The sequence below is a fragment of the Phasianus colchicus genome, chromosome 1 (genome assembly GCF_987193195.1).
Source record: "Phasianus colchicus chromosome 1, bPhaCol1.hap1.1, whole genome shotgun sequence".
NCBI classification, from domain to species: domain Eukaryota; kingdom Metazoa; phylum Chordata; class Aves; order Galliformes; family Phasianidae; genus Phasianus; species Phasianus colchicus.
In genome coordinates, this window is record NC_143436.1 from 169,379,193 (window position 1) to 169,667,550 (window position 288,358).

Here is a 288,358-nt window from a genome sequence, read left to right on the forward strand (position 1 = left end):
CAGTCAGTAGGTGAACTGCATGATATTTTCTCCCAAGAGGAACCTAATATTTCCATTGTGCTCCTTGGTATTATGCCTCTTCCCTGTATGCACTCAGATACCAAACATGTAAGCCGGTGTGGATTAAAAATGATTCAATACTTACAATTCGAGATATTCTGGCCAGTAGCTGCCTTTTAGCACTGTGTAGTGCAATGAAGTTTTCGTTTAATGAGGTCTCACCTCATCTTCTCAGACACCCTCAGGTTATCCTCTGCACTCCAGCCCGAGTAGGCAGTCTTCAGAGCTCCAGTGCACAAGCTGGGACAGGGGCTGTGGGAAACACATTGCTGAGCAGCTGCTGGGGATTTCATGGGGGCAGCACCAAGGGGTGAGGTGGTGGGATGTGCAACGCCATCATGAGGAGAAGCTGTGCTGGTGGGACAGCATGAACAGCAGGCACAGAGAAACTCAATAATTGGACAACATCCTTTCTATAGTTGGAAGTCTACTGAGATCCTGTCCTGTTCAGCAGACAGGCACCATGTTGAGGTGTTTAAGTGTTTAGATGTTGTATTAAGGAACATGGTTTAGTGGGAAAATGTTGGTGTTAGGTGAATGGATGAACTGGATGATTTTTGAGGTCTTTTCCAATCTTGATGATTCTGTGATTCTGTGTCAGCACAGGGTATATTTGGGTTTCTGGTCTCACTTTCACTGATAATGTCCAAAGCTAAGTGACTGTTGTCAGGATGGACGGTTTTTCATGTGCTTGAAGAAGAGATTTCTCTAAATAATGTGTTGTATTCTCTAGCTAAATGGGATTAAATGCCTTTAAAGGTTGCCTATATGCTTAGTAGGTATAGGGTTATTATAGTTTAGATGTGTTAGTGGTTTTCACCGAAACAAGCTGAGTCTTTGTTTTTCTCTCAGACAAGTAGGTGTGCCTTAGTTTCAGCTGGGATGCAATTTTTCTTCTGTGTCTTGTATGATGTTTTTGGTTCTAGGAGAAAAACAAGTGATAACACATGGGTGTTTATAGTTGCTGCTAAGAAGTGTCGTACAGAGCCAGGGCCGTTCTCAGCGAAGGGAGACGGGAAGGAACAGAATTAGGACATCTGACTTAAAGGGATATTCCATACCATATGACATCAAGCAGAAGGAGTCTTGAAGGGGATAGGAGTTCATCTCTCTCTCTTCCACTGCTTGGGGGAGAGCTAGGCATTAGTCAGGAGGTGGTGAGCTTGTGAATCACTTCTTATATACATTCATATATATATATATGGTCATAACTGTTATCCTTTTCCTTTTCTCTATCTTAGTGAATAGTTGCATCTCAGCCCACAAATTCTACTTTTTTTTTCCCCAGTTCTCTTCCCCATTCTCCTGGGACATGGGGAGTGAGTGAACGACTGGTGCTCAGACACCTGCCAGGATAAACTACAAAAACATGTTATGTTTCTTTGTAGTTATGTCAAATTATTGCCATTGGGATGTTCAGCATGAATTGTTTGATGTCTTGATTTTTATAGAAGGGCTGAGGACATAAATTGCAGTTAAAATTGGAAAATTTTATCTTGTTTCCTTGCTGCTGTTTTCCAAAAGCTATCCCAAAACACCTACAGGAGAGCAGACATAGGGCAAATATGGATTGAAGTTACTTTTGAGTACTCCAGGATCTGCAAGACTACTTTAGCATCACATGTGAATTAGGGAATATTTTGAGGCTATTCTCAGACGTGCATGTTCTCCAAGTTTCATGCACGTATAGTTCTTGAAATAGAGTATACTGGGTATCCTCTCCCTCACCCAGCACCTTCCTTGACTGAACAAAAGCAGCATTTCCCCATGGGCTAAAATCTGCTTCTCTATAACACCATACAGCTTGACTATATATATATATAGTCATATATATATATAAGTGAATGAATATAACAGGTGATGCACAAGCATGAAAAGTGATTTAAAAATTGAGTGATTAAAACAGAGAACCCAGTTTCTTATTCAGGGAATGGGAAATTTCCCATTTAGGACTTGCATGTGTGCTTGCTTTTCCCCTCCATGGCAGATATTTGAACACCCTTTTTGCAAATTTACCTTACTGTGGCCAGTTGAGTTGTATCAGCAACATGGTTGGACTGAATGGTAAAAATGCACAAATACAGCATTGATAAAATAAAATTAGTTACCTGACCCAAGTCAGGTGAGTGGTTTGCAACCATTGGGCTGGTACTAGTGCATGGCTCTTACTGAGCTCCCAGGTGTTTGAAAAACTTGTTTATACCAGTGAGGTGGTTTGTGTGGTTTGCAGGGAAAAGACTTTGAGGCTGTGTCCAGGGAATAGCAAGGAAGTTGTAAAGGATCTGAAGCACAAGTCTTATGGGGAGCAGCTGAAGGAACTGGGATTGTTTAGTCTGGAGAAAAGGACATTTGGGGAGACCTCATTGCTGTCTACAACACTCTGAAAGAAGGTTGTGATGAGGTGGGGGTTGGCCTTTTCTCTCAGGTAACAGTGATAGGACAAGAGGGAATGGCCTCAAGATGCAACAGGGGAAGAATTAGAAGTTCCTTCTCAGAAAAAGGGGTGAGGCACTGGAACAGGATGCCCAGGGAATGGTGGAGTCACCGCATCTGGAGGTGTTTAAGGAAAGGGTAGATGTAGTATTTAGGGATGTGGTTTGGTAGGCAGCACTTGTGGTAGGTGGGCGGTTGGACTAGATGCTCTTAGAGATCTTTTCCAAACTTAATGATTATACGATCCCATGATTCTATGACTTGAGCTGATGTTCAAGTAGTCATTTTTTCACTTGTATTGCTGCTTTTGGCTTTTAGGCCTTTGCTTCCCCCATGTATATCATAATTGCCTACCTAGCAATCTTTGATTTCAATGTTTCTGCTCTTAACAGGGTCACAAAGCACTTTACCTTCTGTCTTGCTGACAGCCGTGAACATGGATCTTACAAAATCCCTGCCTTATTGCCCATAACACTTCCTAGATTCTACCTAGAAACTAGAGTTCAGCTGGCACATTCTGTCTCCTTGCATTTTCTAGATTTTGCAAAAGATTGAGGACTGTATTTCTGTTTTAATTCCATCTATCTGTGCTAACAATCTGTTCTGGGTAGGAAATCAGGTTTGCATAGTTTTCTTGCAACAGATATATAAACTGCGTGTTTCAACAGCACACACTGAAGGCATTGTGAAACTGCCAACAGAGCCTTCCTGTGAACGCTGTCTCATTGTCAAGTGACAATAACTAATTATCTCCTCTATTTTTATTAGAAGACAGGTTATTTCTTACTTGGATGGCTTCCACTCCTACCAGATACTGTTTCAAATTTTTTTGTGAAGGCAATCTCCTGCAAGATGTTCCTTTCCCAGCTTAGGTGTGTCTTTCTTCCATTGATTGTGGTGCAACAGTGTGCTGGCTCTTCCTGTTTGGAAGCCTCCCACCCAGGTTACAATCCAGTGCGTTTGTACTGAATCTCTGCTGAAGTTATGTTTCTGCAGTGGATTCAAGGTAACCGTGGACACATTACCTCTCTATCACACTGCATGTTTCAAAGTCATCTGGGAAACTTGGAAGAAACTGTGCTAGTTTACGACAGCTAACAGTCTTTGAACTAAATTAATACTTCAGGTGTGGGCATGTTATTGTGTTGCCTTTAAATGTTTATTCAAATCAGATTTTCAGGGATACTAAGACAGTTTCATCTTGGTTTTATTTTACCCTTAGGTCTGTTTGGATGACCTCATAGCTGAGAGCAGAGCTTTTGGTGATCCTGTGATTTCTCCCACCTTTCTTCCCTGTTGTACCCATATCTGTATAGCAGCAATACCATTGCCTTTATCTCCTGTGCCTGTCAATTCATTGCACACCTTCCTTACCTCTCCCCTTTTTTTACTCTGAATGTTCTGTGAGGCATGTGCTGTAGAGATGGATTTGTCTGAGCTGTTTCCTGGCACAGTTTCCTCGCCCTTCCAACTCTCTTTAGCAGCTTTGTTGCAAGGAAACTGCAATGCACGGTGTGCTCTGGATTTGCTATTCATTTTGCTGGTGTGTCTGCTGTGAAGCAATTGCCTTAGGCATACTGTAAGCAGGATCAGTACTTGTGCTTCAGTTGAAAGGAACATTTTTATCTGTGCCACCTGAAGTGTCAGCCTGCATTCTCTTTCTTTTGAGATTCAAATGATCATTTTCTTAGTCCCAGTGCCATTACAGCTACGCTATCAAGGATGTATAAATGGGGTTTTCTTAGCTATGACTTCTGTGTCTCTCCAAACTGATGTGGCCTCATGTTTTGAGTGATGCCTGTTCTCTCCTTGGCCTCATGTTTGTGTGCTGCTGCTGCCTGTGCACCAGGCAGAATGTCTGCCTGGGATATTCACGTGAAGAAAGCCTTGTAACCTGACTGTGCATGAACTACCCTACGTTAACACCTCTAAATAACATTGACTGTGAGTGGGACATCTGTACGTTGAAGTTATTGAGTTCACACATTACTTTGTGAGACATATCTGATCCTCTTTAGCCACATGAACCTTTGTTTCTTTCTGCCAATTTAGGATTCTAGGCAGAAAAAATTCAAAGGTTCATGGCATATGCCTTCCTCAGCTACAATACTTTCTGCTCATCTCCAATTGGATTTTTCCTATCACAGCCATCATGTGTGACCCAGTTAGAAGAACAGTCACCTCTGAAGTCAGCTTCTTCTGCTACACCCATGTAGTCTTTCCTGCTGTCCTCTACTACATTTGCAGTGTTCATTGAAGAGCACACATTGTTTTCTTCTAGACTGAATTTTTAAGCTGCTCTCAGTCTCCAGGTTGGCTCATTGAAGTGTTAGACAAACACAAATATTGTCATATAGGAAGTGGCAAGACCACACAGCTGGGCATAAGGGATGTAAGGGCTGCCTACAATGGCAGCTTACCACCAGTTCAGCTTTGTTGCTGTGTCAGACTGTGCCAATGTTGCAATCCAACCCAAGGCAATACACAGAGTGTGACCTTGTACATAGACACCTGTATGGGAACAGGAAATTAGTGCTGCTGTGACTGATCTTTTTTCCTATTTCTGACGTTTGAACAGACTGAGATCTGACACAGCACTCAGAAACAGATATAGAAGTTTCAGTTCTATATTATTTTCCTCCATTACATTGATAATTATAGAATCATAGTATGGCTTGGGTGGAAGGGACCTTAAAGACCATCCAGTTCCAACCACTCACTAGACCAGGTTGTCCAGGACCCAATCCAGCCTGGCACTGAACACCTCCAGGAAATGTAGCTGACTGTGTAGCTTCATATTACTAATTTTAAAAGCAAGTTCCATGTGTTGGGGGATTTAATATACAGGAAGGTCATTTGTGTTTAAGAAACATTTAGATGTTGTACTGCAGGATGTGGTTTAGTGGGAAACGTTGGTGATAGGTGGACAGTTGGACTGGATGGTCTTGAAGGTTGTTTCTGACCTTGGTGATTCTATGATTCTATGATCTGCATCTCTAACTGTAAAAGAATACACTACCTAGTTTATTAAATTTAAATTAAAAAATATATATATCCATTATAGAGGAAGTCTGGTAGTTGCTCTTATTCACTGCTTATTCAGCTCAATCTACTGTTCTTCAACACTTTTCTTCAAGCCACTGAGAAAATGTAGCTATTCATGTTTCCTTATTTCTTCCAGTAGCAACGCAAAGCTGGAACAAAGCCAAAATATGCTGTGACTAATGGAAATATGTGGAAAATGTTATCTTAATGAGCCACCACCAAGCTTTGTCAAAAGCGATGTGATATCTGGACACAACTGCAGATGAGGTGACAGTTGTGCTCCCTGGGGAAGATCTCTTCTTCATCTAGAGGCTCTTATAAGTAACAATGTTAAGAATTAATGTTAAGAGGAACGGAAGGCCCTATATGTCGGCCTGACCCTACCCGTAGGGAGGTGTGCTGCCTCCCTGGGGCAAGGGTCAGGGACATTGCTAGGAAACTTCCTGGTCTGATTGGCCCTTCTGATTATTACCCATTATTGATAGTTCAGGCTGGCAGCGATGAAGTCGCTGAGAGAAGCCTGAGGTCTATCAAGGAAGACTTCAGAGGACTGGGGCGGGTAGTTGAAGGAACGGGTGTGCAGGTGGTTTTTTCTTCCCTACCTTCAGTGGCAGGGAAGGATACAGAGAGCATCCAAAAAACCCGCCTCATAAATAAATGGCTAAGAAGTTGGTGCAAGCACAGGAACTTCGGTTTTTTTGACCACGGGGCAATTTACTCTGCGCCTGGCATGATGGCTGCAGATGGAAGTAGCCTGTCTCCAAGGGGTAAGAGGATCCTAGCCCAGGAACTGGCAGGGCTCATTGAAAGGTGTTTAAACTAGGTATGAAGGGGGAAGGGGACAGAATGAGGGCCACTGGGATTGAGCGGGTAGTTCGTGGCTCAAAATGGAGTTCGATGGGTGAAAAGGGTGGAGTTCAAAGGGATGGAGAGAGGCAGGGGGGTGCTGCTTCCCTAAAGTGTCTATACACTAATGCGCGCAGCATGGGAAATAAACAGGAAGAGTTGGAGATCTGTGTGCGGTCGCAAGGCCATGATCTCATTGCGATCACGGAGACGTGGTGGGACAGCTCGCATGACTGGAATGTTGTCATGGAGGGCTATGTGCTTTTTAGGAAAGATCGGCTGGTGAGGCGGGGTGGTGGAGTTGCTCTTTATGTGAGAGAGCAGCTAGAATGTATTGAACTCCACCTGGGGGAGGGTGATGTAGCAGTGGAGAGCTTGTGGGTGAGAATCAAGGGGCAGGCTGGTATGGGTGACACCGTTGTGGGTGTGTACTACAGGCCCCCTGATCAGGAAGAGGAGGTTGACGAGGCCTTCCACAAGCAACTGAAAGTAGCGTCACAATCCCAGGCACTAGTGCTTATGGGGGACTTCAATTATCCAGATATTTGCTGGAAAAGCAACGTGGCCAGGCACGCGCGGTCCAGACGGTTCCTGCAATGTGTCGAAGACAACTTTCTGATGCAGATGGTGGAGGAACCAACGAGGGGAGGGGTGTTACTGGACCTTATTCTCACAAATAAGGACGGGTTTGTTAAGGAAGTAAAAGTTGGGGGTAGCTTGGGTTGTAGTGACCACGAGATGGTGGAGTTCAAGATCTTGAGTGGAAGGTGCAAAGCAAAAAGTAGGATTGCTACCCTGGACTTTAGGAGAGCCAACTTTGATCTCTTCCGGGACCTACTTGGAGCTATCCCGTGGGCTAGGGTGTTAGAAGGTAAGGGGGCCTGTGAGAGCTGGTTGGCATTTAAACAGCTCTTCTTCCAAGCCCAGGATCGGTGCGTCCCTGTGAGCAAGAAATCAGGAAAGGGTGGCAGGAGACCTGTGTGGATGAGCAAGGAGCTCATGCACAAACTCAAAGGGAAAAAGAAGGTCCATGAAATGTGGAAAAAGGGTCTGACCACTCGGGAAGAATATAGAAATGTTGTCAGGGCCTGCAGGGATGCGACGAGGAAGGCTAAAGCCCACCTGGAATTGAATCTAGCAAAGGTGGTAAAGGATAATAAAAAAGGTTTTTTTAAGTATGTTAACAGTAAAAGGAAGACTAGGGAGAATGTAGGTCCCCTACTAAGTGAGGGGGGTGTTCTGGTAACGGGGGATGCTGAGAAGGCGGAGATACTGAACGCCTTCTTTGCTTCTGTCTTCAGTGAAAAAGCTCCCCCTCGGGAATCCCAGGCCCTGGTGGTTAGTGAGAAGGTCTGGGGAATGGAAGACTTCCCTTTAGTCAGGGAAGAGGCGGTCCGAGAGCGCCTAGGCAACACCAATGTTCATAAATCCATGGGACCCGATGGGGTGCATCCACGGGTGCTGAGGGAGCTGGCAGAGGTGATTGCTGAACCGCTCTCTATCATCTTTGAGAGGTCTTGGAGAATGGGGGAGGTGCCTGAAGACTGGAGGATAGCCAATGTCACTCCAGTCTTCAAAAAGGGCAAGAAGGAAGATCCAGGTAATTACAGGCCAGTCAGCCTCACCTCTGTCCCTGGAAAGGTGATGGAACAGATTGTGCTGGATGCCATCTCCAGACAACTGGAAGAAAAGGAGGTTATCAGGAGTAGTCAGCACGGGTTCACCAGGGGGAGGTCGTGCTTGACCAACCTGGTAGCCTTCTATGATGTTGTCACTGGCTGGGTGGATGGGGGGAGAGCAGTGGATGTAGTCTACCTTGATTTCAGCAAGGCATTTGACACTGTCTCCCACGACATCCTTATAACGAAGCTGAGGAAGTGCGGGATAGATGAGTGGACAGTGAGGTGGGTTGAGAACTGGCTGACTGGCAGAGCACAGAGGGTTGTCATTGGCGGTGCAGAGTCTGGTTGGAGACCTGTAACCAGCGGTGTTCCCCAGGGGTCGGTGCTGGGACCGGTCCTGTTCAACATCTTCATCAATGACCTTGATGAGGGGGTAGTGGCCACCCTCAGCAAGTTTGCTGATGATACGAAGTTGGGAGGATTGGCTGACACGCCCGAAGGCTGTGCTGCCATTCAGCGAGACCTGGACAGGCTGGAGAGCTGGGCAGTAAGGAACCAGATGAAGTTTAACAAAAGCAAGTGTAGAGTCTTGCACCTAGGGAGGAATAATTCCATGCACCGGTACAGGTTGGGGGATGACCTGCTGGAGAGGAGCTCTGCAGAGAGGGACCTGGGTGTCCTGGTGGACGACAGGTTGGCCATGAGCCAGCAGTGTGCCCTTGTGGCCAAAAAGGCCAATGGCATTCTGGGGTGCATCAAAAGGAGCGTGGCCAGCAGGTCGAGGGAGGTGATCCTCCCCCTCTACTCTGCCCTGGTAAGGCCTCATCTGGAGTACTGTGTCCAGTTCTGGGCTCCCCAGTACAAAAAAGACAGGGATCTCTTGGAAAGAGTCCAGCGGAGAGCCACAAAGATGGTGAAGGGCCTGGAGCATCTCCCCTATGAGGAAAGGCTAAGTGAGCTGGGTCTGTTTAGCCTTGAGAAGAGAAGACTGAGAGGGGACCTGATCCAGGTCTATAAATATCTAAGGTGTGGGGGGCAAAGTGGCGAGGCCAGACTCTTTTCAGCAGTGTGCAGAGACAGGACAAGGGGAAATGGCCAGAAGCTGGAGCATAGGAAGTTCCGCACCAATGTGCGCAAGAACTTCTTTACGGTGAGGGTGACGGAGCACTGGAACAGGCTGCCCAGGGAGGTTGTGGAGTCTCCTTCTCTGGAGATATTCAAGACCCGCCTGGACGCCTACCTGTGCGACCTGGTGTAGGGATCCTGCTTTGGCAGGGGGGTTGGACTCGATGATCTCTGGAGGTCCCTTCCAACCCCTACGATTCTGTGATTCTGTGATTCTGTAATTGCTCTCTGGTGCACCCAGAATTTTCTTGAACTGGTAGGAGACTGCATTTGTTATGCTGGAGCCCAAAATCACAGAATCACAGAATGGCCAGGGTTGGAAGGGACCTCAAGGATCATGAATCTCCAACCCCCCCCACCACAGACAGGGCCACCAACCTCCACATTTAATGCTAGAGCAGGCTGCCCAGGGCCCCATCCAATCTAGCCCTGAACACCTCCAGGGACGGGGCATCCATAACCTCTCTGGGCCAGGGCAGCCTGTTCCAGAGCCTCACCACCTCTCTGTAAAGAATTTCCCCCTGACATCCAACCTAAATTTCCTCTTCCTCAACTTAAAACCATTTCCCCTTGTCCTGCAGTTGTCAACCCTTTCAAAGAGTTGATTCCCCTCCTGCTTGTAGGCTCCCTTTAGGTACTGAAAGGCTGCAATGAGGTCACCTCACAGCCTTCTTTCCTCCAGGCTGAACAAGCCCAGCTCCCTCAGCCTGTCTTCATAGGGGAAGTGCTCCAGTCCCCTGATCATCTTCGTGGCCCTGTAAAATCTCTGTATCACACCCAAAGAATTGCAGTGAGGGCACTTTGGACTTGAATTTAGTGAGGGGCAGCTACTATTCACGCAGTGTAAACGTATTTACAGCAAAATAATCCTACCTATCTAACCTTACAACTCTTTCCTTACTGTCAGACTACCCTATTTAAAAAAGCCTGAAACACTTCTGTAACGTATACCCAATATAAAAGAAAGACGCTGACGCTCAGAGCTAAGTGGTTGTAAGGCACAATTTTTGATGGGTATTTTAATGCTGCTATTTGAACATGCCCACCCCCAGCACCTTCTGTCCCTCATTTAAACAGGGCTGTTTCAAGCTTGTCAAGCTTGTGGTGATCTCTGTTTTCCAAAGGAGTTTTCTTGTGGCAGTTCTGCCTCCTTTTGCCCCGTAGCTCTTGCTGTTGAACTTCGTGGAGCCAGGAGGCTTTGGTTTAACATCAATCCTTCATCACAGTGCAGGGGAACTGAGGGAAGCGTGGCGGCTGTAAAGCACAAGTGATGCATGATGGTGTATAGGCTCCCTCTTAGCACTGAGATCTCCAAGCGCTGTGAACAAACAACTCAGAAAAGTCATTCTGCTGAAAGCTAAGCTGAAGGGATCAGCAGGTCTGTCACCCACAGCGGGTCTCTCTGGGGCAGACCAGACCCCAGGGGCCATGCACACGTACAGGGCTGTGCCTGTGGCTGGAGCGAGCCTCAGAAAGTCCTTCTTCAGGGCAGGAGCTCCCCAGGGCCTACCAGCTGCAGCAGCAGGAGCCTCTTACGGCTTTTAATTTTCAAATGAGGCTCCCCGCCTCAGCACGTCAACAGCCGGTCTGCCCCAGCGCTTTCACTACAGACTGCTCCGCGCACCGCCGCCAGGTGGCGCCACAGCGCCCCGCCCTGCGCGTCGCCTTCGGGGAGAGGGAAAGCGGAGGGGGCGAGGCGGAGCATGCGTAGTGCGCGCGCCTCTCCCGCCCCGTTCGCCTCCGCCTTCTGCTCTCGCCGCCGCTCCCTCCCCCCTCCTTCTCCTCACTACCACAGGGAGCGAGCGGGAGGAGGAGGAAACAGGGAGAGAGAGGCAGCTCCGGCGGCCCCTGGCGTTCCCCTCGGCGAGGGGAAAGATGGCGACGCTGGGAAGCGAGCCGCAGCCCTTCCCCGCCGCTGCCCTGGCGGTGGCAGCGGGCGGGGTGGGCGGCGGCGGCTGTGGCGGCGGCGGTGCGTTGGGTCTGCAGCCTCTGAACCGCGGTCTGGAGCGGGCGTTGGAGGAGGCGGCTCACTCCGGGGGGCTCAACCTGAGCGGCAGGAAGCTGAAGGAGTTCCCGCGCAGCGCCTCCGCCCTCACTCACGACCTCTCCGACACGGTGCGGGCAGGTGAGACCCGAAGGGATGGGGCGGCCGGGGTCCCGCCTTCAGGAGGCGAGGAAAGGAGATTTAATGGAGATTTAACGGAGATTCAATCTCCGGGGGATCGCTCTCTCCCCGCCCTCGCCCCCTCGGGCACATTGCTTCCGTTCCCAACTCGACCTCTGGGGCGAGCGGCTCTGCGTGGACCTTATCGCTGTGCGTGGAGCTTATCCCTTATCTTCGCCCCCCGCTCAGCTCGGTGCCTGAGGGAGGTGTTGGCTCCCAGATGGCTGCAGCCACCCCCCCACCTCCCCACACGCACACTCATGTACTTGTAGGCTGCTTTTGCATCGAGCGAGGCAGAGCTGTGAGAATGTGAGAGGGAGGGGAGGGGGTTCAGGCTCACGCCTGGTTTCTGCGCTAACCTTGAGGACTGCAGGTCTCTGTGCCTCCCTGGGGCCCGCCTTTGGATGTGGTTATGTGAACACACGTTTGCTTTGGGTTGGATACTTTCTCACCTGTCGTGGGGGGGCACAGGTCTGTGTGTAACCTTGTGAAGATGCACTCGAATGCTGCTTAATATGTCTCGCTACACGTGGAGGTGGCAATAGGAGCACTTTTGCTCTGCAGGGAGCACGCTGTCTTTCACAAATGGTACTTGTCAGACAGCGGGGTTGATATCCACTCCTGTATGCTTAAAGTCATAGAATGGCTTGGGTTGGAAAAGACCTTAAAGATCATCTAGCTCCAACCCCCTGCTGTGGGCAGGGTTGTCATCCATGAGATCAGGCTGCCCGGAGCCACAGCCAAGCTGGCCCTGAACACCTCCGGGGATGGGACACCCACAGCTTCACCGAGCAACCTGTTCCAGTGTCTCACCACTTTCTGAGTACAGTATTTCCACCTGACATCTAACCTAAATTTTCCCCTCTTCATTTAAAGCTATCCTTCCTTGTCCTATTACTACCTGACTGTGTAAGTAGAATCATACAAAGTCAGGTAACAATATTTCCCCCTCTGTATGTAATGCTGTTTTTCAAGGCAAAAATCATCATCATCATCTTTACATGTACTCATTTTACAGTGGGGGACACCATCATTATATACATTCACAGAAGAGATAGGCCTAACAGCCTTGCAGAAAGGTGTGGAGAGGGGAAGCGTTTGCAGTCTGTGTTCACCTTATCCTTGTACCTCTTCCAATGTGGAAAATGCCCACTTGTTTCACATCTCAAGGAGCAGATCCCAACAGAGGACCATAATCTGGTTTTCTGCCCCTGTTTGTGCAAGGGGCTGGAACCTGATTCGTGCTTTGCATAGTGTCACTTGGTAGAACTGTACAAACCCACACTAGAAGAATGTTGGTATGCTCTGAAGATATTTATTGTACCACCTCCACGTGCCCTTTTGTGTCCCCATTTGCCTGCTGAAGATAATTGTGTTGTAACAGTAAAGGAGCAGGCAAGTAATCACTTGTTCCTGTCCCACAGAACAGCAGGTGCTATACCTGCATGCATGAACCTCAGCTCTCACTCCTGCACATGAGGATATCTGTGTTTCTTTCTGTGGAACCTGCATGCTGGTGTCTATCTCAGCTGTAGGGAGCAGAGTAGTGTCTCCAGTACTTCAAATTTAGTTGTTCTTCAGCTCTGATACTTGTTGCTGAATGGATTTCACAGTTTGTGTGAGCACTCCTATAAATAAAAGAGAAATATGAAGGAAACTCCATTTCATTTATCAATAAAACTTATTAATTGGTAGCATGCTGACAATTAAGTAACTCGATGACAAATACAGTAGTTAAAGCAGTAAGATGCATGGTAATAGAACTGCATGCAGTCAGAAAAAATGAATCAGCTTGTCTCCCAAAGCAAGATGTTTTATCTCTGTTGTTTTTAAAGCTGTGGTCTAGCAAAAGCATGCTGTGATTTAAGATAAGTAGTTTGGAAACTCAGAAAGCTAGGCTTGTTTGGCTTGGGGTAATACTGACCCAAGCTGTTGGTAAAACAAATTACTTACTGAAAAAAGTTATTTGATTGGTAATGAATGCATGTTTGCACAGGTATGTTCTTTACAAGTGTGAGCTGTGTGTTGTATGTGTAGGTAGCACGTGTCTATTACATACTTCTGTATTCTGTTTTCTATTCTGTTGAGAATAGAATTTTATTCTCAGGAAAGAAGTAGTCTTTGCCTTCAAGCACTAACGTGCTTTTATCAGAATTTACACAAACGATACTGAATACATAACTAAATGTAGAATGGGTTTTTCCTTTTCTTTTTGCTTTGTGGAAGTGTGAAGTGGCCCATGGCTCAGTTCTGTAACAGCTGTCCTTTATTCATTGTTCCCATTTAGGAAAACCATGTGCTAATCTATGGTTACTTTATGTTTCTGTTTGCAACAGTATGTTGTAACTGATTAGTGAGAATTGTTTGCCTTGTCAGTTCAATCCTGTGTTGATATGCTTCTGAAAAAATCTGTGTTCCTTTTCATTTGTTACATTACATAAGTAGAATATATAAACAGAAGAGACGCTTGGCTTAAATCCAGCTTTCTGTAACTCTAAGGACAAACTCTTGATGGGAATTTTCTCTCTCACTTCCTCTCCATAAATGTGCATGATACAAAAACAGTCCTTTCTTGTACTACTTGCGATATGTCCTTCCAGTGAGTGACTTTTACTTTTGGATTTGATGTACTGATATGTCTCTAAAGTCATGTTTGGGGTGGGAGTAGTCATTCTGATTGCTAAAGAGGGCTAATCTCAGAAAAATGAAGCCAATCCAAGATTGAGAGAAGACAAACATAGAGGATTGAGTTCTCTGAGGAGAAGGGGATTTTCAAAAGAACGAAACCCTGTCTGCATCCTGACAGAGTCTTAGCCTTAGGTACTCAGAGAGTTCATGGTTTGAGAAAATGATGGTCTCCAGGCTTTAATAAAATGTTATCAAGCTTGTCTTCTGCAAATGTTTTTAGTGCTTTAAATGAGTCTGAGGAAGATTGAAGTCTTAAACTTGAAATTCTCTGTTAATGTTGTTTTTGTTTTCTTGAGGTTAGGAGTCAGCCTTTATGTAGCAACTGATAAATTTGCAAAAGGAATGTATGCTGCTTGCCTTAATAGCTGGGAGTGAATCACTTGACTTTTCTAGTTCTTACTGTAGTTACATTCTGCAGCAACTGCAGAGGCTTGTCACTTGTCAGTTTCTGTTAATGCAGTTTTTTGGAATGTTTTTTTTCTTCTGTAACTTCCCTCTGCATTGAATACATCTTGCTGTGCGTGTGCATATGGCTTTCTAATCATGGAATAGCCAGTGTTAAAAAGGACCACAATGATCATGTAATTTCAACCCCCCTGCTATGTGCAGGGCTGCCAACCACCAGACCAGGCTGCCCAGAGCCACATCCAGCCTGGCCTTGAATGCCTCCAGGGATGGGGCATCCACAACCTCCTTGGGGAACCTGTTCCAGTGTGTCACCACCCTCTGGGTGAAGAACTTCCTCCTAATATCTAACCTAAACCTCCCCTGTCTCATTTTAAGACCATTTCCCCTTGTCCTATCTCTATCCATTCTTGAAAACAGCCGTTCCACCCCCTGTTTACATGCTCCTTTCAAGTACTGGAAGGCCACAGTGAGGTTTCCCTGGAGCCTTCTCAATGCTTCAAATTTTCTTCCTTCTTGTTTCTGAAAGTTTTTCTCAACAGCTGAGCATGACCCACTCTGCTGAACCATCTGGCAAGTATCGTGAATACAGGAGAGAGTTTGCGTGGTGTGCAGTATGGTTAGAAGAAAGTACATCCTCTCCATAGAGGATCTTGAGTTTAGTCAGATGTTTTAAACCACATCAGTGTGGATGCATTGCAAAAAACATTTCAATAACAATAAATGCTATTCTTATCACTTTTATTACAGGGTGGCTTATGCAGAAGACCGCGGCTCAATAATCACATAGTTCTTAAGTAATAGTATGCAATTATATTCCCCAGAACCACTGGGAATGCTATAGGCATGTTAGTTTATAAAAGAGGAAGAAAAAGCCTCAAAGTTGATATTTAAATGTGTATCTAGGGCCGCCTGTATCACTCCAACATCTGTCTGTAGGCTTTGGCTGCTTGTTTGAAGATAGATCCCCTGAACTTTTTCTCCCGTGTCCCTGTTTCATCTTTTTCAGGGTTAGGCACATAAGGGAGACAAGCTTGCGACTCCCATAAATGTTCTTTGGCTTCTTTACTCTGGGAAGGATGTCACCAATACAGACCTGTTCATTTGTGCTACTGGGCACTTTCATGAGTCTATAGTAGCTATCAAATGGACTCTACTATTTGGTTATTATTTGGACATGAGGTTCGATGTGTCGCTTTCCTTTTAAGAATTCTCTTGGATAGCTACTGCTCTTGATCTGGATTTTATATTTTGATTATCTTATCTAAAATTCCTGTTAATAAAACAACACCATAAAACTAATGAGGCAGCTGGAAATAAGAAATAACTGGGGGCTTTTTTCTTATATTCAACAGCCGGTCCCTTTCTACAACCTTCCTGTGTTTATTTGAAGATTTCGAATCTTACTTATTCCCTTACACATAAGATGTTGTTTGTGTATTAAGTGAAGAGGAGGCAGTGTGCTGCTTTATTCTCACAAGTGAATTGAATGTTATTCTGCAGCCAAAACTTATGGGATGCAATTCTCTTTTGAGATAATTGTGTCTATATCAAGGCTAAAAACTGGACATAATTTTGATATTATTTATCCAGCAGCATAAATGCAGTTTTCAGACTTTACCTTCATAACATGGTCTGTCTGGACATCTGTTTTAACCAACTTTTTTTTTTCTTTCAAGCAGTGCTTCATAGATATTTCATAGGGTTAATGTGAGATATTTCATGGAATGGCCTGGGTTGAAAAGGGCCACAATGATCATGTAGTTTCAACCCCCTGTTATGTGCAGGGTCGCCAACCAGCAGACCAGGCTGCCCAGAGCCACATCCAGCCTGGCCTTGAATGCCTCCAGGGATGGGGCATCCACAACCTCCTTGGGCAACCTGTTCTAGAGGAAGTGAAGAACTTCCTCCTAATATCTAACCTAAACCTCCCCTGTCTCATTTTAAAACCATTCCCCCTTGTCCTATCACTATTCACCCTCATAAACAGCTGTTCCCTCTCCTGTTTATATGCTCCCTTCATGAAGAAGCTTTATCAAATTAAATGGCTTTTAAGGACCATAAACATAGGCACTTAGAGCTGCTGTGTGCCACTCTGAAACCATTTGGTTATGTTTTTACTTCCCCGAGGCAGTGTGTGTCTGCTTGGTTTGTGGATCATGTAAACATTAAGACTATTGACTCCTGTTGAAAAGAGTCTGTTAGCTCTTTTGCTGTGTAGAGTGTAGAGAGTTGTGCTTCTGGAAGTTACCTCCTTTGTCAGGAGATTTATACTCTCATAGCTGAACTGCGGTCAGTGACTTTGCAGGTGCCGGTAGGCATTTCTCAGCTCTAAATAAAGTGAACTAGCTCGGGGTGGCTTTTGTTACTTGAAAGCAAATTAGAAGTACTCAATTGCCTGGTTACCCTTTCAGAATGCGGCTTGGGCAGATTAATGGCTTTCTACCGTTGACTCTGCAGGGGCTGTGTATGTGTATTCATCTCCCTCCCCAGTGTGGTGGTGTTTTTTGTTTTTTTTTTTTTAATTATTATTATTTTTTTAAATTTTTGGCTGACTTCCTTTGTCATCAGGGAAGCTCCAAAAGTACAACAGCTGAGAGTAGAAGAGATTGACGGCGTAGAAATCACAGCGGGAAGGAGAGTGGAACATCTGAATTCCAGCTGCAGCAAGCTCAGCTAGCTGTCCATCGAACCCTTACCCTTCATGTTAACTTTCAATTTAGGGTGGCTGTTTTTTAAACAGCTCTACCTAGAACTGCCAAAGCGTGTGTGACCACACTCTGCATGCTCATGGATGAAAATTGATTGCTCTTGTGGAGATGTCACTGTGTGTCCTTGGCCCATTTGCCTTGAAGATGACTGACTTGGAGCTCCAAAAGTGCTGTTGTGGTGGTAGAAGTGCTACACGTGCCTTCTCGTGTGCTTTTAGTGGAACTGCTGTGTTTTTGATGACAGAAGTTCGTGTAGTCACAAGCCTTGTTGGGAGGTAGAGACAGAGTGGCCCTGTATGGTTTGTGTGTCTCCTCTTCCTCCTTCCTCTGGTCTGTTTCTTTTGTGTCTTTCATGCAAAAGATGTTTTGGTTTAGACATCTGTACAGCAGGAAAGGCAGTGTGAATCTGGCTACAGTTACTATGTAACAGTTTTGAAGATATGAAGTACTTGAGTCAGAGGAGGAGACCAGGGCAGAATCAACTGTGCCAAAGTAGAATGAATATCAGAAAATACTAGGAAAAAAGGGTGTAAAGAGGATATTATTCAGAGGCAGAAAGTAAGAAATGAGGGGGAAAAAAATGTGTGAAATACTGAGTGGAATTGTATGAAGTGGTGGAAGTGAAAGAATCATAAAGTGGTTTGGGTTGGAAGGGACCTTTAATATCATGCAGTTCCAACCCCTTGCTATAGGCAGGAGCACCTTCCTATAAAACAGATTATTCAAGGCCCCATCCTGGCCTTGAATCTCAACCTTACCGCCCTCACAATAAAGAATTTCTTCCTAGTATTTAGTTTAAATCTACCCTCTTAATTACAGTTTAAAACCATTTTCCCTCATCCTGTCGCTACATTTACTTATAAAAAGTCCATCCTCAACTTCCTGTGAGCCCACTTCAGGTACTGGAAAGTCACTATAAGGTTCTCCTGGAGTCTTCTCTTCTCTAGGCTGAGGATCCCCAGCTCTCTCAGCCTGTCCTCATAGTAGAGGTGCTCCAGTCCTCTGATCATCTTTGTGGCCCTCCTCTGCACCTGCTCCAACAGTTCCATGTCCTTCTTGTGTTGGGGGCTCCAGAACTGGATGCAGTACTCTAGTTGAGGTCTCAAGAGAGCAGAGCAGAGGGGCAGAAATCACCTCCCTCGACCTGCTGGTCACACTTCTTTTGTTGCCACCCAGGATACGGTTGGCCTTCTGGGCTGCAAATGGAAAGGGACTGCAAGCAAGCAGGTGAGCTGTACATTCTTGACTGAATGAAATGGCTTTGAATACTTTGTGTTTGCAAAATTGAGGAAAAACAGATTTTCTGAGCAGTTAAGTTAGCAATCAGAATTTTGTGAACGGAGATTAGAAAAACGTGGAGGAAATGATTTTGACTAATAGATGACATTTACAGATCTTGTGTTGCAAATAATAGTTTAAAATTCATACTTTAAAAGGTTAACTGTTGAATTTAAATTTAGAAAGCTTAGCATTCATTTGCCTGCGGGAGAGAAGGCCAGCGGCTTTCAGCAGTGGCGCTGCCTACAATGTTGCAAGAGCAGCCAAGCCTTTGGTACTCGTGTTTTGCATATCAGAATGGCCATTCTGGGAAGGATGGGATGAGCAGCTTCCTCTGGCAGTGGGCTGTGCTGGCTCTGCTTGTGAGGCATCTGCCAGATTGGAGAAAATTCCCAGACTGGTTAGATACCAAAATCACAGCTAATATCAATATGTCTTAATAATTTAAATGGCACTTCTGAAACAGGAGAGAGAAGTATCGTTATCATTTTCTTGTGGGACCAGAATTATGAAAACAACATACCCATGTATTTCTTATTGAACAATATGCAAAATTGAAAGAGCCAGAAGTGCCTTCACTGTATTCAGAGTGCAGATCAGTGACGAAGTGGAGATAGGCGTTCTGTCTCCTGATTTCTCATGGCACTTTACTGACTGTATTTCGTTAGGCAGAAAACCCACGCAACAGAGTAGTTGAAGTCCTTGTAAAGTGATCTTCGCAAAGGTACTGGAGAGTTAAGCTTCTGAAGGAATAATTGCTTTCTGCTAAATTTGTGGGGAGATGCATCGCTGTGGGAACAGTTCTAAAATGCCAATGCTTCTCCCCGCCCTTTTTCCCCAAGGGCATCTTGCCGGCCAGCTTGCTGTTTTATCCCTTTTTTTCCTTGTATGGTACAGAGCACCATAATATCTGTAAACCTCCTAACTATTTAAAAATAGAAATAACAATAACAGTCTCTCTTCCTTCTGTCCTGCTCTGTGTGAGAAATAGTTTTTAAAGAAGAAGAAAGAAGTCAAAACTTAGGAGTGAGAAGATGATCTTGGCAGAGCCAAGTGAGGGTTAGTTCTGCATTTAATTTGAAGCTTGAGGTTTGCACTCACTTCTGAAGAAGCACGAAATGTTTCATGTTCAGTTGAACTTGTGGGAATTCTAACCCTCTTAGTTAGAAGCTTGCTGAGAATTTTATGGTGCTGCTGCAAGGTAGCTTTTCTGAATATGGTTAGAGAGATCACTAGAAGTAGCTGGAGGTTTTGAATATGAAAGTAGAACACTCTTAAATGACTTGTGCTGCTGAATGGATAAGGTGTTTTTGTTGGCTTTCTGTAGATGGGTGATTTTATTCCTTAGTGCATGTTGTAGTTGTTATGTGTTGAAGCTGGAGCCTGAAAACTTGTATTCTTTGTTGAAAGGAGGGAATTATTTGTACTGAATAAACAGGGAAGTATGTCAGAAGGTGCTTGTTATCTTTTACCTTACTTACCTTTCTTGATAACCCTTCCTTTCTAAAATCATTTTCAGACCATAGAACTATAGAATTGTTCAGGTTGGAAAAGACCTTAAAGATCATCAAGTCCAACCACAACCTGACCATACTATCCTAACTCTAACAACCCTCTGCTAAATCATGTCTCTGAGCAACACATCCAAACAGCAAGGTAGACTTGAGACTCCTGCTTTAGGGAAGAAATCAAACTTCTGTTTTTAAATTGCAGTGCTGTGAAACGCAAGACATTCAACATGAAAAGTACAAGTGCCAAGTTGAATCTGTTGTTGATGATGAGGAACAGGTTCATAAAACGGGTACACAGAAATACACTGGTAATCACTGTAACTGGTGGAGGGGTTGTGTGGAAAACTGGCAAGAAATATGATAGAAAAATAAAATTGAATTGGAGTCGAATCTTGTAAGGAAAGAAGTGGAGCAGAACATGCACTCAGATGAGGTTTACTGGATGTGAGGCAAGATACCAAAAATATAAACGTGGCAGTTAATTTGTAGCCTTGTCTGAAGATTTAAAGATAGTGAAATTGTTGCAATGACAAGCAGAATTATTATTAAAATGACTTTTTTTTACTTTTGAACTTTAGCTGTTTATAAATGTCATGACAGGAGAAATGGTAGATAAAACAGTTCACACTTGATGTGTAGTGCCCTTGCTGTAACCCTTTCTTCTGGATTACTGTGTCCAGGTCTGGAGTCCCCAGTACAAAAAAGACAGGGAGCTGTTGGAGAGAGTCCAGAGGAGGGCCACAAAGATGATCAGGGGACTGGAGCACCTCCCCTATGAAGACAGGCTGAGGGAGCTGGGCTTGTTCAGCCTGGAGAGAAGAAGGCTGTGGGGTGACCTCATTGCAGTCTTTCAGTACCTAAAGGGAGACTACAGGCAGGAGGGGAATCAACTCTTTGAAAGAATAGATAACTGCAGGATGAGGGGAAATGGTTTTAAGTTGAGGGAGGGAAGATTTAGGTTGGATATCAGGGGGAAATTCTTTACAGAGAGAGTGGTGAGGTGCTGGAACAGGTTGCCCAGAGAGGTGGTGGATGCCCCAACCCTGGAGGTGTTCAAGGCCAGACTGGATGGGGCCCTGGGCAGCCTGCTCTAGTGTTAAATGGGGAGGTTGGTGGCCCTGTCTGTGGTGGGGGGGGTTGGAGATTGATGGTCCCTTCCAACCCTGGCCGTTCTGTGATTCTTTGAACAGCAAAGCCTCGCTGAGTTTATTCAATTCAACCACTTTAAGATGCAGCAAAAGTAGTAACAACAGTGCTGTCTACTTATTCAGTGGGAGAAGAGGAGCATCATGTCATTCACATGTTGTATAACTACAGAATACTGGCTGGGATGAAGACTTCTGGGATGGGATTTCTGATCAAAGATGAAAGAAGCCTTCTCAGCAGCTGGGGTTGAAGGCTGCCCTGGTTGTTAAGCAGCTGCTGTGATAGCTTAGGGGAAGAAACTGATAGTCATGTTTCCCATGTTCACTGGATGTTGTGATTCTGAGGCTTATTTATTTATTTATTGAGTTCATCCAAGTTCAAGAAAACTGTCTTACTGCCTCCCACTATGTATGGTGTTGTTCTACTTGGTGAATATCGCCTGCCATCCCTGTTCCAAGATTTAAATTTTGGTCTGGCTGAATGCCTGCTCTTTGCCTGTGTTCCATTTACCAGGCAGTTCGGATCACTCTATCCTAATATCTTCATTTCTTGCTCATGCTCTTTGTGTCATTCAGTCATTATACCCACAGAGGTGCTATTTTCCTCTCCTTAGTGTTTTTGCAGAAAGGTGTATGTACAAGAATTTGTTTGTGAAATCCATATAAAATATTGTGTTGCCTCTCTGCAACTTACTTTAAGACCTATGGGTGCCAGTAGCTAATTTCTGTGCAACTTCAACATAGTTCGTTATTGAATATGCCATAGAATATGGCCTATGAGGAGAGACTGAAGGAACTGGGGCTGTTCAGTCTGGGGAAAAGGAGGCTGAGAGGAGACATTATTGCTCTCTTCCAATACCTGAAAGGTGCTTACAGCAAGAGTGGGGTTGGTCTCTTACTGGTGACAGGTGACAAGACAAGGAGAAATGGCCTCAAGTTGAACCACGGTAAGTTTAGGTTGGATATCAGGAAAAACTTCTTTACAGAAAGGATTGTTAAGCACTGGAATAGGCTTCCCAGGGAGGTGGTTGAATCACCATCCCTGGATGTGTTTAAAAACGTTTTGGATGTGGAGCTCAGGGACATGATTTAGTGGTGGGTTGTTAGAGTTAGGGTAGTATGGTCAGGTTGTGGTTGGACTTGATGATCTTTCAGGTCTTTTCCAACTTGAGCGATTCTGTGATTCTGTGACTGCTTGTAGTTCTTGATTTCTTTTTTAAATGTTTTCTGAGCAGGTGATACGTTTTTCTTAGTCAAAATATGCAGAAGCTAATGGAGCTGCTGAATTGTGGCTGTACTATAATGTGTCTTTCTACTCAGCTGAACTTTAAAGTTTAGTGGGAAGCTATCATGGTAAAGGCTTGATTTCCTTTAGCCCTGTTCTTTTTTTTTTTTTTTAAAGAAAAATGGCATATTTCTTCCACATCTTTTTCTTCTCCATATATTTATTCAAGTTCAACATGAAAACTAGAGATCTTTTACTAGCTCTTCAAAGAAAAAAATTTATACAAGTGGTATAGGACAACATATCCAAAATGAACTTCAGTTTGTTAAAATTGTAATAAGGGATTTTAGAGACAAGACATCTACTCTGTTTGTATATTTCTTCTTACTGTATATCAACTAGTACTGGCATGTTAAAGTGTGCTGAATTAAATTTCTAACCAATCAGGACGTTCTTAAGGGTGGACAAAGTATTTTGTGTACTGGTACGTTTTAAAAGCCTTTTATGTAATTATATTAAGTGCTAATTTAATGATCTTTTAAGAGATGATTTTAGTTGGTTTCAGTTGTTCCTAGCATAGACCTTCTGCTGTGTTTCTGTTTAAAAATTACCTTGCAAACTTTGCTCTTACATTCTGTAAAGATGCAGGTTATCCATGATTGCACTGATAGGGAGAATGCGGAGCAGAAACAAACAAACTCTAAAAAGAAACCAGTTTTGGTATCCTGGCTTCTGTTTTTACAGCTCAGTGAACACAATATAAGACGTCCATAAGAATGGGTGTTGAGTCATTTTACTTGAGATCTTCTGGAAGATGTTGTAGTAAAGATTGAAACTTTAAAGCTTTCATTATGATCCTAAGTCCTGGGAGTGACTTTAAATACAACATAAGAATGGAGAGGTTGTTCTATAGTAGCGTTTCTTACAGAAAGATGGTAGTGTGGTTCAGAGCTATTTAGTCTCTAAAAGGATGTCATTGTAGATTTGCTGTAGGCTAAGAATCAGGTGATATGGAAGAGTATGATCTTTAAAAACATATTTTACAATAACAACTGTTTTGGCAAAAAGTGCTGTATTCCCTCTGTTGGTTTTTGTGTCTTTGTGTGTTTGGCTTCCTAGAGAACTGAAAAGGTTATTCTTGGCCTAGAGCCCTAGGCTAAAAATGGATTCTGGAATCTTATAGCTCAGTTTGGTGTTGAACAGTTTTGTGCAGTAGTAAAAGAACTGCAGTAATTGGTAGTCCCACAGAAGCATTTCAGTTATGCACTTAAATGTTAAGCTGTGGGAGAGGTGGCCACGTGATGCATCCAGCATCAAGTTTATCACAAAAATGTAAGTCGTGTTTGTCTGGGGAGCAATGGTAGCCTGAAAAAAAGAGAGACTTTTCTACAAGTACACTTTAAAAGAGAGTAGGAATGAATGTATGGTTTAGCTCCTACGGGGAAAGGCTCTAAAATAAAGGATTAAAATGCTGTTGCTATGGGAATGGTGAAACACAAGCATTGCATTTCAGACTCTGTGTGTGGGGAATTGGATTAATCTTTGAAGTTTCCTTGTGCTTCTATCCAGTATAATAGGATTTAACTAGAAAATCAAAACAAGCCCAAATCCAACCAATTACAGTACACGTATATGTGCATATATTACATGCAGTGTTCTGAATGTTTGCTGCAGACTTTGGGTGATTGCATCGCTAGGAATTTGGAATAGTCAGGGGAATGATGAGAGGCCAGCTATTTAAATCTGAGAAATCTGACATCAGTAAAAGGCTTGAAAAAGGCTCTGGTTTGAGCCTGTAGAGATAGCCTGATCTAGTATTAAATACAGAGGTTGGCAGCCCTGCCTGTGGCAGGGATGTTGGAGCTGGGTGATCCTGGAGGTCCCTTCTAACCCAAGCCATTCTATGATTCTGTGATAGCTCACAAGCTTAGTCCGTTTACTGTGTCTGTATTAAATGCATTATATTAAAACTGTAAGTTTTTGTCTGCTCTACTTTAGGCATGATACAGTTTTATTTCATCATGTCTAAATACATCATTGATTGATTAAATAGGTACAGTTTGAAGATAAGATGATGAATGTATTTTTCCTTACGTCTCAAGTTCTTTCATGCTTCCTATTTGGTAGTTATTTAGAGAAGGATATGCAAGCATGAGCGCTCTCTTTACCATAAAACAGTGTAATTAATTCCACAGGAAGCACTTTTTTGTAGAAGAAAACAGCAAGGAACAATAAACTGGTGAAGTTTTTTTTGCCTTCTTCTTTAAAAAAAAAAAAAAAATATATATATATATATATATAAAACTGCATTTATATTTCATCATTTGTCATTCTTTGCCTTATTTCACCTGCTGCTGTTTTCATTCTGGGGTCAGTGGGGTCGTATTTGTTGAAGAATGGAATAACTGATGTGTCTTAATACTAAAAGAGACATTTATGTTGATACAGTTTGACCCTCTGCCTAATACTGGCCATAAATTACCATGATTGAATCTTTGTTTCTAGACCAAAAATGTATGGCTTCTGTATACTGTGTTGATCCTAAAGTATGCTAGTGGTAATAGTATATGATTAATAGTTTATTTGGAAGTAAATAAGAGAAATAAGACAATTTTTTTATTTTAGCTTCAACTTACAATCATTTGTTCTTTATTTTCTTGTACTTCTAGACAGGTACATGCACTAATTTAAAGTAAGGATGTAAAACTATTGTGTGGAAAAAAAAATATACTTGGATAAATATAAAAAAACATTACTAATCTTATCTGAGCATACTGTCTACTAGCAGAGCCTTTCTGATTTGTTCCTACTAGAAAACCAGTTGTATAGGTTTGGTTGCAGTGTCCATCTGCTACCAGTCAGAAGAACTGAACAATTTCATCAAGAAAGCAGTTTAGCTTATAATAACAAATTTTTAGATGTATTTCTTCTCAATCTAGAAAACCTTGAATGATGTTGGACTTTTTCCCCTGGAATTCAAAATTATTGTTGATAAAATCTGCAGTGACGGATGTTAATGGTACAATAAGTAATTCTAGGGCCAAGTTCTAGATATCTGAGGACCGGGTAGGAGGTTAGACACAAACTCAAATGTAACCCTCTCAAAAGAAAACTGAAAAATACAACATGAAGCATGAAATCATAGGCTTGAAAAATGGCAGTGCAAGCTTGGAGTGATGATGGTCACAAGCTCCCACTGACTCTAAGGCGCAAAGGACTTCCAGGATGGATATCTGATATAGTGCATGAACTCGTTTAGTAATCACAGTGTAATTTGATTTGCTGAGCTCCGTATGATCCATTATTTCAAAATCATCTGTTATGATAAATGAGACCATGGTTGGTGTCAAGACCTTAAATCCCTTCGTTTCTTGGTTAAAATTTGATGGACCAGCTGACTCAAACATTTGTGTTAGAACAAATGTTTCTTCTGGTTTCTTTGAGTACTGTGATTTGAGGTGTTCTCCTTGCTTCAGCAAACATTTGTATGTCCTTTTGGTGTTATATCAATTATTTTCAGTCTGGAGGAGGCTCAGGGGAGACCTTATTGCTCTCTATAACTGCCTGAAGGGAGGTTGTAGTGAGCTGGGGGTCGGCCTCTTCTCTCATGTAACTGGTGATAGGACTAGAGGGAATGGCTTCAAGCTGCGGGGGGGGATTTAGGCTGCACATTAGGAAATACTACTTTTCTGAAAGAGTGGTCAGGCACTGGAATGGGCTGCCCAGGGAGGTGGTGGAGTCAACAACCCTGGAGGTGTTCAAGGAACGTTTGGCTTTTGTACTGAGGGACATGGTTTAGTGAGAACTATCGGTGGTGATAGGTGGATGTTTGGACTGGGTGATCCTGTGGGTCTTTTCCAACCTTGGTGATTCTATGATTCTGTTAGTAGGGACATAAAACTGAAGGAATTTTTCTGCTGCTAAAAGCACCTTAAATACAGTAGAACTTATTTAATTAAATTAAAATTTCCTTTTTGAGCATCTCTTCTAAAATGTTATTGCTTGACAGTTCTGTTTATAGAAACAGGATGTTTTGGTTTTATGAAATGTGGATTTCTTGGGAACTCGATTTAAGAGTTTGTTTACCTCCACCCTTGGTGGAATGCAGATGACATCAGTTTTTCTTATGTGCTGGTGCTCCAGCCTGTACATAAAGACAGGTTTAGAAATGTTAGAGACATAAAAGGAATAGAATGCTAAGCAGTCTTGCTTTTTAAGGTGAATTGGATGTCCAGGTGGTCTTACCTATGTCAATAAAAATAGGGGTGGATGATTAGTTTAGGAAGGATTGAGTGCAAAAGGAAAAGGGTCCAAACTTCTTTGTCAGAAAAGGCATATAGGTGATGAAAGGTGCCTTGTTATTGCGTTGTTGCTTTAGTTTCACTATAGATCACTCTGTGATCTTCTTAAAAACATACCTCTCCTATTGCCTTTCTTGGGTGGCAGAGCTGTGCTCCCTTCTTTTCATCTGCATCTCTTATCTTTAGTGTTCTCCCACTTGTGATAATTTTGGTTCAGCTGGCATTTGATGTTAGTTGTAACTTTTCTCTATGGAAACTTTTGATTAAAATCTAGTTCCATCTTCACAAAATCAGCTCCTTTAAAAATAAGTTTTGTAAATCCAAAGGCAAGTATCAGATTAAAAAAAAAAAAAAAAACATTAGTAAAGTGTATTATAGGCTTATTCTGACTTGGTCTAGCTTTCATGGGATCATAGGATAACTTGGATTAAGAAGGATTCCCAGGGTCATCTGCTCCAGCCACCTGTGCAAAGGATGTTCAAATGTGAGCCTGTTTAATTTAGTTTTGCTAGCTGAAGCACATTTAATTCACCTCAGGCCCTCTTACGTATCATGAACTCCTGCAAATGATGGGTGGTGGGCCATTTAGAATCATAGAATCATCATAGAATCATAGAATGGCCTGGGTTGAAAAGGACCACAATGATCATCTCATTTCAACCCCCCTGCTATGTGCAGGGTCGCCAACCATCAGACCAGGCTGCCCAGAGCCACATCCAGCCTGGCCTTGAATGCCTCCAGGGATGGGGCATCCACAACCTCCTTGGGCAACCTGTTCCAGTGCATCACCACCCTTTGTGAAAAACTTCCTCCTAATATCTAACCTAAACCTCCCCTGTCTCAGTTTAAAAACCGTTCCCCCTTGACCTGAGGGTACTGGTGGATGGGAGGCTGACATGAACCAGCAGTGTGCTCTGGCAGCCCAGAAAGCCAACTGTATCCTGGGCTGTATCAAAAGCAGTGTGGCCAGCAGGGCAAGGGAGATGATCCTCTGCTCTGTGCTGTGAGACCTCACCTGGAGTACTGCATCTAGATGTGGAACCCTCAGTACAGGAGAGACATGGACCTGTTGGAGTGTGTCCAGAGGAGGCCCACAAAAATGATCCACAGAATGGATCCTCTCCTAAAAGGACAGGCTGAGAGAGCTGGGGCTGTTCAGCCTGGAGAAGAAAAGGCTCCAGGGAGACCTGAGAGCAGCCTTTCAGTGTGTGAAGGGAAGCTACAGGAAAGAAGGGGACAGAGTCTTTAGCAGGATGTGTGGTGATAGAACAAGGGGAAACAGCTTCAGACTCAAAGAGGATGGACTTAGGCTGGCTGTAAGGAAAAAATCTTTTACAATGAGAGTGGTGAGGCACTGAAACAGGTTGTCTAGAGATGTGGTGGATGCCCCATCCATGGAGACTTTCAAGGTGAGTGGGGATCAGGCCCTGGGCAAGCTGATGTAGCTATGCTGTCCCTGTTCATTGCAGGGGAGTTGGACTAGATGGTCTTCAGGTGTCCCTTCCAAATCTAAGGGTTCTGTGACTCTGATTACTCTGTGTTCCTTAATTTTCATTTAAACTATTTGTCAGTCCATGTAGCTGGCGGTGAATTAACTGGAGGAAGTCAGTACTTAAATAACAGCCTTTCACTGCATTATCTGAAATGTTTTTAGGGACTTTCCACTGGATTTCCACTGTGGTAAAAGTTACGTTTTTTATTAAAGAAGCTTTGTCGTCTTGGGCTTTCAGAACACTGCAATGTAAACATTGAATTACAGGTGCACTCCTATCTGTTTATACTGCAGTTTACTAACCTGCAGCACATTTTGTAATTTACATAGCAGGAATCTGCTTTGCACAGTGTTTTAGCAGTTAACTTGGGACAGCTTAATGAGTGTATCTGTAGTGTAAGTGAATCAGGAGTCAGATGCCAAGGCTAAATCTTAGGGTACCTGTTGGAAATATGTTCCTCTTCTCTTTTGCTTTAACCTTCATTTCACAGCAAGGAAACCAATTAATTAACAGAAGTGTTGAGTTCTGCTGTGAATACCTGATAGCCTTCCTCTGACATTAAGGAGAAATGAAGAGAAATTGAGTATTATGAACTCATGTTATCTATTTGGAGAAAAAGAAGTTCTGAGGCATAGTCCTTTGAAAAGGGAACTGTTTCAAAGGAGACTAGCTTCTCTAGATATTCTGCTTTCTTTTCTAGCTGTGTGGGAAAATGGTTCTGTAATTTAGAATGTTCTGTTTAATGAGAGAAAGGTTATGAAAATGAATGCATGATTAAGTTTTTTGCCACTTTCTTTTTAAGCAATTAGACATTTAACTTGGGGAAAAAAAGAGATTTTTCTAATAGCAAACAGTAGCTTTCAGCTTCTAATAGATAGAAGGACATTGCACTGCACTTGGAAGTACCTTCTTGTTTGTACTGAGTTTAGTAATTTATGGCTGTGCGGAAAAAGCCTTTTGCTGCTTTTATGTGCCTTATTTATATTAAGGGAGCCAAACAATGTCTAATTGCCTCACTGGTACGGTTCAAGTGAATGAGATGAATTAGTTCATCTTTGATTTTTGTATTTGAGTTAACAAACTAAATACAAGTAGAGATATAGCTGGTCATATGGGTTTGAAATTTGGATTTTCTTGTTGCTGGAAGGAAAAAAAGAAAAAGAGTTGTTACATCAGTAATCTAAACTGGAGGTCTTCCTAGTGCAGTCATGGGAGGTTTTCAAAATCAATTTGAAGAGCAAAGATTTGTGATTTATGCGCAGTTTATTCAAAGCAGTTGTGCAGATTTCATTTTGAGCTTGGTTGCTACTTGGAGTGCACACTTAAGGAAATGTGTTATTTTTGCAGTAACTTCTATGTGGTAATTTCATGTAGTTATGTAATGGTGTAGTATATTTTGTTACATAGCAATCTTATTTGAAGTAGGCCATTGGCAACTGGATTAAAATCCCTATTATTTCTTTTCACAGAAAAAGTAAAAACTGGCGGAATTTGTGTCTCAAAATCCTAACCTAATCTTTTAGATTTTGTATGCAGTTGGTTTTCTAAGTATTCTAGCTAAAGTATAGCAAAAAATACTGATTTTTTTTTTTCCCTCCACTTACAATTTTATGAAATCTATCAGTATTTCCATGTATGCTTTAATGTTAGGTAGAGACGTTTCCAAGACAGCTTAGGATCTGAGAAAGTGTGCCAAGGTATTTATGACCATCCTGTTAGATAGTTGCTGATTCCTTTTTAATGGTCGTCATAATGTTTTCCCTTTCTTAAACAAAGGAAGTGTCTTTGTATTTTGGATATTTGATTATATCCTATGGCTGTATGTGATGGGGGATTCTAAGTCCCTAAGTGTTGCCTGTGTAGAAATCAAATGTTTTGCTCTTGAATTCCAATGGATTAGTATCACTTCATTTTTTTTAACTTGCTACCTATTCATTTTGAAGTTATTCAATTTATTAACAAAAATAAGGCATTGAGTCTGCAGTTACGCGGTGCTGTTTTCCGTTCAGTGAGCAGGGAGCATCAGCATGAATTCACTGCTGTCTTGTGAAGCTGAGGAAAAAATAGTGCTACTCGAACATGACATCCTTTCCATCAGCACCATGATGCTTTAAAACTAGATTGTTTGTTTGCAAAACAGTATACCTGAGGAAAAGTTCTGCCATTCCAGGACTGTCCCTTAGTTATATAACTTCCAGGTTTTTCTTAAACATCATTTCACAGAGTATAATATTGGGTACTTGTAGAATCACAGAATGGCTGGGGTTGGAAGGGACCTCAAGGATCATGAATCTCCAACCCCCCTGCCACAGGTAGGGCCATCAACCTCCACATTTAATACTAGACCGGGCTGCCCAGGGCCCCATCTAACCTGGCCTTGATCACTTCCAGGGTTGGGGCATCCACAACCTCTCTGGGCAGCCTGTTCCAGCACCTCACCACTCTCGTAATAAAGAATTTCCCCCTGACATCCAACCTAAATCTTCCCTCCCTCAAAAACCATTTCTCCTTGTCCTGCCAAATCACTTATTTACTTAAAATCAGAGTAATGTAATGCTCACACAACTGTGTGTCTGGCTATGCTGGATATATGTGCTTGAAAGTCTCCTTAGATTAAAGGAGCTGTAGGAATGAGGACCACTGCAGTAGCCAGTAGTGGCTTTATATAGTCAAAATATGTGTACACAATAGATCTTGAAAGAAAAACTTTGTATTTTAGTGTTAGGCAAAATATTTTAACATGTATTAATATAATTTATATGCAACTCTGCTTAAAATTTTGCTCAAGTATTCTTTATAAGCTTGTATTAAAACAAAGGTGTAGGAAACCTTTCTCCTTGAATTTGTGTTGCTTGGCCTTCTGTATCGGAGGGACTTGCCGTGTTTTGGATCCATTGCAATTGAAGGTGCAAGAAATGTTGTGTTGATTTTTCCCTTGAGAGAGTTTCTCTAGAACAACAACTTCGAAACTGAAAAATACTAATTACATAAAAGCTTGAGAGTGCTATTCCAATCAAACTGTTTACGAAACTGTGGCATGAAACTGAGGATTTCCTGGAAGAACATCCTCTTTCCTTTATAACTACTAAAAATACAAGCAATTGCCAGAAACAAAACCAAACTGAATGTTAAGCAGCTCTTAAAAGGAGGGCCGGACTGACTGATACAGGCATTCGAAGATGAAAACTGGTTAAGAGCAAAACTTTTCCTGTTTTTGGTCTTCACAGATGAATGTAAACCCTGAGCAGAGAAGGGTTAAGTTTATCCAGGTAGAATTGAAAAGGTGTAGAAGAACAATGCTGTTGTGAAAGTTACACAGGCAAACAGTAAGGATGTCAACTTTGCTGTTTTTCAAGAAAAGGTTTGATAAGAACTCTGCAGACTACTGCCTCAATACAAATACTATGTTCAGGAAACTTGTGCTTGTTTTAGAATGGCTGAAAAACATCGCTCCTTGCCTCTCCACCAAGCAACAAAGATGTATCACTTCTGGCTTAACCAGCTGAGCAGGAACATTCCTATGTACGTTTCTAGAATCGCACTTTTCCTTCTAACTGTTTATTGTTGTGGGGCTCTGCAAGACTTGCTTCTCTCAGAATTGCAACAGAATGTCCAACACAGTAAGCCTGTGGAAGGCATGGACATGGGAAAGGTAATAAGCAAATAATTGTTGTAGGAAGTGAGGCAGCTGTGAGTTTAAAGGTGCGAGGTAGTACTGTGGGCCCACTGTGTTCCACAGATGAGGAATGTGACATGAGACTGTGTGTTGTGTTGCTCACAAAAAGAAAAGTTCTGTGAAGATTTGGTTTTGAAACTTTCTCCAAATGGCGATGGTGGTTGAACCTTCCTGAAAATGCTTCCAGACTCTGGTGGTGGCAACTTCAGAAAATCTGGAGCTTGTTTTGCTGCGGTGGCTTTGTGGTCTGTTACCACACCAATAACTGATGTACTTTGTGCATAGTGGGAAATGATAAATGTTGGGTGGATTTTGTCTGGGATGCTACACAATGTTTTACCAATGTTAGAATGTTGTTGCTTCCTTACTGTTCCTAATAAATGGCTAAAAATCAGCCGAGTCAGAGAATTGCAGAACAGCCAGGGTTGCAAGGGACCCCAAGGATCATGGATCTCCAACCCCCCTGCCACAAGCAGGGCTGCCAACCTCCCCATTTAATACTAGACCAGGCTGCCCAGGGCCCCATCCAATCTGGCCTTGATCACCTCCAGGGTTGGGGCATCCACAACCTCTCTGGGCAGCCTGTTCCAGCACCTCACCACTCTCTCTGTAAAGAACTTCCCCCTGACATCCAACCTAAGTCATTCCTCCCTCAACTTAAAACCATTTCCCCTTGTTCTGCCATTATCTGCACTTCTGTGTATGTTGAGAGTTTGGAAATGACGGTTGGGTCTTAGCTGGACCTGAGAGTTGAGAGAACTTTCCATTAATCTCAGGATTCACATGTAGCTTGTTTATAATTATTCCCAGTAACAAAAGTGGATAACTCTAACAGTCACTTTCTCAGAATTGTTTACATAGCAGCAGGCAAGCTTGAGGGATCAAAGAAGAATGAGGAAGGCGTATGGCTCTTCTGAGAGACCCGAAAGGAATTGGAGGCTGAACATAACCAGAGTGGTTTAGGCAGGGATGTCTGTTCAGCAGAGGAACACGCATAATCTTTTGGAGGGGAGATAAGCAAATGGAACAGGCTAGCCAGGATTGTGAGATGCAGTTACGATTCGTTTCTGAAATACGTAAGTGATCTTCCATCTTATTGTCACCAGAGAGTTTTTTTAGTAATGCTCTGTAAGTTGAGCAGTAAACTGTTTTTGTATTTTTTATTTATATTTTTAAAAAGATAAAGCTAGATAATTATGCTTAATTCAAAACCTAAATAAGGTGTTGGATTTATGGCTGGTGATATTAATAAAGCGCATTAATCTGAGTAGAATATTCACCTAAAAGGCTTTATTTGTATTACTAGAAGTCTTTGCATCTAGAGTGACAGTGTATGAAGAGAGGAGTGTCTTGGTGGTAGTGATAGCTTTTATCCATGTGGGTAATTCTTTTACTCATTGTATGAGTATTTTAGTCTCCCCCAAGAGGTACTTGATTTACATATCTGGCTTACAGTCAAGTTCCAAACTAACTCTTAACTTAGAAGGAGAGTGTATTTATAAATACATTTGGGAATATTCTTGATGGACTTTTAATTTGGGAATTGGAAATGAGTCCGTGCCTTGATAGTTGAGATGCTTAGTTTCCAAAGTTTGTGAGGTAGAAAAGGCAGGTTCATAGGGGTTATGCTGAGGCTATGGCTGCAGCAGTGCTTGTGGTTTCCTTGTAGAACTGTTTGTGAAATGAATGAGAATGATGATGGGACGCTGGGGAGAGAGGAGAAAGCAAATAGAGGTCTACATTAAAAAAGGCAACAAAACGTTCAAACAACGTAGCAAATTGGTATCCTGTGGCTGGCCATAATGAATAGACTAACCACAGTATAGAAACAATTTCTGGATGATGTTGATTGCCAAGGGTAAAGTAAACCCGTTTTTTGGACACATGATTATTTTGTGTGATGTCTAAATTCTCAGCAGACCTGAGCCTTTTTCCATACTGGATATGGATCCTGTTTGTAAGTACATCAGGAGTGCAGGGAATAAATGCTTTGACTAATGAAATGAAATCCCAGCCTTTACTTGTAAACAAAGCAATCACTTTTGAATTGTGAAAGATGTTTTAAGTAAAAGATAGTTGCCTTAAGACATTTTGGGCTGAGGTAAGAATTGTCTGTTTGGACTAATAGTGGAAGCTAAGTAAACTTTGTTGTGATCAGATATAGCAAAAGTATGCTGGTACCAGCCTGTGGTCCACACTGTCACTTACAGAGGACCTCCACCAGTGAAGAGTGTGTGTCTGAGCTTTGCCAGTGTAGGCATGTTTTCTGAATTTTAGCTTTTGCTTTTAGGCTTTGTAAGTGTTGGGCAATATTATTTTTTCAGACTGCAGCAAAACCAAAAATAAACAGAGTGTGTTGGATTCCTCACACAGAAGTTGGCTTCCTGTCCTGGTTTTTGGAATAGTGCGTGTCTACGATAAAGAAGGGAGTGATTCTGTCTCTTTTTTCTTTATCCTTTCCCTGCCACTTTCAGTAGTATTGCCATGTACTTTTTTCCTTTTCTGATTCCTTTTCTAGTCTCTTTACCTAATAATCCTCCCTTAAGAAAATAATGTCATCTGAGAGCAGACATCTGGGGTGAGACAGACGAATCAGTCTTTCCTCTATAAATCTAGCCTTGTTGGCTTGCATTATGAATTGAATATGGGTAACAGAACGTTTTCTGCACTTGAAGCAAATAATCAAATGTGTGGTGTCTTTGAAAAACTAATCCCAAGTACTTCTGGCTGAACAAACCCATAAAATTCCACCTCAGCGTCGGACTCCAGTGTGCTGCGGGATGCCAAGTATCTATCTTAAAGTCCAAAAATACTGAAGAATTTTAGGAGAGGTAAATAATACTGATTGAACAGAAAACTGTTATTTTCTTCACAGAGCAGCCTTTTGTTAATTGTACTAGAGAACTGTAACACCTGCCACAAGTTGTGTAGAAATACCATAGAAATCAGCACAGACAAAAACTCCAGAGAACTTAATTTTGTTTTAGACGATGTAATTGATGAGTACATGTAACTTGAGACTTTATCTTTATTTTCTTTAAAACAAAGTAGTGGCAGCAGTAGTGGTTTTAAAAATACCGTATAAAGTATTTAAGATACTTTTCTACTGTTTTAAATGAGCTGATACTGCTTATAAACTCAATTGCTTGATAATTAGGGGCATTCCATAGGATGCTGAACCATTGATTTCATTACTTGAAATTAAAAAGAAATACCCATTTCAGGTAAAATACTTCTTTTGGGAAAAGCTTTCTAATTACAGAATTGGAAACAGAAAGCCAGCTGTTTCTTTTTTCAACTGCATCTTACTTGAGGCCTTTTCATTGTAACGTTGTGATGTAGTGATGCATGTAGGAGAAGGAAGCTTGAGTGCTGTTTACTAGCTCTGTATTTCTGTGGGGTTAAAAGGAATAGTCTTGCAATTGTGACATTAGCCTGAGTTACTGAAGAGACCATCTTAGTTCCTCTTCCTGTCACAGGTATCCTGTGTGGGCTTGGCTCAGTCCTTACTGCTGTGCATTCAGTCCCTGTCTGTGGAATACACAGAGCAGACACTCATTGCTAGAAGTATGGTGAGATCAAGATTCAGGAGCATACGCTGACATCTCAAGATCCATGAAAATGTCAGCACAATACATGAACAAGTGTATAGAAAAAAATTGAGAAAAGGATGGGAGTGGAGAAAAAAGAGTTGTGCTGCAGTAGGAGAGTAGCATTGCTCTCAGCACACAGTTGTCTTAAGAGTTCAGTATAATTTGCAGCTGCATTCATCTGTCATAAAATTATTCTTAGCTCTTTAATGACAATAATATATTGAAATTTTATTTAATCATCCTTAAATGTTTTTTTTTTTTTTTTTACTAAGTTAAACTTTTAAATAGCATAATAGAAATCCGAGTGGGTTGGGGAGGAATGAGAAAAAGGATGAAAGGAATGTCATGAAAGGGGCTGGTTGTGCCCTGTACCTCATCAGCAAGGCTTAGCCTATCCTACTGAACTCTTCTACTTTTTTCCTTTCTGAGTGTTGCTCTTTGGAAACAGGGCTGTCTGTGCTGCTGTGGGTGTTCATAGCAGGACAGTTCCCCCTGTGCATTTACCTGCGGGGAGCAGTATTTCCTACAGTGGAAATACCTTCAGAAATACCGCTCTGCTGTGCGACTGATGTGACTTGGAAAGTTGCTAGGGAGCAGCAGCTCCTGCTGCCAGTACCAGGCTAGGAGAGAATCCCTGAGTCCCTTGGTGCATCATTTTTGGCTCTCCATTGGAAATAAACTGTTTGCTTCCTCCATTGTTGATTATCGGTGACCAGTTTACTTCTCTTGCTTGGTGCTAGATGCTGCCTGCGAGCTTTTCTGTATCGAGATTGAACAGAACAAAATTTGCTCTTCAAAAGGCCTGATATTCAAAAAATGGTTGACACCCTTAGCTCTGTTGGAAGCTGATACGTGCTTCTGGTGATCATCACCTCTGCAAGTTAAACTGCTTTCACTTTTGGATTTTAATGCTTTCGGAGTCCTAACAACTTTCTCTCTGTAACAGACAACAAACAGTGTTACTGATTTAAGTGTACACTTACTGTAGCACAAAGCCTAATTATTAATTTTTTAGGGTTTTTTTTTTGCCTTAAAATTGCTTAATAAACTGAAAAAGGAAAGGGAGAGAGGTCAAGTGCTTTCTAGGTGGAAGCATGAGAAACTTTTGCAAAAGTGATTTAGAACAAACCATGGTAAATGCATAAACGTGTCTAGGTAAGAAGTGTGCCTTAAGGTTTCTCCTTTCCCTAGGTCTTACTGCCACACTGCTTCCACAAGTGCTGTTAATATGAAATTTTATTTGAAACATGTAGGTGAGTCAAGGTATGCTTGTCTTTATCATCCCTCTTCTCACTGTAAAGAGGCCAGCTTGTGAACTCAGCTATCCAAAGGGACCAAGCTATTGTACAACTGAATTATGAAGCACTGTGTATGTGAGGAGAAAGAAAAATCTGCAACATGTAATTGGATATGAGTTTTTTTAATGGTTCTGTAATTAATTGGTTTTCAGCGTTGCTCCTGAAGAATCCAGTTTCCTCTGAGGACGAAATAGCAGCGATTGTTTCATTCTTAAATTTATGTCATTGTAAGCATTGAAAACATGAGAAATTCTTTGTGTGAGAGAAGCTGCCTCCAGAATAGAAGTTGTAATTATATGAGATATGAATTTCAGAAGGCATTGATGCTTATTATTTTCTGATTTTATTTTAATAAAGCTTATGTGGTTGATGAAGATTGTAATTAGTTTTGCTAGTAAAGACAGCAACTGAAGTAGAGAGCTCTGTAACATGATTTCTATCTCAGAAGCACAGATGGTTTGTTTTATTCTTTATGTAAATCAGTATTCTTAGAAGGCTGATTCTCAATTCCTAGATGACATATTTTATAGTCATCTGCTCCTTCTCTGACTTAAAATGTAATGCTCTCCTGCTTTGTTTTTCTGTTTACTTTGTTTGTTGACTGAGTGTTGGGTTATCATGCTTCGATGAAGGGAGATTAGCTTGTATTTGTCACCAGCTTTGTTAAGTAATGGTTTTTTTTTTTTGTATTGTGTAATTGGATAATATGGACAGTATCAGATTGCTTCCACTAGTTTAGGGACTCCATAATAAACAGTGTGATGGAACGTTGCCAAGTAATATTGCAGTTACGTGAGTTTTACCAGCTCTAGTTAAGACATAAAGCATGGTTTGTTATGGTTTTGACACAGGCCATAAAAATGACTATAAACATTACAGAAGTATCTCACTGCCAAAATACTTAATCTCGTCCTTGTACCTTACTGATTTAAGTCTACTCCTTGTAACAGGGATGGCATGTTTTACAGCAAAGCTAAAGCTTTCCAAAACCTTTTTGGAGCCACTCATGATTGACTTTTGTGCTCTGCTTTGTATCCCTGGGAGTATCCTGTAGTCTTGAAGCAGTAGTAAGTTTTTGTTATGTTTTTTTTTTTCTATAAACGATAAATTCTTGCTGTTAGTATCAAGGGAGTTGAACTTACCTGTGTTGCTACAGTTGTGAGATGTAGCTTCACTGCTTGGGTACTTTGTACTAGCAGTAAGCATTTACATATCTTCTGTGCTTCCTTGGTTCTTATGTGAAATTAAGGATATGTTATCATAGAATCATAGAATGGTTTGGGTTGGAAAGGACCTTTAAGATCATGTAGTTCCAACTGTCTACTATAGGCAGGGACACCTCCCTCTAGACCAGGTTGCTCAAAGCCCCATCCAGCCTGGCTTTGAATGCTTCTAGGCTGGGGAAGACATCCACAACCTCACTGGACAACCTGTTCCAGTGTCTCACCACCCTCACAGTAAATTTCTTCCTAACATCTAGTCTAAAACTACCCTCTTCCTGTTTAAATCCATTTCCCCTCATTCTCTTGCTCCATGCCCTTAAAAAAAAAAAAAAAGGATCCCTCCCCAGCTTTTCTGTGGGCCCCCTTCAGGTACTGGAAGGCTGCTATAAGGTCCCCCCCTCCCCCCCCCGGAGCCTTCTCTTCACCAGGCTGAACAGCCCCAGCTCTCTCAGCCTGTCCTCATAGTGGAGGTGCTCCAACCCTCTGATCATCTTTGTGGTCTTCCTCTGGACCTGCTCCAGTAACTCCATGCCCTTCTTGTCTTGGGGGCTCCAGAACTGGATGCAGTACTCCAGGTGGGGTCTCATGAGAGCAGAATAGAGGGGCAGAATCACCTCCCTTGACCTGCTGGTCACACTTCTCTTGTTGCAATCCAGGATACGGTCAGCTTTTGGGGCTGCAAGTGCACATTGCCAGCTCACGTGGAGTGTTTCATTCACTGACACCCCAAAATCCTTCTCCCTAGGGCTGCTCTCAAGCCGTTCTCCACCCAACCTGTATCTGTGTTTGGGATTGCCCAAATCCAGGTGCAGGACCCTGTAGAAATTCATGAGGTCGGCACTGGCTCACCTTCCAAACCTGTCCAGGTCCCTCTGGACAGCATCCCTTCCCTCTAGCAAAAAATAAGTTTCCGTTGTCCTAATTTTAACGATCTACACAGTTGACTAACACCATAATAAAGCTCAGTGAACTGGAAGTGCATTAAAATGTCCGTCAAATCACCATCTAAGCAGCTTGATGCAACCCAAGATATGGTTGGCCTTTTAGGCTGCAAGTGCACATTGCCAGCTCATGTTGAGTGTTTCATCCAGTGACATCCCTAAATCCTTTTCCCTAGGGCTGCTTTCATGCCATTCTCTTTCCAGCCTGTGCTTGGGATATCCAGTGCCAGGAAAGAGTTTGACAGACTCCTTATGAGACTGCAGGTGTTTTATATATATATATATGTGTGTGTGTTATTATGTAATATCACTGTTACAGTTTTAATATTTCATTATTGTGACAACTAGACTATTGGAAGCTGTCGATATTTCTATTACTTTAGTCACCTTCTTGTAACTTGCATTATTAAGAGTGGAAATGTATTAGTAGTGCAAGTTCTTATGTCATAAAAAGACCAAACAGATTTGGTATGGGGTCAGTTAAAAAAAAAAAAAAAAAAAAAGAAAAAAAACCTATTTTATTGATAAGCAAACTCTTTCTTAACAGTGCCAGTGAGAATTATTAACAATCAGCATGGAAAGGTTTCACCTTATTAAGGGCACTATGCAAGCCTTTTACCTGATGGTTTGCTTTGAACCATTGCATGCTGTAGAGCTGTTACATGGCTAATCATATTTTTTGCCTATGAAACTTAAATAGCTTCTATATGGAAGCCTTGAATTAGAAAGTTCTGTAAGATGAAAACAGCCTGGTTATTACTAAATCTGCAATCTATGAGGAAATCCGGGAAATGGCCATTTTTATTGTTTGTTTGGTTTTGATCCTGTGATTTTTAGAAGTCAAGGTTTTACTTTCCAGGCTGATCCACAAATTCTCTCTTAATATCACACTCTCTTGCAAGAGCTCTGGAAGGATCTTTTTTGGCTCCAGGACAGTCATTATCTCCATCTCCATTTAAAACTAGCGGTCTTTTTCTCCTCACCTCCCCTTTCTCTTAGCTTTTGGTTGAGTTGAGAATGCAAGTTAATAAATTTACCTTAAGGAAAATAATTACAGTAGTTCATAATGGGATGAGCTTTTCATAATGCTTCTGCATTTAACTGCATGATCTCTGGTGGTTGATGTATAAGACTGAGGTGTGAGATTTAGCCATCCAGACACAAGGTAATTCTGTTTGGTGGTTTGTTGGAATCACAGCCAACAAACAAAATAATTTTGGCATATCAGAAGCACTGTGTGTGCTGTTACTTCAAAGGAAGGTGGTGTTTGTTTTTATTCATTATGTTGTTGTGCCACTGAGTTGAAGGCTGGACATTTTTCAGAATGTTTTCTCCCATTAATGCCTCATTTTGAGATGGCGAAAGGAATTAGGTGTTCATACAACACTACAGATAAATGGAGAGACAAATGATGTTTGTGTGTTCATGAGCAAACAAGTTCAAAAATAATTGGTTACTTTTTAATGCGTTCCTGTTTTTTATTTGGGTTTTTTTTTGAAGTCCAATGCTGAATATCAACATTGCTTTAAGGTCCTGTGTCAGATCTTCCAAAGTTTTTAACAATTGTAAAAAAGAAAAAAAAAAAAAAAGCTTATTTCTAGAATGTAAATGAGTGTTTTATCAGATGAAAGACAACTTAAGAGTCCATAGCAAATGAACACGGAATGTAAAAATCTGGGTATCCTTAGTTAAGTATGCTGCTTCTATCATAAGATTACCAAATACAGTACAGCTAAATTATGGGTGCAGTGATTACGAGCTATTACAAAGAAGTGAAATGCAAGTCTGTTAAGGTAACTAAGATTTTATTGATATTTCTGTACGTTTGTCTCTGACCTTGTATTTGCAAAATACAAAAGGCAGTTAGTTTTGCTTGGGTATTCTGTGGGGTACGAATGCTGGGGTTTTATTATCTGCTATATAAAATTAATAGCTTCTCTGTGTTTTCTTTATTGACTACTTAGCAAAGACAATCAGTAATAGAAGGAATAGCCCCGTGGACCTCTGAAATAAATGTTGTGGTTTTAGTGTTAGCTTGTTTAGTTGTCCTCTGAAACCACATAAACTTTTGATGAATGAGTAGCTCTGCCTTTGAGCCATTGCTCTTCTTGTGTGATATTCCCCATAGTTTTGGAATAGTGATGTTGTTAGCATGTTATGTCTTTTTTACCTTGCAAAACAGAAGTCTGTTGGAAATTTAGTCAGAATTTAGTGGCAAGAAAATATAGATTTCATTTAGCTAGAATATAACTTTTGCATGCCCCATAACTTGAAATTTTTGTTTTAATTTGAACAAAAGACTTTTTTATTAGAAGAAAAGGTCACAGTCCATAGGGCATTCTGGAAAGAACAGGCTTGTCTTTTTTATGCTATGTAAATAGTACATTTCTGTAGCATACCACAGATTCTTTGTGACTTTTCTCTCTGAAAATCATTTCAGATCTTACGAAATTTGTTTTAAAGAAGTTTATTCATACCAGTACACAAAGTCTCAGCCTTCAGGACTGCTTTGTAATGTATAGTGACTGTTAAAAGCCCCTCGGATAGTAAATCGTCTGGGTTTTGTTTCTGCTTTTTAGTGTTTATTTTTTCCCTATGGAAACTCCAGGATACTGTATCTTCTGCAACTGGCAAATGCAGTTTGTCATTGGCTTCAGAGCCTCAAATGGAAACCACTACTGAATATGACACCCATTTTGTATTTGCCACAGATGTTTTTAACCTATTTGAAGACATATCTGTGAATATTTGAAGTACTACACACACACACACACACACACGTATGAGTGTGCGTGTATATATATATATATATATATATATATACATACATATATACATACATATATATATATATATATATATACACACACATATATGTATAAAATCATTTATTCCATTTTGTTTATAGTTCTCTTAACTAAAGTTCTTCTGCTATGGTAAAGAATTCCACAACTTAATTGCATTCCTCGGGAAATGAGATCTGGTTCTTTCGTATCTGACTTCGTTGTAAGTATAAGATCTTGACATTCATCAATTTCTTCTTTTTTCTTACACAAATCCTAGAATTCCACTGCTTTAAATATGTTTGCTGTACTACTTGAACACAAAGGTATGTTTTTTCAATTTTTGTTTAGTGTGGGTGTTTGGATGTTTTTTTTATTTGTTTTGAAGTAGCACTGAGGTTGGTTTATGATCTGACCGAGTTTGCAGGGAGCCAGTTGTACCAGTTGGAGGACAAAGACAAGATTTTCAAGTGTTCAAGTTGTACTCCAAAGAGAGCGTATAAACAGGAAGGGGAACAGCTGTTTACAAGTGTGCATAGTGATAGGACAAGGGGGAATGGTTTTAAACTGAGGCAGGGGAGGTTTAGGTTAGATATTAGGAGGAAGTTCTTCACTTCCTCTAGAACAGGTTGCCCAAGGAGGTTGTGGATGCCCCATCCCTGGAGGCATTCAAGGCCAGGCTGGATGTGGCTCTGGGCAGCCTGGTCTGGTGGTTGGCAACCCTGCACATAGCAGGGGGGTTGAAACTAGATGATCATTGTGGTCCTTTTCAACCCAGGCCATTCTATGATTCTATGATGTGTGTTTTAATGGATTATGTGCCTAGTTTTGATGTCTTTCTTTCAGATTTGCAGTGTGGTAGTATGTTGCCAAATCAAATACTGTACTTTTTGTGTAATTTGTATGAGTTCATGTTTTCTCTCAATTCTTATTCCAGGAATTGCTCCACAATCTAAATCTGTAATCTGTTAATATTTTAATGGCTGCTTGCTTTCTCTTGTCTCTTTAGTTTAACCAGTCTAAGATAGAGCTTGCAAGTACATTCTTCTGCCTTGAATGATTTCATTCCATCTCTCCCTCCAGTCTTCACATGCTAGAAATTAAAGTATTGCCTTTTCCTCTTCTGAAAGTTTGTAGGGTTGTAGTGTTAGAAGTACCAAGGGGGAACCCTGAGGGGGATTCAGAAGGAAGTTGGGTCTATTACTTGAGTTTCATGCACTTAGTTTTTCTATCAGAGAAATAGAGAGCTTCTTGTTAACAGTGTATGGCTTTTGAATCCGATTTTTACTATTAAGATGGATTGCATAGTGGAAATTACAGAAAATATTGATCAGTGCTTCAGTAACACTAGTGTAACCCGCTATTTTTTTTTTCTTCAAGTGAGGTTTTTTTTTTTTTTCCTCCTGTAATTTTGGTGCAACTCAGAACTCTGGCTGTTCCTGCCCGGCACTTCTGAGAGAGGCAGCAGACAGAGGTCTTGGGGGATGTGCAGTGTGCAAGGTCTGCCTTGCTCACCCAGCCAGGTTTCCGTTTTTGAAGGCACTCATTGGGTAAAGATAACGTTAGGGATCGTGTAACATTTTTCAATGTAATTAAACATTTTTCATGCTTGGTTTTCTTCTGCCATTATGTCTGTAGAGAAGCTCTTTGAGCAAGAGAAATGTTGATTCAGAAGACCTGAAGTCATCTGGCCAGGCTGAGGCATTTTCACAATTAAGGAAGAAAATAGTAGCAGGAGTTGCATGCGTTTGGATTTCTTTAACCATGGTAACTGCGTGGGCAGTGCTGGCAAAACACAGCATAGATGAGGTATTTTGGTTTTGCTGAAGTAAACTTGCTCAGGCAAGACCTGTATGTCTGTCTGCCTGGAACTAACTTTAGGTTTGGTTTCCCTAGAGGTAAAAATTCTTATGCCTTACTCATTAGTGCACAACAAACCTGAACATTTGCAGCTGTAAAAGGAGATTGGAACTCACTTGTTCGTATGCAAGAGTTTTAACCGTGCCTCTTTCTTCATTAGTATCTATGAACTGTTGTGTTAAGCAAAGCTATACAGCTATTGTCTAGTTAATGTCAATGTTAAAAGCAGATCTAAAAAGAAAGAATTAATTAAAATGCATGTGCGTGGGATTTGTGATTATGCTGGATATAATGGCAGATCCTATGAAAGCAGGCTAGTGTAAGATTTTTAAGACAGAGGGTAGAGAGGTTTGCTTTGAGTGTTACTAGCAATGAAGGCACTTGGATTTTGTGAAGGTACAAAGTACCTCTTTAGGTGAATATTCCTCAGTCTAAGTCTTGTTGGAAGGTGTATGTTTTTGAGTTAACTGGATGCAACTGAATGGTGAATCTTCTCCAAGAAAATGTTCCATTTATGTTTTTTTTAAAGGAACAACAACAAAAAGCTGTTTTGTATTATCTGTACAAATCTGTTAAGGATTGTTAGAATTGAATGTGAAGACTGATATATTCAAAGGCTCATATTGTTGTCTGTTGCATGGAAAGCAGTTCATTTCATGCAACTTTTGCAAAAAAAAAAAAAAAAAAAAGAAAAAAAAGAAAAACCACCCAAGATTATTGATTTATTAATGTGATGTAATGAAGTGGAATTAGGGAACTGCATGCTCAGGAGCGATAGTGGCCATGTTACAGGTAAGCCAGAGTCCTGGATAATAATAATAATAATAAAAAAGTTAAATATGTACAGATATCTAAATGTTCTTCATAACTAATCTAGAAAGTTCCCTCCCCTTTCCACCTGCATGGAACTACAGGCAGGATGGGCTCTGAGTAATGGGAGTGAGTTTCCTAATTTATGGCACCCATCTACTGGAGATGTGGATGCTTCAGCTTCGTACCAAGGCCATTCTCTGCAGTCTGCTAATCCCTGATGAAGGCCAGTGATGAGGCTCCTTGCCCCCAAGACCCAGACAGACCTTGGGAAGTGTTTGGCACATAGGAGGCTGCTTCTTGACTTGTTCAATTTGGGTGAATATAAAGAGTTTTGAGGGCTACCAGAATGGTTGAGGGGCTTGAGTCCATGATGGATGTACTGGAAGAACAGGCAGCAGACAAGAGAAGGTTGGTGTGGGGAAGTCTTACTGCTGTCTTTAGCTACGTAATGGCCACAAAGAATCATAGAATCACCAAGGTTGGAAAAGATCTGCAGGATCACCCAGTCCAACCATCCACCTATCATCACCGATAGTTCTCACTAAACCATGTCCCTCAACACAAAATCCAAAAGTTCCTTGAACACCTCCAGGGTTGGTGATTCCACCACCTCCCTGGGCAGCCCATTCCAGTGCCTGACCACTCTTTCAGAGAAGTAGTATTTCCTAACATCCAGCCTAAATCTCCCCTGGTGCAGCTTGAAGCCATTCCCTCTAGTTCTGTCTCCAGTTACATGAGAGAAGAAGATGGAGCCACACTCTTTTCAGAAGTGTATAGCGGGGGATAGAGAAAAGAGCAGCTATGAGGACAGTCAGTTGTTGTAGCAGGCAGCCCAGTGGTACTGCACATCTGCATCTTTGAAGATGCAAGACTGGTTCAGGGCCCTGTGCAGTGTGGAACAGCTCGCTTTGCTTTAAGCTGGAGCTTGAAGTAGGTGACTCTAGAGATCCTTTCCAATGGCAATTAGTCCATGATTTCATGCAACACATGGATGTGACAGACACAAAGTCTGTATAAAATAGGCCACATTTAAGTGAGTTTGAAAAGGTGTTTCATCTAAGCCCCTAATTTACTTATTGTTATTAAAAAAATATATATTTTTACTGCCTTCATTTGTGATATGTTGTCTTCTGACATGGTAATGAGCACCATGTGTTTTGTGAGTAAAAGGCAATTGGCATCTGGCTTATAGTGACTTTCTTTTGCAGGTTGATCAAGTTGCATGCCAGGTAGCCTAAGTTTTACTCTATTAATTAATGTCTTCTGTCAATCTGTAATGAAGTCATTATGTTTTAAAAATATAGTATCTATATTTATACAGTAAGCACCATTTCACCTGAAAATGGATTTCAGAACAACGGAACGTATTTCAGCCCTTGTCAGTAGGTGATGTTGCTGAAAACTGTTTCTGGTTTTAATGTTTTAAAGTTTTACCTACACTTTACCTTTAATGTTCTTTTCCTCTAGAATTCATCAGCCCTCATAGGGCTATTGTAAGATTTGGTTTTGTCTCTTGTTGTAGAAAAAGTTGCTGCAGGGGATTGATTGACTGTGCCGAAATTTGCCAAGGGAATACTTCTCTGTCAAGCCAATTTCTTCTCCCTAGGTCATGATTCCCTCTGACAGCAAAGCACTGTGTGACTAAATTACCATAACATTAGATCCAAAGGAGGAAGCAAGTGTCAGTGGTTATTGTCGAGCTCTTGTCATTTTTGCAGAATGGTGAATGTAACTAGTCAAGTGGTCCCAGTGAAATGTAGTCATTGAGTGTCAAATCCCAGATGTAATGGAATCAGTGCACTTTTCTGTCTTTGTAGAAATTCAGATCTTCTGTTTTATTTTTTTTGTCAGCAATTTGCTTGAAATCCTGTGTTCCCTAAATTAGGAGATGCAGGTTCCTCATCTTCATAGCTACAGCTGCTGGTTTAATTGAATAAAACGTGTTCACTTCTGCACAGAAAATAAAAGAAGACCTTCAGAGAGGGCACCTCAACCCTTGTCCATATGTTCAGGCTAGAGAATGATGCCTGCAAAGTTCTGCACATTACACATCTGCATTGCTCACCTCTAAATTTAAAGGATTTTTTTGAGAAGAGACAGTTTTTTTGCTTTGCAAAGCACAGACGTGTTGGCTTTTCATAAAAAGCTATCAGTTCGTATATATGTGGGTCAAGCCTTTTTATGCTGTTGTGCTTCAAAACAATACTCTTTGTTAACTAATTAAATGAGCATATTGATGGTGATAAAAAAAAAAAGCTCTTTCTGATCTCTTCTTAGGAGACTGCAGATATATTCAATTCTGTATTCAGTCCAAACCCAAAGTTATCATCACACTGACAGAGTGACTGCAACCATTTTCTGTGATTAGTTCTGTTTCTTTTAATTTATCCATCATCTTAAAATAACAGGCTGTCATGCACACTAAAGTTACTTTGTTAAGTCTTAAAGAACTGTTTTGTGGTATATTAAATATCTACTTTAGCCTCAAAAATCATTCTGACTTTGAATTAAATGCTGTATTCCAGTTTTGATGTGAAAGTGCATGGAGAAGTGGCAAAAAATGATCTGTATAATGAAATGGCAAGTTGTTGTTTTGCTTTCTATTGGTGTGTGGCTAAAGGACTATGGTAACTGAATGAACTTTCACAGAATCACAGAATGGCCAGGGTTGGAAGGGACCTCAAGGATCATGAATCTCCAACCCGCCTGCCACAGGCAGGGCCACCAGCCTCCCCATTTAATACTAGATCAGGCTGCCCAGGGCCCCATCCAGTCTGGCCTTGAACACCTCCAGGGTTGGGGCATCCACAACCTCTCTGGGCAGCCTGTTCCAGCACCTCACCATTCTCTCTGTAAAGAACTTCCCCCTGACATCCAACCTAAATATTCCCTCCCTCAACTTAAAACCATTTCCCCTTGTCCTGCAGTTGTCAACCCTTTCAAAGAGTTGATTCCCCTCCTGCTTGTAGTCTCCCTTTAGGAACTGAAAGGCTGCAATGAGGTCACCCCGCAGCCTTCTTTCCTCCAGGCTGAACAAGCCCAGCTCCCTCAGCCTGTCTTCATAGGGGAGGTGCTCCAGTCCCCTGATCGTCTTTGTGGCCCTCCTCTGGACTCTCTCCAACAGTTCCCTGTCTTTCTTGTGCTGGGGTCTCCAGACCTGGCCACAGTACTCCAGATGGGGCCTCACAAGTTCAGTAGTTGTAATGTACTGCTATGTGTTGGCAGTTTTAATGGAGCCAGTGCTCTGAATTTATTGTAGGCTTTATCTCAGAGTCCTTGTGTGAGTTTTTTTATACCTTGATGAAAGAGAAGATTATAATGGTAACTACTGCATAGTCCAGCAGCCTGGCTTAGTGTTCCTTTCATGAAATTTGTTCAACTTCTCTTGAATCCCTGTACATTCTTTTAAGGAGTTCCATGTGTTCTTTTTTTTTTTTTTTTTTTTCCCTTGTATTGGAAAAGACAGTTAAGTTACCATTCCCTGCTGGCTGTATCACATTCAGGTTTTGGATGCCCCATCCCTGGAGGCATTCAAGGCCAGGCTGGATGTGGCTCTGGGCAGCCTGGTCTGGTGGTTGGCGACCCTGCACATAGCAGGGGGGTTGAAACTGGATGATCATTGTGGTCCTTTTCAGCCCAGGCCATTCTATGATTCACTCTTGACTTTTATTCTCATATCCCTTCCACCAGGTTATCTAAAGCCTGAAGAAGATCTATTTGAGCTTGCTTTGTACAGAAATTGTTGCAAAGCTTTTATTAGTTTTACTCTTAGTTCATCTTTTTAGTTTTGACCATCCTTTTTGTAACAGAACTGCTATCAGTGCATGCAGTCTTCAAAATGGGATGCTGTAGGGACTTACATGATGCTATAATTGTTTCTGTTTTGGTCTGTTAATGCTCCGTTCCTTGTTGTATGTTCTAAATCTTTTTTACTCTTATGGTTGACCTTGAGCACTGTGGTGTCTTTTTCATAAACCTGTCTAGTATAACCTAAAAATCCTTATCTTCTGAAGTAGTTGGGAGTTCAGAAGGGCTGTGCATCTTCTAATTTGGTTTACCAAACGCCTCTTTTTAGGTTACAGTATAAAGCACTAGGCATATTGCAAACTGTGCAAATACTTTTTATTTCTCTGGGAACTTCATATTCCACTCTTGTCTCCTGCTTTGTTAGATGAAGACTTTAATGTCACTGTTTTAGAACCCATTATTTGATATGTTGATTATATTCTCATCCACCTTATGCGTTATTTTAATACTTCATTCATCTTCCATGTAGCAGTAGCTGCTCAGTGTCACAGGGTCAGTTGACAACAGTTACACTGGCCTTTGTTTCTACAGCCATGAGAAGTGTAGTATTATCAACTGTAGGGTTGTAATGCTTTATTGGGTCCTGATCTAGCAGGCCACTGTTTGACTTGAAGAATGCAGACAGCATTATTGACTTACCAAGGCTGTATATATAGGTACAGTTGAACAGCTGCTTTTAAGTTCTCCCTTTGATGAGGATAGAATTACTTAATAGCTTACAAAATAAACATTAAAGCAGAGCTCATTTTGAAAGATGAAGTTTTCTAAAGGCTTTTCAATCATACAGTGATAACTTTATCATACTTTCTCATTCATCTGATACCTGTTATGAATCTTTTTTATTTCCAGAGCAGTAAAGCAGACAGCCTTATAACCTGCTCTCCTGCTGACTCATGTTCGTGCACACATGTGCACACACAATCCTTGCACCATGTTGAACAGTTTCAAGTAAGTGGAGTGTTGAGATAGCCCTAACCTTTCACTTTTATGGATCTAAATTCAAGGTGGATAAACACAGTCTTTCTCATCTAGTGATTAAAAAAAAAAACGTGGCTGTAAATGATGGAGTTGGGAACTTTTCCATTATGAGATTACAGTGAGTTGGATTGATATGACAAAGCAATTCTATATGCAGTTTCTTCTTGTGTTTTGTTAAATTTTAAAATATCTACAGAGTAGTTTGTATTAGATCTGTAATATTTTTATTTCTAGCACTGTATAACTAGTTTCAGTTTTACACACAGTAATGCAAATATTAATTTTGGAACTCTCAATTAAAACAATTTTTTAGATGTTGTACACATTCGATGCCAATAGTTTGGATTCATAGTACTAGGATCACTGGTAATGTGTACTATGGCTAAATAATTTCATACCTCTTGCCACTAAGCACAGAGACACTGAAGTTTGTTCTCTGTAGGAAATACGTAGTGGTTAACAGGTTTTATTTAGAAAGTTATTTATTTAGTGTGTTCAGTGTGGAAAAGCAGTACATTGTGCATCTACACAATACACTTCACTCAGTGAACTTGTGCTGTGAAAACAGTGGGATAAAAGTGAATTTAAACCTCTGTTGCATCTGGTATGTTCCTGAGCTCCAGACATCCTTTTTGTTTATATTTGGAGCAACAAACTGAATTGTAGTGGCAGGACCTTCTGTCTTCTTGAGTATTTGATTTTCCATGTTTCCTATGGGTTACATGTTTGAACATTTGAAACAACAGCTGAGATAATTCTGTTGTCTGTAAATACCTTTATTCATAATATTACTAATAACAATGTTAATTTTTTTTTTCTCACAAACTCACTGCTTTGAATGGATTGCACAGGAAGTTTAGGAATTTCCTAGTTGACAACTATATATGAAAACAGTCTTATTTTCCTTCTTGTACATCAGAGCTTCTAATTCTGATCTACAGTGAAGAAGGCTTGGATTTTAGGCAACTTCCACAGTCTTCAGGCTTAGAGTAGTTCAGGCTTAGAGTAGTTTACAGTGTTTTAAGAATGTGTTAATGGACTCTTTTACTCTATTGAAAATACTTGAGTGATTGCTGGTGAATTAAAAATCCATCCTGTAAATGAATCAGTCGTAGTGCTGGATGTATTTGAGTTTTGGGATGAAATGGAAAACAGTGCTGTAGTTTGCAGTCATGTATATATCTAAATGAAGGTCTTGCTTAGGCTCAGAGTGGAACTAAAATCCCTTAACCTATTGCCCTGGCCTTTGTACCTCTGCATTATTGGGATACTGGGGTTGCCAACCAAATAACAAAGCAAATATGAGAAGTAAACCTTGAAAGCCTTGTATATTGGGCTCGATGTTACATTCATCTTTATAATCACTTTATAATAGAGGTCTCTGTGAGTGACTCTGGTTGTATTGCTGTTGATTTTTAAGTTAACATGCATGCTTAAAACTTCCTTTAAGAATTTTTTAAAAAATAATCCTTCAATCTCTTGTCCATTAAAGCAACGTTTAATATCTATCGTATCAGTAATAAAAATATTAATTCTCAGTAGAAAAGAGGGCAAACTGAATTTGATCTGAATTCATTCATAGTATTAATAACAGGGTGGTAACTTGTTGAAAAATCTAGGGAATTAGGAGTCTCTGGCTTAGCATATTTGGGAAGTTGCTATGGCAGGGGGTCACACAACCTCAGTCAAGAGGGTGCAGCCAAGAAACCTAGCCAAAGCAAACTGGAGAGAATTTGTGCTGGAAATGTGTATGAGTGGATGTCTGGACAGTGCAACTGAATTTGGGACGAAGCCTTTTTTTTAATTCTGAAAGTGCAGAGTCACAGCAGTTTCTCCAACTTTTGAAACTCTTCTGGATTCTTAATTTGAATTTCTAACTTCATCTGTGTCTTGTAAAAAGGATAACAATTTAGAGTCCAGCCTACAAGTTCTTTACTGTGAGAGTGGTGAGGTGCTGGAACAGGCTGCCCAGAGAGGTTGTGGATGCCCCGTCCCTGGAGGTGTTCAAGGCCAGGTTGGATGGGGCCCTGGGCAGCCTGGCCTAGGATTAAATGTGGAGGTTGGTGGCCCTACTTGTGGCAGGGGGGTTGGAGATTCATGATCCTTGAGGTCCCTTCCAACCCAGGCCATTCTGTAATTCTACAAAGTTAACTAGGAGAGTATTTTTTCCTCATGCTTCATGGGCTTTTGATTTGAACTATCAGTCCAAGTATTATGTGGGTTACTGCTTAACCTGTGAGATCCTTTCCAGATTCAAGCTGCTTAGATGGTGATTTGACAGACATTTTAATGCACTTCCAGTTCACTGAGCTTTATTATGGTGTTAGTCAACTGTGTAGATCGTTAAAATTAGGACAACGGAAACTTATTTTTTGCTAGAGGGAAGGGATGCTGTCCAGAGGGACCTGGACAGGTTTGGAAGGTGAGCCAGTGCCAACCTCATGAATTTCTACAGGGTCCTGCACCTGGATTTGGGCAATCCCAAACACAGATACAGGTTGGGTGGAGAATGGCTTGAGAGCAGCCCTAGGGAGAAGGATTTTGGGGGTGTCAGTGAACGAAACACTCCACGTGAGCTGGCAATGTGCACTTGCAGCCCCAAAAGCTGACCGTATCCTGGGTTGCAACAAGAGAAGTGTGACCAGCAGGTCAAGGGAGGTGATTCTGCCCCTGTATTCTGCTCTCGTGAGATCCCATCTGGAGTACTGCATCCAGTTCTGGAGCCCCCAACACAAGAAGGGCATGGAGTTACTGGAGCAGGTGCAGAGGAGGGCCACAAAGATGATTAGAGGGTTGGAGCACCTCCACTATGAGGACAGGCTGAGAGAGCTGGGGCTGTTCAGCCTGGTGAAGAGAAGGCTCTGGGGGACCTTATAGTAGCCTTCCAGTACCTACAGGGGGCCCACAGGAAAGCTGGGGAGGGACTTTTTATAAGGGAATGCATCGACAGGAAGAGGGTAGATTTAGACTAGATGTTAGGAAGAAATTCTTTATTGTGAGGGTGGTGATACACTGGAAGAGGTTGCCCAGAGATGTTGTGGATGCCCCTTACCTGGAATCATTCAAGGCCGGAGAGGTGTTCCTGTCTATAGCAGGGGGTTGGAACTTAAAAGTCCCTTCCAACCCAAACCATTCTGTGATTTCTAGGCTATATGCGAGTGACTCAAACGTTATTTTCATAGTTCAGAGCAAGAGTTCTTGTTGAAAAGTGAATATTGGAAACCCATGTGAAAGCAAAGGTTATAAGTAGGTTGTTCTTCAGCTGAATTTTCATGGAAGCACTTAACACTCAAAAGCTTCTAGAAAACCTAAAAGTTTATATAAAACATGGAGACAAATATTGAAGGGGTCTGCAGCACTTTCACCATCTGCCTTTACAGCAAGCACTAGATTTTGTCTTATCAGTTATAATTTTTTGCTTCTGAGTTTTTAAAATCTGTATATGATTTGATTAAAATATATGAAGAATTCATAAGAGTTATTTTAAAGCCACATTATGATACTGCTTAATTAGCTAAATTACACTTAAAGGTTTAAAATGGACTTTGCTGCTGAGGAATGAATGAAGGCTAAGGAGTTGTTTGCTTTTTTGGCTGCCAAGGAAAAGCTGTGCTTATTTCTTACACCTTTTAATGGCAGGGAGGTTGCATTTTTGTATACAGTTGTGGTTTTGGAAGGTACTGCTCAGTGACCAAGTATCAGGCTGCACTGAAAGCTGTTGTGAATTGGTGCAAAACAGTAAGGCCCAAAGAACAGCTGGAAATGCCATGAGTAAACCACGTGCAAATAATATGACCGTCTGTATACAGAGAATGCAGAAACAATTTTGAAAATGTAGACTGTTCCTGCTGGCAATAAATTCTCTCGTCTCCAACTAAAAGCTGCGTGAGGCAGCTCAGTGATAAGCATTTTATCAGTTGATTTATGTTCCTGTGCCAGAAGAAAATAAATGAAATCAATATCAATATAGATATCAAGGAATTATTTCTGTTTAAATAATGTCTTCATGCAACCATTTCAATGCATTTAATATTCCATGTGTAATGAGGTTCTTTAGTGTGTTTAAAATAATAGTATGTTAGCAGGAGTGGTGATTTTCAGGGTTTTTTTTTTTTTTGCCTCTGTGCATATATGCTGTGCTTATAAGCAAGGCTTGGGAATTTGTTCCCATCTATTTTTTGCTCTCTTTAGTGAAGAACTGTTGTAACAGTCACACGACTGCATACACACGTATTTGAATTGAAATTAATTTTCTTTTAAGGAAAACCAAAGAGTTTTGGATGGATGTAAACTGAGAGAAATGGGAAAGTATAATAATGTGACTTTAAAAAGATCAACTTAGAATAACTGATATTAATACATCGTCAATTCTCTATCGCATTGCATGCATAACTTCTTAAACATTAATGTGTTTGGTGATTTCTTCTTTTATTGCTATTTAAAGATAATATTTCCTTATTTGTAGGAGTTCTGTTTTTTCTAAAACATATCTGTATATTGTAAACTTTATTTGATCAGGTTTACCTTGAAACAACCATGGGTGTGTTCCTAAGCAACCATATTAATAATCCATAAGAAGAAAATACTACTTTCAGTTTTGAGACTCTATCAGCATTCAGAATATGGATAAACAGGGTGGTTCTCAGTTGTTTTCCCTTCAATATCTGTAGGGTCGGAAGTGTTTTGTCACATATCCTGCTGGAGGTCATTACTGAAGTTAGACACCAGACAGGTTTTCCAGCACTCAGTAAGAGGTGTTATTCCCTTTTCTCACTTTTGTCTTTGACACAGTTAAGTGTGAATTGCAGGAGGACTTCACTGTATTTTTTTTTTTTCTATTATGTGCTGTGTTGTGCAACAAGCTGTGCAATTGCGTGGCAAAGGGAATCATAGAATGGCCTGGGTTGAAAAGGACCACAATGATCATCTAGTTTCAACCCCCCTGCTATGTGCAGGGTCGCCAACCACCAGACCAGGCTGCCCAGAGCCACATCCAGCCTGACCTTGAATGCCTCCAGGGATGGGGCATCCACAACCTCCTTGGGCAACCTGATCCAGTGCCTCACCACCCTCTGTGTGAAAAACTTCCTCCTGATATCTAACCTAAACCTCCCCTGTCTCAGTTTAAAACCATTCCCCCTTGTCCTATCACTATCCACCCTCATAAACAGCCGCTCCAGGCCTCTTATCAGCCTTTTCTGCTCCTTCAGTTGTCCTCCTCATTTTTTATTTTTATTTTTTTAGTCTATGTACTGTTGTTAATTGTTGCAGAAAAATAGTGTGATTTAATATTCCCTTTGAAAAATGCCAGGCATTCTGTAAAAATGCTTGTTAACTTGGGAACATTTGCAAGATGTGGTTAGTTGGCATGGTGGGGCAGAGCTGGCAGTTGGATGAGATGACCTTAGTGGTCTTCTCCAACCTTAATTCCATGATCAGGTAATGTGTATTCACTTGATTTATCTTCTAAGGGAGTCCCATGGTATGCCCTTGATCTTGCTTATTCCCAAGACAGTTATACCGAAAATGCCTCCTGCATGTAAGACACTGGAGAGAGCTGTAGAAGGATTTGGTATCTTCAGATGATTCTGGCAGAAGATTTCAGGTGCAATGTATAGCAGGCTTTGGTAGTTTCTTTAGTTTCTTAAATATATTTAATTCTGGCATTTTTGAATATTGAGATGCTTGTCTCACAAGCCTGAACTAACCTTGTAACAAAGTTTTACCAACCTTTTAACATTCTCCATTAGTTAAAAAGCGTAACATATAATAGGATTTTCTGTATTCAGTCAATAGCTATAATTAGCTTTCTGTGAAATCAAACACTGTTGTATGCAGGAAACAGATCAACTGCAGATAATTTATAGCACAGCAGTTGTGTAGGATCTTAGGTTGCCCATATACCTTGTGATCATGTAGCCTTTTGAGTAAGGCCCTCAGTGTATCTGCAGGTGATGCTAGCAGAGGGCTCAACAAAAGGCGCATTAGGAGCTGTTTGTGTTCCAGTTCATTTTCTACTATCTGTATCAGCCTTGAATAAAACCATTTCAGAGATGAGACTTCTTAATAAAGCATAGGGAACACATAGAGGTATAGGAATGCCATCTCTTCAGGAAAGAATTACAAGTTGAATGTTCTACTCTATCATTTTGTGCTCCCCCCCGTCCCCCTTTTTTTTTTAAGCAGAAAAATGCATTTAAAGTAGTATATCTGCTAACGTATCTCTTTAAATTTATTCCCAAAGGAATGAAATTCCTATCCAAATTATTGAGAAGGGAGGAAAAAACAGAGTGGCCCCAGCAGGGACAGGGAGGTGATTATTTCTCTCTACTCTGCTCTTGTACTCCAGATGGGGACTCACTGTGGCCAGGTCTGGAGCCCTCAGTACAAGGAAGACAGAGCTGTTGGAGAGGGACCAGAGGAGAGCCACAAAGATGATCAGGGGACTGGAGCACCTCTCCTACAAAGACAGGCTAAGGGAGCTGGGCTTGTTCAGCCTGGAGAAAAGAAGGCTGCAGGGTGACCTCATTGCAGCCTTTCAGTACCTAAAGGGAGACTACTACTAGCAGGAGGGGAATCAACTCTTTGAAAGGGTTGACAACTGCAGGACAAGGGGAAATGGTTTTAAGTTGAGGGAGGGAAGATTTAGTTTGGATGTCAGGGGAAAGCATTAAATGGGGAGGTTGGTGGCCCTGCCTGTGGCAAGGGGGTTGGAGATTCATGATCTTTGAGGTCCCTTCCAATCTGAGCCATTCTGTGATTCTGTGAATGTGTACACTGTTCAGTCCAACAGAGCTACGTACTCAAGTTGAGAAGTGCCCTGTTTTGGAGTTAATGCTGATTAAAATTTGAGAGAGTCCTTGTAAACTTTTATGCATTTATTTTTTTAGAGTAAAAAACACTGGCAACTTGGGAGTGAGCTATATGGGAGTGCTTTCGTTATTTAGAAAATTGTAATCTGGACATAGTGCCTTGAATAGCTTTTAAATAAAAGAGTTGTTCTCTCATTTGTTACATCCTATTCTTAGGGGGCATGACTAAATGGTTTGACACTTAAATACTGACTCCAGAGAATGCATATAACAGTGAGCTTGTAGGAGTAATTATGCTGTCTAGAAGGTGACAAAATAACTAAATCACCAGTAGATCATTCTTTTCTGCCTTTATATTAATCAGCTTGCTGATTTAGGGGGTCAACAATACTACTTGCTGAGACAGTCTGTTGTGAGGTTATGGTGGAAAGTATCAGTTATTCAATGTTGGAGTGCATTAGTGACTCCAAAATTGAATCAACTCATAACTGTGGACTTAAAGATCTGAATGGGAATATAGGCACCAGCTAGTGGCAGTGATAATATAACTACTGTTTGCTTCCTCACTGATGGAAGAACTGCTGAAAATGGACAGTTCCTCTCACAGTTCAGCCTGGTTTAGTGTTTGCTAACCCTGCACATAGGAGGGAGGTTGAAACTAGATGATCATTGTGGTCCTTTTCAACCCTGGCCGTTCTATGATAGTAATGATTTTAAAATGTATATGCTGGATAAAGAAACCAACAAGTTCTGTCTTAAAATCTTTTCACTTTCTGCTGCCGCAGTTGTAAATGAGGTCCCCAGATGTCCAAGTTGCAGTCATGAAGTTTTTAGTCCATTTCCTCCTCGCACAGAACCTGACTGACATGGAGACTTGACCAGGTTCACAGTTTATGCAGCAAAGGCTTTTGTTTTCTCAAGGTAATTTAACCCCAGCTATTTCATGGCACGTTATCAAATTATCAAATCAGCAGGAAGAAAGCAGAAAGAATAATAAGATTTCTTATTTTATGTAACAACAGTGTACATGCAGTTACTGGACTTCTGAAAGCTAGAGTAGGCAGATCTTAGCTTATGCTGTTCTCCTCCCTACTGGGTTATGGTAACTGTAGGGAAATAACGCTGTCCATCTGCATTTCTTAGGACACGTTTTTATCCCCCTGTGTTGTGAGTTAACCCAGGGGCAGCTCAGTACCTCAGAGTCACTTGCTTACACTCCCCAGGTGGGATGGTGGACAGAATCAGGAAGGTAGAAGTGTGAGAACTCAAGAAGACAGGTTACTGAACAAAGCAAGCAAAGCAGAACAGTGAGTTAATTCACTGCTTGCCATCAGCAGGCAGGTGTTCAGCCACGTCCAGGCAAGCAAGGTTCATCATGTGTTTATTGGGAAGATAAATGCCATCACTCCTCCTTCTTTACCCCAGCTGTAATTGGTGAACCTGATGCAAGATGGTATGGGATATACATTGCCATGCAGTTGTTATGTGCCAAGAGCGCTGATACTTACCTGTGGTTGGAAACAGGCCTACAGTTGCTACTAATTTTTGCTGGCTTATTTCCACCTAGGTACCCAAGTAAATACACTGGCAAGCATAATGTGATTTTTGCCTACCCTCTTACAGGCATCAAATTGTTTATAACTAGAAAGAGAATGTGTTTGTGTTTTTTCTTCCTTTACAGTCTTTTTGCATCTATGTGTCTGATGATGGATTAGAGATTCAGTTACATTTCTGGTGTAAACTGTGACTTGTTAAAATGGTTAAAAAAAAATAATGTTATCCATAGTCCCAACCCATCTTCTTACTGACAAACATTACAACTACGTGACTGAAGGAACTGGGTTTGTTTTGTTTTGTTTAGTCTGGGGAAAAGGAGGCAGAGGGGGGGACCTTATTGCTCTCTTCCAATACCTGAAAGGTGCTTACAGCGAGAGCGGGGCTGCTCACTGGTGACAGGTGACAGGATAGGGAGAAATGGCCTTAAGTTGAACCAGGAGAGGTTTAGGTTGGATATCAGGTAAAACTTCTTTACTGAAAGGGCTGTTAAGCACTGGAATAGGCTCCCCAGGGAGGTGGTTGAGTCCCCGAATGTGTTTGGATGTGGTGCTCACGGACATGATTTAGCAGAGGGTTGTTAGAATTAGGGTAGTATGGTCAGGTTGTGGTTGGACTTGATCTTGAAGGTCTTTACCCACCTTAGTGATTTTCTGGTTTTCTTTTCCCTTAAGAAAACAAAGTTGTTTTTTTTTTTTTTTTTTTTAAAGCAGAAGAATTAGAAGGTTGACAGAGGTTGTAATAAATGTGAAAAGAACCATGGAAGCAGTTAAATGGAATGGGGCTCTTGTTACAAAATTGACAGGTTTAGTGATTCCAGATTAATAGTTTGCTTGTGTTTTAAGGATAGAGACAGTATGGACTGTACTTACTAGTTTTCCTTTTTTTTTTCTTTTTTTTCTTTTTTTTCTTTTTTTTATTTAAGAGCAATCACCTGATTAGTTATTATAGTTGAATTCTTTGTTTATTTCAGGATTTTCTTTTTTGGAACTTCAGTCTCAGGTAATGTTGCTGTCACGATTCCTGCTTGAATTTAGATAGCTGAAGTATTTCTCAGCCTTATCTTTCAGATTTTTCAAATATACCTCCTTTCTAATAGTCACATAATTAGCTCATTGTTTAAGGGTGTGCAAAATGGAGTAAGTAAACTTTCATAGTACAGAGCAGCTTTGTGTTGGTAAAATGTCACTGTTAAGTTTTGTGAAGTTTCAAGAATGGCTGTGGGGGGAGTATGTGAATAATGAAAGTAAGGCTGATTAACCCCAGCATCTGTGTGAGATGTATGGGCAGAAAAGGAAGTAATTAAATGAGAAATCTCTACTTCCCCTGTTGCTGTAAATTGGCATCAGATCGCTCGACCGTATATTTGTCTACACACCTTTGATGCGCTCAAAGATCAAATAACTTCCATTAATTTCCTTGTTTGAAGGAAAATCTGTTACAGAATGTGGCACAGTTCAAGTGTAAAAATGAATTAAAAATGAACATATCTGTATTTTAGTCTGTCAGATATGAAAAATAACCATCTTTGTAGTGTGGGCAGCTGAGTTTCTTTTCAGCAGTCAGTGATGTTCTAGCTTCTACATAGTGGGAAATATGAGGTAACCCTTCTTTGAATAGTCACCAAGGCAGATAATGCAGAGCATAAATGGTATCCTTTCTTTACAGCTTGAGGAAAAATAGTAATAGGCTTTACAACTGAGAATGAAGTGAAAATCTGTGGCATTGTGTTCAGCTTATTCTTTCTGGTAGCATTCTGTCTGTGGGCTGGAAAGCTTCTAGACCACTAGATCGGATCTTTGCTGTGTATGAGTGCATCATAGGGAATTCCCCAGTGGAAAGTGTTAGTTTCCAAAGGAAACAACCTGAAGAAAGGAGATCTTTAGGGCTGAGACAAGAGATGTATAACAGAAGGCAACAGAGTATATCCTTGCAGGGATCTACTACCATCTTTAGGATAGAATGTAATGCGTGTTTTTACTTGATCTTTCCCTCTTCCCTGCAATAAGTGGCTTGTCTGAAATGGGTTGTGTTTGCATACAGTTTACAGCTTTTGAAGTTTTCTTTTGAACTTAGTGAAAGCTGTGGTCGTTGTTCTTTTAGGGAAGAGCCTCATAATTCATGTGAGTGTTATTCATGTGAAAAGACTGTAAGATATCTGAAAGTCCCTGCAGGTAAACTGTGTGGGCAAACTATGATTTCAGTGTTCTGTGCTAATAATTAAAGTGCACCCTTGATGGCTGAAGCAAATCTGGAGGACTTTTCAGCATTGAGGTATCCTTTTTGTTTCTGTAGAGGAATCAGGGAAGATCCAGCTTCCATAGGAGTTGTCTGTTCACTATTAAATTTTCTTATACATGCCATTGCTAACAGATTAGGCAGATAACTAAGATGATCAGCTGGCCAGTGTGTAGTTTGAACACTTACTCAAGTATTCTCCATGAACCAACCTACTTTGAAGGCTGAAAACAACAAAGAGTGAGTTTCTAGTTTATGAACTGAGATCCCAGATCTCTTAACACCTCCATAGTGTTCTGCAGGAAGAATTGCAGTGGTTTTCAGTGTGTTTTTAGGGAGCTCCACAAACTTCCACACTAGGCTGATCTTTTTTTTTTATGGCAACAAAGGTGTCTCAAGAACCTTATTTTCTGCTAGCCTTAACCCCAAACTGCTGATGTCCTAAAGAGGAAGAGATGGCGGGTAAAGGAGAAAATGTGAATGTTTTATGTTACCACCTAAAGCTAGGCAGTAGGACAGAGCAATAGAAGCAGACTGCTGCATTAGCATCCCCTTTCTTTGTCCAGGCTTGTGATGTTCTGTTGAGTATGTTACTTGCAGAGACGTTTCCTTTGTCTCTGAGGAACTGGAGTGTGCTTGAGTTAACCATGAGAATGCGTTTCCATGTAACCATTACTGAGTTAGCACTTCCCTTGTTCTCTCTCCTTCTTTTGCTCACCCTTGAAGTTTGCTCAGTTTTAGCTTCAGGAAGAGATGGCTGATGACTTTGGGTTGCTTCAGGATAGTTAGAGCTCTACTTGAGAATAAATGTGGATAGCACATTGTTTACACCAGCAATGAATACACTTTATTGGGAGGTTACACTGCATTGTGGAAAAGTAACCCACATATTCTCTAATGGAGTGGCAAATGAAATACAGCAGCAGAACAAGTGATGTCTCTGGGGAGAAGCAAGGCTGTATGCAAGGTCTTTAAGTGCATCATCCAGTTTCTCATGCTATTCCTGGCTTACCTAGGCTTAGTACTGCTTTGGCTGTAACTGCAGACAGATGAGAGAGGTTTTTATGTTACACCTGAAGGAAGGCTGGAGGAAGGTGTTTTTTTTTTTTTTTTTGAGTTTTTGTGTAGGTGTGCCTTGCTATTTCTGTGCTTTCCATTCCTTACAGATGGTCTGGGCAGCGCTGCTGCAGGGTTGGCCGGGTCTGTGAGGGCGGGACTCCCTCTTGTGGTAACATCTCCACCAGGCTTTGCACTGTGCTTCTCTCGGTGTTGCTTTCCTTCAGCCTCCTGTCATTTCTCCCTCCGAAATCCTGAATTTAGACCCTGATAACTGCGGTCAGTGAATGATTGCTATGGCAATTGTGGCAATTGACAGTAATACATAGAGTTCATAGAGCTGCACAAAGTAATGCTTAGGTTTTATGTGTGAAACAGCAGTGTCACTTCATAATCTGGTCAGAGTATTTTTCCACCAGAATGCATTGGACACAAGATTTGGTGGAGGTCTGTGCAACTCACTTTGTTGTGTGTATAGCATCTCTGGCAGTAGAAGTGGCTGGTGACAGTAGGAGCATCTCCAGGGCATTACTCAGTGACACTGCCAGCTAGGGATGGGAAGCAGTGGGGGTAAGATGTGCTGCTCTGCTCAATAACACCAAGTTTTAGAGTGTATCTCAGAAGCCTGCAACATATTAAAGTCGTGCTGCAGTGTTTTCACAATTAACATATGGCATTTGTCTACAGGATAATGCATTCTCCTGCCACCTAGATGGAAAATAGGCACAGTTTTTCTAATAATAGACCATTTGCCTTTGCCACAGCAAGTATGGGTGGGATGCAGAGTTGCTGAAGGCCTAAAGTGCATTTAACTACTGATTTCAGTTGTCTGAGATACAGTACCATCAGTTCGTGACTTTAATTATCAGTTAAGGTACAATTGGCTCATATGGAAATGCAGGCCTCCTAAAAGACAGCTGAAAACAAGGGAATGGTAAAAATGGTAAAGCTCCATATGGTTGTATTGTGTGTTACATATGCTTTTTTAAAATGCATTTCCCAGTGTTTTTTTATGCATAACTTTCCTCTGAAGTTGGAGTTGAATTTACTGTGTTGTTTTTTTTTTTAAGCTCATGCAGTGTATTGCTTGAATTTTTTGTCAATCCTTTTTTTTTCTTTGTCAATCCAATTCAGACATCTCATTTGAATACCTTGAATGGCATCTCAGTACAAATGCAAATACCTTCTTCAAAATAATTCCTGTCTTTTGCTTGGTAAGAACTGAAGACTACAAAAATAGGAACTTGATGGGCCATAGTAAAGGTTGTTTGGGTGATTTATTTTTTTTTTTTACCATTCAATTTCTCAATTTTGAAACTCCATATCTAAGAGATTTCTTCTATTTCGATTATATGTTTATTATTCTTTTCCTGCTCACTTGTGGGCAGATTCTCAATTCTAACTTGGGCCTTTTGAAGGTTTTTTTTTTTAAATAAATACAAGTTTATAATGTATTTTTCTATAATCTGAACATTTTAAATCACTGCTTTTCAAGAAACTACATTCCTTAAAAATCTTGGCAAAGATTTGTGACGTAGAAATGCACGGGCATATTTATCTAATGGATGACTGGCCTTAAAGCTCTGTATGGTCAACAAATCAGTTGCAAAGGTTGTGGTCAGCAGTGGGATTTCACTGGGGCTCCAAGAACTGCAAGGTTATGTCCCGAGGGTGGGCTCAGCAATCTCTGCTCTGCTGACAGCCTGGAGCCCTGTGCCCGTTCCCCAAACATGGCTTGGAGCCAGCTGTGAGTTGCTCCTTGCTGGCCCCAAATTTTGCTTTTCATTGTTCACTCCCAGCTGAGGAAGTGCTCGTTTTGTGTAGTTCCTGTCCAGCTTCCAACATAGTAACATTTCTTTGTACAAAAGCAGTGTCGTTGCTCCAAAATCGGAGTGATTTTTTTTTTTTAAAGATCACGAATCCATTTGATATTTTTCTTAGCTGACTTGCTTATTTTTTTGTGTTCCATTCCTTTATTTTGGAGTTTTAACAAACTTGTTTTTGGCAGGAAGAGATGAAATAAAGCCAAATGGTGTTTGAAATAAAATACTGAATGAACAGTGTATTCCATGTAAAACATACAAAGCTTGCTCTGGTGCCCTCCCCACTGCTGGGCTATTTGTCTTTGTGTTGCCCGTTCCATAATGGAATAACAGGAAGTAGTCACCTCAAGTTAAACCCATGTATAGTTTTAGTGACCATTAATGTACCACAATGGATTCATTACTTTGTGGATTAGAAACTGGAATCAGCTTAGTCAAAACTTCTTTAAAGTCTACCAAATCCTATCTGTCTATCTGTTCCTTTCTATTTCTGTAGCAAAAGCAAGTCTCTACAATAATGGCATTATTTTTAGTTGCCCTGAGGTGTTTTATATATATATATATATATATATATATTAATTAATGAAGCAAGGGTGTTGTGCAGCTTTGTGATTTGGGAAATATGGAGTTGAAAAAAAAAAATACAGTAAAAAAAAAAAAAAGATTTGCCAACTACTTCTATATTTTAAAAATGTTTTCAAAAGCTGTTGTATAATAGTTTCTTTATTCTTCTCTTTCCTGGAGTAATGAACCCAATGAAATGAAACATTTTCAAAAACTTTCTGAAAATGTTTTGAATTGTGACAGAAACAAAATGCAAACACTGGTTTTTCTCATACGGTTCCAAGGACTGTGCGGTTTTGTTCAGGCTTAGTAATGACGAATCCTTTGTATAATAATTTAAATCTTAAATATCAGAATATACCTGAAATACGTTAGAGCTAACTGTCAGGTGCAATACTTACAGAATCATAGAATCATAGAATGGCCTGGGTTGAAAAGGACCACAATGATCATCTAGTTTCAACCCCCTGCTATGTGCAGGGTCACCAACCACCAGACCAGGCTGCCCAGAGCCACATCCAGCCTGGCCTTGAATGCCTGCAGGGATGGGGCATCCACAACCTCCTTGGGCAACCTGTTCCAGTGTGTCACCACCCTCTGTGTGAAAAACTTCCTCCTAATATCTAACCTAAATCTCCCCTGTCTTAGTTTAAAACCATTCTTAGACATTCTTAGACATAAGGAAGAACTTTTTCTCTCAGAGAGTGGTCAGGCACTGGAATGGCTGCCCAGGGAGGTGGTGGAGTCGCCGTCCCTCACAGTGTTTAAGAAGCCTCTGGATGAGGGGCTGTGAGATTTGGTTTAGTGCTTGTGGTAGCAGTGGTGATGGGAGGACGGTTGGACTAGATGATCTTGTAGGTCCTTTCAAACCTTGTGATTTCCCCCTTGTCCTATTACTTTCCAAAAGAGACAAAAGTACTTTGGTGTAAGTAACATCAAACTAATTATGTAACTTTCAGAAGTTTGTGTAAATGTTTACATAAACATATGGGATACATTATCAAGTTCATTTGCAGAATGTTTCCCTTTTCAGCATTGAAAGATGTACTTTCCTTCCTGGAATTTTCAAAGGCACCTAGAAGCTCCCAGGCTTCCTTCTCACCTGCATCATGTACAGATGCTCCTTTTTTGATTGAATAAAGCTGAGTATTAAATAAGAGTATTAAATAAAACATACAGCTTTTCACAGAGTCAGAGTCATAGGGATTGGAAAGGACCTCTGGAAATCAGAGAATCCAGCCCCACATTTCCTACAGTATGTTCCACAGGAAATCATGCAGGCAGGTTTTGCGTATCTCCAGAGGAGACTCCACAACCTCTCCGCCTTGCTCAGCAGATATAATTCTGTTCTTATTGTTATTTAGGAAGCAACAAGAGATATAATACTGTTGAAATGAACTAAAACCTATGATAACTTGACAATAATAAATAATTGACTTCCTTTGTTGTAAGTTAATTGAATTTCTTTGTTGTATACACATTGTGTCTAACACCCCAGTGTCCTAAGTGATAACAGGGAGGATTTTATCTGCTATCAGCTGTGGGTATTTTGTTTTGTCTGTCTTCACATTAACAGTCTTGAAGCCCTTGAGAACAAAGGATAGCAATAAGAACAATTTTTAAAATGTAAAAATTGTAATAAAAATAATAATAAATAATTTTACTGTGTTCTTTAATGTCTGTCAGAGGAACGGGATCAATCTAGATGCTCTTCCATTTCTTGGAAGTCCAAGACTTTTTCTGGGATAAGGAAAGAGTAGTGTCAACAGATCATTTAATTTGATGTGAAAGGAAATAAGAACAGAATTGGAGCTGGGGCCTGGGTGGTAGGCAGCAGTGTTAGTAGCATAGAGAGAAGTAACACTGTTGTGTTCCCAGTCTTAGCTGTGTGTATCACTTTCAGAGAATCAGAGCAAGAGTAAGGCCATTCCTCATATACCACCCAGGTCCCTGGAGGTACTCGTCAGCCTAGGGCTGAGTTCCAGTTTACTCTTCAGAACCACCCTGCTCCATCCCTGCTATGGGATGAAATGATAGCAATGGTGTGGGGATGTCACTACAGAAAGTGTGGCTTAAAAAAGGGGAAGCTTTTCTTTGAGACCAGATTGTAAAGTAGGAAGATCTGGTGTACAATTCTTAGTCATAACATGTTGGTCTTCTGTTGCTAGCTATATTTATTATCAGATATTATGGCAGCAAGGTAGGGAACCTGTGTTAAGTTTTTTTCAGAATGCCACACATGGGAAACAGAAAACAGGAGAGGATTAAGCACTGAAACAAAGGATCATTGAAGAGCTTTCTTCCACTTTAAAGAAAGGGTGGCATTCACAGATTTCCTATCTCTTGGTTTGATTGCAGAAGTGAAGGAAAGTAGAAATAGAGATAATGCTGCATCTAGCCACCATCAAAGTCTCCTAAGACAAAGAAGAACATTTCAAGCATTGCTGTATTATAGTAACTTACAGGTGAATAATTTTGACAGAGGTGCTCAATTCAACCACGTTACCATTTGAGTTAGCAGGACTGCTCTCCCTTTATGCACTTGTGGGCTATTGCTGTTGTCTTGGTCAAGTTTGGAGTAGTGAGACTGGTTATTGTTGGAAGTGAAGCAAAGTGGAGGCTGACAAGGGGAATGGAGAGCGATGAATTGCAGTTTGTGTTGCAGGAAACAGGAAAAACACTAAAAGTGATAAAACTTTCCTAGTGGCAATAGTTTTGAGCTGAAACTGCACCTGTGTACAGCAAACTGAGCCTGACGTGGCAAAATTAAGATTTTCAAGCTTCTGCCAGCTTGTTCACAAAAGCAAAATTATTTTTATGAGCCTGAAAAGATGAGATGCTCTAGAAGTGTGTTTGCTAAACTTTGGATCCTTTACCTTCTTGCACTTAAAGTAAGCTTCAAAAGAAGCACTGAAGGAGCAGGGAAGGAAGCTTGAGCTAGTGGCAACAAAGATACAAGGGGATCAACAAGATCGATTTTTCTTGTATCCTTTCTATCAGACATCTTTTGTTGTTTTTGTTTGTTTGCTTTGCTTAGGCATATTCCTGTTCCTTCCACTTAAGAGATGATCATTCTCCAGATCACATTATCAGTCTGATTGTATGAATGACTTTTGTGTTGTTTCTGATGATAGAACACAGTTGTTCTTGCGTATGTCTGTTTTTGTATCGGTCTTGAGACGCAGTATTTGAGCTTTGGAGTCTTTACTGGGTTGTGGTTTCAAGTATTTTCTCAGCATATCGAATCCTGCAAATAATTACTTTTTATTAGATCAAATAAATTTTAATTGAATGTTTGCTCTTTTGCATACAGTCTGTTCCATTTCAAAGTTCTAAAGGCTAGGGCTAGTTTTATTTTGTTTAATAAAACATTGGCTTTATTTGTTGTCTGGCTTTAGGATTGTATTTATTTCCTTTTATTAATAAATAAGCATAATTTTTCAATATGTGTATTTCTGATGGTTAAAAAAATGTGTTTTCTCTCTTTCTCTTTTCAGATCTATCAAAGAACAGATTAACTGAGATTCCTACGGAATTGTGCCATTTTGTGTCACTGGAAACACTAAATCTATACCACAACTGTATTAAAATTATACCAGATGCCATAGTGAACTTACGAATGCTAACTTACTTAAATTTGAGGTAAGTTTGTTTACCACATTTTCTGTTTAATTGCGAATGTGTCAGGAGTTTTTGTCTGCACTTTATGTTCTTGGAACAGTTGACTACATTTTTCTTTTTATTGCAAACCATAATCCAAAAAAATCATTGCTTGTAGATGTAGCTCTCTATATGAAGATGCTGTAAAGGCTAAAATGGAAAACTTAGTTATGTAAGGATGGACTAAGTAACATGCATCCTCTTCTTCCCTTTATTCTTTGAACAAATTGAGAATGCTAATTAAAACAGCATGGTTGGATTCTTTTCATTCTGACTTGATAATAAATAATGCGAAGTTAGGTGTGCTTATTGCAGGGACAGAGGATCAGTGCTTTTCTCAAGGGAGATGGACAGGAAAAGTGATTTTTATCACTAACATCCTCCTCTTATGACAGATTTATAATTGCTACCTTTTTTAGGAAGAAGTGACAGAGAGTTAGACATCTCTGTCTCTCTTCCCAGAAAACTGTTCATGAATACTAATCAATATTGAGAATGTCTATTGGTTAAAGTGCAACTGAAGGTGTTTTTGCGTTCGAGAGAGGATATATGTCAGCACTTTTTCATGTGGGACAAGGCACGGAGGTTTATTTGCAGTTGAGTATATGTAGAAACTGTAATAATAGATATAATAATATGGGATTTAAGAATGAGGTTCATGTGCCATGGAATTCTAATTTTGGTTTTAAAACTGAAACAGAATAATGTGTCCTGAGTACATAGAAACACAGAATCACTCGGGTTGGAAAAGACCTTAAAGATCATTGAGTCCAACCACAACCTAACCATGCTACCCTATGCATACTACCCTACTACATGCACGCATGTGAAGAGTAGGACTTATAAATTGGAAGTAGTGTTACAGTTATGCATAAAGAAATTAAGATTGGATGAAATCAAATTTGCATAAACATCTCCATAAATTTATGAGTTAGAATTAATTGTCTCAGTGTAGTGATGGAATGTGAATCATCGCAAACTCATAATACTCAAAAGTTGCTATCAGATATCACATTAAAGTTGGACATTCTAAACAAATGGAAAATTTACAAGTTTCACTAATTAAAGATGCTTCCCTCAACTTAAAATCTCCTGAAATAATTTTCTCTTCACTTGGACATGACCTCCCCCAACACAAGTTGAACACAGTAAGCAATCTGTCGAAGAGAGTTTGATTTTGTAGCTATGTTACTTCCTGGCAAGAAAAAGACAGCCAATCTAAAATGAATATTTCTGTGTCTCATATCAGGAAAGCCCAGATATTAAACCGAGCTAGAAAGTAATGCCAAGAGATGAGTGGTATCCACAAAAGCACCGAAACTATATATGAGTTTTATTTAAGGAAATTGTTTTTAAGCAGTGTGCTTGGCAGAGGTGTCTCACTTGGCAGAGGTGTTCAGGGAAGCCTGTGAGTGTTTTGGAGCTGATCTTGTTTTGTTAGGCTCTAATTTGAATAAAGAAATATATGGCATGATAAGTAATACCTTCTCTTAAAGATTAGGTCCTATATTCTGCTTGTTGGAGAATGCTGTTCTTCTCTCCTATGTGTCCCAAAGCACTGCTAATGAAAAATGCAATGGAAAGCACCCTATAAAATCTTATTTTTGTTGTATGACTTAGTCAACTTCTGGGTGTAATCATCTGAAACATTTTCCCATGAAGTTAAAATAAATCATTTTTAGTATCACGGAATCATAGAAATGCAGGGGTTGGAAGGACCTCAAGAAATCATAGTTTGACCCTCCTGCTAAAGCAGGTATCCTACAATAGGTCACACAGGTAGGCATCCATATAGATCTTGAATGTCTCCATAGAAGGAGGCTTTACAATCTCTCTGGGCAACACAGTTCCAGTGTTCTGTCACCTTTACCATGAAGTAAAGGGTACTACATAGTACAGAACAGTCTTGTAGTGTAAGGTTGTTGCAGTCTACCCTTTTTTTTGTTTGTTTTTTCAAATGATGAAGGAAAATATTTTGAAGTATGTGGTCTATAGGTTACAGGACAGGGAAATAAGTTTTTACTTGCTCTTTTAACACTTAAATGAACTTTGTGAGATATTAAAGATGTACATTTTTTCTTGTTCTTTGGTTTTCACATTACCAAAATGAAAAAGAAAGTTGTTCCCAATAGAGCGAAATGTTTGTTAGGTAGTCAGAATACAATGATAAGTAATAGCAGTTTTTATGAATTGATGCTAAATTGAATTGTTGCCTGGCTACCTTCTATCAAATTAGGAAAGGGATAATGTTATGGCTTATATTCATTTATCAGTGAACAGGAAGCAGATCAGGAGCAAAAAGGATGCATTTAAAAAGAGTATATTTTTTTTCTTGTGGACTTTGACTCCTTACAAAAATGTTCACCACTAAGTTTGGGATGTGTGTGAGGTTGGAGGAATAACAAGTACAAAGTGATCTTCAACTATAAATGTACTATAAAAGAAATAGAGAAAATAACCAGTTAATCTGGAATTCTGTTTTGTTCATTTTCAGGTTAACTAAAAGCCATATAGAGTAGACTGTAGTGAAAATATAGGAATATTGAAATACCTGCTAAGTACTGCCTCAACTGAGCTTTTGGTGTTCATTAGGAGGGGAAACAGATGAAAATCACTGTTAAATTGTTGTTAAAGTGATATAATACTTTTTTATTTTTTTCCCCCCAGAGTGGTAGTTCTCCACAGTACTGTTTAGTCAGTAATGCAGGTATTTTTGATCTACAAATGTTTTCCTAAAGATTGCAATTCCAAAGCTTGTGTGTGTTATCTGCAGGAAATCTGACTCATCAGAATGAAGGGGTTATACAACTAAAACTTCATGCAAGTATGCAGTAGAATGTCATTGGTGTTCTTAATGGTTGTTTTCTTTCTTTGTTTTGTTGCAGTCGAAATCAACTTTCTTCTTTGCCAGCTTGCCTGTGTGGTCTTCCTCTAAAAGTCTTAATTGCAAGTAACAATAAGCTAGGTTCCCTTCCAGAAGAGATAGGTCAGCTAAAGCAGTTAATGGAACTGGTATGTTACTGATTTTGCTATTTTGTTTTTATTTGTATTTAGGTAGAATCATTAAAATAATATTTGCAAAGATGTTGGAACAAATGCCTCATACTATAATGCAAGTTTTTAACTTCTGAAGTGTATTGAGTAGTAACAGTAATTCTCTTTTTTCTTTGCTCTTCAAGACCATTCTAAGCAACGTTTCTGCCTTTGTTCATTCAAAACTCATCTTCTATGTTTAATTTCTTCACCTGTTGTACTGAGTACATGCTCTGGTACCTCATTTTGCTGTATTTCAGGTTCTGGCATCAGGTTCTGCAAAGCTGTACTGTCATCCAACACCACCTCTCTTCTTCCCTTCTCCCAGTGCTGTCTGCTTACCACGTTGCATTCTGCTAATGAAGCTGATCTTAGCAGTCTGTCTGCATTTTGTTTCACTATTTTTGTCATGCAACTTTGCTCAAACATCTGTCTAAACAGATTTACAGACAATATTCCTCTTGGTTTTTCAAAGTTGACTGGATGACTACTATTTCTGCATTGCATCTGTAATACACTGTCTAACAAATGAGAATCAGTGCAGAAATTATTTGATACTTAACTTAAAATTTATTTAGTTATACATAATTTTAGAAACAATATATATGAAATTATGTATATAAGTGCTTCCCTTTTCTCCCCCTTTATCTACATCTTTTTATGTTGTGTGCTTCCTGAGCTGTCTCTGGCACGTGAGTAATGCCTTGTGATTGTTTCTGTTCACCTTGACCTTTCAGTTGGCAAAGTTTTCTGAAACTGCTAGTTTATACAGAGCAAAACAATGAATGTGAACTTTCTCCCAGCTGCTGGCATCACCATTGGCTGCATTTATCATGTGCCTCTTGTTGCTATCAGAAAGTACCATATTGACATTTTTATAATAATAATTTCTCCACTGAATTCTGTTGAACTAACCTTGCTTCAGGAGCCAGTGCTGCTACTGAGTCCTCATATATGAAGCAACAACTATGGGGCTTTCTCCTTTCTTCACTTTTTCTTGTATAACACTTTATGGTGTCAGACATACTATTTATTGTAATCACAGAATCACAGAATTGCTAAGGTGGGTAAAGACCTTCAAGATTATCAAGTCCAACCACAATCTGACCATACTACCCTAATTCTAACAACCCTCTGCTAAATCATGTCCCTGAGCACCACATTCAAATGGTTTTTAAACACATCCAGGACTGGTGATTCAACCACCTCCCTGGGGAGCCTATTCCAGTGCTTAACAACCCTTTCTGTAAAGAATTCTTTCCTGATATCCAACCTAAACTTACTCTGGTGCAACTTGAGACCATTTCCCCTCATCCTGTCACCAGTGAGAAGAGACCAACCCTGCTCTCGCTGTAAGCACCTTTCAGATATTGGAAGAGAGCAATAAGGTCTCCCCTCAGCCTCCTTTTCCCCAGGCTAAACAGCCCCAGTTTCTGCAGTGTCTCTCATAGGTCATGTTCTCTGAGCCCTTCACAAGCCTTGTTGTCCTTCTTTGGACTTTCTCCAACACCTCAGTGTAATGAATCTGGTTTGGGAAGGGAAGTAGTTATCCTCTATATCAGTTTTGTTCTATTTTACTGATTTTTAGTAAGTAGTAATAGTTTATCTAGCAGTATTTTTCTTAAGGGATTTAATCAGGTTACTGAAATTGTTTTGATTGAATTACCTTCAAAAACGTGTCAGATTGTAGCACTGTTTCTATTGTGCTTAAAATAGGTTCAGTAAGAGATTATAGGTTCAGTCTTATTTACGGCTGAGCAGTACTAAACACATCCTAACTTAGGGGATGGAATGACTGGACAGAACTGTTAAACTGAAGGAGTGAGTAACAATTCTTGTTAGATTACGCATATTTCTGTTCAGATGCCCTCATTACTTAGGTTGGTTCTACCACGAGTACTTTGAACATTTCCAATGAAATAGGTTGCATTATTATGACTGAACTGTGATGAAGCACTGAATTGAGAGCTGTATCTGTATTGTTATATTTACCATCATGCAGCTTAGATAATAAGGTGGTTGTTATTCTAGAACTAATAGAGGGGAAAAAAAAGATTAGATCATGCTGCAGTTGTTGCATGAAATGTTCAGCTGTGTGAGAGGATTGCCAGCCTGAATAGCATGCAGGTGACACTACCAAACAGCTCTTTGGCAGGGTATGTTCTTGTTTTGGGACACACACAATACTGATGGTGATCTGGCCCAAGAGATCAGTCCTGAGAGGTGGCAGACACCAAATGCCTGCATTCAGTTCTTGGTTTACCAGCACTTTGGCAAGCATCAGATTTTCAGTGTTTTACAGCTTTTTTTAGGCTGCTTGCAGTAAAATCTGAATGTACATGGCAAATGGATTTTCTTTTTTAATCTAACTTTTGAAACAGGTTTTACTTCTGTGGTCACTCTAGAAAGGTAACAGCAGTTATGCTGCAGGTTAGGTCAGGTCTTCCCAAATAATAGTTTTCTTCCTTCTCTTCTTTTTTTATTGTATTTTTATATTTAGAAACGTTTTGTAGCTGTGACATTGAATGACTGGTACATTAATTAATGTTAATTTTTACATTTTCTTTTAAATTGTAGGGTAGGGTTCTTCTGTGTAGTTCAATAGCTGTCTTAAAGGCATTGAGCTACATGCCACAGAAGTTGCTGTTAAACTTCAGGGAGCCTTACTTTTCTCTAATTGTGAGAAATTATCCATGTTGTCATGCCAGGAAGTAACCAATGAGGACATAATGATGTTAATGCAAGAAGCCTGACCTTCAGCAAAAACTAGCCCTGTAACCTGAGTAGTAGTTTGGACTTGATTTCAACTGTCTGTGGATGCCCATCAAGTGAAGTTCCAAACTGCTAATTGCCACATTTCTCCAAAAATATAATTGGCTTGAAAAACACAGGCATTTGACTTTGGCAATAATGAAAGCAATACTATCAAAGTAATAGGGAAGTTTAAGGTAAACACTGTCACATATATACACATGAAGTATAGTAAGTATAACTGGAATAGCCTTCTCTATGCATAGTAGTAAAAAAAAAAAAAAAAAAAAAAAAAATCTGAAGTTGGATTAGTAGGATACAACCATCTTTAGAGCTCTGGTGAATACTGACATGCTGTCATAAGAGATTAGTCTTTTTGTGAATGTTTTGAGGCTGTGCACTGTCAGACATTCCTTTTGCACTTCCTTTAAAACTCTTTTCCTGACTTGTTCTGATGTGCACATAAGTGTACTTGATCTAGAGTTTCTCTACCACAAGGTGACTTTCAATTTCAATTTTTTGCTCTAAAGATGAGTATCTAATTATAAACTCATTTAAAGTTTGTAAATTGAAAATAGGACAGTAAAACTTTAAAAATAAATGATCTGGGAACATTGCAATTAACAGCATTGTAGTTTGGGTAAAAAAAGCACTTGTTAACTGGTGTTTTTAATTTCCTTGTCTTAAAGCTAAAATTCCCTGACTCTGTTTTGACAAGGGAAGGAAATTTTGGCAACAGTGAGATGATGAGAAGAAACATGTCTGATAAAAAGAATGTCTGACTGACTGACTTTTAGGAATTCTGTAGTTGAAGAGCTCCCATGTGCTGTACAAATCCATCATCTGAAACAATCAAGAATGGGCAAGAATCCTCTGAAAGGGGTACAGAAGGATTTTACCCTTAATCTGTTGGGGAAAATTTGGCATTACCCCACTTGGCTCTCATATGATAGAGGGCTTTTTCTATTTTCTATTCAGAAAGTAACGTGACTGAAGCTGACAGATTACCTGGCATTTGGCCACAGGTTTCAATGCACTTCTGATTTCATGCTGAGTTTAGACAGTTTGGCAGTTAAAGTGATAGCTAATATGTGATAACTATCTTGTTTTAGACTGACTTAATCCAATAAATTGATTTTTATTTTTTTAGAATGAATTCATGGCAGTTTTTTGTGATAACTCAATAGCGATAATATCATAAAAATATCATACTTCACAGTAATGCTGGTGTGTAGGGAATGTTTCCTTAAAATAATACTCACTTGTTTAGCAACATTCAACACTTTAAGCTAAACTCAACTTTACAGCAGTTATTCCTTTGGAAATGCTAAAATGACCGTAGGTTCCAAGACTCTAAAACCAGCTGAATTCAGCCCTCAAAATCAGACCTGCTTAGAACCTGTCTAGGCTTGTAAGAATGAGCTGTTACAGTAATATGTTAAATACCTTGTAATTACTAGCAAAGCGTACCCTATTTTAGTATGGCCTGCTATTTGATTGAATACATGCCTTTCATGCCTTTTCTGAGCATTATTATAGAAGAATGTTACTGTTTTCTATTTATTCTAATCTTTGCTTTGGTATTTTCTCTATAAGAATCTTTTTAAAACTCAAATTCACACAGTAAAAGTTTTATATATAATCCAAACACGTTTTAGTTTATATAATCATGTTGCTGAAATACTTAGGTGAGCAAAAAGGTAGAACATGTTAAACAAATTATTCTGAATGTTTGTACAGAATTAACTTTCAAAATTAACTTCTAAATAAATATTTGCTCTGGGTTGTGAATAATGTGTCAATGTTTTCTCACGTCTCGTTTTGCCCACTGAAGGCAGGCTGCTGATAGTTGTGTGTTTTCAGTTTAATGAAGTGTTACACTGATAATAACATATTAGCTGCAATTTCTCACTTTGGAGACAAAAGTTCATTATTTCTGTTTCTTTTGCTGTAGGATGTCAGCTGCAATGAAATCACAACTTTGCCACAACAGATAGGCCTGCTGAAATCTTTAAAAGAACTGAATGTCAGAAGAAATTACCTCGAAGTTTTACCCCAAGGTATGAGTTATGAAAAGATCTATCATAAAGGCATTAGGATTTTTGGTATTTTGAAAGTCTTTAATCATGTGAGTAAGTAATAACAGAAAATAACTACTTTGCGTTGGATTGTTTTCTATTTGAGTTCACTGTGTGTCTGGAGACAATAGCATTAAAGACTTTAATTATCTTTATGATTCTAGGTATCTTAAGCTGCAAAGATGCTTACCTGTGAATGCAGATAACTGTCAGCTGCCTCAAAGTGTTTTAAAATCTGTTGTCACTTGTGTATCATTAACATTCTTTTCCTCCATTCTATACAGGAAAGCAAAAAATTCCTGTCAGAATTTGTATTTTTTAAAAGGTGGGGGGTTGAGAAAAGAGAATATTATATCCTGTATTTTATTCTATGACGAATAATAGTTCTTCTTGTTTTTATCTGATGATACAAAGAAAAAAGTTTATTTAGAAATATTATTTTTTACAAAAAATCAGTACCTTTTGTTTTTTTCTGTTGCTTTTAGAACTAGTACAGCTTCCCTTGGTGAAGTTCGACTTTTCCTGCAATAAGGTGCTTGTGATTCCCATTTGTTTTAGAAAGATGGCACAGTTGCAAGTACTACTGCTTGAGAACAATCCTTTGCAATCTCCACCAGCACAAGTAAGTAACATCTGTCATTTAAATTGTGCTTTAATATTGGGTGGATGATAACTTAGTCCATAAAATGTCATCTTCTGCAATTGCAGGTGTCTGAACACGAGTGATGACAGACATTAGTTGTGGATATATAAACAATTGCAGGTGTCTGAACATGAGTGATGACAGACATTAGTTGTGGATATATAAACAATAAGACAGTGTCCTATATTCTGTGTGTCTGTACACTATTTGAACCAATGCTATTTTAGAAGATTTCCACTGCTAGCTACCTGTTCATTTTGTTGCTCCTATCTCCATCTGAAACTTAATGTGTACATAATTTTGAAAAAGAAGGTTGTTGGGAAACTTCCTTGATAAATCATGGAATCATAGAGTATCACAGGTTGGAAGGGACCCACAAGGTCTAACTACTGTCTCCACGCAGGAGCACCTAAAATTCAAACCTGATGTCTGAGAGCATTGACAGTCAGCACTTAAACTTTGGCAGATTGGGATTGTGCCCTCTGTCCTGGGAAGCCTGTTCCACTGGCCATCCCACCCTCTGGTGAAGAACCTTTTCCTGATATCCAGCATGAGCATCTTCTAATGCAGCTCTGTGCCTTTTCCGTGGGTCCTGTCACTGTCACCAGAGAGAAGAGATCAGCTCCTGCCCTTCCCTTTCCCTCGTGAGGAAGCTTCCATGAGGCCTCTCTTCGGTCCCTCTTCTCTAAGCTGAACAAACCATATGACTTCAGCAGCTTCTTATAGGTCGTCTTCCCTTCTAAACCCTTCACCATCTTCATAGCCCTCCTTTGGGCACTTTCTAATAGTTTTATGTTCTTCTTTTGTTGTGCCCTAAATTGTACACGGGATTTGAGGTGAAGCTGCACGAACAGAGAGCAGAGTGGTATGGTCCCTTCCATCACCTGCCTAGCAGTCCATGACATGGTTGGCTCTTTTGGTTGCCAGTGCACACTGCTGACTCTGGTTTCCAACAGCCAGAACCTCAAGATCCCTTTCTGTGGGACTGCTCTTCAACCTCTTGTTGCCTGCTCTATATACATATCCAGGACTGCCCTGTCCCAGATACAGAATTTCTCTTGTTAAATTTCATGTGGTTGGTGATTGCCCAGCAAGTATATCAAGATCTCTCAGGGAGGCCTCTCTGTCCTTGAAGGAGAACAAATTTCATTGGGCCCTGAAGACCAGCTGGAGCAGCAAATCCTGCACATGTTCAGAGCTGCCTGGGATTTTGTTTCCCTGGTCATGGTTTTCCAATTCAGGGTTCTAATAAAAGCCCATTTCTAGAAAGTTTTTTGCTCTTATTTACTACATATAATGCATACATATTCTGGCAGCCTAGAACATAATCTACATGACTAATTTTTTTTACTCTATGTATGACAATAAATTTACAGTAGAAGGAAATTAAGATCATGTTATGAACGTAGACCAAGCTGAGAAATGATCATAAATCATAAACTTCTGTTTGCTGCTTAAGGACAACTTTGTTGACTTACTGGACCCTAGATTCAAAGTTTATCTAGTATGCTTGTTTTAGATCAGCAGCTGTTGAAGTATTTGAGAGTTTTTATTACATTAGAGAAGCTCCTTTCTTTAACTAACCATGGTGATGCAATTTCTAAGCTGAAAACATAGAATCATAGAATTTCTCAGGTTGGCAAAGACTTTAAGGATCATCAAGTCCAACCACAACCTAACCATACTACCCTGACTCAAACAACCCTCTGCTAAATCATGTCCCTGAGCAACACATCCAAATGGTTTTTAAACACATCCAGGGATGGTGACTCAACCACCTCCCTGGGAAGCCTATTCCAGTGCTTAACAACCCTTTCTGTAAAGAATTGTTTCTTGATATCCAATCTAAACTTTCCCTTGTGCAATTTGAGACCGTTTCCCCTCATCCTGTCACCCAACAAGCATGTGAGTTAAAGAGTGCAGTCAAAGAAAAGAATGTAGAGGCAAGTGAAAAACATCATAAAGATGCTTGAACACCATAAAACCAGTATGACAATATGTAAAGGACATGTTGGTTAATTAAATGTTACTATTGACTAATTTTGTAGAATAATGACTTAGTTTACAGTTGGTAATAGGCCTAAATATGTTTTATTAATCATAATCCTTTATGAGAGTATTTGGATTTTGTAAAATATAATACATTCTTTTTCAGTATCCATACTGGTGCACTCAATTGATTCACTTATTGAAGTTGTTCTTAATCACTTATTTAAAAATAAAATGTTTTTCTTTACATTATTTCTATTGTGACCTTACGAGTTGGTTTTCAGGTAGTTTTACACTAAGCGAAATTTGGAATACATTTCCCTTTTTCTACATATAAACCCATCTTTTTTTCCTAACAGATTTGTACAAAGGGGAAGGTGCATATATTCAAATATCTGACAGTACAGGCCTGTCAGATTAAAACAGCAGACTCACTGTATCTTAATGCCATAGAACAGCCACATTTGCCACAACCTGTGGAAGAAAGGTACGAAAAAAGATCAAACTTATTTTTCGCATGTAATATTTATTATCTTGGAACAAAGTGAAAAATGGTTTTATCCTTAGCTTCTACAGTTTTTGTTGTTTAGATTCCATTTAGACAGCTCTTTTCCAAGCAGAACTTTCTTTTGCTTTATTTTATTCTTATGAAATCCTTAAAAGGATTTAGATAAAGTATTTTTAACAACTGATTCTGGTTAAAGTCAGCAGCACGTTAGGAAAGAGCTTGGAAGTAAGCCTTTGCTTAAATTTAACTTTCTACTAGTATACTACTGGAATATATTGAAAGTAATTAAGAGGGTAGTATAACCTGGTGTTGGAACTTCATTGTAAATCTATTAACATCCTAAAAAGAAATTCACTTCTTGCTTCATTTTGTGATTTATGTGTTATTAGAGTTGCGTAATTCTGTTAAGCTTTTTTTCTTCATAGAATCACAGAATGTCTTGAGTTAGAAGGGATCTTAAGAACCATCCAATTCCATCCCCCCCACAGTGGATATGGTTACCACCCACTAAATGGGACTGCCCAAAGCTCCATCCAGCGTGGCCTTGAATGCCTCCAGGGATGGGGCACCCACCGCTTCTCTGGGCAGCTGTGCCAGTACCTCACTCACCTCTGGGTAAATAAATTCCTCCTAACATCTAATTTAATTCATCCAGCAAAGAGAATTGAGTGGGTGTTGATATTCTTTTGAAGTGAAATTAAATTTTATTATTAATTTATTTGGCAAAATGAAAGACAATGTCTTCAATTTCTTAGATCAACAGAGGGAGATCCTTTTTACGGGAATCTTCGTAGCTAATTGGAAACCAGTTCGTAGCCAGCTCTTTCTTTGCCAGTGTGAGAAGTTTATATTAAACAATCATGGAAAAATTATGGGGATGCCCAGTAAAAACAAAATGTTGATGAAAATACAGAGATGTTGCTGCTAACACTCTGAGGGGAAAAAAAAAACACAACTGTTTTAGAGTCTCCCTGTCAATTATCTGGTAAAGGGCTAGTACAGAAAGGATACCAGCTGATAACTAGCAGACCAGTGTTCTATCACAAAGTACTAAAGCTAAAATAGATGCTTGAGGATGTATTCTTACTGTTTAACCTTTATCTTTCTTATGATATATTCAGTTAATTATTTGAACGTCTGTATGTTTTGTTTAGTTGGAAAATATGATGCTTTGCTTTAGAGAATTATTTCACACTTCAAAAGAAAAACACAACCTGGTTAAGATTTCCACAGTACTGACAAAAAACACAGAATGCCTTAGATTCAAATAGTCGAACACCTCACCCTTTCCCCCTTATATCTACCCACCCACCCTGCCCCAAGAAAGAACATCTGAAGGCTCGCATCCAGATGGCTATTGAATGTCTCCAATCTTTTTGAGTTTACTGATAACAGATAATTGGAGATTAAGCTGAATCAGATACCTTCTTCATGTGAAGATTGTTAAAATACTTTCAAAATCGCTGTGTTAATCTGAATTTAGGTTTACAACATTCAGAATTGCAAATGAGAAGGAAGTAAAGGAAAAAAAATAGTTAACTGAGCGTATTCATATATTGGTGTACTTTAAAATGAGCAGAGGTCATATTAGGCAATAATAAAAATCCTGAAGAGATAGCAGTTGCAATTATTATAATCATTTTCTGAAAATATTAAATTTCAAAATCTATTTTAAAGCCTCAAAAGGAGGTTTCTATGTTAATTACTCCAAACTCCAGGGAGTTAACAGTTCGTTTTTAATGCATCGATGGTTACTTTTAAATTAGTTGACTCCAGTTTGAGTTCAGCTAGTTTAGTTTTCTGTGACATGGCTAAATTACTTCAGTCAGAATCCTGTGCTACTTGGCTAATAGCTAAATATTTTTTTTCCACTGCACAGACAAAAGCAACAACCTTTAGGATGGATTATTCTGTTGTTTTCATTAATCCTTAAGCTAATGAACCATTCCATCATCTTACTTTACTACTAGCAGACTGCAGATGTGTAGTTTGTATCCATACTGAGCTAGTTTGTGGGTCCTGATAAAATGCATTTAGAGTCCTGAGGGAATTAGATGATGTAGTCACTGAGCCATTCTCAATGATATTTGAAAAGTCATGGCAATCAGGTGAACAGCTGAAGTCCCTGGTGGTGACTGGAAGAAAGGCAACACCGCATTCATTTCTAAGAAGGGAAAAAGGATGACCCTGGGAACTACAGACCTGCCAGTCTCACCTCTGCCTGGAAAGATCATGGAGTAGGTCCTCCTGGAAGCTGTACTAAGGCACATGAAAGGCAGGGAGGTGATATGGGAGAACAGTATGGCTTCACCAAGGGTAAATTCTGCTTGATCAACCTAGAGGCTTTTTACAGTGGTGTCACTGCATCAGTGGACAAGGGTGGAGCCATTGATATTATCTATCTCAACTTCAGTTCAGGCCTTTGAAATGGCACCCCACAACATTCAGCTCTCCAAATTGGAAATATGTGGATTTGATGGGTGGACTATTTGATGGACAAAGAACTGGCTGCAGGATCAAGTCCAGAGAGTGGCAGTCAATTGTGAATGTCTGGATGGAGATCAGTGATGAGTAGTGTCCTATAGGAGTCTGTGCTGGGACTAATACTCTTTAATGTCTTCATCAGTGACATTGACAGTGGGGCTGAGTGCACACTCAACAAATTTGATGACACCAAGCTATGTGATGCAGTCAGTGCACCAGAGGGATGAGACATCATCCAGAGGGATCTGGAGAGCCTTGAGCAGTGAGCCCAGGTGAACTTCATGAGGTTCAAGAAAGCCAATTGCAAGATCTTGCACCTGGCTCAAGGCATCCCCTGCTACTAATACAAAACAGGGAAAGAAAGGATTAAGTGCAGCCCTGCCAAAAAAGACCTGGGGGTACTGGTAGATGGTTAGCTGGATGTGAGGCAGTCATATGCTTTCACAGCCCAGAAGGCCAACCGTGTCTTGGACTGCATCCAAAGCAGTGTGGCCAACAGGGTGAGGGAGGTGATCCTGCCCCTCTGCTCTGCACTGTGAGACCTCACCTGGAGTACTGCATCCAAATGTGGAGCCCTCAGCACAGGAGGGACACGGATCTGTTGGAGTGTGTCCAGAGGAGGGCCACAAAAATGATCCAAGGGATGGAACACCTCTTCTTCAAGGACAGGCTGAGAGAGCTGAGGCTGTTCAGCCTGGAGAAGGATCTGAGTTGACCTGAGTGCGGCTTCAGTATCTAAAGGGGAGCTACAGGAAAGAAGGGGACAGACTCTTTAGCAGGATCTGTGATGTTAGAACAAGAGGAAATGGCTTCAAGCTTAAAGAGGGCAGATTTAGGTTGAACGTAAGGAAAAAGTCTTTTAAAGTGAGGGTGGTGAGGCAGCAGAACAGGTTGCCCAGTGATGTGGCTGATACCCCATCCCTGGAGTCTTTCAGGGTGAGGCTGGATCAGGCCCTGGGCAAACTGATGTATTGGTGGTGGTCCCCTGTTCACTGTAGGGGAATTGGACTAGATGTCCTTCAGAGGTCCCTTCCAACTCTAAGGGTTCTATGATTCTATGATTTCTTCACTGACATTGATAGTTGTTACAATTTTTCTCTAAGTGAAAATGGGACAGAATTCTAACTGTACATGCTGTGATAGCTTTCTATTGTTTTCTGTTCAAATCTAGCATTGATGACCTCTACCCAAGTAAAAAGGACTCGGATTCAGGTGTTGGTAGTGACAATGGTGATAAGCGTTTGTCAGCAACAGAGGTAAGTTGCCCCTTTCTCCACACTCTTATTTCTTAATATGTATAGCTACATTTTTAGCTATGAAAACTGCAACCACAACCATGGCATGAATTTCTCACTCATAAAACTTTAAAACAAAGATGAAAGAAGACTGGGATTTTTTTTCCAGTTTTGTATCCACGTTTTTGGGAGATAGCAGTGAGATACTTGATCACAAATTACTAACACCAATAGAGAAAATTCAATACAATTTTCAGCCAGTTTTAAGTGATAATATAGAAAATAGAATCCAAACCAGAAAGCTGTCTACTCTTTCCAACCAAATAAATGTTATACAAATATTATACATCTGTCTCCTTCTTACTAGTTTCCTCTCTGACTTCTGAATTTTTCATGTGGGAGATTAACTCAATTTCGTATGCTCAGTCCTGATATGTTCTGTGGTGTTGTGGTTATGGGAGTTTTCTGGAGAGCAGGAGCTTCATAATCTTTGCACATCTTCATGTGCATCTATGCTGTGTGTTTCCATGCTCTGGCAGTTAGGCAGTGCTAGAAATAAGCCTTCAGAATTTTTCTTGAGCTATTTTGTGTGAGTGGGCAAAGAAAAATGTTGGCTTCCTGAGAGTAGTGTTGTACTGAGTAGTTACAGCTACAGTTACACATTTCCTAGAATTTCTTTCTGAGGCTCTACCCAGGAATTAGTGCTCCGTTCAGCTGAGAAGTCTTTTCTTAGGTATTCAAATGAGCAGTTAGTTAGACTTCATAGATAATTATAAATAAATAAGTAACTGGTATTTCAGTAACAATCTTTCTGAAATGTAACTAAAAGAATTTGTGGTCTGACTTAATGGGTATAAAAGAATAGGTTTCTTCCTACTTAAAAAACAAAAAAGGAAGCAATAATTTTCATGTGTTTTTCTCTTCCTTTGAGGAAAAGTCTGTTCTTTTGACACTCGTTTGGAAAGAATCAAGCTTAGATACTGAATTTGCAATTACTGCCAAAGCAAATAGAAAATGAATCCAGTTATACTCTGTTAAATACAGAAACACGTATAAACACAGTGGTTGCCAATTATTTGGGCAAGTCTTTACATAACTGTACGAACATGCAGTCCATTCAAAGAGGCTTACAAACTGTTCTGCCGTTATTACAGTTCCTGAAGTTGTTAGCTTTTTAGTGAAAGCATGTATTTTTATCAATCTTGGATTTAATGTGAAACTATTGTTTCTCTGACTTCTTAGCCATCTGATGAAGATACTATCAGCTTTAATGTTCCAATGTCAGACATTGTGGAAGAAGATCAGGTTGTAAAAGAAGATTCAGGTCATCATGCTAACTCAAGAAAAGGTTGGAATGTCAAAACTGTGGAGGTTAAAAACAGGAAATTTCTGTTGATAACTGTATAAGACTGTAAATGGAGTCTGAAAATGTCACAGCACAGCGAGTAATGATTAGTTTTTCAGTCTAAAAACATGAACTTTAACTTAGAACCATCGTGCTTTTCACTGGAATATTCAGTGTTTGATTTTGCTCTGGATAAATAACTTAAGTTGATTTTTCTTGCTGATATTATAATCATTCAGTAAGGATTTTTACCATTAATTTCTTTGTAGTAAATGCCTTCTTATCCAAGAGGCTTTCAGGTATGCCTATGCAGTCATTTAAAACAGAAAAAGGTCTTACAGCAGTTTTAAACTATACTGAATTGAGTATAGTAATTTTCTGTGTTGGTTTCAATGAACTTCTTGCACCTTGTCTCAAGAGTTAATAAATTCTGTTTCTCACTAAGGGGAAAAAAGTGAGAGTCAGTCTGGTCTAGAGGGAGGCATCCCCGCCCATAGCAGGGGGTTGGAATTAGATGATCTTAAAACTCCCTTCCAACTCAAATCATTCTATGATTTTAAAACACGCTTCCAAGTCAGTAATCTCAATGTCTAATAACTTTGTCAGATGCCAGCTCAGGTTCTGAATTAGCAGTGTATAAAAGTGGAGTGACAGTGTGTGTAGTTCCATCTATATTTTACTGAAGTTACACCTTCGTTAATGTTATCTACGTACTGATAAAAGATGATTCCTTATGATCTGCACATACTAGTGATAAATTGCAGGATAATATCAGTGAGCTGGAAACCACATAAATAGGAAACCAGCATTTCATGAATGTTTCATGCCAGATTAAATGAATTTCAGTTGAGATTCTCATCAGAATGTAGTAATATGCAACTGATACAGTAAGACTTGCATCCTGCAGTGTTTATCACCCCATCAGAGAGCATAAGAGATCAAACCGTTTCAAGCAGGAGAATTAAAGATGTATATAGTCCTAGAAACAGTGTAGTTAAACAGTAGATTTGTCTTGTTTGCAAGGCTGAATCATTCTGACCGAGTTCTGCTGAGAGTTTTGGATGTTTGTTACAGCATCATAACTTCTAAGTTGCATAAAAAACTGCTAGTCAGTGGCTGAGACATTACTGTCTTGAAATAATTCTGTAGCTTTCCAACTGTGCTCTTGTACCAGTACTGGCAAGGCTTTTTTCATGTAGTTAAAAACTGATCAGTCAGTGCTTGTTGTGCTGTTTTTGATCTACAGCTGTATTGAGCCAAGGATATTGATTTATTCAAACTTTGCAATGAATTGACATCTCTCCCTTGAATGGAATGGTCTGCACTTTTTTGAGGTTTTTAAATATGGTTTGAACTTAAACTTGAATTCATTTGGTTTTGAGCTCATAATTTTAGTGTTCTCGTGAGTAGCAAATTTTCAGCTGAACTGGAAATAATTTTGTCGTCTTTTATTGTTGTTTTCAGTGGAATTCCATCAGGGATCTTCTCACTTGATTGTCAATGATAAATCAAGAGAGACGGGAATGCGGCTTGATGAATCAGATGCTCTTACTACAGAATTTATGAGCTACATTAAGGCAAGTGTGTGTTCAGTTCTTAGTGGCAGAAAATATTTTCACTGCTATCCTAAGTACAGAGCAATCAGGAGTGAGGGACTGCAGACATTTTAATATATAAAACCCACAGTTAATATTCGTTGTCATAAAAGATGCAGAATGCAAAAATAGATTTAAAATTATAATTGATGTAGTACAAAGCTAAAATAAGATCCATAGAAATGAACAGTGAATCAGTAGTGATTACCACTGTGTGGTAACTCAAAAAGTACACTTTATTATGTAGCAAGAACTGCCTAATAATGTTTTTATTTTTAAAAACATAATTAGATAAACTGAGTTTTGAAAGATTCTAATGAAGTTTCAAGTGAGTACTTTTTATCCTGACATTTATTTGCTGGATATTTTTGCTAGTTATGTTGTAATGCAAAAAGATATTTAAGAAAGTAGTGTTTGTAGCGTTCCTGTGGAAGTGAGATCTCTACTGGATTCATAGATCAAAAAAGATTTTTTAATATATATATTTTTGGACCAGTTTTCTCCTTTTGTGGATAGTTTTGAGGAATATGAAGAGGCTCTGTACTATCTTTGTGTTGTATCCCTTACTGAAAAATATGTGCTGAGAGGTAATACTTGGAAAGAGAAAACTTACTACCTTTCAGCTTCTTGGAAATAGGAAAAAAAAACAGACTGGTGGTTCTGAAAAAAAACAAAACAAACAAACAAAAAAAAACCCTCAATTTCTGCAACTTTTATTTTTTCTAGCAACAAAACTTCACAGATCCTGTTTTGCTGTTTCTAGCCTCTGTGTTGATAGCCTCCTCTGTTAGTTATCAGGAAACTTTATTTACTCAGTGCATGCATGTTGCTTGTTATTTCTGTTACTTACAAGTACAGATCTGAACTCTACAGTATTTAAGGTCACAAGTGATTTATTGCCTAAAACTTCACTGACTGTAAGAATTATTTATGCTGAATGTTTAGGACATAATGAGTTACCTTTTATTGACTTGTTCTTTAGAGATTTCTTTACTAAAAACTTGCTGTAAAAAGGTTAACACATTGTAGGTTTCCTGCATACAGATTTTCAACAAATGTACACATTTGAGGTGAATGAACTAGACAGAAGGGGATTAGAATGTTTTCGTCTTCCCCTGACAAAGGTAGAAGTACAGACATCTGAAGTTGACAGCTTATATTCTGTATGTGCTTGTTATTTGCTGCTTCTTGTCCATTCATCATCTTGATTTTTCCTTAGCAAATACTATTCCCTTGGAAATAACCTCTGTCATGTAATAAAACAGTATTATATGAAATAATGTGTAGTGTACAGTGGTTCAGTAAAAGAAGTTACTGTATTGAATGGCAGTATGGCAATATTGCCAGAGCAAGCTCTTGGATTTTTCTATTATCTTCTTAATATTATGGCAGTTGAGAGCAGTAGTTGATGACTTGAACAGATAAGTGCATCTTTCTTTTTTTTTTTTTCCTGAGAGTATTTTGAACCCTGGGCATTTTCCGTTTGCAGATTTGAGTCAACTGTATTCTTTGGTTTATATTTATTCATGTACTAGCATGCATTTTGAGACTTCTGAAACTGAGTTTCTGGTTAATAAAAAAATAACAAAGCAAATGATATCCTGGTCTCCATCAGAAGGGGGTGGCCAGCAGGGGCAGGGAAGTGATTGTCCCTCTCTACTCTGCTCTTGTGAGTCCCCATCTGGAGTACTCTGTCCATGTCTGGAGCACTCAGAACAAGAAAGAGAGGAAGCTGTTGGAGAGAGTCTAGAGGAGGGCCGCGAAGACGATCAGAGGGCTGGAGCACCTCCCCTATGAAGACAGGCTGAGGGAGCTGGGCTTGTTCAGCCTGGAGAAAAGAAGGCTGTGGGATGACCTCACTGCAGCCTTTCAGTACCTAAAGGGAGCCTACAAACAGGAGAGGATTCAACTCTTTGAAAGGGTTGACAACTGCAGTATGAGGGGAAATGGTTTTAAGTTGAGGGAGGGAAGATTTAGGTTGGATGTCAGGGGGAAGTTCTTTACAGAGATTGTAGTGAGGTGCTGGAACAGGCTGCCCAGAGAGGCTGTGGATGCCCCATCCCTGGAGGTGTTCAAGGCCAGGTTGGATGGGGCCCTGGGCAGCCTGGTCTAGTATTAAATGGGGAGGTTGGTGGCCCTGCCTGTGGCAGGGAGGCTGGAGCTTTATGATCTTTGAGGTCCCTTCCAACCCTGGCCATTCTGTGGTTCTGTGATTTTGTGAATACGTTAAATCAATACCAGAGGCAGTGGAGAAAAGTTTAGGCTTGGTAAATCTGTAGTTTTCATAAGTTATTCCTAATTTGTAAGGCAGTTTCTATTTATACAAATATGCCAGAGGCTGAGATTTGCCTTCTAGAACAATTGCTGGTTTTTTTTAATGTGTCCTTCTTATGGGAAAAATCATATGATTCATTTCTGCGTTAGTAACTTGAAAAAAAATGTGAAGAATGGCTTTATTTGTTCTACTAAGGATTGTTACTGGAAAATGTGTCATCCTTGGGGAATTTAAAGGAGCTGGTATGCCCCTCAGTGACACATCTGGCAGAATTGGATAGTGTTTATTGGTACAGGGTGATGCGACAGATGTGCCAAGCCCATGACACAAAAAAAGGATAGGCTTGTTTTCTGCTGTTTATTCTCTACTACTATAACTATACTTCCACTCAGAGAGCTTCTGTCTTTAGTGACAGCTGAATTACTTCAGTAATTCATCCAAGAAAGAAATTTTCAAAGTTTCATTCTTCTTAAGATTGTAAATGAAAGCGTAAGTAAGGGACTTCAATTTTCTAATACGTAGCATTTTACATTATGGATAGAATGGAGGCTGTGATTTATTCCTACACTGAATCCCAAATAACAGGCCAACTGATTTGAACTGTAGCATGTCAGTTTTGTTTTGATTTTATTTTTTAAACAGAGCTTTTAAAATTATCAAGTAGGAATCCTATTAATAGGTATGGATTAAATACATAATTGTTAGTTTCTCTATTTGGAATTTCCTTGCTCTGTAAATGTAGCTGTATGTGGGAGGAGAGCAAATAAGATGAGAGCTAGAGTCGTGCTGAATTGAACCATTGTTGGCGTACACGAGAAGGGCACAAATGAAATCTGGGACATAGAATGAAGAATTCTCATGCTACTTGACTTTCTTTTTACAGTTAAAGGAGGGTAAGGGCTGTTGACCTCAATAAAATCTCAACAATGAAAATAAGATCATGTAATGAGTATCTTAAAAGGGGATAGAGTGAGACGTGAAGCAGAAGTGTTGGATTGCTTCCACTAGCCACCCTAAACTGTTAAATAAAATAGGTCAGTGCTGAGTCTGAAAGGAAAACTTATCTGCTTGCTTAATTGCAAAGTTCAATTCTTAATATCACTTTGTCTGCTTACAGAGCAGAGCAGCAGAGTGTGATGAATTACTGAGAATTGAAGAGGACGCACAATGGCAAACAGAAGAAATGTAAGTATTGCTTTGTCTGTAAGTAATTAACTGTATCATTTCATTAGACAACCAAAACTGGTGTTTTCTTCTCAGTTAATAATTTTGTAGACTTAAAAGCATTCAGCAGTGCAGCTTTCTGTGTGTGAATGTGGTGTGTTATATGTTATTGATTAATAAAGTGGGTCTTAGCTTGCAACTAATGTATGTGTGCTAATAAAGCTGTAATTTGGCATCTTTTAGCCAATGTAGAGCCCAGGTTTTTAAATCAGGTATTTTGATATGTAGTCTGCGTATACTGTTATTTATAAAAATTAAAATTAACTCGTAAAACCTAATGCACAGGATTTCTTTTCAAAATCTTTTTTTTTTTAACCCTGAAACAATCAATAATTCATAGGTATTAGCTCAAGTGCAGTGTAAGTAAACATCAGTCAGTGATGAGTGTTCATAAGAAAAACAGATCTGGCATGACAATGCACTGTGAAGCTCTCACTTCAGAACAGTGGATTAGAAATAAAAATTGAAAGGAGGGAAAAATAAGCATGTTCCAAAAGAACCTTGTTGGCAGAACTATCAGATGATTTTTTTAAAAAATTAAAAAAAAACCAAACAACAGGAACAACAGCCAAATCTTGAAAAGCAAAAGAAAGCATGCTGTGGTCCATTAAAAAGAATCGTCACATTTTGTAATAATATATGTGGTGAATGTAGTTAGTAGGGGTCAGCTTTTGAAGTTGGTCTGCTTAATGGATATGCAGAGATCTTAGTTTCTGAGTTCATCACGTTTGTTTATGTATGTGTATTAGTTTGGGAAGTTTTGTTAAAGGCAAAGTGCTGTTTTTTTTTTTTTTCTGAAGACACTCTTTGCATAAATTCAGCACTCATTAGTTTGCACAGAGGCTATTTTTACCTTCCCTCTGTATTTGTTGCATGCTTAGTTAGAAGGTAGAGTTCACAAATTGAAATTGAGATAACCCCTGATAATTGCTGTTTTACCTCTTTTTTTTTGAATGCTTTTGTTTTCTATTATAGAATAAATATGTCAGAAGAACAAACTATTGATATAGCAATGATAGAACAACTAAGAGAAGCAGTAGATTTGTTACAAGATCCCAACAGGTATGCTAAAAATAGCAGGTGTCTTATGTACTTACAACTTCTGTTGAGTTTCCTGTAGAATAGTCATATCTCTTTTAGTCTGTACAAACTCCACTTCTTGTTAATGCTTGAGGCATTGTGTTGGAATTGGGGAAGGTTTTCTGATGTGTTTCATCCCATCTTTCTGGGATGCATAAAGATACTTGAAGCAGTGATGAAGTTTTGGTAGTCTCCCTCTGAGTTCAAAAAGAGAAAAAGGAAGAGGCTACTAGTGAAGGTATTTCTCCTGGCTATAGAAGGCAAGGCTGTCTGATTTATATACATCTTTTAAGTGGCTGAAGTCAGGTGAAATTACTCTGGGTCTGTGAATAAACAAAGGATTAAATATATAAAAGAAAAACAAAAAGAAGCTTGAGAGAACTGAGTGTTGCAGGTACTTCTGTCCCTGTGCTTGCTACTGCTTTTTGTTGTGTAATCCCTTTCAAAAATTAAGCTCATTTTAAAACTATGAAGCTAATTTTTCATCATTACTTATATGAGGTAGCTTTTCTAGAGCTTTAATTCTCTGAACAATGGACACCTCCTTATCATACCCAGTCTAAAATGTCCTTGTTTCTCCTTCCTTGGACAGTTCATGTAGCCATTTCTTCTTATGACTACACTGTTCTGTAGCTTAAAAGTCTATTTTGATATTGCTTTTTCACTTAGCATATCTTTCTGCTTTTTAGGACTGAAGTTCACTCCTGTTATTTTTTCTGGCAAAGGAACTATCTGGCTTTATTTTGAATCATACAGAGAATACTTGAATTATTGAATTGAGTACTAAATAGTTAACAAAAAAAAATCATGAGGAGCAGTCCTGTGGTTTCTGTGAGATAAAATTCTGTTGCTTCTGTAACTCATCTGTAACTTATTAGTTTGCAGGAGAAGTGTGCAGATAAGATTGAAAAATAGTCTGGTTTGAAAGAAAGAGACAGTAAAAAATCTCTTAGCCTTACAAAATTTGTTGCTTTGTTGTTTGTCAGATAATGCCTTGACATTTCCTACATTTTTTTTGCTTATGAAATTTCAAAAGGCAATGAAATACAGACAGACTCCATTTCTCCATGCACGTTCAGTTGTGCTTTCAATAGCACAATAGTATATGAAATGTGGCTTTTAAAGATGACTGTAAATATGTCATGCATGTATTTATTTTTGCTTTGTCGAGTGCTAAATAGGCCATTCAAATGTCTGTTTGTTTTATGCTAACAAACACACTTGTCCAGCATGACACTCCTGGGTGTCAAGCACATATCAAATGAAGCTTGATTTTGCATTCTGTTGTGGATGCCTCATCATTGCTTGCAGCAATAGGCTGAAGCAGTAGGTGATGCTGAAGCATACCTTGCACACACTGATTAGAGCTCTATATAGAATATATCAATTTGTGTTATTTCCATTTACAAACATGACTAATTTGTGAAATAGGACCACAATGACTTGACAATTTAATGTTTTGCACGTCTTCTGTGCACATTAACAGCAATTCAGTTCAGGAATGGAAAAGGATTTCAGGCTCAATCTGTTCCAGTATTTTCTTCCTTTGCTCTCTTTCCTGTATTCATTGCTTTATTTCAAATTGTTGGCTACTGGGAGCTTGTTGCTGGTCTGCTTTATTTTCACGCATTGTAAATTAAATTTAGATATTTAACCAGGGTTTTGGATCTTGTTAAAATATGGAATGCTAGAATTTGAATGTAGATGTCTTCAATGTTATGTATAATGACATGACTGTTAATAGTAAACAGGTCCCTTTGTTTTTCATTGCTCAGAGTGGTGCTTTGGAGATGTTAATGTTGGTTTGACCAAGGTGGTGACACTTTTATAAGAAATAAAATAGAGTAGGTTAATAACACGACTAAAAATATTTTATATATATCCATTTGTTTGAAACTGAATACTGAACATAATGATTACCAACGCTATACCCCAGTGCAATGTTTTTATTTCAAACCTTACAGATTAAGCATGGATATTTCAGAAAGCAGTGATGTGAATCTGTATCCCATGGAACCAGCAACAGCTTTAGAATTTCAGGAATCTACAGTAAAGTGTGTTTATCTACCTTTTTTTTTTAAAAAAAAAATGCATTTGTTAGAATCTTGAGTTTCTACAAAATAAATTACATATTCACATTTGTTTCTTTATACATAGCAGTCAAATGCAGATGGAGATGTCCTCCCTTGGTCAGGTATGTTAATGAACATATTATAAGATATTTGAGGGGTAAGATAGGAAATGAGCCAATAATTTCATCCATTTTTAATCTACCAAGTAAGCAAAGGAAAGCTATGGTAGACTGGAGGACACAACTAGTTCTTCAAAATTTTAATGCAGTTGTTATTTATATATGTGTCTGTGTGTGTATAGAGAGAAACTATATATTTATATATATTTATATATATAATACATGTGTATGTATAGACATATACACACACACACACACACACACACACAAAAATACTTTATTTTCTGGGTTTATCAGTTACTTCTGCATGTTATTTTTTTCCTTTTTTTCCACTCAGTTTGTAGAAAGACAGTCATCTTTCCATACAGCCATCTTTTTCATGTATTGTGTTGGCTATGAGAATCAGTTGCTACTGTTCGTAGCTCAGCTATGTGTATTCTTGTACTCTTCCAGTATCCTTATTCTAGTGTAAGGAAACAGTATTCATTAAGGATAACTCCAAAATATTTTGTAAATGAATGATTAATCTTTTCCTAATGCGCTGTCACCATAGTTATGGAAGGAGTATATGAAGTATGATTTGGAATTTATAGTATGTTATGTATTTGAAATGTTTCTTGACTGGTGAATTAGTATTCTTTATAGAATACAATAGTTCAGTTGGAAGGGACCTAGAAATATCATCTAGTCAAAGTGCCTATTTTTTTGAGGCTAACCAAAAGTTAAAGCGTATGAATGAAGCATTGTCCAAATGTCTATTGACTGTGGCCAAGCGTGGGACATCAACTGCCTCTCTTGGAAGCCAGTTCCAGTTTTTGATGATTCTCATAGTAAATAATTTTTTCTAACATCCAGTCTGAAGCTCCCTAGCACAGTTTTGTGCTGTTCCATGGCTCCTGCCATAGGTTCACAAGAACAGAGCCTGGCACCTTCTCTCCACTTCCCCTCCTCAGGAAGCTGCACAGTGCAAGGAGATCACTTCTTGACCTTCTATTCTCCAGACTGGACAACGTGTCCTCAATTCCTTCTCATAGGACAAACCCTCTAGATCTTTACCAGCTTTGTCACCTTCCTCCAGAAGCTCTCAAGAATCTTAGCATCCTTCCCATATTACAGAGCCCACTTGGCTTCCAGGGCACACTGGTGGCTCAAGGTGAGCCTGTTGTTGCCAGCAATCCCAGATCCTTTCTGCAGGGCTGCATTCCAGCCATATGTCTCCCAGTCTGTACCTGTGTCTAACATTGCTCTGTCCCACGTGCAGAAACTGGCATTTACCTTTGTTGAACTGCATGGCATTGATGATTGTCCAATGGTCTGATCCATCTAAATCTCTCTGCAAGGCCTCGTATCCCACCTGGGAGACAACAGCACCTCCCAGTACAGCGTCACTGGTCATCTTGATGAGGATGCATTCCAGTCCCGCATCCAGATCATTGGTAAAAACATTGAACAGGAATGGCCCTAGGATTGAGCCCTGGAAAACACCACTAGTGACTGTCTGCTAGCCAGTTGTAGCCCTCCACTTACTATAACCCTCTGAGCCATTTCATTGCCTAGTGTAGCATGAACCTCTTTATCTCAAAGTTGGACAACGTGTCCAGAAAGACGTGCTGTGAGGAGTGGTATCAAAAGCCTTGGTGAAATATACTACATCTGCTGCCTTCCCTTTGTTCACCTAACAGGTGATCTTATGGAAGGAGATCAAATTACCAAGGCAGGACTTCCCCTTTATGAGCCCATGTTGAGTATGCCTCATAATAGCTTTGTTCTTTAAATCCTTTCAATATCCTCCAAGTAGTTTATTTAGATTTACATAATGACCAGTCTTTTAGCACTGGAACTGCAATTATGTAGTGTCTGCTTACTTTTGAGTTTGCTTTTCATCACAGTACTTGTCAGAAATACTTCTGGTGTAAAAATGTTATGTAAAAAAAGATACAATTCTGTTCCCAGTGATTCACAATCTAAAGAGTAATATATCTTTCAGAAAGAAAATGCTGAAGAGGAACTAGAATTTCAGAGGAGGAGGGAATTAATTATGGAGAAAGCCAAGAATGAAATGAGAACATGTGAACAGGGTGAAAAATGGTCATTGAATCAGGTACGTAGGTGTCTAGATCCAATAAATATGGAAACATTTGGAATGAGTCACTGTCTTCTATTCACTGGTAGGGAAGTTTAAACTTTTTTATTTATGTTTTTCCCTTACCTGAATGTAAATGGGCTGTTAATTAAGACCTATTAAGAAAAAGGCTGAAATTGATGTATTTTCTTCTAATAAACATGATTGGCAAAAAAAGTATTGTCAGAGTTGGATCTTCAATGACCTGTTTTCTCTTCCCCCCCTTAATCCAAATACTGCAGCTCACATGGTTAAAGTTTTTTATGCAGCAATGAATTTAACATGCTTTGTATTACAAAGAAAACTCTGTGTGTTGAGATGATACTTCTAAACTATCAAAAATATTGTAAGTTTTGTATTTCAGTGATCCAGAAAGGAAGAACTGTGAAAAATTCAAGCTTAAATATTTCAGTCATACTTCCTTACCTCAGGACTTACCTGTTTGTGAACATTCTTGCAAGAGAATTCTGAGAACAAAATGACCTAAAGTTCTGCCTGCATTCATAATACTTTAGTATACAGTGTATCATATGCAGACATAGACCAACTGGTATATCTTGAAGGTTTTCAAATATCATTACTAGCAAATACTCTTGTGATCTCTTTGTGACTTAATTTTATCTTTGTTTTTTTCCTTATAAAAGAAAGAAAAAAGTGTGGTTTGTATCTCCATGCTTTGCTTGTATTGTTGTATGTAGGAGTTAACATACTTTATTTGGGATTGATTCTTAACTGCGTTGCTAATATGTTACGCAAAAAGTTCATTTGATGTCCGAATGCACAACATGCACATTCTGTATTTTAATGAATCTGTTCAACAAGAATGCTACTGATTCATTTTTAAGAACCTTTTAAATGAGAAAATTTCCTAAAAACTTGTAGAGGGCCTAATCTAGTCCTATATGCAGGTGGAAGCACAAGGTATGTTACATTCAATGGAAATGTGTCTTGCAGGAGTGAATTTAATCATTCTGCATACAGTAAGCACTTGTAGTTTTCAAGTTAAATGTAAATTTGGAGTTCTGACTGGTGACTTGCATGTTGTGAGAGAGTTTTGACCTGCAGTGTAGATTTAACTAGCTTGTCTGTCACAAGGCAATTCCTGAGCATAGAAGTGCTTAAACATGCTAATCTCCAAGTAGAAAGAGCAGGGATGAGATTACAGAAATTTCCTTCTATTAATTATAGGTAATAGAGTGGTTGAGGTAAGATTGTAAAAGAATTTGGTAGCTGAGGATCATATTTTATTTTTCAGGCTAACGTAGTGTCCAGGAAATTTATCAAAATGTGTGTGTAATCTTCCTTCTCATCTTTGTAACTTTCAGAAAATTGAGTGCTGGGACCAATATTTTGAGGGCTGTATTTTTAATCTCCACTTTTTCTCCATTAAAAAATTTGCCCTAATGAAAGGGTTTTGAATGGATTTATAAGTTGATAAGTTGTGACTTATACAGAATTAACAATTGTTTGATATTCTATTGACATGATTTCCGTGTTTCCAGTTTAGCTATAGCAAAAATGGTAAGAAAAGTTATATTATATGGCAATTACAAAAGGAATTGCTTGCAGAATGCTTCTCTCTTCAAACCTATATTTAAAATCTTTACTCCCCAATTAAACTCTTGGTAACAGTTAAAATCTGTGAAACAATGTTAGATAATGCACTTGAATGAACAAAGATTCAAGTCTTACAAATGCACTTATGAATCAGTTGAGAGACTGCAGATAAGAAATTAAAGACAAATTTGTGCAAATTTGAATTTTTAAATGGTATTTCAGTTAGCCTAGCATCAAAGTATATATCAATCCTGAAGATTGTTGTGGTAAAAAAAAACAAACAATACAATGCTGAAAAATGTAAAGATGAAAAGTATTGAATATTAATGAGTATCTGACTGTCATGATTAGAATACTGTATGACTGTGTATGACCAATACATTTGCTGAAAAGATCTTTTTTTTCTTTCTGTCCAATCATGCAGAATGATGTAATTGTTTGGAATACAAGTGGCCAACCCTCTCACAATGAGGTAAGATGATAGTGCATTTTGTTTGTCTTCAGTACGTGGATGGTCAGTAGGCTCTTTATGGAATCTTCCTATTTTCTGTGCAAAACCAGTGTTTCTTCCTCTACTTTACACTGTGTATGAGCACCTCACAAACTCATGAGGACCCAGTGTTGGTGACTGTACTCCCATAGATTCCATTCTCATGAATTGTTTTTTAAATAGGATTTGTTTTCTGGAGTTTGGTTATAAGACTTTTCCTTTGTTATCCTTGTATAACCATCATGGTTCTTCTGTGAGGTCTATGATTAATTTCCACCTTTCTGCATTTTAGGCAGAATTCAGTGTTGTAGGGAAAATAGTTACGCAGAATGGTAACTCTGATTCAGTGAAAGAAACACATCTAGGAAAAATTTGTTTTTGTTTTGTTCTTCTAAATATACTATGCCACAGAAGTGTATGTTGAATGGAACCAAATGGTTTTGAGGGAGAAAACTGAGAAACAATCACATTTATTTGTAGCTAGGGCCAATATGCTACAGACTTCAGTCAGAAAGTTCAGCTTCTTTTCCATTAAAGGAGTGGTATTGAATAATACTGAGAGATTGTTAGAGGTTCAAGGTTATGTGATCAGAATGTGGTGAAATAGTTTCCCTGTTATATTCTAAACACTGATCTTATGTTCTTAAATTATACAGAACAAAGATAAAAGCCCAACGCTGTCTCCTACTACAAACAACACAATCCCTTTTGGCCTGAAGCCACGATCAGGTACTGTAGGAAAGAATATCAATCAATTTTTGTACTTTTTCACATTCTTGCTGTTAATAGATATTTGTATTTTCATTTTCTCTCACAATTCAGTGATGAAAACACTTTCTGTATTCTGAAGGCTAGAACACTGTCTATATGTTTCACTTGAGATCAAATTTGTAATAACTGTTTAATGCATTTTATGTGCATCAGTTTTTACCCCTCACTCATAAATCAGGTGTTTTGTTAATTATATATATACACACATTTAAAAATAAGCACATACAAATACACATTTCATACATGTATTAGTGTACAGGATGATAATATGTTGGTAAATAATATGTGAATAATCAGACTTGTTTAGAAAATGCTTATGCATAAGTCTCAGTAGTTATAATTGTGTAAGGAGTAGTGGTTTGAGGAAGATGAGAAGTTTTCTTCAGCCTGCAATTGAGTTTAACTAATTTGCAATGTGCCAAATCTGTATTACCATCATTAACATGCAGCAGTTTATTAGTGGGGAGGGAAAAAAGTAGGAGAAAGTCAACAAAATAAACTGTATGTACTCAATGTATTTGAGGGCTTCCTTTAAAAGCAGGATAAGTTACAGGTAAACTCTGTTCTTATCTTCTCTGAGCTAAGGTGGTCGGTATTGATTGTCAGTGCTGTTAAGTCACATCACCTCTAAAGAACAACCTTAATATTTTAAGTATGCTTCAGCATTCGGTGGCTGTAATTCTGTTTTCTCACATTCACCACAAATGCTTTTAGTCAAATGCTGGTAAACCACTACAAGCTTGTAGCTTCCATAACAAAATATCGTGGCAATAATGGCGGCAGTTTCATATTTGAATGTTCTTTAGGAAATTGTACCCATAGATTTGTTTTTAAGAAGGTTTGCGGAGCAAAGAAAGTGTTATCAAACAAACCTTGTTTCATAAAGAAAGCATTTTAAATTTCCTGCATTGTTATGATATAAAAGTTGGGCAGATCTGTTCATTTCAATTTTATAGTTTGTTGCTAAACTCTGACTCTATTCTTTTTGTTCCTGATGCTTCAGAAGAATTATTGTTTCTTAACATACGAAGTATGGATTAAATGATGAGCAAATGGGACCTTTCAGGACTTGAAAAAATATTATTTGAGTAATATTGTTCAGTCCAGTGGCAACTGCTAGGACAGAGACATGAAAAGGCAATGTCAGAATACAGACTTTCATAGGAGGTAGCCTGTGCTCTGCTGAACTGCCAGTGAAATCTGCTGCCAGGAACTGGAAGTAGTATTGAAGGAGTAGAATGTAAGACTGTGATTTTGTATTCAAGTTACTTTAACACACGTTTCCTAGTCTTGATGTGTCAGTTGTCTCAAGACATTCTATATCCAATGACTGTAATACATAAAGGGAAAAATACACTTTCCAGAAATAGCATAGCTAATCTTTCTTAGAGAGTTTCCAGAAGGACTGGATTGCAGGGATTACAGTGTCCTGCAACATTCCTACAAGACTAGTGATGGGAGACCCAGACTTGCACAACTCCTCCAGTTTCCCCATGTATATTGAAATAGTGTAAGCTCATTGAATACTAATATCAATTGGTTATAATCTGCTGTTTTGCTGCTTTGTACCAATACAAATTTATATATTTGAATCACTGATATGCCAATACTATAATGTTGTTTGGTCACAGCTGTGGGATATAGAAAACCCATTTATCTGAATTTGTTTTCCTTTCCATTATCGTACACAACAGAATCACCAACTGAGAGCCATTTCTGCAGTCTTGTACCTCACTGCATGCAGTTTCAGTGATGATGCCTTAGATTTATACTGTGGTAAGGCAGTTGAATTTGATAATAGTAAAATTTGAAGTCCAACATCAGATAAAACAGCATATATTAGCTATGTAACACAGTGTAGCAAAATAAAACCTTGCAATGGAGTAGGGATACTGCATATTGTTTCCTCCCATCTTGGTGCCATGTAATCATAGTAGAAATAGTATTTAAATTTGTTTTGCCAGCACCTAAGAAAAAACAGATGAGTTTGTAGCTCAAGATACTGGCGTATTTGTGAATCCTGCGCATTTTTCCTGCCAGTTTGCCACAACTAGTTCCTTCACTGTCATTCTTTTACAGCTTTTTGTACAAGTCTTGTGTGAGTTTGAACCATTCTCTCACTGTCTTAATTTGTGCTTCTTAACTATATACTGCTTCAGTGCCCCAAAGCTGAGCTATCTGGTCTAGAGGTCCAGCAGTTCTGTGATCCAGAAAAGTTTTTCAGCTTAGTGTATAGTTTATTTTGATAGCTTTTTCATTCAAGTTCTTCATTACCTTAGAGGAAAATTTAGTAGAGCTCATTGGAAACAGTTTTTCCATGAAAATGTATGCAAACACGCTTTTCTGAAATTGGAGAGCTTATTTTCAGTTTGTTTTCATCTGTTTTTAATGAAAATTTGCTTTCTATTTGATTTTCTTCCCCTCACTGTTTCTTAATGACTTGAGTTACGTCTCTTCCAAATCTGAAAGTAAAACATTCTAGACTTCTGGTAATGCTTAAAGTAAATAAATAAATAAAAATAGAATCACACACACAAAGTAAAGTCACCACTGTGGCTTAAGCTTCTGTGTTAGTATGTGCTATGCTAGTACATTCTGGCATGTTTACAGGACTGAAGATCTTTCATTTTAAAGCTAGCCAAACTATTGGGGAAATTCATAGCTGATGGTTGACTTGGTATCCAAAGAAAATGTTTTGAAAGATAATAGTGTTTGACGTATTGATGGATTCTTTTTAAGGATTGGTTGTTTACACAGAAAGTAATAAGATCTTAAAAAAAAAAAAAAAATTGATTATTTTATCCTTATAAATATTTTATGGTGAATGGGCTTCTCAAATTCATGTTCAGTTGAAAGCCTTAAAAATGGTTCTTGAAAGGAATGAATAATTATAAGTTCAATTAGAACCACAGTTTTGTTCTTGGGATGTGCTTTTGCTCTGAAATGGAGCCACTCGAAATAGCTACTAAACTTAAATCTTCTGCACTTGATTCATGAATTAATTAAAATATCAAGTGATACCAGTTGTAGAAACTGAGTTTTGCAAAGTCCTTGTTGCGATCATTAAAATGAGATATAAACATCTTGCTCCTAATCCATTATCTGTGTACTTTGGAAAATCATGTGAGCCCTAGTTGCCAGTATAATTAAAGGCTGTTTATTATTTTCCATAAATCAGTGTTCTGTTACCTCATGTTGAATTCTGCTTGGAGTTTGAGTGGAGTTGTGTTTATTCAGGTTTGGCTGACCCATTGTCTCTATAGTCAGAAGCAATGAAGAGGCTTTTAAAAAGTGCATTTCTGAAGAGAGAGAACTCTTGAACAGGTATATGTGGAGGAAAGCCTAAGGTGATGTTTTATACAACATTGTCTGAATTATCATCTTGTTAATGCAGGTTCCAGAATTTTGAGAGAAGGTGAAAGTATGCAATTAAGTTCCCTATTGCTAATTTGGAATGATAGAAATTGAGAACTGGGCTTTACCTTGGACTTTCTTCTGTTACAAGTTTTTGCAGTTTTTTTTTTTATCTATCTAGTGGTTTTCAGTTGATTCAGGCTTGCAGGTTTGCATTCGGAGCAGAGGTAGTATGTGATCTCCAGTTTAGTTTGAGGAGAATAGATGTGACTTGTGTTTGCAGTTAAATAGATGAAACATGGAAGTACGTACACAGAAAAGCAAGAAGTGGAAGGAACTCATTTTGGTGGCAGTAATGGTAAAGAACTGGGATCAGATACAGGAAAAACTCTTTAAGGAGTGACATCTTTGTGAAGGGTAAGGAAGGTGAGATGTAAATTACATGATGAATGGTTACGAGCCGGTAGAAAGCTTTGAAAGGATGAATGGTGTGGTGAAGATAAACAGGGATGAGATATTTTAAGCATGTCAGTGTCCATTTCTGAAACACCATAGAGTGGAGATTTGAGGAAAGCTTTTCCACAATCACACTAGGAGATAAGCGTAAAGTAAGATGTGGTAGGGAAAGAATGAAAAGTTCCACTGGAGGATTTGAGGGAAAAACAGGGAGATGTTGTCATGACTAGAAGGAAGACAGAAGGCAGAAAGGATGGAGAGGCTGTGTTGTTGCAGCCTCTCTGGACAGATGAAGTCTGGTGTGCTGTAGCGAGTCCAGTTGAATTATCAGTGATTTTGAGCTTGTTATAATGCTGTATGCAGAGCAGGTTTGCCAAGGTTTGTGGTACAGGCTCTGGATCGTCCTTTGGAGGTGTTGCACATCTCTACTCTTGTCCTTGGAAAGTCTGCCAATGTTGCTAAGGACCAGAACTTTCCTAGGGCCTGTTGTAAATTTGGTCTTAACGTAGTGGGAATTAGCAAGAAATATAAGTAATGCTGCATAATCTATGAAGTGATTTAAAGCAAAAGGGAAACATCTCTACTGCATGTTCTTACAGGACATATTTCAACAGGACAAGAATTCAGGGGATTAAATGAGAATTCAGTGTAGTTGCTAACTATTGAGATTAGCTGGGAAGTTGGTGTAACAATATATTTATATTTACATATACGTTTAACAGTTGCAAAAATAACTAAATTCTTCTTTTCCAAACTACTTAATTTTGAATGTTGAAACTTCACAGAGATGCATTTACCGTTTGATTCACAGGCTCAAGGTTTTGTCAGACTATAACAGAAAATCTATGGGTACTTTTTCTTAAAACGTGATTGTAAGCAATTTCTGTGAAATGCTGTGGTTACAATGATCTTGTTAAGCTTAACAGCTTTAACTGCACATATAATGTCTGATTTGCAAGTACTAACATATAACCTTTCGTTCTTTTTATTCTGCACCACCTTTCTTTCATTCTTTTCTTCAAAAATTACGCATTTTGTATTAATCACCTTTGAATTGCATCTTCATTGCCATACAACCCTAATGCCATATATGAAATGCTGCTGCCTGCCCTCTTCCCCCACCCCGGTCCTTGCACCACCATGGACTGGCTGTCACTCCCCTCCAGCAGACCCATCCCTCAGTCTTCCTCCTGTCTCCTTCAACACACTTACACAGGCACAAACATGGGACAGCTTTAGCTACAGTATACCATCTGAAGGAGACAGTGACAATGGTAGGTGTTCCATACATAATTTACTTATTTTTATGCTTTCAGAAAACTCAGTATGTGGCAAATGTCCCATGTGGCTAAGGATGAAAGCTAGTACTCTTAAGCAAATGTTTATAACACCAAATGCCTCAGGGGACGCATGTTAACTTTCTGTAAAATATGTAGTATTAGAAGGAAATGAGTGGAGAGTGTCACTGTTTTCAAGTCTGGCAAACCAACTTTTCCTGTGATACCCATTCCCTGAGCTATTTCCAATACAGGTATATTTACTACTTCTATTTTCAAGAGTTTATAAAAGTTGCATTCAAGCAGCAATTAATTTTGCTGCTGTCTTTTCTGCATTTATGACTTTTTAAGTAAAAGCTGACTTAAAAATATCTAGTTCCCATCTGCAGTTGTTGATGCAGGTGTATAACTAACTTAATTAGAGAAGGAATCCAAGAAGAAACAAAGCTGAAAGAGTCAGAAAAGCAAGAGATCACTGACATCCATCCAACAGAAACCTAGTCAGGATGGAATCTCCAGCTGTTTGTTACTAAAGATAAACAAGGGTATTGCTGCAGTAAATGATTTCTAGCAATAAGCATTTTTTCCCCAGTTTAGAAAAGAAATCTCTCGATTCTTCTTTGTAATATTGTCTCTTCAGGCATATTACACCTTTTAAGCTGTATTATTCCCTCCTTATGAACTGCTTTTAATTCAGAAATAGCTTTCTTGAGTTACTTTTCTGTTTAATAAGTAAATCTTAGATTTCTTTTTTTCAGAATGCTTTGTTTTTCAGGAAATAAACAATATTTGCCCTGTGCTAACCCAATACTTCTAACTACTCAAATTCTTTGTTCTGTAATTACTACTGCTAACTTCAGTTTTGGTGTCACATGCAGAAGTCTGTGATTGGAAATAAAATTCTATAAACATTAAGCTTCTAAACTTCATTTTGTTGTTTACATACTTAGTTTTTGCAAGAAAAATCCTATATCAATAATATACTTTCATCAGTTAGGAAGCTTTGACAATACTACAAATGATGCAGTTTTAAAAACTGGTTAAGAGATGAAGAATTGTATTAGTGGAGCTTTTGTTATAAGCAAATTAAGGGCACACAGATGGATAATTGTGCTGGAAAGCCATTTTTGAAGTAAATTTTAACAAGATAACAATCTCCATCTTTTAAATTCAGATTATCTTTTCTTGGTGTTGTTTAGGTTTATTATGGAAAATTAATGTGTTACACCTCTTCAAGATTATATATATCTGTATATATGCTAAAGAATTTTCTGTCATGGAAGGCTGGCAGTGGCTAAGGACTTGGTAACATGAAGGGTTTTCTCTTCATGGCTTGCATGTTGTGTAGTCATTTTACATTTGCAGAATATGGTGTTATAATATATCCCAGTGTAATCTGAGCTTTTACACTCACTTTTACTTCTGTATGTTGACATAAGCTACTATAAATTCCAGTTGTCCTTTACCAATTTCTATCAGTTTATGATTCAGTCTTAATCTTGGTGATAGATTTTGGTGAAGAGTTCAGTAAATAGTATCACCTATGTTAATCTAGATTTGTTATTGTTTTACTCTTCAGATGATGTGAGCAGTATAGATTACTTTGTGCATATATGTTTAGGGGAGGTACATATCTTGTGTTATCCAAATCTGAAGACAAATGCAATTATTAGTGTTTATTACCTTTGGCAGTTGCAACAGAAAACTGTTTCTACAATCTTTCATATTATTTTAAAATCAGGACAGTTGCCTTTCTATTTAGAGTTTTTCAAAGGCTGTTTATTATCTTGGGTGTATCTTACTCTGCTAGGAAGTAAAACGAAGCAGAAATCATTCTACAGCACTGAGGTTAATTGGCACAGCATGATTCAAATCCATACCAAAACAAACACTTTCACTTTCCAAAACAGGATGGCTTCATTCAGTTTACTTTTGGTACCTTTGCCTGCAAAGGATATTCCCAACTGTTCCAAGACAACATGTAGGAGAGAGCTGGGATTGCACAGACCAAAACTGTGCCAGGAAGCAATAACTTAATGGCATTGAATGTTCATAGGCCAGTACTCAGATCCGTTCACCACTGCTGTGCAGCTTGGTAGTATAGATCATAGAATCATAGAATGGCTTGGGTTGAAAGGGACCTCAAGGATCATCAAGCTCCAAACCCCCCTGCTGCAGGCAGGGCTGCCAATTTCCGTATCTAATACTAGATGTATATAGTGTAACATATATTATATAATGTAATACTAGATGTAGCCTTTGATATAGAAATGTCATCACAGTAGCATCTTAATACTTTACTGAATGTAATTCTGTGGTGTAGTTTCTGGCTACTGATCTGTAGTGGAGGAGGAGGAGTGCAGAATTTCTGGCAGATCATAAAGTGTGCAACAGGCAGGTCTCATAAGACCACTATCCATAACACAGGGGCATTTCTAATCTAGCAAATAACTAGTATAATAACTTCACTAATAATTTGGTCTGAATAAAACAAGCAAAAATGTATCTGATTGTAACCTTTCAGCTTTACTTCAGCTTTTCCTGTCACTAGTCTAACCCTTCTTGTCAAATATATTAGTAGAGGCAGGTTAAATCGTTTAGGTGCTTTTCTGATGGGTAATGTTGTCAGCTAAGTACTTAGGACACTCAATCCTTGATGAGCTTTAAGTGCATTAAGTAAATATACTTACATGCATTGCAAAGAAGTACAAAAATGAAAATTTTCACAAGGAAATTTCTCCTTTACTGTAATATACAAAATACATCATGTTTATTAACCATTGAGCTCGTTGAAACTACATAATATATAACTTGGTAACTACTGAACTATGTATTCAGAAAGCAAAAATTCTGTTTTACTATCTAAAAGAGGAAGAAATAGACCCTCAGGTGTGTTGTGATGTGTGGGCTCCCCTTGCTGGAAAACATGTGTAATGCAGAGAAGCAAGCAATACTTCAGAATGCCAAAACCTCCTATATTAGAGTACTTTTTTTTTTTTTTAATTCAGTAAGTAGCTGAAACTTTTATAACTAATACTTTCGAGGTTTTTTTTTTTTAACTATAAATTAGTTAATCTTATTTCATTTTATTCATAAACTTCTTCTAATTGCAGTTTCCCATAGCCAGGAGATTAGCCTTCAGTTTTCCTCTTAGTGCATTCATGAGTAGTATTGAATAACTAAGGTTTATATTTGCATTTCATTAACAGATGTTTGTAGTCTGAAATCTGAACTATGTTTGGAATATTCATACTGATTTAGCAAAGGCCTGAACAAAGGACAGCTAGAGCCAAACTAAATGAAGACCATATTAAAACTACATTTGACCTTCAAAATTGGACATAAATATTAAATGATGCTTTAATAGAGAATCTGACATGCTGCTGTTGCTACTGAAACTGCAGTGGTATTCAAATACCTTTTAAATATGGTATTACTCTTTGAGCATTTGTTTAAGTATTTAATATGTGGGAAAAAGAATGTTTAGAGTTGTGTAGTGGACTATTTCTAACATGAAATCTTTACTTAAAATTACTGCTTTTTTATGAATGTGGCAATAAATTTTTTTATTATAGAAGTCTTCTATAAATTGTTACAGATTTCCTAATCCAGAAAAATAAATTTTATTTAAGTGCTATTCTGGAACATAATAGAACTCCTTGGTTAAGAGTTTCTGCACGTTGAGAACCTGGGAGTTACTTCAGGACTGAAAAAAAATCATATGCTTCATTAAATAACATTTTAGTTATTTCTAATGGTTTAATTTTCACCATGCATGCTTTCATGTATCTACTAGCTGCTAGTGTTTAAATTTATCTAAATTAACAGGTAATGCTTTTGAAATGTCTTAGTTAAGTCACGTCTATGGATTGTTATGCTTCATGACAACAGTTGCTACAGCAGTTATTTTTAACAGCCTCTGTATGTTTGGATATGTATATATACAGAAGTCATAGCTGTACATATACCTCTACAAAATGTTAGGAAGCACGTATCTGCTGACACTGAGTGCTCTGTAAACAGAAGTCTATTCCAAGGTGGCAGTTTGCCCTTATGGAAAGGCACAGATTAAATGCGACTACAGTTGTGAAAATCCTGCATCTCAAGGCATGGTTATATTATTCACATTATTTCTGAGAGATCAGCACAAGAAATGATTTTAGTTACCGTGTTCATGTGCCAATGCACAGATATTACATGGTGGTGACATTGGTGAAGCTATGTAGCACACTGCAGGCATTATCTGTAGTTCTGTCCTGCATCTTCTCCCAGGAAACTCCTCCACTGTGCTACTGGGATTAAGGATAAAGGTTAGTAACTCTGTAATGTATGAGTGCTCAGATTAAAAGCAGTTTTGTTTAGCAAATGTCCTTTAATATGGCATTTCCTAAATTTACTGATTTAACAATAGAGTAACAGATTTCAGTTGCCTGAAAAAATAGTTAAATAATGACTCTGTGAGTCAAGTAATGGAAGAAAGCGTGATAACTTATTATTGTGTCTTGGTGCCTTTAGTAAGTAACCTGTGGCTATGTCAGGAGCTCCATCTTTAATAAGCAAGCAACAATTGCTTCCTGTTGGCTGAGCTACCTTAGATGGTGTCTGTTTCCTTTTGGCTAGAGAAATAGCTTATATTATTTTTACTTATTTCACCTGCCTAAAATTAGATGAGATGTCAGGTCAGTGAACTTGTCTGGGATTTCAAAATATTTCTCACACATAAACTTTGTTTTGTATATCAGGAGTCCTAGGTGCTAGAGAATGCAATTTCATGTGTTGTCTCTCTACTGAGTTTTGGACTTCAGTAACATTTTTCTTTGTCAGAATGCAGATGAAATTTCCCTCTATCAAGATCTCAATTTCTTATTTCATTATATATTTTAGGGACTGATTTTGAAAACTATCAATTGAATTGCAACCGAAATAAAAATTGAGATGCCATAATTTTCAATGGATTTACTGTGGTTATACTTGTGAGCACCTACAGTTTGACTAATTCATCTTTTTTTTTTACTGTAGGGGTAGAATTTGCTGATTTGCCCTTTAGGGAAATAAAAGACTGTTCTATTGTGTTACTGATTGACTCAGTGATTATCCTCTCTTGTCTTCTGCGATTTCAGCAAGCTGCAGTCATCCCAGATGCGGCTTCCTTCCTTTCCATCCTCTTGTTGACTACATAATAGAGGAGGAAGAGACTAATCTGGGGAAGGCTATGTTCTCCCTAGCTTCTGGCAGTCAGTTTTGTTCAGTATAATCTTAACAACCATAGCTAGAGCAAAGGGGCTTACTATTTTGAGCTTGGGATAATATTTCATGCAAATATATTGTGGAAAAACTGCTTCTAATGTGTTTAGTCCTCGGCGAGTTAACTTCCTTAGAGAGGTAGAGAAGCTTGTTACTGAATTTGATCCAAGAGTCTGTGCTGATACTTACTGTTAGCAGGAAATTTAGCCAGCTCACAAAAACCAAGGTCACTTCTAAGTCTGTGAGAAATTTCTCTAACCAGGCTGTTATATTTAATGGGTATATCTTCTCTAATAATGGCTCAGCGGGATAGAAATCTGAATCTTTAGCTGTCTTCAATTAATAAAATTAAGATTGAATGGTAGCTGTGTGTAAATCAGGTGAAAAAAGGTTTATGGGCTTTGCACTCTGTTAACTGGTACCCAGGATGTCGTGTTGCATTCAGGAGAGAGGCAGGAAATTAATAATACAGAATCCTTCTCTCTCAAGCACTGTCATTTATGTAATAATCAGGCTGGCACATAAATTGTCTGAGCAGTGACAGTTGCATTTTGTGAAACTGTAATTGAGCACACATCATCTTGTTCTTCAGACCCATTCAAAAAGTCCTTCATCAAAAGACAACATATGCATGTGTGTACATCCAGAGCTTTCATGTAATTATTCCACAGAACTATAAGTTAAATTGTTAAAGTCATACAGTCCACAGACATAGGATTGATGGGAGGGAGTACTGGGGAGTGCTTACCAATGTTATGTTCACAATATGACTTCTTAATGTAGGCAGACTTACTGAATGACTGTAAAGTTAAGTTTCTACAAATCTAGCACATTATTTTGCTTGGCAGATCATTTAAATGTAACTCTATCCAGTAAGCAGTTGCGTCCAATCTAGGAGGATGCTTGTCACAATTTGTTACACAGCTCACCATATTGTAGGAGAATTCTGCTTAAATGAAATGCTCCCTGTCAAGTTAGATCAGAATGTCTAAGGTACAATGCTAGTGCTTAATTGTCTGACAGAAGCTGCCTGTCACTATTAGGATTTGGTTAAAAAATTAAAAACTCCATTGATAATATTTGGTGCTGTTCAGAGCTGTCCACCTCATGGCAAAGAAAATTTTTGTCAGAGATGGTGCTGAAAGCTTTTGCTTCATTTAGAAACAAATAACTCAAAGTGTTGGTTTTTAAACTAAAATCTCTCCTCTTAAAAATCACAGTGTTCTTAAGACCACAAAGAAATTTGGAATCAATAGACCCACAGTTTACAATTCGGAGGAAAATGGAGCAGATGAGAGAAGAGAGAGAGCTTGTTGAACAGCTGCGTGAGGTATGTGAGTGTTGGGACAACTGTGCTGATCTAACAGTTTTTGTTTTCTTTGGGAAAGTTGCATAATTAGGAAAACATTAAAAAACAAAACAAAACAAAAACCCCAAAAGATGAGATAATATTACTTTTGTAAATAACGTGGGCGAGGCCCTTCTTGAAGTGCTTTAGTCCAGTTTGATATTTGTACATAAAGGTTTTTGCAAATGGGAAATTATCATCTGTGTTGCCTGAGTGACATGCAGTTAAAGAGTGTTCCATGTGCTGGTAGAATTAACAGCTTATGTAACTTCCTCTGAAAAGATGAAGTGATCACTTGAGAGAGAGTGATATCTATAAAGCGTTTCCTAACAACTGGAGAAGTCTTCAATCTGGCAAGTAAAAGGCATAATGAAAATTGGACAAATACAGGCATTTTTTGAATCAGATAATGAATGCTTGAAATAGGGTTGATTTTTGTCACTTGAAGGGTGCACATTCAACAGTTTTGATGTGCTAAGTGGAACAAGTCTGCTGTAGTACAGCTGATTTTGAAAAAGTGCAATTTCAACAATGACAAAAAACAGAATAGAATTGGTGTGCTAACAAAGTCTCTAATTAATTAATTCTAATAGAAAACCGTGAATTCCATTCAACAGAAACGTGTATTTTTCAGTGATGGCAAAGAAGACCTTTTCACTATTAGAAAACTTTCAGGCATGGCTTCTTTCAAGTCTACATTTAGCTATATCGTATTTTTTAGTCTTTTCAAAAGTTCAGTTTTACAGAAGACTTCATGTAACAGCATTATTCCAAATCTACAGGAACCAGGAAGTGGTAATAGAAGTGTTGTAGATGGGCTGGACTTATCATAAAAACGCACCCTAAACTCTATGGAACACTCTCCCAACATGCAAATCAGTGTTTTAAGAGAAGAAATTCTTAATTTATTATTGTGTATAAAACTGTTTGTAGCAGGTTTGCCAGTTCTCTCATAAATACCAGATGGGGGAGCATGTCATGTGCGATCATAGGTTTTGTTTTGACCTTGGATTTAGAAACCATCTTTGGTACACAGGAAATATGCAGAAAGTTGCACATAAAGAATTTGAAACGTTTTTCTAAATCTGCTGCAAATTACTTCATTTTGCAATATCAGATTCAGAACTTTGACTTGAAAGAGAATTCTTGGATATGTGTTATATCTGAATGTTTTGTCTTGCATTATGTATTGTTTCATCTGTCTAGCTCTTCATAAGTAGCTGTCAGACTACTGGGGAATAATTACCTTTTACTCTCTGCTCACAGTGTAATTCTGATTCAAAGTACTGCTGATAAAATTTGTGATGGTTAAGTGGAAGTGCTGGTGGAAGAAAGCACCCATGTGTAGTGCAATCACATTACTAATTATTTGAGTGTATGTATGTTTTGCATTTATTTTTATATACATGCATATAAAATTATGACAGCAGCATTGGAAATGTAAACTCCTTTAAAGTAAGTCTACATACTTCAGCAACCAACATAGGCTAAAGGGGCTTTGTAGTTGTTTAATAATTAGTTACCTAGCAAATGGGATTTCCAGTAAACCAAAACTGCATACTTATCTAGTAGCATGGGAGATTAGGAGAAGATATGTGCTTTTTCTTTCTTTATTAATTTCTCTGCTGAAGTGTGTACATGTTCTTCATTTGCAGAACATTGAAACAAGACTAAAAATATGTTTGCCTGAGGACCTGGGGTCTGCTCTCATGGATGGTGTAGTTCTCTGCCATTTAGTAAATCACATTCGACCTCGGTCAGTAGGAAGTATTCATGTACCTTCACCAGCAGTAGTAAGTTGAATGTTTCTTGTGTTTTTCTTTGCTTCTGTAAGGGAGGGTTGTTTAAAACAAAAGAAAAGATCCCTCACAAAACTTATTCATTTAATGTGAAATGATGCTTGCTTACATAAATTGTAACACAAAATGAGAGTTTCCAAGAAGACAGATGTTAAGAAAAAACATTTTCTGAGACATTCTCATCAAGTTTCTTTTACTGTCACTTGGTTTAAATTACTTCTGCTAAGTCTCTGATGAAGATATGACATTGCCAAAATACACAAAACTGAGTTCCTGGTGTAAAATCTTGAAGTTCTGTTGCTGACTTGAATTATTATCTGTAATAGTAAATATTTTAAAACCATTTTCATTTTTTTCAGCTTTGTATCGATGGTATTCTCTTGCTAGAAACAGCTTTCAAATGACTTGAGCCTTGGAAATTAGTCCTTTAAAATCCCTGATGTTATTGTGAATTCTGGGTTTAAATTGGGTATTCAGTAGTTACTCTTGTTTCATGTCTTGTATTGAACAAGTAAAATAATGATTTGGGTGGTATTGTTCGTTGTTTTTTTTTTTTTTACTAACATGGTATTTCTGTAAGTTGTGGAATTATAGTCCCTAGAGAGATAAGTTTTAAACAGCAACAGGAAATTTCTTCTTCAGACATGAAAATTGTGTATAGCTACTTTATATTTGTGTGTACATAAAGCATGAAAAAATGTAAAAGCTATATTACATTGATGTAATAATGTACATTGAAATGTGTCATGAGTTTTTTGCTATCCAGAAAAATAAATGTGTTCTGTCACAGAACATGAGGTTTTAGAACCTCACAAGCTGGAGATTAATAAACAGAGACTTAAATGTGTTGATGACTTTTCTATATAAAAGCATATAGTATCCACAGCTTTCATACTGTGATTGTATTTGAATGTTTTTATAAAGATGGGGAGAAAAAAAAAAGGCTGAGTAAAATTATATGCTTTGTTTTCAGGAGAAATATAATGGAAATGGTGCATCGATACAGTAACACAAAAGATAAATTTATTGACTGAATGAATTTATTGATTTCTTTTGCTATAATGTTTTTTTTTCCTGTTTCTGCAGCCTAAACTTAGCATGGCCAAATGCAGGAGAAATGTTGAAAATTTCCTGGATGCATGTAGAAAACTGGGGATACCAGAGGTAATTTAATTGTCTACCATTTCCAGATGATAGAAAATGTAGTGTGTGAATTTCTGAAAGTTGAAGGATAGCTTTATGAAATAGCAGTTATCAACAGTAAAGACTTGATTTCATTTTTTAAATTGTATGATTTAATGCTGCTTTAGTGCATTTACGTGTTTGATGCTACAGCATTTCAGAATGCAAATTCTGTCTTGAATTTGTAATTTAGTATTATCCCCAGCACAGCCTTATATCTGCACTAAGGAATATGGGTATGGCAAATGGGTAATAGGAAGGCTGTAATTAAGCACAAGTTTACTCATTTTTCTGTATGCAACTGTAACTACATTTTTACCTACTGCTTTTAGAGGATGGGCTTCATTCTTTTTAACTGATGATTTTTCCTCCTTTACCATGTGACATACTCAATAGTATATATTGTGAAAGTGACTAATAACACACTCGTACTGAAACACTTCTGCAGTGATGGGAAGAAAACCATTCTGTGTGTTAAGGATGGAATGGACCTGTGAGAGAGTTTGTCCTATATACATAAAGTTGTGGAAATAGGGAAATTGCAGATCATGCTGTTTTCTGCTTTCCATTTAAGGAGAGTAGCATTCATTGGGTAATCTGTTCTCAAATTAATAAGGAAAAATGCCCTTATAAATAATGTAGTGAATTATGGAGTTTCATTGGGAATTGTTTGAAGATTCTTTTATGGTCTAGAAGCATGCTTTAAAAAATTTTTGATTTAAAATATTGGATCCTGAAAATAATGTAGAAGTGTTTTACAACGTCTTTTTAATTGAAAACATGAAAATTGCATGATGTAGTTCCTTTTTTTTTTTGCATACATATGGCACTATGATTAAGACTGAATGATTTTTAGCCTATATTTCAAGAATGCTGGAATAGAAGGACATTCTGTCTGTCTTCCTCCTCTGCCACCTCTTTGGGAACAGATGATACTGCGAAGATTTCACACTGGAAAAGAATTCCAGTTTTATTTATATTTTTATCTACATTTTAGCACTTCATTTGGAGGAAATCAGAAGTAACAGTTCATTTTTGCTATTTGTAGGAATTTTGAGGGGGAGACTTAACCTTACTACTCTAGAGAATGATTCATAATCAGTGTGATGAATTCAGTGTTACAGGCTGGCCTCTAAGCTGTCATTAAGTAATTTATGATGTTCGAACTATTTAAAATTTCATTAAAATTTTGTTTCAAAGAAGATGAAGAATAATAAGTTCACAATCTCGGTGCTGTGGGTTTATGGACAAAGTAGGTATGGAGTGTTTGTTAATCTGCCCTATTGTCTTGTGATACATTACAAATTATTCACTGAATTAGAATTCACGTCAGGTTCTTTTCCTGGGAAAGAAAAGGCTGAGAGCAGTTGTTGTGAAGAGTTCTTTCAAAAACAGAAATAAAAGAGAAAATTTTAGAAATCTTTGCACCCCATATCATAGAAAGGTAAGCCAACTTGTACACTTTTTTTTTTTTAAATTAGTTCATAGAATCATAGAATGGCCTGGGTTGAAAAGGACCACAATGATCATGTAGTTTCAACCCCCCTGCTATGTGCAGGGTCGCCAACCAGCAGATGCCCAGAGCCACATCCAGCCTGGCCTTGAATGCCTCCAGGGATGGGGCATCCACAACCTCCTTGGGCAACCTGTTCCAGTGCGTCAACACCCTCTGGGTGAAAAACTTTCTCCTGATATTTAACCTAAATCTTCACTGACTTAGTTTAAAGCCATTCCCCCTTGTCGTATCACTACCCACTCTTGTTAACAGATCTGGATCTCTGTAAATAAACTTTCTGGAAGCACACCTTTGTTTTCTGAAAATAGGCTTTTTTGATGTATTTATTGCTCTGCTTTAAAACTTGCATTAAAATTAATGTAGAATTTTTGAAGTTTTGGGCGAGTATTTTATTAAAGCTTTTTTTGTTGCACAGACCCTTAAGTAAAATATCAAATCTTATCGATATGATTTATAAACTATCCGTCCTTATGAATCTAAAGAAGCATTACCATCTCTTGAGGGGAAAAACTAATGCACTTAAATGCTAAGTGAACTGCTTGCAATTCTAAATTTATGATAAGTACTCTGAGAACATATTTGATTCAGTGCTGGTAATTGGCAAATATATGTTTGCTACATGTTGTGAAAATCCATTGTGTTCTAGAACTAGGTGGTAGATAATAGAATGTTTCTGTGTGCTGGAGGGAGGGGAATAAGGAATATGAAGTTGTGTACCAACTGGCAGGAAGTTTTTGAAGAGCTGCTGATGGTATGTTTACTGCTGCTTCACCTTGCTACCTCTGAACAATGCAGCAAAAGGAATCAGTGAACCCTTCCCCTTTTTTGGAAAGTATCTTATTTGGAGAGATGTTTTGCTGATGGATCCTAATACAGACAGGTTTTTTGTTTGTTTGCTTGTTTGTAATACTTAGGTTTAATTCTCAAGAATTAGCTTGAAAATACTGGTGGATTTTTTGTTTGCTTTTTGAGGATTTCAAATTGTCATAGATCCAGTTGTTTACCTATGGAATGGAGTAAAGCACACACTTTTTCACGAACTCCACAGCTTTAAAATAATATACTATCAAATCATGTAAAAAGCAAACCAGAAATCAGCTATTGTAGTTACTGTGCTGGTGTGAATGGTTTCTTACAGAGTCCATGGTTTTCAGCATTCGATTCTTGTGTTAGAATTGCTCTCTCCAAAAAGATTCTGGAAAACTTTTCTGCTAGGGCAGAAAAATTTAGTAGGCATCCAGATCCACGTGTGTCATGATGAGCCTCAGGGCTTGATGTCTTGACCAAAGGCATAAAAACAGAATAAAGGAAAGAGAGCTTTTCTATGACCTCATATGTAGATGATTCTGAGATTACTTGTGCCAGCTGATACAGCAAATCTGTTAATTACCAGAGGAGAATTTCAGTACAGTGGGTCACCCATTAAGATCACTTTGTTAGTGATCATATGATGCTCCTGATCTTATGCAGGGGGATGTTTTAAGGGTATGACTGACCTTTTAATAAGCAACTAAATAGCATGGCTCTTACTGTACAAGTCATCTAAGGAAAGAGTGAGAATAGCAAGTAGGACAAGCAGAATATGTCCAATTTTGCCACTTTTTTCCTCTAGGGCCTCTTTGATTTCCAAGGAATCATAAATCTTTGTAAGCTATCATTTTTGGAAACAAAAAAATTGTTCTTGATATGAAGAAGTGGTAGTGGCAGATAAGCATCTGAAATCCTGAGGACAATATATTATGCAGTGCCCATGAACTACAACCTTACTTACTAAGAAAAATATGAAAGAAAACTGTATTTCACACTGCTGACTAAAAACTGAAATTGCCTAATCTCTTCTTCCTCTTAGAAGAGGAGGCTCAGGGGAGACCTTATTGCTCTCTATAACTACCTGAAGGGAGGTTGTAACGAGCTGGGGGTCGGCCTCTTCTCTCGTGTAACTGGTGATAGGACTAGAGGGAATGGTTTCAAGCTTCGCCAGGGAAGATTCAGGCTGGATATTAGGAAATACTACTTCTCTGAAAGGGTGGTCAGGCACTGGAATGGGCTGCCCAGGGAGGTGGTGGAGTCACCGACCCTGGAGGTGTTCAAAGAACGTTTGGATGTTGTGTTGAGGGATATGGTTTAATGAGAACCATTGGTGACAGGTGGATGGTTGGACTGGATGATCTTATAGGTCTTTTCCAACCTTAGTGATTCTGTGATTCTGTGATTCTGTGATTCTTTAACAACTGTAGAATGGCACGTTCCTGATTTTTGGCTGATACTGATTACACGAACAATTGGAAGCAATGTGGCAAGTAGGAGTGCCTGTCCTTTCAGAATGATGTGCTGGGAATGGATTGTCAGTGTCATGTGAACCCACTACTGACACCAACTGTATTGCTTACCATGACCACCTGTATTGCACCTACCATCTCATACTTTCTGGGATTCAAAAATAAAGCTATTTTTTAGCTTTAGTCCCAATTCTAATGCAGTTCTGTTCTTAGTGACACCTTATCTTGGAGGCATTAAAAGTGATCAGGAGAGTCTGAATTACTGTAACATGAGTATATATGTAATGTTATGAAAATATTTAGGTCTCTATTTGGGAGAATATGACTCTAATAAAAACTAGCAACAGTCACAACAATATGACAATATTCATATACATTTGTTAGTTAGAAGAAGAAATTCTCATCTAATTGAGAGATTCATTCACATTCTGAAAATATTGTGTCATTTTTTTTACCAATTCCACATTAGAATATGTATTTATTCTGGTAGCAAAGTAGACTATTTTAATCTACATATCAGTAATATAATTTAGCATTAGTTTTCATTCCTCCTAGTTGTCATTTGTACTACTCCATTTTCTTAGACACTTCTGTTGATGTTAGCAAAAGTTTGTATTCAAAGCAAAAGAGCAGCTGAGTTATGGTGGGCTGAATAATGCTTTCCTACAAGTAGGAAAGCTAAGTTTCCTTAGACAAAAACAAAGCTGTAAATGCAGAGTCTTATTTGAAAGGCAAAAATTGTGCAAGTTTTGGTATGCATTTTTACTAATAGTCAGTGAACAAATATGGCATATCAGATGTAGGACTTTCTAAACACCTTGGCAAAAAAGAAATTAAGCAAATTACTTTCAATGTTTGTGAACCAGATGCAGAAGTTATCTTTCTACATAGACACAAATTATTTCTTACAATCAGCAGTTTACACCAGTGTAATATTTTAACAGTGTGGACACTTGAGATTCTTTTAATGCTTTATGGAACCACTTTACTTCAAAGAAATTAAGTAGAGGAGTTACTTTTGAGAAAAGGTAAGACAGGCTTTCCTTACACATACACAGCTTGTGAATCTTATGTAACTTGAAACAAAGATAGGCATGGGTTATCATCATTAATATTACAATGGTAATTCCTCTTGATAAAAGATGGTGATAAATAATTTCACAGCTGGCTATTACAGCAGATTTACTGAGCTCCTGTGTTTCAGCATGTTAATAGGGGCGAGCAGCATTTAGTAAGACATACAGTTATTTCTTAGGTGGGAATGGGAATCTTCTGCAATGTTTTCCAAGTTTTCAGTCAGCTATTTGGACTACACATATTGAACGGATAGGAGTGATGGTAAGAAATTGCTTTTTTGATATAAAATAACCTCATGAAGACTCAAGTTACAAAAGACTTCAGTGTGACCATTTTGGGGACTTCAGAATCCTGCAGATGAGGTGATTACTGCATCTCACCTCCTCTGAAAACCAATTTCACTTTGCTACGTCAGCCAAAATTTTTCTCAAGATGACTTATTTGTGTCACTGTAGGAATTACTAATTAAGTAAAACAATCAGGGAAAAAAACAGTAGCTTGTTTTGTATTCTAAAGCAAAGTAAAACAATCAACTAGTTCATCTAGTAATCACATTTCTCATTTTAATGCAAGGTATGTTTTCATTGCTGCTTATGTTTCTCTTCTGATCAATTCACATAATCAGTTACTTTTCCATAGTTTCATCATGAGACATCCATGGCGGTACAGTAAGTTTTATCAGGTAGGACACCTTTCTCCACCCTTTCATTCTTTGCTCAGTAATAAATGCTATTTGCCCTACAGTACAGAGTTAAGTGGCTCAGTATTCCAGTTGCAGTATTTAAATCCTAATTATGAGATTCCTTCATTAGTGTTTTGAGTACAGTGCGTAGGCACTACAGACTTCATTCTTTCATCTGGTTCAGAAAACTTACCCTTGTTTTTTTTTTATTTTTTTTTTTTTAGGATCAAAATCTTGGGGGGTTGGTTTTGAAATGTGCATATCTGTTTTCACAGTCACTGCAGGAGCACGTAGAATGAGAGTGGTTTCTGCACACAAACAGCTGGTTGTGCTTTTGTCATTCATTATTTTCTTTCTGTGTTTATTCTGCATGCATGATTTTGGCAGCTGCCTGATATAACCATGTAGCATCCTGGACCTGACAAGTCAGTGCATAAATGTAATGGTAAAGCGATACAAATCTTTTTAGTACTTACTAGTTGATTTCAGTCTCTCAAATGAGAAGGACAATGCTTGAGGTGGGTGGATGGTTGCTTATTTGTTTACCTTTGGGTGGGGGTTGCACTGAAGTAAATATCACATATTTTTTCACTATCTCTTGATATCGTATTTTAGTTTGGTATACTCATTTCACTACATGTGTAAAATTATGGTAACTTCTAGAGTTGTGTTACAGAAGTTTAAAATGCGTGTATATTTTAGTTAAGGTGAGAGTGTAACAGCAAATTATTAATTGTTGCAGGACACAAATGTAAGCAACAGTGATCAGAAGTTTCTAAGGCTTTCACAGATGTCACTGAATTTCACTAAAGCACTGCATGACAGTTTCGTAGGAAGTTTTTTCAGCATGTGTTGGCTGTTTTTGTATGCTTTAGCATCTCCTGTGTATTTCTCAGTGTCTTAATCTCTGGGTAGCAAGTTTTTAGGTCTTGTTTTAAAGAATGAAAAATCAACCTATTACCAGCTCTCCTTCCCTAACTCCAAAATTACTTCCTTCTTCATTTGACTGCAGTACAGACTGTTTTCAGATATGGTTGGTTTCTTTCCTGACAAAAACTAAAAAAAAAAAAAAAAGCCTCGTTTTAAAGTTCGTGATGGTTTTACAGAAGTTAGAGTTTAAAGTATCTAAGGTATTTCTTTTGGAATATGTTTGTGGCAAGTATGAAATAAGTCTCGTATGTCATTTTGAATGAAAGCAGCATTTACTGGGCTGATTAGTGTCTTTAGTGGAAGTACAATGCATTATTACACAGTCAACGAGTTGTTTCTTTATTGTTTCTTTAAACTGAAATTAGTTTTTCTGGTAAGCAGCTTACAGACATAGATGTTGAATGCAGTACTTGACCTCTCTCACTTTTAAACAACATTGGCATGTTTTGTTCTATCTTTGAGGTTTCATCCTTAAAAAACAAAGCAGAAGCCAAATATAACTGCATCAGCATTTAATATTGCTCTAAATAACATTACTGTTAAGAAATACCAACCTTGTCCTAGGCAGTGTTTGTCCCCTTCCATGTGTCAGCTGGCCTAAGTAATATTAAAGTTTTACAGTTTCACTCATTTTCAGTTTCACTCATCGCTTTTCAGGATAGAAAAGCTTTTTAAATATCTTAAAGGTTAATTTCTTCCTAGCTAGACATTGAAACATCACAGTAACAGAAAACAGGCATCTGAACTGGAACGTCTGCCTTTGTTTATTGGGAGCACTGTCAGTGCATTAAGCAAGTGAAACTGAGAAACTACTTCAGAAACACAATATTCCTCCTAAACGTAATCTTTTTCCTTACTTGTGTATTTTCTTTCATAAATACTGACCTTCATTGATAGTAAATTCTCCTTTGCATTGGAAAATGGTATAATATTTGCTGCATTTTGAAAGTACATGTTGTTGTTTGGGTTGGTGTAATATTAAATATTCTGTGTATCAGTATTATTTTTGCATATAATGCTTCATTTTGTATAGCTAGCTTAAGATACTTCATGAAGTCAATGGTACTTTGCAAAAAGAATATAGAAGTTAACCTGCTAATACATTTTTAAAATGCTAGTTTAATGTAGTGTCTAATTCTTCAGCTTAGAAACTTTACTAAAGTTAATGATAGTCAGTCGATGATGTTCTCAGTTTTCATCCCACGGTATCATTTTAAAGTGGTATTTGAATACCAGATTCTAGATTGTATGTTATGTTAGAGAATGTTACATACTTCTAACAGTTAAGTATTTTCTTTCCCTGAGATTTCATGCTGCTGCTGCTGCTTGTACTTTTAACAGCTTTCTAACCCACTGTCTGCTATTGTATAAGTGAGATTTTACAGCTGTTTCCATGTAAGCATTTAAGGCATACAGCGAAAGGTGTTGTAGATCCCATTGGGTTAAGTGGATCGCATACACCCTCCCACACCTCTGGACATAACTTTGGAAGAGTCTGAAGGGCTGAGCTCTTCTAACTTGACTTCCTGATATTGTACTGCAGCCTCGTTATATAGAGGAAACCAAAGAAAGCTGGGGTGCCTAGCAACTAAGGCAATATTAGGAAGAAACTATTCCTACGTGTTTATGCTAGAATATTGTGATAATTTATCAATATCTTTATATTTTTGTATTTTTAATTTTATGCACTGTTTTTTTCTGTTCTAATGGCTGCCCTTCGGGATAGGCTGACCTCTGCTCTCCGTATGACATCCTGCAGTCGGATATTCGTCACATTCGAAAGACTGTTGACACTCTGCTCGCCCTCGGGGAGAAACCCCCACAATCAACTTCTACCTTTCGCTCCTGGGATCTATTAGGCTTTTGTCTTTTCCACATACTTTTTGTAGTCTTGATGTTTATAACTTATCACTGGAATGTGCTAACAGCATAACCTGTTCGCATGTGCACACAAACTTTCTGCTTTGTCTCTGACAAATTACAGGTACTTAATTTCCTTCCTTTGTCTTACAAAATTCTCCTTTTTCCTTCGCTTCCCTTCCTTGTAATATTTCTGTTAATCTCTTGAAATAGGGGAGAGAGGGATTAGCATCATGAACTGATCTGAAGGCAAGTCCTATCTCTTTCCCCCACTCCAGCTCAAGTTTAAGAACTTACATACCTCTTTATAGTTCGTGTTGCCTAGACTATACACTGAATGTGGTAAAGCATTGAAACAACTCTTATTCCACTTCTGAGTAGGTGTATATCAAGCTAAACAGAGCCAACCCTTTCTAGGAAAAGACAGGTACGCTTTTGTGAAAGGCATTCAGAAGAATTTGTGAAAATCCAGGAATTCTACAGATATTGAAGCAATTGAGGTGGCAGTTCAGCAGATGATAGTATTTTCTGAGCTGCTGCCAATTATTTAAACATGCATTATATTAAAGAGCACTTAACGGTAATTTGAATAATAGTTCTCTATTTTAAATCCTTTAGTTTAACAAAGAGTACTGTAATTTTAAAGATGATTGGTCATCTCTACTGTTCTGATTAAATTCCATACTGGAGTAGTTATTTTCCTACTTATATTTTGTTTTCCTCCAGATTCCGTGGAATAATCTTCTTCCTCTGTCTCACAAAGCAGAATTTATCTGCTTTAAAACACTTGAAGATGACTGTAAATTAGTACTGGGCATGAGGAACACCTCATATGCAAGGCACTTTACAATATTTTAGACTGAAGATCACAAAAGACGGTGTGATACAATGTGATTGAGAATAAACTGTTAGATTCCTTTATCTGTCATTCTTATGTGTGACATCAAGCAAGTTTTGTCACTTATCTTGTCTGTTTCATCACCTGTGAAACTGCTGGTAATGTTTGTTTGTCTGACTAGTGTAGTAAACACAATGTACCTAGGAAAATTGATTGTCTAGGAAGAGTTTAGATTTTCCTTCCTAGGAGATTTTAAAGAATTAGGTTAGACATGCTGGTGAGGAAGCCTTCTGGTATCTTTGAACTCTGCCTATGGTTAGAGCACTGGACTGAATGACTTCCATTTCCCTTCCAGTTCTGTTTTCTGTTAATTTATTTGTAAAACTTGAATAAGACAAGTATTAATTTTATTTTGTATCAACATGAAATACACAAATGGAAAGTGACTGTAGGCACAGTGAGACTTGAAAATTATAAAGCCTCAAGTATAGACCCATATTTACTACTGCTAGATGCTACTGATGAAATTCCTAGTTCAGTGTCAAGCTAGCTAACCAAAGCATCTCAGTTTTGTGGTTGTGAAATAAATATATTTATTTCTCACTGGCTATTATATCCAAAAATTACCACCTATCTTTTAGGAGATAATTAGCATAAGAAATTGTATGCTACAGATTATTCTGGTAATACGATTATGATTTAAGGCTACATTATAAATACTCTAATTCCTTAGATGTTTGTAAAAATGTATTAAAAAGCTTCTAAATGCAGTTCTATTCCAGTGTTCTTGGCTTTAATACGAGAGTGTGTGTGTGCACGTATGAAGTTTGTGAAGGTGAAGTATGTAGTTAGGTACTGTGAGGTGGAAAAATTACTTTCAGACAACAGATAGACACTAAGACCTGTATAAAATCAGTTCTAGCAGCTTCCGGTGCATTTGGATAACGATTCCATTAGTGGCTTCTATGATTTGGCACAAATTAGTTAATTCTTGTAGGTTCTTAATTCCTTTAGGAACTTTGCTAGTTGTTTTGAGTGCATAGCTATGGACTTGTGCCCTCATCCTGTGCAGACCTGTTCTTCTAACTGTGCACCTAGTTTCAGTGGTTCCAATAGCAGGCACTCACTAAGTTAAGAGTGTGAGCTTAATGTTTAAAATTCCTCTTTCAGAAGGTCTTGGTTTTGTCTTGTTCCAACAGTGTTGCTTTTCATGAAACTGAGAAAGTGACATAAATCACTTCAGAAGCTATTAATGTACGACTACTTATAATCCAGTGTATGTATTTGAGGCAAAGTCCATGTCTTTTGTAGGGCTGGATTTTCACCTGTGCCCTGTGTGGTCAACAGGTCTCCTGTTAATGCTTTGTGTTGTGCATTTCTTATGTAGAACCAATCCACATATATGAGTATATTTTAACGTTTTTTGGAATGAGAAAGTGGCAAAAGTTTTTGCTACTGTCTTGTAGTTCATATCTACGTCGCTGTCTAGTATTATGTGGTTATTCACAGTGCTCAGTAGGTTGGTAAGAAAAATAACAGATCAGTCTTGTAGAGGTGTGTCAGCGTAATCAACTGCTTGTGTGCTTGTGGTGCATGATTCTCAAACTTATCCAAAGTCTGAAGTATACATATGCTTACCATGCAGACAGTTGTCTTTAACTTGGAGTACATTTTCTCGCTTTTCTCAGCCTTAACAATGTACAGCAATTCAAGTGTATCATTACAAGCAATATTTGGAGTTACGGAGTTGAAGCCATCTTGAACCTGACTGTGAAAGATGTCCATTGCTCTTGTGACAAGCACAGCCATACATACTGTACATGAAGGTTATCTGTTTTCTGTGTTTTTTCTAGTTGTTACTGATAACGCTTCAAAATACACACAGATCTTAAAGAGAAAGAGGCAGTAGAATATATCCTTACATTTCATTAAGAGTGAATATAGTAATGTTTCTCAAAATACTTTCAAAATGTAGTAAGGGTATGAAAAATGCCAGTATTTTCCTCCCTGAAGACAGTAATTCTATTAAACAGGGAGGTGGAAGCCACAGCAGGTATCTAGTCTAATGGACTCTTTGATGAAGTCAGAGTCCTACTTCTGTGCTATTCTTCCTGTGGTGATATATTCAGGAAACCAGGAGTTCTGCTGGCTGGTGATCCTTTACCTCTTAGGAGATCCCAGTATTGAAATGTTATACAGAGCTGATGTTTACAGTCAGTCGCCTGACTAAGGGGATAAATTTGGGTTTTAAAACAACCTAGGCTGTTGTTCAACGTCACATTTGTTCACCACTGACATGAATTACATTCCACCTTGTTTTTTCCCCATTCTGTTGTGTTTGTTTGTTTGTTTTCCTTGCAGTGACAGCATGGTCATCAGAAATTTTCAAACTGTGATTTCATCATAAGTTTATCTGCTCATATCTGTACTATACTCACTGTATTAATTACTTTTTGATCCTCTGGAGATCATCACATCCTTAGTGCAATAAAGTAATAAATACAGATTCTAATGGAGTAATTTCATATGCATGCAGGTAAAATATGTTTGCACTGGATTACAGCTGGGATTTTGATGCGAGGATTTGGCTTTGTTTTTCCTTGATCCAGAAAAAAGATAAATATGTTCAAGTGCAGTGTAGTAGAAGTTCAAATACCTTTTTTCTTCATTTATCTATTAACAAGCTTTTACAGCTGCGATCTGTTTGTAGATCCTACCAAGTTCCTGTCAAGTTCAGTGGAAGTCTACACTTAATGTGAGTGGAAATTTGACTAGACCCCAGTAAATACATATTCAGTCCAGTCTTCTATTCCATAGACATAAGTAAGTTTTCTAATTGCTGTGTAATTGTTTTCACAAAAAAGAACTACTTTTTATGATCTTATTCCTGTTACTACAAAAAATTAAAGCACTCTTATATACAAGTTTAGAAAAAGTGGTAGACCAGGCTTTATGCTCCATTGTCATTTCCAGCACATAATCTGCATAATGCAGAAAAGAGCAATATAAAAAAAAAAAAAATCAGGTAATGATCCATTCTACTTGGTTGATACAAAACATTCTCATTCTTTCACTTCATCTCTTAGATTTTAATGTATATGGTTATGATATAACTGGTATCTCCCCTGTAAGTATACATTTTCTCTTACTGTTTAATGTGTGTGTGTCTTTAGTAAACTTCTAGAGTTTTCTGTTCCCTCCAGATTCAGGTCAATGTTTTCTTAATGTGTTAGAACAAAGCTATGAGGCATTTTGGCAAAATATATTGTTTACCTTAAAATTGTGTGGCTGAAAGCCAGAATTTGTAAAAGGGTCCAAAGCCATCATCTGCAAATGCAGTTTTGTAAATATTTGCAATTTATTGCATGTTCAGAAGATGCACATATTAAGATATCTCATTGGCTAGAATTCTAACTACAGAATTGCAGCTATAGTAATGAAGTTCTGGGTTGTTGGTTTATTTGCGTTTTTGAATCTGATCACAAGTGTATGATTCAACAAAACGTACTAATCTTTCCTTTGGAAATTAAAAGAAAAACTTGATGAAATATACCTGCAGCCTGGATTACTGTGCTTTTTGATCTTCTGGTCTTTTCTGTTGTGTTTCAAATGGTAACTTCAGGACATTTGGGCATATACAGACATCATCAGTGAGACATTAATGAAAATATATTTGCAAAGATATAATTTCATATTTATAGAATCATAGAATGGCCTGGGTTGAAAAGGACCACAATGACCATCTAGTTTCAACCCCCCTGCTATGTGCAGGGTCGCCAACCACCAGACCAGGCTGCCCAGAGCCACATCCAGCCTGGCCTTGAATGCCTCCAGGGATGGGGCATTCATATGCCTTCATCTAACAGAAATTCAAGACTTATGTGTTTGACAGATTTGCTTAAATGTAAGGCTTTCAGTGACTTTCCATTTCAGAGCAGTTGGCTCAAATGATGAGCATTGCATGGAATTATTTTTATTTAAAAAGAAAAAAAGCGTACTTGGAGAAACTACACATTCCAGTATTTCATTATTTTATGAGTATTTTATTTTTACCTGTTGATCTGAATTACATACTCTACACATCTGAGGAAGAACAGAATGTCTCTTGCCGAATTTGTAGGATTCCATTTCTCTATTTCTGTTTTTGCTAACATCAGGGCCCAAGGATATTTGTTATCATAGTATAAACAGTTCACTACTTGCCCTTCTGACATAATGGCAGCAATTACTTTCTTGATAATGAACTGCTCTGTCTGAGTTATCAACTGTTTGCCCAAGCATAATCCAGTTCAGACAGTTGCTTGACTTTCAAGGCATCTAATGTCAAAGAAAATAGATGTGTATGTGTAAAGAGTCACGTATCCTGTGGTGTATTCTTTGCATATTCCTGTTTCAATTTTACACTACTTAAATCAGAAGTTTTGTTCCAGGAGTAGAAAATTGCCTTGGCAGCACACATACACTTATATGATTGTGGGCACGCTCATTGTGCTGTCTTCTGGTGTTGCTCTGTGCCTGACTGCTGCCTCCTTTTGTGTTTGGATGATTTGTTGTTTTTCATCTTTTGATGAGCTTGCTCTTTTGCTTCTTAGGAGTTTGAAAGTGTCTATTTAAAGTGGTTATGTATCTGTAGAAAATAATGAAGCTCTTCTTTGCTTGTAGTGAGAAAATTTGTACCAAAAACTTGGGTCTACATTTTATACTAGACAGAAAAGAGTGGATTGACTATGAGCCTTTCCTTCTGTGATCGTTTCTAAGCATTTCTAAACTGAGGATTAGTAGCAAATTCTTTTGCCTTTCTGGCTTTGTTCAGGAATGGTTTCAACTAGGGTATTTTTAGGAAAGATGATTCATTTTCTGTATTGAAATTATGTGTTCAGTGCTACTGTAAAATAGGCTGAAATCTTTTCAAAGGTAGTGGGAGATGAGTGAAGATGAGTCATGTAAAATCCTTGGAGACATGGGTGAGTTTTGCTGGTTTATTTTCTCAGAATGACAAGTTTTGAGAGTTCTATCAGTGGCTTCCAGTGGTTGAAGGTATCCACTGTGGAGGGTAAGAGAGAACAAAGCATGGGAAACATGCCATGCCACAGGGACAGTGGTTGAGTACAAGGTCTCAGGCAACTGAGATCTTGACCCAGTGTCGTGGTTATGCAGAAAGTTGAATTCATTGTCTGAATTTCATCCTAAGTAAGATTTGATTCTTCTCTGAGAAAAGTTAAATATCATAAGCCTGTGGTTTAAAAGATAAGTGAGGCAGAATTGGTGAAAGCTGTTTGCAAAGTTTTGAAGATGGTGGTTAGTGCCTAGACAAGCAAACTAATTAACGACACGCTAAGATGTAGTTCTTCAGAAGTGGATGGTATAGGTTTTCACTGAGAGGTTTGGAAAGCTCGTCATAGCAAATGCTCAAATAACTGCAGAATTATACAGTATAAATTGAATTTCATCTTCTTCCTAGAAAAGGGAAGGCTGTCATTTGTACATCTTTCAAGAACTAATGCAGAATGATGGATAATATAAAAAGTAACATGTCCTGAATCTTCTGACTGTAGTGCATAGTCGTGCAGTTCTAGTTGTTTGTAGACCTTTTAAATTAGTTTCCCTATGTCTTGTAAATACAGCAGAGGGAGGGAGGTGGTTTTTATGCAAGCCGGATTACTACAGTATATTTAAAAGACATAGATAATGCATTCTCTGTTAAAGGAGGAACATCTGTGTTGGATCAGTTTGTGGGGTATTTTTGGTTGTTTTTTAATATGAAGTGAGGCATGAACTCCTTTCATGCTTTTAGTTAAAATACGTATATAATTGATTACAAAATAAGAAGGCTGTTTCTGTTGCGAAAGAATGACAGATGAAAGAATAGCTCTTAGAATGCTGTATCAAAAAATGGTAAATTTAGAATTTCTTTTTTCTGAAGGAAACGTCCTTAACTCTGTTTTTTACAGCAAAATTTGCTTCAGTAGAAAAATGTAGAATATTCTCAAACATAAATAACTAGCAAGGTAAGTTGTATTAGTCCTGGGTTTTTGGATTAAATCCCTGTCCTTCAGCCTTGTAACACTAAACTGTTGCTTGATTCAGCAGATATTAAATATTAATGCCTTTTATCTAGAGAGGAAAACTGATGAAATACTGGCACGCTGTGTGCCACCAAATCTGTGAAATATGACTCTGGTGTGCTTAGGCACTTGAAAGAAGTCTAAAAGTAGAGAGAATAACTTTTAATTCCACGTGTCATTTGTATTCTCAATAAATGATAAATATTTTTTGAAAATTATCAGGGCCAGAGTGTCCTAGACTTTTCTTAGAACTTTATCCTGAGACATCAGATTGGCAAAATATTTTTAGTAAATTTATACAGTTGAAGTAGAAATCTGTTTTACCTTTTATTTGATATCGTTATTTCTACCTTCTTCTGTAGTTACTCCAGCTAGGTTTCAGTTTAGGAGTTTGCATACTGAAAATATTGTCTTAAAATATCTTTCTGTAGTTATCCAGACTAAATACCTTCTTCCAGAGGAATAAAAGGTGAGAACCTTCTCTGAGAGTTTGCAAGCTTGCAATATCTCAGTCACAGAAGGGTGAACATGAACGAACTGCAGAATCAGTTTCTTGATTTCAGTGATCAATTTAGTGAAATAGGAATAGGAATCTGAGTGATGAATTAGACAAATGAGTGCATGATAGGAGCATTCCTTTGTGCTGACAGGACAAATAGCTCTGTCAAAGAGGAGCGTGGTAATGGAAGGTTGGTAATTTAAATCCAAATCCAAAAGCTCAACCTAATCAATGTCTGTGTTAACCCAGGACATTTAGTCCCAGAACAGTGCTGCATATTCCATGTAGATAAATGAATTTTGTCTATCTACTGCAGACCTACTTAGCCAAACTCTTATAAAATTATTCTCTCTGACATTGTTTCTTTGGTCTGTATGTGCAGAAAGAATTTGCTTGGTATTTTAGGCTATCATCGTAGAATCGCAAAATGATTTTGGTGGAAGGGGCCTTAAAGACCATCTGGTCCCAACCCCCTGCCATGGCAATGCCACCCAGCAGCTGAAGCTGCCCAGGGCCCCATCCTACCTGGCCTTGAGCACTTCCAGGGATGGAGCACCCACAGCTTCTCTGGGCAGCTGTGCTGAGGCCTTGCTGCCCTCATCATGAAAAAATTCTTCCTTATATCCAATCTTAATCTACTCACCTTTAGTTTTAAAGTCATTACTCCCTGTTTCATCTCTACATACCCTTGTAAAAAGTTGCTCCTCATCTTTCCTTTACACCCCCCTTAGCTACTGGAAGGCCACGATAAGGTCTCCCCACGGCCTTCTCTTCCCCAGGTTGAGCAAGCCTAACTCCCTTAACCTATCTTCATAGGAGAGGTGCTCCAGCCCTCTGATCATCTTTGTGGGCCTCCTCTGAACCTGCTCCAACAGCTCCATGTCCTTCTTATGTTGAGGGCCCTGGAGCTCAATGGAGTATTGCAGGCAGAGCCTCATGAGAGAAGAGTAGAGGCCAACCCTTCAGCCTGCTTGCTGTGCTTCTTTTGATGTGCTCCAAGATGCAATAAATCTTAACCCATGAACTTTTTTAATGGGCAAAAAAAAAAAAAAAAAAAAACAGCAACAAAAAAGATGAATTTTGAATGTTAAAAAATCCCCCAAACCTGGAATATACAGAAAACATAATTTTAAAAGTGACCATAAAATACAAATAAATTAGTTATTAGTAGCAGATGTCATAGTTGTGGGAAAAAAAAAATGACTTTTCAGATACTGTAGTTAATAAATAAATTTTGCAGTTTTGTCTCAAGTAGACTTTCTGTCTTAAGCTGTCCAACAGCCAGGAGTTGGAACAGATCTTTCTCAAACTAAACATGGATGCAGTTTGGATAGGGCTCAAATGAAATCCTCTTCTTGATGAAGGTTTTATTAGCCATTACTGTGAAATTTTTCCTCTTAGAGGAAGAAAAATCTTTGTTGATGGATCTCCCTTTGAGGTTTTGTTGTGGTCACAGTCCAGGGCAAAGTGGTTTCAGTTCAGTATGTGTGAGAGATGAAGAACTGCTGTGAAATGGAGTTGGGCTGATATTGTGGTAGTGGGTGATCAGTTTTCCTCATCTCAGAATGGTCATCAGTTGGGTGCCTCACACGTCGTCATAGTTACCGTGTTGTGTCTTGGTATGGAAGTGAAAAGTGAGTTGGTAATATTTTCGGACTCTCTTTTGAATGAGTTGCAGTGAAATTGGCAAAAGTTTAAGAAAGTGTTGGTTCTGCATGAAGGAGATCATGAGAAGAGATGTTGAAGAGATGAGTGATGTCTAAATTGGAGATATCTGTAGAGTGTGTGTGTAAGGAAATGGAACAGATGATCATGGATTATATACAGATAAAATAAGAGACTTTTAGCTGACATCTTTCACGTCACCAGAAGTGAGAATACTCAGTAGAAGACAGGCAAGCAATCACAGTGTAATCTCAGATGGATCCACAATTTCAGACTAGAAGTTTATTGAACAGCTGAAAGATTAGGTACTGAGAATATCAAAACAACCCTACTTTTGTTAAAACAAAAAATCAGTATATGACTCTGCTGATGGTCATGTGTTGATGCTAGAGAAAGAACAGAGTAGATCACATACCTGTTGATTTTCCAAAATTAAAGTGGCCTAAGATACAGCTTAGGGAGGGGCTTCATGAGCCAGATGTTGTATCCACATGTTTGTGTTTAATACTATTTTATTTTTCTCTGTGTTTTTGTCATCCCATTTACACTTTTGGCTTCCATGTTGTGACAACGAGTCTCACAGTTGTAATTATGGTGTGTGGTGTAGTCATTTATTATGAACCTGGTGCCTGATTTCATAGTCTCGTATATTTCATTAACATGAACACCCAGTTATGTTAAAAACATTAAGATGGAGCAGTCATGACAAAGCTGCCTCTCCACGCAAGCCTTTCTGCAGTTATTCACTGTGGGATTTCCTTTTACCTGTAGGAGATAAAGTATTTATTATTTGACTGCCTGCTGATAGAATAGCCTGTGTGGACAGCTAGTAGGTTTTATCCTGGCCACAATTGCTGTGTCCTGATGGTAAATGAAGTTGATTCCTGGACATTTCAAAATAAACATCTAATTACTCGGAACGAAATGCTCCATCTGTTGAACGCACACCATTACACATACTTTTCTGTAAATGCTAATGGCTGACTTCAAGGTGCACGTCCTTGGACCAACACCTACCCTCCTAGAGCTCAGCAGCAAAACTTCTTTTGACTGATAAAATCCAGCCTTCCATCCCCAAATAATGGCCAGATGCTTCATTATCTCACTTAATATAGGCAAAAGCTCAGCGTGTACCTGGCAGCCTTCACACTCAGTTAAGATGTTCACATACTGTAATGATCACCAAACATGCTGCTTTCCTGGTAGGCCCAGAACATGAACAGATTTCACGCTAATTCATAGATCTAATGAGAGCCAAATTGAGAGACTTTGTCAAAACCTGGGAAGTTCTTTTGAACTGCAGACAGAAAACGGTTCCTGATTGTTGGGTGTTCGTGTAAAGCGAGGGTTTGCAACAAGTACTGAGTAACCTGATCTTTATCCTTTGTTTGTCTTTTTCTAGGAGAAGCTCTGCCTACCACATCACATCCTAGAAGAAAAGGGCTTGGTAAAAGTGAGCATAACAGTTCAAGCATTGCTAGATGTAACCACAGTGAAACAAGCTTTATTCACGTGAAACTACTCTCTCTGCTGTTACCAGCTCCACTGTGCCATCAAAGAATCAAATCACTGCCCGTCTTTACAGACTGCATTGAAAAAAACAGTGCTCCAAGAGTATTCTGATGCTTCTGATTTTAAAATCATCTTTGAGACTGTACACGTGCATCCAACTACAAACCAGAGACTAAAAGAAAACATTTTATAGAGCAAATTGGGGCCTCACTGCTTTTCTAGCTCGCTTTGTACAGTACTTACTGAAACAGCCACCTCTGCCACGTAAAAATGTGTGGAGTACACAGCTGTCTTGCAGCAAGATACCTTCATATTATTAAACTAAGAATCCTCATAATCATTTCTGGAGGGAGGGAGAGTAAGTCAGACTTCTGCCACATCAGGTTTTTCTGCAGTCGCTTTGGGCTATTGCCTTTTAAAAATATCCAGACACAAAAATATTTATATAAATGTTATTTATTAGTGAGTTGTTATTCATCCTTTGGATGCAAAATGTAAATTAGGAAACTGTATTTTATTACTGCTTTTTTTGTGGTTAAACACTTTATTTTAATATAAATATTTAGTTATTTTTTATTCTACTAGGGGTGCAGTAGCTCTAGATCTCCATACATTGTATTTTCTGACTCCTAAGAGCAAAAGCAAACCAAGTAGGTGCTTCAGTTCAAAGAACAGCTAGCTGGAATGGCATTCTTTCGCTTTCAATGTGTGGAACATCGATGAAAGTTTGTCTGCATTCCGTTTATTTCCTACATTCCAGCAGCACTTTTCCCCCCAACGCAGACACACACACACACACACACACACACACACACACACTTGATTCAATTGGCTGAAGCAGAGCACACCCATGACTTGTATATAGACATTTAAAATAGGAAAGACGTAAACTTGAAAAATAAATGTGAATATTTTTGATTGCTTACTTTACTATGCACAAGACATTTAACTTTTGCCACAACAAAATGAATGATGTGCATTAGGATCGTGTGTCTTGAAATATGATTTTTGCACTGTAACTTGATTTTCTTTTAAAGACTACGGCACTACGGAACGAATAGAACAGAGCACAAGAATGCTAACAGGTAGCCAAAAATTTTTTCTTCATTAATTCCTTCAAGAGGAGATTAAATCATTAATATTGCCGAGGGCAGTCTTACATCTGACCTTCCAGCTGCTGGCTGCAGTGCTTCTCCCCGCAGCCTCCACCATTCACTGAGGTCATTGGATTCCCCCTGAATCGAGCACAATGTTCTGTAGTGGGATTGGAGGTCCGATCCTACACTCATGTCAGCAATAGGATAGAAGCTTCTCTTTTTTAGTACTACTTTACATTTTTTGAAAAGATTTTTCAGGAGCATCATTTATCATGAAAACATCATCTTTTTTAGATCCGGAAGTCCCAGCGCAGCCATTATCACAATGTCTGGATCTTCCACTTTCCGTACCTTGGACAGAAGCTGCAGGTGTGAGTTGGGTGGGCAGGGTGGGAGAGCTGCATGTGGGGGAAGGTGAGCTGAGCCGCCTGCTCTGTGCTGCACAGGGGCTGTGGTTGGAAATAGGCACCATGATGGAAATGAGGCGATGTGGTGGGAGAACAAACAGGAAGAGAACGTGGAGAAAACTGTTGTATAAGGACTTTCTGAAGGCACGATGCATACTTGTCACTGCTGCACATCTAGGCTAAGTTACCTGCGTGTCTGCACAGATGCTGCAGTTCAAAACAGCTGTGCTCCAATAGCAGGCTTTCAGTCTATAGTGCAGTATTGGAACGCAGGCTGTGCATTGTAACACCACGGACTGCCAACATCTGTACTGAGAGCAACTTGTTAGAGTGGGCCTGCAGACACACAGTATGCATGGGATAGCAGTTACTTCAACCAAAGCAAAAGCATTTATTTTATAGAGGGAACAGCAACTTAGTTAAAATGGTAATTTGGATTGGCAGCTATCGCATATTGTTTCCTATCAAATGTACTGTGCACTTTACCGCTAAATTAAAATGTATTTTAATATTTTACAGAGCTGCACAAATATCTGTTTTGTCAAAAAGCACGAGCAATGTAAAGAAAAATAAGTTTTCGAGGTAGAGTTTATCACATTTTAAAAAGCATTCAAAGATGGATTATAAAATAGGAATATTGATTTCTGCATCTCGAGGGATAAAATGCAGGTTTCCTGAGTATTTTTTTACAATGTATATATGGCAACATGAAGCTTTGTAATTATTATTTTGACAAATCTTGGTTTTTCATAATTAAAATTTTGTTTTCCTCCTGATAGTGTCTTTCAGTATTTGCTCGAAGTTGGCTGTAAATAGCTCTACGTATTTTGTAATACGGCTTTTTTACGCAGTCTTAACCTGTACGGCTAAAAAGAGGATCTTCCTGAGTCTTTGTACACTATTTATATGTGCAATAAAACATGCATGGTGGATCTATATTCCATAAACAGTGAACATAATGTATATAGAAAATCTTTACTGTAGTTACAATTAAACTCTATCATTTGTAGAAACCACTTAATGGCTACCCCCTGGCTGGCAGTTTGTTGTAAAAGGGACGATTCCTGGAGAGCTTAACAGTGTGGGTGATGGAGGAGGTGACTGTGTGAGCCAAATAAAGGAACTGTAGCGCTCAACTAGGAATAGGATCCTGTTCCAGAATAGAAACAGTCCTATTAAACCTAAGAAACCTATAAACACACTATAAGCCTTTTTCTTACTGAGCAAGAAAGGAGTGGAAGACAAACCACTTCCTTGAGCACAGACTGCTTCCTTTCTTAGAGCATCAGCCCTTGTGTTGTTCGTTAGTGTACAGAACAGCAGACCACAATGTGCAGCTTAATTAAGTACCTTGACTGGTTGTGGTGCTGATGATTTCATGTGGCACTAATTGATGAAATGAACACAGGTTTTCCATTAGTGGAAGAGGCATACTGTTATTCACTGCCTTTGCCTAAGGTTTGCTAGAAACAGTCCCAAATACTTACATTTGTATTATTAAGAGCTAATTAACTCACCTGCTAATTTTCTTCTTGACCAAGAATGCAGCATTCACCTACATGGTGTTAAACTTTTCAAGCATGCAAGAATATTCAAGATACTCTGAACATCAAATTAAGTGGGACTTTTATTTTATTAGTAGAAATCAGAAGAGCTGTATTCTACAGATGCTGCTTCAACACATGATTTTTGTTCTGCTCAGATGTATCCTTTGCCTCCCGCTGGTCAGACAGCACTCCCATTTGTGTAGTTCAAGCATTAAGGAACTTTGCATGGTGTTTGATGTGATCATTAATAAATGTAGCAATGAAAAAATAGCTGTGATCATAGCCCTAGAAGAACAACAACGAAGAAATCAGCAAATTCGTATAGCTCACGATAAAGCAATCATGCTACACTCTCTTGTAGAGAAGTTAGTATCTCTTGTGTTTTCATCTGCTTTAAGAAATCAAAAATACATAAATGTAAAACTGTAAAGGGGGAAAAATGTAAAATTATCAGGGGAAGTTCTTGACTCTGAGAGTGGTGAGGTGCTGGAACAGCTGCCCAGAGAGGCTGTGGATGCCCCGTCCCTGGAGGTGTTCAAGGCCAGGTTGGATGGGGCCCTGGGCAGCCTGGTCTAGTATTGGGGAGGTTGGTGGCCCTGCATGTGGCAAGGGGGCTGGAGATTCATGATCCTTGAGGTCCCTTCCAACCCTGGCCATTCTGCGATTCTGTAAAGGACACCTAACAAGCCAAGTATAGATGAACTCCAGGAAGATGAACAAACAGCATGTACTTTCATCTGCCCTAATCTGGGTATGCAAGCTAGAAGTGGGTTGGATTTGTGATATTAAGGAACGTGGGCCTGGCAAAAATAAAGAGTGAGGACCCTGAACTTCAGAAGAGTGCACTTCTGTTTAAGGAATTACTGGATGGAATTCCATGGGAAACTGTCCTTAGGGATGGAGGAATGGAACAGAGCTGTCAGCTCCCTGGGAAACCTTTCTGAGAGCGCAAGAGCTTTCCATCCCTGAAAATCAAGCAGATGATGAAGGAAATGGGCATGGCTATGGGAAAAGAAGGAAAATTACAGGCAATGAAAGCCAGAATGGGTGGGCCTGGGAAAAATACAGGGACGCCATCTGGATATGTAAGGATAGGATCAGGGAAGCCCAGGCACAGATGGAAGTGAATTTGGTGAGGGTTGTGAAAAACAACAAGAAGGGATTCTAGTGGTATAATAGCCAGCTGAGGAAGGCTCAGGAGAGTCTACCTCTTCTGGTAAGTGAGAAGGGACAGCTGGCAACAACGGACATGGGAACAGCTGAAGTATTCAATGTGTTCTTTGTCCCAGATGTCACTGACAGGCTTCCCACACCTCTTGCATCCCTGAACCTCTATGCAGGGTCAGGGGAACAAAAGTGAGACCACCTCATGAGGCTGAACATGTATGGTTGCCCAGAAAAGCTGTGGGTGTCCCATCCCTGGAGGCATTCAAGGCCAGGTTGGATGGGGCCCTGGGCAGCCTGAGCTGCTGCGTGGCACTGCCCAGGGCAGGGGGTTGGGACTGGGTGGGCTTTAAGGTCCCCTCCAACCTGAGCCATTAAAACAATAAAGAAACCTCTGAACAACAGTTTCTGTCAACCCTTTCTGTCAGCACCAAATAGATCTTGTGGCACAAGGCTGTATAAAAGCCCTTGTGATAAACCAAAGAGGACAATCTTCAAGCTGTGGGGCCTGCTTACAAAGACTCCATTGCTGCTGTATCGGGTCACTGCACTGTAGGTCTTCAATTGAATTTGATATTTCAAGCAACTCCATACCTCTCCTGATGTACACTAACACTTGCATGCTAAATCACAAAGCTGAATGCAACACCCACAGCACAAATAAGGAATCCTGCAAAAACACAGCTGTCACACTGCTTTTATAGTGACTGTGCTTAGTACAGTCATTAATGCTGCCTCTCCAGCCTATCACTGGCAGATTTAACAGCAGCCAGAGATACCAGCACCAGATCAGTTTGAGAAAAGTGCACTTATGGCCCCACCTAGTGGTACAAGGAAGCAGAAACTGCAAAGTCTTTTCCTCACTCAGCCAGGGGCAGACTGACAGGTCAATAAAAGCACGCTCAGTGACAAAACACCTTCTCGACTACCTGCTGTGTACACACCAAACTCACACAACATCTACCCAACAGCAGGTGTGCGGAAGCAACTTGCCTGCTGCAGTCTGAAGACTACTGGGATTTTCCTCTCTGTGCAGGCGGCGATGAAGTTATCTGGCAGTAGCTGGCCTGCTGATAGGAACTGATCTTCTTTGCCTTGATCAATCAGGATGTCCAGGCGAGAGTCTGGGTAGGACTTCACAAGCTGTGTAGCATCGTATGCCTGCAGAAGTAAAAGGGAGGCAACGCTCACGTATGTGTGTTAGAATGGGCTGAATTCACTGACTGTGAGAAAACAACAGTAAGTACAGAGTGCTGTGTTATAGTGATCAAGACATCAAATTACAACTTGGAAGAGCAATCAGGCCCTTATGCAGTACCCTGTAACTGACTATACAGTGGTGGGACAAAAACAAAAAACGTGTTTAATGACAGAACAGTCATCAGGCTCATCTGTGGCAAGCTGGAGTGGTGGTATGGATCTATTCTATGTCTTATGCTAACTACAAAAGTGTTTTCAGCAGATCCTTTTGTACTAGGCACCTGAATTCCAACATCTGGTCCTGCAGCAGGATAGCAAAACAATGTATGCCCAAATAACAAATATATGTGCTTGTACCTTAACAATTCCTATAAGACTATTTTCATTTCTAATTTAGGGACCTAGAACTAAAACCTAACTCCTGGTTTAATGATGTTCTATGGGATATCAATTTCCAAGTACCAATGGGCTTCTCTGCAACTGTCTCTGCCAGGCTTCTCCTGCAGATACCATGACCCTGACCAGGTTGTAGCACAGTCTCTCTTTTCAGGCTACCATAGAAGTTCTGAACACTGAAAGCTGTGTTTTGGAGCGACAGGCCATGGAGTGTCTTTTAAAATTCTTAAACTCTTTAAATATTCTCATTATTTCCATGCATTACAGAAAGTCTCAGACTGCCCATAATTCTTCTTAGGCTATATTCTAAGACCTTCATAAAACAAGGAAGCATTTAGTCAGTTTGATGAGAGCTTTCTGTCTCGTTACGTTTGTCACAAGCACCACCAAGCAACAGCAAGACACACCCAGCAGAACTGTGCAGTGTTTACCATACTCCTAAGCATGGATATAAAACAACACCATCAGCTCATGGGCAACTCAAGAGTTTTGTTCCAGACATCTGCTGCAATGTATCCACAGATCACTCAGTCACATATTACTAAAGGCCTGCAAGTTCCAGCACATACCTCCCATTTGCTCACATCTGATCCCAGATATCCACCAAGGGCTTTCTTGCCCCACTGGCACTGCATAGGGTTGCAGATAGGAGAAAAAGCTGATACAGACTGTTTGGAAAGAAAGCATGAAAAAACAAAACACAACATGAATTACGAAAAGCAATTTTTGATAACAATAAAACTGACAGTGTTTCAAAACAGCTTTAGAAAGTACTGCCAGAACTCTGCCACCAGCCCTTTCATCTAAGTGCCATAACTAGTACCCTATTTCCCTATTCTGGGCAGCCTGGTCTGGTGGTTGGAGACCCTGAACATAGCAGGGGTTGAAACCAGATGATCATTGTGGTCCTTTTCAACCCAGGCCATTTTATGATTCTATTATTTGCTCTCCCTAAAACCACAATGTTCACTTTCCTTTTTGTACATGAGCCAAGCTTCGAAATGAAGGGTTAGACACCCCATTCCATTGTATGCTGGATGTTGGATGTTGTCTTGAATTCCTTAAGCAGCGGATAAGCCTGTTGTGCGTGGTGAGAGCGTGGAACTATTTCACCTCCAACTCCAATCTGGAACAACGTAAGAAAGGCCTAAGGCATGGAGCTCAGCCTGTCTGAGCATGCAGCAGCATCTCCTGAATTTAGCTAACTTAACTGAAGGATTAGGAGTCAGGAAACATGCATTTCAGACCACAGGTGCTGGGGAGAAAAGTCCAAGTTCTATTTTTTATATTCTTCTTTCAGATCTGTCCCTGGGCCTATCAATATTTCCACTCTTATGCCCTGCAAGAAATAGCAACCAACTATTTGAGCCATGGGCAGTTTCTTGGATTCTGGCATTTTCAGTACAATGTTTATTTCTTTTCAATAATACAATGAGCATTTGAGTGTCAATACTGAAAACAAATTTCTGAACTATTGGCTCCACAAGATAAAGACAGAGCCAGTAAATTCCCAGCAAACAGCAATGCCTGATTCTCCTTCAGAAACACCTGGCATAAGCATATCTCCAAAGAGAGCAATGAAGTTTCCCTTATGGGTATAAAAGGCAATTATGTTCCTGTGTATTTGATTTAGGTTAAAGCAGAAGAGGACCACAACTTTCTAGACAATATTAGCAGCAGGAATTAACTGCAGACCTAAAAAGAACCTGCTTGTATTTATTTATTGGAAAACCTGAGCATTTTCAAAAAGAAACCAAACTTTTCCTACTTTTTAAAACATTCTTTTTTAATTTTGCTATCAAATACAAATTTCAGAGCAATGTTTCTGGGAATCTTCTATATTCTTATAGTAGGTATTAGTAAACTTCTACAGCTAAAGCAGTGTATATGTTTAACACTATTACAGAACTTGGTGTTACGTTTTATTTCTTTACTCCTGTAGAGATCTGTATTAGCCTGAGCATTCCTTGTGTAACATGTATGATATCTTACTTTGTACTTTCCGGGATTCTTCAGAGCAAGAATGAGAGCTCCATGACCTCCCATGGAATGCCCAAAAATAGACATCCGTTCAGGGTTGGTTGGAAAATTGGCATTTATCAGTTTAGGTAACTGTAAAGGAAGAGTGGAATAAAAACATTAAAGCAACTTTTGGATGTTTAGATAGAGAAGCATCTGATGAACTGACACATTTTAATGCCAGGAAAATAATGAAACCAAAGGCACATCTTTGGTTCTAGTCTTTATCATCATGGTCTGAAACCAATTCTGACAGACTGCAAAACCGAAAGGAAACATTTCATCTACCAGCATTTTTTCTTCAGCTTCACCAACAATACCACTATAACCCGGCAGCAAAGTTACCTCATCTCTCACGTAGGAGTACATCCTATAGTTTGTTTTCCAAGGATCTTCAGTAGCATCCACATAAAAACCAGCACCGGTACCAAAATCCCAGCTTTCATCTTCTCCTTCAATATTGCAGCCACCTACCATGAAAATGGATTCTATCCTTACTATGTCACAACTATCAGAGTTCAGAATAAGAGAATCTGTCACTCAAGTCAGAGACCCTGGACATTAGTTTCTCAATCAATGTATCTCTACCCCTCCAACGAGTAAGACAACTCAGATTTTCACTCATTAATACAGTATTTTGAAGCATGCACCTCCTCTTTTAAGATTGCAGCATAACAACACTGGCCACCCCTCCCCCCCACCCTCCTGCTTTTCTTTTTTTTTCAAGTACATATCTCCCCTTTTTACAGTTGAGTGCCCTACACACTGCAACTCCCCACCAAACTTCTGTCACTCCTCTGAATAACTGCAGGATTGTATTAGGGGAGTCAACTCCTTGAAGGGGTAGATAATAGCAGGACAAGGGGAAATAGTTTTAAGTTGAAGGAGGGAAGATTTAGGTTGGATGTCAGGGGGAAGTTCTTTACAGAGAGAGTGGTGAGGTGCTGGAACAGGCTGCCCAGAGAGGTTGTGGATGCCCCGTCCCTGGAGGTGTTCAAGGCCAGGTTGGATGGGTCCCTGGGCAGCCTGGTCTAGTATTAAATGTGGAGGTTGGTGGCCCTGCCTGTGGTGGGGGGTTTGGAGCTTGATGATCCTTGAGTTCCCTTTCAATCCAAGCCATTCTGTGATTCTGTATCCTCTTTTCCAAAGTTACACTTTCAAACTGAATTTGCAGATGTCTCCTTGAAAGTCAGTACACCCCATCTCTAACTCTCTTTGATTAGCTGTGATTTTCTAGCCTAGTTTTCAGAACAGAATGTAATATTTCAAGCTATCTATGACAGGAAATAATGACCTCCCTTTCTCAAAGATGTTCCCAGTTTTTGCAATTCAACATTACGTGGGCTTTTACCACTGTCAGATCACACTACAAACCCACATGTAATCCCTGTGACAATCCCTGTCAATTTGTGCAGATATCTGCTACCTCATCACAGCATGCACATTTTTGCAAGGATCAAAGCTGAGTTTGCTCCAGAGAAGTGCCCTTGAACACTGAGTGATTTTCTAAATTAAGAATCCAGCAGTGGCAGGGACTATAGGTGCTCATACAACTTGCTGGATATGAAGTCTTATTTTCAGTCCCTAAGGAATGGTCAGAAATTCCAAGTCCTGTCACTCAATGAAGGCAACAGTGATTCTGCTAAAAGAAACTTATGGGAAACCCTGGAAAAAGAAATTAGAAAAGGAACCAAAGCAAATCTGTCTGGAAAAACAAATCGCTGCAAAGAAAGCAAGGGGAATTCTAACAGAGTAGGGCAGAGGGACTGTAACTGCAGGTAGCTCAGGTTTTTGTATTGGAAAGCTTCTTCTGATCTGACATAACTTCAAAACTAAGATACAAAAATGTCTTCTGGAAAGCACATCACTTCCTTCACCTAAAACCTGTGTTGAGATCTGACATGCTAACTCTGGGGAGACAACAAAGGTGACACTCTTCTGATACAGCACTCCTGAGACTTGAGCAGAACCTGATAAACACTAAACATTGCACACTGTGTCCCCACAAGACTGTATTTCAAGTAACTGCAGATCCACCACATAAGTTTCCCATATCACACACAAGCTCAGCCTTACACAGATAACAGCACATCATTTCAAAAAGCTATTTCACGAGCACTCTATTGCAGGTGCACAGAACTCTGGTTTGCTTTAAATTTTTCTAGACACCAACACCCTCAGGAGACATGTACTTAATAGCCTACAGAAGACAGCATACAATAACAAGTAAATATGATAGCTTTGTGTGACAGTACAGGTGGGTTTTTTCATTTGTTTGGTTCTTTAAGCCTCAGCAAGCCACAAACACTTCTGGTAACATATGCTTCTTGCTTTCCATCTTTTCCCACTCCTCATTTTTCCTCATTCAATGGTCCTTTTGCTCTAGTTTTAGTGCCAACAATTAAGAGTTTCAAATATAAAGCTTTCAGCAGCATGCTATTAAGCAAGCATGTATTAACCACATCTAGGCTGGAACCAGGGCTCAGGGTGCAGCACGGTGCTAGCTCAAGGCATGGCAAATAAGTTAAAGGGTTCTGAGACATTGGCTGAACGCAGTTCTGTGAACAGAGAAAACTATGCAGCCATGCTTTCCAAAGTAATAAAGGAATTTGAGAACGGGTTTCAAGATAGCCAAAAAAAACCACCAATTTTCTGGTTTATTTGTGGTCCCATTTGCAGTCAACATAAATACATTACTTGTGAATTTTCAAAAGGAATATAATGACTTGCAATCAAAAATCTGATCACGTCTCTTTATCAGACTTTCACAAGCCCCACCTCAGCAGAGGGAAATACCCCTCCCTTCACAGTCACACCTCATTCACATTGAGCAACCTTCACAGATGCAGTCCTAGACAATTCTTCCTCACTCAATACAGCCCAGGCAAACCAAACAGCTGGACACCCATGCTATTAAGAACACTGATGACTTAATCCAGCTAATGGAAGTCAAACTGCCATTCTGGTGGGCAACACACTTTGTAGCAAACAACAGTGCCCCATTCTTTTGACAATAAAGACAGCAGATTTCATTCTAAGGGCTGAATTATATTCTGTCCTATCATTTGTGAAAACTTACGTGGGCTTGTGTCTGGTGCAACTACAATAAGGCCATGCTCAGCTGCAGCTTGCTGAAAACCTGCTTTTGTTATAAAATTCTGCTCTGTGCAAGTTAACCCTAGAAGAAAGAAAAAATATGTTTTGTTACATATTACAGCATTTCAGTTTCCAAAATCCTTCTGACAGAAAAGGTGCTAAAAAATAGAAGGGATTCCTATCAGCATAAACATCCAGGCCACAGCAGTTTAAATATGTTGAAGGTTATCTTTCTAAAATCCTAATGTTACTTACCTGAGAGCCAATACAGCACAGGACACTTTCCAGTTTCTGCTTTTGGAGGCAAGTAGATTCCAAATCTCATTTTGCATTTTAGCTCTGTGCTGTAGCAATAAAACAGTCCTTATTATCAGCAGTATGCCATCAGCAAGGTTGCTAACATCAAGAAAGCAGAATCAGTGCATTTCATTCAAAGACAGAAATGAAAAAATGAACGCCACTCTGTTTACCTTCATCAAACAGTAAGAATGCATCCCTTCTATCTCTCTGCTCACAGCACTCTGTAAGAGTGCATGGAAGCAAAATACACAGTAGAGGGAACTGAACTTTGTACAGACAGTGACAACTCAAGTAATGGAGCTCAAACTTAAAAGGGAAAAATACTGGTTTCCCTTCTCAGATCTGCAGCATTTCAGTACAGTAAACATGCTAAACATTAACAGAGGAATACAGGAAGGCAGACAAAACTATAGGCAACATCCCCTGCTGAAATACTGCTGTTAGTGAGAGCACACGGCTTGACTGAAGACTGAGGACATGGGCAGAAATAAGATCCATTCGTTACCCTGATAAACACCTCAGTTTATCTCTGTAATGTTTACCTGTCGTGTTCAAACACCTTCTGGAAACCCTCAAAGCATTTGTTGCTAGAAACCTGTTTCAGTGCCATGGTCTTAACTGTTAAAAGAAAAAGGAGCAAGTTAAATCTGAAAATAAAGCATTCCAGGCCTTGGCTCATACTAAAGTTACAGGAGCTGAGTAAACGAATATATACCCCCATCCCTGGAGGCATTCAAGGCCAGGCTGGATGTGGCTCTGGGCAGCCTGGTCTGCTGGTTGGTGACCCTGCACATAGCAGGGGGTTGAAACTGGATGATCATTGTGGGCCTTTTCAACCCAGGCCATTCTATGATCTTTCCATGAACTTAAAGCATCTTCAGTACCACGGCCTCTTCAGGAGATTCTCTTACAAGCCTTTCCTGACCTCTCATAACTTCCTACTTCCAGCTTTATTTACATTTTTTTCGTATTACTTATTTATACGAAGGGTCGTTCCCACCACCACAAAAAAAGCTACCACAAACCGCGCAACGCCAGCGTCCAAAGGACAGCGTTCAGCCCCAGAACGCAGCAGGACAGGAAAAACATCCCCCCAGGCCTGCCTGTTTTCTCTCACGAGCCCCGAGGGGCTGGACTTCCTGAAGGAAGCCGCAGGGCCCGCTGCCGAGCACACCCGCAGGCAGCAGACTTTCCCTTCGGTCCCTCCGTAGCCGAGCCTGAAAGCCCGCACGGCCGCACCGCGGCTCCCCCAACCCTCCGCCCGGCCCGGCGGCCCCGCGCCCCGCTCCCTTACCTCAGAGGAGCGGTGGGGCCGAGCGGCGGAGCGAGAGAAGGAAGGGGCGGCTCCTGGGCGGGCGCGACCTCCCGTTGCCCCGCCTGCACGCCCGGTTCACGCCCCTCATGTGGTTCGTGTTCCAGGGCCTCGCCGCCCTCGCTGAAAAATATCCCTTCCGTCCAACCCTCTTTGAGGTTGAAGCCATTCCCGCTTGTTCTGTCACGACAGATCCCGCTAAAGAGTCTGTCCCCTTCTTTCCTTCAGACACTGAAAGGCTGCTCTCAGGTCAGCGTCTCAGAGACTTCTCCAGGCTGAACGGCCACAGCTCTCCCAGCCCGTCCTCTCAGGAGAGCTGTTCGATCTCTCAGATCACTTCATTAAGTTTGAAATATTTTACCTCTGCTAACGACTCATTTGTCGTTCTTCTTAGCAGCTGCCACCTGAAGGACTCCAGATTTTATAATAAAACCTAGCTTAGGTAGTTTTTGTCATGCTTTCTGTCAGCTTGGAGATCACACACACACACACTCACACACTCACACAAAAGGATATTTGACATTACTTTTACCCTGTTCATATTTCAAATTATTCTAAATTATTCCCACCTCTTACTGCTAATTGGTCATGATTTTTTTTTTTTTTAAATTTGCAATTAAATATGCACATCAGCTACTAAAAAACGAGGTCCTCAGTAAAGCCTTCTTCCTCTTTTTAGTCTTCTAGCACAGACTTTATTAGCAGTGATTATTTTTGCCCATGGCACTTTGAAGTCTGATCATCTGTTACTTTGTCGTTGTGACAATTCTTCTCTATTTATAATCCCTCATTCTAACAACACAGAGTGCTGCCAACTTCGTCCTCCCATTACTTTTTGCTCTTCTCAGCAGAGCTGATAGATCCATCTGTAATGCAGCTGCTGGACCTTGGACCTTGGCTACTCATTCCACATTCACAATTGCTTTTCCAGTCCTGTCTGTATCTGAACTGTCGGAACTTTCTTCTCAGTTTTTCTTTTGCAAACTGGATTTAAGGAAATTAACAGTTCTTCATTAGCATTTCTACAATACTCTCCACTTTTCTTCTTCCTTCTCTATCTATGCATGTTTTGTTAGTTTTTTAATGTCCTCGTCTTGTTACCAAGGTTGTTACTTGATCCAACTTTCAGCCAGGCTATTTTCTTTCCCATCTATATGGTTAGCTGTCATTACATACATCTCATTTTGGATGGTATCTGCAGTCGTTTTTAGCTTTTTCTCTCTTGGCAGTATAAAACCTGCCTATCTCAGCACTGATGCTGATAAGATTTTGATTTCCTATCCAGGTCTCTTAGATAACCTCCATTTAATTTGTTCCCATTTCAGAGTGATATATTCAGAAGGATCCAACTGGCAGCCCGCTGATAAGCTTACCTGACCTCCTCACATCCCCCTGACGTCAGGACTTTATTATTTTGTATGTCTTTTCAGACAGAAATAACCCCCTAGGCCAATAATGTGTTGCAGCCCTCCAGAGGGCTGTTTTCATGACATGCAGCTGAGTGTGTGCTGTGTCTAAGAACTTGTAAAGTGGAAAACACACCAGGATAGTTTTGTGAACAGAGCTGCCAAGCTGGTGCAGTCTGTTCTGTGCTCTTTGTACAGATCTTGTTAGTACCCCAGGTTATGCACATTTGTGTAACCCCAGTGCAGTTTCTGTATCTTTAGAGACTGTGCCTGACAGTGCCTGTAGCTGTCACCAGTGAACTGATTTTGGTATCATTCTATGTTTCATTTCAGACTATCTATAAAAGAGGTGAAATGGGCATCCTGTCCATCATCAGATGGTGAAACCACTTAAATAATTTCCTCTTATGGTGCAGCATGGCAAATAGTAGAAGGAAAAACATTAAAAAGATTGACAGAAATTCGCTTTTGAGATTCTCATGGATTGTGTACTCTTGCCTTACATATTACCTTATAACTGTACTCCAAGCATAAGACATACTTCAACATATTTGCTGTATGTTCCCTCTTACAGCACTTTCAATCACTGATCTCATGCAGTAGTGTGTAAGATTTCATGTAGTCTACCCAGCATTTTTTCTGGCATCTGTAAGGTTGGCTTTATACGCTGTCAAAAGTCATTTTGACTTTTCACCACATTTTAAACATACTTTTGGTACCTGGGGAAATCTACCACTTGCTTCATCCCAATCAAACAAATTTCCAATAAAGATTCCAGCAAGAAACTTACACATTGTAAGCAAGCAACTCGTATGCCATAAGTGTGTAGTACCAAATTCCATTCTTCTATCTTCATTTCAGTACACATGGCCATTCCCTCTGCCATGCACCTGGGTACATGCTTTTCTGAGCATGTAGTGGTAGTTTGGATTAAGGATGTTAGTTGCTAAACTCTTTTATCTAATAGCTGTCAATTCCATCTCCTGCTAGGGCTTCTCATCCTTTTTTTTTTTTTTTTTCCTTAGCTTTTTTTGCATGTGATCTCATTATCTCTTTGGTTATTCAGACCACTGTATTCACATTTGGTTGTCTGCTTTGCCAGGAGATTTGATCAAAATAAATGCATAGGAGAATAATGTGAGGGCTGTTATACCCCTACAGAGAGCTGTTTTTGTGGCATACAGCTGCCATGAAAACAAGTAGCAAGACAGAAATAACAATCTCATATAACAGTTGTTCATAATTTAGTAATTTATGATAGTAGTGCCATACTTTCTAAATTGTCTTAAATGAATATCATCCTATCGGTCATTTTGAAGCAGCATATATGGCTGTTAACAGTATTATTCCTCAGCTGATTGTACTGATGTAATCTGCTTTGAGTATTCAGTTTTTCAAGGCAGAAGCTTTACACAGGGAGAATTTATCTGCCACTTCATTATTATTGATTTATTTTTCAATTTCCCCATCTTTATCACATCCATCTATCTTACTTTTTGTCTTAAATAGAAGTGAGATCTCCTAAAATTTATTTCCTTCTCTTCCCTTCCTTACTGTCAAGATTTCACCTTGGTGTAACTTGTGATGTTATTTAACTGCTCTCCCTTCAAGGTGGTTCCTTACTCAAGCTGTTTCTTCTGCACCAAAGCCCATTGCAGAGGCTGGAGACTATACACCCTCAGTTGTTTTATCTACTTCTATTACAGTTTTTTCTTCTTTTCTCCATTTCTTGCTCGTGTCGCTTCTTTTTTGTTCATTAAAGACTTAGTAAGGCAGTTGAGTCCATAAGTCTTTTGGTCTTGCTTGCAATGTAATGCAAGTTACAGTGCTGTCAATGCTTTGTCTCCTCTTTTTGTGTTCTTTATAAGTAAAATTCCTCATTCCATAAGAAAAAAAAAAAACCAAAAAAATCCAGTCTTTGGAAGGAACTGTATTTAATTAAACAGATTAGTAAATAGAGGAGTTTCCCTGAACAGTTTTGTTATCTGCCTTTGATCGAGTTATACAATTTCTTCTGTTTTCAGAGACGATTTCAAGATCAGCAATTGTATTTTGTCACTCTGATAACAGTATAACTCCCCCACTTCTCTAATTTGGCCATATTTTGTATTGGTGCTTCTATGGTAGTGCACTGTTGGGCTGAAATGCCCTCGATAGCTCTGAACTGTTGTAAAGCTGGGCATGTTCATGAATCATTTTTGCAGAGTGGCTGCAGGACATACATAGACAGAACATTTGCAGTTGCAGAAATAAGCCAATTGTGTTAAGACGTTGGAAAAATGTTGTGTTTTTTTTTTTTAAATCTTTGCTTCTGGTCTGATTGATCATTTTGAAGTGCATAGCTTTTAAAAACGTTGAGGAAAAAGCGGTATTTTACTGCCATCAAAGACTGGGCATGGTAACATGCCTAGATGGCTTTGGAACATATAACAGAATCTCCAGCAGGAATAAATTTATTTTAATACCACACATGGGTCATAAGGAAAGTATAGATAATGAAGAGAGTTAGAAAATTCCAACCATGTTTTAAGATGAAAAAGTGGAATAAGTTGCTTCTGTTGTCCCAAGAGAAATTGGGGCAAAAGAGACTGGTCTTCTGAATGTTCTCATCGCATTTGATTCAGGATGACTAAGTGGAATTACAGAAAAGAACAAACAAATGCCTTATATGGCACTGGGAGACCTGGCAATGTCACTGCAAAGCCATCTCATATCATGTTTAAAAGGTCAGAACAGTCCAGGTTTATTGTTATTATTAATATTTATTTTTAAATAAGTTTTATTTTTAAGTTTTATTCTTGAGTGAGAGAAGGCAAACTGACTCCCATCTTCAAAAAGGCCTTTCAACAAAGACCTCATGCAGACCATTAGCAGAGGTAAAAAATGTGGCAAAACACCTCTAGAAGAGCTGTTGGGTCCCTTTGGAGCAAGCAGGATGGATGCAGCTTCTTAGAAGGATGTGGTCGTCCAGAGGGAAGACTTGGAACTATTCAGGATACTGGTGGGGGAAATTCATCTGGGGTCAGTCCTGAAAAGTAAAGGTGTCTGGGAAGGCTGGGTGCTCCTCAAGAAGGAAGTCGCGGGAGCAGGCTGTCACCCTGTGCCACAAGATGAGCTGGTGGGGAAGAAGACCAATATGGATGAACAGGGAGCTTTTCCTGAGGCTTCAGGAGAAAAAGAGGATCTACCTCCTGTGGAAGAAGGGATGAGAAACTTGGAGAGAGAATACAAAAAAGTTGTTAGGATGTGGAGGGAGAAAATTAGGATGAGGCCCAGCTAGCATGGATTCGTGAAAGACAGGTCTTGCTTGACCAACCTGATCTCCTTCCGTGACTGGGTGACCAGCCTGGTGGATGAGGGAGAAGATATTGATGTAGTCTACCTAGACTTCAGCAAAGCCTTTAACACTGTCTCCCACAGTATTCTCCTGTGGAAGTTGGCAGACCTGTCCTGGGAAGGTACACTCTTTGCTGGATAAAGAACTGGCTGGAGGGCTTAGCGTGGTTAGTAGTGGTGAATGAAGTTAAATCCAGCTGGCAATTCAAGTTGGAGTTGGGTTGGTTTGGGGGCCTGCCCTGTTCAGTATTTTTATTGATGACCTGGACAAGGGGATTGAGTGCACTTTCAGTAAGTTTACAGAGGACACCAAGTTGGCAGGAAGTGTTGATCTGCATGGGGATAGGAAGGCAGAGGGATCCGGATAGGCTGGATTGCTGGGCTGAGGCCAATGGGATGAAGTTCAACAAGACCAAGTGCCAGGTCCTGTACTTTGGTCACAACAACTCCAGGTAAATCTACAGGCTTGGAGCAGAGGCTGGAAAACAGTTTGGAAGGAACGGACCTGGGGGTGTTGGTCAGTGCTCAGCTGATCATGAGACAGCAGTGTGCTCAGGAAGCCAAGAAGGCCAATGGCATCCTGGCTTGTATCAGAAATAGCACAGCCAACAGGAGCAGGGAGGTGATCATCTCCCTGTACTCAGCTCTGGTGAGGCCAGACCTCGAGTACTGTGTTCAGTTTTGGGCTCCTCACTACCAGGAAGACACTGAGGCCCTGGAGTGTGTTCAGAGAAGGGAACCAAAGCTTGTGAGGGGATTGGAGCACGAGTCTTATGAGGAGTAGCGGAAGGAAGTGGGATTGTTTAGTCTAGAGGAGACCCAGGGGAGACATTATTGCCCTCTACAACTACCTGAAAGGAGGTTGTAGTGAGGTGGGTTCGGCCTCTTCTCTCATGTAACTAGTGATAGGACTAGAGGGAATGGCTTCTAGTTGCTCCAGGAGAAGTTCAGCTTGGATATTAGGAAAAACTTTTTCTCCAAAAGAGTGATCAGGCACTGAAATAGGCTGCCCAGGGAGGAGGTTGAGCCGCTATCCCTGGAAGTGGTCAAGGAACGTGTAGATGTGGTATTAAGGAACATGGTTTTGTGGACAACATTTGTAGTAGGCGGACAGTTGGACTAGACAGTCATAGAGGCCTTTGCCGGCCTTAATGATTTTATGATTCTAAGAAGGAAAATCCAGCAAACTAAAGGACTAAAAACTCGTCATCCTTAACACTGTCCATTGCAGTGTTATGGAACAAATCTTCACAGAAGCCATTCCTGAGTACATGAAGAAGAAGGTGACTGGGAACAGGCAGCATGGATCTACAAAGAGCATCGCATATCTGACCTGTCTAATTACATTTTGTGATGAGAAGTCTCCCTCAGTAAACAAAGCAAGAGTAGTGCCTATGAATACTTTGCCTTCAGCAAGGACTTTGCGACAACTTCTCTTGGTCTTTTTTTAGTCAGACTGGTGAGATACAGGCTCAGTTAGCGGGTGGAAGCTTGGCTGGCTTGCTGGGCTCAGTGTATTGATCAGCAGTACAGAGTCCAGGTGGCAGAGTGACACCTCTCGGGGATCGATATGAAAGCCAGGACTGTTTAGTGGCTTTATTAATGACCTGGGTGATGGGATGAAGTGCAGTCTGAGATATACAGCTAAGAAAAAAAAAAAAAAAAAAAGGATTATTGTATTTCCTGCAGTAGGAAATATACAGAGACAAGGATAATAGGCCTTTCTGAAAAGAAGAGGCTTCAGTAAAGAAATAGATTTTGGAGTAAATAAAAAAAATTGAAGCTGCAGTAAATAAAGGCGATGCTCTTCTGAACTACTGATGATATAGACTATTTAAAATGAAAAAAAAAAAAAAGGAAAGAACTTATTGTGATTGACAGTGATCAGGTCAAAATTGCAAAACACTGTTCAAAGCCTTGCCTTCTGACTTGAAGAGTTCAAAGACTGTAAGACTAAAAGGAGAATGTGAAGAACTGAGATACAGATTTCCTAAGTCCAGCCACGGGGGCTTTTGCTCACATGAAAACTTTGTCAGTGACACTGTACACAGTTACATGAATCCATTCCAAATATTCTGGTGGAGTATCTATTGGACAACACTGCTTGCTGTAAATAGTCAATTTAGACTCCCTCCCTTTCCCCATTTCATTTCAGAGCTGTGTCAGCTAGCTTAGACATGGACCCTTAACTAGCAGACTCCCAGCAGTTCCCAGCATTGATGACTGACTCACAGTGAAAAATGAGTTTTGCTTTTGCTGCATCCAAATTTCTTTGTCATTTAAATGATTCAATATTAATGACTTTACGAAACAGGCTTTTTGCAAAGTTAGAATCATAGAATTATAGAACCATTTGAGTTGGAAGGGACACTCAAAGGCCATCTGGTTCAACTCCCTTGCAGTGAAAAGGGATACCAACAGCTCAGTCAGGTGCTCAGAGAACCAACCAGCCTCATCTTGGATGTCTCTGGGGATGGAGCATCCACTGCTCTCTGGGCAACCTGTTCCAGTGTCTCACCACCCTTACTGTAAAAAACTTTCACCTTATATCCAATCTAAATCTCATCTCTTTTAGTTTGTAACTGTTTTCCCTTCTCCTTTCACAGCAGACCCTGCTAAAGTCTCTGCCCTCTTCTTTCTTTATAGCCCCCATTTAGATACTGAAAAACTACTATCATGTATCTCTCCGGAACCTTCTTTTCTCCAGGCTTTCCAGCCTGAAAGTTGCTCTGAAGCTTAGCAACCATCATTTTAATTTCTGTTTTGTTGTGTCGATTTCCTGCTGCAGTTGTTTGGATGCATGAACCATTTTATTTCTGGGTTCCTGGAAAGAGTGAAAAAGTGTGTAAGCATAGTCAAGCTGGCAATTTTTCTGCCACTTCATATAACAGGAAAAACAAAAGTGAACTCATGAAATACTAATATTTATGTTGTCAGCGAATTGTGACCTAAGAATTTGTGAATTGACTCCTTGACATCTTTTAGGCACATGTACGAGCATTTATGGAAGAGCAGGAATAGAAAAAAGGTAATTGCTTCATTACATACATACACAGATCACCTTTTTTGTTTGAAGTCTTAACGTGAGCAACTGTAGTGGTGAAAACTAAAGGTACATTCAGCTCAGCACTTCATTTTGTTGTAGTGTAACCTGATAGAAAGACAAGCATTTGGTAGGCAGCTCCAGAGAGCATCCTGCTAACATCTAGCAATCTGAGATCTCTGGCTGGAGGTATGTATATCCTGTATGATAAAGAGCCCTCTTTGGATTTTTCCTTCATGAATTCACACAATCCTTGAAGAATCCCTGTCAAATTGGGTAATAAATATGGATGCCATCCTCTAATATTGATTGTCCGTGTTGCTTTTCTCTCATCTTTTAAAGTTATACTCAATTTTTACCCAGTTCCATAACACAAAAATCTCATTCCAGAGTGATATCAATCAGTTTGGGGCATATCACTCTGTATGTAAAGCTAGAACTGATTTTTCCCCTTCAAGTAATCACCTTAAGTTGTACCACCTTTGGTTTATCTATTTAAAATTCCATCTCCCATTTCCAGAGCCGTCGTGACCTCTTTGCACTATCTTTGCAATAATTTCTCCACTATCTATACTCTCCCTTTTACATGTATTTTTTCAGATTTCTACAGGCAAAGTACCACAGGCCCAATTTAGTCCCCTATAGGACTCACTGGTATCCTGTCACCATGGAGAAGGCTGATGATTAAGAGCTTTTGATGAGGGACTGTGTTGATTCACATAGGTGGTGACTCTTTTCGGTATATACGTCCATAGATTGATGTATGTCCTTTACATAAACTCTGTGCTTCTTCTACTTCATTATCTCTTTGCTAATGATTTGATTTGAAGAAAATCTTTTGACGTGTGGCCATAAGGAAGCCTGCTGGCATAGGATCCTTCCCAAGTGTCCCTACCATGAAAACAGATGTTAATAAAAAAAGGAAGATTTTTCTATTAAAGTATGAGGAGCTCTTAATTAAAGATCCTAGGTCTGATTTTCCATACTCATTTCACACCAAGACTGGCAAAACATTACCTTACATGTTTTAAATAAAACCTGAACAAGTCCAACACTTGCAAAATCACAGTGCCTGGCCATTCCCATTTTTCTCCACAGCCACCTAAAATTCTTTGTTTTAGTATTTAATTTTCCTGCAGAGCCATCGCCTATTTTGCCTTGCTTTGTACTGGAAACAAAGCAGTATCATTCAAGCAATTTAGATGGAGTTAATTCCAATTTATGTCCTGTGAGGACTGAGTAACTTGATGCATGTAAAATGATGCACAGAATTTGAATGAAACCTTTGAGTTTGACAGATTTTCTCCATTCTAAAATTTAGACTGCAGTTCAGCTGAAAAATGATGAATGTGTGTGGTTAAATAATGCTCACTGGAAGTCATTGTGGTTTGCAGAACCACTGCTAGAGCTATTTTGGGGTCAAATAACATGGTATGTCTTTGATTAATTTACAAATACCAATACTGAACAGAATACGATTAAATCAAGGAATGTCACTGCATGATATAAAATATACAAATACACTTTTGCCATATTTCAAGCAGCCTCAGAAGATCATACTGTAAACCTGAAGGCCAAATAACCTCTTTTCCAAATATCTTCTTTGCTTTCAGAACTTGGAGTGCCAGATGGCTAAGGTGGATTTCTTCTATTTCGAGGGTCAGTGCAAAGTATTGTCAGAACAGGTAAATGTGGCGGTGAGTTTTCCAATTAATATGACTATGGATCATATCTTGGAGCCTATGTCCAGTAGATTAGTACTACGGAGACAAAAATGAGTGGTAATGTGCCAGGAATTTACCAGGCGCATTTCACTCTATGGTGCCTCACAGGTTTGTAACTAAAATAGTGCTCACCTCTGTTAGATAACTTCTGGAAAAACAAGATGTCTTTCTATGCTCTCTTTTACACATTTTAAAGCTTGATGAATCATTAGGACTAATCTAGGTTTGAAGGAGACTTCTTATTACCAGCTTTACTAGTCTAATATATATTGCAGTTGTAAATGAGAGCATGTATGCCATAAGATCAGGTTGGAGGAATACATTTGTTCTGGGATTACCATGGAAAAAATCATGTCACAGTAAAGTCCAATTTGAGTTTTTGTTATAATACTCTCTATGAAAAAGGAAATATTACCAATAGATGGCACTGTGATTCTGTGACTCAGCTGTTATTTATGTTTGCAAAGTGTCGTAATGCTATTAGTATATGATGCTTATTAATTTTAATCTCACTGTCTGACATTTTGGGGAAATTTATCTAATTGGTTTATTACTATAAACTAATGCTGTTTCTGAGACTCAACATTTTAAGCTATATGTATTTGTCCAAAGAATGCATCCTTTTTCATCAAGAGTGCTATTTTAGAAAAAAGAATGATTGCAATGGCTCATTGTGGACTGTAGTACTGAGATGGAGTTAAATTCCACAACATGTTTCTTGTCTTTGCCAGTTCAGCAAGTGCTTTAACATGACCTTAACTTTCAGCAGATATTATACTATGTACATATGTGGGGTGATTAAACCCAACTAAAATTCCAGGCTGGATGTGGCTCTAAGCAGCCTGGTCTGGTGGTTGGAGACTCTGCACATAGCAGGGAGGTTGAAACTTGATGATCACTGTGGTCCTTTTCAACCCAGGCCATATTATGATTTTATGAAAATTACTATTTAAGACAAACCTCCAGTTTATAAAACAACTGATGGAATTTGAATATTTTAATCTGCTTTATGAGCAGTGGGATCTGGCAAAACAATAAAGCTTTAGAACACCGTTTTACATTAGCATTTACAAAATACAGCAAACATTTTTCTCTATGTATTTACATAAGCAAAGATACAGGTATTCAAAATAGAATGCATCTCACCATTTGCCAATAATTACATAGGTACAGTGCATGATCGGCTGGATGGGATGGATACTTAGGATGCTTTACCCTGAAGTATATAAAGTATGCACACCAGCTTAGGAGATACATGGTGAGCTTTATGTCTTTGGGCATTTCTCAGATGCAGTCTCAGCAGTAATAAAGTGTAAAACTGCTTGAAAAATTGTCAGTTAAAGCATTTTTCAGATGAAGCAGTTCTGTTGGACGTGGATGTGACAGACTGACTCATCATGCTTTTCCTGTATGGCAGGGGAAGGCCCTGACCTCTGATCTAGTCAATGTGAATGTCTCTTTTCTTTTCTTCTTTTTTCCTGGAAATTTTCACAATTTCCATTCCAGTCTGATGCATAATGAAAACACTCACTTTTTTTACAAGATGGAGTTGTTGCTCTGAAGCTGGTCATATCAAACAGTAGTGTTCATCCCAAGCCTATCCACAAATTCTGGTTGAAAGTGGCTGAACTTTGAGATCTGGCAGCAGTATAATGACTTATCATTGCCATTTCCTGATTAACAGCCTCCTGCAGAACTGGCACGGTGGGTGTTACAAATTCAGACATTGACTCTGTCATCATCCCTAAGGCAAGCCACAGAAAAAAATCTATTAAAATTTTGGTGCGAAGTGGCAGAATCGGTCCTTCCAAAACTGTCAGATATCTTCATAAGATATGGATTATGGTTTTATTTGTTGCACATTCCTGGCTTAGAGAGGTTTCTTAGGCAGAAGCCGCTGCTCTCTCAATGAAGCCATCTATCTGAGTGCTAGCAGTGTTATAATCTCTGGCATCAAAAATCCCCACTTCTAACCAAAAATAAATGTTATGTTGCCTCCAGCTGTTAATTAAAGAAAAACTGTCAAGTCTCTTAGGCCCCAAACACAGGTTTTGTTTTAATAAGTGGGAAAGGATTTCATGTTCAGAGTTTTAATGAAACATCAAGCAAGTAATTGAAACCCTTTCTGTTTGCATTGAAACATTCCCTGTCAGTATTTGCAACCTGAGCAATTTCACATTGTGAAAGAGGAACAGAAGGTGAAAGGAGAGAGAGATGGCAGGCTGATTTACACTGCCATGTGGGTGAAATGCAGATGGTAAGCAGAGAGCATCGGCAGTGGATGTGAAATGTTCAGCAGCAGCTTATTAAGAGCAGCTGAGTAGGGGAGACTGTGCTGAACAGCAACAGGAGATCTGGAAGAACTGAGCTGTGGAAAAGTGCAGGGTGCCCGTATACATTTTATGGTACGCAGGCCAGCTCTGCTCCATGGCACAGATGGGCAACAGGACAAGGGCTCTTTGTCCTTTACGCTTATTTCTCTTGAAAGGACTTGAAAGAAATGCCACAAAATTGGAAGGAATTGCACTAAAGGTAGCATTTCCCTCCACTTTTAGTAGCACCTGTGTTTCCTTTCTCCTCCTTCTTGGGGTCCTTTGATCAGTATTCCACATTTGAAGGCAATCTGGTTTGGTGCCAAATCCAGAGCCCCCTACTCACAGAACTTAGGTTTTATTGCTCCCTACCTTTCCCCTGGAGTTCTCAAGAGTGAATCCTCAAAACCATCTTTTTTGCATCTTTTTTGCAGAGAGGAGATGTCTGGGCACCAGGAGGTTCTGAACACCATGTTCTGTGGGGTACCCCGGAGTGATACTGGCTGGATAGTGTAAAAGAGATGGCTCAAACCTGCTGATTTAGGGTCTGTATGAAACTTCTTAAACAGTGGAAAGTCCCACAGTTCCCACCTGCTTCGTAGCTGTCCTTGTGATCAGCTATGTTTTGCAGATTCCCCCTGAAATCCCTTCTCTGCCTGTGTGGAGCTATGGGCTTGCACCCCTCTTGTTGTGCAAGATGGAAATGGGATGGAATAGGGAGGGAGAAACAGTGAGCTGATTTTTCCTTCTGCTAAAGCTCTTTTGCTTTGATTCGGGTGTCCAAGTGTTTGCATCAATCATCTTGATGAGCACAATATATGGTGTACCAGTTGATTTGTCATGGGATCCAAAGGTCCCAGTTTTTGGGTGGTAACCCAAAACCCATTAATGGCCACATGCCCATGAATGACATGCTGTGACCTATCCCATCCTATCCATATTCTATGGAGGAAACTGCCCCCAAACCCCATCAGATTTAGTTATCTTACTGGTAACAGGTAGAAGAATAAAGAAAGTGGCTGCTTGGAAATCAACTGAACAACCACTCAAGGTCTAAGTCTTCTTTTACCACAGAATTCAATATTTTAAATTGAAGGTCTTCCTTTTCTGAACCAGACCCTGCTGGATGAATAAGATTTGTTTATCTCCCCTTCTTTACCCTAGTGGATATTTAATTCTTCTATGGAAACTGATCAGCTTCAAGAGGAGGACTTGTTAAATGATGAAGGCATTGGAGTTTGGCTTCTGGATAGGTAGTGCTATTTTTACAGATTGGACAGGATCTGAAACTAGAATGCATCCTACTTATGACAGTAAAGTTCATGTAATGAATCAAATGCTTGGACTGACGTTTTGATGCAACATTTGTGTTTCTGCTCTCCAGCACAGTCCTCCTAACTTTAATTCAAATGTCCATGATGCCTGAAAGTCACCAGACAACATTCTTCCAGAAAATGTATTTGATGCTCTTTATGTAATGCGTTCTGCCCTTGGAGCTGTGCAAGTGAAATATGGTGCTCTTGATAAGTCCTAGTATTTTCAAGTGGGCCCAATTTGCCCAAACATATTTAATTAAGGCTGAGTCCTAGTAGTGCAAGCTACCTATCATTCCTGAGCAATCTACCATAACAGCAAAACAGCGAAATCAGGGAAAAAATTTTGAAGAATTAACAGGTTTTGAAAAATTCTGACTCTATGAGCACTAGAAGAAATCCAGAAGGACACCTTCATAATGGCCTTTTTAACCAAAGAGAAATGGTGAGAGGGAATCTGCTGAAACCTTTCACTAAAGGATTTTCTCATGCAAAACTTTCACAGACATTACTTAAATCAGGCTCTGCTGGAATCAAGCAGAGGCATGGAATCATTCTTGAAATTACTTAGCAGTCCTGTGCTTGATTTTCCACTCTTCTCTCACTTCATTTCCCTGTCAATAGCAGTGGGAAGGAGCAGAGAATCAAGTCCAGTAATGACTTTTGAAAATATTACTTTGAAGTTTTATATTAGAACAGATGAAATTTTAGAATGGAAATAAAGTGCAGGACGTGAAATAGAAGATTAAGAATGGTGATAGAAACAAGGGATCATTCAAGTATAATTTACTTCTGAAGACTGCAAATTTGAACTCAGAACAAGCGGTGGAAAAGTCCATTAACATTTCAGAATGGTCACTTGGAAGAAAAAAATAGCCATAAAAACAGTTACCAAAATTTCTATATAATTCATCTATACAGCTTTTAATAGATTTTTCTTTAATGCTTTAAAATGTATTTTAAATATATATTAGTAAATTAACCATCATTTTATTTAAAGTTCCATAAAGTGCTCATTCAGTTAATGGTAAGAAAATCCCATTGCAGGAAGATGAACTAGCTGGAGCCTACCCTGCAAGGAAATCAAAGGACAGCTTAGCTTTCATTTGCAAAGAGAGAAGAAATGCGTAGATTTCTTTGCAGCCCATAATTATAATACCAGAAATTGCATTTTTTTTTTCTTTAAGAAATATATCCCTTATATTATTAAAAAAATAAGTTTAATAAAGCCTGTGCTTAAAACAGCCAAAGTACTGTATGAAAAAAAATTGCACATTTGATACCATTCCACCCTGCTTTTCATCAACAGGATAACATGAGGCGTATGTGATGTTACTGGAGGGTCTCTCAAACAGGGCTGATATTCTTGCACTCTCAGGGCATCTCACCACGAGATGAAATTCTCAGTGTACATTGGAGTTGCCATGGCAGCTGCCAAGAGCTGGTAGAGTCACACGCCGCTGACCTTTTCGTTCCCTGGACTGATGCTTCCCTTTGAGGTACCATCCATATGGCGTATCCCTATCGTGACCATCGAATAATCCTTAGTCATCAATTTTGCCTCTTTTTTCAAACTCTTCATTTGAGCCAGGTGGAGCTGGCTAGAATTATACGCAAGCGCTGGGATAGTATTCACTAAAATCAGCTGGAAAGGTTTCTTCTCCTCCTTGTAGCGACACTGAATGTAACGAGAGAAGGCTGAGCGGTACGTCTTATTGAACAACGTATATACGAGTGGGTTGACAGCTGAAGAAAGGTACCCAATCCAAACGAATATGTTAAGTAGCCCACCAATGACTTCTTCACTGCACGACTCCTTACAAATTACAGCCATCACATTGGTGATGAAAAACGGGCACCACATCACAACAAACAGAAAAAAGACAATGCCAAGGACCTTGGAAGCCTTCTGCTCATTGCTGATGGATTGCATGGTTCTCCTCCCAGAGGTCCCCAGGTCCCTGTTCAAAGAACGCTGGAAGAGTTTCTCTGAAGAAAGGGAGCTCTGAGGGAGGAAACTAAAAGAAGCAAACCTGGTCTTTGGGCCAACGTCATTCACGCACAGCATGGCTTCTTTCTGCAACGACTTGATAGTTAAAAAATAAGTGACCACCATGATGGTTAGAGGGATGAAGAATGCTGCAAAGGAGCCTACTAGGACAAAATTCTCATCTGCAAGAAGGCAGTGGTCTTTCTTAAACACTTTGGAGTCATCTTGTAGTCCAAAGACTGGGATAGGCATGGAGATACCTGAAGGTGGGTTAGAGAAAGGGAAGGTTAAACACAGAAACAAAAAAATACCATTTTCCAATCTTTAAGAAAAAATAGACAAAACAACCTTAACTGTACACAGATTATTTCTTAAAGAAACAGTGGTAATATTAAAGAAATAGTAGTTACAGAGCATAAATGATTGCTAGCAGCTAGAACCATGATTGACAGACATCCCAAGGCAAACTCATTTCACACAGGGAAAGGGAAAATTTTGTATTTTAAGTTTTGGTAGCAGCACAATACAACTCCCATACTTGTGTCACATTTAATGGGGCCATGCTAAGAAAGGATGCAGTGTGAAATGTTGATCTTGTGGATCTGAGTCCGGTGATCAAAGCTGTGGTTTGAGCTTTAGAGGACCCCAGCAAAGAAGAGCAGGTGAAGAGCAGTAATGGCATTACACAAGATTCTGCAGTTACTCTAATCTCCATTCCCTCTCCCGTACAGCTAAACTCAGCCACTAGTGAGATATGTCTCTTCCACCAAACTGTCACATAACACTTGGTGGCAACAAAAGCATAAATTCTTATTCTTTGGTCTTGTCCCCTTGCAAAAATCTCTGCGCTTGCCCTTTGGTCCTACTGCCTTGGCAAAGGCTTCTCTCAGCTGAGATCAAGATGACATCCTGTTTTTTGTTTCTAGGGTCAGAAAACTCTTATCTCTGGTTAAGAGTTGTCTTATCTTGGACTGTTTTTTATTGTTATTTATTTATTATTTTTTTCTGCATGAGGATTAAAAGTGTCCTCAGTACTGTAAAATGCTGATTTTAGGAGGAAAGATGTATATATTTTTTAGCAGATCTGAATGTAATCATCCGCTGGGTTATTTTCTTCCCTCCTTGTAATCTCCATACAGTTGACAGCCTAAATGCTAAAAAAACTTTCCATGGCAACGGCCAGAGGAAAGATGGGGACAAATTAAGCACTGAGAGACATAGATATGAGACAGCCTGAGAAGCAGTGCACCCTGCAGAGTGTCAGGACCCCTTTTGGGTACTGCCAGCCATCTACTGCAGGCTGCCCTCTGAAAATACAACGCCAGGGGCATTGGCAGCAGCATGAACCTCATCTCCCCCTGGAGCTTCTGCTGCGTTGCTGCTCTGTAGGAACAGGAAAGCCAGGTGATGACGTCCATTCTCCTCACTCAAATCCACTCAAACATTTCCTTGGGGACTTCTGTATATGCTGCTAGTGCCCATCTGAAATTGAACAACTGCTGTTTGTCGTGCATTTTTTTTGTGATTGGGTTTTTCTTCCCTCCCCCCAGATGGATGCTGTCTCTCCAAGAGAGGCCATATTCAGCCAGCAAAAGGGATGATGTGATGTGAAGACAGTGGAGTTGTGAAGTGATCGTACAGCCCTGCTTGGACAAAAGCAGCTGGGAGTCCAAATCCTGTGGAAAGTCAGTGTCATTCAGGAGCCCCTCTGCATCTTCAATGAAAAACCCTGGGTGCTGTGTTTGGCTTTTCAGGAAAAAATGAATTAAATATTTTGTGATCTGACTGACATGACAGCATGCTATTGTGCTCTCCCTTGTCCCTTTTGTGTCCAAGAATGTCCTTTCTGTTTCCCAGATGAGTCTTGACATTCGTCTTCACACTACCAACACTTAAATGTTCTGCCTTCTACCTCCCTTCCTCTTCTTCTTTCAACCCCAGTGCACAAACTGAGAGCCCTGTGAAAGCATGAGCTGTCTCTTCATTTCATGCATTAACAGTACCAACAGATCTCCAATCCTGCAGGAAGGCTCTGCAGTTCAGGCACAACACAAAACAATAATTATAGTAATAACATTAAGCTATTGTTCACTTCAAATGTTCAATTTTTCTGGGGCTTCTGTAAGGCTCACTCTTTTTCTAAGCAGCGTAGCTTATTTTATCTGCAGCAGTTTTGCACTGAGTCATGGCAGTGCCTTTGGCCATTTTACAGGAGTACCCTCCTTATCTGCCCAGGGCAGAAACCAACGGAGAGCCTGCGGTTTTACTTTTTCTATTTCTGCTTCAAGGCTGCAAAAGCCTACATGCTTGAACTTGAGCTTTGAGAAGGCAACATGTGAGATGCAAACTTGTGCTCATAGGGTGACGAAAACTCCAGCAGCTCTGGAAAGCATCCTGCTTAGAAAAGTTGAAGTCGCAAAATCACAGAAACACAGAATTGTAGGGGTTAGAAGAAGGAACCTCTGGAGATCATCAAGTCCAACACCCCTGCTAAAGTGGGTTCCCTACAGTAGTTGCCCTTTTGCTGACATCACCATGGGAGAGGTCACCTGCAGGTGCTACATTGCCCATATAGTTGAAAGTGATGAACACCTCCCAGGAACTGGGACAAGCTGCGAATCCCCCATTTATTTTATGGGATGAGATGAAGGGATACTGAAAGCAGCGTGTTCCTAGCAGTGCATCTCAGCTGTGTGGAAATACAGTGCTACTCAGAGCAATACCACAGGTTTTCCGTCCATTTCTGCCCAACATAGATAACAGCAGGGATGGGTTTTTTTTTCAGTTCATTCAAGGACCTAGTGTGAGCTGTAGAGATAAAATAAGCAATGATATTGGCAGAGTAAAAAGATGCCTTTCATTACTATGAACCTTATGGTTCAGCTGAATCAAGAGTCATGGGAGAAGAGTCAGCAGCACTAGAAAGAGGAATATTTTAGTGTAATTGAAAGCTTTTTCAAGGAAAAGGCCAAAATCAGTTACAGCTCCTCACTCAAAACACTAGGGCAGCAATTCTCCATCTGCTTTGTTTTGCTGTGAGCATGTTCTGAAGAGCTGGAACCTCACATCCAGATTTCTGGCTTAAAAATGTGACTGATTGGAAATGAGCTTCAGCTTGTAGCTGGAGTTTTCATGTCTCCTTGTGATTTCTTCAAGTGCAAAAGAGATGTTCACAGCAGAGCTGTAGCAGTTGCTGATAGCCCAATAGCCCTATAGCCACAGGTAGCTGGCCACTGTGAAATCTGAAAATAGCAGAGACACCACAGCTTGGTAGTAGAGAGCACTGACAGTTGTATCCTACAAGTGATATTGTGGCATTCCTGTGAGGAAGAAATTAATTTCCAGCCCGACTCTTTTCATATCTCTGGGGAGACTAAACTTCTTCTCTCCTGAATGAAGTAGAGTTTGTGCCTTTTTGATGAGTGGCATGAAGATGGCAAATGCATCCCAGTGAGAACAAAAAATTCAATGGCAGTCATTCTTAAAATGAAAATAAAAAGAAGCTTCCATGTGCATCCTAAGTCCACCAATCTGAGGGGGTTTTTAAGAGGTATCACATGTGGCCATGAATGTCAGCCACATCCTACTGAGGTTTGGACAAGATTGAACTCATGCTGCAGACAGAGACAATAAAAGGTCCCAGCCTATGTTTTATTCACACATTCATTGATAAGTGAAAAATTTATGCTGATTTACCAGTTAACTTCATAATAAAAGGCACAAGGAAGCTCTTGGTACAGAATGGGAGCATCCATTCAAGCTCTGGAGGTACATTAGCTACTGCATTTCCAGTTAATATTCCCAGTTAAATCAGAACATTTTCCTTTGTGGACAAACCCTAAATATTATGTACCTCCAGTATAAGATGATTTATTTATACAACTTGATTTATACAGAGGTGGCTGTTTCAAACTCGATACACTTTAATAAACCGCAAGACAGAACAAAAACAGTGAAGAGGGGTAATAAATCCTGCATTAAAACTCCACCATTTGGGCACACCTTCAGAATGACAAAAGGCTCTTAAGAACACCAAAGGTTGAGAAGTAAAGCAGTAGCAATAGCATCCTTCCTGTTCTCTCCAAAAGCCTGGTAGAACTGACAAAAGTTGATTTAGTGGTACACACTGCTGGCTTGCAAATCTTCAGAGGTGCACAGCAGCCATAAAACCACTTTAAGTGGACAGCTAAACTAGGTTTGACATTGCCTTGAGCTGCTGAGATTATAAATGAATCAAAGCCAGAATATACAATATGCCCAGAAAACTGACAAACTTGGGCTACCTAGGGTGAAGAGAAGGAGGGGTAGTGAACACATAATGTCAAGGTTCCATTCATAAAGTCTCCTTCAAGCAGAAACTGTAAGTCATGCTGTATGTCTCATTTTGATTGATTTGAATACAAATGAGCATTATTATGCACCCTAGCAACTGTCCAAGGAATAGGAAATACCTTTAGAAATGTCACTATGGGATCTCAACAAAAGTCAGCACCTTTGTTCACCCTGCATGAAAAAGATATGAAACCTTCCCAGCTCAAACTTCAGCAGTTGTGTTGAATCAAACATACTGAGGGCCAGAACCTGTGGCACTGCTTTGGGGCAATGTGGTCATCACATTATTTTTAATAGTTTGGACCAGAACAGTCACACAAAATAAGATTTATTTCTTTGATTTACCATGTTCCTGTGTGGATGCATCTGCTTGCTCCAGGAAGCTCCCCCCAGGGAATGACTTCATGGGGGGACTGTAGGGGAACCATGTCTTCCTCTGCACATCAAGGATGTAAATATGTCTGGATCTTATATCAGCTATGTGTGCACTTCCATTTACACATCCACAGGAGAGCCACACAGCCTGGCTTAATGTCTCTGCTTGACGGTGGCACCCTAGGAGGTAACTGTTTCCCTAGACCTGCAAACATTCGGCTGATTTCTGCATGCACCTGAAAGTGCTGTTTCCTAAATGACTCATCTGAAATCATGACAAACCTTCCACTGTTGCAATGTCATTGCTGTCTAAATTGTCCCAGACATATTGCTGATAGCATGGTTGTGCAATTTGCTGGTGGGTGGCAATGCAGAAGCAGAAATTTTCACCAGGGAAAGAATATGTTGAAAAGCTGTGGGTATTTTGGGAATCACCATGTGAGTCTCCATGTAACTCAGCATGAAAACTCTTCATTTCTTAGTCAGGGTTCCCAGAATCTCCAGCAGGAACTTCTCCTTGGCAGATACACATGGTGGTGGGGATGGGGATGGGTGAGGAGCTTTCTCTCACAAACCCCAGTGTTGTATTCCTTCCAGATGGATTTCCATGAGAGGTAAGCAATTCACAGTGCTGGTGGAGCACCATCTCCTTTCTGCATCCCAGAGACATCTCCTAAAAGGGCTGGAATTAGAGCAGGTCCAGACATTTCCCTTATCTCTGTCCTAGGCCAAGCCTAGTTTTTTGTTAGAGGACACGCAGAGGTCTTCCTTTGGAACACTGTCTTTGGTAACCTGTTCTCTTTAATACAACCAAAAGTGAAGCTATGCTACATTTAACTTCATGTAGTTGGGCAACAGCTAATACCTGGATTATTCTATAAATTTTGAAATGGCTTTGCTGATGGGAGCTCAGAAAATCTTTTGGAAAGCATATTATTTAGCCTAGTAGGAGATACATTCAATTCTTTTCATGTGAAAAAAAATTATTGTAAATGATCATTTATAATAATATAATGCCATAACTGGTCTATTTCACTTAAGAAAAATAAAATCAGAAAAGTAGCAATGTCCTCCTGGTATATTTGTCATTGATATTTTTGATCTTGAAGCCTATTTCTTAAAGAAGCCTATTTCTTAAAGTGCAGAGATCTTTCTGTCCAAGTTAATTTGCAGGAGTGTGATAATGATTTAAATAGAAACAGAATTAGTAGAACAGTACAGAACAAGAATTGAAGGCCAGCTGCCTCTTTATCACCCCAGTGATTAGAAATCCAGGGCTCCAGGGTAGGCTGAGTTATGAGAGGAAACTGCTGATGGAGTTGCTTACTGCTTTGATATAATCCTGTTCCCTTACAAAATGTACGTGCCGTCCTATTTCCTAGATGCAGCAGGAATCAAACAGTGGGAAGCAGTTTCCTTGCTTTCAATTCCAAGTGCTATTTCTGCCCATGCACACCCCATACACACCCATTTGCTATCTGTGTGACAGGACTAGTTTCTGGCTATTGTGTACTTCATGTCTGGTCATTCTCATTTCCTTGCTGGAATTCCTCATCCTTTTGAGCGTATAAGGAAAAGATACAAATTTTTGCATTACAATTTCCAGTTGAGCTTCTCCACTTTTGCTGGCCCTCTTTGCTCTTCATCTAGTGACATTATCTTTGCTTTGGGCAGAAGCTTCTGCCAGGGTGCTGACTGGCTCCCGGCAGCTATCTCAGATAAAGAAAAGTTGTTATCCTTCTGTGTAATATGATTATCCACTCACTAAGGGGACTAACAGAAGCCTACACTTGTCAAATGACTAAAAAGAAATAAAGAATTATAAACGTCCTAAAGAAACCTACCGTGAGAAAGGATTAAGGGACTGAGGATTTCAGATTATGCCATTCATGCATGCAGCAAGGAGCAATGGGGAACAAACCCCAGTTTGACTGACCAAGATGAAATAGAGCAGCAACCAAACCGTGTTAGCTTGGTGGTGGGTGTGTATGGGTGGCCTTCTCCTTCTGTTCACTATGTTGGCCAGAAAGGAGGCCTCCAAGGAAAAGGAAATGCTGGAGTAACCTGTGCTGCCTCATCATAAGCAAGGAGTCTCCCAGAGCTAATCCTGGTATCTAATTTCAGCATTACTTTTTTTCCAGTTATTTACTAATCTTTCTTTAGCCCTTGCTTGCAAATCATAGAATCATTCAGTTTAGAAAAGACCACTAAGATCTGGTCCCAACTGCCAGCCCATCCCCACCATGCCCACTAACCATGTCCCTCAGTCCCACATACACACAGTCTTGAACACCTCCAGGGACAGTGACACCACCACCTCCCTGGGCAGCCTGTTCCAGTGCCTCACCACTCATTCTGAGAAGAAATTTTTCCTAATATCCAACCTGAACGTCCCCTGGTGCAACTTAAGGCTGTCACTTCTCACTTCTCACAGGCCCATTTTAACTGAATCTCGGGTCTTTGTAGAGTAAAAGCCCTTCTGCCTGGAGTTAGCACACTGCTGACTTGCAGCACTGGGCACCCACATATAAAGTTCTCACTTCTAGAGACAGCAAAGAGAATAATGTTCTCCTTGAGCAGTGAAAAGCTCAGAAGATTGAGATAATTTATCAATTTAGATAGAAATTTCCTTTTTTAAATGACAGATATACTTGAATTGCAGCCCCTTGTTTACTATAGCATTTATATCAATTGACGCACAGAATTTTCATCACTTAATAGGAAAGACCAAATTGCCTGGTAAGTAAATTTTTGTACACAGCAAAAGAATGAAATAACATGTACCACGTGCTGGATTCTTCCTCAGATTTCCCATGGATTTGATGAATACCCCTTTCACCATGCTCAGCCAGATCTCACAGTGATTTTGAATATTTTAGTGATGTTAAGTCGTGGAGAAAGTTGTCAAAGGCCCCAAGACTAGACTAGAGAATGTGACAATTCTCTAGAATGTGACAATAAAAAGTAGATCTCATTGTTTTGTGCAGATGACTGTGCAAATGCAAATAATTATAAATGCATCTGCAAAGAAGAAGGTGGAAGCAAGAATGCATCTGAGCTTTGCTTTTGAAGCAGAAGGCTCCAGAGTTATACAGGAGTTTAAAAACCAACACTGAAAGATCCTGAACATCGTTTTCTTCTCTACTGATTCATAGGAACCTACTCAACCTGATCTGCAGTAAGGGGTGTATCGTGGCTCTGTGATCCTTCTGGGTCCCTTCCAACTTGGGATATTCCATGGTTCTATGGTGGCACATAGCATTGACATGTTCACTTGAACGAGGACCATCCCTTTGCTCACAGGATGACGCCTTAGCTTATCCTTACAGGAACCCACTCCGTGTCAACAAGACATATTTGTGATTCACGAGTGTTGTGGCACCCCGTTACTCTGTCACATCTCAGATGAAGTAACACTTACTTTTTCCATGCTCAGTCCCATGTTCCCACACATTGAGAACTCGTGGACAGAACCCCAGTCCAGCTGAGGCTGGCAGGGCCCTCTGGGTCCCTTTCCTCCAGCCCCTGCCCCAGCGGGGACACCCAGAGCAGTGTGCCCAGGGTCACATCCAGGTGACACTGTAAGAACCACAAGGAGAAAACCCCACAGCCTCTCTGTGTAGACAGTGGGCAGGGCCTAGATTTGCATATGGAAATGGGCTTCTCTTTCTCATTAGATCTCTTTAAACCCACTTTTTCCTTCTGCTTTATAACTGGGAAGTGCCTGAGGGAGGGGAGGACAGAGAGACCTGCCTACGACCTCAGGTGCATTTTCAAATCTCTTGGAGTGAAAAGCTGATGACTCTTTACCTCCTACTCATCTCAGAGGCATGTGGATACCATAATATATCACATTAAATGAAGTAGGGCTGAAAATAAGCATTAATTTTACATGGACACACACACATCTACAGATGAACGCACACCTGCTGAACAAGCGTGCCGAATTTTCTAAATGACTGACCTACGAGCTGTGTTTTCATGATCCAGAGCTTTTTACAACTTGCATCAGACTTGTTTTGACAGCTCTGTGTGTAGGTAGTTACAAACACTGTAACCAGTGGGCAACCTGATCTAGTGCCTGAACTAGTGGGATGGAAGGGACCTCAAAGATCATTTAGACCCCCTCTACACCACGGGCAGGTGTGGAGGGAACCTAGATGATCTTTGAGGTCCCTTCCATCCCAAGCCATTCTGTGATTCTATGATTCTAAGACCAGCCCTGAAGATCAGTGGGGCCAATGCTGTGAGACCTTTAGCGTGAAGATTGGCAGTGCATCAACGCTGCTGTATCTGTTAGCTGAAGGGAGATTTCCTGCCAGCTGTCATGTGGGCAGAAGAAAGGGCATAGGTTAGCAGTGGAGGCTTCTACAAAACTGGTAGCCCTACAGTTTGACAACACAGCTTGTATTTTTGTATGGGTTTTGTGAGGTCTCTTGGAGTCTTCTTGCCCCAGTGTCCTTTCCAGTGGCATTGCATTGCAGGTGAGGTGGGCAGGGCATGTGGTCCCATGTTCTCGTACATGAACTTTGGTTTGCTCTGCACATCTGTCTGTGCTTCAGTCCCTGCCTTCAACCAAGGTGAACCTCCCAAGAGGGAAAGAGAGTGCTGTGCCGCATTACACAGGGCCTAAAGCAAATCACACTGCAGCTCCAAAAATCTATGGGTTGGGAAAGTTTATCTTGTGGTTGTCGCTTCCCTGAAGGTGTTCAAGAACCAGGTTGGATGGGGCCATAGGCAGTCTGATCTAGTACCTGGTTTAGTGACTGGCAACCCTGCCTGCAGCAGGGTTGGAACTGAATGATCTTTGAATTCCCTTCCAAACCAAGCCATTCTATGATTCTATGATTCTACGATTCTATGATTCGACTGTAACAATAACACATTTTTAAGACCTTCTACCTGTAATTTATCTGCAGTATTATTTGCAATAACAATTTCTGGGTGAGATTGTGAATCTGAAAGGAATGACAAGGTGTCTGGTTGAGCTTGGAGATGAAGGAAGAACCTGGAGGAGGCTGCTGATCTGCTCTGAGCCCAAGGCATCCAGATGGCATTCACAGTGCTGCTGTCATCTGGGATCCAGTGGGGGCTGACCTTGGTGCTCTCCTCTGGAGGACACAAGCTGACAATGGCTGTGTAACCACTTCACCCATGAAGATGTGAAGTGATTGAAGTCATAAAGAGCTAAGTGATTTGTTTGATAAATGTTAAAATGTGCTGTGGGTCTCCAGTGTCACTCTCTCCACATGGTCAAGGTGCTCTTCACCCTTCCTTAAAGTTCCCCAATGGACAAATCTGCTACTGGTTGGATGGGGTGTTGGACAACCTGATCTAGTGTCTGATTTAGCGGTTAGCAACCCTGCCCAAAGCAAAGGGGTTGGAATTAGACGATCTTGTGGTCCCTTCCAGTGCAAGCCATTCTGTGGTTCTGTGATTCTATGATTCTGTAATTCTGTGATAATGCTGCTGCTGAGAAAAATACAGCAGAGCAGGTCAAACATACTTTTCCCTTTTTGTATGCACATTTAATGTTCTTTAAATCACATTGGTGTTTTGAAGTTCCCTGTAGCAATGGCTTAATTTCACTTGGAAGAAGTTACAAATTTGTAGTTTTCACTGGCTTAGTGAACGTTGCTGTTTGAAAAGCAAAAGGCTCCAAGTGGGATCAACTCCATCTGCTTGTGGTACTCTTCTTGTTTAGCAAATCACTTTTTTGTCTTCCATGTCAGGTGGCTTCCTGCCACGTTCACTGTTCAGCCCCCCAGGAGAACAGATTTGGGTATGATTGTACTTCAGGAATGCAAGACACACAATACATTTTTATCAAGCCCTTCCCTGCTCACGTGTTATCAGTCTGCTGTTCAGCTGTGAAGCTCCTGAAGGCTCCTCAGGGCTAACTTATTATACTCTCTACATGCTAAGCGTGCAGTAATGCTTTATAAAATATAGAAGCAATAAGCTAGAAATTACAGGCAGATCTTAGATATTCCACTATCATAAGCAACTAATGAGATGGCTCCTGGAGCAGCCTAAGTGACAAGATCCTCCACTATCCCAGTTTTTACACTTCTGGGCTTTTAATTATTAGTTTGTACAATTTGTTAAATGCTGGTAATTTGCTTAACGCTGGCTTAACCCTCCAGTGGACTGGAGAGTTTCTGCTGGTATCTATCTGAGATTTTCCCTGCACTTCAGCTTGATCTTGTGTAGTTTAACAGGACATTGAATGGCAAATAAGTTGTTTAATATTTTATTTTCTTTAACAGCAGTTTTTGCACTGAGATAGAAAACCACCCCCATAGTTCCTCTGAAATTTCTAGGTCTTGGGCACATTATTTTTGCTGCCTGCTGCCTCCTTAGGGCCATGATCTGCACCTCACTGCCCTGGTTCTGGCTGAGCTGCTGTGCCAAGGTTGCACTGTAACACAAATCTTTGTCTTGTCTCTTTGAGCCTCCTGTGGCTTCTTGCAGAGACTGTTCACCAAGCAAATGATAGCTTTCCATTAGTTATACAGAGAGGCTGCACCAACGACTCGTTACTGGGTAGCTGTCCCAACCACAGTGTATAATTTGGAAAGAAAAATGGGGCATAAAGCAGCTTACCAACATATACTGGTCTGAACATAGTGATTCAGGATATTCTACTTCACACTTCACTGCCCACCTGATGGATAATGCCCTTCACACTGACTGAATTGCTCTTTTCTCATTTCAGGCAGTGCTCTCCTCATATCTGGAAAATACCAGAGTTAGAGACTAGAAGAAAAGTGGTAGATGATATCTGCTCATATTTCCCACCTACAGCTGCAAAGTATGTGTTGGGAAAAAATCCCCAGGCTTATCTTTCTGCTAAATGTCACAAACCACCTTGACAATGAAAAAAAAAAAAATTGTGAACTACTGTTGTAGCAAAAAACATGTACTCTGCTTGCTGGAGAGACCTCCTCATGTCCTGCACTAGGATAAAGAGCAGGGCTTGTTTTACACTGGGAATAATCAACCTCAAACTTCTTTGCAGGTAATTAGGAATATGTTGTCTCAGCTCTGACATGACATGTATTAGCTGGGCTTCTGCTAATGGTACTGATGGCACGGGCTGGGAAACGCATGGGGAAAGTTAACTGCAGCCCAAGTCTGTGGTAGTTTGTGATGTTTGTACTAATTGGGGTAAAGGCATAGATTACATTTTAAAGCACAATTCTGTGACACATTTATCTTTCCTAGCATTATGAAATGCAAAATCTGGCTTTAATAAATCCTCATTCTTAAAAATGCATATAAAGTGCTGTGACATGGCTCTGCAGTTTGAAAAGGTCTTAAAATTTCTTTTTATTGACATTTTTTCTTTATGCAATTGAGTGTTACTTTAACACCATTTTTTAATTTATAAGGTCATTAAATGCAATTACAGGGTACAGATGATAAAGTTTATAAATCCCAACATGATTTCTTGTGCGCTTCTCTGCTGCTCATTTATATTGCAAGTGGCTTCTGCTATGCAAAAATCCCAGTTCTTCTGATTAGACATGCTCAAATAATTTTTTGGTCAACACAGGATCCTCTCTTAGCTGTATGCAGTTGTAGAGATCTACCAGATCTATCAAAGAAACCTTTGCACATGTCCCAGTTGCATTTTGCAACACCTCACATAGCGCTATGTGCAGAAATGTTGGCTTGGGGAAAGACATAAATCCATTCTTTTCTATTCGTGGAAGTCCTTTCTAGATTCTTCCATGTATTATTACTCACTGTGCTGGGTACACAACTGGCTGAAAAATATAGCCTTTCAGAGAAGGAGGAATAACTTATAATAGGCGCTGTAATGCTACTGCCCTTTTTCTTAAAACATTCCAATTACTCTGAAATGTCCTACAGAAGAGAGACTGGCTGATTATAGGTCTTATTGCAAACCAAGAACAGTTACTTATTCATTCAAAGAAATCTGATAATAGGATCAGCTTGGACCAATTGAACTTAATGTTGTTTTTTTTTTTTTTTGCCTGTAGCTTCAATGAGAAGAACACTGTCCTCATGATGTTCTAGGTGAAGAAAGTTTAAAAAAATAACGAAAAGGACAATGAACAGATTATGTCATCAGTACACTAATTAACCCTGTTCCTTCCACATAGCTATGCTATTAAAGATACACATCTGTTGTGTAAAACTTGCCCTTAGCAGTAAAACCAAAGCAGAAAGAGAAGACATACATTAATATCAATGCAGCATGGACAGCCAGCCAAAAGAGGTGATTTTCCCACTGTATTTAACTTTATTGTGGCCTCACCTTAAATGCTTTGTGCAATTCTGGGCTCTGCAATATAAAAAGGGTATTAAAGTCCTCGAGAACATCCAGGGGATTGAAAAAAAGCTTGCAAAAGTGCTGGAGAGTGCATCCTGTGAGGAGAGGCTGAGGATGTTTGGTTGTCCAGTCTGGAGAAGTGAAATCCTAGAGGCAACATCATTGCTCTGTGCAGCTCTCTGAGGAGGGGAAGCAGAGAGAGAGGTGCAGGGCTCTGCACCTGGGAACAACAATGAGGCAGGAACGGCACAAAGCTGCACCAGAGGAGGCTCAGACTTGGCATTAGGAAACACTTAGTTCCTGTAAGAGTGGTCAAGTACTAGAATAGGCTTCCTAGAGAGGTGGCTGATGTCCCATGCCTGGCCATGGTCAAGAAGGATTTGGACCAAGTCCTCAGCAGCATACCTTAACTTTTGGTTAGTCCTGAAGTGGTCAGGCAGTTGGACTAGATGGTCTTTGATGGTTCCTTCTGACTGAACTACTCCTAGCCTACCCTAGCCTACCCTACCCTATCCTACCCTACCCTATCCTACTCTACTCTACTCTACTCTACTCTACTCTACTCTACTCTACTCTATTCTATTCTATTCTACTCTATTCTACTCTACTCTACTCTTCTCTACTCTACGCTGCTCTACTCTACTCTATTCTACTCTACTCTACTCTTCTCTTCTCTGCTCTTCTCTACTCTACGCTGCTCTACTCTACTCTATTCCAATTTTTTTTTTCTTTTTAAAGTAGAGGGTTAGTAAACCTCCTTGTCAACTAATGTAAAAAGATGCAGGAACTCAAAATGCAAGCTCTTCTAATGTACACAGTTATGAGAGAGGAATACCAGGTAAGGTGTTAGTCTGGTGGATGAGAAGTGTTCACTCTTCAGGGAGGAATAAATCAAAGGATTCTTTCACAAGATAAAATAATTTACATCAGTAAGGAAATATGATATTTATGTATCTCAAAACCATCTTAAGTAGTGCCTCATAACCAGAATATATGTGCTAGCCAACTCAGAAATGTGTATCACAGCATTTGATGTTAGATTTTCTCAGACAACATGAACATGAAGAACTCATTTATTTGTTAGATGTCACTGCTGATGGGGTCATTAGTATGGCGATGAACTCTCTACTGGCATAACTGTTGTTGACTACTGAGCTTCATGGTGTGTCTATGAAATATAACAAAGAAAATGTTATGAGGGATGAGTATGTTCTATGTAATAACAAGTGGTCTTTTCCTATATCAAGCCATCCCCAAACTAGACTTGAACAAACCAGAAAACTTTAAGAGGGGGATATATGAGGGTTATTTCACCAACTTTGTCCAACTCCACTTTATAGTTTTTTTTTTTTCTGCCTGAGAAGCACAGAATAAATCCAAGCTGTGATGACTGGGGAGAGTAGAGACTGCCTGAAGGCAGTGAGCAGATGTGTAGGCTGAGTGAGAAATTATAAGTAAAGAGAAAACTCAGACTAAGAGGATTTGAGCTTCATCAGACTTTATCATTAACAGAAGGATAGAGAGAAATAAGGACAGAGGAATGAGATCTATAAGGGCTTAACAGTCATGATCTCTTTCCTGTGGCCCTGTAAAGAATTTTTAAGGAGAGGATGCTGATTTTGGCCTCTTGCATAGCAGTACATTTCCTAGGCTCACCTAGGACTGGAAGGTTCATTACCTGTCTTTTTCACTGTAGGCTCTATCTGCAATTCTGGAGATTCCAGCTAAATGTTGTTGAATACATTTCACTATAATTTTTTTTTTTCTAGGAAGAGAAAACACTTGGGCATTTTACACCTGTTCTCACTAATGACCTCTGTGCTTTAAAACAAATGGAATAATTTTCAGGGTTTAATGGGCTTTTGCCTTCAACAGCTACAAATAATCTAATTATCTAGCCACCCTGGGTACTGGATGATTTAAGAATTAAAGACACGATTAGAATCTGTTACAGTAATTAGAATCCATTTTAAACCAATTGCCTGTGGCATTACATGGTCTAGTGAAAGAAAGGCTGCTGGCTAAATGCTCTTCTTCCACTAATGCAAAAAACAAATGTTAGCACAGTATTTTTTTTTTTTTTTACTAAGAAAATCGAGATTTCAGAAGTCAAGTCAATCAAATTGCCTGTCCTTTTTTATGCAGTTCGTTCTTTAAGTATGTCACACATCATCGAAGCTAACAGCTAACAGAAGGATGATCACAGATTGACTGGGCTTTGGATGAGATTCACTTTTAGAAAATAAAGGGAAAATTAAAAATTTAGTCAACGGAAATTTCATTACTTACATAACTTAGAAGTCATAATGAAAGAGATATGGATAGATTGGGAAATATGAGGAGAACTTCTGCAGAAAGAGAATGCCATGACCCACAGATCAGACAGAATCATTCACGGGAGTCAGCAAGTAGGAGCAAGTAGGTGTATGACAGTGACCCAGCTGGTATAACATTTCTGAATTTCCAGAAAGCTCCGGCAACACTGATCAAAAACTGCTAAGGAAATTAAGCTATGACTACAGAGGAAGAAGGATCTTCTCACAGGTAGAGGATGAGTTGAAACACAGAAAACAAGTGATAGAATTTGGTGAATGATTCCCACCATGATGCCAATGGAAGTTAGCATGCAGCAGCTCTCTGTGTTGGCCAGTGCCAGTCAGCTCATCTGTGAGCTGTGTGGATACTGGAATGGAGTAAACACACTGGCAGCCCTTGGCTGGATGGAACTGGTAGAAGATCCTCATAAGTCTCACCCAACAGGCAGCAAGGCAACATCAGGAAGAAAAGTGTTGTACATTAGTTGGAGGAAAATATTTCCCATATGTACATTATTCAGGAAAGAGACTTTGGAATCGTTCAGCTTAGTGTGTCCTAAATCCTAAAGGATAGTAGCATGGTAGTACTAATTAAGGTGGGAAGTGAGAACAAGACAGAAAACGTGATATTGGATGAACTTGTGATGCGTTCATGCTTTGAATATTACAGTCTGGCCACCTGTCTCAAAGACAGTGTTAGAAGTGCTAGAAGAGATTCAGAGAGGATTACAAAGATGACCTGGACATGGGATGCTTCCACGCAAAAAGAGCCAAAATGGATTGGGACTCAGCCTGGTAAAGAAATTATTAGAGAGGGCTATGCAAGAGTGTCAACCAAGAATGTTGACAGTGAGCAAGCTATTTAAGCTCTTTGATTGAAAGGTTCCCCCGCTTTCTCCAGGCAAAATGAGCCTCTGTGCAGGGGAACATGGGGCATTTCCTTTCTTTCTTTGCCTTCTTACTCTCCATCTCATGCATCATGCTAGTTCACAGGGCACCAGCTGAGCTGCAAACTGTAGAGGCAAGGGGAGCCAAAGGTTATCTGAACTGAGGCTGGAGGGCAAAACCTTGAGAAACTCCCGGCCCTCTGAATTTGTCACTGAAACTGCAGCCACGCTGTGAGCCTGGGAGAGTGTGCTGTGCCTGGCACTGTCTCTGCTTGTGCTAGCTGTTCCTATGTGAACATGCAAGATGTTAAATAATTTATAGCACTGCCACTCTTAAGTAGCACTGAGAGCCTGAAGATTGGTAAATGATACATAGAGACCTCTGTTTGGAAACCCTTTTCTATTAGTAAATGATCTGTAAATGACCTCATTCTTCAGAAATCATTTCCAATCTATTCTGAGTCATGTTGTGATGACTAAAGACAGGATCAGTGACCAACTGACAGTAAGTTGCAGGGAAGATCTGGGATCTAGCAATTTTCCTCAGTGTTTATCCTTTTTTACTCAATACAGCAACATGCCATGCTGCAAACTCAGTCCAGACTGGCAATGGGCAGCTCAGAAACTCCTTATAGCTTGTTTTACAACACATCACATTCTCCATAGATCATTCCTGACCCAGTTCCCAGGCAGGGAACTGACACTATCTTCCTTCAGCTCACCTCCTCATGCCCTTTGCTTCCATGGCACTAACAGCAGCTGAGCACTGCTATATTCATGCACACCTCAGGGTCCTTTTTTGATTTCATTGGTATCTATTTAGCCTACATGTTCTATTGATGATGTGCTATTTGTGAACGAAATGGAGCTTATCCTATTAGCCCAACTATCTTTCGAACATCCACCGCTGCCTTACATATGTCCTTATCCATCTGCAGAAAAGTGGATGTCATCTTCACTCATGCCACACTTGTGTGCCTTCCAGTAAAGCAAGGAGTTGTATTTTTCAGATTTAAATAGGGTCCGTGTTCTATCGCTTGCCACAGTGATAACAAATGAAATCTGTGGCTCAAGATATCAAAGAGCAAACTCCTCCTACTGTAGGACATAAACCATATTCTAACCAAAAGGGCTTAAATAATAGGGTTTTCTTTTTCTAAATTCATTTGAATAGTGATCTTATTCGGAAGCTCTGCTAGCAAGTCACTGTCTACAGAAAGCTGCTGAGGTGCACAGACCCTTGATTTGCTCATTCTGATCTTTCTATGACTTTGTTAGCGCCAGCATCACACGCTAATACCGACAAATACAGTACAGACAAATTTAATGAATACTTTACTTTTTTATGTCATGCAGAGAAAATGCTTACACTTAGCAGTGCCTGAGACTGGGAAAAAAAATAAAAAGGCAAAATAACGTGTTTTCTACTGGATCAATAAGCAAAGGGACTATGGTGTATGCAGTTCTGTGATTCTATGATTCTATGGCTATAGAGATATAAGGTCTGATTCATATCATCTAAAGGGAGACATCTGCACCAAAATGAGTGGGCCTAGGCTTTTTGTATAGTTTATAGAGAGCTAGCTGTTTTTAGGTTGGAGCTCACATGCCCTTTGCTAGACATCTGGTCAGCTGGACACACTGTGAGCTCCATGTGATGCTGTTGCACCTTGCAAGGTCTGAGGTACATTGGAGAGTGCACAACTGCCCCTCTGATGAGAGAGAGCTACCACTATCACTTGATGTTTTGCAGAAGATTCAGCTATTCTAAGCCACAAATATGCTGGAGTGCAGACTGGGCTGAGAGAGGGATGCCAGGAACTTCAAGGACCATCAAGCTCCAACCCCCCTACTGCAGGCAGGGCCACAAACTTCCATATCTAATACTAGACCAGGCTGCCCAGGACCCCATCTAACCTGGTCTTGAACACCTCCAGAGACAAGGCATCTGCAACCTCTCTGGGCAGCCTGTTCCAGCACCTCACCATTCTCATAGTAAAGAACTTCCCCCTGACATCCAACCTAAATTTTCCCTTCCTCAACTTAAAACCATTTCCCCCCTGTCCTGCTGTTGTCTACCCTTTCAAAGAGTTGACTCCCCTCCTGTTTGTAGGCTCCCTTTAGGTACTGGAAGGCTGCAATGAGGTCAGTGAATGAATAAGTAAGCTGCCAAAGCAAGGGGTGCTCTGAAAAAATGGATGAACCAAAGGGAGTGGTGCTTTCAGCATGCTTGGAACCAATGCTTAAGGTATGTGAAGAAAACCCTGATAGCATCAGATACCAAACACTTTCCATCTCCCACATCATGAAACAGCTCTGGACCAAGGGTGCTGTTACCATGTACAGTAACACGTGACACTGCTATGTCTGGTTTCAAGCCTCTGGGTTACACCAATGCAAAGAGAGATTCTTCAGGTGAATCATTTGGAGCACCTCTTTAAGGCTGCAGCTCTGGGCTCTCCGTTGGGAAACACTTCTTGTCTATTGTATAGGCAAAGCATCTAATGCCTCCTAAATGGGATATTGTACAAACCTCACCCTGTCTATCAGGAAAAGCCAGAAAATATCTGACCATGTGAAACATCTCTAAGTAAATTACCCTAATGAGAAGTTGGAACAATTGACTTACAGAAAAATCTTTTCAGTCAATATCATTTATTTTTTTTTTCAGATGTTATGGTAATGGTGGATAATCAATATGGGAAATAAACACATTTTTAAGACAAAACTGAACCTAACAGTCTTATTGCTGATGTGTATTCCTTCTATAACTGTGCTGCTCAGCTTCACCTCCATTTTGTGTTGTCACTGTTGATTGTGTATTGCTTGATTACTACATTACAGCACTTCTTAGACTGTGGCAAGGTAAGTATTGCAGTCAGAGAACACAGTTTTAGACTGAGATGTGTATCTGTCCCACCATCTCGAAAGCTAGAAATCTGCAATTACATGCTGAAATATTGCTCACTTACCAACTGATATGGTCCAAACAGCGATTATTTTTGCAAAAGCCTTTGTTCTTGAGTTAAACCGGCTGTGGTAGATGGGGTTTCGAATGGCAATGTAACGATCCAATGAGATGGCACAGAGGTGCATGATGGAGGCAGTGGAGAAAAGCACGTCCAAGTAGATCCAAATGGCACAGAGCTTCCTAGGCAGAGGCCACGTGTATCCTGAGCAAGAGAAAGTTGACATCAGCTATAATGTGACGTAGTCACATCTTTTGTTGTGAAGCATTTTTCTCACTGCATATGTACTCCTAGGAAAAGCTGGTAGTAAGGGAGCTGTCTGACAGCTTCTCTATTTCTCTTTTAGGAAATCTTTTTTTTTTTTCTTTTCTTTCATTTGCTTGCAAAGGCTCTGTTTGTTTTTTGGGGGTATTTATTTATTTTTCCCAGGCTGCAGTGTGGGTGTGCATTTTTTTTTTCTATGTGAATAATGCTTGGTGTTGTAATCAACAATTACTGGCAGCGAATCTATGGGAGGAGAAAGAATTCTGTCACCGCAAGCGTGGAATTTCTCAATTTCCCATTAGAAATTTTCATTAGTGTGATTACTTTATTATTAACACCTGCTGATCTACAAAGTCTTCTAAATTCTGAAACTGAAACTTCAGATTTAGTGGCAGCTGGAGAAGGAAATATATTTCATTGCGTATCAGTGATGTTTATGATACCTACCTTTAGGTAACTTATTTCCACATATTTAGATAAGGACGATATTCTAATATCATCAGTGAATATTGTTAGGGTCCTCCAGCGACAGCAATCCAAAGATAATACATTAGAGTTTATCAGTATCAATCCTACATGTTCTTTGCTACAAACTAAGCCTTTCTTTTTCCTTGTTTTTTCCACTGGTAATGAAGAATAATTGATTACTGTCCTTTGTGAAAGCTATTGGAAGATGGCTATCATGTCTTGTCTATCTTTTTCTCTTCCAGAATAAGCAAAGCCAGTTCCTTTATCTTTTGCTTGCAGATGATGTTTACAGAACTTTTATGCCTCTTGTTTCTCTGCCCCAGAATCTATTTAATTTATCTTGCTGCAGTTACCAATGCTGGATCCTGTTCTTCATGCTGCTGAGAGGCCTCCTGACTGCTAAGTGAAATTAGAGTCTGCTTTGTGGGTCTTGCAGGGAATGCTCTTACTTATCTAACCTGGAATGAAGAGGGCCTTTTGTATAAAAGCATCATACTTAGATGCATACTTAGCTTATGATTCATTTTGACAGTCAGATCTGTTTCAATATTCTGAAGCCTGAACTAATTTCCCCAGCAGGTGTTGGTTTGATATCTCTTCCTAAGTGGATAACTTTGCATTTATCCTCACTGAATTTCGTTTGTTCATTTTAGACTTTCTCTTTTGAGGTTGATGATTCTGATTCTGTCCCTCTGAGTGCTTGGAGCCTCTCCCACCTTGGGCATTTGGAAAATTGTGCAAGCTCATAGTCTATCCAAGTTGTTAAGCAGGTATAGGCTAAGCAGAGCCCTGCAAGACCATCATACCAAGGTCCTTCTAGTCCTGCAGGGAACCACCAGTAGGTCTTTTTTGGGTAAGTTTTGCAGTTAACCTTCCCTTGTCTTTTGGTGATTTAATTTAGCACGGTACCCAAGCTGCTCAAGAGCATGTTGCATAGGACAATGATAAAGCTGATGTTGTGAGAAGATATTAGTTTTTCAGGGAGTGCCTGGCTCATTTGGAAATACAGTACAGCCAAGTTTGCAACAGAAGGATTAGAGGCAGAGGAGTTAGATCTGTGCCTAATTACATTTACTCTCTCTGAGCACTGTGCAGACCTATTTCCTGATGCTCTTGGATGGCTGTAATGTGGCTGACTCTAATAAGCCATACGGTATTTATGGATAAGTTTTATCTTTTTCCTGCTCTTCCAAAGAGGAAGCCAGTCTCTGGAGAGCACTAAGTGAGGGCTGGATTTCTGAAGCATGTCTTCCTCTCAGCCTCTCTGTCAGTCCAGGACAGTTTGCACAGGAAAAAGGCATAAACTACTTTTGCACTCAACACCATGCACCTGTTCTCTTTCAGAACAGATTTGTCACACCCTTCTAGACTTCCTGTCCTTGCTCTAAACCTGGATAGGGCAGAGATAGGCAGCATTGTTCAGATAAACCATCTAGGAGACTACATGGCCATGAAATGTGAAGGCAGATGAGAGGAGCCAACTGCAGATGCAGTGTAAGTCAAGAAGGGTGCAGCCTCCTCCAGGCTGACCTTACGACATGTCAAGTGACATGTGAGATGGGGCACCTTGGTCTTGTGCTGTGCTCTCACCATTGCCTAATTCACCCTTCCATTTATCCTTTAGGGAAAACAAAGCAAAACAAAACAAAGTAAAACAAAACATGGCTCATGAGAGCTCTTGATGTCCAGGAGCTCACATGAGGGAGACCCATCTGAAGAAGAGGCAAGTAATGCTTGCACATCTGTGAATTGTCAATTTGCAAGGCTGAAAGGGAGAGAAGATGACACCTGGAATGAGACAAGATTTTTCTTCTGTTGTACCTAGGTATCATCAAGAAGAGAAGTGTTTTCTCCCAAGGCCTTTCAGGAGAGGAGGTGGAGAAGTGAAGCTGGCCAGGACTGGTAACAAGAGATATGGGAAAACTGAGTGAAGAAGGGCTAAGGAAAGAGGAGAGGAGAGTCTGTAGGCAGGCACGATTGCTGAGAAGGCCTTGTGTATTGTCCTGCCTTGTCAGAAGCACCTCAGCTGAGGCCTCAGAGTTAGTGCTGGGCTGCTCAAAAGCCCTTTGAAGCACCTGATCCTTCTGCTGCAAAAGGGAAGAAGCATCTGCCAATAAACCCAACAGCATCTCCATGCTGCCATGGGGAAAATCTCCAAGAGATGTTCAGAACCAAGTCTGTTTGAGTGGGAAAAAGTGCTGCTCAACTCTGGATGTTTTCTGCTCTGTGGGCACATTCACCTTTCCTGGATGCTGTGAAAGTGTTGCAGAATGTCTTTTCAATGGGAGGCTGGAGCTGCTGGGTGGATGGAAAAGCCTGCCTGGCTTCTGTTATGCAGGACATTTGGCCAAGGCACCCCAATGGGAATTGCACACAATAGTGATAAGGTGTAGGGAAAGAAATCATCTGTTTTGAGCAAAATTGTCAATATCTCCCTGCAAAGAGTGAGTGAAGGAGCACCCTCATTGCAAGACCCTTGTTACAAAGGTCCATTATTCTGACTGGGGATTACCACTATGGGTGGCATAGAATCATAAAATCATTTAGACTTGAAGAGATCATCCAGTCCAACCATGAGCTACCTTCCATCACTAGACGTCCTTCAGTGCCACATCCACACATCTCTTAAATACATCCAGGAATGGGGACTCCCACTTCCCAGGGCAGCCCATTCCAATGCTCAACCACATACTCCATGAAGAAATTCTTCCTAATATCCATTTTAAGCCCCCTGGCATGCCTCAAGGCCATTCTCTTGCATCCTATTACCACGTGATGCTACCTGTCTGATGCTGCCTGTGGGTTTGCAGGGCTGCCTGCAGGAATGCCAGTCCTCATCTCCCAGATATTTCCCAGCCGTTAGGGGTTTGGGCACTTTGGGGTTTCCTTGGCAGCAAAGCCTGGCCAGCAGGAGTCCCTGTTGCTTGTCTCAGGGAAGCAGGCAGTGTCAGGAAGAGTTTTTGTTCACCTTATGCAATGGATGGTTTCTGCAGCTTTACGCTGCTTCTCCAGCTGCCAGAGTGATTGCACAATTAGTGCAATGAATCACAGCCTTATACCCTCACCGGTGTCAGCACCATGCAGAAATGTGGAAACTGGGAAATAAACTTCCAGTGTGCTGGATGAAACCTCTCGTAAGTTACAGCCTCACACTCAGAGAGCTCTCCTACCGAAACCATGCGGCTATAGAAACCTTTGCAAACAACCTCGCTTTCCTCCTGGCATTGTCTGGCTTCTCTTTCAAATATAGCCACTTGCTTGTGGTACTGGAAAACTCATTTCTCAAAGTTTAGGGATGATAATAGCCTGACAATATTGACACTGAACACACAGGCTGCTGCTTTTTCCTACGCAAGCTGTGCTGTAAATGATTTCAGTACAAACGAGAAGAAAGGTCTGCTATATTAATCACCTACAAGGGTCTGAGTGAGTCATAATCCACTTAATTCTTAAATATCTTACAGAATTGTAGCTAATATTTAGCTTTGCTTCTGTAAATGTTAGTAAAAATTAGGCAGAATTAATTCCCATCCAGTTTTGAACTCCCACAGTATTTATTGCAGCCTGTCTCTGTAAGTGGAGGTCTAAGTAAGATGTTGGTGTTAAGGGAATTTTTAAGTTTGAATTACTTCATTAAAAAAATTAAAGGGGTTGCCAGCTTTTACTCTAAAGGCAGTCATTAGTCCTTCCACACATTTCTGCAAAGCAGAGTAACTGGCAGGACCCTCTATTCTCACCAGAATTACTGAAATTTATAAGCCAGGGAAAATAATGAAAGAATAAGGAGAACAAAGCATCTTCATGCACATTTTGAGACAATTCCATCAGCAAAGGAGTAAATATCTATCAGTCTGTTCTTACGTCCATTAACCACTTACATATATTACTTCTTGCATGAAGTGATTACAATAAGAATGAAATAAGAACAATGCCAACACGTGCATGCAATGTTTAAAGCTTCCCTCAACATGCAGCAGATCCCACAGCTCGTACTCACCGTACAGTATGGTTAACATTGACACGGGCATGACAAGGAAACCCAGCAGCATATCAGCTATTGCAAGTGACATGAGAAAATAGTTAGTGGCATTCTGCAGCTTTTTCTCCAGTGACACAGCCATGATGACAAGAATATTCCCAGCAATGGTTAAAACAATCACTATCACTGTCAGCAGAGCTGGCCAGTTTTTCTCTGAGAGCTGAAAGAGGGAAGAGTAGCACGGTGGACTTTCACATGAAAGATTGGTCAGGTTTTCGGAGTCTGCAGTCAAGTTACAGAAATGTGACACATTAGTCTCTCCCGGTCCATAAACGTTTCTGTAGAGTCTCCTCTCATGATTTATTTGCATTAAGGAGTTTGCAGTTGGGTTCACGGAGCTTTCCTCGTCACAAAGGGTATCCATTGCTAAGTCCGAAATTGGTGAGATAAATGGTGAAAAGTAGGAAATGGTCACCCTTCGTCACCATCAGGCTTTGCATTTCTCAGCTGTCCGTGGCAGAAGTTGGTGGAGCCCAATCCTTTGTCAACTGCATTTTTACTATTAGCACGATGTAGAAAAACATACCAGAATTACTCCAAATGCCGAAATGTTTTGTTTTCTGTTCCATAGGAAGTCCAGAGTTGGCACTGAAAACCCATGTAAAAAGCGAAGCCAAACTGGAGGGTAGAGACCATGGACTCGAGGCTTGAGAGAGCAAAAATATTGTAGAAATAAGAGAGAAAAAACTTTTGCAGCCGCTAGGACTCCCCTCTGGAGCTACATCTTATTGCTATTGGTAACTGTAATCACACAATTTTGAACACAGCAGTATTAAAATAGCTTGCCATACAAAACAGCAGAGCTCTTGCTTCCCTGTTAAGAAAGTTGATTAAAGATTCTGTCCAGCATCTTTCTCTTGAAGTAATTAGATATGCTCTTATTTATAGTGCATCTTCCACAATACGCCTGATAGTCTCTGACTTCTGTTGCATTTCAGGATCATTTTCAGCTCCAGATTACAAGTTATGCCTCACGCTGATTTTTGTCACTAACTGTAGCTTTTGGCCCAGCCAAAATGGAAAAGAAAAAAACAGATACTACGATTTAAAAACAAAACAAAACAAGACAATTTAAGAGAGACTTACATTGCACTTTAGAGCCCACGCTCAAACTGCGTTTGGCTTCGCTCTGTGCCCCTGTCTGACTGCATCCTTCAGCATTTAGCCAGTTTGGGGTTCTTTTTCTTCAGCCTCCTCCAAAACGGTGGCATTTGGAATAAATCTTTTGGTTTGCTTGTTTTGTTTTGTTTTGTTTTGACTTCTAAACTGCACACTCGAGTGAAGCCAGCTCCTGCGCTGCGAGGCTCTCTCTTTTCTTCTGAGAGATAGGCTGCTCGCCGGCTCTTTCCTTGTGCGATTCCCCCGCCCCGGGGCAAGCTATATTTAAAATAATAATAATAGCGAAGCCCTTCGCACACAGTGACACAGAAGAAAGCACGCACACGAGGAAAAGCAGCCAGCAAGGAGGAATTACTGATTTCAACAGGAATGGAATTTCTTGCTCACTGCCTCGTTCGGTTTGTCAGACCTCCCACTATTTGGATGTCACAAACTGCAAGGTAGCGACGGCAGAGGAGGGCAGTCCAAGCAGGGGCTTTTTTTTCTTTTTTTCTTTTTTTTTTTTTTTTGGCAAACCAGCAGTTTTTCATGGCGTATTTTGGAGGTCCTGAGCTTGGGTCTTTTTCACACACTTTGCACACGTTGCATTTGCAGAGGATGCCTTGCAAACACAGCTGCATGCAATTACAGCGTTTCACTGGATGCAGGCTTAAAGAGATGAAATCTAAGGCTCGCCGTGGTAGATAGTAGTGAAAAACATAAGTGCAAAGCTTTTTCCATGTGCAGGGGAAATTATGCAAGCCTTACAAGGAAGAAATAATGATCAGTCCCCTTCAGTTTTAACTGCACGTCTGTGCTGGCACGCTTATCAAACTGGCAGTGGCTATTTATAAAAATGTGAAGTCAGCCTGACGTCCCTCCCGTTTGTAAGGAGAGGATGTTACAGCAAACCCCAGCAGCCTGTCCCAAAGAAGCATCCCAGATGAAGCAGGTCACTAAGGCAAAGTGGCAAACAGCAGAGGGGGGATTTGTGTTCTCCAACAAATCAGCCCCTCACAGTCCATTCTGCCACATGAAGTAAGTGAAATTAAGCAACTCTTAAATTTTCCACATAGCACAAATGCTCCTCAGAAATTCCCCAAGACTTACTCTTGCCAAAAACTAAGCAGAGGAGTTGGGTGTGTGCTTCCATAGCTCAGGTTGGCATGCAGCATCCCTAACTCTCCTGCAGATCCCAGGGGGCTGCAAGTATGTGGAGACTTGCCACAGCTCGTCTGCTATGTGCTGATCTCATCAGCGGTCAAAGACTTATCAAAGCACATGCTCCATATCTATGAGGCATTTTTTACTGTAAAGTCTCTCACAGTAAAGTCATTTTTGGATCAGTTTTGCAACCATCTACTCCCATACCAGCAGCTACCAGAGCAGGACAGAGCAGCCAGAGAGCAGCACCTACTTGGAAGTCAGAAATGAATCATCTCAACACTAAAGTTTCCCAGTCCCATAGATGAGCCCAGGAGACTGGCAGACAGCATAAGCTAGCAAAGAAGGCTGATAATACTGAATTATCACGAAACATTTTAACCCTAACAGTGACACGTGAGATCCCAAATAAGCTCTTTCCCTCCCTCCTTTAGCATGATAACTGAATTGGGTTACCACATTCAACAAGGGAATTCAGCATCTCTGCTCCAGAGATTTTAGCAGCTATCCCCTTAAAGATGCCCTCGGTGTGAGAATGCAAACCTGCTGTAGATATGCTCCACTGTTGCTGAACATGGCTACTTAGTGGCTTTAGTGATCTTAGTGGTCTTAGAGATCTTTTCCAACCTTAATGATTCTATGATTCTATGCAGATTAAATATTAGAAAATAAATTATTAGAAAGGGTGGTGAGGCACTGGAACAGTCTGTTTAGGGAGGTGATGGAGTCACGATCCCTGGAGGTATTCAAGAAATGAGTAGATGTGGCACTGAGGGACTATGGTGGAAAACTCATTTCATGGTGGAGATGGGCTGATGGTAGGACTGGATGATCTTAGAAGTCTTTTCCGACCTTGATGATTTCATTAATCTATTCTATCATTCTGTACTTGCAAAGAGGGACACAAGCCCCTTCGCCTAAGGATAGGTGTAAGTCCTCTCTGAGAAGACCAGTTGTCCTGCTATTTTCTCACAGGGCTTCCTCCAGGCTCAAATGACTCCTTAGTGTAATAGTTTCAATGGGAAATAACTTTCTGGCAGGCAAATACCCAAACTGTGGGTCAGAGGCTGGTTACACCAGCAAAGCCCAGTTGTACCAGACAGGTCTGTGCACTTCTGTCTCACTCCAAGACTAGAAAGGAGATTTGGAACAAGGTCTTCCAGTGTCTTGCATGAATGTGCTGTGTGTAATAGTGTGTGTAGGCTGCGTGTAAAAGTTTTTTGAACCCTAGATTCACATCTGCAGCTCCATATAGGCCTGAAGCAGATCCCTGAAGTGTAGAAAAAGGCAGGAATTTGTCACCTTCCTGTTCCATGCTGAGTAACTTCACCTCCCCTTTGCTATGGTAGTATAACTCTCACTCAGATACTTAAACCTTCCTTGGATCCAAAGTCTCATTTTAGAATGTAACTCTACTCTGGACATCAGAAATGTACACAGTACATGTTAACAAGTTGGATGTTGCCATGATGGAGACCTGTACAGATACAGTCATAAGATATTCAGGTAAGCATTGCAACGTCTCCTTTTGTCTGTTGTAGACACATCACCATAATGTCTGAGTGTCTTCTGAACAGTCTTCTGTCCCATTTGTCAGATGTGATCCTGAGGCACAGTCAGATGAAATATCCTTGCATGTGAAGCATGGAGGGCCCAGAAAACACTTTTGTATAGCCCAGAAACAAGCTCATGATCCTGTCTTCTAACAAAGTATGCAGGGTATTCTACTGGGTGCAAGTATATTCTGTTCCTTACCTCTATATCTTTATTTAACACTACTAAACCCCTGAAAACCTGAAAATGGCTTTTCTTCCACATAATGGCACTACAGGTGTCAAGCAACCCAAAAGCATCCAACCTCCCCATGCTGAACTCGGTGAAAGGAGGGTCCCTGGGCTTTCCCATGTGCTCCTACCTTCTTGCAGAACTGAGAGTGTTCTGCATTGAAGCAACAGTTAAATACAACTCCTGCATTATTTTCAGTGTCTAAAGCCAATGTTGGCCATTGTTTTTCCTAAAGGTGAATAGCTCTGGAAAACTGAAATCCCAGGCAGCTTTTGCCTGCACTGAAAACAAAGACAGCTGCAGTCTGCTACAGCCTATGTAAATTAAGTGAAATCTTAGCTTGAAGTGGTGATAATGTGGTCTGCAGCTAGGCATAAAGCATTCTTCAGAAACAAAGCAGGCACTGGAACACACTGCTTTTTAATTTCCAGAAGACACCAATGTATTGCATTTATGTGAACCCCTCCTCTGCTCCCAAGCCCTGCTTCGAAATGCTGTAGGCCATTAAACTGCCCACTTGAGCATGGTTTTTATGACTGGCGTAGTGTGTGTTACTGCTTCCTGAAAATGTAGCTTTTCAGCAATGTCTTCTGATAGAGGACAAGTTTTTTTATAAAATCAGCTCATTTACATAACTCAAACTTATCGTTCTCAGGATAATTCAAGGTATAAAAGCCTCTGAGTTTGTTATTGCCTTCCTTGATGTTTTGAGTAGATTGTGTAATCAGTAACTGTATAAACTGCAGAGGTTAATCATTCACTCTGATATCTAGAAGTCAGGCCGGGGGAACATGGAATAGTTTTTGTCATGGTTGAACTTGCAGTTATTTGGTTTCTCTGTTTACATTTACTGGAGCTGCTGGAGCAGTTCATGTTCTGGTGCCCAGAGACATGAATCAGAGCCTAGTTATTATAAACCACAACAAATAACTAAATGGTGTTGCTCTGATTCTTTGTGATATATGCTCCACGGTTGAGCTCAGTCTGGATCTCTTGATCTTCTCAACCCATTCTGTTGTAGAAACAGCTGTCACCACCTTTCCAAAAATCATGCAGGACCAGCATCCTTCATCTCTGCAGTCCATGGGTGAAGATCCCAGCAAACTGAATTCTGTGGCTCCAGCACCGTGTCCTCATGTGCTGCTTTTAAAAGCCTCACTGGCTCATGTATCCATGCGGCGTGGAGGGATGTATGCCATTCCTAGTGACACATAGTGTAACCTCTTTCCTCACTGCATGTTATTCTTGCAGGATCCCCAGGCCATTCTGCATACTTACAGTCCCAACAAGGAGGTAAGTGTAAGAAACTGCAGCACTTTAAGGTGTATCTTTGCCTAGAGATGTGCACTGGGACCAGTATCACTGCACCTGACATCACTTCCATGTTGATGTGATTCCAGTGCAGCTCAATGAAGTTGCTGTGTCACAAAACTGGTGTAATGACTTGTGGGCTGGAAATCACAATGGGAAAAAAAAAACCAAAAACCTCCCTTGTGAAATGTTGACTATTTAAACAGTTTCTTCATATCACTTTTTTTTTTTTTTTTTTTTTCCACAGGAGGAAAAGATCTGAAGAACTTCGGTTTCTAAAGGTACCCAGTATTTTTTAACAAAATGTAGCATTTTAATATTGTTGAATTAAAAATGTTTTCTTGTGAACCAGCTACCTGGTGATGCAAATTATCTTATTCCCTTATTCTCCTGGATGATTTATATCCACTGTAGCAGCAAGCCCAGAGGCAGTTTCACATTGAACTGAATTGAAATCAAATATTCTTGTTCAGTTAAAAAATAAAGTGAAACATTTGATTTCAGTCAAGTCAAGTGTAGTGGAGAAAATATTTTGCTTTGATATTCCCAAAGGAAACCTGAATGCTTTAGGCAAAATTAATTTTTTCTTGCATAAAATGTTGATTTTGTGGAAGCAGTTTTCCACTAGAGGCCACGTTACTGGCAAGCATCCATTAAGTTTTTGTGCTGAAGCAATGAGCAGCCTCTGATGCTTTAAGAATGAACTCTGCAACCTTATTTATAGAAACCTCTATAAATATCTGTGCTTTGTTTCAGAGAGGCCTGAAGGTTCTTCTTCCTATCTTTCTCTCAGGTGTAAATATTGACTATTTATACACTGACAGTAGCTTTTATATGATCAGAGACCTCTGTAGGTCTTTGGTTTACTAAAACCCATTTGGTTTTGGATATTTCCATTTCAGCTTTACTGGAAAGAAGCTGGCAGGTTGACTTGTCAGTGTAATGCTTTGATCTGGTGAGGGTAGATGTGGCACTGTGGGACTTGGATTAGTGCACATGGAAGGGATGGGCTGATGTTTGGACTAGATGGTCTTAGGAATCTTTTTCCAACCTTTATGATTCTATGATGACCTGATTTGTAAACTGGGCAGTTTCTCTACAGGTAAAAATTTAATTCATCCTGACAAACATCACTGCAAGTCCTGTGGCTTAAAGCTCTGTACTTCAGCATTAGTATGAAAATCTATTCTGTTTTTTTTTCTCAGTTTAAACTGCCAAGAAACAGTGATCATTTTCCTATTGATTTGCTTCAGTCTCCTGCTCAAAGATGCACTGTCTTCTCCTGCTGCCCCAAATAACATCGATCATCATCCAAAGCCTGACTCATCTCAGCTGTTATCCAGGGAAAAAATGTCTTCGTAATTGGGCGATCAAAAACATCACCATATTGCGGAAGTGGCAATGTGTGAGCTTTCTGCCAAGCTGTGGAGGGTCTTGCATGACTATTAAAGGCTGCCTTATCCTTCCATCATGTGCTAGACACTGCATTCATCATCCCTCCCTCCTTTCCTCCTTTCCTCCTTTCCTCCTTTCCTCCTTTCCTCCCTCTCTCCTCCCTTCCTTTCCTTTCCTTTCCTTTCCTTTCCTTTCCTTTCCTTTCCTTTCCTTTCCTTTCCTTTCCTTTCCTTTCCTTTCCTTTCCTTTCCTTTCCTTTCCTTTCCTTTCCTTTCCTTTCCTTTCCTTTCCTTTCCTTTCCTTTCCTTTCCTTTCCTTTCCTTTCCTTTCCTTTCCTTTCCTTTCCTTTCCTTTCCTTTCCTTTCCTTTCCTTTCCTTTCCTTTCCTTTCCCTTTCCTTTCCTTTCCCTTTCCCTTTCCTTTCCCTTTCCCTTTCCTTTCCCTTTGGCCTTTTCCCTTTCGTTTCGCTTTGGTTTGGCTTTGGTTTGGCTTTGGTTTGGCTTTGGTTTGGCTTTGGTTTGGCTTTGGTTTGGCTTTGGTTTGGCTTTGGTTTGGCTTTGGTTTGGCTTTGGTTTGGCTTTGGTTTGGCTTTGGTTTGGCTTTGCTTTGGCTTTGGTTTGGCTTTGGTTTGGCTTCTGGTTTGGCTTTGGTTTGGCTTTGGTTTGGCTTTGCTTTGGCTTTGGTTTGGCTTTGGTTTGGCTTTGGTTTGGCTTTGGTTTGGCTTTGCTTTGGCTTTGCTTTGGCTTTGCTTTGGCTTTGCTTTGGCTTTGGTTTGGCTTTGGTTTGGCTTTGGTTTGGCTTTGCTTTGGCTTTGCTTTGGCTTTGGTTTGGCTCTCGCTTTGGCTTTGGCTTTGGTTTGGCTTTGGCTTGGTTTGGCTCTGGTTTGGCTCTGCTTTGGCTTTGGTTTGGCTTTGGTTTGGCTTTGCTTTGGCTTGGTTTGGCTTTGGTTTGGCTTTGCTTTGGCTTTGGTTTGGCTTTGGTTTGGCTTTGGTTTGGCTTTGGTTTGGCTCCGGTTTGGCTCTGGTTTGGCTCTGGTTTGGCTTTCGTTTGGCTTTCCTTTGGCTTTGGTTTGGCTTTGGTTTGGCTTTGGTTTGGCTTTGGTTTTCCTTTCCCTTTCCTTTCCCTCTGGTTTGGCTCTGGCTTTCCCTTTCCTTTCCCTTTCCTTTCCTTTCCTTTCCCTTTCCTTTCCTTTCCTTTCCTTTCCTTTCCCTTCCCTTTCCCTTCCCTTTCCCTTCCCTTCCCCTTCCCTTCCCTTTCCCTCCTTTCCCTTCCCTTCCCTTCCCTTCCCTTCCCTTCCCTTCCCTTCCCTTCCCTTCCCTTCCCTTCCCTTCCCTTCCCTTCCCTTCCCTTCCCTTCCCCTTCCCTTCCCCTTCCCTTCCCCTTCCCCTTCCCCTTCCCCTTCCCCTTCCCTTCCCCTTCCCTTCCCCTTCCCTTCCCCTTCCCCTCCCTTCCCCTCCCTTCCCCTCCCTTCCCCTCCCTTCCCCTCCCTTCCCCTTCCCCTTCCCTTCCCCTTCCCTTCCCCTTCCCCTTCCCCTTCCCCTTCCCTTCCCTTCCCTTCCCTTCCCTTCCCTTCCCTTCCCTTCCCTTCCCTTCCCTTCCCTTCCCTTCCCTTCCCTTCCCTTCCCTTCCCTTCCCTTCCCTTCCCTTCCCTTCCCTTCCCTTCCCTTCCCTTCCCTTCCCTTCCCTTCCCTTCCTTTTTCCTCCCCCCCTCCCCCCCCATTTAATTTCCACTGCTCTGTTAAAGAGGAAAGGTTTTACTTTTCACTACTATACTTTGCTGATGCTTACTTGTAAATTAAGATCCTGCAATATTCAAATTAGACATTTTCCCCTCTTTGTGAGTTAGCAGCATTATATGGTTGCAGGTACTAACTCAAATGTTTTTGTACTTCCCGTATCCACAGAAGCTTGTGGGTCAGTGGTTTCACTGACGTTAGCAGAGACTAGAAAAGCAGGTGGGGACATATCAGACAAGCATGTGTTAAGACTACAAGTATTTTTCTTGGCATGTCTTTCTCACTCTTTAAATGTGGCGGAACCAAACAGCTGTAGCCTTGAAGTAATAATCTTAAATATATATATACATATATATGTAACAGCTATATATATACATACATATATGTATGTATATAGCTACTATTTGTTATTAAAATAGCAGTGTATTAAAACTAGCAGGTGACTGCTGTTACATCTTCCCCCTCTTATCCCTAGGACAGTACATTTTTAAACTTGTTAATTTACGATATGTAATTCTAATCATCACAGTAGAAAACATTATGCAACACATGAATTAGCATCAGTCTAAACATCTGTTATTGAATGTATGTTATATTTCTAGAAATATGCATTTAGAGCTATTCCTCCTTGGCAAACCTAGGATTCTTACCAACAGGTTTTGTTTAATTAAATTTGACCAATTTGAACAGTTTTAACGGATGCACGTAATAATTCTGTCAATGTTGTTATGTTTTGGCAAACATGGGTCAGCAGTAAATCAAGATCTTTGGCTCAGTATCGACTGGTAAGAAGGTGCAGATTTGTAACAGAGAGAAATAATTGGGCTGATTGAGTCCTTAAATATTGGTCATGGCATTTTGTCTCTGGCTTATCAACAGTGCCTGTCCATTTAAGATTGATTTCCACCTCATTGTACATGCATAGAGAAACAGTTGCTTTTGTGGAAAGGCAATTGAGTCTCTTCATTGGGAGTGTCAATAGAAAAAAGTTCCAGAAGTGTTCTGTGTAACTAATTCACTGGGCTGCTGTGCTGGATCTCACCCTTCAGTCACTTCATGTAAGATGGCAATTCATGTATCTAAATGCAAAATGTGTGTTCTTGGCTTCTGGTTCTTAAAACATCAAAAGCTGTGACAAAATATGATTAAATAATTGTTTTACCTCCAGATCTGTAAGTATGTGTTACATGTTGGTGCAGCAGTGTCTGAACTTCAGAGGAGGGACACTACGATGATCAGAGGGCTAGAGCACCTCTCCTGTGAAGAAAGATTGAGGGAGTTGGGCTTGTTTAGCTTGGGAAAGAGAAGGCTCCAAGGAGACCTCATCGTGGCCTTCCAGTACTTGAAGGGAGCATATAAACAGAAGGGGGAATGGCTGTTTACAAGGGTGGATAATGAAAGGGAAAAGGGGAATGGTTTTAAACTGAGACAGGGGAGGTTTAGGTTAGATATTAGGAGGAAGTTTTTCACTCAGAGGGTGGTGACGCACTGGAACAGGTTGCCCAAGGAGGCTGTGGATGCCCCATCCCTGGAGGCATTCAAGGCCAGGCTGGATGTGGCTCTGGGCAGCCTGGTCTGGTGGTAGGTGACCCTGCACATAGCAGGGGGGTTGAAATGAGATGATCATTGTGGTCCTTTTCAACCCAGGCCATTCTATGATTCTCTGATTCTCTGATTCTCTGAATCTATGATTCTATGATTCTATAATTCTCTGATTCTCTGATTCTATGATTCTATGATTCTATGATTCTATGAACTAGTTGACTCAGCTGAACTGATTAAGCTGAGACTTTGCTGCTTGCTCCCAGTGTTTTAAATGCTGTATTTCTTGTGGTATAATTTTAACACCATTCAAGGTGTTCCAGAGAAACTGTGTCACTCCCTTTCCTTAGTAGCAATCCATTGCTACCTTCTTTTTTTCAGACACAATTCATGAGTCTATATATTCAGAGTCCATAAAATTCAGCTGTGAAGATCCTGAGGACATCACAAAAATTTACAGTTTGATTTATAGAAGATTTTATTATTTACTTAGCTCAACAATCACTGCTTTATCTGTGCTCCATTTCCTGACTATCGCTGGAATTCAAATATACTTCTTTAGACACTTAAGGCAATCAAAACTATTTATTTAAAGCATTGGATCACTTAGGTAACAAGAGGAACATTGCTGAAAGCTCAAATATTTTCAGTGGGATTTGACAACTCTGTAAACATTTTGGCTTTCATTTTCTTCCTACTCATTTCTGAGTCCATCAAGGATCCAAACAACACATTTTCTGTCAACTTCTACCAAGTACTGTAAGTTGGAGTACAACTGGAGAATTCAATCACTTTATGTAGTGCCAATTATACCCTCTCACTATGTAATATATGGGTGGTCACTGTTTTGTGGAGTCCAATAAAAGCTCAATGAATGGTTTTATTTTCTTCTAGGAAAACCCATGCTGTTGGCCAAGCAAGAGCTCATGCCTGTTCTACATGGGCACTCTGAGCACATCCATGGCTTACAAACTAATGCTATGTAAAATGAACAGAGCATCAGGGCCATGCTGGGTAGGGTGGGAATCTCCAAGGACACTTCTGATGTGAATGTTAAATTAGTTTTATTGGACTATTACTTTCAAATGAACTGAGCCTGATGTCTCTCTCTTGCAGGAATATGCTTTCTTAATGATGCTTCCTTGAAAGCTATTGATGAGAGACAGGAGTGAGGAAAGAGTCATTAACATCAAGAGTACTGGTGTCAAATGGGAGTACCAGTGCCTTTCCTCCAACTGCGTGATTTTATAAGGTCAATTAGTGCAATACAGAACACAGCAACTTTTTGTGGTACATACACACTGAATCACTGAAATAATGTATAGATCATCCCCTTTCACACCAGTAACTCCCAGTTAGCAGCCGGTCTGCTTCACTCATCCATGGGAGTGTCCTCAGAAGCATTTAGGGATTACTCATTGGAAGACTTATGTGATTAAGGAGTCCCAGAGTTGGACAGATGAGAACTCTGCTCACACCATGCACAGCCCTCGTGGAGTGGCTGCTCATATTACGTAGCCCAGGCAGCTGTCCTGTAGGTATCCATTTAGGATACCATCAAGTAAGAACTTCATAAAGTTTCTTAGTGCTATTCAACAGGGCAAGGAGGGTCCATGAGCATTCCTAAGATGAGAGTTTGACATGGGATGACGATAGCACCAATGTGCTTCTTGCAATGCTGTACCACAGCTATAACATGGTGAGCAGAGGCATGGGCAGAAAGGAAGGAATGCAAAGATGATCAGAGGGCTGGAGCATCTCCCCTATAGACAGGCTGAGGGAGCTGGGCTTGTCCATCCTGTAGGGATATAGAGAAGGCTGTGGGGTGACCTAATTGCAACCTTTCAGTACCTAAAGGGAACCTATTGTTTACAGTCAATTCTTTGAAAGGGTAGATAACAGCAGGACAAGGGGAAATGGTTTTAAGTTGAGGGAGGGAAGATTTAGGTTGGATGTCAGGGGGAAATTCTTTACAGAGAGAGTGGTGAGGTGCTGGAACAGGCTGCCCAGAGAGGCTGTGGATGCCCTGTCCCTGAAGGCGTTCAAAGCCAGGTTGGATGGGGCCCCGGGCAGCCTGGTCTAGTATTAAATGTGGAGGTTGGTGGCTCCATGCATGTGGCAGGGGGGTTGGAGCTTCATGATCCTTGAGGTCTCTTCCAATCCTGGCCATTCTGTGATTCTGTGATTCTGTGTAATAAGAAGAGATAGCAGGACCAGGGGCTGCTGCAAAGTGGCAGGACCTGTGTAACAGAAAGACAAGGATGTATAGGAGGATCGAGAGGGATTTGGTGTTTAATGGATAAAAGGAAGAAAGGAAAGGGAAGGATGATCTATCAGCTGCTATGAAGATTCATATGACCCAGGTATCATATGAGCAGATTCATACAGGTTTTTAACAGAAACTCTCTTCTGTCTGCTGTGGTCATCTGGATTCCTTTGTAAGCTCAGGAATGACACTTTCCCACATCAATGGTTTGATGTTTGTTACTTCAAATGCAAAAACTCACAAAGTAACAAAAAAATGTTTGCATCTGTCCAAAAGAGTCTTCAGGGTCTTAGAAGGCTCTTTTTAAAGTTTTAATCAATTCTTGTCTTTCATACACTGTCAAACCTGTATTTTAATGCCCCTTTAATCCTTCAGTATTTAGAATATTTTATCTCCATGGTTTGTCAGGCATGCTATAGAAGGAAAAAACTTTTTTGAGTAACTTAGAACCAGTGAGAGCTTGGCAGAAGAATGCAGCGTCATGCAATTTGAGTCAATGGTAAACCCAATGGACATGGCAAATCTCCTGTTTTCACTTCAGTGTATTGCCAGTTGCAGTAGGAAAACCACTTGTACAAGCCAGATGCTGCAGGGGAGAAAATCTGGCCCACGGTGATCTTGCTGCTGTTCTGAAGGTGCTGTATGTATAAGCTTTCCTGTTCAAGACCAACTCTTAATACTTCTGACATGAGAAATTCAATATCAGTCTGAGAGAAAACAGCAGAGAACCTGTCTATGAAGGACAACCTGGTACAAGCAGGATTGCTTTCAGTAGAAAATAAATATGTCTGTGCGAGAAATCATAATTAGTTGCACAAGTAATAATGGTGAAACAATTCAGAAAAGGGATCTGTGATCTTTTGTTTGCAGCAGCAGGCTCCTGCTGCTCCTGGAAGTCTCACAGGCTAGCAGGGGTTAGAAACATCGTGTTTATGTGTGCCTGCTTATTTATAGGGAGCTTATGGATTTCACAATCTGCAGAAGAACAAGCAGCAGGAAGAGAGCTTCTCCTTTCATGGTTGTCTTGCTGGAAAGATTTATCATGAATACAACCCGTTCACCAACTACAGATTTTTTATCACAGCCAGGTGTTGTGCATGGGGCAGTTTGGAAGTGAGGATAGCAGTCCCTACATCAACTTTGGAGAGGTGCAACAGCTGGGGAAGCTGTCCCCAAGAAGCATACTGCAAGGGGAACAGAAATCAAACATTTCTGTGATGCTGGAACATTTTGAAGCTCTGAGACATACCCGGTGCATACGAAGTGTGATCAATAAATCACACAGGAGAGCTGCAAGCATTGCATGGAATCACTGCTTCGATGCTCTGTGTACAGCTTTTAATGTAATGCCTGGCACTAAAATGCAAAATTGAAGCCAAAAAGTTGCCTCTGAACACAAATCAGGCACCAGCCCAAAGTCTGACAGGAGATGAGCCTTGTATTACTTTCTAGTGGCCAAAACTCACAGGGTATGCCAGCTTGACAGAATCTGAATCTGCAGTTAAGGGCTACTGATTGAATGCCTTTTCCTGTAAATATGTGCCTAAATACCAGGCTAATGAACTGCCATGTCTGGCTTGATTTGTCCTGTGCTGGTGATAGGAGAACAAAAAAATTAGCATGATCCAAGAAAAATAAAGGAAGGCTTCATTAAAGAAAGAAGTTCTCTCTCACAGAAGTGGAATTGCTGAGGATGGGAGGGACATCTGAGGCTACTGGGTCCAATCCAAGTCAATCACATCTTCCTGACAGCAAATTCCCTGAAATCGACAGTGATTCCAGTAACATAAATGGAGTGGAGAACCAGGCACCCACAACATTTATGCTAGGGAATGCAGGACAGAAATGCGTGCGTCAAAATATATGGATTATTATCTAAGTGGTAAGGAGAATCATGCAGAGAACCACAGAACCGCAGGGGTTGGAAGGGACCTCAAGTGGTCGTCAAGTCCTACCCCCTGCTAAAGCAGGTTCCTTACAATAGGTTGCAAAGGTAGGCGTCCAGCTGGATCTTGAATATCTCCATGGAAGGAGACTCCACAACCTCTCTGTTCCAATACTCCATTACCCCTACCGTAAAGTTTTTCCCCATGCTTGTATGGATCTTCCTATGTTTACTTTCAGGCCATTACTCCTTGTCCTATTACTATTCACCACTGAGAAGAGTCTGACTTCATCCAGCTGCTTCCCTCCTCCCTTTAGTTATGTATAAACATTTATCAGATCCTCCCTCACTCTTTTCCTCAGGCTGAATAGATCCATGATACTCAGCCTTTCCTCATACGTGAGAAATTCCAGACCCTTTATCATCTTTGTGATTCTCCACTGGATTCCTTCCAGGAGATCCCTGTCTTTTTGAACTGGGGAGTCCAGGACTGGGCACAGTGTAGGGGAAGGACCACCTCCCTTGAACTGCTGGCCATGCTCTTTTTAATACATTACAGGATATCATTTACCTTGGCCACAAGAGAAGTGATGCCCACATCACTTTGCAAAGTCCCTTCTGGCATGAGCACAAAATACTTACAGGGACTGATAAGTGGTTCTCCAAAATAAATAAATGGGTGCCATTCACCTCACTGCCCAGAAGATGGAAAATTAATTATTATAGAGAGTCATGGAAACCAGAAATCAGCCTGGTGCTCAACCTCAGTGGCACAGGCTTTCAAGCTGATGACAATTTTTACCCGAGATGTTTAGATATGTTGTGCCAAATTCCTGTAACATCTCCAGCTTCCATGTGTGCTGTAAGTGAGAACAGTTATTCCTGTAATGTCCAAACAAACGAGCAAATTACTGCCTGAAGTCTGCCTTCTGGGCCTCCCCCATGGCTTCTGGAATGAGCTGTTGGTCTTGTTTTGCATATACCCAGCTGATTTTTATGAGCTAAGCAGCAAAGAGCTTTCACTTCACGTCTCTCATGTATGCAGCCTTTCTGTTAAAGAACAGAAATGAGCCACCAGCTTCAAAATGTGAGAACTAGAAATGCTCTGGGGTGTGTCATCAGCTGGAGAAAAATCCCATCATGGCCCTGCTACTACAGCATCCACCTTGTTTGTGCCTCCAACTCAAATGCATTAAAGTTAATTACACAGTAGTGTAACAACTCCAGGATAGATTTACCTTAGCTGGATGGGAAAAGCTTTAAAAAAACATTCTTTCAACAATAATTGAAGCAGTGCTTGTGCTGGAAGCAGAGGACAGCAAAGTAATGCCAGCCTGTGGGACACAGTGCAAAGAAGCAATTGTGTGCCATGTTAATAAACACATATAAATCCTGAGCTCATGGTCACTTAACCCACAGCATTGAGGCTGCAGATGGAAAAACCCACTGGGTGGCCTAATGAATGTCCCTAGCAGAGCAGAACAACTGCTAGCATCACATTTCCATTTAAAGATTCTAGTTCTCTGCACACCAAGCAATGGGACACCCACTTTCTCGTGCATCTTCATATGAACAGACTTTGATTTTTCCCCTCCACAATGGGCAGTTTGCATTTCCTTTGTGATTTCATCCACCGCTCCTAATTGCATCCCTTCTGCTGAAGAAGGTAACTCCCCTTGGTGCTCAGACCCTTCAAATATTGATAAGAAAATCACCATGCCGCTTTTGCAGATGTGTTCAAGCCCAACTTTTGCATATTTTGCCTTTCAAATCTTTCTTCCTGCGTCCCCCGCATCCTTTTTGCTGCTCTACTTCTACAATTTCTCATTGTGTGTAAGTCTCAGTACTTCATCTTTGGTGGTAATAGAGCAGTCAGGATAGGTTTGCCAAACCCTTGCATCCTAAGTGTAAGATGATTAATCCTATTGTTCTTCCATTTTACAACTGGGGACAGACAATTTGTTTTTGCTTGGACTGTCTTCCCACTGCCTTCTGGGCTGGAACAGATTGTCCCCTCCAGTGCAATTTCAAACTCATTCAGTCCTTGAAATTGGGTTTTCAGATTTTACCCTTAGAAACAGGGAAAACAAGAAAAGGGGTTGGAAAAAAAAAAAGTGAATTAGGTGCTTTTGCCCTTTCCTTTTCCCAGCTGCTTTGTTCCATCATTAACCCTGTCAGTGCTAAAAGGGTTTGGGAAATGTCAGGCATGGGGAGAGGTTGATGGCAGGGAAAGGGAATAAAGCAATGCAGATGCTCTAGAGAACTGGTGAGCATGAGTGAGAAAAAGGCACTTTTGTTGAGGGGTATAGTGTGGATTACATTAAGAGGTTGAATTAGGGAGACCAATTAGGCAGAAGCTGCTAGGAGGAAAAGATAAGGCTGGATTTGTAACCTCCAAAAAGAACTGATGTTCTAGGAAAACCTTCTAAATTGAGAGTTGGTCTTGATGTAGGGTGGTGCATCTTGGAAAGATGGAGACATTAATATAGAAAAATCTTCTCTTATCAAGTATTAGTCGATATATTACGGTGCTGTAATGAATCAGATTAGGAGAGATATAACCCTTGACAATAAAACACTCTTTAGTCAAGCAAATTGACCTCAATCTCTAAGGGTAATTTTGATGTAGGAAGTGCCTTTTTCACAGCCTTCATTGACTAATCATAGTGGTGTCACCTCCCCTTGCTCCAGCAGTGTGAGCTAGGGCAGGGTTTCAGACAATGCAAGCTATCACATTTTACAAGATGTTGTGTGTTCGTGGTCCAACTGGTAGTTTCCATGGTATATGGACTGGCAGAGTTAGTTGCAGGCCTGTATGAGCACATGAGCAAGGAGCTGGGCAGGTCTTCCATGCGAAGAAATTCAATAATCAAGGCTGATGGGCTGCGAGTGATTGCTGTAAACCAGCAAATATCCCCTTCCTGTTCCTGACAAGAAAACATTTATAGGTGCTTACCTTGTCCTGTACATACAAATGAGCAAAACAAAGCAGAACTGCCCATGAGTGTTTGTACCCAGTGCCTCATGCAATATTGAATTGTTCTCGCCTTGTGGGAGAATAAATGAATCTATGCTTGGGCAGACTTTCAGGGCAGGTTTTGCCTGAAGGATGCCTGGCCAGTGACATATTTTTAACTATATTTGATGCACCTGGTGATATTATCTTTTATAACTTACTAAATGTTTTGGGTTGCTTTTTTTTTTTTTTTTTCTTTGCATTTGACCACACTAACTTTGATTTCATTCACTCACTCACTGTACTGCTTTTCTAACCACATGTGCTCATTGCCATTGATAAGTCTGAGAAGTTGCTTCTGAGAACTGAGCTGAAATTGCTTGGAGTCCTATGGTTCTAATTCACAGATTTCTTTACAAGATATTGCGTTGGATCCAATACTACATTTTACAAGCCATGCTGGAAAAGCTCAATAGTTTAACCTTTGTCTTAAAAAAAAATAATAATAAAATAAAATAAAATAAAATAAAATAAAATAAAATAAAATAAACCACCACCCTCTTTTGGTTTGAAAAAGAAAACTACACTCATTTTTCACTTAAGGAAAGGAGTAAGTCTTCTGTCTGTAATGGCAACTGATCAAATTACAGAGCTCTGATAAGTAGCAAGGAAGATTTTTTATGCCTAAAGTTTTACTGGGGACGCAATCACTTCAACTGGTGTCTGCTTAAGGATTTAAAATTCCCAAGCACTTCATTCTAGAGTGTACCTTGATTTGAGGGACAGCAATTGTGGGGTGGCTGCCATCAGCAGAGGCAGAAGACTGGATAGGCGGAGGGAAGGCCTTCATCTCTGACCAGTTTTGCTTGCAGCGTTGGTGGTATAAGAATAATGGAATCAGGAAATCTTTAGGGTTGGAAAAGAGCATTAAAATCATCTAGTCCATCAGCTCATCCCATCAAACAAATAGTCCAGTGATACTAGCCAAGGTGTCCACCCTGGAAGCCACATAGGGATGACAAGGGTGGTGTTGAAATGCTGATGAAGAGACAAAGCACTGATAAACAACAACAAAGCACTGAACACACTCTGAGGGAGGACAGTGTGAGTGGATGAGAGTGACTTACCAGAGGAGAGGTGCCAATTGACTTGCTGGATGCTAAGGCACAGTGAGATATTTTTGTTACAGAGATCCAGCATGGTGATGTTGGGAACACAGTGCACGGACAGAACTGCTTTCATTTTCAACTGTATAAAAGGCAGGTTCCCCAAAGCCTCCTGCTGAAAGGGAGACTTTTTCACCTTGCATTGGTTTAAATAACTGTGGGTTGTGTTTGGTTTCTGTTCCTACTTGTTGAAGCAGTGCAGAGCGAGAGCAGGGTATCTCTCTGCAGACATATTCTACTTTGGTGCTACTGTATACAGAGAACATATCAAGAGTTCTACAAGGTAAAAAATAAGTGTAGGAACTTAACTGGAGAGATCTGATCTAGTTAATTATTTATGTAGGTATCCAAGAAAGAATGATATAGACACAAAGTTATTGTAGAATTCTACAGCAAAGCAAGTATAAAAGGATGGAAGAGGAGCAGGCTGAAGATATGAGACAATTTTTCTTCCACTGTCTTATCCCCTTCCTTTTCAGGAATAATCCACAGTAGGGAATCTTGTGAATAAGGATTTTAGAAAATAGAGAGATGGCAGCAAATGTTTTATATTGAATTAGACTTTATGGTTGTTTGTTTGTTTTTTTTTTTTTCCTAGTATCTAGCTCCAACAGATAACAACAAAAGCCTAAATCCTGCTGTAATTTTTACCTGTACAGTCACAATTAAGCTTGTTCAGGACAATATTGCTCTGAGGAAATACAGAGAATGCCAATTTCTGACTATTCTTCTTTCTTCAAAATCAGATGCAATGCTGAATTCAGAATAATTTACCAATTCCAATATTAAGCTATGATTTGTAAGAACTTCGGTTAAGTCAGTGTAACATCACCCTGGTTTGCCTGAATCATCTGTATTTTATAGAACTCTATAACCTCATTTTCAAATTAATATGTATTATTTTCTCTTGTATCATTTCCAGCTAAGATGTCATCCTCTTGTTTAGTGACGGCCTGAGTTGTCATCCTCACACTGCTGTTGACAAATGATTTTGTGAAGATGCGCATTTGTGTTAACCCAAATTAGCAGTAGGAGTCAGGCACTGGAGTTACAGTATATGTCATCATCACAGAGTGGGAAATTGATGGAAACAATTTCCCATCTAACCACAGTGGGCAGCTCCTAAGCTGTTTTGGTCTTTGCACAAAGGAAGAATTTAAAGGAATTTAGTACTGAAACAAATTTACTCTGACAACTACATCCTCATCCAGAATCTAATGCCGTTGCCAGAGGAGATGCAGCCGTGACCTGAATGGTGGAAAAGAATGTGTAAATTATTGAATCATAGAATCACAGAATCATTAAGGTTGGAAAAGACCACTGAGATCATCTAGTCTAATTGTTAACCTTGTTAACCTATCCCCACCATGCCCACTAACTATGTGCCTCAGTGCCACATCTACATGTTCCTTGAACATCTCCAGGGATGGTCACTCCACCTCCCTCATCATCACTTCCTGGGATGGACAGAGAGAGGACATGGTGGTGCAGTGTTAAAAACTTGACAGTATCCTGGAATATTCAATACTTGGACTGGCCTCTTTGGACTTTAGCAGGATTAACCTGTGCTATGCAAGCTCATACCTTCATCTGGAATGATAACCAATTACATAGGTAGTCACTGACATAAACCATCTACTAGAACAGCTTGGAAATGCTCTTTAAAAAAACACTGTTAGAAAAAAAAGGAGTATTTAAGACAAATATTTTTCCTGAAATATTAATGAATTTGAAAGAAAGCAAAACATGCTGCAGAAAGACTGTTTAATAAACTCCTGAATTTTCCCATTACTGCAAAGTAAGAATGGAAAATTCTAGAGTGCTTGAGAGTAGATGACCTTATCAGGCTGCTGCAGGATGGAGAAAAGCAGAACCATGAGTTTCCTTCTCTCCAGGGTCTTTGCTCAGGAGCAGGCAATGAGCAAATCACGGCTGAGGTCTTCAGGTGCAACAGAGCGCACACATTGCCACTCATCGAGCAGGACAGCGTTCACCCCCAGAGATGTGCTTTTGTGCATGTGGCTTAAAACAGCATTTACCTATTTTTTCCGCTTTTTCCCTCCTCTGAAGCCATTTCATTTGTGCGAATTCACATCTAGATTGCCCTTTGTTTTAGAGGAAAGACTCCATCATTGTAATCCACAGAGGCTTGGGACCTTATAGTAGTTGCTAAAAACTTTTTTTTACCTTCTTAATACTTTATGAAATGCTGGTAAGCAATTAAGTGTAATGAATCTATGTAAACTGAATGTAGAATTCCTCTTAGGAATATAAATGTGAGAAAAGTAAATGTCAACATCTACCTTTTGTTTATGGGTGATGCCACAGAATGTGAATTCAGTGCCTTTCCTTTATTCCAATTTTGTGTATATTACTGTTCAAGAATTTCTTCTCCATTTTTTCTTTTTTTTTTTTAATTTAATGTGAGTTCAGCTATGTAATCTCCTTGGTAGCACTGAGTATCCCACTTGAGAGGGACTTTCTTTGACACCACTGACTACTGATCCTGAAGATGCAGATGCAAAAACCACTGATATGGTTCCAAAAAAAGCACCGTCTCCAAGCCAGGTCTCTGGTACGTGGCTGTTCCCAGCTCTGACAGCAGATATCCTGGGCCAAGTCATTTCACCTTCTGTTTTTTCTTTTTCTTTTTATAGATATGCATGTCTTGCTGGACTCAGAAATTTCAAGAGGTACGAACTTCATCCTGTGCTGAATTTAAGCCATACTTGGCATCATCAGGAGACCATGGGCTCAGCTTCAGACTCCTGAGGCGTATGTGTGGTCTCCTGATGATGCAAATGATGCTCCTGCTTCCTCTCCTCTTTTGCACACCATCCATGGCCAGGAAGGAGAGGAAGCAGGAGCATCATTTGCACTAAGGCAAGACTGAGAAGCTCCTACTGTTTGAACATGAGGTTGTGAATGCAGTGGCACAGTTATTTGCTTCCTAATGACCTAAGAACTCACTGCAAATAAAAAAATATAAAGAACAACTCTTCCCTTTACACGTCTTGCTGAGAGAATGCTGTTTGCATCTCAAGAAATGGTGTTTTTAGGTTAAAATAAACTCATTATTAAGATGTTTTTGCTTGTTTCAGGCCTGGTTTTATAATGTCACCTCAGTGAGCTAGTCCTACTGAAATAAAGGAGGAGCCTCCTGTTATTTAAGTGTAGACTAGTACAGTTGGATTTTTTTTACTGTTTTATTGAATATTACTTAGAAGAGCAAAGGGAATGGATAAATGTTCTGTGGGCAGCACTGCTGTCTCAGCTACCAAATTATCCTCAGGTGGATCCAGTGCCACAGTTGCATGGTTGGCATCGTTGTTGTCACCTAATTAATAGTTTCATCATTTAAAAATGGGTGAAAAAGCTGATAGGATTTTGTTGTTGTTGTTGTTGTTGTTTGGTAGCTTCCAGGTTTTTTTGATTTAATAATAAAATTGCAGTGGATGTCACTTTATCAGTCTGATAACCTCAGAGAGGAATAACATTACTCCTAGGGCTAACTTAAATTCAAGTTGGAACAGCATCTATGAAGTCAATAAAGCCCTTTCTTTTGGGTTTCAGAAATGCTGATTCACTCAAATGCAGTTAAAAGAATAACTGAATTGATTAAATCACACTTGAATTAAAATCGAGGCTCAAATATTTTGATGCATTTGACAGAAAATCAAAATAACTTTTATGCAATGAAGTATGGACTGAAAAAGTATTTCTGCCTCTTAGTGAACAGGCAAGTGCTCACTTCAGATGAAATGGTTATCTGGACCACTTCCATGTAGCTCTTGATAGGTTAATCTCTATTTGCAAATACTTGCGTTATTACCCTACTCATGATTTACAGGGGTGAACAGCTTCTGAGCAGATGCACACTGATAACCACCTTGTACACTTATGAGAGAATACAGTCTCTTTCCAGCAGACTTTTTGTTGGCCATGGATCCAGATCTCCAGGTTCAGTTGTGCAATACTGTGGTGGGCTGACCTTGCTTAAGGGTCAAATGCCTACCCACTTTCACACTTCTGCTCTGCAATTGTTTTCCAACTGCCTCTTTACCAGTGCCTTGACAGGTTTCTGGTTATTCTAGCTATATTGATTGACTTCATCTTTGTCAAAATTCTCCAGGCACCTTTCCAGCTGAATCGACAAAGATGAACTTAAGGTGAAGTTACATTTTCTGCACTCACAGAATGTGTGTCCTTCCAGTACACAGGTTACTGAAACTAGGGACATCCCAATTTTGGATCTCTCTTTGCTAAGGTATTGAGTTTCTTATCAAAGATAATGAAGAGTTCTGGTTTTGCTGATGTCGTTCCCTCCTCTCAAGCATAAGATATCCTGTCAAGACTACCAACAGGAAGATGCTGTATGGTAAGAACTTCCCAGTGCGATAAATGAGATAATGTCTTGAACTTGTAATATTTTTCTATTAGATAATAGTAAACATTTTATAATGTTTTTGAAACCTATGTCAAGAGCTGGTAATTAATTGTGGTGCTCCTGTGTACTGATATGTTGTCCTCTGTTCAAAGAACTAAGCTATGATTGGATGCAATCAATACAGTTTTAAGTGTTGGTGAAAACAAGAATAGTTTTTACCTACTTTATGCTGATTCACATTTAGCATAATCCTGGGCAACAATGCCTCTTCAAGTTAAGCGCACACTTACGCTGCATCAAATTCTTCCACACTTTTTGCAACATTAACTTTTAACACTTGTTTACATACCAGCTGGATTGAAAAGCAGCACTTCTGGCTGGTTAATTGGCGGTTGTTCTTCTCTGGCCTACTCAGCCTTAGATCCCAGTCCCCTCATTCTGCCAGTATTCCAGTGCCTGGAACCAGACAGTGTTTATTGGGAAGAAGATACCCATTTTTCGCAATGATCTCAGAGGCAGATTGTTGGAAAAATTATTATAAGACAGAAGAGTTGAAAAGAAATGTGAGAATCAAAATCCATACCTCCAGATAGGCAGAACCACCAGCTCCTGAAAACCAGAACCAAACTGGAGCATAGAAGCCATGGGACCACACTACTCTGTTCCCTCATCCTCATCAGTGCTACCAGCAGCTCATGGGAGCTGTAAGTGTTTGCACTTTTCTTTCCTTGCCTGCTTCTGAGCACAGAAGGGAAGATTCTGGTGCCAGAAAGATAGCTAAAATCCTGTTGTATCTAGGACAGTTGTTCTCGGAGTGCTGCTGACTTCTCCTGGGAGGAATTGCTGTCCTTTATTACATGGAAGCAGAAGCATGTAACTTATATTTTCCCTGCAACTTTTTTAGTTTGAGATGGTTTAGTGCACTGTTATGAGAAAATGAAAACCTCTCAACTTTCAAAATATATATATTTTTTCTGAGACTTCTGTTGTGACTCAGATAAAGAAATAACATTAGTTTTCTAATTTCTTTCCAAGTTAGAAGATAAATGGAAACTAAGGGCTACTTTGGACAAGTAGAATCAATTCGTGACACTTTTTAGGTTTAAAAATGTTGTCATTTACTTATGTAAGGAGAAATAAAGCCCATCACCACACAGTTTGCTGACACTGGCTAAGAGACCATATGCCCGTGTTTTGGTTGGCGGATGGCAGATGTCATCCTATGGGATGCCTGGGGAAAAGTGGAGACATGACCTCAAACTGTACTTCTGCCTTCAGCCTGACAGCATGAATCTTCCCCTGCCCCCATCCCTAACGCCTGATGTCTGCATTGCTCAGTGCTGAAGATGCTGTGGTCAATGAGGAACATATATAGTTGGGGAGAATAGGTAATGGCCTTAAATTGCACCAGGGGAGGTTCAGGTTGGATATCAGGAAAAAGTTATTCTTGGAAAGAGTGGTGAAACATTGGCACAGGCTGCCCAGGGAGGTGGTGGAGTCGCCGTCCCTGGAGCTGTTGAAGAACTGTGGGGATGTGGCACTGAGGGACATGGCTAATGTGCATGGCAGGGATGGACTGATGGTTGGACTAGGTGATCTTAGACGTCTTTTCCAACCTCAGTGGTTCTATGATTCTATGATTCATTGTTCAGTAGTTTTGTGCTCCCAGCTTTTGTCTGATACAGTGAGTTCACGGTGGAAAGGAAGGTTTTTAGGGAAAAGCATGGGCAATGGCTATTGCTAACACTTGCTCTTCCATGGCTTCAGATATTTTCACAATGCAATCATGGAATACAGGGCAAACACAGTTTTCATACAGATATGAGTATCTTCTCACTCAGCACAATGCATACTTTTTATGTGCATGTAGGGAAGCCAAATATTCTTCTGAAGCACAGAGAACAGCTCCTGGGGGAACTGTGTAGCAATGCAAAGATCTGAAATTGAAGTCAAGAAGAGACAGACAGAGGGTAAAAGCTACATGAATATGTAAGGCGGAGGCATTTATGCAGAAGACATTACTGCAGACTCAGCTGTAGTTAAACTGCCCACAGCTGCTGTTTTGCTGTCACCTTTGGAAGTGGAAGATGTTTTAACCAGCAGAAAATTCGAAGGAAAATGTTAGGTATATCCTAAGATCTTGAGTTGCTCACTGTGCCCTAGGAGAAAACTGTTTAACTTGTCACTTTACATATACCCATGATCAGAATTGAATAACTGATTTCCTTTAAAAATGCTTTGAAGTAGATTATCTTGAAAGTTGGAAAGAATGCCATCATTTCAGGCATGCACTTTGATGGCTTATTCCCCTTCCCAGTGGGAAGGGAAAGGGAAGATTAAAATAAAAAGAATAGTTTCAGAAGTATCAGAGTTTCATTTACTTTCTACTGAGAAAGTATGCTTGTGAGAGAAAAGGGGAGGGAGAGGCAGAAAATAAAAACTGAGACTCTTTAAAAGGAGGACAATTTGGAGAATTCTTTAATTCTTTTCACTGTTTCTTTTTTCAAAATAATACTCCAAAAACTTATCTGAGGAGTGGAGTAAGTTTGCATGTCTGAAGAAAAGCAAAAAGGAGTGTGGGTTTGCATGGAAGAGACGCATGCAAATTGATACCCTTACTGTAAAGACTGGAGGTATAAAGAACAAGTTTAGAACAGAGGGGAAGGAAGCACAGAGTGTGAGAGAACATTATCTTTGAAGGAAATAATAACAGTGTTTATGAAGCAAACTTTTTTTTTCCCCTTGTCTTTAAAAGACTCATTAGATATAGGAAGACAAAAGAGTGGCCTGAAGGAAAGCGGAATCCCCAGGTTTCAGGCAACATTTCCTACCAGCCGTGCAGTAAGCCCTTCAGTACTCCTCCAATTATAGGCCAGTAAGAGTATAATTTAGATGCAAGCTCACAAATTGCCCTACAGGAAATGACACCAAGATGAAATACACTCGTGGATATGAAAAAATTTTAGAGACAGCCACATGAACTGTATTGCTGAATTGCCACTTTTCTCTTGCAAATGCTTTTCTTTTATCCATGCTGTTTCTTCTGATGAATTTCTAGATGGGACCACTAGCATTTTCATAATTAAAGATATCAAGGTCCAAACATGATGCTTTTAGGTTATTAACTTTATGTCAGACTGTTCTTCAAACACTGTACTTTGCTTCTGCAGCAAAGTGAGATGAGATACTATGATCTCCTTAATCAGAGCCTCTAAGACATCGGAGTTGAGGCTAATTAGGATTTATGAGGTTTTGGACAGAATGTAATTTATACTTGAACAGTATAGGTGATAAGGGGTTACAGACCATAACTACTCATCTTAGCTGAGCTCTGGCACAGGCTTGGCAGGATAAATCATGAGCAGTACATCACACATTATTCTTCCACTTCATCTTATTTTTATTCTTAGGGCCTAGGATGGAGAAAAAATACGGTACGTGTAATAGAAATTTGTGTCACACCTTTTGTTAAAGTCTATGCTGGGACTGAAGCAGCAATGAATATCTCCTGCCTAAAAAGCATTTCTTTTCAGCAAAGTCTCAGCCACTGTAACAGTGCATTCCCATTCAGAAGTCCATCCTGCTTTCCTCTTAACACCTGGATCATATCACACCAGGAGCAGCCTTGTGCTCACTGAGTGTTTGCTGGAGACTCTCAGAGGAATGCAAAACTGCTCCAGCAATTTTGGAGTGAGTGCTCCTGAGAGCCCTTTGAACAAACTCACCGAATCCAGGACAGCTGTTCCATTGTAAAAGTCTGCTTAACATATGGTTTATAGTGTTCATATGTTTATACTATATGCAGTATAAAATAAAACGAAGGGTCCTTGAATTCTATGAAAACAGAAAGTGCAGTAAGCAGAAGTGTCGAGAAAAAAATGATCATGCACAATCTTTACTAAACTAGCAGGAAACATTAGCAGTAAAAGAACAGAATTCATGAAAGGGAGACTTCACTATGAGGACAGCTGTCTACTTGGCAGCTAATATCAAAATATATTTGATGAATGAAATCTATCTAGCAGGTTCTGGTTTTGACAGTAACATTATTTGCATTTGGCGTGTTTGTTTCCATATTGGTGGGAATCTCTGTAAGTTGTCTGTGTAGGAGTGCACATGTGTGAACCTATGAATTACAAAAATTATTAATCCTGCAAGAAACTTGAATAAGTCCTTTTAGCATTTTCTCTTCTTTGGGGAAGAATTTGCATCCTTGTCATTGTAGTCTTGTCAAAATTGCCAAGTATTCCTAAGATCCATGTTTCCATATGTCACTATTTTAAAAGAGTATTGTCTTATGTTTGGATTATTTGTCTCTTGTGACAAAGAGCTTTCTGTTACACACTTGGCGCAAGAGATTGTTGATAACAGTCATCTTTATGAATACAGTCTATATTGAAAGACACCTGGTGGACATGAAAAGCATTTAATCTATATTTCACTTTTAGAATCATAGAATCATTAAGATTGGAAAAGACCACTAAACTCACCAAGTTGAACCATTGCTTTGTCCCCGCCATGCCCGCTAACTGTGTCCCTGAGTGCCACATCTACACAGTTCTTGAGCACCTCCAGGGACGGTGATTCCACCACTTCTCTGTGCAGCCTGTGCCACTGCCTCACCACTTAGAATAACTTTTTCTTACTATCCAACCTGAACCTTCCCTGCTGAAACTTAAGGCCATTACTTCTCATCCTCATAGTAGATTTATAGTAGATTTTGATTTCTGAGAGGGTTACTGTCTTGTTGTTTTTTTGTTTTTTTCAGGTCTCTATTCTAGATGAAGGAATGAAAATTTCTGACGATTGTTTCTCAAGAGTTTGTTTTCTAAAACTCTCACAAACTGCAATTTGTATTTTCCCATTATTTTTACATGTTGGTACTGCATAGAGGTTCTCAACAGTGCTATGCAAGGCAGAAAAAATACATTCCTTTCGCTTATGAAACCTCTGTTCATCTATCCCACAATTTCATTTAAGTTTCCTGCAGCTACAGCATGTTCTCAACTCACACTCAGCTTCTAATCCACTACAAACTCCAAATATTATTTCTTCACTTTTTCATAATGTTTTTCTTTTGTTAGCAGAGACAGTGACAGCTAACAGAAATAGTCCAGAGGTCCTAGCAAGTGATCTGCTTATAAGCCACTCCCTGTTCAACATGGCTGAGTACCTTGGTGTAATTTCCAGTTTGGATCTTATAAGGTAAAGCCATAACAAAGTCCATAGACTGGGAATGAGGATTTGTACCATAGGAAACTATAAATGCTCCAAAGTAACAAACGTAAGGAAAAAATTCTGGAGTGAATTTTAAAAATACGTAGGTCACTCCAAAAGCAATGCCTCCTATCTATTTCCATGGAAACTACAACAAAGAGCACAATAACACTACTTAATAAAACAAATTCTCTACTATAAAACACCATTTTTCAACATAGTCAGTGCCATTCGCCATGCATTTTCAACAGAGATGAACAAAAGCCTGCATGCTGCACCTGTGAAAATCTGCACCAATGGAGGTAACCCACTGCCGCTGCTGCTACTGCTGAAATGCATCACCCATCACCTCACTGTTTGGTCTCCTTAAACACTCAGCAAGTATCATTGAATGTGGCATTTTTTCCACATGGAGGAGTACAATAACATAACTTTGCTCCATTGGCACTTTCATGCCGGACACCATTCTATCAGACTGCTTTCTGCTGCCATCTATTACAAAGCAACAAAATGTAATGGAATATTGGTGGGAAGGTCCAACTCTGCTGTCATACCACCGCCTCTGACGTCATGGGCTGACATCATAATTTTGGGCGTATTTCTTTCAGAGCCACCTACAAGAAGGCTCGACAAGTCTTCTGCTCATACTTCTCTTGGAAAAAAAAAATTTATACTTAGGAGACATGACCAAAAGTTGCAGCAATTGTCTTGGAGACTAGATTTTGGAGCTGCTAAAAACATTTCAAATGTCTGTAAATTGCTTGTGAAGTTGAAGTAATCAATTCAATAACAGTAGGTGCTGGCAGTGCCCTTGTCTTGTTTTTGTAGTGTTTCAGGGTAGGTGTGGAGAAGAGGGGATATCACACACAGAGGCACCACTTAAACCCTGTATGCAGCTCTGTATTTCCCCTGATGATTGTGCATGAACCTCAAACTGACTCCAGAAAATTACAACAGCAGCTCATCAGTTAAACTCGGTTTCCTGCCATGACAAAGAACTGAACAGTCATAACCAAAGGAAGAAAATTTTGAGCTATTTTGGGACAAAAAACAGGCAGTGTGGCTTTTTTAATGAGAAAGGCATCTTCCAGTGAAGGAAACAGACTTTTATGACAGAGCTGTGGAGCTGTTGTTTCTGTGGAAGACAGTTTCAGGCTGCATTTCTATTTAATTGGCATCAAGCCCAACATCGAGCCCACCTTCAGAGTTACACTTTCTTCTGAGTTTTAATTTGTACTTAAAACTATGCTGCAGTGACTGAACTTCATATTCCCTCACCTACTGCTGTTTGCCTCAGAAGGAACCGCGCTCAGGTGCCCTCACCAGGCTGTTCCTCTCCTGGCTCCTCACCAAGTCTCTTCTGCTTCACTGCCAGCATTGCAGCTGAGGGGACAAACCCAGTCAGCAAGCTAGCAGACAATTGGCACAAAGATAAAGGTGGTTTAAGACAGAAGCTTACTGGGCACATAAAAGAGAAAAAAATTTGCTCTCTTGAGTCTCATCCTTTATCTCAATCTCTCAGTTGCTCTTCAGCTGGACAGTATTTCATAGGTTATCATGAGGTAAGTTGAGGGATATAACTACCTAAAATCTTTTGAAGTATATAATTCTTTCATTTCCAATGAGTTTCCTGTAAGTATACACAAGAAACAACAACATACCTCCCAGCAACTACGAAGACACCTTCCAAGGCCTAGGAGGTACTGCTTTTCTAAACTGTATCTGCATAAGAATCACAGAAGAGTTGGGTCGGAAGGGATCACAGAATCACAGAATCACAGAATTGCCAGGGTTGGAAGGGACCTCAAGGATCATGAATCTCCAACCCCCCTGCCACATGCAGGGCCACCACCATTCCACCTAATGCTAGACCAGACTGCCCAGGGCCCCATCCAATCTGGCTTTGAACACCTCCAGGGATGGGGCATCCACAACCTCTCTGGGCAGCCTGTTCCAGCACCTCACCACTCTCTCCGTAAAGAATTTCCCCCTGACGTCCAACCTATATCTCCCTTCCCTCAGCTTAAAACCATTTCCCCTTAATCACTTAAAAATCTTAAAGCCCACCCAGTTCCAGTGCTACCCACCCACCAGCTCAGAGCCCCAACCAACCTGTCCTTGAGCACCTCCAGGGATGGGGCACCCACAGCTACTCTGAGCAATGAAAGATGTATGCTAAACAGAACCCAGCCTTAATTTGAAGTAAACCCTGCCCCTCTGGGTACCATGTAAATCCAGACTCTGGTTACTGTCAGTCTGTGTACCCCAAACTCCCTTTGAGGAATTTGCACTATTAAGACTTGGTGGCTGTGTGAGGCCTCACTAAATGAAGCCCAGCTAAATGTAGGGGAGTACAGAGCTGGCCTACTAGGAAAAAGGTGTGATGAAAAAGTTGTTGCTGTGAGGTTGTCACCAAGTTAAGCCTCCCTTAAAGGATGCTACACTCTTTACAATTCTGCTATAATCTTGGATCACTTGCAGGAGGGCAGGTGGAAGAGCTTGTTAAGATTCCCTGGGCCTGAAATATAGCATTGCTCTGTGCTGAGCACTTGGGGATGGAGTATGACAGTCAGATGGAAGGAGTTTGATAAGATCTTCAGAGAGAGTCAAATTTGAAGTTTGAGGCCAGATCCTTTGTTTTACTTCTTTTTATTCCTGAGAAATACATATACATATTTTTATGTGTGTGTACATGTGAGATGAAGGGAAAGAAAATGGAGGGGAGACAGAGAAGGTTATCCTATTTATTGGTTTATATCTCACTTCCAAGAACAGAAGCTGCTCCTTCCTTCTTTCTTGTGTGGCCATTACAGTATCTGCAGTACTAATGGGATAGTGCTGTTAACAAAAGTAAAGCTCATTTGCTCTAAACAGTGATTAAAAGGTTGTTGCTCAGAAACGGGTGATTTTGTGCACAGTTCAAATGTATGTACATTTTTCCTAACCATGTGCTAGCAAAATAAGTGCACATGTTTAGGATCCCTTTCCAATTAACATTAACTTGTTTTTATGCCTGCACATTTCACACGCCATTGGTTGTCAGTAGATTGTATGAAATTTGTCAGCATAAAACCTCCTCTATTTCTTCATATGCAGTGACAAGCTAATGAGGATACTTCAGGGAAAAATAAATAGATTCACTTACAAAAATTGTTAAATTTACTGAAAATATTTTAATTGAGAAAAGTGAAAAAGTTACCGATGCTGATAATGAAAACCAGAATTGAACAGATGACTTTATCAAATGGATACCTAAAAATCAAAGTGAAACTAACCCACTGAAGGAATCCTATGTGGATGCCTTGGATGTGTCAGGCTACTTTGAGTGACAATAAATAGTTGCATTGTGGCAATTGAATTGAGGTGCTAACAGCAGTTCTCTGACAGTTCTATCTGTACTATTTTCATGTGGTCTTCATTATCTTAGTGCCTCAGAAACATTAGAATTAATATTTTCATATCCTTCTGAGACAAGGAAATACTTCTATGCCCAGTTCACTTCCTCAGATGAGCAGACTGCGTTAAGAACTACCACTTAGGTGTATCTTGACATCACACGATACACGATAATGCACACCTAATTTATTTGCATCTACACTGATAGCTAGCTCTGCTAACCATAATTTGTTGTTGTGTTTGTACCTTTACTCCTTGATTCATTCATTTGAACCTAATTTGTCTAAAGATGATCATGAAAGTGAAAATATGGTCATCCAGAAAGAGGCACAGAGGGACATTCATTCTGATAGTCCATTCTCATAGAGGCAGTGGCTGAGATACTTCAGAACTCTTCCAAAGAGAACCATTCAAAAAAAAAAAAAAAAGAGCATCTCCACCACTTGGTGACTTCGGTGGACCTTCTCTTTTATCTCCATCCTTCACATCATATACACAGCCTCTGTTTATTTAAACTGTACATGTTTAATCCCTTGCACATATGTTCCGTATATTGCACTAATTCTCGTGATAACAAAAGCTTCCCTGGCTATCATGTCACACCTGTTTCACATGCCAGGAATGTGGTTTTGTTGGACTCAATTTGACCGCAAGGACCTAAATCCTTAAACTAAGCAAGGAAATCACTCTTGTTTGCAAAGCTTAGATTTGCTTAAAAATCTTCTGTAATATGCATAAATAGTTCACAGAATTGCTTAGCACACCATATTTTGTACATATATAATTTTTATGATCTAGCACTTTGTCAACTTTAAATCTTGCAGTAGTGCTTACAATTTCCTAAAAGCATCAGTGTACTCTTTTATTATTTTTTTCCCCTCCAAAAAGGTGGCTAGATCAAATTAAGGTGCTTTTTACCTCAATTAAAACATAAACTCATGGAATGTAATATAATATGTCTACCTGAATGAAATTCTATTTCTGCTTCACCATCTTGTACCTTTGAATAAGAATTATTTTCTTGAAAATTCTGCTGCTGTTTTAATTGTATTCTAGTTTTCCATAAGATCGTAAACTTCACAATAGACATAGCATTCTAGTTTCAAGAGAGTTGTAAAAATTCTGCAGCTTTTGAGCAAAATAATATCAGAAAAAAGCATCTCTCTTTCTTCCCCAAATTTATCATTTATAAAGAGTTGAAATTTCAGTGGGGAATTCTGAAGTGACCTGTAGGAACTTCTCCTAACAAAAAAACGTTTTCCTACAGCTGCAAGATATGAAGAATGCCATGGGGTAAGCAACCCTACGGCATTTCCCATCTTAGTACTCTCAGTGTGTAGGATCTTCAATAGTTACAAAACCTGAATGAGAAAGAAAACTAAGAAAATTGTTATACACTCCTCAAGATTATCTGTTGATTTATCTTTTGTTTCCTTTGCTGTATTGTATTGACAAGGCAATTACCAAGGAACAGTTGTTCATTCTTTTTTCTTTTTCTGTGAATGGTGTATCCCAAAGTAAATATTAGCACTACAGTGCTCTGTTCTTTCAAATGATACATTGCCAAATTCAAGCTACTTGACTGCAGAATGCACTTTGCATCTTGTACACATTACTTACAGATTTAGTGATGTCTTGAAAATAACTGATTGATTATTCCCCTCTCAATCATGTAGTAGCAAGCATTTGTATCATCAGTGGGCATACAAAAATGTGTCTCATTTTCTGCATTGGCCTTAAAGTCTTTCCTGATTGAAAGATAAATTACTATTTTTTTGATCGATGCCTGAAGCTGTTGTCTTGAAAAGATAAAACATCTTAACTATAAATCTTGGAATAATACTACTCGTTTTGCTGTCAAAGTAGTGATCTGCATAAAAGTCGTGTGCGATTTATGGAAGAGTGCTGTAGAGGCCATTTTCTTTTCTGAGAAAAAATATTCAAAGTTTTTCTTTCTCTCTGTCATGCTCATCGAGTTATTATGATCATTTACATGTTTACAAGCAATAAGGAAATGTCTCTGTAAAGTATAGAAAGTCTTAAGGGAACTATTACTTTCTCTGTTGAACCACGAAAAGTAGTTTTTGTACTCACTGTAGGAATGCTCAGTCCTCTGTTTTATCTTAGGCACTGTGTCTTGGTTTGTTGATAAAATGATATTACCATAACCTCTATAAATCATCAGCAACATGAAGATGAGTTGTGGTCAACTACTCCCAGACCACTAGCGCTCAGATTCCTGCTTGAATGCAATCAGTCACTCTAGCCTGAAGACAGAAAGCATTGGGCTAATAAACACTATTTGTGATAGAAAAAGTAGCTAGCTCTATTCTCAATAATCATTCCAGATAAAACCCTCTTTAGATATAAAAATATTCCATGCAGGGTACAACTCCAGCTGCAGTTTGTCACTTCTTACTTTACCGTGGCAGGTGGAATAATTTTTGTTAGCATTTTAAAAGGAAGTTTTACATCCTTTGTTTTTTAAATTTACTCAGCAGATGTTAACAGATGCCTGAGATCCTGTCCAAGGGCCCTTTCCTCAGACACCAGATTGGCTTGGAGGAATTAGAGTTGTCTTCAGGAAAGCACAATTCCATTGCAGTTGTATTAGGTCCCTATGGTGCAGCACTTTCCTTAGCTCTTCCCAACTCTTTGATGGCTTTGCCTGCAAGATTCTGATTCCACTTCCAACTTTTTTCTATTTTGTGGCATCTTTAACCCTTTTTCTCTGAAACTCCCTCCTTGAGTTTGAATGTGAAGGGAGCATATTTCTTTTCTTAGTTCTAGGCTCCTCGTTGGCATAGAGCCATCCTCATTTGAGGATACTCAACATACAGAGCCTCGCTGAACTGAAGTCTTTCTCATAAACTGAAGAAGCTGCATGAAAATATCTAGAGATTTCTGGTAAGACATCTGCCAAGACTTCTAGATTCCATTTAAGCAAGAAGTCTTATTCCTGGTTCAGTGCCCTACTTGCACACACTGTGTACAGAATCTTTGCAATAAAATATTCCAGTATCTATCTAGAGTAAGTGTTGCTCTTTATGTAACTATTTCTTCACCTTTCTAGAAGTCTCTCCCTTGTGCACAGCCTTAGTTATAAGTGAAGTGAAATATATAAATGCCACAAAAACAAAATCGAAGAATCTATTTGCAGTAGGCAAAAATTTGTAACAGTAAAATCTGAGGAAAGGGAGTCATGTCACAGCACACATTCTGTTACCTCATCGCTTAAGATAGCTGCAACAATTTCACTGCTGCTGATACAGAGTAAAATGTAGTAATAATAGGAGCACTGATTAAATGGCAATCCATTCTCTGGTTTTAACTACGTTTTCCAGTAAGCAAAATTAAACAAAAATTACTCTGTGACACTACCAAAACAGAAAGTTGGAAGAAAGTTCAGAAAGTAAAGAAAAATTGTTGATCAAATCCACATTGCCTTACCAACATTTCATCTATGTTGTCTGTGGACAAAAAGCATTATAAGGCCACAAAAAAAGAAGGAGAAGTCATATCACGGTTGCATGTATAATCATTATGCTCTTCTCAGCAAGGAATATCATTACACTGTGTGGGACGAATTGGATCTCAACAGGGGGAAAAAATAGCACACAGGATTAGAAGTAGACAGTATCATGATGGATAAGGGGAATTATTCAGAAAACCAAGATAGTTTGGGTGGTTATAAATTTGCCTTTTTTTTTTTTTTTTTTTTTTTAAATAAGAAAAAGCATGAAAGACATCTTTGTCTTTATGACCTTAGTTATCTTCTCTTCAGGAACAGATTATCATATGAAAATTCCAGTCTTGCTGGCCCAGTGATCCAGTGCCACAGTGCTGTGACAGCAGTTGGTCAGAGAGGATTGTCATCCTAGACAGGAGGTGGATGGGTGGTGTCTGATGTCATATCTTTAGAGGCTGGTTAAGGGTACCCTTAATCCTGACCCCATAGGATTGACCAGATTCTACTTTATGTGGTACAGCCTGGTGGGAGGACCAATTTTATGGCAAGATCATGAAGACCTGGCTCAGCCTCCCGCTTCCTATGACCTTCCAGAGGTCACTGGTGTTGCTTTGCAGTGTAGTAAAGCAACATGTCAGTGCTCTTTCCTATGTTTTGACTTGCTTTGGCACTTTGACAGTAGTATTTTTTTTTCTGAGGATTTCAAACTTTAGTGAGGAGCTTATGATTTTCAACAGCTTATAACTCAGCCAAAGTTAAATGCAATTTGATGGGACAAAGTATTTATTTAGCCTGAGGCCTTTCTCCCTGCTGAATTTTGAAAGTTTTTCTGCAAACTGCATGGTTAAATTAGATCAGCTTTAAAAATAAAAAGAACCTTCCTAGAGTGGGATGTCTTAGCCTCTCTTATAGGGGTCACTACCAGCTCACTTGCAAAGAGCCTTGTGGTTATTTTTTTAAGGGCTTCTTGTGGTCTATGGTTATTGTAATGCAACATTGTGTATAGAGGGAGTATTTTAAAAGAGCGCTCTCAAGCAGAAGGAAGAACCACAGAAGCCTTGTGGTTATTTTTTTAAGGGCTTCTTGTGGTCTATGGTTATTGTAATGCAACATTGTGTATAGAGGGAGTATTTTAAAAGAGCGCTCTCAAGCAGAAGGAAAACCTGGGTTTCCAGCTTCTGTATTCACCTCCCAGAAGCTGTGCCACCTACCAGAAAAGAGTTTCAGTTCTATGGGCCTATTGGTTAGTGAAGGAGATGAAGTAAGCATTTTGCCTAATTTTTTGGAAAAAAAAAATAAAAATATTTGCTTCATTACTTGTTAATACCACAATAGGTTTGTCCCTTCTGCAGTTTTATCTTTAGTTAAATGAGTGGTTCATTTCACACCTACATTATGTCTGAAAAATCCAGTTTCTCCTTCAAGTCAACAGGAATAGGTACCTTTAGGGCACAATGCATCTCATAGTGTGTCCCTGTACACTGAGATTAATTACCTCATGGCAATGCTACTTCTCTCTTAATTATGAAGTGTGAAGCTGTTCTGTAGTGGTCGTCTACAAAATGAACAACAACACTAGATCAGAGGACTTGCCCCAGGGTGTGAACCATCACAAATTAAGATGAGATGTGTGGATGTGTCTCTCCACTTTTCTCAAGATGGCCAACAGTGAACTGGGGACAGAAAATCTGTTCGATCCCATTGAGATGGAAACATAAGGTCTTCCATTTGCCCCCCAAGTCACTGGCCTGAGGCCTACTGTTTTCCTTGCTCAAACTGCTTCACTGTCTTGACTACTGCCTTGAACACTGACTGCGGCCCTAGGGAATGTTCTGACAAGACAGAAACCATGGCAAAACTTAAATGTGTCAGGATGTCTGTTTCCTGAAGCAATCAAAAAAAGTTCAGTTCTTTGAATTTTCTGCAAGATCTAAAATCCCAGAATATTCTGCACAGCAAAGATCCTGGCTGCTGGATCCCTCTGGTGTGTTATTTTCATGGAGAAGAGAGGGCTGGATAGCTACCCTGACTGCTAGGCTCCCTTCTCAATAAAGAGATCCATTTAATCACCTTGCCTCACTCTCTGACAAAATGCTGTCACACTCGTGAAAGGGTGAAGCCCAGGGCTCATCAAGAAAGGACTGATAAGACATGGTAGGCTTTAGAGTTGTGTGTACCTGTCCCATCAACTTCTTACCTCTTTGCTGTCCCCTCACTATCTTATATGTGCCTTTGTCTGATCTGGTGACACGAGCTATGGAGCAGCTTTGCTGGCAGATGTGAAACAGCAGGAGAAGGGTTATGGACAGCTGGAGGAAAGATCCTAAGCAGTCTTACATGCAACAGTCACAGCTGTTTGCTGAATGTGCATCTGTTGAAGAAATACTGGCAAAATCATCAATATTGCTCCAAGTTAGGTCAGTTTGATGTCAGAGTATCCAACTGGGGATTACTTCAGTCTTAAGGTTATTATGTACAAATCTCTTTTTCTCTTCATGCCTAGCTAATGAATAACTTAATTTCTCCTCTGCCAGATTAATTGGTTGGACTTTTTTCTGCTTTCACTTTTATTTACTTATGCTTGAATAGTTGCCACTAGAGAAAGCTCCTGAATTTTCTGTTCCTCAGGGATTCAGTGTGTTGCTAGGAGGTGTAGCACTGACATAGTGTAATGTATCACTAGAGGAAAGCTGAGGAATGCACCAGTAACTGGTGCCATGCCCAGATAGACTAAGAATACATCACTAAATGATCTGAGGGTAATACTGGTTTCATAGCTCAGGAAGAGTTATGTACATAATTCAACTCTCATTGCTGTGACTGACTGTGGTGACCTGCATGGATTTATTTAAAGCAGTTGTTTTCACATTAATATATTTTTTTAAAATGAATGCATAAATCATAGAAACACAAAATGTGTCATAAGTCCTAATCTATCTCTAGCAGAACTTTCTTTTTAGAATATCACTGGTTTCTACCACTTGAGAATACATGACTTCTAGCTTTCCGCAATGTCTGTTTTTGGATACCTGTAAGTTGCCTGTAGATCCTAAGACTGTGTTTAATCACAAACAGCCAACAATATGCCAGTCAGATTAGTTGAAAAAGAATCAGAAAGTAAAAATGTCTAATACACACTTATTTTCAAAAAAAAATCTTACTTCAGCTCATTTTATTTTTATATACTTCCTAATGTTCTTGTACAATTAATTAAATATAACATACATAAGAAGACATTAGGAAAAAAACAATTCAAAATATGTTTAGGCACTTGTGTCCTTATGCCATTTTACTTTCATTAGCTGGGGAGGATAGCAATAAGTATATTTTTAGGAAACCTCTATCTCTCCTTTATCATATATTGCGTATTACTACTTACTGAACCATACGTAATTTCATAATACTCACTATTTCATTATCTACTGCTTCTATTAGCATTTCATCTTCCATGGTATTTCTTCCACATAATTACAATATATCTGACAGGACTTAATTTAAGGTTTAATATCTTCTAATTTTGTTTACTTAGAGGATATTAATGACACTAGATCTCCAGCAATGAGTAGCCTTTGCTATGATGGCCCTCATTTACCTTTGAATGCCCTTTTCTGAACAATTACAGATGAAAACATTTTCAGTGTTAAGCGTGTGTTATAATGTCTCATAATACTTCAAAGATCTGATCAATAGCTTCTTTGCAGAAAATCACAATAATTAACACTATTATGTCCATTCCACACGGTCATTTTTATCTGGTTATTCTTTTATATTGGCATTAAAATGAACGGCAGGACTTTGCACTAATAAGCCAAAGTTCCTGCCTAGAGAAATTCCAGGTGCTGCACAGGAATCGCTTATTTAAGTGATCAATCCCTACCCATTTGCCTTCTGTTGTAAGCTGATGATACACCATTTTGGAAGGATATCTTCAACCTGTGCTTAGCAGGAATGTAGCTGGCAAGATGCCCGAGCTATCTTCAGCTGTATCAGTAGACTGCATTGCTTGAAGTTGTGAACTGTCTAACTATACAGCTGCTCAGGAATACTAACTGTACTAAAGCAAAGATCAATGTATATCTTCCTATGATTTACAGAGCTGCAAAGCATATCTTCTTTATCTGATCAGTAATCTGAATTCTATTCTCTTCTAACATGGTGAAAACCAGTGAAATCTGATATACCTTCTTGTCCTTTGGTCAAGATCAGATACTAATGACTTTGATCTACTCCTGGTTAAAAAAGAACCTTATTGACACTTGGTTCCCTTGAGTTTTCTGTAATTTCTTAGTTCCCTACTGTTTCCTGTAATTTATGGCATTTCTTTCAGTAGATCATAGTTCTTTAGTGGAATTAGTTTGTTCCATTGTACAGAAGGATCATGGACTTCATGGATCATGGAAATCACCTTTGCATGATGATTTGAAAGATATTATATATGCCAAAAGAAGAGAAGATACCTAAGGATCTGGGAATAATGATCTCTGTGTAGTAGATTTTGCAGAATAAAAAAAATGAAATATTTTTGGAGATGCTGTTGGTAATAGGATGTAAATTGTCAGGGACCATCTGCTGTGAGATTGATTGACCATGATTCAGACAAATATAATTTAAAGATTTAGCAACATTTAGGAAATCATGGAGAAACTTAGCTGCTTTTTTTTTTTTTTTTCCCCTTGCATTCCCTCCTGCATTGTCATCTTTCTTTACTGAATTTTAATTTATATTTAATTTCTGTTTACACGAAAAGGAAGGCAGTGCAAAACTGACCATTTTGTTTCATGATAATATCATTATGTAATGGCATGTAATATATATGTAATATAAAGTGTAAGATTTCCTCTTTTTTTGACACAAGTAAGCTCAAAATATATATTCGAAACATAGTGTTGCATTTATAAGTTTAATCATATAAAATTATATATATGGGGTTTTAGATGTTTGTTGCAACATCTAATTTAGTGAACTGCAGAAATGCTTTGATGAACCAGATTTTTAAGAAGAGATATGTGATCTTAGACTAGTTCCACTCTGCTCAGTGTTGGTGAAACACATCTGGCCTGCTGGATCCAGTCCTAGACTTTCCAGTTCAAGAGAAATATGGACATAGCGAATAGAGTCCAGCAAAGGACACCTGGAGCATTTGACATTCAAGGAGAGAATGAAAGAGCAGGGACCTTTCAGCATGGAGAAAAGAAGTCTTAGAGGGAATCTTATCCTTGTCTATATATACCTAAACAGAGGGAATGAAGTAGACAGAGCCAGACACTTCTCTGTGACACCCAGTGAAAGGGACAAAAGTCAATGGGCATGAGCTGAAATACAGAATTGTTAGGACAACTGAATACAGTAGAATATTACCCAGGGAGGCTGTAGAAGACTCCATCCCTGGAGATATTCAAAGCACAAACAGAACCGAGCCAATTGTGTGAGGTCTATCTCACCCTGTTTTGAACAGAGAGCTGCACTCAGTAATCTCCAGAGGTGCTTTTCAATCTCAGTGTCTCTATTATTCTGTGATGCTTAAATTTCTTAGGTTTTATCCAAGCAAACTTGTGTTTAGCATCCTTGTCAAGAAATGATCATAACAAAATATTTTGAACAGTATCCATTCCTTTACATAATTATTTGGAGTTCCCTTGTCTAGTCGATTGGAGAGAATCTGGGAGGAAATTTTCCATGTGATTTCCAGCTTGGTGCTGTGATAGTTTTTAGTAAACTCTGCCATGCTCTTTGTCTTTGTGCATGGTTAATATCTTCTGCTCCATATGCTGATGTGTAGTTGCATAAGTATGAAAAGGTGCATACAACCTGGTAACTCAGGGCTTGCAACCAATCTTATCTGATGCCTGTACAAAATTTCTAGGAGGATCTAGGAAGTCTGGAAGGATTCCCATACACACACTTGCACATCTTGTTCAAGGGCTGAATATATTTGCCAGCAGTCTCAAAGTGGGACAAATGAGTTGGGACTCCAGGCAGTTATACTGATCCAGTTCCATGTATGTGCTGGCTTCACAAGCTGGTGTCCTAACTGCACCTTTAGAAAGTTAGGTCCTTTTTTCCTTGACAACTTCAGTAACTGCCTTTTGAAAGACATGAGATCAACACTACTGGTCATATAAAATTCTTCTTCAGAATCAAACAGTTAAAAAGCAATTCCAGAAAGCTACTTTACCAAAATGTTATGTACTTTCTGTGATCCTGTCCAAAGGTGGTGTAATTTAACATTTGACAGTGTCCCACATGAAATTCTGGTCTATAAATTGGAGAAAATGGATTTGATGGGTAGACTACTCACTGGAAAAGGAATTGACTGGATGATTGCACTCAGAGAGTTGTGGTCAACTGCTTAATGTCCAAGTGGAGACTGATGACTAGTGGAATTCCTCAAGGATCTCAAGTACTGGGACCAGTGCTATTTAACATCTTTGTAGGAGACATGGACAGTGGGATCAAGTGCATCTTCATCAAGTTTGCAGATGACACCAAGCTGAGTGGTGCATTTGACACACTAGAGGGAAAGGATGCTCTCCTCAGGTTTGAGAGGTAGGCCCATGCCAATCTCATGAAATTCAACATGGCCAAGTGCAAAGTCCTGCACTTGGGTTGGGGCAATCCCAAGCACAGATATAGACTGGGAGATCAATGGCACGAGAGCAGCCCTGAGGTGGATTTGGGAGTATTGGTTGATGAAAGATTCAACATGAGCCAGAAATGGATGCTTGCAGCCCAGAAGACCAACCATATCCTGGGCTGCATCAAGAGAAGCGTGACCAGCAGGTCGAGGGAGGTGATTCTGCCTCTCTATTCTGATCTTGTGAGATCCCATCTGGAATATTGCATCGAGTTCTGGGTCCCTAAATATAAGAAGGACATGGGGCTGTTCAATGTGGAGAAGACAAGGCTCCAAGGAGACCTTCCAGTACATAAAGGGGGCATACAAGAAAGCTGGCAAGGGACTTTTTATAAGAGTAGGTAGTGAGAGGATGAGAGGAAATGGCTTTAAATTGGAAGAGGGTAGATTTAGACTAGATATTACGAAGAAATTCTTTACTGTGAGGGTGGTGAGACACTGGAACAGGCTGGATGGGACTTTGAGCAACCCGGTCTAGAGGGAGGTGTCCCTGCCTAGAGCAGGGGGTTGTGGTACATTCTTTAAATCCTTGCTTCCTATTTCTTTTTTCAAAATGCAAAAACAATCTGTTGAATTAAATATGTATATATATTATTGCCATTCTGCTATTAATTGTTTTGAATTTAACTTACCTAACAAGATAAATACAAGGAATTTGGGTCTAATATTAAGGTGAGTAACGATCACACTGAAGTGAATGGCTTCCTAATTGTTTTCATGTTTGAGCACTAGATCACAGCACAATTCCTGCTCAATTTATTTGAGTGCTCAGTTTTAATCAATACCCCACTTATTGGGCAGAATAGTACTAAGCTACATTGGCTTGAATATATTTTTGTTTCTCTCTCGCTTTGGTACTTTCCTCACTCACATATTCACTGATGGGAAATGTATGATAATGTAATACAATCTGGCAAGTTTAGGTTGAAGCAAAATAATGAATTAATCTATATGAACTGATAACCTAATTTTCTCAGAAAGATTCAACAGTAGTAAATAAATCTTAATAGTTCCTTGAGTTACTAAAGTCAGAGATGAGAGATAAGCCTATTTTCACAACCCAGTACTAGGAAATAGTCTTCTTTGTGAATGCCAGTTCTTAAGCTTGTAGAAATCTTGCTTCTATGCCAGAAACCCATGGGCTTGGGTTTATCACAGAGATTAAGGCTCCATTACTGAATGAACAGTAATGACACAAATCATCCCCAGAACAGCCACTACAGTGTAAAAACTGTGATGTATGCTCAAAGTCCCAGCTGTAGGAACTGCCTAATATCATTCAGTGAAGGAAAAATAAGGGTTGCTTTGAGAATTGACTCTCCCCTCTGTTCTCCTCCCATCAATTATTTTCTTCTGTTAAGAGGCATTCACTCTCCATCAGAAGGGGAAGGTGAACTTCTTGCTTGGACAGAATCTTATGTAATTTGTTCATCTACACAATGGTCCTACATTTCTTCATCTGACTAACAATCCTATTCTGACCAAGGAAAGAGAGACTCTCTTCATTCCTGGAGCTAGAATAGATCACAGTCTGAGATTTGGGTTCATGGTAATCATCATCAGCCATCCAGATTGATGTCAGAGAATCCACATACTGAGAGCTGGACTACAGGCCATCCTTGGGTCCCATGACATCCGCTGGCAAGTATGTTGGACTTGCCTTTCTGCGGTAGGATTCGGCACATGTAGATTGCCAGCATCACCTTTCCTGCCCCCTCTTGGTTCCTCTCAAGTCCAGAAGGAGAGAAAAGACATCTGCAGATAAAAACTCATTAAAACTCTTCTTTGATAAGGAGTATTGTGTAGATGGCTGTAATATGGAGTAATGGGTTTGTTATGTGCCTGAGAGTCATTGCAAATAACTTCAAAGCTGACTGTAAAAATCAGTGTGGATATATGCTTAATAATCACTCCATGGATTGTTGTTCTGTTTGGTTTTTTTTTTTTTAAATCAAGGAGTAAAAAGAGCCAGAAGCAAAATTTATATCACAGTTTAAAACTGAGTGTATTCCTGCCAGCAAAATTTATATCTGGTGAGACGTGAACAGGCAGCTAAGTGCAATTTGAGTGAAACTGGAAGCTGTAAGAATGGAAAACATCATTTATATTCCCTATCAAGATGGTATGGTTACCTCTAAATACAAATACTTATGCAAATACTTTAAAGCTGAATTCAACTGTATGATTGAAATCTCAGTCTGAGCAAGAATTCAGATAGTTACATAATTTGTCATTCACCTGATCTTTTTTTATCAAATATCTCAAATGATAGCATTTCAACATGGGCTCCTTAAACACTGTTTTTTTTTGCTGATGTCCCCCTACCAACTTCCCCTGGTGCATGGAATAAAACTTGACCATATTACTTCATACATGGTTTACAAGAGGACATTTGAGCCTGCATTGAAGGAACGATTTTGTGACTGCATTGAGAACTGTGACTGTAATTATGACAACAAACACAGGCACTTCCTCCCAGACCAAAGTCCAAGAGACTGATTAAGCCATTCTTCGTCAATGCTGCAAAGCTGTGGCCTCTGACAGGGAGGGAATGGGAAAAAGTAGGAGCTACATTCAAATCTCTGTTCTGTGCTTTGGTGCTCCAATTACCATCTCTCAGTGGCTGCATAGGAAGACCAAAATGGGAGAGAAAGAAATCTGAAGGACCCTGAATTAACATGCCAGAGCATGTAGTGTCATAAGGCCAAGTCCTGTGCCACAAGAAAGAAGATGAGGGGACAGGACCTTAGAAATCAAGATGAAGAGCTACGAGTGCTCTCCTGTGACAGACATACTCATTCACCCCTCCCCCTGCAAATTATAGTATATGACAGCACTGCAAAACAGTTTTGCCCTCCAGATACATGAATACTTAAACCAATTTCTGCCAATGATTTATCACTATTCAGGGATGAATTGAAGTAAGCTGAAGCAAGGGGAAATCACATCAACTTTTCATTCATTTTGCTGACTTAATCTGAACAAAGAGCACCTAAAGGCTCTCAGTCAGTGCAGCTTGGTGTATTTTTCCTTATTATGAGCCATTCCAAGTGAGCTCATTTAAAGCATGGGGAAATATCATTCTATCTGGACTAACTTGGACTATAGAAAGTACTGAGGTTGTGCATAAGACCAGTGGGTAAGGTAGGAAGGAAGATGAGCTCTTGGTTAAAGGAGGTTTGTCTGCTCAAAAAGTGTATTGCTACTTGTCTGATGGCAAGAAAAGGGGGTTTCTATGTGCTGAGATTATGGCATTTCTGGTTCACCGTGGTAGCACACTGAAACTGTGCTTAGAAAGAGGAAAACTCAGGATACCTTCTGCTGGACAGAGCTGTAATGTAGCTATGACTAATGTGCAGCAATGAGTAAATGAAGAAAAGTGTGTCCGTAATGAAATGTGTATATTCTTATCCAGACTGAAGAACTAGAGAATCAAAGCCTGTTTTTAACAATTTCTTCTTCTTTTACCAGTCCCTTCTTTGCAGTGTTGGTGGAACAGTGATTTTGAAAAAAAAATCACAAATACTCAATTGTAATTGTTTATTTGCCCAACTATATCAAAACCCTCATGCAATTTAATGAACTAGAAAGTGTGAGCAGATATATCACAAAAGTCAGGGAAAGAAACCAAGGTGGACAGAAGGAAATGTTGCTTTCTATTGATGGAACAAAATGTACTTAACTATTAATTAGCTATTTGATATCAGTTCTAGAGATATACAAGCTCTCAGCATGTCATGCCCTGCTCTGCTGATGAAAATCTCCACATCAGCTAGATGTAGTGACCCAGGACAGGGCTTTCTACTAATTGAACAGCATTGCTGTGTGCGATAGAAGCATGATGGTAGAGTGGATCAGGTTTTTCCACTGTGTTCCCATACAAGGGTGAGGATAAAACAAAAGGAGGAGACCATTTTTCCCAGTATCCCCAGTGATGCTTCTTCTGCCTTTGGCCTGCAATAGCCCATCATACTTTCTGGTACTTCAACCTGAAGTTCCTTGCTCTTCCCATTCATATGTCTCCAAACATCTCCTTGACCTCCTGTCTCTCATGTTTGCCTCAGTTTTCTCTTGTGTGCTGCTGCTTGTTTTGAAGCCACAGTATTTGAACCTTTTACCACAGAGCCTCTCACCTTTCCAAAGCCTCCACCTCTTCTCAGTTTGCATTTTTTCTACTTTTTCCCCTCAAATCCCATCATGGGAATCAGTTCTTCTCTAGCGACTCCACAACATCGTACTATAACTACCTCATTTTTGGGGAGCATTGCAGCTGCTGGGAGGTAGAATAGCCAAGCCATAATCTGAAAATTCATGATATTTTTCTTCTTCTGCAGCTGACAACCTGTTGTTTCTGTTGTGCATTAGAAAATAAGGTAAGAAAGGTCAGAATTACAAGATTTCTTGAGCTAGAAGTAAATGTTATCGACCTGTATTGAGGCAACCCCAGCCATGCTGTACAAAAGTAACAGGACCCAGTGGTTTTCTGAGGTTTCCACCCTGATGTAATAATTTTCTTGTCCTTCATATGCTGAACAACAACAGCCATTGGAAAAAGCAAAAGTAAGTGCAAGGATACTCATCTCTGATGCTTATGAAATGTCTGTGCTCTGAAGGACAACCCACAAGAGAATTGTGCAAAATAAAAAACAACACTAGTCAGGAGGTGAAAACCTACCAGGGAATCAGTAAAAATCAGTGATGACTAAATTTCACTTGAAGAAGGAGGAAGTGTGTTTGTCTTTGTGTTCCTCTGCTGACAGAATTTCAGTGGGAAACTTCATTTTTTCATTGAGAAATATTGGTTTTGTAATTAGAAGATGAAATAATAAAATGAACAGCTAGCACAAGGGTTCTGGAACTGGGAGGTTGCCTTTTGAGTACTATAAATATGTTGCCATATAAATAAATCCTTTTAAAAAAGCAAAAGCTTGGGAAAATTTTTTGTTTCATCGTCTGTTGTAGGTATCACTTCTTCCACAGATTGTGCATTTAAGTACAAAGTAGGTCGAGAAGGAAATGGCATCAGATTTTCACAGTGTTCATCAGTGGTGAGGTCTGGTGAGCTAGTATACTCTAGCAGAGCATTGCAACCAGGCAGACTCACAATCATTTTTTGAGTCATGTACATTGCTCAACTTACCAACCCAAATTCCAATCTATAATACATAATGTTTCCCTTCCTCATGGGATGGAGCAGTTGACAGAATGCAGAAAGAGTAAAATATAGTAAAGCATCTGTCACACTGCAGTACCATAGAAATGAAGCCTGTGCAAGAGTTTAGATTACACTTTTACTGTGAAGATCTTTATTTCCAGAGGTTTCCCTCTCTCTGTGCTGATAACTTGTTGCTGATAAACTGCAACAATAAGACGTATATCTGTGCACTCTCAGACTTGATGGAAGCCACATTCCTAAAGCTTTAAAGTATATTCTGCAAAGACTAAATCTTTTCATAGGAACATCCACTATTTCTGAAGCCGCTTTAGGGTCTGCAAAGGAATTCAGTAAAAGGATATCAGAGAGCTAGTGGGAACTATCTATTCCTTATGTGAGTGGAAGGGAGTTTGACAGCCTGAATTAAGCAGTTCTCAGAAATATGTAATATGTCCTGGGGCTGATGCAGTATGTTGGTGTGAGGTGTCAAGCAAAGAAGGATTTAAATAGAGCCAGCAGAATTAGTGTGAGCAGGGCTTTCTGGCAGTGTTTCTTTGCCCTCTGGCCCTCAGTTTTAATTGCTTCACTCACCCTGTTCTCACACAATTACCTGTAAAAGTGGCAAGATAAGCAAGATAACTACTTAGAATGTACTGTTGTCATGTCTGAAACACAGTGCATATTGTACATTAGAAAGGTAGAGGAGAGACATCTGAAGAGACCATGCAGTCCATCTATCTGCAATGGAAAGGAATCAGATCTTCTTAAACCTTTTCCAGTTTCACGGAGACATAGCAGAGTACTGTGAATCATCACCATCCCTACAGCAGCCTTTTGCATAATCAAAGACACCTTCAACAAACCCAGTTCTTTCCTCTTAAATTATGCTTTCAGTGTCTCTTATCTCTCTTGTAAGCTCCAATAGTTTTACATTTCTTCAGTATATAAGGATCACAACTGGACCCTCCATTGCAGCTGTCGCTGCATCTATACCAAATAGAGCAGAATAATTACTTCCTGTGTCCTGTGTATAACTCTCATGATAATAAGGATCTAGAGTTGCCTCTTTTACTTGGCAGGGTCTCACTGTTTACTTTTATTTTCCTTCTGTTGTGTTACATCCAGTAGTACTGGTACCTGCTACCTCATTCCCCACTTCACCCTCACTTATCTTCCTTCATGGACCATTTTGCACTCCCCTTCACTAAATTCTACTTTGTGTATTTCAGACTATTTTTTTTCAGTTTGTCAAGATTAATTTGAAATTTGAACCTGTTCTCCAGAGTGCTTACACACTTTTCTATTTCATGTCATCTTCAAATTTATATGCACTTTCAGTTAAATAACTGTCCATTAAAAGCACATAATCAGTGGGATCAGGGCAAGTTTCTGCAGATGACATGTTCTTCAGTGTTACAAAAAGACATTGGTAACTACTGTTTCAACACAGATGAAATGTGTTTTATTCCAGCTTTCCTTCTTCATATAACCATTACATTTGTTTTATTTTTCATTCTCTTCACAGATTGTTCTGCCTCATATGCATGCCTAGAGGACTGTAGGAAGAGGCAGTTACATTTCACAGGCATTCTTGCTAAACAAGCATATTTTCAACAAGGAAAACTGTTTGTACATCCTTAAGGAAGTAAAAACACCACAGCATTAGGCAGAGATCATCACTGAAATCTAAAAGGACACAACAATCTAATCAAGTCACTGTTCTTTGCTTGCAAATGTTAGCCTAGCATTCTGATGTTTTGATGAGCAATGTGTAATGAGCACTTGAGTATCCTCTGTTCCATAAAAGAAAAAAAAAAAGAGTGGAAAGAGGAAGTGTTGTTGAGGCATTGTCTACTTATAAGATGCTAAATGTACATTTCATACAATAGTACATAGAAATGTTAGAAGGGACCTCTGGAGGTCATACAGCCCATGTTTCCTACAGGCATATACCTATGCAGAATAAGCATTGGCCTCATCCATCTAGGTTCTGGGGACCTCCAAGGATAGAGGTCACACAACTCTTTCAGGGAGCTTTTCTGATGCTGCATTACTTTCTTAGTAGTAACGTATTTCTTAATGTCCTGTTCAAGCTTCCCATTTGCTTTGGTCATGTGATGTTGACTTCTCCCTTGAAGGAGATGGGCAGATAGGTAGTACAAGATCTCTGAACAGAAGCAACATACTTATGGATAGTAAGAACTTGTAGGGTCAAAGAGTTAAGAGCAGCTGTAACAACAGAGGCAAGTTACTTTGTAGAAGTCTTTGATAAAAGGTGGTGATTGAACATCACTCCATACTATCTATCACTTCTTCAGTCCTTCAGCCTGACTCATCTATACTCACTATCATATTGTTATCTTTGACGACAGGAAGCCCGTGACACGATGAAGATGAATTTAGGAAGTTATCTGATGGGTGAAAGGACATGGCAGCATCTTAGATAGCTGTGGTGTAATGTTCTTAGGACAATGACAAACTTGTTTCCCTGTTGATTTGGGCAAATCTGATTTCTAGAAGCAAAATCCACCTTAAAGATAGAGGGTTTTAAGAACCGCAGTACATTTGTATGTGTACCCTTCAGGAATATTTGACATTTCTTTATCAGAGAATCACAGAATCACTGATGTTGAATAAGTCCTCTAAGCTCATCCAGTTCAACCATCCACCTATCACCAATATTTCCCACTAAACCATGTGCCTCAGTACAACACCTAAACATCCCTTGAACACCTCCAGGGTCAGTGACTTCACCACCTCCCTTGGGCAGCCTATTCTAATGTCTGACCACTCTCTCAGAGAATATTTCCTAACGTCCAACCTGAATCTTCCCTGGTGCAAATTGAGACCATTCCCTCTAGTTCCATTGCTAGTTATGTGAGAGAAGTGCCTGACCTCTGCCTTTCACCACAACCTCCCTTCAGGTAGTTGTAGAGAGCAATAAGGTCTCCCCTGAGCTTCCTCTTCTCCAGACTGAACAATCCCAACTCTGTCAGTCACTCCTCATAAGACTTGTGCTCCATATCCCTCACCAACTTCATTGCTCTTTTCTGGACACACTCCAGGGCTTCAATGTCTTTCTTGTAGTGAGGGGCTCAAAACTGAACACAGTACTCCATACTGTTGTATAGTTGGTCACACAACACATAATGTACTGTCAAGGTCATTACTCTCAAATTCCCCATCTTTTACAGCAAGTTCATCCTGAGATGAAATATTTAGCAATTGATCAGCCTCTGTTTACTACCAAAATATCCCAGATCCTTTCATATAATTTCTTAAGTTTTATTCCTCAAGACTGAAAAAAGCACTTGTGACACTGAAAGTGGTACAAATAATCCACTAAAAATGTACAATAAGAATTGTAAAATACAAATACTGCCTTTTAAAAGCTTCATAAAAGCTACCAAGCAGTTTCTGTAGCTTTGGGGTTTTATGTACATTGCATATAGCAGAAGAGAAGACATAACTTGATTATACAAAATAAAAAAAATCATTTTCAAAGCATCTAGTATAGATATCTCTTCAGTTTATACACTTCCTTTTTTCATTTTCTCCAAGAGAAGGAAGAAGTTATAAAGAAAATAGGCCAAAATGTTCAAAGGTGCTGATTTCTCCTTGGGAAGTGTTTAACACCCTCAAATATTACTTTTGGCAGTAGATTTTCATGGGAGCTTTTAGCCATATATGAAATTAGCTCTCCTCAGGATTTTCTAATGTTTCTCATATTGAAAATGATGCCATTTATGGGGTAGCCTGCAGAGCCTGCTTGAGGCTTGCTTTGAGGGGTTAGGAAAATGGCATTCCCTGACTCCAGGGGAAAGGTAGGGGTAAAAATAATAATAATAAAAACAATCACTGTGATGAAAGGTTTGCTTTTTCAAACAGAAGTGTTTTACTATCAAAACTAGCACAGCATCAAGACTGGTGAATTTAATTATCTCAGTTTTAGTTATCAGAGATAACTAAAAAAATACACGTTAAAGCAGCAAAAATTATGGCTTCTTTTAATAAATAGGCATTAGCACCTATCATGTTGTTTCTCTGTCACTTGTACTGACAAGACAGGGAGTAGCTCTTTCAACAGTCCAGAAAATGACAGTCATACCATAGTGCAGGAGGACAGACAGAAAGGATCTATTTCCTGATTTCAGTTTCATAATGCTGGAAGTGTGGATCTGTTTTCTGCTTGTTCTTCTCTTCTAGAAGTGCTGAAACTACAGATGGAAATTCATCTGTCACTCTGCTTTTCAGAATACTGTCCTTGCAGTTGGAGTATCTATGGTGGGTATTTGAACTCGGTGAAGAAATGAATGAGTTCTTGTGTGTGTTTCTTATATTTAGAAAACTGGGAAGTTTTTCTCTCATTAAATGGAAAGAAAAACAAGTATTTGATTTCTCCCTTGCAGCTCATACCTCCCCTCCTAGTATTTTGTGCTGTAGCTACACTTAAAATGAAAACATGGAAGAGGTCACCGCACTGAAACACCTCTTCAAAAATCAATGAGTGTTTCCTATTCTGGATTGCATTACAGATAAGAAAGCTGCAGCAATTCTTTTCATGAGGGAAAAATGTGGAGACCTTTATATAGCACTATAAATGATGTCTCTCCAGAGTGAGCAGCAGCATTTCTCAAATAGCTGCTAATAAGACTAAATATGGTAGAGTATTACAGTGAATCACAGTGTTGTATTGGGTTATGCAACCCTCTAAGGTCACTTACATAAAGAAGTGAACAAATTAAGTTCAAGCAAGCTCCTCTTTGTTAATTAACTTTTAAGGTGAGCAACTGGCATTTGAAAAGAAAACTTCTTATGGCTGGCTGTTGCAATGGGAGGGAATACTTTATTGCAATTGTTCTTTAAGTTTCCTGAGATCATCTGAAACTCCATCCATTGTCAGGAATAATGCTTGTAGAATCCAATCCTTTCTTGAAACCCTCCTGGCCTCAAGTGAAATTGCTGATGCAGCTTAAAATCTTTGGTTCATTTTAAAATTTGTCTGGTGGAAGTACAGAAAAGACAAGGATGTCAGCAATCAAGATTGCATCAAGAGAAGTGTGACCAGCAGGTCGAGGGAGGTGATTCTACCTCTCTATTCTGATCTTGTGAGACCCCATTTGGAGTATTGCATCCAGTTCTGGGTCCCTAAACATAAGAAGGACATGGAGCTGTTGGAGCAGGTCCAGATGAGGGCTGCAAAAATGATCAGAGGGCTGGAGAACCTCTCCTATGAGGACAGGCTGAGAGAGCTGGGGCTGGGGCTTCTGGAAGAGAAGGCTCTGAGGAGACCTTCCAGTACGTAAAGGGGGCGTACAGGAAAGCTGGGAAGGGACTTTTTATAAGCGTAGGTAGTGAGAGGATGAGAGGAAATGGCTTTAAAGTGGAAGAGGGTAGATTTAGACTCAACATTAGGAAGAAATTATTTCCTATGAGGGTGGTGAGATACTGGAATACGTTTGCCTGGTGAGGCTGTGGATGCCCCATCCCTGAAAGCATTCAAGGCCAGGCTGGATGGGGCTTTGAGCAACCTGGTCTAGAGGGAGACGTCCCTTACTATAGCAGGGAGTTGGAACTGGATGATCTTAAAGGTCCCTTCCAACCCAAACTATTCTATGATTTGAAATATCATCTTGTGAAAAGTGGGAGCAAATTTAGTATATCCAGCCTCTTCCATTTCCTGAATATCACTGACGTACTTGCACCTCTAACACTCATACTGCTACCTATTTATACTGTTTAATAACAGGAAACAAATTCTGTATTGTTTGAAGTGACTGATTTGCCTTTCTGCATTTTCAAAGCCACTCAATATTTTCAACTGGAATAGGAAAAGAGGGTCTATAATATTCACTGAAAGATATGACATAAAAGATCACTTTTCAGCAAGAAAACTTCAGAGCTTATGAAAAGAGGAAATACCTGTGCATGTAATATTTCATTTTTGTCCTTTAAAGAATTTTAATACAGATGCATATGTGCAAAATGATTCAGATTTGGTGTCATGAAGAAGTACATCAAACACCAATAAATAATTTATCAGGGACAAGTTTCATCTCGCATTCATTAGCTGCAGCTAAACTTATAACATATTAGCCAGTGAGTTAATTACTGACATTGTTCATTAGAATGTAAATTAGATGTTCACTTCATAAGTACTATGGTACTTCCCCATTTGATCAAAAGGAAAAAGACTACCTTGCTTGGCTTTTTCAGCTTCGGCTCTGTACTCAAAACGTCCCTTGTCACCTTTGTATTTCAGAGGCATAGCAGATTCCCAAAATAACTGAAAGAAGATTTTTTATTCTTTAGCAAAGATCAGACCTCATCTCTGCTCTCAGATGTGTTGAGGAAGACACAACACTCTGGAGACCAGATAGGTGAACTCCTATGTCATAGACTTGAACGACTGAAGTGTTTTACAGATGACATTTCCATAATGGACCAGGGAAGAGGATCCTTAGATCTTGGGTCAGCTCTTTAGAGGAAAATGGGCTGCTATTGATGTAAGCTGCGAGTGAAGGGATAACACAAAGTGGTTCATGGGCCATTATTTCACAGAATTAAATAGAACTATAGAATATATTTGAATCAGAAGGGACCCTTAAATGTCAGCTACTCCATCCCCTGCAGTGAACAGGGACGCCTACTACTACTTTGCTTTTTTATCTGGGAATATCTGGAGGGCTTGTGGGTGGCTTTCTTGATTGTGGAGCGTCCCAGTGAATCCTTCTGCAATTTAGGGATTTCCATAAGAGAGTGTGGCAGCTTTTCACACATTATTTTCACTGCTACAGGAAAAGAACTGTTAGTCATAGAATCACCAAGTCTGGAAAAAACCTCTAAGATTATCCAGTTCACCCATCCACCTGGGCACTCTGCTGGCTTGTGTTCAGCTGAGTGTTGACCTACAACACCAGGCCCATCTCCTAAATATATATTCAGTTATTCAAGAAACCAACAGGAAAGCCAGCTTTTTAGGTCATTTTCTTGAAGCTAAATCTATACAATTTCTAACAAACTGTAGATTTCCCTGAGAAAACTCAAAGAAAATTAAGCACAGTAAACAGATTTTATTCTATTCAACAGGACCAGCTATTTATTCACATGGCACTGTGGCTTGTGACATCTTCCTGCTCTGTTCAAAGGGTTTTATCACCAAGTAATAATAATAATAATAATAATAATAATAATTCTGAGCACAGTTCTGGTGAAAAAACAGCAGTATGTCCTTGTGGTAGCTGAAGGTGCCAGGACAGAATTTACAGCTGAAATATGTAACCTATGCTGTAAATTCTTTGAGGTTAGAGCCTGGCACCATGTGTCCCTGATCATGATACAAGCTAGAAGTGCAGTACAAATTATAAAAAGAAATGGTTTACAATAAAGTGCCTCAGTAGCACAAAGAAACCTAAGAATAGCTTGAAAATATTATAACATAGCAATGGACTATGATAAACTGCTTATGTTTTGTAATCATTTATAACTCTACAGCAATTCACACAATATCATCTTAGGGCAAGAGATGCTTTTTTTTTTCAGTATTTACTCTTGCAAGAGTTTGCAAAGTGAAGGTCCTCTGTCCATGGATCCCTGGAAAAGAAATGTTGAAAGGAAACGATTTCATGCAGGATGATGGAGATGCTGAGGAAGTTCCCCTTTTCAGATTTTTCTTCTGCTGGAGAAGAAGAAGACAGGATCTAGCTGACCTTCTCATAAACATCCTGCTGGCTTTTGGCTAGGCCTTGAAATGTGGCTTCAATTCTGAGAGGGCTGAAAAGAAGTTTATTTCGGCAAAGTCATCCTCACAGGCAAGACAAACATTTTGAGTGATTTGTCCTCTTACATTTTGAATATAAGGTAATAAAGATAGAGGAAACTGAGGGGAGGGAGTTGAAAGAGAGTAGAAAGAACCAACTGCACAAATAGCAAAAAGATAAGGCAAAGAAATGTAACTACTTTACTTAACTAATTTTCATTTGAAAAAACATGTTTTGTTTTGATGAGATGTGTGAAATCTACTGAGAGGTGTGAAACAATATGAACCCATTTTCACAATATGATGCTGCCTGAGAAGCATTATAGCAGTAGGTCTGGATTGATGGAAAGAGTGAAGTAAGGGCAAAGAGTACAAGGAAAGAAAGGGATGACCAAAAGGGAAACAATTGCCAGCAGTTTTGCAGCACTGGAGAAGTAAAGGTGAAGAATATGTAGAACACAGGTAGGTATGGTCCCTTTCCTTCCCCAGGCAGCCTGGCTAGATTTGAACCATGCATTATTAACCTTGAATCTGTAAAAAAATACAAGGATCACCTATAGGCACGCATCAATACTAGTGAGCAGAATTTCTTTCATTTATTAACATCCTCAAAGAATGCTGTGACAAAAATGAGGGAAAAAAAAGTCATTATTAATCTAATGTTCTGTGGGAAATATGGAGAAGTCTGTTTTACCACTGAAAATTAAAGGAAAAATTCTAAGGTCAGACTTCCCAGCGTCCTGCAAATAATGAATAAAAGATTAAAAAGTGCTTGGCACAGAGTTTGTGTTAATCAGTGTCTTCTCATGTGGGCATGTTTCCTCCTGCAAGCCTGTAAACTTTGATTTTGTGTAATTGGGAGGTTAAAATTTCTTCTAATTAGCATCCACTTATATGGGGAATGTAGCACCTAGTTTGCAATCATAAAGGTGAGGGTTTTTTGAAGTGCTGCTAATTATGAAGTAGATTTGCCATTTGAGGCAAAAATCAAGTGTAGAGTCAAATGAAGCCTCAGAAACGCCATTTTTGTCAATGCAGAATGGAAGGTTAGATAGCTACATTTTATAACAACTTTTTAATGACCGTGGAGATTGTGAAAAGGAGATTAAGAATGAGTTGTCAAATGTCTGTTTAACAAATCATGTCATGATTGTGATCATTTTTTTCTTGGTATGATATAAGTTTCTTTAGCTGCCGCCATACAAAGAAATGAGAAAAATATTTAAAGTCAGGCACCTCAAAATATAAAAGAATAAGGGTGACACTTCGGTCATCTCTGTAAGAGGCAGTCATCTATAAGGCTGATAAAATGCGTAATTAAAGATGGTTTCACAAAATATATTTTTTGACTTCTACTCTTTAATTCTGCATCTCAGAGACAAACAGGGACTTTTCCCTGAGAGCCAGAAGAGCAACCTTCTGGATGAATGTTGGGGTCAGTGAAGTTCTCTAGAAATTGTCCTCAGCACCTTTTATTTCATATATTCAGCATATAACTATAGAGGATTAGCCTCTGCACGTTAAAACTGTTTGTAATGGGCTTTTTCTTTTCACATATTTCTCACATCTGGAGAATAGTTGTAAGTGAAATTGTTATACTTGTAAATCAGTGCAAAACATAATTATTTTTCCTTTTATACATTATACGGGCTTCTGCAGTCTAGAGTCATATATCATAGAGAAGAGTTCTTTGTTGCAAAGAGTAACGTAGAGCAGAATTGTGATTTACCTACAAAGTTACTCAATGGATCTGGTGTGGAGTTAAAGTATAATTTTAGAGCTACAATACTGAAATCTGAACACAAAATTATGGAGTAAACTCTGCCAACCACTAGCACTGATTCTGACAGATTTGTTGTTAGACAATACCAATAGCTTTGTGGGTTTTTTTCTTCAAGAACAAAACAGAAGTTATACTGCCACAGCACATTTTTCAAAAAGAGAGAGTTTGGAGGAGAGAGTTACAAAATGGTGCCATCTTGCAGTCAACAATGTCTTACAGTAGAATTTCTTCCATGTTCGTGTGACAAAATCAATGTAAATGGCCAAGTAATCTGCCTGTAAATGAAAAGTCAATGTTTCACCTTCTTTAAAAAGAAAAAAAATATATCAGTATGATAATAGGTTTCTAATTTCAACTGAGTGTTGTCAATCTGCCTTTTATATATGGCTGTATTACATGTGATCTGAGTATCGCTGTGTGTCTCAGTTGATTACAAAACTTTTGACTCTCACTAGCAGTTGTTATACTAAATGCAGAAATGCATCTTGCCTGCAGAAGGAGTTACCATATTCCCTATACCTTCTTCCTGTACCACTCCATTCAAAGTCTCACATTCTGACCTTTCAGGAGCTCATTACCCTCAGCCAGGTAGACAAAAGAACAAAATGCCCTAAAACAGGTAGCCTGATGGGTATCTCCACTCATATGATTCAGTGGGTGTGTTTAGAACAAGGCCTTTGGTTGTACAGAAGGTAGAAAATATGAGTGAAAGAGTAAAGACAGTTTCAAGACACTGAGATAAAAGCATGAAGGAAAGAAGACTCAGTGTAAGGGACATCTCAGTTTCAGGTGCAAAATTCAATTCTTTACTCATCTTACTGATGGGAACAAACAGCACACAAAAAAGAGGACAAGAAGAAATAAAGGAAGTGCACTTTCTAACGGGTTATTAGTAAATAATCTGAGATTGATTTCTCATATAAGATCAACTGCACTTACATTTCGTCCTTCCTCAAATGCTTTATGTTGTCATAGGAGATAATTTGAAAATAATGGCTTGACAACTGAAGAATTGTGGAAATCTGTATGGCAGAAATCTTCATTACATCAATGGCCTTATTGCCTGAAGATCAAACTTCACTTTAATGAAATTATCTTTTTGACCTACATCCACTGTCACAGTACAAATACTGAATTGAATTTTTAAAGTCACGGGACTTTGCCTCAATCTCTTAAGTGCTACTGCATGACTGAGTAGAGATGTAGAATGCTAAAATCCTTACCAGTGCTTTAATTTTTGGGGTAATAATAAGTAGTTGAAATGTTTCAAAGCACATTGGGAATGAAAAGCCTTATCCAAAGGAAAAAAGCATATGATCAGTGTGAAATGGATGGGTTTCAAGAGACCTGAGAGATCTGTCAACAAAAGTTTCTAAATCCAGCCTACTGAGTTAAAAAGAATAAATTCTATCTCAGAGGACTAGCCCATCTTGGCAATTAGCTCAGTAGGAGAGGACAAGCTTTTAAAATAAATATAAGAAAATAGAAAGCATCAGCTGCTGAAGAAAACAGAAAGATGAAAATCGGTGCAAAACCAAAAAAATTTAATTTAGCTATCCACAGCCAAAATTCGGGCTGCTACCTATAAGTCAGATATCTATGATCCTGCTGTAGTCATTGTAAGAGTTTTTCAGTAGTGAAACCTGAAGAGTTACTCATCTGGCCAAATACCAGCATGGATTTGGTTGCCTTCAGTAGTTCAAAGTCTCTGGGTATCTAGGATAATCCTATAGGCCTGGCTTTTGGGAGACCCTTGGGACTGGTAGATGGAGGCTGCACAGAACATACAAGGGCAACTAGACCCATCTGTTAAGCATCTGAGTCTATCCAGGAAGGATCTCCTGCTGTGTGAGTTTGATCTTTTTCTTGTCTTTGTTGGTGAAAGGTCTGAATGGAGATGGCCTACACGCAGTCACACAAATAGACACCTGGGACAGCTGGTGGGAAGCACCATCCTCCAGCTGATGGTGCAGGGAGGTTGTCTCCCCGAATTCCTGTGTCTTTTGTGGAGATGTCTCAGCTACTGCACACAAAATGGCACTGGATGTTGATGCATGGGCTGCCTCTGATGTTAGTAGAGCCCATATTCAGTCAGTTCCACATGAATGCATGCATTAGAGTATCATACTTGCAAATTTAATCTCACCTTAGAAGTTAGCTCAGGTGGGACCCATAATCAGATTATCACAACATAATGTGTAAGCTAAAAATTGTGTGGCAATGTACTGCAGGTTAGGTAAAATCCCTATTGCAAAGTGGTAAACTAAATTAAATTCCCAGCTTTTGCTATAATTCATTACACGGGACATACACAAGTAGCACACTGTAATGCTCATCTGATAACTTCAGTAAGTGCATAAGCCTGATGTGCCATCATCCATCAGTATATCAAAAGAACGAGTCCAGTCATGAGATTTATGTGCCATGAGCAAACTATGCATTCTGCAGCAAGACTAGGTAATAAGTAGAAAGTGATCAGCACTGGGGAAAGCCTATTTCTATCTGAATTATAGGACAGTATGAGGGAACTACCATTTCTGGAACAAAAGTAATCCCAGTGCTGGTATAGATTACATAAGAAACAGAAATTTTAATAGTAAAGCTGGAAATGCACAGAAGCTGAAAAATATTTTCAGGCTTAACCTGGAATGAAATAGAGTTAGCTGTTTGAATTATGAAGTTTATGGATGAGATATGTTGTATTCCATTACTTGACAATGTTTGACAAATATTTCTAAACTGTCTACTGCTTGCAATTAAGAGATGGTGACTGCATTTTACATTCATCAGCAATGTAATTTCCTAATAGAGCTTGCAAGATCAGTGGAATGCTCAAGATCATTAAACTGTTTCTTCTTTGCTAGTATCTAACAGTGCAATGGACTGACCTAAAAATTGTAGAGCTATTGAAGTACATCTGCTGTAGGCAAAGTAACAGACTGGTGGACTTAGGAACAAGTACATATAGAGTTAAGATATAGCAGTGTAATTAAGAACAGACAAGACATCTGAAGGAAGGAGCTGCTATCACACAACTCTGATTTCATTTTTTTTGTTTTGATTACAAGTTCTGATGACAATGGTAATTGCAAAGATGTGGTGTTATTCAGATTCCTATAAAGTGGTAGGCTTAGTATCACAACATGGTGATTTAGAAAGAAGCTCCTTAGGATATCAATAGTGTTTATGGCTTAGCTAGGTACTTGCAATTTCAAAAATATTGAAAAAATATTGTCATAAGGAATCTTTATCAGACAGTGTTACTTCTAATAGCTCTTGTAGGGCATGGCAAGAAATTTGATTATATTCAATACTTTCACGAGAATTAAAAAGGCTGCCAAAAAAAAAGATAGGTTAATCTCATTTGTGATAGGCTAAAACCTTAGGTAAAAGCAAAATTACCCATTTATAAACAAGAAGCACAGACCATTCTTTCAGAAAGAGGACACTGACTGAAAATAACACTGGCTTATAGGGAAAATGAACTAATATAACTGATACAACACAGAGGCAAAAGTGCTAACTCAATTCTTGTCAGCTTAAACAACAGAATAGTGAGGAGTAGGAGGAAAGTGACTTTTGCATGTGACATTATTGGGACTGATGTGAAATAATGTATACAGACTTGATGTCAACATTTTAAAAGGGATATGGAAATACAGATGATATAGATATAAGCCACAAATATGTTTTGATGGCTGGAAGATGGAAAAAAAAAAAAAGAGAAGGAATAGCGAGAGCTCAATCTGTTTATCTTATCAAGCAGATCAAAAGACAGCTTGATTATAGTATGTAAGAACCTTCACGAGCAGTAAATACCAGTTACTGAATGGCTCTTTAATCTAGCAGAGAAATGCGCATCAAGAACTAGTGGCTGGAAGTGAAGCCAAATTCAAATGAGAAATTAGACAAGCTTCTAAGAGGGAATGTGATTAGCCACTGGTATAAGGGAAACATTGAATTCTGTCACCTCATTTATTTGCAGTCAGGGATACATGCCCTTCTCAAAGCCCATGTTTAATCAGATCCAAGAGATCTTGCTTAGGATACATATCATGTTAGATGGTCATCTGGTGTCCAACCTTGATTACTGGAAATCTTGGGGGTACATCTTTCAGCACCAAGTCCAATCCTCCACTTAATCTTTCTATTATTTCAACTGTAAATGTTGATGAGGCACATTCTAGTACTGAAACAGATGTCTGGGGCTCACACATATGCCCTAGGAAAACAGCTGGCAAGTGATGGGGGAGAAATGAAGGAGGAACAACTCAGCCACACATTCCTCCTTGGGTAAGAAGAGCCAGTAGGTAGAGGTCTGTCCACTTAACAGTGCTCACCAGTACAACAGTTAAACCACAGTTCCTAGTTAAATTCTGAGCTTGGTTCTAAGGGGAGAAGAACCACTGTCTCTGAGAGATGCTGCAGCTCAGTGATATACAAAAATATTCTTCTCCCAGTAAGGAGAGTTTATTGTCTCTTTATTTACTGTTTTGTTTTTTCATCTTCCTATGGGCACAAGTTTTGCAAGCCCGAAGTGAGGGATATATATGTAAAATATAACATGTAGATTTGAAAAATAACATTGAACAGATTGTGTTGTGACAGTTATCTAGTGCTTTAATGCAAAAGACTTCCAGAACTCTTTATATTAGCTTATGATCAATAATAGAGGAATTAATTCTAGGTCAGGTTCTAACATTTCTACCAACATTCAGTGTACTTTCCTCTGTACATAACTCAACAAAATGAAAGGGAATATTTGCATAATGTGATGCCTTCCATGAAATTATAGCAGCACTTTCTTTGAAACCCTTTGCTTGGGCTATCCTGGGCTATTTCTTACGTGGAAGTGTTGAAGAATATAAAAAATTTTCAAGAAAGCAGATTCTAAAGCCACTTTCATTGCCTTGAAATTCCCTTTCTGCTTACCAAAAGAGTTCTATCTCTTCTCTTAATGGAATTCCTTGGGCTGAAGGAGAGAAAGCACTACAAATTCATGGGCATTTTTTGCCCTCTTGAAATGGATAAAGATGTCCTCCCTCAGAGAAAGCAAATACTGTGAACATGGCTTTGCAATGCAACACAAAATCTCAGCCTGGAATGTGTCTCACTGGAAGAGCAAGCTGTTTTGATTTTATTGAGCAACTTCTGATCTGTTTATTCAAAAAAAAAAAAAATCTCCTTAAATCAATATCTGACAGATGTTACTCTCAGAAATGTTTTATTATATCCCAGCACCTTTGAAAATATTTCCGCTGAGTCTTCCTCACAGCAATACAAGCTTTGACACCTTGGTGAAAGAAGTGCCTACAGCAAGAGAAAAACAGATGTGCCAAGTCAGCTAAAGCTCAGTGTGTGAAGGGAAAGGGCAACAGTTGGCAAGTATGCAAATATGATTCCTGTTAAAAATGCCCTCTTAGGATTTCTTGTCTGCAAGGTGTTATATCCTCAGGACTGCCTTATGTTTAGAAACTTTCATCAGTACTGCTTCAGACTACAAAATCTCTTTCTTATGCAACACTGAGTCTTAATATGGCAGCTCTGTGGCTCCATTTCATAGCAATTATTTAACAGTTTTGAACCTTTACTAGTAACATGTAATGCAAATAAGATGACTTACCTCAGGGCACATTTAAAAGATTTAATGCTAATACGATCTGAATCAATACTATAGCACAAATCAGCACAAACTGCAAAGTAGTAAAAAAGAACCATAAGACTGTGGGGATTGTTGATCATTAGTGGAAAGAAACAGGATATATTGTGAAATGTTCTTGGGCTCAGTACTGAATACTCTTGGAATCAGATAGGAACGCATCCAACACAACTTTTAGACATACGTTTAATTTACAAGTATTTTACTGGACAAAAGTACTGTAGGATTTAGGGATTAAAAGGATATACTGGATTATCATGTTCAGGCAGTTTCCATTTCTTTTGGAGTGCCAGGGTAAAGAACTCACAATTACTGCCTGCATTTTTTCAGTGTCCTGTCTAGGCAATTTATATATTATTAAACAACAGAATTTAAACTACTTTGTCTCGGATGTTATTTCTCAGCCCAAATAATATGATATCAACTGCTAAATGCCAGCAAGGCAATAATGAATACTACCCAGAATTTAGTAAGGATTAAGTTGCAATACTTCTGCAATGCATATGCTTCCATTTTAATTGCCAGTTGTTAGCAACACCACTGGGAATACTAAAATTATGTTTCTGCCCAGATTATGTTTCTGCCTGCTTAGTTAAAAGTTTTCTTTGCTGATTTATAGACAGATGAAGAGAATGACCCAAACCAGTTCAGCTAGTGAATTCCAGTGGAAGAAGGTCAACAGAACATCTGCTTTGCAATTTGCAATTGTCTGCTTACTCATGCACATAACTCTATTGTCCCAGACTCCTAAACAAAAGAGAAATTAAAAAACTTGATTTTATTGAGTGCTCTGAAAGATATTTTTTACTTCACTTGAGCTGAGAATTCATGATTTTCCTCAACAGTAGGGAAGTGAGTTTGTCATATCACAGTTACGGAGAAGATATTTGTGTGATAGGAATTATCTGCTATTATTGCACGAGGACGTGTTTTCTTATGTTTCTTTTCTGTGAATTACTTATTTAAACCAATTGAGTGACAGATGCTACTTAAGTTGTGTCTATAAATGGGCCTGAATCAAAGTCTACATCAAAGCATCCTTAAATGGCAAGGAATGTTGGACACACATGTGAGGTCCACAAACACCATTCATTTGTAAAGTAAGGCAATACAGTAAACAACTGCTCTTTTTCTTCTAGCTCCAAAAGCTTCCAAATGCCTGAGCAAGCCCTATCTGAACTTGTATTTTTCAGTTCATGACCCTTTACGACTCTAATAATAGGATTTAGACATCTATTACAGCTGTAGTTATAGGCTATCCAAGGTAACATTTACCATTTTGAATTGGACAAATCATCTATCCCATTCTGGGTGCTGTCAGTTGAATTTATATATACTGGATACCTGAGAAAAAAAAGGGGGAAGAATGAACTGTCCATCAGAGGTAATTCATTCTTTGTTAAGTGCTTTTTATACCCTGGAAACCCAGGTTTTATCTCCTGACTTCAACTGTGCTTTATAAAAATGATTTCAAGTGGTACTCTCAGAATATGTCTTCCCAGAGCAGTGCACTGGTACTTGAGCTCTCAGGTGCAGTGGCAGGGACTACAAATGTGGGATTGACACCAATATGGAGGTTCCTAGGCATGTGGCCAGCTCTGTGTCTTGACTCCCTTACAGCCAGTGAAGAAGTGGCCCCATTCTGCTGTTTAGATTTTGGGGCCTCTCTTATAACTGCCATAACAGCTTTAGAGACATACTGATGAAATTCATACCAGACAATGGGATGTTGTGGTAGACTGAAAACTGGTTGGTGTGCTGAGCTCAGAGGTTTTGATGAGCAACATGAAGTCCATCTGGTGGTCAGCCACTCATGATGTACTCCTGGGGTCGACACTGGGATCAATACTACATATCACTTCATAGATGATCCTAGATGATGGGACAGAATGCAGCCTCAGAAGTTTGTAGATAGTACAAAAGTGGGAAGAGCAGGTGATGCACCTGATGAGTACCCATACAGAGGGAGTTTGACAGGCTGGAGAAGTTGGCTGACAAAAACGTCATGAAGTTCAACAAAGGGAAATGCCAGAACCTTTGCCTGGAAAGGAATTGCAGCGTGTACGAGTACACACTGGGGGCCAACAGACAGGAAAGCAGCTTTGCAAAGAAGGACCCAGCAGTTCTGGTGGACAAGCTGAACATAAGACAGTAATGAGTGAGTAAGGACAGAGAAGAGAAGGATTGTGGGAATTTTATATAAATACCTTATGGGGTAAGACGGAAATGAAGAGAACAAATCCAGTCCCTTCTTAGTAGAGCTCAGTAACATGACAAGTGGCAGTGGGAACAAATCAAAACGCAGAGAATTCCACTTAAGCATGAGAAAAATCTTTTTTACTGTGATTGTTCATTGCATGGGTCTTCCCAAAGAGGCTGTGACCTCTTTGTTTTTCAAGATACTCAGTATCTGTCAGGGCATGGCCCTAAGCAATCTTCTATAGCTGACCCAGCTCTGAGCAGGATGGTTGGACTTGACTACCTCCAACCTTAGCTGTGATTCTGTTGTTCTGTGGGCTAGGTGCAGGTTCCCTATCTACAGTCAATGGAAACCCAAGTAACAATTCAGTTTCCTAAACCCAGAAGTTCTTAAGGCCATTTGGCATGCCATAGGCTTCTAGCCTTCTGTTTTGAAGTCTGTGGGTCTTCAGAAAGTCTTGTGTCATCTCTGTCACAGGTGACACAGATATGCAAGGGCATCCCAAATGGTACTAAAAACATGGATCTTTAGTCTAGTGAGCTGAGTCCACATGTCATCAATGAGTTCCAGAAACTGATTTGTTTCAAAATGGGCCAGATGGATCAAAGCCTTGCTCTGCACTGGATCTTGGATGTCTGCCTATCAAAACTACAGTTTGGTGTCTTAAACTATGTCCAAGTTGAAAGTATCTCAAGTTAAAAACTGAGCCAAAAAGAAAAGACAAACGGCTGCCTGTATGTCCCATAGAATCCAGCAAGTTTTGTCTTGTGAAAGTCTGAGAAGAGCTCTCATCCCCACGAGCAATTAATGCTTCTCTCCATATCTCATTTACTTCCACAGACACTACAACTGCTCTGCTAGTGTTGCTGCTCTATTGAGCACAAAGCACCAGCATGTGCCCTATACAACACTGCGCTGTTCACTGCCTGAGCTCTCAGATAAGAGTGACTTCTGTATGACTCCTCCTCCTGTCTGTTCTCTCTGTTTATGAAATCGGTTTGGGACACAGTCAGGACTAGGGCATCAGATAACAGTATATCCTGTAGTAAAGTGGACTCTGATAGCTTGCTTAAAAACATCCAGTTTTTTGTCTCTTGACTCAGTGTCATCCTGAACTTGAATTTAATTACAGCTATCTCTTCTGACTGTCTGCCCATGCATTATTATCCCTTATATCATCCACTATTTGACATTTATTTGTTCAAAATGAAAATGACCTTTACTCTTTAAAGATAATAAATTATTTTTGAATTTATATTAATTCCCTGTCACTCCAAAAAGGAACGTCAGCATCAAAAGAAGAGTTTCAGATATGTGAGCAATCAAGATTGATAGATGATGTGTTATAGTGGCTCTCCATTGTTTCTTTTACTGTGACTGTATTTAGTATTTACAATATCCTTTAGTCAAAAGATTTATATTTATTATATATGAGAGCTCTTCCTGTGAATCTTCAGTACAGAATAAGATAGGGCTGTTGTTTTGTTTGTTTGTTTGTCTGCCTGTCTATTTGTTTTCCTAGGAAAGACTATTTATGAATTTAAAATATATTAGGAAAAAATTATTCCCAGAAGGAGTGATTATGCACTGGGACAGGCTGCCCAGGGAAGTGGTGGAATCACTGTTCCTGGAGGAATTAAAGAAATGTGCAGATCTGGCACTGACGAACATGGTTAGAGAGCTTGGTGGGGATGCATTAATAGCTGGACTAGATGATCTTAGTGGTCTTTCCAAACTTAATGATTCTAGAAGACTTTCATGTTAGAGATGCCTGGTCCCTTTCTTTTCTCCCAGCAGCTCTGTATCTCACTTTCTGCAAGTGTATCTTTTTCCAAAAGTCCATGACAGAATGGACCATTTGGTGAGGATCTCTAACCCATTTCAATACTGAATACTAGAGGCAGCCTACACTGAAAAAGGAATTTTATAGACTTTCCTTCCTGTTTTAGATTTGAAACTCCTCTAATGCTCCATAAGCATCTCTGTTATTCAATTGCTGTTGTTTTAGGAGCTGTATTTGAAACTGCTGCACAAACTGTGGTACCTCACCCATCAATCAGCCAGCTTACAGAAACTAGGATGAGCTGAAAAGATTTGCTAAGGCATACAACCAGATGCTTTTAACTCTTGTGATTTTATTGCACAGTAATGCGTATCAATGCAAGCGAGACAATCCATTGTAATGAACACCCTTCTGACAAACCAATACACGACTGAGGTTACTAGAAATGCAAAAAGCAATCCAAATCAGCAATGGATTATTAGAGATTTTCACTTCCCATACACCACTGATTGTGTATACACCACAGCCTCGAATGCAGCTCTCCTATGCTGGGAGTCACTTTTCACAGCAGAATGCCTGAGCAATGACAAACTTGCATCTACTTGTCAAAATAGCATAACGGCTGCATGGAGTGTAGCTGTCACACTGAAGGTGAGTTCTAGGTTAGAAGAATATCCACGTTTTCTTCTTCTGCCTAGGAGAGGAAATAAGCTCTAAATGCTCGCTTTTCAGGGCATTGAAGAACATAGGAGGGTGCGTTGGTAATAAATCCTCTCTGTGCATGTTCTAAGGGTCCCATGATAAATAGCAAAAGCTGAAGCCAAGTGATTTAGCTGTTTCTGAGCCTTTCTGGATCACGCTCAGAGATGAAGAAGCAAAGAGGGAAAATTGGTGTACAGAAACTCTTAAAAAATGCTGGCTTAATATTACATGCCATCAAAGGGCTTCAAGCACAACTTCTTCAGCACTTTCTACAGGAGATACACGTGGTGAATATCTGGCGACTGTTACTCAGTATATTCCTGCTGTGACAAGGAAACCTTTTCCTTGGTGGAACAAAAATGAGTGAGAAGGAGCTGAAAAAAGAGAAGGGAGGGAGGGAGCTCAGCAGTTCACAGGCTCAAGCAGAACAGAGCTAATGCCAGCTTCCCACCTGTGCAAACCCTGGAGGGGAACAAGGACCAGCAGCAGTCTGTTTATCTTTCTGTTCCAGCTTTGGCGCAAAGCTGATCATTTTGAATTATATACAAAACAGAGACAGTACAGATGGAGACGTTACTTTTTCTAATGCCATGCATCAAACTTATTGTTTTCTCGTCCAGAAGATGTTTCTGACCTCTCCCAAGACACACTGAGCTGTTTGTGCAGGTGACAGGGAAGTGGAGCACACTGGGTGAACTTTTCTGGTGTTGAGAAGCAGCACAAAGCTTTTGTTCCCTCAAAGTCCCTCATCAAGTGCTGTATGTGAGTTCTCCTCTTCTTAATTGAGAACAAAAGTAATAGCTTCAGGTAGGAAATGAACACCAAGGCTCCCAAAGAAGCAATAACTAGCAGTCCTAGTGAGGTGCAGCAGATTCTGGTGGATGTGAGGCTCACAGCCCCCTAACGTCAGATGAGGGCAGATGCAGATAGACAGGGTTCTGGGGAATGGCAAAGGCAAGAGTTGAGAAACATGTGGAAGCCATTTGGAGGCTGAACTAAACCCAGAAATATTTTTCTCCTTAATCTGCAGCAGTCAAGGGCTGGGAGCCCTCTATTTTCCCAGCCTGTCAAGAAAGCTGGGATAAGATCACAAATATCCAAAACCATTTTTCTGAGCTGGGAAGGACAGTTCTAGGAAGATGACTCTTTCTGAGGCTGCAGGGAATGAGCTGGGATTCTTCCAGTTTTGTCTAAAAATTTCCAAAAGGCACTGACAAAAAATATCCCATGGAGATGCTTGAGAAAAATGGGTGTACTTCTTGTGAGGGCATTTTCTTCAAATTTCACGTATTTGAAGCTAATCTGAATTTCTTTGGAGTAATACAAACTCATTCAGAAATAGTGACCATATTTCACCCTCAAATTAAAAAAGATAGTGTTCATCAAATAATTTTGGGTCAGTGGGACTAAATTTATGTGACAGTCTATAGTCAGTCTAAATTATCATTTCAGTATTCAATTTGGAATAGGTTGCCCAGAGAGGTGCTGGATGCCCCATCCTTGGAGACACCCAAGGTCAGGCTGGATGGGACTCTGAGCACCTGATGGAGCTGTAGGTGTCCCTGTTCATTGCAGGGGAGTTGGACCAGATGGCCTTGAAGGGTCCTTTCCACCTCAAACAATTGTTTGATTCTATTATATTCTCTGTTTACCTGTGGTGCTTTTCCAGACACTGAGAGTTCCAACTAAATATTTCTAATAATCTTTGCCATGTCGCACTGCCTTTCTGGTTCAGAACTATTCTGGGAAGTATTTTTTTCTTTCCAAAGTCAACAGAAAGTTTGACATGTGTCTGTTTTTCAAAAAGGCAAGGTAGAGTCATCTCTCAGAATGCCTAAAAAGCTGATGCGTTACACTGGGAATGCTTTATGCTTGCAAAAATTGCAAATTCTAGATAGAGAGTTTCCTCAGAGAATCTTACAAGCAAGGATTACCCTGCCTGTAACTTCATATTGTATTTCAACAATGTGCTCCTTTTACTTGAAAATATTTGTACTCCTGCTTTCTGGTGTTCTCACAGGTGTTGACAATTACAGACGATAAGTTACTGCTTTCATAGAATCATAGAATCACAAGGTTGGAAAAGACCTACTGTCTAGTTCAACCGTCCACCCATTGCTACCACAAGCTACTAAACCAAATCTCATAGCTCCTCATCCAGACAAATCAAAAAAAGCAAGAATTTTCTTTCATGACTTGCAAGTACGTGATGCTATGCAGCATTTCAATACCAAGATTATGTGAAAGATGGCATTTCTGGACCAGCCAGAAAACTTTAGTATGTTGGACTTCCATAGCAGTTGAAACACAGCTTTGAAAAAGAAAGACAGTGTTTCAGATACCCTGGTTCTCAGGTGATCTTCACTATTTCATCCACACATCTTAAAACATTGCCTTCTAGATGAGCGGACTTGAGGGAAGAGTCAGGCAAGCAGACAAGCAGCTGAAATAAGGTTTCCAGACTCAGTTTATGAGTGCTTTTCCCCAGAAATCAACCTTGATTTTCCCCAAACAGTCAATGGCACCCAGTGCAATAGAGCTTGTTCCCATATTTCGAACTCCCAGCAGGCCCGTACAGTACCTCTATATTCTGATCTCTTTTATTGAACATCGAGTTCCTTTTCATTTCTAGTTTCTCTGTTTTTCTTTTTTTTCTTTTTTTCCCCCAAACATACCCCTATTTCTCCTATTCTCCACCTTCTTTCAAACTATACCCTCAGGGATTTATTGTGCACCCCATGCATTTCTTCAAGCTAGTAATTGAAAACTAGCAGAAAGAGCAACAGAGAGATAAGATGATAATACTGTTATTGTCAGGAAATTGAAGTAAAGGAGATGTAAAAGAATCCATACCTGAAAGTTCTGCTTTTCATATGAAAATGATGAGCTGTATCTATAAATTGAGGGAATGGACATCTGTTAATCTAACTTTCAGAAGTACTACAGATCCATAATAGTAGTCACAAAATCAGCAGTCATAGAATGGCTGTAAACCTAATGAGAATACTAAATAAACTTTACTTCTACAAAATAAACCAGACTTCTATTTACAGACAAGCACATAATCAACACAGGTATATTTGTTTGCTCCTTTCTTGGTCCTCTAGAACATCATTGTTTTAAATACAGATGAGGAATATTAACCATCTATCAGAATCATAGAATGCCTAAGGTCAGAAGGGACCTTAAAACCCACCCAGTTCCAATTCCTTGCTGTGGTCACTGCCACCCAGCAGCTCAGGCTGCCCAGGGCCACATCCAACCTGACGTTTAATGCCTGCAGGGATGGGGCACCCACATCTTCTCTGGGCAGCTGTGCCAGTGCCTCACCACCCTCTGGGTAAGGAATTTCCCCCTAATATCTAACCTATTTTTTCTCTTTTAGTGTAATTCATTCTGCCTTGTTCTATCACTATTAGATAATGTAAAAAGTTGGTACCCACTCCTGCATATAAGCTCCTTCAAGTACTGGAAGTCTGCAGTGAGGTATCCCCAGAGCCTTCTTTCTCCAAGCTGAACAAGCCCAGCTTCCTCACCCTTTCTTCTTAGGAGAGGTGCTGCAGCCCTCTGGACATCTTCTGGATGGTCTCCAGCCCTCCTCTGGACCCACTCCCACAGCTCCACATCTCTCCTTTGTTGGTGTTCCTCACCTCTTTTGATGCACTCCAACAATAGTTGGTCTTCCTGGGCACAAGCGCACACTGCTGGCTCATGTACAGATTTTCATCCATCAGAACCCCTAAATCCTTCTCAACAGGGCTGTTCTCAGTGACTTCTTCTCCCAGTCTGTACTCTTATCTGGGATTACCTTGATCCTAATACAACGTCTTGCACTTGCCCTTGTGGAACTTCATTAGGTTATCATATGCCCACTTTCTGAGCCCATCCACGTCCTTTTGGATGGTGTCTATTCTTTCTTTTGCATCAACTGCATCACTCAGTTTGGTGTCAGGAGTAACATCACTAATTTCTGTGGCAACATATGCATCTGTTTTCCTACTCTGATCTGTTTCTTTTTCTTATAGTTTTCTACTGTGTATATCAGTAAACACTTCTGAATGCAAATATAGAGCAGCAGATTTGCTTCTATTTGTACAAAGCTCTTGCTTAAAGTAAAGTTGCTTATCCACATGGCTTCTCTGTCTTAAAATTTGCATGGAAATGGAGGAAGTAATGCATTGCAAGAGAGCTGTGAATGATGGAAGTGAGCTATGTTGAGATTCACTGACTGTCATTAATCATTTTATACACATTCTCCATTAAAGTCAGAAAGGCTGAAGGGCCTGACCAAATGCTCCTTCCGAGATATATAATGCCATGATCTCAGATGAATTACCCCTGATGTGTATCTGCCAAAGTGATGGAGGATCAAGTCTCAAAGCAACAACTTTATTTCATGTATGACAGAAAAGCACAAAGAAAAGTACTTAGCAGAAAATTTGTGCTGGTCATGAATGTCATCCTGGCTTTATTGTGGAAGGGTGGCTTTGTGCCTGAGGGATGAGTCAGGCTCCTTGCAGTGACATTTGTGGGAAGCTTGTGTTTGTGTTAAGATCAGAATATCAACTGGGAGGCTGGTTGTGCTGTTCAGGGTGAAGAATTGTGCACATCAGGGATGTGTTTCCTCCTAATGCATGCATGTATTTCTCAGCTTTGTCATGGGAATTGCAAGAAACATTTGTAGTTACAGAAGCTTTGAGAGAAAGCTAACAAGACAGAGAGTAAGACAAGTAATTGGAGGGAGAAAATGGCATGGAGGTACCAAAAAGCTTCTCTAGTTTAAAATAACTGGAGATTTGGCCTTGCTTAGAAAGGAACATATTAAAGCAACACAAAGAGCAGAATTCTAACCTCATCTAAATTAGGGACTGAAGCTTTGGCCTGCTCACATTGCACAGTCTTCAGAGAATTAATCAATAGGACAATTAGTGATACTCAACACTACCAAGGGATTATAGGATGTTTGTAACTGATAAATAATTGATGTTAATAAAATATGTGGTTAGGAAAATAGGAAAAGCTCTGTAAATACATCATCACCTCTCAATACGTTTCACATGCAAAGAGAAAGGTGAAGTGCACTTTGCAGAGCATGAATAGGAGAGGGCTCTTGGAGGGAACTATTATATCCTGCTACTTCCTTTAAAGTCTGTATTGTTAGGGATTCCATTTTGAGGCAGATCAGCTGCTGCTGCTGTGACAATATCTGACAGCCCTTTTCAGGCTCATAGTAAGAAGCCACGAGAGGCATTTGCTGGTTCTCTGCCTCTCCCAGGACCAAGAAGGACAAAGCCTCTGTGCATTCTGCTCTGAGAGTGTGAAAAAAAACCTCAGGTGGCTTCCCAGGATGCTGCCCCATTTACCTGTTACTATGGAGATCCATACTGTCATCCCATTTTGTCGATGACATCTTGTTGTTTGCTGATGAGCCTGCTGTTAGGAGAAAGCATTTTTGTCAGAGATTAAGAAGAGCTGTTTGAGGCTCCTTGTTGCACATCACTCAGAAGAGGGCTGAATAAGTGAGCACAGGAGAAATGCATCAGCAGTGACCATCCTCTGCTAAGGCTATACATGGCTGATCTGTAAGGTCCCATTCAGAAAATATGGATGCAGATTTAAAATGACTGTAGTGGCACTCTGTGCTAATCAGTAGCAAATTGTCTGTACAGCTGTACCTCACTTTAAAATCAAAAAGAGTATGATGTGAGATTTAACTCAGGAGGTTCTTCTGTGTATTTTTCATATGTTCTTTTTTCTTTCTTCCTTCCTTCCTTCCTTCCTTCCTTCCTTCCTTCCTTCCTTCCTTCCTTCCTTCCTTCCTTCCTTCCTTCCTTCCTTCCTTTCTTTCTTTCTTTCTTTCTTTCTTTCTTTCTTTCTTTCTTTCTTTCTTTCTTTCTTTCTTTCTTTCTTTCTTTCTTTTTCTTTCTTTCTCTCTTTCTTTCTCTCTTCCTTTCTTTCTTCCTTCCTTCCTTTCTTCCTTCCTTCCTTCCTTCCTTCCTTCCTTCCTTCCTTCCTTCCTTCCTTCCTTCCTTCCTTCCTTCCTTCCTTCCTTCCTTCCTTCCTTCCTTTCTTTCTTTCTTTCTTTCTTTCTTTCTTTCTTTCTCTCTTTCTCTCTTTCTCTCTTTCTCTCTTTCTTTCTCTCTTCCTTTCTTTCTTCCTTCCTTCCTTTCTTTCTTCCTTCCTTCCTTCCTTCCTTCCTTCCTTCCTTCCTTCCTTCCTTCCTTCCTTCCTTCCTTCCTTCCTTTCTTTCTTTCTTTCTTTCTTTCTTTCTTTCTTTCTTTCTTTCTTTCTCTCTCTCTTTCTTTCTCTCTTCCTTTCTTTCTTCCTTCCTTCCTTTCTTCCTTCCTTCCTTCCTTCCTTCCTTCCTTCCTTCCTTCCTTCCTTCCTTCCTTCCTTCCTTCCTTCCTTTCTTTCCTTCTTTCTTTCCTTCTTTCTTTCCTTCTTTCTTTCCTTCTTTCTTTCTTTCTTTCTTTCTTTCTTTCTTTCTTTCTTTCTTTCTTTCTTTCTTTCTTTCTTTCTTTCTTTCTTTCTTTCTTTTTTAAGTCTTAAATAAAAAAAAGCAGTGGCATTCTGCTATGTTCTCACTATATGAAATTAAGATTCCTGGTAGGACTGTGATGGGATGTTTGTTCTAATGGCACAAGTTTGGAATCACTCTGCTAGCATTGCAAGAATTTGTAATAAAAACATGAAGATTAACATGAATAACATAAAAACATAAAGTATTCATAGAAGCATATGAAAAAAAAAAAACAACCATCAGTGATAGCAGCAGAACAAGTGTTAGAAGGAAAGGCATGTGTTAGTTGCCACAGAACTTCCTATCTTTTTATTTCATTCCAATGAGATAAAAGAACAAACTGAGATAAAGATGTCAGGGGGATGAAGAACAGGACTGGAGCTTATCAGCCAAGGAAAATAAAGGTTGTAAAACTCGAGAATTTTGCTTAACAATTACAAGGGATGAGTAAAAACCACGAGGCTAAAGATTCAGATCTACATCCAAAAGGCATTCCAAAATCCAAGAGGCATGATGAGGCATCATCAGATGGTGACGTCCCTCGTCCATATTGCATACAAGTGGGCTAGGACTATGTATTAGGAAAACTGTCTTCAATGAGAGCGTGGTCAGACCCTGGAACAGGCTCCCCATAGCAGTGGTCACGGCCCCGAACTGCTGGAATGCAGGGAGCATTTGAACAATGCTCTCAGACATAGGGTTTGATTTTGGATGGCGCTGTGTGGAGCCAGGAGTCGGACTTGATGATCCTTGGAGGTCCCTTCCAACCTGGGACATACTGTGAATCTCTGATTCCATGCTTCTAGGAAAACTCGGGCATGAGTTTTCTGGTTCTTGTAAGTTAACTAGGCAGAGGAAAGTATGTGAACAAAATCTATCAAAGAGTGAGAGGGTGCAGATTAAAATGACTTCTTTAGAATTTTTTTTATTGCAAAATCATATTTCCTTCCATAAAATCCCTCACAGAGTTATCTCTTGCAAAGCCACTAGAGTAACATGTGTACAAATGTCTGAAATAAGCTTAAAGGTTTTCTAAAGTTTAGGATACAGTAAGCAGTATAAATGGGAAAATATACCAGCTTTTATGCATAGTACATCTTTCTCGGGGTTAAAAAAGGGAAAAAAAAAGTGAAATTCTTTGCAAGTAAAGAACTGCCCTGAATTTATCTTAATTGTGTTAATCGCTTAGAAGACTTCAAGGCAAGTTACATTAATAATTGCTCACTAGGAAATTTATTTGATGCACATTCAAACCCAACTCCTCTGTAGCAGTAGAGTGTGGGGGTTGTGCTGTAGATAAAAAGAATGAGGTGAGGTTAAAACAGCAGCTTGTGGAGGAAAAAAAAAAAAAGAAATAAAGCCAAACAAACAAACAAAAAAGAGCTTTATCTATCAAAAAAATAATAAAAAAAATTATCTACCAGAACATTTTCTTGGTTTGATTTACAGACCCTTAGAGAATTAACATGGCCAATGGGGGAGACAGGGAAATCCATCATGAGGAGGAACAGGAGCACCTTTGAAGGTTACCATTAACTGCTCTGCTTTTCCTTGCTCCCTTTGAAGCCGAGCCAACTGTACAGCAAACTGTGCATTGCTTCTCTTTTCCATTGGGGTCATCTTCAGTTAGGAGTGCTGGAAAAAAAAGAAAGGAGAAGTCAGAGAGCCAGAAACCAGGAATTGTTAATTAAGAGCATGATGCTGGTGAATTTACTGACCAAGGTCTGCCAGGCACAGGTATGTTCCAAACACTGCCAGCAGGAATCCAGCACAGCTGAGCAGTTTTGGAGACCAAACTGTTAGATGCTGCCTGAAGGGCAACCTGAAAACTGCTATAAGGACTTGTTCAATGGAACTGTGTTTGCTTACTGGAGATATGGTCATTCAAGGTGAAACTTCTTCAAAGATGTGATCTAGAATTATTATTCAGGTAGCAATGATCATTATTTCTTCTGTGTTTGACATATATCTTTGAAAATCTTCAAAATAGCAGCAGAGAAAAGAATAGTTGAAGAAGCAGTACACTCAGACGCATGGCAAGAGGAATGTGAAACTGGCATGGTGCAACTTCTGCCAGTTTAAGCAGCGTTCTCTTCATTCTGTATTTTTAGGACAGGCACTATTGTTGATTTTCTAAGATTTTTAAGTGATATTTTTTAAGATTTAATTGATTTTTAAAGATAGTCTGGTATCTCAGGACTTTAACAGGACTGTGGTTATTTCTCTGTGCAAGCACTGACAACTACACAAGGACATCTCGTGCACCTGCAATGTGAAAGTGGGCAGGCTGCATGAGTGACTGCATGGCATGACAAAGGCATGACTTTTGCTCTGACCATTTTCTAGATTACAGTTAAGTCAAATACCTCTTTTCTGGTCTCTAAAGATTTATTGGTAGAACAGGAGGTCAGTTCAGCCTGAGCTTTCCCAACACAATTATAGATCCTTCTTTATAAACGAAAAAGCCTTTGTTTTGTCAAGTTTAGCACATCAAAATGTTTCTGGCTTAGAAACGCTGCTTCAAGTACAGTGAAAGCAAGAAACGTTCCTTGACCTAAGTTTTACACTTTCTGTAATTAATGACAAATAAGTTCAAAATGTACTAGAAAGTAAATCATTGACACACGTACCTGATGTCAGCCATGGGCCCCAGTGCAAGATGTGATACGATACATGTTGGAAGATTCATATGGGAACATGGTTTTGATCAGAACCAAAGTCCAGCATAGTTCCCATATGTACTATACCTCGTACAAAAACGGTATTTGTGTTATGGTGATACAGATGCTTTAATGATAAAGTACTTCTCACATTCTCCCAAAATCCAGATGCATGAGATGTATTGCCTGCCTTTTTAAAATTGAGATAGGGATTAAGACAACATTGTGTGAAATAAGTTTTTAATTAGAATTTCTTTGCTACATCACCAGCATTACCTCAAATATTTCATTGCTCAAATTTACAGCAAAACAGAGGTTGATGAAGATCTACATTAGAAAATCAATTTTAGTGCAAATGAATTTCAGAAAACACAGATGCCTGAACCTAATGACTCTTGAAAGATTTTAATTTCTTACCATGTTTCCTTTGTTCACACTTCGCACCAGGTTCATTAACTTTCAGCCCAAATATATAAATTGCTTTCTTTCTGGTTTGTCGAAAGCATTTTCTTATGTATTTGTCATCTCTGTCACATAAATCATGCAATTTTCTCTTAATGGTGTACCATTTGCACACTTCATAATCAGAAGTGATTTTCTGACTTCATTGCAGGCCCATCAGCTGCATGAGAGCATATAACACAGGAAGGGTCTGTACAACTCAGGAAGAGATTGTATACCAGCTAACTCAAAAATGCCAGTGAATTTTGTAGCTATTCCAAGTAGGACTCATTACTGCACCTGGCTGGTTTTATGATGCTATATACAGTGGAGTAATACTCTTATATAAGTAAAAACCTACATGAATGTAGTGCTAACCAATGTCTGTAGAGAAGGAGCATTCACCTATAATCCTAGAAACCCAGAGGAGAGCCTCCTCTTTTCTTTCTCAATTTTCTTTCTCTTTTCTCAATGGAAAATTTCAAGAAAGGTCCTCTAATGTTCTCAGATATGTGTTCACAGAGAAACATGTACAACATCTGTGTTCAGGTACCTTACTGCTGGTTGAGATTAGAGACTTCCACACCCTCTTAAGAGGTGTGGAAGAGCTGAGATCTTTGGGACTGGCTTTTCCTGTTATTCAACATCAAACGGTCGATGATTGTCTGAAGTCCATAATTCAAAGATGATCTTTAAAGGTCCCTTCCAACCCAAACCATTCAAGGATTCTATGATTCCATGATTCTGTGACTCTATGATTCTATGACTATATGATTTTACGATTCTACAACTTCTGCAAAGGAACAAGAGGAATCATGTTCCTTCCTGTCAAGCTTGTTCCTGAGAGAACACCACTCTGAACTTTGTACCCTTGGGAGCTACAACACCAGAAGGTTTGTTATTTCAGTAAAAATATCATATACTTTTCTATTTTGTGTAGCATATTGTAGAGCTGACTCTTCTGGAAGGCAGCCGGGTACCCCCCTAGACAAGAACAGGAATTGCATCTACATGGTATGTCTTTATTCTGTTATGAAAAAATAAATGAAAAAGCAGGAGTCTCTCAACAGAAAAAGTTGCCTTCCCCCAGAAAAGTTTCTGTTCACACTCTGTCTTTATCTTTCTAAGAATAGCACTGTCTCTACATTATGAATTTTTCATGCGGAGAAGAGACTTCGTGCTTCAAAAGTCACTGTGTAGAAGATGTTCATGAGAGGTTGCCAAAAGCGTCTCAATGAAAGAGGAATGTTTTTAAGCTTAATATTTTTGCAAAATGCTGTTTGCATGCTCAACATTACAGTCCTGCAGGAAAAAAAAAAAAAAAAAAAAGCAAGCAGATTAACTTTGTTCAGTGTTATTATTTTCTTGCTAGAAATGGAGCTTTGATCACCTCAGTAACTCCTTTTATGAAATTTTGGATACCAGTTCCATCAAAAATTTTGTAACAACTTATGAAAATTCCCTCAGTTCTTGAAAATAAACAACCAAATAAAGCTTCCAGAAAAGTATATGCAATTTTTTTTCTACCTTTCAGTTGACTCTTCCCAAATATTTGCAAAGCTATGGCTGTTACCTTCTTTTATTGAAAGTCCCACATTATTTTCCAGTCAACTCTTTCTCATCAATAATTTAACAGTTTATTAGGTTCCAGTTTCCTCAGATATGCAGTAAAGACTCAGTGCAGATGATTTTTATATAGATTTCATAGGTGGGTAAAATGAGTCTTAAGAAAAAAATAACTTTCCCAAAGTCACCAAACAAGGTTAGAGTAAAGCAGGAAAAGTGTGATGGCTTGTCCCTGTGGAGAAAAGATTGTCATGGTAATTTTCTGAAGGATTAATCTTTGTCACGAATGATTGTCACACAAATTAATCTAGAGCAGAAAGAATTAATCAGAGATCTTCTCCTTGTGATGGGAATTGTCACTCATCAGCCTGAAAATGTACTCCTTGCAATAGTAAAATTAGTAATAATGAGTCCAGGAAATAAAACATAAAATTAATTACTGGGAATTTGATGGCAACTTCTTGTCAAACTTTCTATTGAGAACTTAGGAAGAGGGGCATGGCACCAGTGGGAGTATAAACATTTTTCCTGCCTCTGGTTTAAAGAGTTTTACTTTAGGCTGAACCAGGTTGTAAAGAGAAATGTTTATTCCTTGCCTGGTATGCACTGAAGTGCTGTGCTTATTTGACGTGGACGCTTTGTATGCTAGAGGGAGGAGTCTATTGGCCTCTTCTTGTACTTCCCATTTAAGTGCTGGCATCTTCTCCCCAGAAAGCTTAAGAGAAGGGGTCATGCTTGGCTTTCTTGGAGTGAGATGATCAGCAAAATATAAAACTCACTCACACGTGACAAAGCCTATTTGAGCTGTGATTCTTGATCTCATTATGTCTAACTGAGATGAAGACTGAATGAATAGCTGATGTTCCTTCCCTGAGGATGCTCATTGGAGAGTATCTGCAATGGGACTGCGAGCTTCACATTCCAGATCCTCTCCACCTTTAATGAAGATGCTAAAAATCTTACTCTGACAAAATTTCCTTCCAGGTATTCCCACTTAGATGAGTAAAGGTCAATAATTTAGTAGAAGATTTTAAAAGGTCTTTGAGATCTCCTTCTACCCCAAGTAATCAATATTACAATATCCCTTGGATATGGACATTGTTATTCTTTGTGAGGGGATTGCATCGCCTGTGCCTTTGTTACCCAGGGCCTTAAAAGTTTCCCTACTAGGGAACACTTTTTAGCTTATTTTTTTCCTTGGGCAGTAGGAACAGATTTTTTGCACGGTTTTTTGAACCCTGTCCATTTGCAGCCTGAATTTCTATACTACATTTTTTACCTCTTTCTTCTATGGCCAACGTGGTCTTTCTGTTTAGATTCTTTTTTTCCATGAATATTTATAGTGAGTGACCACACAGTGTATACAAAGTATAAGTGATTTGGTTTCTGTCATACTCCGAGTTCAGTCCTCTTTGATTTATAAATCTCATCTGTCACTGTCTGCTGGAAATTTCATTCCTGATATATCTTACAATTGCATCAACCTTTGTGTGTCTGAATCATGTTGATGACTCATGGCTATACCGTGAAGGATTATTTCCAGCCTGGGCTTTCTCCTTGTCTCACATAATCACAGTTCAGACCCCAGCAAATAGCAAATCTTCTTATTAGTCTCTGTGTGCCTGACCTGGCACTTCAGGCTATCAAATTTAATCTGATTTTTATTGCTTCATTACTGAAGATTATCAGATTCCTCCTATAACGTATTCTAACCTTCCTCTCTGTTGACATTATAGCCCAGATTTGTGTCATTAACAATTTTTATTAGGTTTGTGGGTTGGTTTTTTTTTGTTTTGTTTTGTTTTGCTTTGTTTTGTTTGTTGTTGTCTTTGTTGTTTTGTTGGTGATGTTGTTTTTTTTTTTATTATTATTTATTTGATGTTACAAACAACTGATGTAAAGTCTGGTCCTGGTCATATTCCACTCAGGATCTGCCCTTTGCTGTCTACTTACTCCATCAGTGTTAGCTACTGTTACCTGCCTTGGAGTTGGATCTTTCCCTTAAACTAATTGTAATAATTTCCCTTCTTTTTGCCTTAAGCATTAATAATTTGTAGTTACAATGTATGTGAGGCTTAGCAGAAGGCCAGGTACTTTGTGTTTATCACATTCTTTCATAGAGCAACATATCACAGAAAAACATCAAGTTTATCAGATGAAATTTGTCATGAATTCTGTTTGCATTTTATCACAGTTTCCTCTTATCTACACTTTGTTAGGTAGTCTTTCTCTTGAAATTTGTTCTAAAATTTTGCATACACTGGAAACAAGGAAAAAATGTCATGTATCCAATTGGGTCATTTTTCTCTTTTGAAAATATGAGTGCCATCTTTGTTAGTTCCAAATGCTAATGCACTAGTCACAGATAAGTAAGTTCATTGCAGCTTTGCTACAGGACTTGTGATTTCACATGCTAGTATTTATTGGCTAGTATTTATTGGCTAGTATATATCAGCACACTAAACTCAGATTCTTTTCATCTCTGTTGTAATTTTCCAATTTGAACATCCATCCACAACAGCCTCCTGTTGTGTGTCCCATTGATAAGAGCAAGGATGAATAAGCCACATAAATAAGCTTATTTTTTTTATCAAGCATGTGCTTTCTATTGTGATTCCCTCACCTTCAATCTTTTTTTTAAGTTGATCTCCAAGCAAGTAGAAGAGAATAAGGTTATCAGTAATAGTCAACATGGATTTGCCAGGGAAAATTGTGTACCAATTCGTACCAAAGGTACTTTTGCATACTGTCATGACCAGCTGGATATATATGAAAAGACGGCAGTAGATGTTGCCTACTTTGATTTCAGCAAAGCTTTTGACACTGTCCCCCAATACACCCTTGGAGGTAAATACGGGAAGCGTGAGATAGATATGTGGACCGTGAGGTGGAGGACAAGGGGAAATGGTTTTAAGTCGAGGGAGGGAAGATTTAGGTTGGGTGTCAGGGGGAAGTTCTTTACAGAGAGAGTGGTGAGGTGCTGGAACAGGCTGCCCAGAGAGGTTGTGGATGCCCCAACCCTGGAGGTGTTCAAGGCCAGGTTGGATGGGGCCCTGGGCAGCCTGGTCTAGTATTAAATGTGGAGGTTGGTGGCCCTGCCTGTGGCAGGGGGGGTTGGAGATTCATGATCCTTGAGGTCCGTTCCAACCCTGGCCATTCTGTGATTCTGCGATTGAGAACTGGCTGACTGGAAGAGCTCAGAGGGTTTTAGTCAGCAGCACAGAGTCTGGTTGGAGGCCTGTAAACAGTGGTGTTCCACAGGGGTCGGTGCTGAATCCAGTCTCATTCAGCATCTTCATCAACGACCTAGATGAAGGGATAGAGCCCGCCTTCAGCAAATTTGCTGGTGATACCAAATTGGGTTCAGTGGCTGACACACCAGAAATCTGTGCTGCCATTCAGAGAGATCTCAACAGTCTGGAGAGACAGGTAGAGAAGAACATCATGATCCTCCATTCAAGAAAAACAGTGACCTCCTAGAAAGAGTCTAGTGAAAGGCTGCAAAATGATGAAGGGCCTGGAGTATCTCCCTTATGAGGAAAGGCTGGGAGACCTGGGACAGTTCAGCCTGGAGAAGATTGAGGGGGGATATTATCAATGCTAACAAATATCTAATGGGCAGGAGTTAACTGCATGGGGCCAGGCTCTTTCAGTGATACCCAGCAAAAGAACAAGGGGCAATGGACAAAAATTGGATCAGAGGAAATTTCATACAAAAACAAGAAAGAATTTATTTACTGTGAAGGAGACGGAGCACTGTAACAGGCTGCAACAGAGATGCTGTGGAGTCTCCTTCCCTGCAGATCCACCTGGATGATTTCCTGTGTGACCTCCTGTAGGGAACCTTCTTTAGCAGAGAGTGGGACTTGACACAATCTTCAGAGGTCCCTTCCAACCCCTACAGTCCTATGATACTGTGATTCTGTGTTTCTGTGATCTAACAGTATATTTTTATTGCTACAATTTTAGATTTACATCTATCAAAATCTAGATAGCTAGACAACCAAAAATTTTATGTAGCAATTGCCTCCCTCATCTATATGACCTAGTCTACAAAGCTTTAGACAAATATCATAGTGTATATCAAGCTGTACTGTGGATCAGTAGTGCTTATTTCACTGTTTAGCTACCTTTTCTACAAAGTCCTGTTTGTTGACGTTTGCATTTTTGTTTTGATTAGATCCTAGATTTTAATAAATTCTTCAAATAGAAAGCCCATTATCTTCCTTTTAATTAAGTCAATAATCTTAAATTATTTCTTACCTGTCATTTCAGCTAAATTTTTATTTTACCCATTAACAGGTCTAGAGCTAGCTTTATAACATCGATATACGTAACAGATGTCTTTACACAGTCAGATGTATCTCTGCATATGGCCACATTCCCCCAGAGGTGGACTACATTTTGACATTTTTCAGTGCCAGATTATGCATCTGATTTGTTAAGTGGGGGGTCTCTTTTCCATACAGACTGCTATTCAAAAGCTCCTTGTAAAGATGCTTAGAAAAAATTCCAATAACCAGTTTTTGTTGGAAAATTGTGTACTGGTAGAAGTAAAATTTGTTGCAAAAGTTAAATATCTATGATTTCACCTTTCTGAAAGAAGATTTTACATAGACCCAATTCCAGTTTTTGATACTTGCCACAAATAAGGAAAAAATTTCAGAAGGTTATTTTTTTCAGAAGATCTGCTAATTGCAATTATGATATAACTAATGATTATGAAGCCAATTTCATCTGAAAACTAATGCCATTAATTCTTTTTTTCTTTTTTTTACTTATTTTTAAATGCCAATTTCTGACAGAAAAGAGCAATCATTTTCAGAGCTAAGCTTTTTACTAAAAAACATGAATAAATAAGTGCTCAGTACAAGGTATCGATCTGTCGGGATGTGTCCAGAGGGGGGTCACCAAAATGATCCAAGGGATGGAACATCTCTCCTGGGCAGAGGCTGAGAGAGCTAGGGCTGTTCAGCATGGAGAAGGAAAAGCTCTGGGGGGACCTGAGAGCAGCTTTTCAGTATCAAAAGGAGGGCAGTAAGAAGGAAGGGGGGGGACAGAATCTTTAGCGGGGTCTGCTGTGATAGTACAAGGGGAAAAGGTTTCAAACTAGCACAGAGGAGGAGATTTAGATTTGATATAAAATTTTTAATTATAAGGGTGGTGAGGCAGTGGCACAGGTTGCCCAGGGAGGTGGTGGATGCCGCATCCCTGGGAACATTTAAAGTCAGGCTGGACGGGGCTCTGAGCACCTCATCAAGCTGTAGATGTTCCTTGCAGGGGAGTTGGACCAGATGGCCTTTAAAGAACCCTTCCAGCTCTAAGGATTCTATGATTTCATTATTCTATGATCTTCATCTGCATGCAAAAGCCTCTTTGAGTTTCCTCATCTCAAACTCCTATAAGGTGTAAGAAGCACTGGGAGCAAGCAACATGCAACACACTACATGGATCCTGCATTGCAGCAGTGTGGTTTGGTGTTAATACTATTGCTGTCTGCCATTTGCAGGTTGCCACAGAAAGTGGCACTTATGTTGTGACCTACCTTTTCTTCTGACCATGTCCCAGGGACATCTTATAACAAAAGCCTTGAAAATCTGCATTTTACAGCTCCTCTCTGATAGAATTTTTCTTCCTTTGGCTACAACTGGTAATAGCAGGCAACTTCTCCCTGAGATGGCTTTCAGTATCACTACTCCAGCCCTGTTCCTGAAGGGGTGAATTACAGTAATCCTGTGATTGAATCTGTCCCAAAAATGCAGACAGACAGGAAGAGTAAACGAACCACTCGGAGTAGACTACAAAATACTGAAGAAAGGTGGATAAAGGGCACACCTTAAATACTTCGAGACATGAAACAGTGACCTGCAGTTTTTTTGGAGAGGGTGAAATACATATATAAATATATATATATATATTATATACATATATATAATTATTTATTTCTGCATCATACATATGCAGAAGAAGACAGATTCCCTCAAGCTATCTTTCCCAGAGCTCTCTGAGTTTTTCTTGTCCTTTTCTTTGATCTTGCATAGCTCAGTGCCCAGCTCTCTAAGCAGATGGCATATTCCATGTGACAGCTCTGAACTGAATATTTCTGACAGGTGGCATCACAGGGACATACCATGCAGTGCTATGACATACATCAGGGCACTGTAGATAACTGGGTAGGATCAATATATAATGAAATAATGAGAAGATGGTGGCTTTCAGCAAGATCTTTATCCCAAAGGACTTTGACGATCTGCAGGCAAGTAGTGTCAAAAGCAGGAGTTTCATCTCCATTTCTGAAAGAGTGCTAAAGGGATGAATGGCATGCTGAAATATAAAAAAAGCCACTCAGAATGGGAATGAATGCAATTACTACATCCACTTCACATTGCAGAATGATTTGGTTCTGGACAGAGTGTCACTGCTGTGACGAAAATTCACCTAGAGCACTAGTTTTGACTTTGACAAAGAGTCTCCAAGCAGCAAAGGTAACCCCAAGTACTTGGGATGGGATCTCCCTGCTTCATCTGAACAAACTCACTTTCAGTAGCTGGTGTTCACCTGATGTCCAACACACTAACCAGACCAACCAAAGTTCAGAGGGCAACATGCATTTTTTTCTTTATGCTAACCCTTGTCTCTCCTTTATTTCCCTCTCCTCACTTTGATCCTGCTGGTGATGTGGGAAATTTGATTTGTTGGTGTTTTCTTCCATCAGGTGGGATACTACCCCTCCACCCTCAACTCTCTCCAAACTGTGGTCACAACAGCAAACAAAGAATAATCTTGTGTTGAACAAAGCTGAGATCTCACTCCTGAACCGCACTCAGGACAGCACTAATGCTCACATTTCAAGAGCAGGGAGTAAGGGCAGTAAGTATGGGCAAATTCTTGATGATGCTCCATATTCACTATAGAGAGTAGTTCTGTCTGGGCAGTGCCATATTAGGACATTGGTTCCATTCCTGGATTGGTCACTGTCAGTGACTACCCTTCACAAGGAGATCAGCAGGGATCATTTCACTTAGTTCAGGCTGATGGTGAGATAACAGCCCAGAATAACAGAGTGATTACAAAAATTAGCAATTAGAATGCATACACTCCTGAGAATTGTGGTAGAGGACCTATATGACTCATTGCCATCACTTATTTGTGTGTGTGAAGTTGTCTCCCATACGTTGGCTGATGGAATGCTCTGACAGGAAGGAAACAACTTCAAAGCCCAAATGAGTCTGACTAATTTCATTGCCTTGCTGCCAGCATCTCTGGCACACACTGTCCCTCAGCTCCAATTCTGATTCTGACGATTGAGTCCTCAGAATACTTCATGCCATTAGAGGAATAGCCTCATTAGTGAAATGGCGTGATCTTTTTCAGCTCATTTCTCCCCTTCTGTATTCTTTCATGTTTACATGTCATCTCTACTTGAATGCAACCAAAAGCTAGAGTGTTGTCCCTTAAGTTTAACTCATTAGATGAGGCACCTTCTTTGGCCAAAGTAGGTAACAGTATCTTGTGCTAAATGAAGAACTCAAAGGCTAGAGGTTGTTGCAATGCTGAAGATGCAGCTTGCCACAATTGTACACACGCTACATATAGTTTCTGACATTCATATTACATCTGCACAGGAATTAATCTCACCTTACTTCAGACATCCAAAACTGACCTAAGAAACTTTTTAGTTTCCTTCTTCTACTCATTAGTGTACAGGCATCTGTTGGTAGCACCTCATTTCTTCCCTTGCTGGCACAGTTCAGTACTGTAGATGCTCCCGCTGCAACTTGAGATTTCCTACATTACCCCTGGGGATCCAGTTGCCACTCCAGGATGACACAGGTCTTATATCTGTCAGCCCAATTAGGATATGGGTTTTCTCCAGGTCTCAAATAACACAGGATGTTTGTGTCCATATCCCTTACTCATACCTTTGACATCTATTCTGCTGTGGGATTATTCACACTTGGGAGAAATCTTTCTGCCTTCACTTACTGGAGGAATAGGAGGGATGGGATGAAATGTATTTGCTCAAACTTGGGAGGCATGATGCTACTCATCATCCATGTTCCCTACAGGTGGCTGCAGGCAGGATGCCTTAGGCTGTACAACATGGCATTTATATGTTTATGCAGCTGCACTGTAACTGCACTGTTAGTTGCCTCAATTTAAGTAAGTTAAAGTCAACCCTAAAATTATTCTGCCTTTACCTTTGGATCTTTTTCCTTTCCAGCTCAGGTTGGCTGGCTTCTGTTTCAGTCACCATAGGATTGGGATAGGTATGCCCAGCTGGCTTCTTCTCCAACGTAACTAATAATAGGATGTGGGGGAAGGAATGGCCTTAAGTTGCACCAGGGGAGGTTCTGGCTGGATATTAGGAAACATTTCTTTTCAGAAGGAGTGGTAATGCACTGGAACAGGCTGCCCAGGGAGTAGGCACAGTAACTGTCCTGTTACCTCCATGGAGGTGTTCAAGGAAAAGTGTAGATATGGCACTGAGGGACGTGGTCAGTGGGCATGGTGGGGGAGGGTTCGTGGTTGGACAAAATGGTCTTAGTGGTCTTTTCCAATCTTAAAGATTCTATGATTCCAATGTGACTGTAGACAGACTACAGTAGCTTTATACAGCTACTTAGTCTTGTTTCCACTGCTCTGAACTTGTATCCACTGTGATTTCTTGTGAGGATAAATGTGAAAGTGCTTGACTAATGTTAGCAACCATTCTGTAAAATGGCAATTTGGTATAGTGCTGTCATTAGAAATACTAATTTCCGATATGCCCTGAAACAAATGCCCAACAATTGCTCCACACTTGTTGCTAATGCACATGGTTTATTTATTCCTGGATCACACATTAACATGGGCGTGGGAATGGTGCATTTCCCAGAAAAGAATGAAAGGAAACATTCTTCTCACTTCCTCCTCACCCTCCACACCACCCCTTATTATCCTTCTTCCATTCGGTTTGCCTCTTGCCAGTAAGTTTCCAAGACTTTATTAACCAGTGGACTAATGACATCTTATTAGTTATTCTCACTTAATTCTTCTTGCCTCATGTTAGTCCAACACATATAGCAAGACCATAGTCTAGATTATGCATACTACTGCACATGCTGTACTAGTAGCAAATGGGTTCCTCAATGAAATACAACAAAACTTTACTCCAAACTTTCATTAAAATTCTGTGGAGACTCCTATTTTGTGCTTAAAGGCAAAGGAGGAGTCTCAAAAGATGTAACTTCTGAGAATACAGGAACCAGAATCCTGTTGTTTAAACAGAGTCAGTGCTTTAATGCAGACATAAGCATCTTAGTAGTTTTCTCTATCCTGTGTAATAATGACAGTCTCTAAACGGAGAAGCCAGTGTCTTGGTGCTGGATCTTATTGAGGCATTTATTCCTGGAATAAACTTTTGGAATTCCTGGAATAAATTCTCAGCCAGTTCTTAGAACAAAAAGTTGTCCAAAATACACCTATAATATTTTAACTAACTCCCAGAGATTCATGAAACAAAGCATACTCCAGCTAAGCCTCCTGGAAAGCTGCTTTACAGGTTGAAGCCTGGCAAAGAGAATGCTGTGTGGCTTTTTATTGTCAGTAATTTCCCACACAAAGAAAGTCACTATCAATGCTCAAAATTGATTGTATGTCATTTCTTCCAGTTCATTAACTCAGTTCTGAACTAAATCAGGAAAGATACAAGCATAAAATACATGGAAGCATTTTTGAGGTTTAACCTGACAGACACCTAAGCACCACAAAACCTTTTGCTCTTCCTGCTAATATTCAGGGAAAAAAAATATAAAAATAATATTAACATTTATTTAATTATGTATACAATATTACATGTACAAATACACCAAACCAGTGAGGCATAAGAAAATTGCTCACCATCCACCAATCAGTCTCCATCCAGCCTCCAAGCAGTGGCAGTTCCCCCAGACAACTCCTCTCAGCATTATAGTTTTCTCTTCATGTGGTATGGAATATGTCATCGGCCAGTTTACGTCACCTGTCCTGGTTCTGCCCTGGTGTTCCCCAGGCATCCATCTTGAGATGTCTTCAATGACATAGTGGGATTGAATGCACCCTCCTCAAGTTTGCTGACACCAAGCGGAGTTGTGCAGCTGACACAGCAGAAGGGAGGGAGGCCATCCAGACAGACCTGCACAGGCTCAAGTAGCAGACACACGAAAACCTAATGGGATTCAACAAGGTCAAGTGCAAGGTGTTGCACTTGGGTGGGGGCAATCCCACACAGATTTAGACTGGGAAAAGAACTCATAGAGAGCAGCACTGTGGACAAGGACTTGGGTGTCCTGATGAACAAAAAGCAAAACGTGAGCCAGCAGTGTGTGCTTGCAGCCCAGAAGGCCAACAGTATCCTGGGCTGCATCAAAACAGGAGTGGCATCAGGGAGAGGAAGGGGATTGTCCCATTCTATTCTGCCCTCATGAGGTCCCCTCTAGAGTAGTACATCCAGGCCTGGAGCCCCCAGCACAGGAAAGGTGTTGGAGTGGGTCCAGAGAAGGGCCACAAAGATGATCAGAGGACTGGAGCACCTTTTCCATGAAGAAAAGTTGCAGGAGTTAGGATTGCTCAGCTTGAAGAAGAGAAGATTGTGTAGAGACCTCATTGAGGTCTTCCAGTACTTGAAGGGAACTTACAGGCAGGAGGGACACTGACTTTTTAAATGGTCTGATAGTGATAGGACAAGGAAGAATGGATTTAAACTAAAAGGGGGAAAAATTAGGTTAGATGTTAGGAGAAAATTCTTTACCCAGAGGATGGTGAAACACTGGAACAGATTGCACAGAGAAGCTATGGATGCCTCATCCCCAGAGGCATTCAAGGCCAGAATAGATGGGGCCATGTGTAGCATGATACTGTGAGTTGCAGCCCTGTCTATGGCAGAACTGGATGATCCTTAAGATCCCTTCCAACCGAAGTCATTTTATGGTTCTGTGAGTCCATGATTCTATGATTCTTTCCTCTCCCAACATCTTCTGCCCCCCCAGCCTCTAACTGCCAGAAAAGAAGCTGAAAAACTGAAGCGTCTTTGGCTCTGTATAACAGTGTTCAGCAACAATTAAAATATCAGTGTGTTACCAACGTTGTTTTCCCCTGTAAAGCCAGATCATAGCACCATACCAGACACTACAAAGGAAAACAATTCTCTCTCAGCTGAAACCAGGACAAGCATAAACATATACAGGGCATTGTAAAGACCAGATAAATCATACTAATCCCATACTAAGCGTGACAAAATTCAGCACTGAGGTTTCATACTTACAGCTAGAGTGTGTTTTCCATGGGCAAAGCAAAGATTGCTGGTGGCATCAGTGGTTGCAGATCTGTGACATGGATTAGGGGCTCTGAAAGGTAATGTATTTCCCTTCTGAGGTCTGTTCTCCTGTTGGACACATACGTATACACAGGACACAGACAAGGATCCAAAAATGCTGTCAAACTTAAAAAATTTTGACACTGCTTTGTATACCACTGTCTTTGGGGAGGAGGAGAACTTGAAACATCATAAGCCAGGCACCCTAAAGGAAAATATCCAAGTAGAGTAGAGGGCAATTTATTCTTAGTTTGATTTCTTAGAAAAGGGTGACTTGCTTAATAGCATTCTATACACGTCTGTTTTTTCCTGGTAATATTTTTTTGAAGGAATCCTCTAAGTTCAGCCACTTGGGAAAGAGAAGTGAAGTTCACCATATTTCACAGTAATGTGAATTTTGCCATATTTCATGTAAATAGACAGCTAAATGAAGGTGTATTTTTGAGGCTTTCAGGATGGGTGAATTCAGCTCTGATTAGAAACAAGAATATCCACACAGGAATGCTTTCCTCAAAATGAAAATCCTTGGTAAGCTCAGATTTAATTTGTTTTGTTGCTTATAGGACTGTGTGTTTTGCTTTAGTTGTTCAATCTTTATCTTATTCCCCTCAGCTTCTGCCTTTCTTTACCTACTGCCCTTCCTCTGTAGGGAAGAGAGAGCTGCAATTTATTTTGCTTAGGTGCCAAGTCAAAATTTGTGAATAGAAGACACACATGCCCTGAGGCAAGGCAGTGACAGCATCAGTGATAAGAGAGAAAACTCTCAGAAAATGCTAAAATGCTTTGAGTTTGGGAATGTCACTGAAACAGACCACAGAGTGATGAGATATGGGTATCTCAGGGCATGGACAGGCAACAGCAAGGAGTGAGGGAAGGTGGTTTTGACATACCATGGCTGGAACCTGAATGTGTGCTTAGAGACCATAGGGGGATAGCAGCAGTTGAGGTATGGTGTGAAGCAAACAGTACTTCCCCAGTAGAGTGTATGTGAGCCCAGAGAAGAGGTGAGCATCTAGGAAAGCAGCAATGCAAGACCTAAGGAGTGGGCACACTGCAGCTGCAGCAGTGCTTGTACAGCTTTGAGTAAAAACCAACTGTGCAAAAGACCATTGTGCAATAATTTACTTGTTGAGCAAACCTAGAGAAGACATAACTGCAAGGATAAGAATAATCTTTCCATAAGTACCTAGCAGCCTCTTTTCCCAGCCACAGTTTTTGTGATTACAACAGATAGACCTGAATCTAAATGGACCTGTGGGAGAGACAGGAGAGATTAACATACTGTGGGAGTTCGCTTTCAAGATTTGTTTCCAACAGTATTCCTTAAAAGTTACTGTTTTCTCCAAAGGTTAGAAATTTATTAAAGAACTATTTTGAAGTTTGTATTTCACAATTTTTGTGGATTTATAATTAATTTATTTATGTTTGGTCTAGTATGGGAAGGTTGGTGGCCCTGCCTGTGGCAGGGGAGTTGGAGATTCATGATCCTTGAGGTCCCTTCCAACCCTGGCCATTCCGTGATTCTGTGATTCTGTGTTCATCAGCCACAGAAAACACAGTTGTACCAATAGAGATGTAGTCAGAATTTTCTCTGCTGAGTTTCCAAGGCAGAAATAAACTGGCCACAGGATCCTCATGCTTTACACACCCACTGTTCCCAGCTCACAGAAATGATTCAGTCAAAAGAAAACAAGCCTTAAACTTAAACTTGTTTTGTCTCATCTTTCCAAGTATCCAATTATCTGTACTCATTTTTCATTAGAATTTCTCTACAGCTCATCTCCTGTAGCTCTCTTGACCTCCAGTCTCAACTGAACTTATCCATTTCCCATTAATATTGGCTACCATCCCCTCTGCAGCTTTGTTCCCACAGGAGCATCTCCTATTCTTGCAGACTGTCTGAGAAAAAAATCAACTTGAGTTGTCCTGCAAATGGCTCAAGACACCATGCACCTTTGACTCTTGTGGGTTGTCAGTTACCCATCCAACTGGAAAGCTTGCAAGAGCTTGGTGGAGGCTGAGAGGATCTCTACCTCCTTAAAACCACTTCTGTCCTCTCCCTGGTATTCATGTTAACTTTCCCATCTCAGAATGTTTGACCCTAGCATCTGCTACCCACATTGCTTGTACACCTACATGACTTCCAGAAATGCTGCTGGTTCTTCTTTTGTTCCTTGGATGGTGAGGTCAGGTAATATCTCAATCAATTCCAGCTGTGAAAGCAGCAAATGTCCGCAAATAATGAAATGTCTGCAAATATTCTTCCACCAAAGAGAGGAGGAATGTTCCTTGTTGGAGGAGACAATAAAGTAGATCTTGAAAGATGCCTGCCTGGGTAGTACTCTTCATCCTGTTCATTGTACCATTCATTCTTCTAGAGCAGAATTTTTCCTGTTAGGTCACATACAGGTTCACAAAAACTTCACCAACTTTCAAATGGGCTTATTTAAAATGGGGTTAAAATTGGATCCTTACTTTCCCAGATTTTGAAAGCCAGAAAATAATAACAACACTGAAATTGAATGTTGTCCTTGAGTGACAAGCATATAGGGAGAACTATTTGAATGGTTTTGTTTGTTCCTTCAGCCTCATACTTGCCTTGGTGACAGGAGAGTGATCTGTCTTTCCATCTTCTGTTTTCTCGTTAACCTCAGGGTCTTCTTTTTATGTCCTTTGGGTAGTAAAATGAGAGCTGAAAGTCATGTTTATCTTTTCAAAAGCTGTCATTGCACTGGAAAAGTCCCTTTCTCTGCTTCCTTAGAATGCAACGAAACAAAGGGCTCATGGAAGCCTCTTGCAAAATCCACCAAGCCCATCCTGCCAGGTGGTTCCTGAATGCTTTCCAAGCTGTGCCTGCCAACCCTTCCTGTAGTCTTCCTTTTTTTCACACTTAAAATTCTTTGAAGCCTAAACACAAATTAGAATCATCCATTATAATTACTAAAAGCAGACTGCAACAGCGTGGATTTGATGTGGCCTGTGAGAACAGGTTATCCTCTGCAATGCAGTCCCACTATCACCAGTACTTGAGCTGCAACCCATGTTAGAACGGGTACCTTGATGGTGTGTGACAAATAGAAGTACCTAAAGCTTTCCCCTGTTGGCTTATCTCAAAATGTAAAAAGCTCTGTGTTTTTTTTTTTTCCCTCTTTCTCTCATAGTTAGTGACTCCATTTTAAACACTTTTCCACTATATCCAGCAGAAAAAAAATTAATGTAATTAAGTAGGAGTTTTTATAATTCAACTATACAGATATACTCTTCAGAGTGTGTGCATACTTTACTTCAATTTACCTCAGCTGATAAGCTGTTCCCTAGACAGTTCCATAACAAATGCTACTGTGCCCTCTCTAAAACCTGTGGTTTTCCTAGTGGGCTTCCCTTTGATCCAGACATGTTCTTTCATACAAGGCCACTTCAGTTATCTGATATGAGGAGCCCTTCAATTAAACAAGGAGCAATAAATTACATAGGAAGGAGATCCAGGTCAATTCCTATGTCTCTTGTGAGACAGGGATCTCCCAAGTCTCGCTTTAATTCTCTGTTTTAGCCTTAGGTTTGAGAAGTTCACTGTGCTCAATATTTCCTCCAGCTTGCATCCAATGGCATACGGAGCTGTTAATTTTGCTTTGCAGGCATGAATGGTAACTGATTTAAAATTAAACAAACAGGAAGGGAAGATCCCTGCTGTTGTCATGCTGGAGGCTTTTGCCTTTGTAGCAGATGCAGTAACATTGGAGTCCGGATGGCTGAAAAGTGTCATCTTCAGCACAGTGGTGGGAGAGGAAGGAAGCAAGGACAGAGCAAGAGTCTCCTGAAGCAAGTCGGTCATGAATAACCAAAGGGAGGTTGCCAGAGGTCAAAGCCAGGCTCTGTCAGTGGTGCCTGGCACCAGGACCAGAGGCCATGGGCACAAACTGGAGCACAGGAGGCTCCCTCTGAACGCCAGGAGCACTTCTGTGCTGTGCAGTGACGGAGCACTGGCACAGGCTGCCCAGGGGCTGTGGGGTCTCCTCCTTGGGGATCTCCCAGAGCTGCCTGATGTGGCCCTGGGCACCCTGCTCTGGGTGTCCCTGCTGGGGCAGGGAATGGAGCAGATGGATCTAGAAGGTCCCGTCAGCTTCAACAATTCTGTGGTCCTGAGAAATGGAAAGAAGCTGAGAAGGTAGCTAATACCAAAACCAGCCCAGAGTAAAGGATGCATGGATGATCGCAATGCCCTTTAGACGACCCAGGCTCTGAAAGTGTAGCTGATGTTGCTAACAACCCAATGAATCTCTGAAATCTGTCTGCAAAGTAAATTTGTTTACAGGGTGGTGTTCTAAGATGTCCAGAATACAGACATTTACACCTGATCTTGACACCATAAACTCCCTTAATAGACACCTCTAGGACACGGTTTATCTTGTACAAATGAGCTTAAGACAAAAATAGGTCAAATGGATTGTGCCCTTATTTCTCCCCAGTGAGCACAAAGAGAGCCTAATATGTTTAATTTAGAAATATAGATCTATGCTGTTGATATCTAAGGCTGGAAAAGAGGAGTCCCACCTGAGGGTATAATTGTTCTGTCTCAACACAAACATCTATAGGATGAGTGTCCAATAGTCTCCTCTAGTGACCAAATGGAGAAGAATAAGCACTACCAGAGAGCTACTCAGCTAATGTGCCTGTCTGAGGATGACATGACTGACACCCTAGCAATGCCAATTAGGTGTCTGAATATAAAGAAGAATGCAGTGCTGAAACGACCAGGTGATATTCTATTTTGACTGTTAGCTCCATAGCCTGATGACCACTCTACTTCAAAGTAAACCACCACTGTCTGTGAAAGGAGACATCCCCAATGTCTTTCTAGTTAAGAGAAAAGGTGGTGGGTAGAAAGAAGAAATAAAATTTCAAAATGTGTGGGTTTTTTTACAAAATGAAAGATCCAGGTAACCCCTCCTTCTGTAGGACTCTGCTTAGTTGCCCACACAAAGGCCCCTAGAGACATTTGAGAAGTCATACAATATCAGTGACATCCATCGTGTCTAGCAGATATGTCACTGAACCTAAGGGATCTCTGTGCCCTCAGTGCAAATAAGGTGATAACTTAGAGCACTTCAGATGGTAACACATACTCACACCCACAGTGTAGGATATATCTGCTTTAATTCAGAGATCTAAAATGTTGACTTTTCCTAGTACTTCCCCTTGCTCTTCCCCTTTGGAATGCTTCCCTCCACTGACTGTAAGGAAAGAGTCAGTGTGGCAGGTTTAAGTTTACAGTCAGAGGGGTAGGTTTATACTTAGAGACGGATGTGTTTTTTAGACTTTTCTAGAGTTTGGCAAAAGAAGTCTCACCCCTAAAAATTAATGTATACTGTTACCTGCCTGTTTCAGCTGCATGTGTGCCCTACTTTGTCTGGCTCTGCTCTTGCATCTAGCAGTTTGGCTGGACTCACCTCTACTCCCACTCCCTCTATCTTTCAGTCTTTTCAGATACTATTTTTCACTCTTCCAAAGTCCTTACAGCTGTATTTACAAAACAACTTCAATGTATCCTAGTTTTTATCTCTTTTTTCTGCACCTACCTTTTAGTAAATGAAATAAACTCCCAATCTGTGAAGATTAAACATGGGGCATTTATAAACATTCTTCCCCAGTCTTCTCTTCCTGACCTGATTCTTTACGGCTACATCCCTTGGTCCTGTTGTCTCTGCCCTTCCTCAACCTGTCTGTCCCATTTCTGATCAACTTGGCTTCTACAACTCATACTCAGCAGGTTACCTTCTGAGGTACTTTTCAAAAAAAAGCTTTTTAAGATTTGGAAGTTATGTAAGGTAGAAAAACACAGTAGATTATAGCAATTCAGAGAAGATGACATTAGTCCTGTTCTTGTTGACATTGATGGGAGAATTCCTGTGGGCTTCAGTGCTAATTCTAGATAGAGGCTAGAAGACTCTCAGAGTTCCTTTTAAATCTGTATTATGCCCTGATCTTATGATTCTGTGATTTACTATGTGTCTTTCCCAGAGTTGTGTCTATGAAGAATGCTTCATAACAAATAATTATGCACGTAAATGCCTCCAAACATTTTTGAAGTTAGATCTGATAATTTCTGTTTTCCTATACCCAACAGTTTCTGTAATTTCCTAGCTATAAGCCAGCTAAAAGGATCAGATGGACTGTTTCAGCAATCTCCCATTTATTCATGGACATTACCTTAGATTACAGGAGATAAATTTTTATGGAAGTCAATGGTAAATCAGCCATTGACTTTATTATGGTTACACCAGGTCTTCAAGAGTGAGAGCACTACGGCGCTGTATAACTTGAGAGCTACAGTAATTGATCCAAGTCCTCAATTTCTTTCTCCAAAAATTTTGTTCTCGTAAAGCCAAAAGCAGAACGATACTGTGTACAGTACTGTGCACTGCATCTTGCAGAAGACATCACCATTTTCATCAAATGTGCTGTAAAAAGTGTCACTTTAACATTTCAGTTCCTCCAGTACAGGATTTAATCTTCTGGCAATCCAACATCACAGACAATCTTTAAGTTATGACAAGCAAGTTAATCTACCGATTCTACTGTCCTTTACAATGTTCTTCCATTGCTGTTCTTCTCTTTGAATCAGAATGAAGAGGTAGGAAGATTCTCAATTCCCTTTCCCTTTAAACTTGTATGACTCTTTCTGCTCTGCAGGGATAAAGTAGAAAACAATTGAATTGACCAGCTCACAAACTCATAAGAAATAATACATTGAGAAAAAAAAGAGTTGCAAAGACAATGTTAACATTCACCTGTCCTAGCAAGACTTTTCCTGCCTCCCCAGAACTATTCTTATTCTTTCACTTACATTTCTTCCAGTCTTCTCATTCTTTCCTGGTCCTGTTTCTTCACTATGCAGAAAAGTTTCCACCTCTTTTATCTTATCTTAAAACTTTCCTTGCAAGTTCACTTGCTTCTTCTACCTACTTATCCTTGCCCTACTCCCTTGGCAGCAATTTCCCTTTTCCGTTTTGATTGCATCTTGTTTTGGTGTCGGCTTCCATCTTTCATACTCTTCCCATAAGGTCTCTCTCCTATTCTCACTCACAAAGAGACCTGGCAACTGTGCTACAAGAATATCCTCTCCAGTCTGTTGTCTGTTTTGACAACATTGATCATGTTCTTTGGAAAACATTGCCTTCTTCTGGTTTCAGTGATTATCTTCCCTGCGGTCATCTTCCAGTCCCTACTGCAGTCCTTCAGAGCACATTTTGAAAGCTCTTCCTGCTCTCTTCTCCAGCTTTCTGTGTAAGCCCTGTATATCTCTTCCCTTGGTCACTTGCTCTCTCTAAGCTTCCTCCCTGTGTTATCCTACCTACAAACATCAGTTCTAAATACTGATGAGCAGACACGCCACACTAACCAGTCTTCCTCTGTCATTACACACTAAGATCTCAGCTTGCTTTTGTGATGTCCAGCTATCATCTGTACTTACAAGAGTGTTTAATCACACTCTTCTCCTTTTGGATAGCACTCATTCCTGAGTCCTTAGTCTGGTCATCAACTTCATCTGTAGATTCACTGTGCCTCCTGACATCCTGAAGTTTACCATGAACAGCATTACATAAATGTCATACTTGCAATCCATCCACTTTCTCTTTTATTGCAGTCATCATCAGCTGTTGCCTTAGTTGTTGCAATATGTTTTTCTCTGGCTTTGATAAAGACATTTCCTCCCTTTCTGTTCAGAGTGCTACCATTTACCCATCATTATCTATGCCTTTTCTTCCTACTTTTCTGTCTCACTGAATTTAAGTGACATCTCTATTTTATAAGCCTTTCAGAGACAATGCCTACTCTGCCTGTCACCCGTCATTCAGTTCTTCAAAGACCCCTGCTATCTTTGATTGCTCTACCATTTTCAATCTCCTGCTTGCTGAACTGCAAACTCTCTTTCATTCTCACCCATGCTGGGGATATAATCTCATAAGCATCTTCTGCTCTATCTCATCATTCAGAATCATCTTGCCAAATTTTTTCCCACAATATCTACCAAATAAATAAATAAATAAATAAATAAATAAATAAATAAATAAATAAATAAATAAATAAATAAATGTTGTCCCCTCCGACAACAAAATATCCTCTCCCATCTTGCTAATTAATGCTTGTTTCCCTTCTCGTCTGTTTGTGCTCTTAGTAGTCTCTTGCCTCAAGTTTAAATTGGGACCTTCTTTGAGACAGGGACCATCTTTTATCCTGTAATAACCTCTGTATGCCACAGTTATAAAAATGATGGTAAGAACAGCAATGATAATGAGAAGAAATCTGTTCTGAATTCTAACTCAACAGAGAAGAGCTGTTGATTTTAAAAGCACCGTCCACGTGTTGCTTTGAGACACACTTTCAGTCTCCTTACTGCTGTAGCTGGCCACAACCCAAATGTTGTTTATGGAGCCATGTCAGCTTTGATGTATGAGTACATAAATGACATGAAAGCATCACTAGAAAAGAAGATTTGTTCTTATTTTATCGCACGTGCGGGAAAAATAAATAGAAGGGTATACTTTAAAAATACCTTGTAAATACCCCTTCTGCCACATGCTTAGTGACAAGATGACATTTCCACTGCACTGACTGGGCCATCTGCTCTCGGTGACCTCTGGTCCTCTGTCCCCCCTTCTCCTTTTTGTGTACTTTTCTTAAAGATAATATGTGTCTGTGTTGTCTGACTGGTACTCCCTTCTGCCTTCAAACCATTTGTTGTCAGCCAGATTTCCTTTCCATAGTTCTTTACGTGAAAATTACTTTAAACTGATCCATTGTGTAACATTTCTCTTTTGTCTGTATATGAGACAGCCTCAGCTCCCACAGCCTGCCAGCCCTGATAGCATGCTGCCCTTCCTGCAGTGTTGTGCATCAGACCGATAAGAAATTTCCATCTGCAGAAAGAAAGAAATGCATAGTGCAATGGCTACTGACATATAATTTTCCTGAGAAATCCACTGTTCTAAAAACTGCATATATAGAAGGACTGCATGTTATATAGCAGGACTAGACTGCTAAGATCTAACAAAAAAGTCATTGTAAAACTACTTCATCTGCCTTATATTTAGTCTGCTCTAAATTTATGTGCAGAATACTTTGGCCTCCTTCTTGGTGATCCAAGGTCAGAAGTTGGAAAAGTGGTGGAGTTTTTAGCCCTAGGTTTCATAGAATCATAGAATTACCACAGTTGGAAAAGACCTCCAAGCCCGTCTAGTCCAACTGACCACTTGTCACCAACAGTTCCCCAGTAAATCACGTCCCGTAGTACAATATCTAAACATTTCTTGAACATCTCCAGACATGAGAGCAAGCAGTATTTCTCTAAGATATAAGATACCAAACAGCAGAAGATGGGAGTCAGCTCACTCTGAGATCGCTAACAAAGGCACTTGTGCAATCAGATGTGACTTGGTGACTACTGTTGGGACAGAAGGCCACATGCAGCTCCCATTTCCACTTGAGCATTCTAATTAATGGGAGAATAAGGTGTAAGTAAGGAGCAAAAATTAACTCATTATATTTACAAATTATATTCACAAGTATTTAGATGCTTGATTAAGCTCTCAGTTCATAGTTCTTCAAGCTGTAGTATCATCTTCTGTAGATGAAATACATGTATTAATCAATGAGTAACTGCAAATATATTTATATAAATAAATAGGAATAACACAGGTAATCAATTTAGTTAATCAAGAACATTTTCCTGTGTTCATCTATGTTTTATTCTAGCCAGAATCGAGAACAAAACATTTTCAGCATTCTGCCCATCTGCCTGTGGCTGGTTTCTTTCCTAATATACATATACAGTCATATAAGAGCAAGTTTGTTGCAATACATCTTCTAGATTGTGTAGAGCTGGATGGGATTTACAAGAAAAAATCCTTTTTTCTTACGTTTGAAAATGCTGACTTGTCAAAGTTAGTCCTTTTTTTTCATGACAAAGTATTGCTTTCAGTATTTATTCTAAAGTCAAAAGGATTTGACATTTGTTTAATATCTTGTTTTGGTACCTTCAAAATGAAAAGCTCAGCTTTTTCATTACAGAAACACTTTCCTTCAGAAATGTGTAGCTGCAGTGAAAATAAAGATTTTAATGAAAAAGATCATCATCTAAAAATAAGCTTTTCTGTTTCTCTAAGGCTATATTGATTGTGGAGGGGAATTGGTTGTTTTGTCTCTTTGAGATTCTTGCTTTTTGTCCCAGTTGGAAGAGGAATTAAAATATTCCAAGACTTTCAGATGATGAGAAAACAAGTCCATATCTGTGTACAAATATGGTGATAGCTGAATGTTGAGTGATAAGTTGTCTCATTTGGTAACCTCTTGGCTTTTCTGTGATCTCTGTTGGGATTTACATCTGGACATTTTGCCCACAAGATCTGCTTACGTTAGTGGCCTTTTTTTTCCTTTCCCAGTACTATGCAAATATGTAATTAATTAACTGTACTTATTTATATCCACCTGTGAAGAGGTATTATGTAAGCTTTGACCAAGAGCAATTTCAGGCATACAAGTCAGCAGATTTATACATTTTGACTGAAGAGTCAAAGTAAAAATGCCAAATAACTGCAGATGACAACTGTCTCTTATGGAATTTGGATTACTATTTTTTTTTTTATCAATCCAATTCTGGAGTATTTCAATACCACCTTTTCCTGCAAAGCTTCAAGGGAAGTATTGTTCATAAGTAACAAGAGTTTAGGTACAAGGTACACGAGCAAATTGCTTCAAAGCAAGTGTTCACACTTATTAATAAGAGAAAATAACAAATGATAATGAACATATTTAATATTTTTTGTTTGTTGCTTTTTTTTTTTCTTTTTAATTATTCTGCTTATTCACCTTAAGTAACATCCACAGAATTGTAAATGTTGGTGTACTTTAAATGTTAATCCTATGTGGAATTCTCTTACAGATGATTAACCCACATATAATTATTAATACTACATTGATCTTAGGGACTTTTTCTTTTTGGACAAATATTACACATGTTGAAAAACAGCTTTTCAATCTAATCAAATCTGTCCTTTCACAACAGTGCTTTAGTAGATAATTCTAAAGCTGAAGAACATATTGTCTTTAGTCATATTAAACCATTTAACTACAATTATGATTCCATTAGCTTATATCAGCCATTAAGTCAATTCTCTGCTAGAAGGAAGCTTTTCTCAGTTTCTGTCATTTTCATTGTTGCCTCAATTAAGAATTCTAAGAAGTGGTTTTTCCTGAGTTACTTTCTGTATTTGAGATTATTGATCAAAAATTCATTGTTCAGGAATTGCCTTGAGATTTGTATTTTTATGGATTAATTTCACAATATCTTCTGTGATGAATGAGAAAGGCTGTAATTAAACAGCAGTGTTACTCAGTGTGTAGCATCAATTACTTTGCATGCTGTTAATAAGCAACTTTCACATGTTAGACTTGTTCACTGACAAAGTTCAGATTTAGCTAGTGTGCATGTATATGTTTGGATTCAGAATTCAGAATAGTATGGATTTGAAATTAATCACATTTGGGGCTTCAGGTCAATTTTGCATATTTATTTTCTACAACTTCATCTTTCTGTTCTTCCCTACTGCATAAAGGAGAGGTGTGTTTTTCAAGGAACATGTATCTTTAGTGTTAGCCTGACTCCTTCCTTTGCGGGTAAAAGGAATTATTAAATGTGGAGGTTGGTGGCCCTGCATGTGGCAGGGGGGTTGGAGATTCATGATCCTTGAGGTTCCAACCCTGGCCATTCTGTGATCTGTGATTCTCTGATTTTTTTCCCCAAGTATTTAAAAGAACGAAGTTGTGCGCTTTATACAATAGCAGCGTAATTTATTTTACATTAAACCAGATGCAGCTAAAATTCCTTTAGGATGGGTTTTATCTTCTTAATGCCAATACTTAAACTTTATTATATTTAAAATTTCTGATAAGCATATTTTTTTCCATGCAAATTCATTCTTCATTTGGACATCTGTCTTGGAGTTAGGAAAGGCCAAACTCTTGCTGCAAGACTTCATCAATCCAAACTACAAAAGTGATATTATAAAAATGAAGAAAAGTGTAATGTGAAGCCTGCTGCATTTGATAAATAGCAGATTTATGATTCCTTATGTAACCTTGCATATATATATATATATACATATATATTTGCATAGTGATGCATATTCTATGTCTTTAATGACTACTCCCCTACTGAGCTATAATGCAAACACAAAAGGTTGAACTAATTTTATTTTTGCACATCATCATTATTGTATGGCAGAGCAACAATGACAGAGATTTAGGAAAACATTGTCTTGTTTTAGAATTATCTTGTTATTGTATTACACATCCCATTCACCCCTTAATCCTGTCCACTCTATCCATAGCCATATATCCTCAAACACCATCTCTGCTTCTACTATCTCCTTCATTTTCCACTTCCTTACCCTGCACGTTTCATCCAGCTTCCTTCATTTTTTCTTTCACCTTTCAACTTGCCACACTCCTTTTCTTATCCATCTGTAAATCATATTCGTGTAGATACAGTGTTGTCATTGTCACATAGAGGTGCTAAAGCCTGATAATTAAAAAGCACTGTAAGACTTGTGATGGGCAAAAAAAGCCACATATTTTCCTTAATTCTTATGTCAGAAACAGTTGAACTATATCAAACAGTATTAACAAACATGTTTGAAACGAACCACTCACTTGTGAAAACTGTTGGTCCAAAAAATTCAAGTCTGGCAATGACCTGAAAATAGCATCTTATATAGGAGTCATTATCTGTGACATGAAGAGTTTATTTGCATTTTAATAAAGAAATGGATGTCAGCTTGACAGTGTTCAGTAATTATGTTGTCCTTTATTCTAGGTGCTTCTTGAAATAGATCTCTCCAGAAACTAGTAGACAACATGATTTGTACCTCCAGGGTTGCAGTCCATCTGCATCCCCTACCTGGCCATCCAACCACCTTCAGCTATGTATAACTTTTTTTTTTTTTACTTTTTTTTTTTTTTTGCTTTGCAAGGATAATGGCTTTGCTCGTAACTGAGAGTTACTCAGAATAAATCTCATATTTCTGCTGCATGCTGAGCAATGCTGGGAACAAATGATTTCACAGTTCTGATGTTCTACCATATAGAAATGTTGTGCAATATTTAATGGATAAATTAAATGAAAAGACCACATACAGTAGTTCTGTAATTTAATTTGCTGGGCTGTTTTTCCGTCAGCCTCACATTTCTATACAGTTTTTAATGTTTTTTTACAGTCCATTTCTTTTCTATTGCCAAGGATCTTTGTAGAGAAGGGATTTTCTTTATTGTCTGTTACAAATATATTTAAAATTTTAAATTATCCTTCCTTCTATCTTCAAGCTTGGTCTTTAGGAAAAAGAGAAGGAATGAGGAGAATGTATTTCCATACTTCCATTGCATTAGCTACGGAGCTGAAGAAGCTTCACCTATTTAAGGCAACTTTCAGACAAAGTTTTCTTTTTTTTTTTTTTTTGCCAAAGCTCTAACAAGATACTTCAACATAAATTGCTCTGAAATTTAAAACAGTCAGGTGGAGAGATATTATGAAATTACTCATCTCCAGAAAAGACTTTATCTTTGCTTAAAAACTCTCTGGTATTAATACTACTATGTTCACGTTTTCATCAAGAATATTAGGAACAGAAAATCACCACATACAATGAAATATTATCAGAATATGTCAAAATAATGATCATGCTTTTCATTCATTTCAACTGAAATTTTCAATTTAAAATTCAGTAAATATTAGTTGGGAAACACCCCTGAACACTAGGTCTACTGTTAATGCTGCTGGATGGTTATAACCTTAAAAACAATTTCAAGATTATTTTCTCAGTACCAAAAGATTTCACTTTCCCTGTGACTTACTACTTTCACTTTCTACTGTGTCCGAGTAGAGTTTGGCTGTGTTTTCTACAGATTAACATCTTACTGTCTTTTTAAATCTTTTTGAATCAGTTGAAGATCATTCATATCCACTTCCCTACTGAAAATCAGGAGTATTCTCGGAGTATTCTCTGAAGTCAGGTTTTAACATGGGCTCCTTCAGAATGTTTTTTTCCTAGCAAGTTGATTTTGTGGTGTCAGAGTGGCAAACAATGGCCTTTATTGAGCAGACATTTTTCACTGCTTTTTTCACTGCTTAGCACCTATGTAAACGGAGGAGGTGTCTGGGTTATTGACTTGGCATTAAGAAGAGAACAATCAGAATGAGGAACTAACCAGGTTTAAAATTAAGCTGATCTGAGGTGATACTACCCAATACATGTTCACTCAAAAGCGCTGACAACAGAGCTTGATATTTGTCTTTACTTCTTTTACCCTATCCAGCTACAGGGCACCTGGTGCAAATGCATAACTGTTTTTTGTGATTTTTTTTTTTTTATCAAATGTTAACATTTCCAATTTAAGGTTAATTGAACACCAGTCCAAGGCACACCATTTGACTTTTCTTTGGTTTAATTTCCTGTTGTTTAGTGTTGCGAATGACAAGAACATTAGCCAAGTGATCTCCCTCTGTTTATATGTCTTGTCATTAGTTTAATGAGAAGCTATTGCAGTGACTCATTCCTCTTTGGCTTTGAGGCTCTTGCCTTCAAATATTTGTCACAAAAAAATAAATTAGGATTTAAATTGAAGTGTGTGCCTAATTCTTTTTTTCTCTCCATGTTTGTAATCATGGGATGACAGCAGGTTCTTATAGGTATACAGCGTTCAAGAAACATCTGCCCTTAATAATGTGCTTTAACTTCTTGAAATGGTGAGGTAGTTGGAATCTGTGATCTCTGATGATCCCTTCCAACTCCTCTCCTCTCCTCTTCTCTCCTCTTCTCTTCTCTTCTCTTCTCTTCTCTTCTCTTCTCTTCTCTTCTCTTCTCTTCTCTTCTCTTCTCTTCTCTTCTCTTCTCTTCTCTTCTCTTCTCTTCTCTTCTCTTCTCTTCTCTTTCTCCCCTCCAGATTGGTGAGGATTGGTCTGCTGACAGTGTGAAGTAAGGAAAAGTAAGGAAAGCCAGGAATGTATCTATCTTTTAAACTTGGGCAAAGCTTACAAAATATGTAAAGTTTTTGTGAATAAAAATTAGTTTCAATAATTTCACTTCATCAGTGTCATAAGAACAAAAAAGGCTGAGTTGACAAAAAGCAGCCCCTTTTCTTGATGCCTGCTCATAGCAACCACAGCAGACTCTTGAGTATTTGGTGCTACTCAGCATCCATTTGCATCTCAGATCAGATGCCAGCATACAGCATGAAATTTTACCATTATCAGCTGTAACAATAATACTGGGGTTCATATTTTCACTCCATTTCTCTTTAGATTCCATTTCTCTTCAGATTCCATTGTTGCCTCAGGTGATAACTCACTGGTCACCCTCACATGGTATTTACTACAGCTTTCCAGCAAGACAAAACTTCTGGTTGATTCTGATGCTTCATCAGATGAAATAGAATATTTCTAACTCTTATGACATAACACGTAAATAACACCACTATTTCACTTTACTGATTTAGAAAAACATTTTCTGATTACAATAACTTATAAAAGTTAGCAAAATAAAAAAATTTCTAAACATTGAAGATACTGGAAACGTAACATCTCCACATGCTTCTTGAAGTGTGTGCTCCCACCCTTCCTTTCTTTTGTGGCAAAAAGAGTTTTTTGACACAGGAGCACAGGAGCATTCTCTGAAAATATTACTTTGTCTCTGTTCCTGATACGAACAAATACTCATTTCTTTTCTTTTGTTTCCTTTTACTTTTTTTTTTTTTTTTTTTTTTTTTTTTTTTTTTTAATATACTTCTCCTTGTTGCTGTTTCAGTCTTTTGTTTGCACTTTCCGCTTTCAAAGCTGTAATCAAAAATGTAGCGAAAACAGAGCAGGAGAAGTAGCATGGATTGAAGCAATGAAATGCCAGCCCTAATATCTGGGGGCTCTTTTCCTAAGAACTCCCTCGAGATGCCTAGATCTCCCTTAGAGATCTTGAGAAGGTGACATATATCTCTTCTTTCTCCTGAGTACGCTGTTAGAATGTATTTTAAACAGGCAATAGCCTTTGCTTCCCTTTGTTCTAAAATTAAAAAAAATATTTCATGGGCCACTTAATAAAGAATACTTCTAGTTGATGGGATTTTAATGAGAGTAAAGGACATGAGGAAGTGTGTGTTGATGAGTGTGCTATAAAAATAAATGATTGGTCTGCATTATATTTTGCCTCTAATTAGTACTCTTGGTGGGTGGGTGAGTAGTGTCAAAGCAGTGGGAAACACAAAGACTTCAGGAGTTTTTTTATGAATTTAGTATTATTATTTAAGCCTCAGACATAGACCTGTATTTAAAAAAAAATAAAAATCTTTCCCTCTTCAGCGTAACACGTAAGCCACAAAAGCTCTAAACTGCACATCAGCATCACTGACATAGACTTACAGTTTCTGAAAAGCATAATTCCTTCCTTTCAGAAAATAGAACCGGTCCTCCTAAGGATGCTCTTGAATGGCTACTTCTCTAGCTCCTGGCTCAGCAGCAGCCCCAGAAACACCACATTCTAAGTCCTTTTCTACAAGCATTCTTCACAGTTCATAGAGTCCAGACATGATCTTCCAGTATTCGTTTTTTTGCTGATGGGAAGAAAATGCTGAATTTTGGGATCAGAAAAGGATAGGATAAAGTACCTATGTTTTTTGTCAAGTTCTTAAGTACCTGTCCCAGTTGCCCCTGGAAAAATCTCCAATTGACTTTGTCATATCCATCAGACTCATCCGGGTGTCTTGCACACCTTGAAGTTTAAGGAACCTGAGTGCAATTTTGAGAGCTGAAATGATTGAATCAGAAGTTTGACTTAAATGTGTTTTTCCTCTTTTTGCACAAGAACTACAATATGATTTCATATTCATACAATATGGTTTCAGGATTCCATTTTTTGTCCAAGAAGAAATATTCCTAAAGTCTGTTTGGTTCTTCTTTTAGGTCATAAACAAAACAAATTTTAATGGATCATATAAGAACCACTGCTCACACTACTCACATGACAGCATCACAGGCCACCTTACTTTTTGTCTTCCATTTATTTTAAAAAGAAAAAGAAGGATCAACACATGCAATGCCAATAGCTGTATATTGTTGGCCAGATCTTACCCTTCCAGGCTGTTGCTGCACTCTTAATCGACCACTGTGTTGCAAGTGCTAAAATTTGTATTTCAGAGTTATGAGAAGCCTTCCTGTACTCCTTTTTATCTATCCCTGTTGAAGAATGAAACTGAAATGAATATGTAGTTTATGTTGGTATTTTGGTAGTGTCGTACTTCAGCCACAGAGTTAGTTCTACTGAGTTTAATGGCTACAAAAACTCAACTGGGGCAGCTTTTGTAAGAAGAAATTCCAGAACAAGCTGTCTGTGCTTGCTCCCCTACCACTGAGCATGCTTCGGTTAGGGGGTGTCATTCAGTCCTTCTGCTTTAAGGGCTCAGTGTGTATAAAAAAATGGAGGGAAACATATTTTTTCCCTGAGAAAATACCTATTTTTTCAATTGCCTCCATTGCAGGTGACATTTATAGAATTGTGAAACAGAATATGCCAGAGCCTCATCATCCTCTGAGTAAAGAGTTTCTGCCTAATATCTGACTTACATCTCCCTTCTTTTAGTTTCAAGCTATTCCCTCTTGTCCTGTCACTAATTAGACACATAAACTGTCAGTCACCATCCTGATTGTAAGCTCCCTCTGAGTACCAAAAGGTTGCAATGCGGTCTCCCTGGAGCCTTCTCTTCTCCAGGCTGAGCAAGCCTGGTTCCCTCAACCTTTCTTCACTGGAGAGGTGCTCCAGCCCTCTGATCATCTTTGTGTCCTTCTCTGGGCTAATTCCAATGGCTCCTCATCCCTCCAGGGGGATCCCAGGCCTTATACTGTACTCCAGATGGGGCCTCAGAAGGGCAGAGTAGAGGGGGCAGTCCCCTCCCTCTCCCTGCTGGGCACACCTCTTTTGATGCCACCCTAGATACTATTGAAGATTTGAGAATAAAAATGTATTAATCTATAGTAGATATACTTTTAAAGGGCCAC

General features: G+C 39.6%; 3 protein-coding genes and 2 long non-coding RNA genes across 11 annotated transcripts in view; 2 read left to right on the forward strand and 3 right to left on the reverse strand.

Moving 5' to 3' along the window:
• The window catches only part of LOC149920232 (uncharacterized), a 9,201-nt gene extending 5,839 nt beyond the window's left edge, over window positions 1–3,362 (reverse strand). The window contains exons 1-3 of the long non-coding RNA XR_016470538.1: window positions 3,281–3,362; window positions 1,122–1,184; window positions 146–312 (exon numbers count right to left, since the gene is read on the reverse strand). This is a non-coding gene — a long non-coding RNA (uncharacterized LOC149920232). The remainder of the gene's footprint in view (window positions 1–145; window positions 313–1,121; window positions 1,185–3,280) is intronic.
• Window positions 3,363–10,751: 7,389 nt separating this feature from the next.
• Window positions 10,752–131,965, forward strand: LRCH1 (leucine rich repeats and calponin homology domain containing 1). Of its 5 annotated transcripts, none has more exons than XR_016461850.1 (21): window positions 10,871–11,256; window positions 66,569–66,713; window positions 69,617–69,743; window positions 74,470–74,575; window positions 75,079–75,215; window positions 77,585–77,712; window positions 81,389–81,473; window positions 82,695–82,800; window positions 84,262–84,374; window positions 87,785–87,852; window positions 88,867–88,953; window positions 90,936–91,025; window positions 91,129–91,165; window positions 93,150–93,263; window positions 95,266–95,313; window positions 95,988–96,060; window positions 107,654–107,763; window positions 109,437–109,574; window positions 110,667–110,744; window positions 118,973–119,230; window positions 119,833–129,565. XR_016461850.1 is itself a non-coding variant. In XM_090131732.1 (21 exons), exons 1-21 carry the CDS (start codon window positions 11,007–11,009, stop codon window positions 129,687–129,689), a joined length of 2,259 nt encoding a protein of 752 aa, XP_089987858.1. In that variant the 5' UTR covers window positions 10,871–11,006; the 3' UTR covers window positions 129,690–131,965. The 5 variants fall into 5 exon arrangements, 3 of the variants coding, with proteins under 3 accessions (XP_089987838.1, XP_089987858.1, XP_031471529.2); XM_090131732.1 differs by lacking the exons at window positions 118,973–119,230; window positions 119,833–129,565 and adding exons at window positions 101,082–101,186; window positions 129,576–131,965; XM_090131712.1 differs by lacking the exons at window positions 118,973–119,230; window positions 119,833–129,565 and adding an exon at window positions 129,576–131,965 and having other exon boundaries at window positions 10,752–11,246.
• Window positions 131,966–132,798: 833 nt separating this feature from the next.
• ESD (esterase D) lies at window positions 132,799–142,364 on the reverse strand. 2 transcript variants are annotated; one of them, XM_031615672.2, is made up of 9 exons: window positions 142,206–142,364; window positions 141,454–141,529; window positions 140,867–140,955; window positions 140,595–140,693; window positions 137,861–137,985; window positions 137,489–137,608; window positions 136,066–136,164; window positions 134,894–135,061; window positions 132,799–133,021 (listed from the first exon to the last, which is right to left on the reverse strand). In XM_031615672.2, the coding sequence occupies exons 2-9, from the start codon at window positions 141,519–141,521 to the stop codon at window positions 132,941–132,943; spliced, it is 849 nt and encodes a 282-aa protein (XP_031471532.1). In that variant the 5' UTR covers window positions 141,522–141,529; window positions 142,206–142,364; the 3' UTR covers window positions 132,799–132,940. The 2 variants fall into 2 exon arrangements, with proteins under 2 accessions (XP_031471532.1, XP_089987873.1); XM_090131747.1 differs by lacking the exon at window positions 142,206–142,364 and adding an exon at window positions 141,627–142,156.
• Window positions 142,365–151,721: 9,357 nt separating this feature from the next.
• LOC149920233 (uncharacterized) lies at window positions 151,722–156,540 on the forward strand. Its single transcript, XR_016461898.1, has 2 exons — window positions 151,722–152,990; window positions 154,479–156,540. It is a non-coding gene; the product is annotated as an uncharacterized LOC149920233 (long non-coding RNA).
• On the reverse strand, window positions 152,989–183,186 carry HTR2A (5-hydroxytryptamine receptor 2A). Of its 2 annotated transcripts, XM_090131743.1 has the most exons (4): window positions 182,385–183,186; window positions 181,257–181,944; window positions 176,531–176,731; window positions 152,989–157,607 (listed from the first exon to the last, which is right to left on the reverse strand). In XM_090131743.1, exons 2-4 carry the CDS (start codon window positions 181,660–181,662, stop codon window positions 156,808–156,810), a joined length of 1,407 nt encoding a protein of 468 aa, XP_089987869.1. In that variant the 5' UTR covers window positions 181,663–181,944; window positions 182,385–183,186; the 3' UTR covers window positions 152,989–156,807. The 2 variants fall into 2 exon arrangements, with proteins under 2 accessions (XP_089987869.1, XP_031471601.2); XM_031615741.2 differs by having other exon boundaries at window positions 181,257–183,186.
• Between the last annotated feature and the right edge of the window lie 105,172 nt (window positions 183,187–288,358).

Excerpts from the sequence above, each read along its gene's own strand:
- ESD (XM_090131747.1), bottom strand. The coding sequence starts at position 141,732 with ATGATCATCCAGTTTCAACCCCCTGCTATGTGCAGGGTCACCAACCAG. Across the intron at positions 141,530-141,626 it reads GAATGCCTCCAGGGATGGGG|TTAAGACCATGGCACTGAAA; the intron begins GTATATATTCGT and ends TTCTTTTAACAG. Across the intron at positions 133,022-134,893 it reads TAGTCTTCAGACTGCAGCAG|GGCTATGATCACAGCTATTT; the intron begins GCAAGTTGCTTC and ends TTGTTCTTCTAG.
- HTR2A (XM_090131743.1), bottom strand. The coding sequence starts at position 181,662 with ATGGATACCCTTTGTGACGAGGAAAGCTCCGTGAACCCAACTGCAAAC. Across the intron at positions 176,732-181,256 it reads AATGTTAACCATACTGTACG|GATACACGTGGCCTCTGCCT; the intron begins GTGAGTACGAGC and ends TCTCTTGCTCAG. Across the intron at positions 157,608-176,530 it reads TGTTTGGACCATATCAGTTG|GTATCTCCATGCCTATCCCA; the intron begins GTAAGTGAGCAA and ends ACCCACCTTCAG.
- LRCH1 (XM_090131712.1), top strand. The coding sequence starts at position 10,835 with ATGCGTAGTGCGCGCGCCTCTCCCGCCCCGTTCGCCTCCGCCTTCTGC. Across the intron at positions 81,474-82,694 it reads AGCGTTTGTCAGCAACAGAG|CCATCTGATGAAGATACTAT; the intron begins GTAAGTTGCCCC and ends CTGACTTCTTAG. Across the intron at positions 91,026-91,128 it reads TTTCAGGAATCTACAGTAAA|CAGTCAAATGCAGATGGAGA; the intron begins GTGTGTTTATCT and ends CTTTATACATAG.